This window comes from Strigops habroptila, chromosome 16, assembly GCF_004027225.2.
Source record: "Strigops habroptila isolate Jane chromosome 16, bStrHab1.2.pri, whole genome shotgun sequence".
Classification (NCBI taxonomy): Eukaryota; Metazoa; Chordata; class Aves; order Psittaciformes; family Psittacidae; genus Strigops; species Strigops habroptila.
This window is the reverse complement of record NC_044292.2, coordinates 3,698,650-3,951,203: the sequence shown is the minus strand read 5'-3', so window position 1 is coordinate 3,951,203 and position 252,554 is coordinate 3,698,650. Positions and strand designations below refer to the sequence as shown.

Genomic DNA, 252,554 nt, shown 5'->3' with positions numbered 1-252,554 from the left:
GCTTTCACCAAAACTGGCATACTTTCCTTGCCCCCACACAAGTATTGGGCAAACCTGTGTGTTTTGCCATAGCTATGCATGTGCAAGTCTCGTGTACAGATGTATTTATGCATGCTCTCATCTTTCCAAGTTTGGTTACATTAAACTAAGTTCTGCCTTGGTTTGTAGAGAAAGACAAATTATTTATTTATTCATGTGTGTGTGCACGTGCATATGTGAAACTCCTAAAACATTCCCAGCAATCTACATGCCTTTTTTTGCTTGGAATAGGTACAAGCTGCTCGTTGACTTTCTGAGAAGTCTTTAAAGTTCATATTCTCCTTGAAGATGATGTGAGATTTTATTGTCGTGTTTGAAAGCTTCAGTCTTCTATGCAGATTGCATGCAGATTGGTTGGGGGGGATATTTGGTTATAGCTCCTCTCCTTCCCTTTCCCCAAGAGCTGCTGCTTTAAAAGGTCTTCGAAAAGGCACCTGCAGGTTTGTGAACACAACTTTGTGCCTGTGTGCAACAGCCCAGCAGTGCAAATGCAGGACTTGGCTGTGACACGAGAGGTTGATGCAGTCTGCATGTACCGTATTGTTGGTTCAGAACCTTCCTTCTTGGGACGGGCTTGTGCAGAACTGGGAAGGAAATTTTAGAGGTCAGGTGAAGGTCTTAGGTTTAAACATTTGGTCCACACTTCTATGTCATAATTCTTCTCTCTTGCTTTGTGTTATTATACTGAATGTTATTATACTGGATTATAATGCCCAGTGAAAATATTTTTCCAGGAAGTATCAAGGCATTTATTAGCTGTTGGCTAGCTGGTACTGGCTAGTGCCTGTCTTAGCTCCCATACCTGAGTAACATGGACAGTACTGAAAGATGGCTCAGTTAATTTTTTCTCCATTGTGTGAATGTTTTTTCCCCTTTTGTGTCTGTGTTGTGTCAGAATTTCTATTTCTGGTCTCTTGTCCTGTTACAGGGAGGAGGAATAACTCTTGCTAGTCTGCTAAGAGACCTAGGAGCCTCCAGTCCTGCCACCCCATCAGAGACATGCCCTATTTTCTCAAGAGTAGGGATCTCTAAAGCTGCAGCAGCACATGTGTAGTTCCCCTTTCCTGCCCTATAGATTCCCCTGAAACTGGGCTCCTGTGGACATCTCAGGCACACTCATACCCAGGGACTTGACCACTGCTCTTCTGTGCTAAAATCCTGCTCAGCTCCAAATTTGATTCTCTAATCTAGAGGTATAAAGATGGGCTTATTTAACAGAACCATTTCCCTAGCAAGTCTCCAGGTCTCAATGTTATTTAGCCTTAGGAAGCCAGTGTTGGGCAGTGGTCCTTGCAACCTGTAAGTTATGCCCAGTATGTGTTGTGCGTCGCAAGAGCTGCTTTTCCTCTGTACCAGTAAGCATCAGAACTCTGAATTTCCTTCTGTCTGGGTGTAGGAGGCATTGTGCTACTGGAGTAAATATCCTCCAGAGTTAGACATGCTTTACTACACTCTGTACTCAGCTGAGCAAGCTACAAGGAGGATTTGGCTGGGCACATGCTCTAGCTCTGCACACCTGATGGGGTGGCTCTGCATGCAGCTCCCTGTGAAATGGGCTTCACTAAAGGGGAATTAAGGTTGGAGCTGATAAGAGCTGGTAAGAAAGATTCCTGCAAATTAAATGAATGCCTACCACAGTATAAAAACTGTTCCTTGTAGGTCTAGGACATAAGGAGAGGTGTAACTCAAAGTATTATTTTTCTAGTTATTGCTAAAAATACCCTTGCTAGGCTGTCTGTGAGAAGCACTGGGATGAGTAGTGACGATCGTCTTTCCGAGCCACCGTGATGGCTATTACCTTCATTCTCAGCCAACGCTGATAATCTGCTGTCTTCATTTCTGTCCTCATTGGCCCTTACAGCTCTGGCAAGGACAGGTCTCCATGTGCTAAGGCTGGACTAGGCATGTTTGGTTAATGATGACATCTACAAACCAGGATGATTGGAAGCAGCGGCAGAACCATCTAGTCTCCCGTTCTGTGTCCTAGAATACCTTGAGCGCTGCTTGGTTATGTTTGAGGCGGTTGAACTTTTGCTGCCTTTGTTGGTTTAAAGTCCTGAATTGTTTGGAGAGGGGAAAGCAGTGCTCCTTGTTTGAGGTTTGTGTCTGGGCTGGTGCCAAGGGATAGTCCTGCTGTGGGTGCCTGTGCTGGTGGGTGCTGCAGGAAACTTGGTAGTGTGCTGAAAAGTTGATATCCAGTGTCTTATGTGAAACAGGCAGTGTAGTTTTGTGGCTGTGTGTAACTGCACTCACAAAAATGCTGTTCCAGGGGTACATTTGGTGTAATCAAAGAATGACACCAGCAGCAACTGCCCAGTTTTTGTCATGTTACAACCAGCAGCCTCGCTGCATGTCTGCTGGTTTCCATGGCTCACCAGCTGCAGCAGCTGGATGCAGAGCTGCGGATGCAATAGCGAGGTTTTGATTTGTTCAACTTGCAGCTTCTCCCATGACTTAGTCACTCTTTTATGAAGTGCAGCCAGAGTTCCACACAGAGCAGGCAAGTTCCAGCAAGAGCTTTCAAGCAGCGAGTCGTGTTGTTTGGGTCCCCTGTCGTCCCCCCCTGGAAACACAGTCATGTAAATATCCCATATGCTGTGGGCAGAGCTCCAGTGAGGACAAACCTCTGTGCTCCAAGGTTGGATTAGGAACATGTTCGGATAATGACATCTGAAAACAGGATGGCTGGGAGCTGCAGCAGAGCAACGAGGGGGCTTTGAAAGAGAGAGGAGTCTAATCCTCTCTGCTAATAAGGAGGCAGCTGCTGCCAATGCATCAGGCTTGGCAAGCGCTGCTCTGCTGCTCCTGGGCGCTCTGACGGGTGGCAGGTGCAAAGACGCAGCTGCTTTGAGATAGGAAGGGAAGAGCCACACAGGAGGGGTTGTCTTTGCTTGCTTTGGGTGAAACAGGAACACTGACACTGCTCTTTCCCCATCCCCAACAGCACTTTGGCAGGACAGGCAGCAGAGCAGTGTTTCATGCCAGGAGCTGTTCATCTGGCACCGCAGAGGCTGTGACTGAGGCTGAGAGGGGATGGATGCAGTCACCAGACACCTGCTGCTGGTGCAGCACCAGTTGCATTTCCAGGGCACTCAAGCCCAGCCTTGCTGGATGTGTGCAGGTCTGTGTGCAGTCTTCCTGCCTCAACAGTGGAAAAACAACTCTGGGGAGGGTAGAGGGTGTGGAGGGCAACACAGGGGCAGCTTTTGTGCTTGATACATGAACAGGTTTCCACAAGGATCACTGGGATATGTGCTGGCAACATCTTCCACTGAGGGGTGAGTACTCGGGGTCATGTTGGTACCTGGCAGGTACTGTGAGGGCAATTGCTTTAGAGCAAATGAAGTGCTGTGAATACACTTCTTCCCAGCACCCCCAAAGTAATTTGGATCTACTGCCTCATTCAGAGCAGGGATGCTGGTGATGAAAGCCTGTTCTAACCCACCTCCAGTGTGGGATTGCCCAGGCCCAGGATGCATCTTGGCTGGAATGGTGGGGACAAGCTGCATTGTGCATGCAGTGGTTTTATCTCATCTGTTGTTCCTTTACAGTCAGCACTCACACTTGCTGGGTCAGTGGTACCAGTGTTGCGTCACTGTGGCTGTCAGGACACCCTCCTGCTGATCAACAATCATCCCAGATGGCAGTCGCTGTACTTGGCAAGCACACGGTGTATGCAAGTTTCTGCAGCAGGAAAAAGCTACGGAGTGGCCAGGTAAGAAATGCTTTCGTTCAGATCTTTCCTGCATGGCATACAGCTGTACGTGTTCTTGCTAAGTTCTGTCAAAGCATAGAGCTTCACATTGCGTTTTAGTGGAGATTAGTAGATTTATTAGCCCCACCCCTTCTATGCAGACAGGCTGTTTCATTCATGCTCCTCATCTCTCTTTTGTTAGGGTGATAGTCAAATTGATTTAGTGGGCTTTGAATGACATTGTAAGGTTTCAAGTGCGTGTGAACAGCAAGCACAGTTCCGCCATGGATCCCCATCCACCACCCTGAGTTTGCAGGCCTAGGTAGGAAGGGAAAAGTCAATCTCTGATTCTAGATTCCAGTTTAGCACAACATGGAGAAGCATCATGTCTACCAGGGGCCCCAATGAGCACGTCAAGTAAAACTATAGGGCTGCTTAGAAAGCTTGAGGCCAGAGTCCGTATCGAGCACTGGGTTCCCATTGCACTTGGCACCTTAGTACTAGTGCTAAACCAGGGGTTGTTCTGATGGGTGCAGGACCAGACTAGGCTTTAAAAGACCCAAGCTGCTCCAAGACTTGTTAGCTCTTCAATAAATACACCACCTCCTCAATGAAGAAGACAACTTGATCGCTTAAAACGTTGGGGTTTTTTTTCCAGTTTTTATTGAGTGAAAATGTCAAACCTTGCATCAGTCATGCAAAAAAAAAAAAAAATCAAATAAATAAAACACATATATTAAATTTCTAATAGCACTAAATTCAAGTGGAAAAATATTCAGTTCTTAATAACGCAGGTGCTGAAGAGACCAGATTCAAGTAAATCAGAGCACACCATCCTGGTTAGGGTGTTTTTTTTTTTTTTTTCACTTTCTGCATTTTTGTCTCAAAACCTATATATATATCTATATATCTATATATATGTATATACATATAGATATATACACACACACATATATATGTGCATACATATTATTTTTATATTTATATATATACACATACATATTTATAAAACATTAAAAAGAGCATTGGTGGTTCAAGCATTTATTTCCCCCCCTCCCCCACGGAAAGAAAAAAAAAAATAAAACAACAACAAAACAAAAAAAAACAAAAAATTACACATTTAAAATTCAAAATGAGCTAGCAATGGCTTATAGTCCTAGTGTGCAATATGGAGATTACAAAAGGCTAGAATCCTCCCTCTTTGTCTTTTTTTTGTCATTTTTGTTTTTTTAAAGTTATTTTTTTGCTACATTGGAAAACTTTTTTTTAATTATTTTTTTAATTTTTTTTTCTTTTTTTTCTTTACAAAATTCCTTCCACACAGACTTGAATCCAGTTGAGTTTGTGGCTAGAATGAACAATCTAGTCAATAGTTTTTGATTTCATGGTTTTTTTGCTCTTCAGCAGTGAATGGTAGCAGACTCAGGAGGGTCCTTCTCAAGGTTTTATTTTGTTTGGTTTTTATCTTGGTTTGGACAGAACAGTTCCATTTCCTCCCTCCTCTTCCCCCTCCTCATAGGCTGTTGACTCGCCCTCTCTTTCCCTGGTCATTCTTTAAGCACAATAGCATTGTATTAACAGTCTTATTGATATGATCGCTCGAAGTGCAAACCCACCTCGCTGCAACAGGGATCTTTGTGCTGTTGAGGCCTCTGTTCAGAAAAGCACTTAAGCCTGGGCTTAAACTTGCGCCCTTCAGCCAGCATCTGCTTAAGAGTTTTGCCGAATTAAAGCCTTCACATGGCAGAATAAAAAGCTGGGTTTAACTTTCTTGACTTTTTGTTGTTGTTGTTGTGAATAGAGACATAGTAAGAGATTTACAAAAACAAGACTTGGAGAAGGTGGAGTAAGATGTGCTCTGGGGGGTATGGCCAGCCTGCTGGGTGGCCACTGTGCTGTGAGGGGCCAGGCCCTACGCCGGGGTCGCATTTAGCAGTAGCCTGTTGGGAAAGAAATGTCATTCCCTGTGCCAGCTCCCGGACAAGAGGTGATAAAAGTTTGAGAGAAAGGCTGAGATGTCAGGGAGAAGTAGGGTGCCTTGGGGGAGAAAATGGTGTGCATAGATCAACACAGGCCCTTCTGGCACGTTGAGCCACACAGAAGGACTTGTGAAACAGGGCCCCGTCAGCGCGGATCATGGTGAGCTGCACCGGGATGATATAAGGAACGTCCAGCGCCAGCTGGAGCGGGCAGAGCTACCGGTAGGTCTGTTACCCCTTTTCTCCACACACCTCTGCTCTCTCCCGCTGTTGTGCAGTGAGTCAGTGGAGTCTGGTGAGGTACGAAAGGGGAGAGGTAAAACTGCTGTGTCACGGTGCAGGTTCCCAGCTCCTACCATCAGGGAAGCAGCCTGGCTATCCTGAAGGGAAACCAGTGGCCCAGGGAGCCCTGAGCCTCGCCACTGAAACCAGCCTCCCCCTTGCCTTCAGCGTTAGCACCCTCTCAGGCAGGTTTTGTGCAAACCTGGCAGGATGGCGTCTCCAAGGCAGTCGGCTCGATCCTGCTCCCACAAAAGTCACTGATACACATGATGATTTCAGTGCTACAGAATAAACACATCTGGTTTGCAAGATGTGGCTTGTGTTACATCCAAGGATTCCTCCTGGAGCCCATCACCATACTATCTAAGTACTGACTATGGGAAAAAATGTACAAGTACAGAACCTGCAGCAAATGTTGTTAAAGTAAAACCGTTTTGCCCCATCCCCTCTAGAAATTCCAGGGCCTCATTCCCTCACTCTGCCCCAGGAACATGAGCTTCATCCTATTCAAGAATCAGGTTGTGCTAGAAAACACACAGCTGAGGGCAGGGGATATACCAAACAAAACAAAAACAAACAAACAAAAAACCCCCTATAAAAATAAAAGCCACACAAATAGCTGATAGAGGAAAAGAACTCCAAAAGAATTAAATAAACTACAACCTACTAATAACAACAGTTCATTTGTTTTGTTTCCATTTGTTTCATCTCTACAAAATTCAAGTTAGAAGTCGGAATCGTGCAGCTCCGCTCAGTGCTGGGAGGGTGAAGTCAGCCTCAACCCATAGCATTGAGGTCCTCCCTCCCCTGCCCCCCCTCCAAACAAACACTACATCGAAGGGAAAAACAAAGGAAAAAAGTAAAAACGAAAAAAAAAAGGAAAAAAAAGAGGAAAAATAAATTGCACACAATTAACCGTATCTAAGGGCTGTCCAGAAGGCAGGTGACCCCCAGCCCCTGGCGTCGGTGGCTTCTCGTTTGTTCTATCTATAGCAATAACCTTTACAGGAAAAATACTGTACAACTGCTTTTTTTTTTTTTAATCTTTTTTTTTTTTTTTTGCCTTTTGCAACATTCTCTGAACATTCTGTCCCCACATTGACACAGCTGAGCTGCTGCCTTAGAGCCAGACCTGATCTGCACCACTTCCTTAGGGAAAGAATTAAAGGGAGAAAAAAAACCCGACCTAAACTTCTTGAGGCCTTTATCTCTTCAAGGGGGGAACAAATCCTGGGGATCCCTTGGAGCTCGGGGGGGGGGGCCGGGGAGGGGGCGCCTGCATGGTGTTACAAAAAAAGAATTAGGTATTTTATGTAAAAAAGGGACAAACTTCAGACACCAGGAACCTTTTGCTAGGCTGGAATACTTACAAACTGGCACTGAAATAACTATCAATCAGCGTTAATTCACACAGCTAGTCCTTCTGGAGCCCAGGTGTATGGAGACAAGCCCTCGCTCAGACTCAAGTCAAACAGCTACTGTCTCACCTGCCAGAGTCCAGAGCAGTATCCTGTAGTGTGTGTTCCCAGCCTGGGCTGGGGAAATAGAGCAGGGAAGAACTTGTCACCAGGGGAAGCCCAAGCTGCTGGAGGTGGCAGGTCTCAACACAGTGTGGTTGCATTTGCTTATGCAGTGCCCAGGCTATTGGCCCTACTTGTCAAAATTTATCTGCATGGCCCCAGAAATGCTTTAATTCTTAGCTGGACTCACCTACCCTCAGCTAGCATCTCCCCCCATCTTCAGTTCTCCGTGCTGCATAGCTTGCAGCAGCCTCATGTTTTGTAGCTGCAAAAACCATGATGGGGCCAATAGCTACAGAACAGCAGTGTCCCCCCTCCTGCCCAGTGCTGAGCAAAAGCCTCCTCCAGTCTGTCCAGGACATCCCACAGCGGGGTCCTGAATGTGTGCTGCCTTTGCCTCCCTCTTCAGCAGCGCCTTCACCCTCTCCCAGAGTCAGCAGAGCATTATGAGTCCATGCAGACAGACGGGCTTGCCCATCCGTGGTGAAGGGCTGGGGACGAGGGCTTGGGGACCGGGGACATACCTGTCACTGCACGATTGCTTGATCAGAGAGCAAGTAGTTTTCAAGGCTGCTTTAACGGCTTAGGACGCTCTTCTGTGAACACGGTGCTCCCTGTGCTGCACCGCGGGACAGTGTCAGCTCACAACCTCCTGAGATGGGGATACTTGAAGCACCACAAAAACGCCTCACCCTCAACAGAGAGGAAGCACCTGGGAGTTGGGATGAGATGGAACTGGATGGGAGATTAACCCCAGTCCTCCAGTGTGACAGACCCTTTAACCGCCCGCTGTGCTCTTCCCAAGTTACTTCAGCTAAATTCCCTACAGGCAGAACAGCAGGGATGAGGAGAGGTGTCCTACAGAGAAAGTGTAGACTGAGAAAAGTTTTACAATATAAATAGCATTCAAAATTATTATCATTAATAGTAAAAAGGATCTGGAAGAACAGAGGAGTGTCCCATTCCCACCCCTGCTCATTCATTAATGCGTCCTCATTTATGTGACAATAAATACCCACTCCCACCCTTGCTGCCTGATGCCATTCATTTAATGCTGGAGAAAGAAGGGGGGAGGGGTGGAGAGAGAGAGAGCAAACACCCCTCACCCCTCCTTCCCACCCGCAAAGCTGAGCTACTTGTCTTTGTGACACCAATTCCTTGCGTGTTATATATGTGTGTGTGTGTGTACATTATATAGAGAGAGACACACACACAAATATATAGTTCTAAAATTCATTACCTGTTGTTCCCACCCACCCCCCTCCAAGAAGTGGAGATTATTATTAATATCGTACAACTGAAAACATGGAAAAATAAAACCCAGAAAGAAAAATGGGGGGATAGAGCCCCACCCATAACAAAGGGTCCCCAGATGGGCACAGGCCCCACACACCATGCAGGGAGCAAGGAAAAGCAGCTGGTACCCTCAAGGTTCATGTCCATATAAAAGGGTATTTAATGCTGCTTCCTGCCTCCGTGTTCTGTGATCTGCAGAATGAAGGGATGCAGCACCAGTCCTGCTGCCAACCTGTCTCTTATGGGGCCTGAGGAGGAGCGTGGGTTTCCTTCCTTCCTCTCTCTCTCTCTCTCTCGTGTGTGTGGCACGGAGTTTGTTTTTCACTTGCCATCCCAATCTTTGTTCTTGCCTCATATGGGGTCCTCTTAGTAATTCTGTGTAAGAGCAAAACCAAACCACTGCCGCTGTTGTCTCTAAGATTAAGGAGAAGCTGCTGGGGCGACAGTAGAGGCTGGGGCAGCAGCTGGAGCTGGAGCAGGAGGTGGGGCTGGAGTAAGGGCTGGCTCGCCCTGTGGCCTGGAAGCATCACCATGGTCTGTGGAAGAAGCAGCCTCCTCTGGTTCTCCATCTTCTTTAGTGGCCAGGCCCTCAGGGTCAGGCAGCGATTCCTCAGAATCTGTGTTCAGGTCTTCCTCTTCATCATCCTCCTCATCATCATCGTCATCATCTTCCTCTTCATCATCCTCCTCTTCTTCATTCATTTCTTCCTCATCATCCTCTTCATCCTCTTGGGAAGAGTCATCCTCATCCTCCACATCACCGGAGCCGGAAGCCACCGCCCCCCTCTCCTGAGGTGTGGTCCCGGCTCTGCTTGGTGATGGACCTTCAGTGACTTCTGACTGCTTCTTGCTGAGGTCCAGGGAATCATTGAGGCCCACACCAGCCGCGTTCTGCAGGAAGAAGAGGGAGCTGTTGTTGTCAGTGCTGAGGTTGAGGGAACTGTCCAGGTTGATGGAAGAGTTCTGGATGTCGTACTCGAGAGTGGAGTGGGCAAGGCCCTCGGGGCCAGGAGAGATGGCAGGAAGCTCCCCTCGCTCCTGCTTCTCATGTTTGCGCTTGTGCGAGTCCATCTGTGACATGCCCACCACTGTGTGTTTGCAGCCAGGGTAGGTGCAATGGAAGTGGGAGCACTTGAGTTTGTACTTGCAGTCAGGCACCTCGCAGTCCACACTGGAGCTGAACTGGCAGAAGCCAGCAGCACTGATGACGTCCTGTTTGCCGTGGTGCTTACGGTGGGCTGTCACCTTAGTGCTGTCAGTGCAGCGGAAGCCACAGCGCAGACAGTGGAAGTGTGTGCTATTGCCAGAGAACTGACAGTCTGGGAAGTTGCAACTCAGTGAAGACTTGAAGCGTTTGAAATCATCCAACACCAGGTTGTCAACACGATCATGGTGCTGGGCGTGCTTGTACATGTGGGTACGGCCACAGAACTTGTAGCCACAATTCTCCCGCGTGCAATGGTAGTGGGTAACCTTGAGAGAGAACTGGCAGCTGGAGTCCTTGCAGTCCTCGTACAGGTCATAGCGCCGAAATCCCTCCAGCATCATCCCTTCATCCAGCATCTTGCGGGAGGATGCAGTCTTGCGGCGCTTGCCAAACGGGGACATGTCCTCAATGATCCAGAAACGCTTTTTGGCCCCTGAGGCAGTTGGCATAGTGATGGTATTCCCTAAGGAGAAAAAGCAAAGAGTGGTGTTGCTGACAGCCAGGTCTCTCTTCATCTCCCAACCATCCTGTCAAGCTCTGTATTTGCCAGGATACAATGCTGCAACTGTTCCCACCCAGCGACTCATCCCTCGCAGCTCTGAGGAAGCCTGAACTCTGGGAATGTGGGCTGGCTGATGCCTGTTGGACATCGCTTCCTCTATTTCCAGCATATCCCGCCTTGCCTCTTACTGCTGCTCTGGTATACCTGATACTCTGCAAATGCTGATGATTGATTGCTTCTCTGTTTTGCTACCCTCTCAGTTTCTCCTGCTGCTTAGTTATTCTCTAGTACTATTTTCCTAAAGTCAGACTTTAATACAGAGGAGCTGGCTTGTTCCAATCCAAGGCCTGAGGTGTGTTACAATAGTTCATTGGATTGAAGTGGCAGAAGAGTTTAAGCATGCTAAAAACTGGTACGTGCATACTATCCCCTATCCAGGCTCTTGTAACACACTGCAATTGCCAAGGACAGGCAGGAAGTGAGGAAGGATCCCATGCGTGATTAAAACTGCAAGGGGGGGAATTTATAGAAATAGGATGGACTTCGGCCAGGAGACTGCAACATCCCTCACTGTAATGAGCCTACATATTATGATGAGTGCACTTAGAAAGACAGATGGACAGATGTTCAATGGGGCTAATTCTCATCATCACTAGCCAGTGGACTCTGAGAGAAAATACCAGTTCTACAGCTTTCCCTTGGGTCTCAAAAATCACATGATGCCCCTAGTAAATAAAGAGCCCTCATCCATCTTCCACTTTCATTCACAGGGCCAGCATAACTGGCTAGTGCTCACGTCCCCTAGGATCAAGCTGACATCAAGGACTCGACCTCATTATATCTATTAACTTTTTTTTCTTCTCTGCTTGCTATTTCCAGAATCAAACCACAATCTCCAGTATCAACATGCAGCACAGACGAGGTTGGAGGCAAGAATTTCTCACCAGGTGCAGAACTGTGAGTGTAACTGGAAATTATAGCTTGAAACTAAAACATGCTTTTTTGTTGTTGTTGTTTTGCCTCTCCTCATGCTGAAACTGCCATCCTCTGAAAAAGAGGCATGATTTGTGACACGCAGTGCCTGGGGCCTGAAAACCCAGAGCAGCTTGCATCCTTGTCTAGGCAGCTGAAGAAACACTCATCTCTTTGACTGTTGTAGAATTGTTTTCTTTTCTGGCTGATAAGCAGGTATTAAATGTGATGAATGCTATTTTTGCCACATCTGGCCCTTCCAAAGACAACCCTTCTAGAGAAAAGGAGCATATCATTGAAGGAAGCCTCCAGAAGTTAAACTGGAGCTGTACTGAAAGATACAAGTCAATGAAATGGTAGCAGCAACCTAAACCCTTTGCGTGGCCCTTGGCATGGCCAGGCTATACAGACTGCAGGAAAAGCAGGGAACAAAAGACTTTTCCACACTTGTTCATTCCATGGCACTTCTGCTCAGGCTGTAAGTAAGGACACCAGCTTGGGACATCCATGGTGAGACCATCATAGTGTCATGTAGCTGGTGGAAAGTGCACGTTAAGGCTAATTTAACCAGCTACCAGTGAAAGAATAACTTCCTGTCACTGTAGATTTTAAATGAGCAAGCTCTTTTAGCTACAGAATCTGTGACCAATTAACTCTCTGCTCTCCCCAGAAACATCTGGTATTGTAAACTCTAGTTCTCTGCTTTCAGGGCACTAGTGTAAGTGCAGCCCTGCCTGGACAAACCACTGCTATCCAGACCAACCCCTTCTTTAAAAACAATTACAGCCAAATCATCAATTCTTTTATCCTTGGTATGAATGCTCATCCTGTCTGGCTCCAGATAGGAATATGGGATAAGCCATCTTTGGGGGAAAGACTCTGGATGGGAAACAAGTATAATTTAGATTTTACCTTTCTAAGCTCAGTGTACCTGCCCAGCTTTTACACCAGTTCAACCAGGTGTGCTAAAACTTAGTTAAACCAATTCTGTTTCCTCACACAGGCAAAGTTTCAGCACAAGGGCATGGGAAAGCGCAATGATAACCTGGGACACCCTCCTGCTTTAGCCACTAGACAGTGTCCAGTCCCTAGCACCCAACTGAAGATTTACAAGCCTCAGCAGCTGTAATCCCAAGCAATTCTCAATGGTAAGTGCATTCCATAAGCTTGTCTTTTCAACTACTACTAATGCAAACATCCACAAAACTATACAAAGGTAAAAAGAAAAGAAACTTAAAAATACATCATTAGAGGAAAGCACAGCACAAGGTTAAAATGTTTCAGGTTCATGCAAATCATTAAAGAAAAAAAGAAGCAAAAATACAGTTTCTGGTGAATTTTGTTCATTGGAACACACTCCTCTGGACAGGGCAAAGGATCCTTCTCCTGCCAAGTCCATGAGAAAAACCCATCACCTTCCAAGTGGAGCTGGTCCTCCAGCCACACTCCCAACCATTTACCTTGGATTTGCTCATTACTAAAACTGGCAGGAAGAGCGACTGGGACATTTGTAGGCTGCCAGAATCCTCTTCAGTGTGAACTTTAAGCACAAATATGCCCTTAATTAACTAGAAAAGAGCTGGGAGTTGGGAAAAGAAGCCAAAACTGAGACACACCCTAAAAAACATTCCCAGCTGGAATGAGAATCCCCAGCCTGAGACATCTCTGATCTTAGTCACACATGGGAAACATGGCAGCTTAAAACTAAAAATCTAGATGGATTTTCTGCAGCTGTTAAGAGCAGATATAAATAACAGTGAGTGTGAGAAACAGCCTGAGCTGTCTGATGATGTCATCACAGTGACACTGACTGTACTTCACTCTCTTACTGGTGCTGGGGAGAGCAGCCCTCAGTTTTATGGCTTCATGTATGGATAGGAAGCAGTGAAGCTTACAAGATCAATAAAAACAGGGGCACTGGGTACCTTGTCAGATATGGACCCACTGAGATGTGTGCAGCAGACTATGGTAGTGTGGGGTTGGGTGGTCTGGAAGAGCTAAACAAGAATCCCAAGTCCCATTAGCGCTACATGAGCAAAAGTTTGCTTTGTGGCCACCCTGCTGTTATCAAGAGGCTGAAAATGCATGTTAACTTTGGATTTTGTTAGATTTTTCTCATCATTTGGAATTGGTGGCAATTTCTCTCAGGTATCCGAATGTCTCTCCATGGTTTGCTGTGGGTTTGGTTATCCTTTGTAGCTGTGGTTACTGTGTCAGCAGACAAAAGGAGAGTTGCGGAAGGGCCATGGATAAAGTTAAGTAAGACACAGAGTGACGTATGGTTTTTTATTGACCCAAAGGTGCAGAGAAAACACGTGGGCAGGGTGAGTGGGGAAGGAGGTGGGCAGAGGACACCAAGAGAGAAAGCAAAGAAGTGTTACCTGCTGCATCCTGAACTAAGGGAACGTCACTTTTTACTGGAGTTGGAGTGGCAATGATGGGCGAAAACCCAGTGGTGCTGGCGGCAGGCATGACAATGCCTCTGCTGGATCCAAGAGTGGCACTGAGCAGAGAGTATGAGAGACAAGATGGAGAGAAGAGATAGGGGAGGGTGGGAAGGGGAGACCTAAGCAGGGCTTGTGAGAAAGATGGAGGCAGAGATGGTGGTTGAGGTTGTGGTGCAGTGTGGGTACCATCATCGGCAGCAGCAGTAGCAGTAGAAGGAACCAGGCAGCCTGGAGAATGTGGAGAGAAAAAAAGCAGAAAAAAAGGAGAAAAAACCCAAACCAACAGAAAATAAAACAAAAAAAAAAAAAAACAAATCAAAACAAAAAACAAAAGAACTGAAATGAGAACCCAAGAGCAGAAGCAATATGATGAAAATGAAAAATACATTCACAAATGTATGAAACAGAACTGTAACAGAGAAGAAACAGAAGGTGAGGAACTGACAGCATCAGGAAGAGGAGGGTTGTCTCTGCACAAGGTAGGGTGGCCTTAGTGGCATGGGGGAAGAAATTCCTGCGTTTGGTCCTTTTTCATGTATATGGTGCCAGCTCATACAACTAATAGCTGCAAGGCTGGTCTAACACTTTGGGTGGGTGACATTACTCCCTGGATAGCAGTTGGGGGCCATGTCCCAGGGAGCGTGACTGGGGCCAGTTACTGACAAAGGAGAGAGTGCCAGGAACCACTGTCCCACCAGAACTTGGAGGGAGCTTTAATATCATGGGGCAACTACTCTCATGACCCAGCAGGGTTCACACATGTGCTTAGGTATAGGATAACCTTCAGCTAACTGGTGTGGGAAAGAAAAGCCGGAAAATGTTACAAAATTAAAGCCAGCTCAGTGAGGCAGCCTATGGAGAATATAACACTTAACCCTGGGAAAGACAGCTAAGAGATCCCTGGATCACCACTAGATGATAACAGAATTCATAAAAGGTATCTGACTACTGAGAAGATCACCCCCTAACACAGGCCAGTGGGAGATGGCTACACATTATCCTGGTAAAAAGAGGGGATGATGGAGGTCTCTTGTGTGCAGCACTGCACAGAGTGGGAGCAAGGGAGCTCTGCGAGCTGCTTTTATGTGTTGCTTTCTGAAGATGTGGTAGGGTTTCTCCCCTGGCTATACAGTCTCTGCTATTGTACAGTCTCTCTGTACCTCAATAGTATAGGAAAGTACCTGACTTCAGATGCTGCACAAGGAAATATAGAAAGATACCAGGGGAAATGCCAAGTACAGAAGAGGCCCAGAACTATTTTTCTTTTAAGTCCTCTTATCCAAGAGAGAGGATAAAAACCTCTCCTCAGGGGAGAAAAGATACACTGTTAGTTCATGAATGCTTGAGGTGCTCATTTTGATGGATCTCTTCTCAGAAATGGTGGAGGGAGCCAGGTTAGTACGAGGCACTACTGTGAAGCTGGTACAGGTCATATTTTAAGGTGCAATTGTTCTTTGGCCTCTCTTCCTGAGTTTATCTCCTGACAGACCAGGCAACTGAGGATCCATTTCACCTCACCCCTTCTCTCTTACCTGCTGATGTACTTTCATTGCCCACTGGAGTGCTGGAGCAGCTGCGGTCCATATTGGAAGATTCAGAGGAGATACCCCCAGGGCTGCAGCCAGTGTAATCCATGTACTCATCTGTTTCAGTGTCCATCATGCTTGGGGGTCCCTGAAAGGAAGCTGGGGTTCCTGATGAGGCTGGGCTGGGTGCCATGCTGCCAACCTGGGGGAGATTTTCATTTCTTGGAGTGTGGCCAATAACCTGCAGCAAGAACACAGGACAGGGACTTTCACACCAAAAGCAAGATGCCAGGACCAAAACCATCTGTCTGCACGTTTACTTCCCTGTGTCACAGTTCAGGAGGGATAGCTGGAACATGCCCGTGAGTGGAACCCATGGCACGGTGGCTAGGAGCGTGAATCTGCCTTCCCTGGGAGCTCAGAGCATTACACTTGGCACATGGATCCTGGTATGTGAATTGTGATGTGCTCAGAGGCTTGGGAGCGTTAATCTTGGCACCAGCATCCTGGTGTGTGGATTCCGATGCATTCAAAAACAGGAGGTGTTAATCTTGGCATTGCTACCTTACTGTGTAGGTCCTGCTGCATTTAGAGACTGGAAATACGACTGCTGACACGACTGTCCTAGTGCCTGCATGCTGAGACACTGCAACAGGGGCACACAGGTGGAAACCAGTGACGTAGGTGTGTGCTGTGGTCACACGCAGCCACTGCTGTGGCCTGGCCTGGCTGTCTTTGGTTACATGGGGAAGTACCCAGCAGCACTGGATAGCCAAACTCACCACTAAGGCATGGGGAGAACTGGAGGTAGCACATTTGAATGCAGAAAGGCACAGCAGTGATCTGATTAGCTTTGCCACATGCCCTGATTTGTGCTTTCATCCCTGTTTTGTTTGCTGGACTGCTCTCAGCTATGTGTTAAGAGAAGATGCAACTGCATTGCACTGCTGCTTCCTGAGAGAGGACAAGAAGTGCCCTAAACTAAGTTCAAATCAATAAGGGAAGAAAAATGTCAAGGCTGGTATTTCTCCCATCCTAGGTGGAAGCAGCAAATAATTCTTTATGTGCAACAGGAAATGTTTGCTTTAACCAGCATATTCAATTCTTCCACATCCTAAGCACTTTAATAAGCCAACTCGTGTATATTGAGAGAGCAGGGAGGGAAGGCAAGTTGTAGTTTTAGTGTTATCCTTCTCCATTTTTATCTCCTTCATTCACATGGAAAAGCTGTTTACACTAAGTAATACTTTGATGTCTATGCTTCCTCTTATTGTGAAGTCCAACCAGGTAAAGGTACCTTGGGTGAACTCGCATATCCCAGCTGCATCCCCCAATGCAGATATGTATCTGCATTTGAAAGAGTTTGGGTACAAGTGTCTGAGGCAGTTCTGGAGCAAGCAACCAAAGGGACCAACATTACATGCACATCTACAGCTTAAGTAACTAGTGAGTCACCTGAGTAGGAACACGATCAAAGTTCTTCCCCAGCATCCTTCTCATGTGCTTTCTGGCGTGGGATGTCATTTGGTGCTTGAGCAGGAAGGAGAACTGGCAGCCCTCACGAATGCAGTGGAAGTGGCTGTTCACCTGGTTGTATTTGCAACCTGCAGACACAAAACCACCGTATATAGTACATGGAAGGTACCAAGAGGAACAGGGACTGTAGGGAAGATGATCTGGAAACGGGACAGGGCTGCTGCTACATGGATTTCTAGTGGATTGAAGACTATCAGTGGTCATGGGTTCTTCAGGAACAGTCCTGAATGAGAAAAAACATGGTATTTTGCATGCTAAGCAAATGCAGGAGAGGATTACAATGTACACAGATTTAAGAAGTGAGCCTGAGCTGCAGAGTGGTCCCATCCCTCTTCGTTTTGTTGCAAAGAAAGGAACATTACTATTACCTCTACTAGTACCTAACGCTCTCCAGTCTTAGCACCTTTTCCTTTACAAAGAGAACAGAACCAAGACATTTAACTGTATTGTGGAAGTTCCAATCAAAAACACATGCTCAGATTAGAAATGAAAAGTAAATGAAAAGTTCTTTTTCTCTTTTTTCCTTTAACTGTGCTCTCAGTACAGCAGTCTCAACAGCGCTGGCTCTGGACAGTGTATGCTCTCTGGTCAGATAGAAACGAGCCAGGAAGTGTTTACTGCCACTCCAAATTTGTTGTGTAATAGGGGCAGCTACTCAGCAACAAGCAATTTCTATGGGTTCTGGCATCCAGCACTTGACACATTTTGTGCCTCGTGGATAGTGCCATGCATGCTGGGAGACTGTGTATCTCATTAACGGACAATCCTCAACTGCCACATTCTATAGCTGACAAATAATGGCTTCTTACAGTTAAAACACAGCTCTATCAATAATCAAGTTCCGCCTGTTCTCCATCATCCCTTGGCCATACCCTTACAGACCTGTACAGACCTACAGACAGGCTCAGTCTTGTAGCTATACCCATCAGTCATGTAGCTACACCCATCCCCCTGTACTTACACATGTAGGTATTTTTCTTTTCTCTGGTTCTCCCTCTCCATCCATACGTGTGTGTAGATATTTATACATGCACAAACACACATATTAAAGAAAAATCTATTATATGTGTTTGTTCAGAAACATTTGCAGCCCTTAAAGCAGGCCAGTGCTTTCTGCACCTGATATATATGTATATATATATACACACACACATAAAAAGCCTAGAGATGTACAGAGAAGCAGACATGCATTTACACGTTGATATAACCATCTAGACCTACACAAACACATCCAGCTACACCATCCCATCGTGCTGCCTGTATCTACACAGGCAAAGGCAGAGTGCTGGCTAAACACATGTTTATGGCATGGCAACGCAACCTATAGGCAGATGTCCACACTGCTGGATGCATGTACCCCGTCACTCCCCAAACTAAACACTGCTGACACATGCACAGCCAAGCAGCTCCTGGATCATGCAGCCACCCAGCCCATCTTTAGCTCACAGACAGTGTTTTAGGCACATGCCAAGTTTATGTTTGTTTAGGTATTGCACTCCCCCACAGCCCCACCTCATTCGCCCTCCCCCATCCCGTTGTGCTGTTCTCTGGGATGGAGAACAAACAGTGCTGGCAGGACTGAAACACTATCAGCAAAGGGCAGGTGAAGGCTCGCCTGTTGCCAGGGCACCCGTGTAGGCTGGGTGTCATGTATCATTGTCCTGCTTTGTCTAGCTCTTGCTATCACCTGAAACACCTAAAGTTGAGTAAATAACAGCAACTGTTGAATCTACTGACATGTGCAAATGAGACCTCGGTAAGTACTGGCCGCAGCATGTTGACACTCAGTACCCTGGTTACCACAAACAAACTGCCATTTGGGTACAAATTCTTGATGTATTCAAAGCTGAAAATAAAAGTTTGGTTCTGGCTGTTTCCCTGCAGTGTGAGAGAACAGCACCCAGAAGTGTTATTGTGAACCTTGTTTTGTTCCAGCCTCAGCTCCAACAGGAGCAATAGGGAAGACTGGGTCTGTGATACTGTTAAGCCAAAACACAACTTGAAGGGTTAAGTGAACCCCGGCACTTCAGGACAGAGCTCTGCAGGAGCTCTCTTTAGGGATTCCCCCCAGTTCAGAGCCCTGGGTTCCAGCTTTAGCTACCACCCTGGGAATGCATTCTACTTTCTGTTGTTGTGTGTGTGTTTGACCAGCTTTACACTAGAGGCACTTGGAGTTAATAACTACTGCCCTGCTGCTAATAGTGTTGGCAAGTGGGTAAGCCACAGTGTGAGGCTGTGCCACATCTCGGGTGTTTCCTTAGGCCATGCTGTGGTGGGAGGCTGGCACAAAGACACAGTACCGCATTCCCTGCTGCTCACAACTGGCTCTGGAGAACAGCTTCAGAGAAGGATGTAGTTTATGGAATGCTCTTCTCCATACCTCTATCTCTGGTTATTTGCCCTTTGGCTTTCAATGTGCTGCCCTGGCAATGGCTAATAAAAAAAGTAAATTTTCATTTGAAGCTGCCTGGAATCAGGCAAAGCAGCAGCTTGCTTGATGCAGGAAGACTTTCACACAAGGCACTCATCAGAACAAGCATTTCCCTTATGCCTTTTTTCACTTTTAAGAGCACTCTTACACTCTACCCAACACATGTATTAGGCCCAAAAGACTACAAAGTGCAAAACAAAAAAAACCCCAAACAAACGAAAAGGCCTTGACAATGAGCTATAAAGGAAAAACTAAAGGGAAGCTGTATCTCCAGACAAATATATATATTATCTTCTATATTATCATTTATATGCATTTAACTTGGGTCTATTTGGGAAAACATGCTTCAGCTCGGGCAGAACAGGAACTGCTTTCTGTTTCATTCTCTCTCTTGGTTAGTGATTTAATGACCAAATACACCTTAAGCATAACTTGCAGGCTCTAACTCGCAGCGTTCTTAGGCGGGACATGGGACAGCCCACATGAGAAAGGTGACGGGGGAAGAGAAGACAACTCACCTAGTCTGCCACACTCCTCTCGCTTGGTAAAATATTTGAAGCCGTTGGCTGCCCTTCTCTCTGCCTTCTCATGTTTTTTCACATGCCAGGGCAGCTTGGTGGTGATGTTAGTCACAAAGTAGCAGCCAGGACGAAGACAGTGGTAATGCCCTCGCATCCTGAATTCACAGTGCTGGAGAGGAGCAAACAGACAGGCCGCTTTAAGCACATCTAAACCAAATGCACTCCCATGTGCTGCTACTGATGCTGTCCCTCTGAGACTTGAGAGCTGAACTGATACTCTAGATCACATCCATGTTATCGTCCACAAGCTGCAATGCAACCATGTTCCCTGTCATGTATTTTGGATTACCATCATGCATTCTGTATTGCGCTATTCTACACTGAGATATCCCAACCCTAACTCGTGGCTTTCTCTGGTATTCATCATAGATTTTTATTGTATTCCATTTTGTGTCTCTCAGATCACTCTAGCTGCCTTGTCCAGTTCACCCAAGCCAAGGAAACGTCCAAGCACTTATGGAAACCAAACATTTTGCTAGACCCTTGCATGGTTCTGTAGTTAGACCAGGAATGAGACACTCCACTTCCCGTTGGGCAGTCTACTTGCTCTTTCTCATTCTTCTCCCACACACATACTTCAGGGTGGAACATTGCTTTTGAACTGCTCTTACCTGGTTTGGACAGAGACACTGCAGTGAATAGTAAGCAAACTGGTCTCGCACATTCACCAGATTATTGTTGGGGTTGATGTGGTCCAGGCAGTGGGATTCTGCTTTGCCCGAGGTTTTGCACACATACTTGCAGTTCCCAAAGAGACAGTGGAAGTGGAATTTGTTGGCGTACTTGCAGTCCGTTGCCAGGCAGGGATCACTGGAACACATCCAACACCCAATCATCACCCTCACTCATTTCACACATTGGTTTCTTTGCCAAAATTTAAGTCAGGGGGAGCCCAGCTGAAGCCTCTGTTCCAAACATGGCCTACAGATTGCCAAAAAACACCTTCCTCTTTACTAAAATTGATGCTGGCAATGCCACTGCAATTCCACCAAGCCAGAGCACTTTCCTGATTAAGATTATTGAAATACAGCAGTGCATGGTGGGTGCTGTAGTCTTTGAGGGCCACACTTCCAATCTAAAGCTCTCAAGATCTACGTAGATGCTGTTTCTCCCTTTCTGCCTATACTTACCTCAGTGGTTCAGACAGTTTCTCTCATCTCAGTTCTGTGTAACTGAAATGAAACTCTTGGGCAAGCACACTGCATGATGCCAGGGCTTCCCCTGATTAGACACAATCAGCAGTGGCCTATTTAATTAGTTAAATGGTTTTGATACATTACTTCCCCCCCATTCCATGGATTTCTGGATGCACAAACAGAGGTCAGATCAGAGGTAGGTGAACATTGATCTCTTGGATCCCAAGCACTGTACCAAATGATACCTACTCAGTTATGTGAAACTGAATTAATACACTTCTTTGAAAGCAAATGACTGTCAATACATGACCCTGAGACTGAGACTCCACCAGCCTGAATCATTAAGCAGCAATGCCTAAGCTGAGCCTGGACTCCTGCGTAAACCACAGAACTTCTGTGCCTCTTTCTGTCTATACAACAGAAATAACACCGACACTGTGAAACTTCTTTAATGTTTGAAAAGAAGTTCAGCAAGGTACATTTCCTTCTGCCAGACACCTCCCTTGTGAATTACTCTGTAAACCAACACTACAAAACCAGAGGCACAGGATTTAAAGAGACTCATTACGCTTGTACAGAAGTTCAGCCGGGAGAGCAAAACTTGGAGAGATATGAAGTGAGAGAGAACTGCTCCCTATTCCCTGAGCTCCTGAGAGACCCATTCCTGACAAGCAGAGCCCAAGCACTTGTTCCCCCTCCACTATCTGACCCCTCAGTCTTCCTCACTGAAAAAATAACTGAAGCTCTATTATACTGAGTTCCAGTTGGCATTCCCAGGAAGAGCTTACTGGGGACAAATCCAGGAGAAATCCAGTAACCTTCCTTTTCAGATATCTGTAAACATCTACCCTTAGTTCTGTGTACTTTGCTGCAGTAACACATCACCTTTGCATGACTGAGCACTCCACTGTCCCCGAATTTTGCTCAACTACAGAAACTCACAGTGAATCCCTGCAGCAAGATCTGGAGTTGGGCTACTCAGGTTTTCATGCTGAAAACTTTAAAGATGCTGTGCTTCCTCTGTGGCTTTCAGTGTCAAAAATACTATAAAAACACATGTATTTCTGTACACCAATTCTGAGGCACAAAGAAAGCTTCAGTGATACGTCAGCAAATTTATTTATCCTCTAAACTCATACCTAAAAGCACTCATCAATCCTGCTTTTTCTCCTAGGAAAACTGAAGGTATTTTCTAGACTTTGTACATTTTCTGTGACATAAAGCCCAGGAAGACAGAAGGTGTCTCAGTGGGTGAATACAGATTTAACACTACAGCTCTGAGGAGTGGTACAGAGGGGACTGCAAGGCTGGAGAGGACATAAGGAGGTAAGCAGCATCTACAACTTACTTCTCCTGGAACTGGAGAAATCCGGGTTTGACCTGAGGCTTGGCGTTCTCCAGGGAAGTCGTTGCCAAGGGTGAAGTTGCCAGGTTAGGCACTGATGCTGGGATCTGAGGCATCTGGGGTATAGTTGAAGCCAGCTGCTTCCAAGCTAGCAGTGTGGGGGCAGAGGGCACAGTGGCTGGGCTTGGAGTGGGCACGTCGAGGGCTGGAGCGCTTGCCATGGTGGCAGAAGTAGCAGATGGTGATGAAGGTGCCAGTGAAGCCTTATTCTCAGCAGTGGTTGAGAAGGGAGACTCGGAGTTACTTTTCACAGTTCCACCCTCAGTTCGGAAGTGAAAACTGCAAAAAGACATAGCAATTCGGACATAAATTCTTGGCCATTGCATTTAACTCAATTAAACATAAACAAGAATGTGGCAGGAGTTTGCAAACAAATTGGCTGAGGTTAAATCCTAAGAGGGGCTCAGCAAACTTTGTGGAAAGATTTAGGGGCCCCTCAGACTGTCTGTGAAGAGAAGGGAATTCATTAAGAGCGGTGGAGACAGAAAGGTGCAAAACCACGCTGAAATCAGACACAAGAAGCTCTGCAGTCAGGAAGATCAATATGCCTCTGAGGGCAGCTTCCCACAGCTGTTGTGAAGCCATAGGTTTTTGTGAGCCACAGGGATCCATCCAACACCAGAGACCAACTGAGCTAACAGATTTTTCTGTCTTAAAATTTCCATCATCTCCTTTCCTTTAAACCCCTTCAGAATCAGCCATGTGGCAGCTGCTGAAGGCCTTCCTCCTTCTTTACTTGGGCAAATCTTCCATTGCCTTTAAGAGGAACTTGGCGTGGTCCTGAACTGCAGATCATGCTCTGTGGAAATTTACAACAGGGAGAATTTCCAGTATCCCACCCTTCCTTTGCTAGTCCCCTTCTGTAACAGGGGGAGGGTATCTTAAGTTCATTCTTCACCCAAGAGTCATCTAGAGTTCTGAGTATGCTGCCCAGCCTCTCTAACACGGGCTGTATTCTCTAACCTACATGCCTGGCTACCACACTCTGGGCTGGCTGCTGCTTTCCAAAACGATGTGAAATGACAAAGGGTTTACAAGAACATGGCAAGGTGAGGAGGAGGGTGCTGCTGGGCTGGACAGTTTGACTGCTACATTTCAAGATCTTTATCCACATGCTTTGAACCTCTTAAACAAAACCATATAAACTAAGGGGTAGGGAAAACTTGTTAGAAGAGATCAGTCATGACAAGACAACAAATAATAAAATGCTTTCTACATTGCAGTGATGGGGAGATGTCTACTCCACAAAAAGTCTATATCCAGTGACAATGGTTGGGTTTACAGGCTCCTCCCCCTCCCATATACTTTTTTGGATGGTATATATGTGTGCTGTGAGAAATCTGGGTCTCCTTGAACACATGGTCTGTCAAGTAGGCTATGGAAGAACACAAATGTCCAATTCTCAGCCTTGCCAACACTTTTTCACAAGTTGAACACATTTATTGTGAAACAAATTTAAAGAGAACATAGTGTTCTGCAAAACTTTTAGCTGAGCACATTTACACAGGAAGCACATGGGTGCCCAAACTGCTGCCCTTAGGACTGCCCACATTCCTGGTCTTGAACAGAGTTACTCAGGAAGGTCTCCCTTGTCCTGCAGCATTTGTGATGTAGAGTTTTCCCAAGGTTTCCCAAGACACTGCTACTTACTTGGCGTGCTTGATGGCTCCATCCAGGGTGCTGAAGAGGGCCCCACATTCCTCCACCACACAATGGAAGTGCACCTTATGGAGAAAGTCACACTGCGCATCGCAGAAGTCCTTGGTACCAAATCTGCCCAAAGCAAACAAGCATCTTAGGCAAGGGCCCAGCAGAGAAGCAGTGCTGGAACAGACATATTCTGGTTTTCAGATCTATTACCACTGTGTTTTCTAATGCCACTGTCCTTGCAGCATAAGCAGAACTGGTGGTGTTGCTTGATTAGCGCCTGTTATACAGATCTGAACATGCAGAACAAGAAACTAATTTCTCTCCAATTGAACTTGACCAAGAAACTCCCACTTTAGTGGGAGCAAAATACAGAACTACTCTGAAACAAAACCTGAAAACCATTACGTGTTCTTGAGCATCTATGTACAAAAGCCAAGGCTCCGAGAACAATCACAGATTAGTAAAGGTAATGCAGATCAAGAGGACACTGCTGTAACATTACAGGTCTTTGTTTTCTTTTCTTTCTCAATTTACTGGGACTAGCAACAGGGAAGAAACAGCAGTGGTTCAAGGGAATCTAGATCCAGAATCCATCTACCCCCTGCCTTGAAACAACAGGGTATTACACAGATGAAGAGATAAGTATCACCTATATAACAGTTACAGCCTAGGATGCATAAATAGTGAAAAGCACAATCCCTGAAATACATAAGAAACAACCCTGCAAGGCAAACACCAGGGCAAAGCCATCAGCTAAGATACCCCTCTTGTCATCATGGAGGAAATGGTCAAGAGGTCAAAACCAACTAAACATGATTTCACTGCTTGTCCACTGCTGAGATTCTCTGGACTTACTAGGAGTAGCACAAATACACGTGATTTCAGGAAACTCCAGAATCACAGGGAATCTAGAAATCAAGTAAAAAACACTGGCAGGAAGGATCTGAAACTTAACAAGGGAATCTTGCATAATTAAGATACAACAAACTACAGTTGCTCTGATGAGCAGGAAAGCAAGAAACAAACAGCAGCCTGTGTGGTCCCAGGAGGGGCCTCCTACCAGTTTGAGAGTAAAGGAAAAGGAAGAAAACCTTGTGCTGGAGAAGGAAGGTCAGTGGATATAGAATACATGCACTCGGTTAAGGCTTCTAGGGAGAAAATGAAGGAAAGTAAAGGTGTGGTAAAAGGTAAGAAACCAAGTTACTGCAAGCTGAAGGGTGGTTTTATCAGGGACAAGAGATATTGTGCTTAATAGGAAAGTCCAATAAAAATGGGAGGTCAAAAATGGCTGCTTTATGAAATTTGCTCTGGACAGGAAAACTAAAGACAAAGCAGACAATTAGGGATAAAGTGAAGACCTTCCAGAAGCGCAGATAAAGGGACTGGTTGGAAAATATAAATATGGACAAATCAGCCAGTCTGGATGATGTATGTCCTGAAGTGCGGTGGAAATTAACTCCCAAACTGATTGCTTTACTGTTTGCTGTTTTTTAAGCCATAGAGAAGAGGGAGGTATTGGGAAATTGAAAAAAAAAGAATAATAAAAATATCTAGATACTGATTCTTTCAGGGGAAAAAAAAGACAAGTGATCTTTGGCAATTATCATACCTCTAGCCTTAACTTCTCCTTCCAGTAAAGTAATGGAACAAATATTAAGAGGGAGGAGAAAATCATTAAACATCTAGAGGATAAAGGAACCATGAGCAATAAACAGCATCAGGATTATAAAGAATAAATCTTGCCAGACAAATTTAATTGCTTTTTTTGATAGAATTGCAAAATTAGTGGATGAAGGGATGCAATATATTTGGATTTTAGTAAAGCATTTTGATACAGTCTTGCATATGCTTAGAATTAATTCAAATTGGCCTGGATGTGAATGCTACCTCATGGATTGCAAACCGGCTGAAGGACCGTAAACAAAGGCTAATGACAAACAGCACTGAGCTGGGAGGAGGTATCCCACAAACGCCGCACGGCTGACTTGGGTTAGGTCTGAGCTTATTTAACATCTTCATTAGTAATCTAGGAGAAGGAGTAAACAGCGTGTTAATGAAATTCACGGAAGATACTAAACTGGGAGGAGTTGGCAACACCAGTGCAAGAGGAGAAAAATAACACTGAGAGGCCTCGCAAGACAAGGAAGAAGGTACAGAATACGAGAGTCCTGTTTGGAAGCACACAGCTAATACATCTGGGGTGGGGGTGGGTTTATGCATGGGGGACTCAGGAGAGCATTAAAAGCAATCCCGTGTAACAGTGGATGGTAAACATGGTACATATACATTATGCAGTATAGATGCAAACAAGGTAGCACAATTGTGAGCTGCATATATGGGGGCAGAAAGCTCGTTAGGTCTGGTGTGGTGATGCAGGACTGGCAGTCTGGGTCTGCACCCGTTCAGGACACAGCAAGAATGCCAACAGCAATGACATGATCAGCAGGCTGAAGGGACTAATTTACAAAGTCAGATTAAAGGAAGTAAATAAGCTTGGTTAAATGGGATGCTAAAAGTCTGTGACTATCTGAAGGGGGTGAACTCCAGTTGCAGAGAGGAATTATCTGATGCGGTTTGAGGGAATAGAACCAGAACTGCAACAAGATTACAAAGAGGGAAATTCAGGCAGCATTCCATGAAAAAATCGTGACAGTGAGAGTTACTATGTGGTAGAATAATGCTCCCAGAGACAAGAAAATAGCCACATTGCTTGGCATAATTACAACTAGGCTGGACAAAATGCAAATGAACTGCAGGGAAGGATCTCACACTGGCCAGGGGCAGACGGACCAGAAAAGTTTCTAGTCTTCTCCATTAAAGTCTGGGATTTACAAAGTGTCCACAGGCATTTGTAGGCAACAATCTGTGTCAGAGCACAAACCCATATGTGTCTGCCTGGGTGTATCTGTGTATGCTCAAAGCATGTGTCTGTCTGGGCATGTATGTGCATGTGTCTGTGTGTGGGTGAGTTTTGTATCTGTTCCATTTTCCTTTCAAGCCTCCTTGTCTACAACAAAACCAGCAGAAACCATCCCAGTTCCCATACTCTTTATACTCCCGATTTTGTTTCAGTGGCCTACTCCTGTGATCAGAGGAAACGCCACAGCAAGCATAAGGCTTCTGTGATCTGTGTGCAGTAACTCAACATGGTCCAACAGAAGTTCAGTGCCAAGAGCAAGCTGCCGTGTGTGCCGTGGATCCCCTGGACTTGCAGGCTAGGGACACAAAGAGGAGCCCAACAAGCAGCCCAGGCCAAAAATACCATGGGAAGATCTGTGTTCGTAGCTGGTTCTCAAGATCCTTTGTAAAATAACTCTATGTGTACAGATATTTCTGATAGGACATTAACACCTACTGCAGATGGCCAGGACTGAGGACCAAATGCACTCCAGAAGGTGATCAGCACATCACAGAATTAGGCCTTTAAATTCAAGAGAACTCTGCAGTCAAGTGTGAACTAACGAGCCAGACACTTTGCAAAGGAAGTAATTTTCCCTTTCCTCTATTCCCAGTTCCATGCTTTCCTTACCGGCGCAGGTACATCTTCCATGGCTCTGAGAGCTTCTCCTGGACAAGTGCCTTCACTGCCTTGCCCAAGTACTGTGTTGGCTCTCCAGCCCCAGCCTGGCTGCCATCTCCCTCTGTCTTAATGTTCAGCAGGTTGCCAAGGCTGGCACTGGTCTTGGACATCTGGAACAAGAAGACAGACACTGCATCAAGCCCAGCATGAAGTCATGGACACTGCCACTGTGGATACCCCCAGGACTGACCCATGGCAAGCTGTGTCTTCAAAGATTAAGAGAGAAGACAAGAAGTCTGCACTGGCTGCCTCAACTGCATCAACAAAACTTAATAACACCTCACTCTTGTGCATCCTCCACCCAACTATCATGAAGTACTCAAGTGCCCATCTAATATTCATGGCTCTTGTGTGAAGTTATGAAGCATCCTGTCTATTTTATACATGGATAAACTGAGGTGAAGAGAGACATACCCTGTCTGAGTATGGAAGAGGTGTGCAGGCTTCAACGTTAATAGCCCTGTATAGCTCCTACAAAATGTTGGTCTCTTAGCGCAGAGCTAGTGACAGAACTACTAAGCTCTTGTTTCTTTAGTCAACTTATCCCAGCCATAAGGATGTCTCCTTCTTTGAATTGACTATCAGAGAGTGTGGGGGGAGAAATCTCATTCAATTGGGAAAAAGTTCCAGCTCCACTTAAGTTCCTGGAAAATTCTTACTAACTTGAATAACAGAATTACGTCTCTTTGTCCTAATGGACATATCCTCCACAAAGCAGGACTCACAACTTGCATTGTGTGAAAGGCTTCAGATAGATTCTACACAGAGAAGGTTTTGAGGTCCAGGTGTATGACGTGCAGGATAGAAAAAAGAAGTTACTCAAAAAGAAGTTTAGAGAAAATCTTTCTGAATAAATGCAAGATTTCCCAGACCCTTTCTTGCTTTGGTGTACTCTCAGTTACCTCCAGTAACAACAGTGAATTTCACAGCATGAATAAAATGCGGGATGGGGCCCAACACTTGCATTATAAACTCCACCCACTTGAGGATCTCAAAGCCCTTTATAAATACCAGTTAATTAAGCCTGACAGCCCCCTAAATAAACAGCAATAGGCTACAGGAACCCTGGCTATTTGAGGCGCTCTTAATGCCCCCTGAAGGTAAAGCCCCTGCTGCTGTGTGGAGACTGCAACTCTTTATGGCTGGAGTCAGAAATTCAGGTTGTCTGTTTCCACTGGAGCTCGTTGGGCATTCAATTTCTGTAAAGGGCTTTCTTCCTAGATGAATTGTGAAGGATTCTTCCACAAACAGGAACTGTGTGCAGCAAGAGGAAGAAGCAAGCGTGATGTGCTCCTGAGCACACTGAGCTTGATTCTGCAGTCCTTAGTCTTGGAATAGGCTCCTTCAAATTAGTGGGCTCTATTCTTTGCTGGTTTATGTCATCAGTTAATCCCATTCCTTCTTTGAAAAAGGAACAAACCTGAAGAACTCTTATTTTGTACCTGTGCTACACTTCTTTTGCACAACATAAAGAATCCTATGCAGGGCTGCACACAAACCAACCCTTATTTCTAAGCATATATTTAAATCTCCTATTCTCCTGGAGATTTTCAAGTGAAGTAGCTATTGAAAGAGTATTTCCCTAAGCTGGGGTCTTCAGAATGACCTGGGACTCCAGACAGCAGATTTACTAAATAGGTTTACTCACTAGAGGAAGAGCTGCGTATTTGGAATCTCTAAAGGGACAATGTGCAGGAATGAATAAGAAATTGAGATTAAAAGGGAATATCAAACCCCCAGTATAACAGAGAGCCCCACTATAACAGAGAGCCAATGGAGGAGAATAGTAACATAAGGATAAATGCAGAAATTAAACAGCACAGAGAAAAAAGAGTGATCAAATAAGAGAGAAAGGATGAAAAGACTACTAGGCAAAGTCACTCTGCCCTCTCTTGAGGGTTATATGGCCTTGATACACGTAATGCCCAGAGCCAAGGGGATGGCAATAGTTATGCCTGTAAAACCCATCACACAGTAGAATATTAAAGTGTGGCTCAAAGGCTGCCCTCATCTCCACGGCAGTTGTATACAACAGCAAAATTAATCTTGGTACAGTAGAATTTATCATGTGAAAGGGAAATATATATTTGAGATTATGTATAATTTAAGGAAAAAGTAAGGAAAAAGAAACGGTGCATTATCTAAAATAAATATTCTAGAACATGGTGAAGGGGCTCTGTTGGACACCATTACTCACAGCAGAGAGACAGAAATTGATGATTTTGGTTCAAAACTTCTAATTTTTTTCTTCTCGTTCATAAAAACAAATGTTTCTCCTCCCCCTCCCCCAATGAAAAAAAAAGTTTTCAAGTAAATAAACCAAATGAGGGTCTATAAAAAGAGAGAGAGAAGTTGCCAGGTTCTGGAAATAAAAATGGGAGAAAAAAATAATTAAAAAACTACTCTTTCAGATCCTCCTCTGTCTTGAAAGGATGAAGAAAAAAAAAGGTGTCAGAGGCTGCAATATATTTCTTCAGCCAGTTCATTAAATTAATTCGTAAGCAGTGGCTCTGAAATTATACCCGATGAAAAATGGTCTCAAAATTTAAATGGTACAAACTCATCTTATTAGAGGCAAAACATTAAAAAACAAACGCATCTCCCCCCCCTCCCCGCTATCGCGGCTTTAATTTCTCGTGGTGGGGGGAATGAAAGGCGTTTGATGGATGGCTCTTACCTTATTCATAAGCGAGGATAAAAGAGATGAATTTGCCGAGACTGTGTGGCCATTTGATTCATTACTGGAACACACAAACCAACAGGGTTTAGTTAAGATGTGCACAGGGACTGCGAGCACCGAGATTAATCCTTCTCCCTTCAAGCTGCCTCACTCCTCACCTGCTACATCTGGAGGAACAGAATGATGCCCACCCTCCCTTGGGCTGCCCCAACTCCTTCACTTGTGATAGCCAAGATGGAGAGAAAGAGAAGGTCCCAAGTCTGCAGAATTTAGTTCTTTCAGCTATTGAACAGTCCAGACCTCTTCCTCCAGTGTCCACACATTTACCAGCTGACTCAGAACCCACCCCATGTTTTACTCTTTCATCCCATTAGAACTTTCAGAAATAGGCCACAAAACCAGGGGGACACTGATGTTACGACTCGTATCACCAGTGACACAGGCCCCCATGGCAGCAATCCTTATGGCCACAGCTAAGCATGCTGAAAGCAACCTTGGCATGCACCGGTAATAGTTGTAGTTGACTGCAAGTGCTGGGGTCTCAAATTGAGGCTTGTAAAAATGGAAAAGAATGTACAGAAAGGCCAAAGTGGGGCAGGCTCACTTATCCCCAGTCTCAGTTCCTCTGCAGTTTTTCCACACAGGACAATCCCCTAACACTCCTATTCTCAAGTAGGGATGCTGGGGACACACTTTGAGTTAGGTGCATTCACCTTTGTGCAAGCACAAATATTCATCGCCATAGCCAGAGATGAGCACTCAGACCCAAGTCAGTGACACTCAGTTGTTTTGTGTGTCCAATTTCTCTGGCAGGTGTCTCTCTTAGACCTGAATCAAAGCCCTTTTATATCAGTGCAAATGCTCATGTTGAAAGTGTGCTAAAGTATGGCACTGGAGCAGCCTTCGATCAACTCTTGATGGCAACAGCAGGAATATCTAAGTGAAGGAAGCTTTGCCAGTGGCTCATGTTTCAGAGCGGAGCACAAGAGGTGAGGCTCTTGTCAAAGAGTCAGTAGGTGTTTGTGAGCCCCAAATAAGAATCTGGAGAACATACACTTGAGGGGAAGGAGAGAGAGCCTCCCTGCTTCCAACTTGGGGGCATCCAACTCAGCACTGTGAAATTGCCTTTCATCAACATTTTGTGTCCCCTCCTATTACAGGTATGGAAACTTGTCAGAGCTTGATGCTGGAAGGAGCTAAGGGTGCCTGCACACTTCTCTCACCCATGATCCTTGACACTCAGGTCCAAGCTGTGCTCCTGCAAGGACTCCTGACTAGTGGCAGATGATGATCCCATGGCCTCCACAGGTTCCTGCTTCACCTGAACTGGATTGAACCGTCCGGGAGCTGCTGGTTGTCCATTCCCTGCTCAAGAAAGACATGGAAATTAAATGCAAAACTTAAACGGAAAAGGTAGGTCTAAAATGAGGTTACAACAGCAAATAAAGAAGTTAAATCACTAGCACCAGTGCATAAATGGGAAAAACAAAGAAAAAGTGTGGGGGGAGGGAAGTGCTGGGATTGCTGGTCAGCGTTTATTGCCAGGCTGACATGATGGGTTCTGACGTCCACTCCAGCGTGGAAATTCTTCAAGTGATAATTATTGCAAAATTATGTCAAAGTTGTCCAGGCTATGGGCCCTTTAAAGGAGAAGGGCGGAAGGAGCGTGGGGGAGACCTGATTCTCTGCACAAACTGTCATAACTAATTTGCGGGGCTGCCTCTTAAGCGTTTATTAAAGACTCTGTTAATGCTGAGGCAATGTGGCAGCTCTCGACTGCTACTCAAGCCCCCTTTCCCGTCCCCAATCCCAGCGTTGCCGTAGCGACAGCGGTGGCCACTGCGCCTGCCCAGCAGGAGCATCTGCCCGCCGGGGCTATCGGAGGTGACAGCCAAAGGGCCTGGCTCAAGCCACCGCCGGCACGCTGCCCTCACAACAAGGGGGGAATTCTTCTTTTTTGGGGAGGAGGTTTAATGCTGAGCCCATGGAAGAAGAATTCAAATTAAAGGAAGAGAAAGAAAGAGCAAAGGGGGGAGAACAAATTAAAGGGAAAAAAATTAGGAAGAACAGCAAAGAAAAAAGGAGGGAAAAAAAGTTGCTGACAGGAACATGTCTGCAGAGCTTTTTTCCACAATCCCCAAGTGACTAAAATATTAATTTACCCTCCGGCAGTACAGCTGACGGCGAGCTGCTTCTCAGACAGCAAGTGGCATTTTATTAAAAAATAAAGGAAAATAGTTCCCTCAATGACCTTTCTCTGCTTTAGGAAACCATTTTTCAAATAATAATTTTAAAAGTATGTGAAAGTTCCCCTCCCTCTTTAATCAGATCACTTCGTCCTACTCCCTCATTTGCTCTCAGGTTGAAGGGGACACTGTCAGCACCCACATCCCTGTGGGCGAGCAGGGACGGAGGCTGTGGGGCAGCCCCATGCTGTGGGGTGCTGCCAGGCAGAGCCTCCCCCACACTGCCCACCATGAGCTGTCCATGTTCAGCAGGAGATTGTGGAGGTACCCAGTGCTCTGAGGGAGCCCCACATCCCTGCTGCCACAGCTGGCCGCAGGCAACGACCTGCCCCAGGTCTAGGTGGCAACAGGAAGAGCTCTGGATTGCCCCCGGGGACCTCTCATTCCCATCTTTTATCCCTCTCACAGTGTCGCTGCCCCTTGAGCTTAGGAGAAGCACAGCTTCCAAGAACTGAACAGGAGAAAGCTCCAGTTGGTAGACTGTACCACCACTCTCTCCAAACTCAGAGCTGCAGCACAGAACCAACCCCCCAGCTCAGAAAAACAACTGGCAATGAGCTATAGGATTGACACCATTAGGCCTGACTAAAACTCGACACAGTCTGCAGAAGAGGGCTGCAGGGTTTGGCCAAGCTTATTCTTCATTTCCATTTTTAATATAGTGCCTCTCTTGTTTCAGCCTGCAGCAAACTAGGCAATATACATGGCAACACTCTTCAGATGTGGTAAGAGCCTCCTCTATTTGTGGGCAAAGCTGCATTTCCTGCCTCTCTTCTAGCCACGTGGGCATAGCCAGGTTCCACAGGAAACCATGCCAAGACTGCTCTCTTCAAGAGTTAACTGGACGTGACCAAATTTATTCTCACATTTATGTTCCTTCACTACCTCCTCCCCACCTCCTGTCCCACAGACAGCAGCGTGGCTTCTCATTCACTCTTCTCCAAGTCATCAGGCATTGCTCCTTCTCCCACCACTAGCATAACTGATGAGGGTAACTCACCTGCTTCAAGTGCCACAGAGGGCTTGAGCGCAGCTGCTGCCAGCCTGGCCATCATAGGAGAGATTAATCCCTTGCTAGCAGAGATCCTTTCCATTATAGATGCTGCTGGAGCTGGAGAAGACGTAGCTGCTGGCTCACCAGATCCTGATATGGCCTGGGATGAGGAATCTGTAGAAGCAGATGATGTTGGATTGGTGCCAGAAGAACCAGCAGCCATCAGATTAGCTGAGCTGGCAGGAAGTGGTGTAGAGACCCGACTGGGGATGATGGGGAAGAAGGATCCAGCTGTTCCAGGAAGTGCTGAGTTGGAGAGTGCCAGGGCCAAGGGTATATTGCTGGGAAGAGCCTGAGAGAGCAGGCCAGAGATCTTGGTGGCTGGTGTCATGCTGTTGGCAGACTTGCTGGCCTGTGAGGAAGCGAGCTCAGCAGCAGAGGAAGGTGCAGCTGGGACTATGAGAGAAACGGAAGACTGTTGACTGGTGGGGGAGGCACTCAGGCTGGAGTTCTTTGAGCTCATAGCGGAGAAGTCAATAAGGTCATCATTACTGGACTCCTCTTGCTCATTATCCTTGGACCCCAGAAGAGAGGCAGGCAGGCCCAGCACTCCCGAGCTCCGGATGTGCCGGCGCTCATGTTTGCGTTTATGGGAGGTCATCTGGCTGGTGGAGGTGAAGGTGAAGCCACAGCCTGCCCTTATGCAGTGGAAGTGATTGGTGGCCTTGCTGTAGACGCAGCCCTCATACTTGCATTCCTCATACTTGTAGAACTTCTTGAAGCCGTCCTTGGCATAGGCATCATCTTTGATGTGGTAGCTCTTGTGCTTCTCAATGTCACACTTGTTCTTGAAGGTGAATGTACACCCAGGTCGCCTGCAAGGGCATCGAGGAGGAGAGGGTGGTTGGCTGTGTGGGCTAAGAGCACAGTGCTAAGACCACAACTGCTGTCACCTGCCTCCCTCTGGGAAAAGGACTGGGATCAGTAGGGGACAATGGCCCTGGCAGCAGAGGGGTTGAGGAGCATTATGTGGGTTAACCTGTGACACCAAGGCAAGCAAGAACGCTGCCATGTGAGAGAGCTGGGAAGCTCGCTCCACTCTGAGGAACAGCCGCACTAACATTGGGATTTAGGCACCCACCACTAAAAATTCCAACCAAAAGAGCACCTACAGGGAACTAAGGTACAAACTGTTTTCCTACTCTTCCTGAGAACAAAAGAAATCAATAGAAGAGCATTTGTGTACAGAAGGCAGAGTCCGGCCCTGAAAGGGATGAGCCGGCTGACTGTTGGTTGGAGAGAACTCCAGCATGGAAGTGCCTTTAGCAGGGTATTAATGGCCTGCTTCAGCTGAACTCTGCAGAGCACCATCATCTTTCCCAAATGATTCTAGGATTTTCTAGTGGGTACCCTTTTCCTCAGATCACCTCAGATCACACTCCTGCCTTCAGAGTGCTCTGTGGCAAGATCCTGGAAATCACATCTGCCCTGGAACATGGGTTCTCTCAAGAGCAGTACTGAGAAGGTCACAGCAGGGAAAATCAAGTCCCTGTGTCTACTCCTGAATTTATGACGTGGCAAGAGGTGGCAAACAGACCACACAACTATGAGGCAGGATTCCTGCCCTTCCTGCTGTCTCACCTGCAGTGAAAGTGAGTGGTTTTCTGCCCGTAGAACTGGCATTCCACAGTGCCGCAGTCCTCCGTGGCACGGAACCGCTGGAACCCGTCATTGATGAGCTGCGTGTTCTTCTTGTGAAAGTTCTCATGGGTCATCACGTCTGAGGTGCTTGTATAGACCTTGTTACAACCCACCTACCCCAGGCCAAAACAGGGAGCCATCAGCACAGCGTTTTAACAGCCTACCATTATTACCAGCAATAATAAACACATGAGCAGCACACATACATTTAATGGTTCCATTTGTGCACTTCTCCTAGGAGTATTAAGTCATCTCTTTAATCCCCAATCTAAAGACTGAAAGAGCAGTTGTGAAATAAATAAATAAATATATAAAACAACTCTCTGGGCATGAAACAGTAAGAAAAAAAGGGGAGGATGCAAAGGGATAAAAGACCAGCTACAGATAATCATGCCTGCTTAGGGAGGCAGTAAGCAGGGTTCCCGCTCTTAAGGCGAAAAGAACACTGACAGATGCCATTACTTTTTGTTATCATGGAGCAACACGAAATAAAATAGAGGAGTTTCATCTACCTGGGGAATACAAAGTTGAGTGGGAATGAGTTATTTACCTCTAGTCCTTCTGGGAGGTAAGGCAGGGCAGTGCAACATGAGGCAAATCTTTTTGAGCTTGTAATATACGGGTTTCATTCTAGCCAAGCATAAACCCTCTGTTCAGCTGACCTTAGCAAACCAGAGCCTCTTCTCCCCCGTCACTGTTCAACACTACCACTCCAATAATGTGAAACTCGTGCAGCAAATGGGAATGGTGTGACGAGGAGGGAATGCTGAAAACCTGCCTTCCTCTGGGCAAAGCGGGCAACTTTGCCATATTGAGTAAAAAAACCCTGGAATCTGAAAACGTCCTCAGCCCTGCTGAGGGAGGATTTTTTTTTTCCCTTTTCTTCTCTAGCACAACGTGTGCCAATGCCTGCACCATCTCAGAAGTGAACGAAAACAGCACCTCTTAGTTCAGCCCAGGTTGATTCAAACAGGCAATAACAAACCCTGTGACAAATACCCAGGAAAAAAAAAAATAACAAGGATCTCCAGCTATTTCCAATATAAAAGAGCCTCTCTCTCTCTCTGCGCTGACACCTTGAAAAAAGACAGACCCTGCACGGCATTAAAAAAAAGAATTAAACAAAAACCTCCTTAGGAATAATTTGCAATGCAGCTCTTGGTGCTAAAGCCTAAAAAAAATGTCAGTTCATATAAACAACTAACTGAATTTTATCCACACCAATTATGGACATAAAGAAAAAAAAGAAGCCCATGAGATGGATGGCACAAATTCTGCCATTTAAGCAGTATTTTCTTTAATTGGGAGTTTATATTCAGACACCTTTCCTGTAAGACACTGCTTACATGGGCATTATTTTACTGGAAGGCAGTGGGCACGGGATGGAATTAGCCATATATAGTTGTGTAAATGAGGGTCTCTATTTGAACTTGGAGTGACTTAAAGCTGTGAAACACTCCTTGTACTGTAAAAAATATAATTCAACAAATCCCATCCTGGTAAATTGAAGGAACTAAACAATCAATAATATGGAAGCATAACAGAAAATGTCCTCAAGAGAAAGGCACATGAAGTTCCCAATTTATCAAATGCTGTAAGCACATGCTTAAACCAACCCCTATTCAGGACAGTACTTGAGTGCATGCCTAACATTTAAGTATGTGCTTAAGCCCCATTGACTTCAGAAAGCTTACCTGACTTCAAGTTAAACATATGCTGAAGTCTATCCCAGCAAACTATTTAAGCATGTGATTAAGGCCTTCTGACTTTAACTGGGGTCTTAAGCTCTTGGGATAGGGCGGGAAGCAAGACCTGAGTTTTCAGGACAGAAAAGCTTTCACCAAGGGTTGCCTGATTATTCTGTTTGTAACTACAGCACATTCTCATGGCAATCGTTGAGGCCCCAATTCTAATGAAACAAGTACATATCAAACCCTCTAATCTGAAGAACAATCAGGGTAAGACCCAAACAATCTGGTGAGTCTGTGTCTAAAAACAGTTAAAGGCATCACAGTTACATTTACGCAGCAACTCCAACGCTGCTGTTGAAGCCTGTCTGGGTCTTGAAACAATGTCCCAGGCTACACCACAGACAAGTACCACTGGTGAAGGAGATGGAGAACCAGTGGTGTTAAATCTAGATATGGGACATAAAGTTTAATTAATTTAGAAACTGATTATGGAGGAATTTAACCCAGTGTTAAAGGGCAGATGTGTCACAGAAAAGTTTGATTTCAAGGGAGTGACAGATCAGATTTGAGTAGAGGCAGTGCAGTGGCATTGCAGAGCGGCCCCTCAATCTCAGAGAACAGGACTTGTTTGAACAAGTCCAAGACTGTGACAAAACCTTGAGACCTGCTTTGCTTCACTGTGTGCACAAGGCTTCTAAAAACAGAGCATGGTGCCTCCCTTCACCTTTCCCAATGCTGGGCAGGGAAAGTGCAGGGAGGACAGGGCACGGACTCTTCGAAGAGGTGCCTGCATCACAAATGAGCAAGGGAGGCTATGAATGGCACTCCCCCACCTCAGGACAGCCCCGTGCTCTCTACTAATGAGGCACTGGGCTGCCAGAACCCAAAAACCTTTCAGTCTACCCCAAAAAGGACACAACTCAAACCACGGCTCTTCATTTGCCTCATGTGCTGCCATCTAGTCCCCATCCAGCAGTTACCTGCATGCAGTGGTAGTGTGTGCTTTTCCCATTCAGGTGGCAGCCATGATAGTACACGCTACAGTCATCCAAGGGGCTGAAGCGCATGAAGCCGTGCTGGAGGGAATTATCACGTTTCTTGTGCATGTTGTAATGCCGAATCACATCCTGTTTACTAGTGAATCTCTGGAGAGATACAGAGACAGACAGTGAGACACACGTGATGGGAGTGGGTGAGTAATCCTAGGGGCAGGGTGGCTTTTGTTGTTGTTGTTAATAAACTTAGGGTATCAGGAGTTTAAAGCTCAGCAGTAATCACCCCAAGAGAGTCAGATTAAAGAGGAATTGTGTGTATGTATCTTCTTGGTAAAGTAGATACATGTGAAAAGCTGTAAACGTGACATTGGGGTGATGTCCTGAATATGCTCCCTGCAGCTTTAAGACTGCAATTCTTCTAACATAATTTTAGCTGCTACTATCTCAAGAACTGCTATAGTTAGAAAGCAAACCAGTGAACTAAACAGCCTACAGGAGAGTAATCCAAGCTTCCAAATCACTCACTGTAGTGGTTAGCAAGACACTGGCTGCCACATTCATGTCAGACTAGAAATTGGGAAAACCACTCTGCTCTTTTACCGTATCTTCCCACTATAAGTCTCCTGCCTCCCCTAGAAGGTAGGATGACTTTATTAGGAACACAGGGACACAGAAGTTTCTTCCAGTCAAAGAAAAAGATGGCAGCAGAGCTCAGAGCTAAATCTGTATGATCAGAATATCCTTTTCATCCTCTACCTGCTTGAAGTAATGAAGGGGTACCCCACTGCCACAGCAGGCTAAGTGCCTTTAAAATGAAGCTTTTCATTTCTATTTCCCACAGACATCAATATTTAACAGTGAAGGTGGGAAAGTAAATCTGGGTTTTTTTTAAAGAAATCAATATCCATTTATTTTGAGGAGTAATTGAAAAGGCCTGTATTCTAATGTTTAACAACTTTTCTAGTCTCCCTCATAGGAAACAAATGATTATCGCTTCCACTCTTTCCTCCTATAATATCAATCCTGATCAATCTTGTTGGTATTGGCACGGGAATATATGGATATAGATTTCAACAGGAATCCCTTGGCGGCTGGAGGTCTGATTTCCCAGGGCGTACATCCAGGATTGCTATTGCCAATCACCCTTAATTTGTGCCCACTTATTACAGAGCGTTACTTATTCTAAAATATATCTCAGCCATAAAATAATTTGCATTTTAAAAAGCAGCCTAAATCCTTATTCCCTGCGAGACGAGACAGCTCCTTCGCAAGCAGCTTCCAGACTCCTTAGGAAATAATCATGAGGCCAATCATAATAATAGGTTTTTCTGTCTTTCCATCCTTTGTGTTTCTCTCTTTCTGGTGCAGAGATATCCGTGTCACGGCTGGGACAGACTCATCTCAATTACCAAATGCTGGGCTAGGAGGACCACTACATGCATCCCAGGGACAAACTTCTCCTTTAATCAATAGAAACCCACAGTCAAGCTCGGCAGATCCAGATCAACTTCCTATGCTGTGGTCAGACTCATTCCTTTGAGACCAAAAGGTCTCCTGGGGTAGGGCTGAAGTTGCGTCTGATGCACAGCAGAGGAAAGCTCTGGGATTCCCACTTAGACACACACAGCCTGACCACAGAAATGGCAGTGTCAAACTCCCAGACCTGGGAAGAGGGTAAACAAACACAGCACGTGACGGGGCTGGCCTGACGTGGCTGTGCTGGCAGTTCTCCCAGTGATTACAGCATCCACACGCTCCTGCCCCCACGCTTTCCCCACAAATCCCAGGCTGCTGCTGGTCTTACTGGGTGTTTTGCTGCAGATACTGCTGCTACAATGTCACTCGGGCAGCAGGAGGGAAAGAGACAGACTTAACAGATCAGCATTCCCTAGTTTCAGGCACAATTTGTAACACAGCAGAATTTCACCAATACAAATCTGGAGTAGTTCCCACTGACTTGAACTGATCTATATTCTGCTGTTAGAATAGTTTGGGTTTGGTTAAATGGTGTTAGATTGGGTTAAATGGGAACAAAATAGGGTTGTAGTAAATTCAAAATATATTTTGCCCTTGAAAAGTGAAGAGGCATGTGTGCGTATGGGGGAGAGAAGCACAGGGGGACACACATCTCCCCCAGGTTGTACCCCTTTATGTTCAGGTAGCTGTGCTGGTAACTTTTTACCATTCTTTTACCTGGTAGTTGCACTCGGGGTCAAGGCAGTGGTAATGTTCTCTATACTGGTATGCACAGTGTATGTGTCCACAGTGCTGACTGCCAGAGAACCTGCAAACATGAGAGGAGGACAGAAGAAAGAAAGGGAAAGAGAATAAAACAGTGTCCTGAGAGTAATGCATGTAAGCAAGGTACAAATAAATTAAGTCCCATTCCTGATTTCATTCCACATGTTTACGGCATTAAAACCATTCTCCTTTATCCCCTCCAAGGAGATGGTGACCCTTCAGCATTCCTCTTCTTATTTGTCACTATTTAAAGGTGCATCTTGAACAGGATTATTCAGGTCTTGTACTTCCCTAATCTGTCTTTCCCTTTTAAATTCATCTCCATTATCTAAGTTGCTTACCTGGAGCAGAGTAAGAAAGGAGGGTTCCTTGAATTCAATCTCATACAATTCTAAGATTCTCCTGTGTGAGTTTAGATACCTCAGAAAAGCTCAGGCATTCAATTGTTTGCACAAGTTATGTCTCAAGATTATTTTTATCTTTTTTTTTAGCCACAGCATGGTGTCACACGACAGAGAAGATTGCAAACCAGTGGATTAGATTAAACCACGCAGATAGAAGATGATCATGGCAAGATTGCACAGGAACTTTCAGTAAGATGGGCAGATCAATGGCAAGATAGGTGAGATGGATCAAGAGGAGCAGAAGGAAGCATTACAGGCAGACCACCTCAGCCCTGTGAGTGCATCTTCTCCGATGCACAACAGTCCTGCTAATCATTATTCTCCATGTGGATAGAGTATTTGCTCACAACAAAAAATAGTGCAATGCAAAAAACAGGGTTTTCAGTCTGCCTCTGAGTGCCATTAAAAGTAGGACACAAGAAGCAACAGCCAACAACGTGCACCCAGTCCATTTTTTGCAGGTCACCACTGAGCATTCCACACAGAAGATCTGGACACTCCCAACACACAGGGTGGAAAAATCCCCAGAAAGGCAGAAATGCCATATAATATCTACATACAGACAGCACATAGAATATAGTGACTGACAGACACAGCAGCAACTGGCAAAAGGGGATGATCCAGTAATGGGCTAATCAGTGCAATGAACTCTCTGATGTATATTCTAGAGGACCCTGGAAGAACTGAAGAGCTTGAAAGGGAAAAGCAGTGGAGAGAAGCAGACTCAGAGGGGAAACATTCAAAGATAAAGTACCATCTGCTCAAAGGTTCCTCAAAGGTTCCTCCCGTCACTTAGTGCTAAACGCAGCAGGAGTGCATATGATAAAGGGCATGGGAAAGAAACAAGGAAGGGCAATGGGTAAAAAGGAAAAATGAGAGGAGTGAGGATGTCCTGGGGCCATCAAGGAATGGGGCAGGAGCAGAGAATATTACGGATCATCATAAGGTGAGGTAACGCTAAGCTACAGGACAGAAAAAGTCAGGATGGAAAGCAGGACTAAATAAGGCATTTCTGAAGCACAGTAAAGAAGAGGAGGTCAACTGTGGAGACAGCAGGGCCTCTAGGAGATGGAAAGGGGACTTAATTGACAGAAAAGATAGACATTGCTAAAAAATTAAATGACTTCTTTGCCTCAGCATTCACAAAGGGAGACAGGGACAGATGCCAGGAGCAGACATGCCTTTCCCTGGGGAAGGAGAAGAAATACTGCAGGAAATCAGGATCACGTCAGAACAGGTGATTGAGAAACTGGAACAAACCTCAGCAGCGGAGAAGAAACAAACCACAAGGCAAACAGCAAGGCTGGCTGCACAAACAAAGGTGTGGAGCAGAAAGCAGAGGAAGCAATTCCTGCTCAGTGCCTGGTCTGCTGTGAGGCTGGTATAGGACACAAGCAGCAGCCTGAGTCACTGTGCCACTAACCAGGTACATGCAGCTCGGCAGCAGATCGAACCAACTGGTCCTGCTAGTCCAGGGCTTTATGTCAGCAGCACCACCAGCAGCTTTAAAGGAAAGAAATTGCTCTGTGGAAAGCTTCCTCCCTATTCCAATGATGAGATGGGGAACAGAGAGCAAAGGGCTATGTGGGGCTGGAGAACTGTGGAGCACAGGCCAGGCAGAGAGAAGGGGAAGATAAAGACCTTGCTGACAAATAAACACCTTTGAAGCAAAGCAGTCCAAATATCATTGAAAGTGAGGACACAAAATTATCAGAGATGCCAACTGCAGCGCAAGAAGGGGCAGACACCGAAGAGATCTGACGGTATGGGATAAGTTACTTTAAGCATCCTAGCAGGAGTAACTCACAGGCTCAGCTTTAAAAGCAACAACTAAACAAGCACTCTAGCACTTCAAACTCTTACCCTCCCTTCCACGTGACACAGAAAAGTGTGTATGGTGTATACAGCGCAGGAAGGGAGAGGCAAGTGTTCTACCAAACCGTGTGCTTGGGGAAGGAGGGAAGTGGCAAACACAGCACAAAGGGGATATTCTGCTCTTTCAGTCTGTGAGGTTAGGCTCCTAAAGGGTTATATTTATCCTGTGTTTCTTCTGACACTTGAAACAGTTCAAAGCTATTAATTTTTAAAGCACAGCATCTGTTTAGCTTTTTCCTAACAGGAAAGCTTACACACCACACACTTACTTCCACGCATACACGCGCGCACATTTACATGCACATACTCTAAGGTACATCAACACCCCTCTTAATTTACATCAACGTACCCACAATTTCCATGCCCACCAACAGACACACGCACCTGAAACAAGCTCACAGGCCATTTAATCACACTGCTATGCAAATCCAAACCCCTGAATTGTCCATACAGGCACATAAATTCATTTTCAGCAGAACACCCCCCTCCCCCTTTCTTTAATCAGTTCATTTCAATATATCTATTTATTTAATTTTTTGGGGGGGGCAGAAAGAACTAGTCTTGATCTGGCAAGAGTTAATAAATAAATAACAATAAAAATAATAAATAAAGCAGTCAGCATGCTTCCAGTGTTTACAGACTCATTACCCTGTAACGATGATGTGAAAGAAGGAAGAAAAAAAACCCCACCCCAATGACAAGGGGGGAGGAAACCCACACAGAAATAAATATTTAAGCAAGTGCTGCCAGAAGCACCATCTGCTGAGGCACTAATAATAATAATAATAATTTTTTCTGTGGTCTTTTTTTTTTTAATTATAAATATACGGGGGGGGCTAAAGGGTGTGGGGGGGAAACAACCCAACCCAAACTAGCTAAGTAAGAGGTTTTGTTTTGTTGTGTGAGAGAATGGATTATCCCTGGGCAGCTTTTGGCAGTGGCTTTGGCAAACTCATTAAGCTAATTATGCAGTACAGACACAGAGTGTCGTGTCTCTCTCCCCCCACCCCTTGATTTTAAAGCTTTAAACTGTTTTTAAAATGGTGTGTAAATTGAAGGGAAGTGGCTGTGCTGCCAACAGGCGGCTTGGGGAGCTTTTTAAGCAGGATGTGGTGGCCCTCAGCTATCTCACAAGCCTCCCTCAGTTACCTGCCTGACCCAGGGGAAGGGGCTTGCAGCGTGCTGTGAAGAATGGATGTGGGTGAAGTGTTTATATAGTTCTCTGGTGAAGTTCAGTGGTAAAAGTGCTCCATCCCTGGCAGCGTTCAAGGCCACGCTGGACAGAGCCTTACGCGATATGGTCTAGGATGAGGCTCCCTGCCCATGGCAGGGGGTTGGAACTGGATGATCTTAAGGTCCTTTCCAACCCAAACCATTCTGTGATTCTCTGCTTGAGAGTGGAACTGGGAACAGAAGGGGTGGCATCTCCTTTCTCACTGCAATTCCTCTGTAATCTCAGCAATAATAGGGTGCTGCTCCTTCTGCCCTATCCAAAGACAGGCTTAAACCCTCCTGTGCTCTCCCAGGAGGCAATCAGTTGCCACATGCACTAGAGGCACTGCTGCTTGAGGAGCTGTGTGTGGTGGTGCAACTGTCCTCTCTTCCCATGTGGTCTTTTATCCCCTTCTCCTACATCAGGGATTTGGGCAAAAGGGAGGAAAGGAAATCACCTCTTTTGCTACTCTCCAGCTAGGGAGAGCACTGTTCCCACCCTTTTCCTCTGCCCATGTGCCAAGATCTTCCCTTGCACCTTCTTAGCAGCCAACACACAGGCAGCCTCCCACAGGCAGACTCTCTGGATCTGGCAAGGTGGGAAAGCACAGTACACATTTCCCTCCCCTCTTGTTAATAAGTGCCCAAGTGGGAACAAACCCTTCAGTTTTCTCCCTGGAGAGAAGTGCTTGCTTGCTTTCCTGACTGGTGTCTTTCTGTATACAGGGGCTTCCACAGTGAGCCTCCTCACAATACAGACAGAGGATTCAAGAGGCCAGGGGCAAAGGCTGATGGGCCCTTTACACCATGAGCCATAGAACAAGAAGGTGTTATGCAACAATCTCCTCTGTCCCTGTGGCTCTCATGGTGTTACTCACTCTGTCTCACCACAACAGCCCTGGGCTTCCTCACAGCATTGCTCATTCCTGACCTAAGCCTGCCCACAGCTGCGATAAGGTGCCCTAGTCTGCACCTTATACAGTAAGGGTTTCTCATATAAAGGAGCTGCAAAGTTTTCTAGGATAAACATCCCACACTAATGCTAAGACCTGCCCAAACTTGAGTCACTTGTGAATTCCTCCAGCCTAGACTCTCAAAGGTGAGATGTTCTTTGCTTGCTTCCTGCAGGCACTGAACATGGTAAGGGGAAAAAGGCTGGAGACAGCACAGCAATGGACAGAAAGAATGACAGTCAAGAGACAGTGCTCCCATTTAAACCCTGGGCTTCTGCAGAGAAATATTTTTCCACTATTTGTCACAAGGTCTAACAGCTCTGGGGAGCTGAGCATGCTCCTGGCATGCTTGTACACCTCTCACAGCTACTGCTCTCCCAAGCAGGAGAACAGAGCAAGTACAGATGCCAGAGGGAAATGGAAGTGTCAATGACTGTTTTAAACACTTGATCCAGATGGACAAGACCTGATCTTTCCCACCACCACTCCACCCTCTTCCAGCCCTCTCCCCAAGAAAGTCAAGAGTTTTGCCTACCTGGCAATATACTTCTGGTAAATGTTTACATCTTCGCTGACAGCTGGTTTGTCAGTGGGTAATCCATTCCTAATGAGAAACACACAGGGCAGACCTGGTTAGCAGGCAGGAATAGGGCACAGCCTAAGCTCCTTGTTTCTCTCACACACCATTGACACATCTGGAGAGAGCGCCCAGGGAAGAGTACCCAGAAAAGCCACCCAGAAGTTTAACCTCCCTCCTCTGTACCCTTCAAATCCTGTACCCTTTTCCTATGGAACCAGAGCCCACCTAACACCCCCCTGCATGTTCCCTCTTTGTGGACTCAGTTCAGTGTGTTGGAGACACTGAGAAGGCCAACCATGAAAATCTGTTTCCACAGAAAAAACCTAAATACCCCTATAGAAACAAGGAAAACAAACACCTCCCTAAAGCACCCTGCAACGCTGCTCTTATTTGCATGGAAGGGCCATCAAGAAGAGTCTCTGTGCTTCAGCCATGCTGTGAGCTGCCGCACATTTCCTGTGGCCACCAGGCACCATGTACTGCTAGCTGGTACCAGCAACCTGGCTACAGCACCCTAGATGGGGGTTTAATTGCCTATTTTTTCACACAGATACCCCAACTCCAACAGACTGATGGGCAGCAAAGGTATTCATGAAGGAAAAACCAACCCAACTGGACCCAACTGTCACATAAGCCTGGGTTACTTAACATGATCAGGAAGCAGACAAAAACTAGATCCTCGGTGAGTTCAGCAAGAGGAAAAAGAGATACAGGGCCACACTCCAGCCTAGCTAAGAGCCAGTGGCATACCAATGCAACCCCAGACAGGCCTACATGTCCTTCCTTCTCAGTTTTGCCCACACCCTCCACTCCTACCCAAGACAGCTCTGTAGCCTGGTTTAAACAAGGACACTTTCACACAGCTCACCTGAAGTAGGTAGATTATTTCAGGGTAGGTTAAGAGCATTAGATGTCAGAAAATTTAAACCCATGGCTAGGGTATATGTGCATATGTGTGAGAGTAAGGGGTAATTCCTCCCAGATTATTTGGTCCCAGTGGGGACTGTGAATGGAAAGCCAGGCCCCAGATACCACAGTTCACACTTCCTCCACCAGCACCATTAATGGGCTGCTTTCTTTTGTAATGAAAGCCTGTATCTAGCAAGCAACCTGAAGGAGAATGGATCCCCTTCTGCATTCCAGTGTGTGATCAGAACACTGGGAACTATCAAGTTGAAGGCCATGGTCACCTCCATTCCTGTCACAGCCCCATCATGATGCCCCAGTTGAGGAAGTCCTGTGGCTAGAGGAGGGACCACCACGGTGCTGCAAACCCACACCAGCAGGCAGCAGGACATGAGCAGGAGAAAGGAAATCAAACTGGGATCCCAGTGCAACACCAAAGCAGGTAAGAAGAGGCACAGGGCCACCCAACCAGAGCTCTGGGATGGCTGCTGAACTGCAGGCAGCTGAGCATCCTGCACACTTTTCAGACACAGAGGCCCTGGCCAAGTCACCCATCACAACAAGGCACTGTGCCTACAGGAATATTTACAACACTTGTTTTTTAGTAATAGGAGTCCCTGCCTGCCATCTGGAGCACACAGAGGGTTCATCCTGAGCAGGGGCCAGATGCAAATGTTAATAATCCTCTGCCCTTTCCCATACACCTTAACCATAGAGCTCCCAAATCTGTCTGCAGGCAGCTGGGAAATGGCTGTTGCACATGGACGTCAAGTATCATTAGCTCTGCCTTCCAGGAGGGGAAACATGCGAAGTGGGGAATGCAGACTTGCTTGAGACTGCAAAGAGCATTTGAGTGAGGATTCAGACCAAGGTCCACATATTAAACATATAACAGCATTCCCCATTACCGGAGGACAAAGTAGTAGGACGTGTGTAACAGCATTTGCCACAGAAGTGCAGGACAGAGGTCCTAGACTTACTACAAATGTCCCCATGGGATTCACAGCTCACAACAGTCCCAGGTTCACAGTGAGAAACAAGTAAATCCAAACCACGACAAGAAAGCAGAGAAGTCCCTCTCTTCCTCCCTGTTTGCAGCCTCACATGCACATGTAGCTCTTCTACAGCTACCACCTCTAGAAACCACGTTAAAAACTAATCCAACGTTTGGCAAGACCTTGAGATATCTCCATTCAGTCAATGGCACCACTGCAGATTGCCAGCAACATGTGTAGGAGGTTATTAGTGGTAATTGGGCTAATGAGTTTGCCCAGTCTGAGGGGTAATTGAATCACCTCTATTTGTGCAAGGAACAAGCAAATTGAGAAGACACAGGCCTGGCCCCACAGAAGTTGTATCTGCCTAACTCCTATGAAAATTGATGGGAATTAGGCACCAAAATGTCTTCTGAGATCTGGGACAAACAAAAAGCCCCATCTTGCCAGCAGTGAAGTCAGCAGAGTTTTGCCATTGAGTTAAATAGCTACAAGAATAAGGTTTTACTACAAACCTACAAACTACAAACAAACACAGCTGGGTGCCTGGGGAACCCGAAGAAGGAGAAAGTAAAGTAGTTACAACTTTGACCTTAGAGTGCTGACAGCATCATGTTCCTTCACCTTTCATTTTAACATACAAACGTAGAGGTAGTGGGCTCTAGAGTCATGGCTGTGACTGCTGATGGCAGCCCACAGCCTTAGTGCCAATAAGATAAATAGAGATGTAAGGTGCAAAAGAGGAGCAGACACTCCAACAGATAGCAAAAAGAAACATCACACAAACAATGCAATATTTATCATCACACAAACTGGAATTGTCCACTGATCCACACACAGACTTCAGGTATGATCCCCCACTAAGACAAAGAAAAGTGGGGGGCCACTTACTTTACTGTAGAGACTGTTCCAGTTGTGATGGAGTCTGTCTTGGAGAAAGTTGATTTCAGGTACTCAGGAGTGTTGAATGGCAATGAGACGGACTGCTCTGGCCCAGCCACAGGAGTGCTGCTGGGGGTACTGGCGAGGGGAGCAGGGGCCAGGCTGGGTGTTGGAGCTTTTACTGGAGTGAGCTTCTGAATGTTCCTCACATCATACTTGGAAGGCCGGCCTACCTTGCCTGTCTTGAAGGCGATGGCTCCTCCCATATCTGGGCTTCCTTCTCCAGGCTTGAAAAGGTGCAAGTACTTGACGTTTTCTAGGTCATACTTGGAGGCCTTCTTGTAAGTGTTGCCGTTTTGTGGCCTGATGCTCTCACCTGTCTTCAGCTTCTGAATGAAGAAGTCATATTTGGAGGTCCGTGACATGAGGCCCTGCATCTGGGAACTGCTGGGAGAGGGCAGCGGCAGAATGGTGGCTTTGGTCTCCGTCAGCATGGAGGCATCTGCACCCGGCACCCGAATGGGCTGTGCCAGCACTGAGGAAGTTTCTTTGCCCAGCTTGGAGCCCAACTCCTCAGATTTGGCCAAGTGCATGGGCCAAGAGAGCTGCTCTCCAGCTTTCAGTTTGCGGATGTACTCCTCATACTTGGAGAAGCGGGCTCGTTTGCTCATGGCATCTTCACCAGGGAGAGAGGCAGCAGTTGCAGGGGCCTCTGAGGTAGCAGCATTCAGTTTGTCAAAGCTGATCTTGCGGGCCAGCTCATCCCGCATGTTCTGGTCATCGTAGCCGAACATGCCCAGGAACTCATTCATGGTGGTGGCCGCATAATCTCGCAGCGATGAAGCTTCCCCTACACAGAACCAAAGTGAGAGAGTCATGCAAGGCACTGATTTTTCTTCTCCTCCCATGCTAGCAGTAGTAGCAGGGAGGGGGAGTAAAGGGAGAGGGGAACATGATCTACTGACGTTTGGCTCACTTGTTAGGTTTTATGACTCTTAAATTAATTTGTTTAAAAAAAAAAAGTAATTAATACTGGGGTAAAATAAAAAGAGTTCATCAATGCCAGGAAAATCAATTTCCTAAATGTTCTAGCCGATGGCTTTTCAGTACATTAAACAAAGTTTCATAAATGTCTCTGCACTCTTGCCTTGGCCTAATATGACGAAAAAGTAATTTTACTGGAAGTGAGACCAATGCCAATATGCCGAGGTTTGTACAATTCTGTCCTTGTGTGTGTTTGTATATGGAAGGAGGTGCACAGAAGATAGATGGCAGAACATCTGTGTGTGCAAGGGAGGGGGTAGAAACATGTGAGATATGCTGTATGCTGGTGAACATCAGGGCTGAGAGCAGGCAGGACAGCATGGTGTGAAACGGATAAGGGAGACAGAGCAAGACAGTGAATGCGGTAGAGCAGGAGAAGGGCAGAATGAAAAAGTGCAGAGTAGAGAAGGAGAGCAGCAGAGGTGGAGATAAATTAAGGTGGGGGAAGAGCAGCAAAGGCTACACGCATGAGAAGCTTGGCAAGGAGTGGAGAAGGCAAGACAAAGAGAAAGGATAGTTCCCCATAGCTGCTGCAGTCCTTCCCTTCCCTGCCAATTTTGTTAAGAGTTCACCCGACTTCCTTCTCAATCCCAACGGCTGGAGAGCTACTGCTCTCCACATGAAAAGGGGCCACAGTTCAGTGAAGGCTGTGGAAAACTACAGGCAGACTCCCAAGAAACCAGGAACAACTTCCAATAAGGAGTAAGGCAGCATAGGTGCAAAATAGGTATGGAAGAACCTTCTTCCATCAGGATTTGGACTGAGGACAGAAAGAGCCGTTGTCCTGATGTGGACTCCAGAGAAGGGGAAAAAGCCTGTTCTCTGGAGCGTGGGTCAGGGAAGGGGCAGGAAGGGGTTAGTCTACCTGAGCATGCTCACAGGGAGGAAGAACGGGCAAAAGCTGTCCTTCCTTGGGTCTCTCCCTCCCTTCCTCCCTTCCCTACTCCCTCAGGCAGTTTCACAGGCCACCAGGAGGGGAAGAACACACATCTGGAGGTCACCCAATATCAGTGTAAAGCAGGAAATAAAGATTACTCTGATGTGCCAGCTTGGACTCATTTAGGCTTCAGTCTGACATAGCGCTCCTCCTCCTCTCCCTCTCACTTTCTCCTGCAGCGTAAAGATTTACTGTGTGCAGGAGTCCTTCAAACCTCCCTCGTCATCTCTTCCAATCATTCACTAGCTCTCATGGGCAAGCACACTCATTTACAGGGAGCCAAAACAGGCAGGTACACTGGCAGCAGAATGGAGGTCCTGGGCACTGGGTCCTGCTCAAACCAAATTGACACTGCCTTGACATATAGTGGAAAAGGAAGGTACCAAGGCATAGCCACAGAATAGGTCAGCAGATCCAAAGCATAAAGATGGAGCCCTAGGATTTGGGGGATCTGACAGCCAATGATGCCATACACACAGGCATGCACATGCACGAGAACATTTCCATGCACACAAGACCTGGTCAATGACCAAAGTTCAGTAGCCATCAGCTTCCACAAACCAGTTGCCACAGGACAATACAGAGGAAGAGACTGCCTGCAGTGGGCACTAAAATGGGCAAGACCATAAAGGTCATAATCCCATTTCATGCCTGGTAGAACTGTGTTCAGGTGGCAGAAGTGCTGCTGCATTAGTTGCTTATGCACATGGTAAGTTAGGAAGGCAATGCAAAGAATATGCCTGAAGCAGAAGGACAAAGACACACTTGCTACAGGATGGGACCTGGCTTAACCCCAGATGACTTTCCAGTTCTGGGCACTTAGACCCAGCATCCTGGATGGGATTTTGGGATGCCTGACCTCAGAATAAACACCCTGCTACTTACAGAATGGGTGACAAGGCCCCTGCAGTGTCTGGCTCAGGTTGTAGCTTTCTGTAGCACAACCTCATGGGTCACTATTAATCTTAAAGGATGTTAAATGCAGATTCATGCCCTACAGTGTCCAAGTAACAAGACTTGTCAGAAGGAAACACTAGGAAAGGCTGTATTACTCCATCCTCAGAGGTAGGATCATTTAATCTGTGCTTCCCCACCTGACCCTCTCCTGTGGCCTTTCCAACACCTTACCAAAGCCATCAACTTTATCTTTCACACACAGACGTATTAAATAATTTCATCTTGCTTTAAAGCAGTTCTCCTTTTTACCTCTTTTTCTCTCTTCTCCATTTCAGTGTAACCCTATGGCCCAACAAAAGTGATTAAACCCATGAAATCCCTATCGGGTCTAACACTTCCTTGTTTCTGCTAAATCTGCTTTCCCTTGTTCTGCTTTTCCTCTCTTTTTGGACCTGTAAAACAATCCCCTAGCTTCCTTCACAGTGTCCTGACTTCCAAGTACTGCACAGAAAAGCTCTAGTCAGCCTGTGCCAAACTGCAAGGGCAGAAAAAAATACCACAGAGAAGATCTGATAAGAAATTAAACTGTTAAGTGTGATTTTTACTAGCTTTAACAGCTGCCCTGAAACCCAGCCAACAGGTACCTTCTTTGGTGCCCATGTGGCTCGACCTCAACTAGTGCAAACAATTGGATCAAAACCCAAGACGAATGGAAAGGGGGTGTTTTCAGACCTTTTTCTGAGCTTTACAAAGCCGGAGCTGGAGCTCAGGTTTCACTATCCTGGATTTAATCCTCTCATCCCCCAAAACACCTTGCATTTTGCTTTTCCTTTGCTCAAATTTGGCTGCAGATGATCACAATACCCTCCCTGATCAACAGCTTTGCTAGTGTTGCTCAGTCCTTCCTCATCCACATTTGAGATGAAACCGTAGCCAGTTCCCACTACCTACTACCTACCACGTGCACCTTCACTCATCCCAGCATGAGCCCAGCAACACACCTCCTAAATCCAAGACAACATTCACTTAATTTGCACAGGCACCTAACCAGAAGGCTTGAGGCTCTTCTAATGGAGGCACCTTATGGGACGGAGCTGTCTCACCACAGAGACGGTATGAGACCCAGTAAACTCATTTCATATATATGCTTTTCAAGTAACAGCAAAGAGGTAATTATTATTACCTAGTTGACAGAAAACCCTCCTCATATCCATGTGCAGACAAAAGTTAAGCAGGACACTGGCTGGGAAACAAATCCCAATGAGAAATGCAAAGCCCTGGAGCCACAGGAAGCATTGTCCCTGGGTTTTTTTTCCCCTCCCCTGCACTGCATTTTTCTCTCCTTTTCTCTGTGATAATAAAAGGGCTCCCTCTCCCCTTGCCGCTGCTCTCCATTTGTGGGCATTGCCAAAGAGCAGAGATCTGTGTGTCTCAGAGCAGCTATCGTATCACAAAGGATCCGAAGCTAGCAAAAAAGGGGCTAAAAATAGGCTGCAGCAGCACACTATATATGGAAGGAAAAGCAAAACAGCCCAAATGGAGTGCAAGGTCTGGGTACTGGGGGATGGGACATCCCAGCCAGGGCTCTGTCCTTTATTCTGCTTGGGAGGGAAAACACGTAGACTTGGGGACTATCGAAACTGGCAGTCATCATACATGTTCTCCCAAGTGGAGTCTCCCCAGGAAATTATGAAGAGAAACCCCCACCTTGTCAAAAACAGGGCCAATATTCCCTTTCTAAGACACTTAGCCAAGAGGCTAAGAAAAGAAAGGAGAACTTTGACAGCTTGTACAGCAGAAAGCTTCTGGTGACTACTTTAGCCCACTATGTAACAGCGTAAAGAACATGGGACCGTATAGGAAAATCTCCCTGGGTATGTGTGCGTCAGTGAGAGATTGTGGAAAGGGATCTCTGTCAGAGACTGTACTGGGAAATCTAAATGCTATATATAAATGTGTGTAGAGAAGCACGGGTCAGTCAGTGGGCAGGAGAGGGTGCGTGAATGAATGAAGAAACGTATCTGCATGTCCAGATCAGCTTCTGACAACCATCTGCTGACAGACAACAGCTTTGTGACTCCTGAACATGTTTCCTAGCTGTACCAGAGACGGAGGCACATAAGGCAAGACTGAGCACCGACTCAGTCCCTTCTTTCCAGAGGGCTCAGAAAAAGGAACAGGGATGCCATACATGCATGTTCTCCATCTTGTTTCAAAGCAGGAGAATTGAACAGCATAGACCAAGTCTCTGCAAACTCCTGCCTGGTGCACAACAAGCCTCACTGTCTCACCCTGGAAGGAGACAAAGGTGGCAGGGATTTAGCACTAGACTAAAGGAGGACATGAGCAGTAGCTGAAGTCCCATAAAGCAGGCTGTGTGCGTACACACCAGGAATCCAGGAAGCAGGAACCCTTCTCAGCCCCATACAATCGGGATTATTTTCCTCACGGACCAAGAAAGCCAGTTAGATGTAGGAATTGGTTTCCTGTGTGGCTCCTGCTTTTTAACCAAGTTTCCAGCTGATCAAAGAAATATGGGTTCAATTTTAAGTGCTGCTGAGCACTGCCAGCTCTGTATTCTCTATGTCCTCAGAGGGAGCACAGGCACTCAGAACCCTCAAAACCACATTCCTGCAATGACTCCCCTGAAGCCGCACTGACCAGGAGGGCAGACCTGTATTCCTCTTCTTTGATCTGACTGCCTCCTGCTACCCCCCAGCTCCCAGGAAAACACCCTCCTTTTTGCTATAGGCGGTTCCAGATCTCATTGGAATAAGCTTAACTTGCACCTAGTAACACCAGGTTTGAGAGGACCTGATGATGAACAGCTTAAAATCCATTTTCTGGAACGCTGACAGAGAAAGAAGAGGCAAAGAACTCTGTCCTTTCCAAAGCAAGGGATGTTTCAGTTTGTGCTTTCCAGGGAAATGTTGTGAACGACATTTACAACAGGGTTCTTGAAACAGACGTTCAAGACCTGGCAGCACGTCTGTTTGCAAGTCAAATCCCATGGGGCTGTATATGTAAACTGGACGCCGCATGTGCCATTACCTGCCTTAAAACATAAATGAGCCTGCAGCCCCCCATGAACGCTTATACATTTTGCATAATCCTTTGACAATACAGCCCTACAAAGGCATTTTACTGAGAACTCCTACCCCAGTGAGAAACCTTAGTTTCTTTGATTTTCCCCAGCTTGGTAACATATTTTTTATATTTAAGTTCCCCTCCTTTTAGTTTTCATAGCAAACAGAAGCTGCAAATGGGGAGGGGGGATTAAAACAAACTAAAAACAGAGTCCAGGCACAATCACCTTGTGTCTGGGAACGACAAGGGCTTTCCTATCAAAGGAAACTGAAGGTCACACTTTTCCTCATTGATCTTGCAATGTTTGTTAATTACTCTGTCACTGATGTGGCGAAGGATAATTAAACAGCTCTGTTTATATCTTATATGCATAATTATGTGCGCTGCCACTGAACTCGTGAAGACTAGAGAATGTGCCTCTCCAGAAGGGGAACGGACAGACGGAGATGAGTTTCGGCTGCATTATTAACAGGAGGAGGAAAACATGCGCGCACACAAAAGGAGGAAAGTTTGATGGATTCACAAAGTGCTGAGATCAGGGGAGGGGTGCATGCAGGTGGAGCAGATTAGGGGGAGATCTTTCAATTACAGATTCAACCCAGCTGAGTGACAAATCAGGGGAGGGAGCTGCTCTGCCTTAATGCAGAGAATTCAATTTACTCTAAGCCTTTACCAAGGCTTAGCTTACTCATACGCACCCCAAAATCAATCTGGGTGGAGCCTGGGTATCAGAAAGCATGAGAGAAATTCATCTGGGGCTTTTCCCAACATCTCTTGCTGAATTCAGCTTCTGAATCATAAAACAGTTTGGGCTGGAAATGACCTTAAGCTCATCCAGTTCCAACCCCCTGCCACAGGCAGGGACATGCTCCACTAGAGCAGGTTGCTCCAAGCCCCTGTGTCCAACCTGGCCTTGAACACTGCCAGGGATGGGGCAGCCACAGCTTCTCTGGACACTCTGTGCCAGCACCTCAGCACCCCCATAAGTGAATGAACCACATGAATATGGCAGGAGCTATCTGAAAATCAGCACACAGCCTGGGGGAGAGCACCTTGCAACTGCACCCAGGTTGGCACCCCAGACTGAAGTCATGGAGACGTGAAGGTTTGGACCCCGCAGCTCCACCAGCTCCAGCCCAACCTGCCTCAGGAAGGAGGCACCGCCATGGCGGGCAGCAGCCCCTCAGAGCGGGATGAGGGAACACATGGCAGCAAAAAGGGATTGCGATGGGTTATGTGCTGGACTGCTCTGTTAGGGACTCTTATTTGACACCCAGAACGGGCTGGTAGGCAAACAGTATCAGTGATGGAGACAGGCAGTGCCTGAGGGCAGCTCGCTCCGAGCTCACTGACACACTACAGCGCCCAGAAGCTGAGGGCAGCAGCCGGGGCTCAGCTGGGTCCAAACGGGACGTGCTGCTCCCCTGGCCATGCTCTGGCACGGCTCAGCCTCCCCCCGCGGGTCGGGTCGGGTCCGCTCCCGTCCCGCCCGCTCCCCGGGGCTCCCGCTGCCTCCCGCCGCTCCTTCCAGAACCTTCGCCCGGGCGCACGCGCCCGCCTCCTCAGGTGCGGCCCCGCCCCGGTGCCGCAGCGCCCCCTGTCGCCCGGAGCCCCCAGCCCCGGCGGCACCGCTTCCCCGCTCCCGGCCGGGGGGGGGGGGGCAAGGTCAGCTCCCAGCTCGGGTTCGTTACCGTGGTGTGAGGGACAATGTGTGGGCATGAGTGTGTGACACTGCACTGCACTGGCAGTGTGCGTGTGGACGTGCTGCAGAATCCATCTGGGATTTGCCACAAGGACACTCTCTGCTTTCCCCCCACCCCTCATGTGGAAATGGATAACCAGGAAAACACCACACTCCGCAGCGATCTCCATCTAAACAGTGTGAAGGTGTCTACAGGGGAAGATCTACTCTACCAAGGGATCTAGGATCGCTTTTCCTTCTCCAGGGAAAGAGCTATCCAGCCACATCCAGCCTCACCAATGCTCCTCTTGGGAAGAGGAGGCTGGAGCAGAGGCAAACTCAGAATGGTCCCACGAGCAGAATGCCAGGACTCTGCACGTGGATTGAGGCTTCACCTCCCTCCTTGGCTGCCAGATGCAGACAGTATCTACGCAGACACAGCAATGGCTTTGTCTGTCCCACAGGAAACACAACCCTGAAGCTGGAGATGGAGGGGGCAAAGGACTCACCTGAGGCAGTTCCTCCCCCCAGCTTGGAGCCTGTCTCGCCACTGGAGGACCGGTAAGCATCGTCCTTCAAGGCCGGCCCGTCTGAATCCCTGTCATCCAAGAAGTTGCCATCCTGCGAGCTCCTCAGAGCGTCCGCCTCGTCCCCGTTATCTTCCTCATCGCTGCAGCCCTTGGGCTGCACCATGTAAACCCCTTCGGGGGGCACCTCCGCGCTCTCCTTACATTCCTTGCCCTCCGGTCGCCCCAGCAAGGGCTCCTCGTTGTATTCCCCGTTCACCCACTTCTCAATCACCTCCCTCCTTTTGTCCTCCTCGATCTTCTGCACGCGGCTGAGTCCATCTGAGAACTCTGTCCCCAGCTCCTTGGTCCCGGGCTGAGGCAGGTCCTTGTTGCTGCTCTCCCGCTGCGGGCCCTTGTCCGCCCGTGCCTGTTCGGCTCCCCCGTGGTCAAAGACGACCTGGCGGCTCAGCTTGGCACAGATGGCATTTAGCTTCAGGCCGCCTTTGCGCTTGGCAGCCATTGTGGGTTTTCCTGAGGCTGCGTCAGTGCATATAGTTCTTTCAGCTGGAGAGAGAAAGGGGAAAGAAGCAAGGAAGGGCATTAGTGGGACCAGACAACTTGAACCCAAACAGCAAATGGCTGGTCCCAACCCAACAGAGCTTCAGGCATGGCTAGTGTCATCCTTTGAAAGGTGGGACTGCCGTCTGTTTCCTAAGCAATGAGTGGAAGCCCGGTGAGGAAAGCCCAGCAAGGGGCATGTTCTGAACCTGCTGCTACCAAAGGATGCCTCTGGCCTCAACAAAGAGGTGCATATTTATGTTGGGACTGAACAGGGCTCAAAAGGCAAGTGAACATGGTGGGGACCAGCCTTTGCTCCTGGCTCCAGCAGGATATGAGCTCTGGTAAAAGCCTGACTTGCTCTCCCTTCAGACTGCAGCACCACCTGCTTTTAGGTGCCCAGCTCCATCCCAGATGTGCTGGCTGCCAAAACCACACCAGCCACAATTGCACCCAAGCATATGCAGCAGGGAGAACAGCTTCCCAAGCTTAACCCAGGGACAGTGAGGAACTCACTGAATGGGGTTTACACATAGTCTCATAGAAGAGAACCAGTATGCACCAGAAAGACCAGTACCGAGGACATGAGCCCTGGTAAGTCTGTGCACCAGGAGCACCATACTGGTGTGCAGTTGTATGGGAGAAAATCGGGTTGGTATGATTTGATCAGGCTCCTTTGCCTGCTCTCACACAGGAAATTCTGCTCTCACACTTCCCAGCACAATCAGCTAATTAGTGTGGGTTTGTTATTTTAATGTAGTTTATTCATATGTGACAGCTAGTAAAGGAGGGGTAAGAGAAAGTGGGGGGAGAAAGGAAGAAGGTAAGGTCTTAACTTCAAGGTCACGCAGAATCTTGAACTAAATGGTTCCTATCAGAGTCACTTGCATAATTATTGTACCAACAATTAGCAAGATTCAGTTGCAAATAAAAGCAAAAACCTGATTCTAAAGCAGATGCGTTGTCTCATTCCCCTCTTTATTTACGACACCTCTGATAGACACCCAGATTAAGACGGGTTAAAGGTCCCAAGGCAAATGCGCACACAGCCAGGCTCTTCCCCCAGTGCAGTGCCAAGGCAGACCCTGCTCTGTGCCCCAGGGCTATGCTTGCCACTAACACTGCACTGGAGTTACTCTGGGGACACTGCTGGAGGTCCCTCCAAAACGTGCTCTTGGACTTCTATGTCGTGCTGAAAGAGGGGCCAGAGAGCAAACAGAAACCGTCTGCAGACCTGGAGAGGTGAGAACGGGTTCCCCCACTGCACAGGAGTCCCTCGTGGCAGCTCAGCCCACACCTCCCTGTCACCAGCACAGAGGTGCTGCTCCAGAGAAGCACAGCCAGATTAATCAGACCCCCTACAATGCATCCAGAAGCCATCATGACAGCCCCTAATCCCATAACATGACAGCCCAATACAAACAGACTGAAACTTTAGACCTGCTGTCCAAGAGCCAGAGAGTGGCTGCTTAGCATAAACTCCTGACAGCTTCAGACACGCTCCCCTGTCAAGGATTGCAAGAAAAATACCCCCCCAACAAAGTTATCAGCCCCCCACACAAAGGGAGGCAAAATGTACTCCTCTGCTTTCCAAACGCACACCCCCCCGGCACTAACACCTACGTGCAATCATGCCTTCACGAAGGGAAAGCACACATTGCCCCCAAACACATACCTCCCCACCTAGAGATTATAGCTGTTCAAGAGCTGTGTGTATGTGCTGGCACGCGCCACAAGTGCAGTCATACACGTACGGGTTAAAAAGTCCCATCTCCCCAAAAATACATTCCCGTACGTTTCCCCACGCATTCCCCTTTCACACATTCCCCCCGCACACGCACGCAGTCCTCATGCATACAGATGGGCACCGGCAGACGCCCATCAAGCTGCAAAAGTCTCTGTGTGCTGGCACCTTCCCTTCCCATCACATTCCCACTCTATTTAGGGCAGAAAGCGAAGGCCGATCCTATGTGCAACTGGTACCACAGAGGGAATCTCGGGAGGCTGCTGTGAGCTCCAACTGGAGCCCGGCCAGGACACCTACAGCTCCTGCCTGTATGCTTGGGCAAAGGGCCAGCGGAGCCTCGGTGGCTGTGGGTGGGTAGGGACGGTGCTTCCGCACGGTGCCCAGGGTGTGTGCCTGGGGCTGGGGCACGGGGTCAGCACTGAACCACTCTGAGCGCTGCCCGGTGATTCCCGTTCCCACCATCCCCGGCCCTGCTGAACTGGTGAGCTCAGCACCGCTCGCAGCTGGAGATAACTGGGAGGCAGACACGCGGCAGCCCAAATCCCCGCGGCCCTCCCCCTTTCTGCAGCAAGGGCAGGTCCCATTATTCTGGTCTGGAGGTGAGCAGCCAAGTGTGTGCACCAGCCGGCAAATGAATATATAAATATTTATTCAAAGGAAGAGAGGAACAGACGTTCCCGAGGCTGCACTTGCCGCGTACGCAGCAACTCCAGGGAGCCTGCAACTTGTCTTCCGTCCCTGTTCCTGCCTCCTGCCATCTCACACACCCTGGATTTGCCCCTCTGCCTCCTGAGCTTCTGCCCCCCCAGCTCCTGTCCTTCCCCTGTACATCTTTCATGTCCCTTCTCCTGTGTTTGGGACTTTTTTTTGAGCACTGCAATGCTGCTCTTTAACAGTTTGGGAATCTTTTCCTAAAGTTTAAGTAAAGCAAGTTCTGAAAACTTACCTTTTCCCAGATCTATAAAACTAACCTCCCAGAGACCTTCCTGAGATGGGATTTGCTCTGCAATACCAGGGCTCTCATGTATCTCCATCCCACCTATGCACGTGTAGCTGCGGGAAAGGAGAATTCCCAGCTTCTGCCAACCAATTCTCCGCAAGCCTGGACACATCATTTTATCTTTCCATTGCCTTATTTCCTTGTCTATGGAACGGGAGGGACATTACTTTTATCTCCTTATAGCAACATTTCTGTTCCCCTTCTTTAGCCTATCAATTTCAAAAGCAGAAGGGAAAGAGAAGCCTCCAAATGCTTTCACCTTACAAAGAGATGCTGACGAGGGGACCAGAGCACCTGTCTTTGGTTCACTTGGGCAGAGGGAGAGGAATTGAGCTGCTGAATGAGAGACCCTTGTATCTAACCAAGGTTGGGACTGCTGGACCCCAAAAGCCAGGCAGAGGCTCCCTTCCCCCGGGCCGAGCTCCCCACCCCAAATCACCCTGCGTCTCCATCGCACTGTTTAAAGATTCCAGGCTAAGTAAACATCCCCCTTCATTTTCTTCGTCTAAATAGAAATGTTTTGATTTCGCATCAATCTGAGGAAGCTGTTTATAACCTGAGCCTGTCACACGGACTTTTCATCTCTGCCCAGGACAAACTCTCCCACATGCTCTATTTACACTGAGCACTTCCTCTGAAAACAATGCCACCGGGAGTTTACTCCGCTTGCCCCCTCCCCACACCCTGTGACGGGACACGGGCTCCCTCCGCTCCGCACCCAGCCCCGTGGCATCTCAAGAGCAAACCTCTCTTTGAAGAACAGCTACAGCTTGTCACAACCAGGCCTGGCAAGGAGCAGGACAAAACCCACCTCACCATTTTGCTCCCTCATCCCCCTTGAAATTGATGCCCACAAGCCCAGCTCTGTCCCCACTTGCCCCTCCTTCCCCTGGACCCCATGTGCTGCAGTGCCCTGTGTGCAGCTCCAGGCTCTCTCCTTCTATGCAGTTCCTGAAGCACACCTCCTCAGCCATGAACTCCACAGTGGGGTGCTGCCAAGGTGGGCACGGCTTAGCTCTGCCTCCCCCCAAGAGAGAATGGGGACTGAGAGGGACACAGCATGTGTGGGAATGAAGGGCTTTGCAGCATGGACAGAAATAGGGCATCCCAGGCAAGGGGCAAACATTGCTGTGAAGAGAAGGTCTGGCTTTGCAGGAAAAGGAAAAGAGAACCAAAGTCTGGCTTTGGCTTGGGGTCAGTGAAGAAACACACCCTGATAGAGGGGAGAAAGGGTCCTGGCTGTATGAGGGGCATGTGGAAGCTGGATGAACCAGCTGGCATGGTGTAGGAGAAGGGGACCTGGCTGCTTGCTGGTGCAGGAGCTTAGTGGTGTGGGAAGAGCTGGAGGTACAGGGGGGGACCCTGATAGATGGGATGGGGCTGAGAAGGGGCAGGAAAGGAGGGGCAGGAGAAGAGGGAAAGGAGAAGAGGGGCAGGAGGGCCGGTGCTGCAGGGAGAGGGGTGCTGGCTGGGGAGAGACGGTGCGCTGTCACTTCAGAGGGCCGGGTACGTCGAACAGATGGAGCTTTCATATTCCTATTGAAGAGTTTTAAGCCCAGCTGAGCAGCTCCGTTCAAGAGGGAGGTCCCAGTGCCAGCTTTCCAGGAGCTGCAAGCTCTCATTCGATTAATTATTAACGGTGTTATTTGGGGCGGGGAGGGGGAGGAAGGAGGGCTGACATGCTGCACAGTCCTTTTCTCTTTTAACCACTCTGGTGCAAGCTTGACTAGAGCGACTCCACTCTGCCCGGGAGCCCCAAACAGGGAGGGCAGCATGGCTCGCTGGTTGAGGATGCTGCTGAAGCCTCTTCACACTTGAGCCAAAGGTTTGGAGCTTAGGACAGAGCCAAACCCTCACAGAAGGCGGCTGCTGGGGCATTGGCTTCCCCAAAGCAAGGCCCTGGTTGTGCCCAGCCACACGCCAGGAGGAGGCAGGGAAGGCAGCCAAATGCTCAGCCCCTTCCAGAAAACATTTCCCTTCCAGCACAAAGCCTTGTGCATTATCCCAGGCAGGGCCAGGGCAAAGGCAAAGACAGCAACAGCCCGGGTAAGGCCCACAATGCATGAGAGTGGATTTAGTGTGTATTTTCCCCTCTTCAGTTTATCAATAAAACATTTTATTGCTTTTAGCCCAGGAAATGACCTTGGATTAGCGGATGCCGTCTCTTCTGGCTGACCTTGGGGAGTTCACAAAGGCACTTTAACAACCTCCTCTGCCCTGCAAGCATGGATCCCGCCTGTGCGCGTCCGCGTGAAGCCGGGGAAGCCCTCGCTGCGAGAGTCGGACCTGACAGGCTCCAGCTCAGCACTGGGCAGGGAGGAGAAGGAGAATCAAAGACGTGGGAGGAGAAATGAAGCGAGCAGCCAGGGTGTCCTTACACACTCCCTGCCTTCCCATAGCCCTGAGGGATCTCCCCACACACCCCATGCATAAACCGTGGAGGAAAAGCTGGGCGCTCTGCTCTGGTGTTCATGTCAAGAGTGCAGCCTGCCTGCACGCAGCACTGCTTGACCTTCTCCTGCCGGCCACGCTGACACCTCCAGCCGCACAAGGGGCCACTTTGCTCCCTATTTCCAGCTCCCACAGCCTGGGTCAGGGTTGACCCAAAGGAGCAGAGATCGGTACCAGTTCCCTTTCTGCTTCCCTTTGCTCAGCCTTCTCAGCTGCAGAGTTAAGCTGTGATTTTCTGGTGACAGTGAGGGGCAGTGTACAGAAACCAGCACTGGGCAGTGAATGACAGAACGTATCCTGAGAACACGCCGGGGCTCTGGGGCTGCTGCTGGGGCTTCTCCAGGAGAACAGCTCATGAACACGGGCAGTCCCCCCGTCCCCTCAAGAGAAAATAGCCACATCATCTCTGAATGGTGTGTATTTTCAGCACAGAAGGGTAATTACGGAAGGAGGGAAAGGGAAAGGAGAAACCAAGAGGAATTTTCCTCCTCAAGGGAACAGAAACTACAAGCAAAGAGGGCTCTAAGCCAGAGCGAGGTCCCTGCACAGCACAGGGCAAAGCCTGCAAGGGTGCTGCAGCAAACAGCCCATCCTCGCTGCCCTGCCTCGCTAACACAAGCCTCCCCTTCCATCCACAGCCTCTCCCCGCATCCCCCTGCAGTGTCCCCTAGTACAGGGCACAGAGGGTCCCCATCCCCTCCTGCAGACACCCCCAACTTTTCCTGTACCTCATGCAGAGGGAACCCCTCCTGGTGTCATAGCCAGGGTGGCTCTGCCTTCCCCAGAGCGTGCTCCCAGCCCCCAGGTGCCCATTTCCTCCAGCCGCGTCCTCCTGAAGAGCGAGCCCTAAAGTGTTAACGGCGATTGGTGAAATGGCACAGCAGATTGCTACAATAAATAATTTACTGATATTTATAAATATTCAAATCAGCAGGCTTCAGAAATTGAAAGGGGGGGGGGCTGAGCTGACGGGGAGGAGGGGTGTTTGGGGGGGGGGCTGACATTAATTCCCGGGCTCTCCAAATTCATTTGAGAACTGTTTCTCATTTCAAACAAATATTAAATCTTTTGGTGTCAAGCCTCCAAAATAAAATATCAAACAGAAAGTCACTACCCTCCTGGTGGCTGATGCCTTGTCTGCTGTGACACTGGGTGCCTGCGGCCCTGTGTCCACTGGGGGAAAAACCACAGCCTGCACTGACGAGTGCAGAGCCGTACCTGTGTGAGAGCCGAAGGTCAACCAGCCATACCTGTAACACAGCCCACTGCACCACCGACCACCATTCGAGACAGGAATTGCTGTTAACACCACCTACAAGACCTTGCCTTCATCTTCCAGTGGATTCTCTAAATCCCATTGGGAAGAAAGGGTTGAACGTTGGAGCAATGAAAGTGGAGCCAGGACTCCTGATCCACCATGGGAACATGACCTGGCAGTAAACATGAAGCAGGGGGTCAGGGCTCCTGACGTCCACTCTTGCTCTGGAAACAAATTTGGTTTTAGAGACTAAAGCTGGAGGTTAAAAGCCAGGAGCACTGGCTTCCAGCCTGGTTTCCAGTCATGATGTCACCATTAGTCTCCCCAGGTTTCCATGCCTTAGTTTCCCCATGCAGAGGAGGAGGAATAAGAATGATTACCCACCCTGTGGGCTGGATGTTTGCTCAGTGCTTTGAGACCTCCATATCAGCACTCTGTCACTGTGCTGCATTCTTACTGAGCCTTTTCCACCTCTGAGCATCCTACTGACCCCTCAGATGGCCAAGGGAGATGATCCTGTGTCCTCCCCTGGACCACCCCATTGGTAACGCCAAGCTCCAACATGGGATGAATTTCCCCTAGATGAGTAATGGCTTTTCTAATGCACGGGCAGGCTGTCAGCTTCCCTACTCCCAGTGTTTTATGGGTTTAACTGAACGGCTCTGAACTCCCTAGTAAGAAATAAAGTTATCCCTCAGCGTCCCTTCTAAACATTTCACTCAGTGCAAACGGTGTTTAAGAAAAATGAGGACATATTTCTTCTTAAGGATGCAGTATCCCCCTTCAGAGGCCTAATTTATGCCATATATCACTGGCCAGGGAGAGAAAGGCAGCACAGACCTCACACTAGGAGTGAGCTGGCCCTAGCACAGCCCAGGCACAGCCTCTCCTGCTGCAATGGTGCAATGGGCTGCAACTCAAAGTCCTCCAGAGTCCGCAGAGTCCCCGCTGGAGAGCAGAGCCCGGCTGCAGGCAGCAGAGCAGGACGGACACCGGCACTGCGCCTCCTCCGCTGCCGCAGCGGCATCTCCCATCTCTGACACCTCCTCTGCACCACCCCAGCCTGCATGGACCCCATCCTGCTCACCCTGCCCCACGACAGCCTCCATGCTGCCTCCTCACCTGCCGCTGACCTGCTCTGCTGCCGCTCCACCAGCTCTTCACAGGCATTTGGCACAGCTGGTGGGGAAAGTGCTTCAACCGCGAGCAAGGACAGGACTAATCCTTCTTCACAGCTCTTTAGTAACGCACGTCTGAACCTTTTCCTGAGCAGATCGCAAAAATGATCCTAAATGTGCTTTGATCTTGTCCACCCCTCCTTACTCTGAGAGCCGCCAAGGCTCTGCTGCTCACCCCCGAGTGCCCAGACAAAGCTCCTTGCCTCTGCCCTTCCCTTGCCCTGCTCTCCACTCACACACCCTGACCCTCCAAAGGACAAGAAATAAGCCCCTCTTTCTGCACAGCAGTAAGACAGGAAACTTCCAGAATTAACAAAACGAGCAGTATGGAAAGAAGAGGGGGAAAAAAACGAGTAATGGGAATCAGGAACTTTGGTTCTCCCCCCTGCTCTGCTGCTGACCTGCTTCTTTTCTTTGGGCAAATAACATCACTCAGGCTCCCATTTTGCCCTTAACCTGCTGGCTTCTGTCAGATGGTCAAAGGTTTCTTGCCTAGCTTAGCAGGCCCAGTACCTCGTTCGCAATTTTAGGTGCTACTGCAATTCAAGTAACAGCAGAGGAAAAGCAGTGATTCAGGACAGTTTGGAGCTCAAAAGTTCCTTGTGTCTCGCAGCCAATTTTCTAGTTCATCTGTCAGTGCAGGATGAGACATTTCAACAGTTTCCTCCTCTTGGTCCCATGAAAACCTGCTCTCAGAGCTCCAGCCTAATGCAGTGAGCAGGGTCTCGCTGCTCCTGGGGAGCCTTCTGTCTTCAGAGTCTTTCTTTCAGATAACATAAAGCCAAGAGGATCGGCTTTTCTGATCCAGTTTCTCCTCCTTGCCCTATTTATTTATTTATTATTAATTCTTTTAGTCCAGTTAAAAGGTTTACTATCCAGAGGAGCCTAAGTGGCCTCACTCAGCCTAAGTAACTCTATAAATCAAGCAGAACTGCTAACATCTACATCACAATCCTGCCATCAATCTCCCCACAGGTTGTGAAGAAAACCAAGGGGAAAGACGCAAAAGGGAGAGTGAAGAGTAATAGCTCATCACCATCGGGTCCCTGCAGGCTGGCTGTGGCCCTTGAAAAACTCCCTATGAAGCCAGACATGTTGTCAGGGCAACTAAATGCAAACACGGTGCCGAACTTCACCTCCTGTAGACACACATGCACACTGCAGGTGCTGTGTCAGGAGGACAGGGTGGATGCGGAGAGAGGGATGGAAGGGGTGGTGGAGAGCAAAAAGGGCTGGGAAAGCCTCTGGAAGAGGTTCTGTCATGGGATCCAGCTCCCCAGGAATGAAGAGGAGGCCAAGATGTGAGCCTCTTTGAAATGCATGCACAGACCCCTTTGTAAATGATGAAGGAGATGGGGCAGAGAAACACTGAAGTGGTAGAGAGAGAACCAGGCTTAGCTGTAAGCACCGACGTTGGGGAATTAAAAGGACCTGGGAGAGACAATGGGTTTCTAAAAGGACACAGTTTCAGAAGGGAATTGCTCAAAGTTTCATCAGTTCCTCTTGGTGACTATCTTTAATGAGTTACTCTACAGAGAATCCAAACCCACCATGACCCAAAGTCAGTGGAGAGCAGCTCCCTGGCTTCAGGCTGGGCTCAGTCATCCCTAATTGAGGGCAGGGGTTAAGTGAGCCACCTTCTAAACAAGGGTCCCTCCAAACCCTGGTGGTAGTTGGTAGGTGGTTTAAGAGCAATTTGCAATCCCTTTCAGCACTATTAAGCTCAGATCCAACAAAGAATGCAGACTCCTAATTAATTGCAGTGGGAAGTCAGGAGCTAAATGGGCGTTCGGAGCCTGAGTGCTTGTTGCATCACTAAGAAACACAGGGACAGGAAAAGTTCATTACTGTGGTCTTTCAAGGTCCTGCAAAGTAAATCAGTGTGTTACCCCACATGAGGGAAAGGAGACCTCAGCAAGAGCTGCATGACAGAGGGCAAACTCAAGCATCTCAGCCTTGCAGCTTGTTTTACATCCTCCCCACAGCCCTCGACCACTGCCTGAGCCGTATATGAGCAGGTAAAATGCTCTGGGCTTGGTATGCAAAAGGGACACTTGGATTTCTTAGGGGTTTCTATAATCCCCAAGTGGGGCTGGGAGTCTTTTCTGAACCCAAAGAGCACCCTTCACATGCAGCACTGGGAGTTCGAGGGCTCTTTAATCCCTGGAGATGCCTGGCACCTGCAAATACTGTGCAACATGGCTGGGACAAACACTTGTCCATCCTGTTTGTGTGGAAAAGGCTCACAGGCTGGCCAGAAGAGAGCTGAGCTCTGGTGTGAAAGCACTGGGATATCCCTGAGCTTGTCAACTCAGCAGTCCTGGCAGAGCTGCATGGGAGAGAAGCCGGGCTGTGGGGACACTCACCCCTCGCTTCCCAGTGCTCACACCACACTAATTCCCTGTCTTGCCTTTTGCTGCTCTCTCTTCTGGTCATTAAGGCTCATCTTCTCACCTCTCCTGTCCTTCTGAGCCCATCCATCCGCTAGCACTAGCACTGATTGTGAACACACACGTGTACAAAAACAAGGCTGTGCAGGAACACTACCACATGCAGAGGCACGCATGACCCAGCACACAAACACACACAACTGTATGCCTGTGCATGTGCTCATGGAACAGTCTGCACACAGAACACATGCTAATGCACACAAACATCCGTGTACCTGTGCCTGTTCCAAGTACTACACCCGCACACCACGGTACACACGGGTGCACAGCGACTGCACCTCCCTAGAGGCGCGCACCCGCACGCACCCACCTCTGCTCAGCCCCGAATGCACTGAGCACCCACAGACACACAGCCCACATGCAGACACGCACAGGCAGAGCACCCTGCATGCACTCACACACTCACACACGCTTTCAGCTCAAGCCCGCATGCCAGGAGCGGTTTATTCTGCAGCTTGGAGTGAGGAGACAGTGGGCTCCCAGCCGGACACTGCAGCCAGACTCGGCAGCAGGGACAGACACGCTCCCCATCCCACCACAGAGCCCCTCTTTACCCCCAGCCCAGCTGCACCTCACACCTTAAGGCAAAAAGAGCACCGGTGAGTGTCTCATTGGAGCTGGCGTCCCAGCGGAGTGTGTGTGCCGGGCAGGGGATCTCTCCCTCTCCCTCTCTCTTCCACTCGCATCTTTTCATGAACTCTATTTCTCTTTCCTTTCTGAAAACAACTGAGCTGTAAATACTGTTTAACCTTCTTCCCCCCTTCCCCCCTCCCCTCCGCACTATAAAAACACAAATATGCCATAACTCAGCTGGCTCAGCCGCCGCGCCTCCAACATGCCCTGCTCCAGGCCTCTCAGGAAGGTCATAACAAACGACTTTCCGATTCAGTGCTCCTGAAATAATTTTGTGTATTAAAACCTGAATCTGCACTTTCTGGACCGAAAGCCTCTCTTAATTATGGCAAGCGTCCTTGGGATGGACAGTGATCCTTCACCACGGCACCGCTAACCAACCGGAGAGGCTCCGGCTCCCCACCACCTCCTCCTCCTCCCGCTGCCCCCTCCCACCGCCACCCAGCCCACGGCCCCCCCCTTGCTCCCTCGCCCCCCCGCCTTCCCTTTGCCCAATCTGTTTTCAAAGTGTGTCTGTCCTTTATTAAATTGTTTTCTTTTCCACATTATCAGTTGCCATGGAGACCTCATCTCTCGGATTATTTGAATTTCATTATATCTATTGATTTGGGAGCATTTCATCTTTTTTATTGTTTTTCTGTCAATTTTCAAAACGAATAACCATCTAATTTGCGTCAGTGCTGATTATGTTTGTCCCTCAATAGAGGTCGGCAGCTGCGTCGGGGAAACAAATCAATGGGAAACCATCATAAACCTCCCCAGTACAATCTCCAGGATATGTGGGTGACATTCCACGCCTGCGAGAAACACTCATCATATCCAAACTTCTTTCTTTCTTTTTCTTTTTGCTTCTCCCCTCTCTTTCTTTGCTGTTATTCCCCCCTCGTACTCGGCTCCGCTGGCCGGTGGCGGGTCACAGTTAAAATCCTCTTTATTTTACACACATCCATGTACAATTTTGGACACACTGCATTTTCAGACAGGGAAGGGACAAGGGTGAGAAGAGGGGGAAGAAAGAATGGAAGAAAAGGATGACGAGGGAAAGAAAAAAAAGAGGAAAAGTGGATCGGGATTGCAAATTGCTTACTATTTTTTTTTATTTTTAATAATTTATGCAATTTTAAGCATTTATGTATAAATTTTTTAATAAGCCACCCTGGAGCAAAATAGCCATTAACATCCCGACGTCCTTCTGTCCAATGGGCTCGTGTGCAGGATCAATTTCCGAGAGTACTTTCCCTTTTTTTTATGACATGATAAAATGCTTTTAAAGCAACTTACACAAATATGGAAATTTTTTTCCCCTCCTCTTTTTTTTTTCCCCTTTTTTTTTTTATAACAGCCTCCACTTATTCACCAGGGAGAGCGAGAGAGAGTGTGTGTGTGTGTGTGTGTGTGTGTGTGTGTGTGTGTGCTGGGGAGGGCAGTTGGCAGAAGGATAGACCCAGCCCTAACTGGAACGGACCTGCCTGTCCTTCTAACAAGGGCATAAACTTTCATTAGCGATGCACACAGTCAAAGGCAATTTAGGGAAACGCGCTGTACAGAAAAGGAAAACCTCAGCGGTTTTTATCCAGTGGCTCCTTGGCTCCGTCCAGGGGGCTCTATCCTTGAGCTCAGCTTGTGCTCTCCAACCAAAGTGACCCCACCGGCCACGGAGAGGGGCACAGAGGGGACTGGGGGGATGCGGCTCTGGGGTCAGGGGTGCCCCGCAGCTGGTCTAGAGCAGCCAGTCAATATTAATGTCTTGATGGAACCCACCTACAAGAGGCCCAGAGGTATCTGTTGCTCTGCCCACTGCAGAGCTTCGCCCCACCAATGGGCTAGTCCTCCCCACGGTCTCTATTTTGGGTTTCTGCACACTGACAAGTAGCCTGCAGTGCCCGATGCCCCTTTGGGGCATGAGTTACAAGCTGGCTCTGCCCAGACCCGACAGATGTGTCGCTGCTGCTCCTGTTTCCACAGGGTATATAGACCGGTTATTTTTGCAGCTGGGACATGTTCAGCCTCACATAGGAACCTGGAAAATGCCATTCCTAAAGGGACTGGCACCGTGAGCCGGCGCAGCTCTGTGGAGGAGGGACACAAGCACACGACTGGAGCGGCCAATACAAGGGGATCAGTGGGAAGTTACAACCACACGTTGGAAATGAAACAAAACTATTTCTCCAGCTAACAGTTCCCTTGGCCCTCTGTCTTTGGGGCTGAAGCTTATGCACCCTGAGCCAGATACACATTGTACGTGCCCAAGCGTGGGAAGTCCCTGTGCATGTTCCTACGATTCGCTTCAACACGAAGCCCTGACGCTGGTTCTTCTACAAGAGCAGATTTCTTTACCTTTTAGTATGCCACACTTCCAGAGATAACACAGACCTGTGAATTTAATGCTACTGACAGCAGGCTTGCATGTTACTGGTACCTCACACAGACCCCAGCACACTCCCGGCCTGTGCAGCCCTGGTTGCAGGCTCACCTCATCTATGGCCTGTCCCGTGTGTGATGTCTGTGGATATGTGAACTAAAGCAGAGGGGAAAATAATATATAAAAAATAAAAAACTAAGGGGCAAGCCAATGCTCAGCTGGAAAAACACAAAGTGCCGAGAACAGCAAACCCAATCAATAACAATCACAACCCAGCAGCGGGCCAGGAAAGCATGAACCGTTTTGGCCTGCTCCCTGCATGCTCCCCCACTGGGGAAACACAGTCCCCGGGGGCCCATGACTCCATCCCCTCCCACTCCACCCTGCATTCGCCCTCACCGAAAAGCTTTATAGAATGCAAGTCCCCCAGGCTTGTTTTGGTCAGAAAATCAGCAAAGAGAAGAGAGGATCTCTGGATGGAGGAAAAGGATTCCTGGCAATGAGCTGCACCCAAGCAAGGTTGTTGATGCTATGAAAGACTGCTTCCAGCAAAAGTTCCTTACACCCCACATCCCTCCAACCACCCCTCCAAAGTTCTGTGCTGCCCAGAGGACTGGCACTGCCTGGGACCAACTTCGGGAGGGGGAAACATGGAACCTGTCAGGGAAAAGGTGGGAGATCTCCCGTCTCCCAGTCTAGCATCACTCCTCAGGATAGATTTTGGGGATTTCACTGTAGCAGCAGAGAGGTCAGCAGGAGTTGAAGGTTTTCAGATTGTATATATCACTCTATATGGTCTTGTCTATAGTGAGTGCTAAATATAGCCACGCCAAACCTGGAGGTGACTTGAGTGCTGTGGTGCAGGGACATCCGCCACTGCACAGGCACTCTCCACTACCTCAAAGCAATACAGATGTCACAGTCACAACCCAAACTCGAGGATGCCTCCCACTGCCAAGAGTATGAGCCGGGTTCTCTCTCTCCCTGTCCCCCTCTCATAACCATAATGGTTCCTCCTTTTGAGTGATGACCAGTCAAAATAAGGAAAAATATAGCTTTAAGGTCCATTTCTCCATGGGATGTTGGACCCTCTTATCTATGGCACACCAGCATCTGCTTCAGCATAGCTACTTAAAAACTTCAGTGGTGGAAGAAGCTCTGAATTGAAGGGGAAAGTCTCTTGTGTGGGTCAGAATAATTAGACTGAGCTCAAATTGGCTTTAGGCATCTGCTGCTGCCTCTGAGCAAAATCAAGCCATGTTGCTTCCATCAGCATCTCTCTGCTGTTAGCCTTACCCTGCAGAACAGAGGGGACCACATACTGCCTTGTGTAGGGCATCTCTGGGAACAAGACTTGCTCCAGCAGAAGCCATAAAGCCTTCTTATCCAGCTCTCATTAAAGCCAAGAGAAAAGAGGCCAGACAGAGAGATTGAGATGAGCCATTTCCCCAACAAACTTGCTTCCCTTTTTCATTCGCTCCTTTCTTTTTTTTCCCCCTTTAACTGTCATTAAAATAACAAGTTTCTGTTACAGTCTAAACATTCCCACATTGTATAAAGGGTTATGTTACACTAGAGTCACTGCCGGGCCCAGTGTTTGCACAGAAACCTCACTGCAGGTCCCCCCTCCTGACGAAGTGACTTATTAAAGTTTAAACAGTAATTAACAGAACAATAAAAATAAAGGGATGTTTGGGGAGTCGTAGTGCACACAGGGTTTTTGGCAGTGCCAGCACTTTTCAGTGCCCTGCGCTGGCAGAAAACACGCCTGCAAAACCAGTGGGAGAGATGGTGTGCTCAAAGGTATGATCCCAGCACCAGGGTGCAGAGAGCAGCAGACAACAGTGAGAGGGAAGGGGGGATGCTGAAGGGCCACTTGGAATTGGTGCTCACCACCAGGCCTGCATCTGTGTATGTGCCACACAGCACCGAGAGCCTCCCTGTTCTCTGATTGTGCTGAGGTAGCCTGGACAAGCCCCCAAAATTTGGGGAATTGTGTGTCTGAAACAAGACCTGGGATTTGGGGAAGTAGCTCCGTTACTTTAAAAGAGAGTGGCAGGGAGGAAACAGCAACCACAGAGCAAACACCTGGGAAAATCTTGCAACAGGGAGAGCTTCTACAAGAGACCCCAAGAGCAGCCCCCTTGCTTGGGAGCTTGGAAACCAGACAGAATAGGGGCTCATAGGGGCTGATCCTGTGCAGGTGTGGGGAGCTCTGAGCTGCAGATCCAACAGTGTGTTAGGAATTCTGGGGTCATTCCCTCCTGAAACATAGTCAGTCAGGACCACAGCACCACACACTAGAGCCTAACTCGCTATGCGGGACCACAACATTGACTCTCCCACCAGAGCAGAACTTCTCCAACCTATGTGAAATTGGCTGTTCAAGGCTTCCTTTATAGGAACGAGACTGCTTTCCTTCTGTTTTGTTCCCATTCCAGTCACCTCCCTTGCCCAGGATGAGCTCTAGAGCATGTGGGTAGAGTTTAAGCTTAGGTTGTCAGCCCTCCCTGTTACCTCCCTGTACCCTCCCTGTTACATGCAGCAATGCAGAAAGATCTCATTTGAAGATATTTTTGGTGCCTATTGTAACTATTCTCAAATGTTTGCCTCAGTAGCTCACAGTGCTCGTTGGCTCTAGCCCTGATGTGTGACTCAATACACACAGCATTGTGCAGTCCCATGTTTGCTAAATCTCTTCCAGTACAACTGCTCAGTTTGCAAATAAAAAGACAGCTCCGTAAGGGTGTATCTCCTGTGCAGAGTGAACTTGGGGAGTGCTGCCTCCCATAAAGCTGTCCCTCAATTCTGGTGCTTTGCTGGACAGCCCAGCGAGGAGCAGTGTGGCTCTCACCCAGGCTGCGGAGCTGCCCCACTGCTGCAAGGACACATGTGGAGCCCATCCAGCACCAGCTATTCCCAGTGTCCCCACAGCTCCCCTTCCCTCCTCTGCTGGGGTGCAGGAGGAGGAAAATTCTCCCAGATTCTGCTGCTAATGGAGTCTGCAGCAGCTCTATGAACAACACCAGGAGATGCCCTCAGAAACCCCAGTATCTCACCAGTACCAGTCACCCAAGTGCCTGCTCACACCTCCAGGATGTGAACCTGCCAGCTCAGTCCTGCAAATGCATTCTGCAATGAAAATGTACTCCAAATGCCACAGGGCTGGCTTCGGAGCAGTCCATCAAGTGGATTCCTCTTCAGTTCCCTCAGTAGTAAGGAGAACTCTGCTTTCTCAATGGAGAACTAACCAGCTTGTTTCTGCAGCTGCTATATTGGCACTGCAGGGCAAAGACACATTTCAAGCTCCTCCAAGTCAACAAGTCTCATTCTACTTCCAGCAGCTCAGTGGTATCCAGCTCAACACGATCACTTACTGACAAATATCCATCAACAGGAGAACAGCCACAAATATTGAGAAGGGATCCTGACTGCTCTGCTACTCCTGCCCTCCCACCACAAACACCATCGAGTCCCTGCCCTTGGGCTTGCTGAACAACCCACTTCCCAGGCTTTGCTCTCTCCATAGGACATGGGGCTGGCATATAAGGTTCAGAATTAATGAAACCAGGACCTTGGCAACCTCAGTGATTTTACTGCATTCTGGTGCAAACTGATCAACTTGCATAGTGCTCCAGTGAGGATGTCAGATGGTAAGAAGGGAAGGGAGAGGTGAGTGGGAGACATGCTGATGCCCATTTTCTTTACATCTGTGATTTAACTGGGCCCCAGCAGCTCATCTGCAAGTGTGACACTTGTCTCTCCATGCCCCCTCACTGCCCTGCACCCTGTTCAGCACCCACTTCACTGCTCAGCGTGTCTTCACAAAAGCCTGTCCTGAATCCTCATGAGGGCCTCAGGTCCCACTGCCAGCGATGTAAATGGGATGACAGATACATCACCAAACACACCCTTGTTTGGCCAGCCACACTAATGCCCTCTTATCCCCAAACCTTCCATTGCAATGTTTTTATTTTCTCAGTGGCTTCTCTGCCTCCATGGGAAATTACGGAAAGGAAGAGTAATTGACTTGTTCAGACTTGCTCTTGAGACAGTTTCTACAGAAGGCCCCTGAATCCACTGCAAGCCAGGCAGGGCAACCTCCGCCTGAAACCCCCTGATCAGCTGAGCCACTGGCTCCGGCTTTTCCTTCCCCTCATTGCCCCAAGCCAGCTGGATGCACAGGAACAGCATCCAGGATTCAGTACTGGAGCAAGGTGCTCCAGTGTGTGAGAGCCAGCAGCTCCATGGCCTGAACTACTCCCCAGGAAAGGTGTCCCTGCCATGCCTCACTCCTGGAGATCTCTGCACATTCCCAAGGTTTCTCTGCACTGATGTGAGCTGAGCTGCCCATCCGCTTTCTGAAGGACTCTCCTGCCCCACAGACTGAGGGTGAGCAGTTCATTTCCAGTCCTGAGAACTAGCAAGCAAAATCAACATGTCAGATACCCCAGATGCTCTCAGCCTGGTGCCCAGCTCTCCCCTTCCATCCCACCAGGCTCGATCCCTCTCTGGCTGTTCTTCTGCTCATGTCACTCTGCTAAGCTCAGAGCTGGTTTTCCCAGCTGACACCATGTCAGTGATGGGAGAACTGAGCTTATGCCTTTCCACTGCCACTCACATCAAACTGAGAGAAAGACACACCACCCAAATCTGAACTTTTCATCCCATTCACCCAACTACAGGATGTTTTCCAGCTCCTGGCTGTGCTGGAGTCAGGGCCTCTCCAGGCTCATTTGCAGTGAGAGTGGCAGTGCTTGAGAGAGAAAGTATGTTGAACAGGTACAAGTAGGTGCAAACAGAACAAGAGAAGGTGCCCCCAGGTCAGCACTCACGTGCATTTTCCTCGGCCATGTCTGAGGAGCCTTGGAGTCAGCACAGAGCACAGCTTTGCATGGGGGTCTCAAATATTTTCACAGTGCAGAAAGACTGTCCTGTGCACTTCCTTTTCCAACACGTCGTTCAGGAGGCCTCTACAGCAATGCCAGTAACTGCCTGTAGGGAATGTTATGTTAGAAAATTATCTAATGCACTCTTAATCATCTGGTCTTGCAATCTACACAAGCAACCACCACAGTATGACCCTTCTTCCAAACACCACTGACTTTATACACCATTATCAGTGGTAGCTTGGTCCACATCCCAGAATTCAAGCTCTCTTGGTTAACAGGCCATGAAATTATTTAGGCTATTCTTGATATTACATTCTGTTATTTGTAATTAACACAGAAGATCAGAAGTGCCGCAACCTGCAATCCCCATATTTTGCTGAATACAGAGGAGGCTGAGTGCTTCGAAGCACTTGGTCCTCACCTAACTCTCCTTCTGCTGGGTTTATAGGAAGCCAACACTTCAGAGCAGCTCTATCCCACAAGGAAAGGGTTTGATATTGTCAGAGATTCTAATCTGCATGTATTTGGAATACAATCTGGGAACCAGCACTCCAGAATCGGGTCTTACCTCCTTTTTTTGGAAAGGACTTTTAAACAAAAGGGAAAACCCTGCCAGCACACTGAGCATTGGGTGCTATCTTCAATCAGAGAAGCCTAATTATACCCATTATCCTGATGAGGAAGCACTGGCACAAAGATAGGCATTCGCATGGCTACAGATACAAAGCAAATCAGTGGCAAAGCAGGAATTAAACACAGGAATCATGGTGCTGAGCTTATCACCCACCTCAGCATAGCCACATGCAGCTGGCCATGGACTAGACCATGTCCTACCCATGTCCAGCAGGTTACAGAGGTGGTGAGGTGCCCTCCATACACCTAAATCACAGGGTGAAAGCTTCAGTCTCAGTGCTGAGATGGTTTGGAGCTCTGGGACACACAGGGAATGGGTCACATAAGCTGGCCCATGAAGAACAGTCACTCAGCTCACTGTACTGGAGACAGACTGGCAAGCCTGCGGACACTCAAGAGCCAGAGCACCAGGTCTGAGCCACCAAGACATGCCACAACCACGCAGACTGTGGCAGGGATGAATCATCTGCTCCTCCTTCTGAAGCAGCTTAATCAACTTCCCTGGATGCGGATCCTTGCAGCAAGGACCAGCCTACGTATTAATGGTCCCCTAGCACTTAAAGCCCAGAGCTTTTCCTTGGCACCAGGGGCCAGCACTTGCCCTGCACTCTCCCTGCCAGGTGCTGGGTGCTGCGTCTAAGAAAGGCTGCAGAATCCCTTGGGATTGAGAGTCATTACATAAACAATACAATAGGATCACGGGCTGTAATTGTAAAAGCGCCTGAGGTCTTGGCACTGAAATCTGTCTCAGCAAAGGCCTCTAAATGGAGACCCAAACAAAACAAACAAAAGCCCCAACTCTGTCAGCACTTAATGAATAAATAATAAATAATAACCCTAAGAGCCAGTGTAGCAGGACAGATGTGAGGCACCAGGGCAGCTCTAAGGGAACGCTGAACCTACAGCAGTTGCCCTCCCTTCTTCCCCAGTCTCTATCACATTGAGCTCAGGTCTCCAGGCACCTGCAGGGTTAGGTTCAGAGGGGGAACCTGGATCTCTGTCAGGAGTGTGCATCCCCGAGTAAGATATATGATAATGTAATTCTTATGCCCCTGGATCAGGACCTTCACCTGCTAAGTGAGCACGCACGTACACCAAGCCATGCCTAGCTCTTACTGCAGCATCTCTCTTCAAGTGCTAAAGGCAAAAAGCAGCAGATGGAGCTGAGCAAGGGAATCCAGATAGGTGTGAGTCCAAAGCCTCTCCCCAACACCATTATAGTCTTGACTCGAGTCCCCAACTTGTCCCATGCAAGCCGAGCTCCTGGCAGGACACGGGAAGAGCTGCCTGGCAGGGACATGGGCTGAAACAAAGGGCCTAATTTAAGTATTTTTATAACTCGGTACTTGTGACAGTGGGTTTAGCAGTTGCCAGCCATCTGGAATAAAGAATTACAGCCACCTCCCCATAATCCTATATTGCCTAAACCCTAAAGCTGGTTATGGTGCAAGGATGAGGCAGCAGGTTGGGAGGAGGCAATGATGGGAGCTGGGGGTGGAGAAAGGACCGCAGGAAAATTACCAAACTTATTCCTTTTCCCTGTGAGGCACTGGGTGGTCCCAGATGTGCCACAAGTATTTTTGCTGGGAATCAAGAGACGACAGGATGAAGAGAAAGGGGGGAGAAGGGAGACAAGGAGTCCTCCATGACCACACAGTCGCATGCACCACACACACACGCACACAGAGGCTTACTGGTCCGCGCAGGGCTGTCAGGTAAATTAGATCTGAAAGCTGACAATTTCTGACCATATTTCCTTGATTATTTCAAACAAATGCACACCAGCCGCTGTAAGGAGATTAAAGTGACATAAACGTCCCGAGTGGGAGGAGGGAGGGCAGAGAATTCAGGTCACCCCCATCCGTCCCCCATTTGACAGCCGCTATATCGCTATCCAATCCAATAAAAAAATCCCCCCCTTTTGCTTTAATTAATTTTACAGCTAGCTTGCTTAATTACTTTCAATCAAAATCCTCCTGCCATCGCAAAATTAGAGATGGTTGAGCTCCATTAGCCTAAATTCTTCATTTCCATATAGAAAGAGGCTCCCTCGGCAAAGCCAACAGGGCTCCCTCCTATCCAAGCTGCCATCGGACAGATGCCTGTCCCTCTGTCTGTCTCCAGCTCCTTGGGAGAAGGGGGGAGGAGAAGGATACAGTCTTGTTCCCACCAGCCCCTTTCATAAAGCAGTTCCTTAGAAGCCAAGGGCATGGGAGGCCTCTCTGCTCACAGCACAGACCATGAGAGGCGAGAAGGATAGCCTGCCCTCATGGCCTTCCTCTGGCCATGCTGGAACCAGCATTTCCATGGCTGCATGAGGAAGCTAGGATAGCACACAGCTTCCTTCTGCTGGGATTCCTGCTGCAGCTGCCAGCACTGGGGATGAGATGTGGAAGAGGGACACATCTCCTGCTTGGGCTGGACCAAGTGCTGCCACTGTCATCCCACACATCCATGCAGGCACCACTAACTCAAGTTGTTCTCTGCTGGACATATGGAAAGGGCATCGAGGGGACACAGGGGCAGATCATTTTACATCTGCCTGCTATGGGCTTTGGTACCTTTTTTCAGAGCATCTGGCACCAGCCACTGTCAGAAACACAGCACGGTGGACCACGGAGCTGTGACTTTCCTGTAGCTCCTGTAGGCACCTTTAGCACCTCTCTGCTGCAAACGCAAACCATGAACTGTCCCAGTTTGGGTTGATCTGATCGCAGTCCCAACTGGCCTCACATCCATGAAACCTCCTCAGAAGAGCAGGGAGTGGCAGCAATAAAGCTATACAGAGCTGGAAAGGAGACAAGAACTCCAAGCGGGTGGAGAGGATGGGTGCAGGAGGAAACCTTGGAAGGAGCTGGGTACACTGGAAGTGGAGGAGCAGAACCAGCTCCTCTCAAAGGACCACAGGAACTGGAAAGAATTACCCAGACTGCTCTGGTGGATCACACTGCAGCATGTTCCCTCCCATGTCCCCCAGTTTCCTATGGTCTCCTCCTTTCCCATCTCCCCACACTGCCTGCAGAGCAACGGGATTCTATGTACACTCCACGCTCCACGTAGGTACTGAACCTGGAGCTGCAGGAAGGTCACACCAGCACCTTGGTCTCTGCACCTTCCTAGCCCTCGGAAAGCTCCAGGGGATGCTTATGGTAAGCACAAGAAGCCTAACCACCCCCCCTGTCCCGACTCCAGGGAGGACAGGTCAAACCCTTGCTGCTTTAGAACAAAACGAAGAAGAGGCAAACACAGACCTATTTTGTTTATAAGCTTAAAACTGAATCCAATGGCGCATCTACCTGGGGATTTTAGATTAAATGGTTTAAGAAACTCAAATAGGCTTTTTAATCCGGTCAAATAAAAAGAGCCCCAAAGAAGCAAAGAATTCACCCTGCCGAGCCTCACGCCTGTGAAGACAGCCAGGCAAGAACAGCTTCCTTACTCCCTGCAACTCCTCCCCACCCTGGCATGGCACATAATGTATTTGCCAATATCTGGAAGCTCAGGAAACACCCTGTTCAGGGCTCGTGCAGGCTTCACTTTCCCATGGACGACCCATTTCCATCCTGCTGTATAACACTGTCTTCATCCCTTACACTGCTCATGTGGGCCCTTCCCCCAACACATGGCAGGCCCTGAGCACAGCGCCAGCCCTGGTTACACCACCAGCACCAGCCAAAAGCAATCCAAGAGAAGGCACCAAAACCCCTAATCCCCGTTCAATAGACACATTTATGGACTGTCTTTCATACAAACTACCTCCCTGCATGTTCCACAAGAGATAGGTGAGAAGATGAGGGGCTGAGCAGCCATGTGCTCACGAGATGCAGAATGAGGACCGGCAGGGTCTGCCCTGAGAGCAGGAGCAGGACAACCAGAAAAGGTCCGATGGATGGAGACCAACGCTACATGGACTTGGGGAGTTTGATGAGCTGAACCCTGATGAGGAGCAGGAAGCAAAGAGGCTCTCTTCTCTGCTGGATGACCACTTCTCATAGAACCACAGACCGGTTTGGGTTGGAAGGGACCTTAAAACTAATCTGCTAGACACCTTCCACTAGAGCAGGTTGCTCCAAGCCCTGTTCAACCTGGCCTTGAACTCTTCTCCAGGACTTCTAGCTTCATGTCTTCTCCCAGTATCACATCTTACCAACTTCCCAACAGAAACTATCCCCCACCGCTGCTGTTCAGCTCCGGAAATGCTCCGAACCAGCCTTCCCCTGCACATGCTCTGCAATAAAATTCCCGACTTGTGTCTCGCCTGCTCCAATGCTCAGAGCAGCTGGACAATAGAACAGAGAGGCCCTAAATCCACCAGACTCACCCTAAATAGCAATGGCCCATAATTTCGCCTGACATTCAGGAGCTTGTTATTCTTTCCCCTCGTCGCCTGGCTGGAGCTGTTCAGACCCATCAGTGTTATTCTATGCATTAAATGGGAAAAAAAACAACAACCCAGAGAGTTTCCAAGCCTGCCCAGTAAGAAGGGAAGAACATCCCTGGCTGTGCTGGTGGAGGGAGAACAGGAGAAACCAATGCTTCAAACCCAGACTCTACATGCAGGGGAACACCAAGCAGTGGGTCCTGCTGAGAACCCCCAGCAGAAACACACACTTACCCTTTTCTCTGTGTCCATCCCTAGCAAGGGAGCTCAATCTCTCCCAGCTCTTCCTTCCAGCCTCCCATCTGGAGCCCGGGAATGCTGCTGCACACTCCTCCCCACCACCCCGGAGTGTGGGGAGCTTTAACCACAACAGTTTGGGGTTTGGGTTTTTGTTGTTTCTTTTCCAGGCTGGCTCCAGCTGATTAAGGACCTGCAACAGGATGTAGGGATTACAGCAAGCCCTGGCTGCGGATCAGCTGGGGCACAGAGCCAAATGAGAGAGCGAGGATTGCCCCCAGCCTGGCTGCCAAACCGGCACTCGTCCTGCTGGGAGGCTGGAGCCCTGCGCTGGAACAAGGCCCCTGCCCTCGCTGGCTCCGATGGGGAATGGCCTGAAGCCCACACTGACAAACGTGCCCACACGGAGGGCAGGGGTGTGAGGATGAGGGAGCTGTGGTTTACAGGGCTTGCTGGAGAGAGGAAAATCCCTTATGGCCTCGCTCTTTGTGCCTTCATCCCCAGCAAAACAGAGGTGTGAGGGGACAGGCACATCCCCACCTCCCACCTTGAGCAGCCCGAGCTGGAGATGCCCTGTGATTCCCCAGTTCCTCTGCCGCGGTCAGCACCATGTGGAGCTTCTAGCGGGTATCCTGGAATAATACACAGCAAACTACTCTGTGCTGAGTTTTTAATCCAGGAAGAAGTGATCAGGGAAGGCAATAATCTCAGTTGGCACACAGAGCACAGCAGGATCTTGCTTCTGGGGAGGCATCAAGAGCAGAATTAGCTTCAAGGAGACTCTGGAGGTTTTCCTTCCTTCTGCTAACACTGAACCCTGCCTGGACCAGCAGCAGCCCCCAGCATCTTTCTGAAGTGCCCGTCACTGCAATATCCAACTGCTGTTGTCCCCTAGGGGACATTCCCCCCCATGCTTGGGTTTTCCAAGCCCCTCTTGGACAGCAGCAAGAAGGACAGAGGCAGGGAGAGCAGCTTCCTGCTCTGACCTGAAGCTGTGAGCCTCAAGTCCTGTTTTAACCAGGTCTGGCAGAGCTGCTGCCTCGTCTCCCAACCCGCCACCTCGGAGGGGTAATTTGCCAGCCCTTTCTCGGAGAGCTCTGTGGAAGCACTCTCCAGAGCCCGAGTATGCTTCCCCTTCACAGCCAAATCCTGCAAGCTTCACACTGGCACATCTCCCCCTCCTAGTGACCCCCAGGCTCTGTCTGAGTAAAGGAAGTCATGAAGATGCCAGGATTTGGTCCTCTTTTCCAAGTGCTCCCTGGCAAGACCCGGCAGTAAGAGGGGGAAGCTGCTCGGAGCAGCAGGAGGGGGTGGAAATCTGTCTGGCAGCAGCAGCAGCAGCGCAGAGACTCCTTAGTGCTGCCCACCAGACTCATCGTAGCAGAGAAACTCTGGAGTCAGCTCCTGCTGGCCCGGGGCTGCGGGGGGAAGGCAGGAGTTGATATTGCAGGCGGAGGCCACTGGGATACCATTGAAAGCTGCTAAATATGACCAGGTTAGCACTTTAGTCTTTAATGGCAGGTCACCATTAATAAACCCAGGGCCCCAGGGTGCAGTTCAGAGCCTCCCTACAACCCCCCCTCCCCGAAACACTCATTTCATTAACTTCACTGTGCGCGGTGCTTGCTTGGCACCTACCAGCGGTTTGGTAGGCAGAGGGTTTGCAGGGGTTAAGGACATCTTACATGAGCTAACCACTCTCTCCTGACATGATGGAGCAGGGAAGCTGCCTGCATAACACCCCACTGCTCCCCTCTGCCTCCAGTTCCCCTAGTTCACGCTGGAGACCAGCCCATAGCTTTTGGACCTGCACAGATGGGACACCCTGGAAAGCCTCCTGAGGGAAGTAGCAAGCACTGTCCTGGGTCCACAGCCAAGGGGCTGAGCACTGGCAAAGGACAGCGAGAAATGTGGTTCCTAACCCCAACCCTGGCTCTGAGTCCCAATCTGGCCTTGAGGAAGTCATTTATGTCACTGTGCTTTCCCGATCTGTGGAAGTATAGTAGCACTGAGGGCCACAGCAGGGAGAAGGGCAGAAGGAATTTACCTGGGATCCAGGCAGAGAAGAAGCCTTTGTTAAATAAAAAGACTGTGCAAACAATAAAGGCCAAATCCTGCTCTTAGGGATGCTGGAATGACCCACGGGATTGCCCCAGTGTACAAAAGGGTGATCTTGGCCACTGGCAGCAGCAGAGAGGGGCTGGCGGAGCCAGCACATGGGGGACACTCAGGCTCTGCAGTGCAGGACACAAAGGACAAAGTGAGAGGAAAGGATGGGGCTCTGCTTTCACTGTGATGCTGGCTGGTTCCTGGAGGGATGGTGGGAGGGGAGGAGGGACAAATGGATGTTCCAGCTGCCAAAAATCCCGCACCACGTCTCTATCGATCTGCCCTACTTGGCAACTCAAGCTGCAGCCACCGTCTGTGGTGCTTGATCAATAAGACCTGGGCGGGCAGGGAGGGAGAGGCACTTTTATGGGAAGGCGGGGTCTTGAGGGGGAAGTATTTTGATTTTCAGAGCGACTGCAGAGTCAGGGAAGAGAAAATACTGGGACTGAAGCTGCAGTTTAGGTTGGACTCATTTCAAATACCTGCTGAGCCCTTTACACTGGGCCCCCAGTGACCTCCTGCACATGGGAGCTGCTCCAGGCTCTGCCCTCGCTGTCCACCCATGAGAGCCTCTCGCCTGGCCTGGATGCTCCCAGCACAGATGTGGCCAGCACCGACCGTGTGCACATGGTAATCCTCCAGGAGCTCCCTACAGATCCTCCCCAGGGACCCGGGAAGAGGCAGAGACTCCCGCAGCTGGATGAGAAGGAATCCCAGCGCAGCTCAAAGAGCCTCTGGAGATACCTCAAGTCCCCAAGCGACATTCCATGATGGCTTTTGCAATGCGACTGTCGCCGAGGCCAGCCAGATGGGGAGGGTTCAGACCCTGGTCCTGACAGCCAGGCTGATTCAGCAGAGCAGACAGGCTCTGACGGGCCAGCCCACGCCACTGCATGCTGCCAAGTGGAAAGCATCACGCACTGCCCCTGGCCTCTCCATGGAGGAGATCACAGCCTGGTTACACAGAGAGAGCCAGGCAGGTCATGCACTGGGGAGCAGATGACTGCCACCAAACCCTTGTGTGTTTCTGTGCCTGAAGACCACTTTCTTATGCTCAGATCATATAGTTGGGCTATTACTACTGAGCCATGGAGATGAGGTGACCTGGTGATATGGAGGAGAGCTCTGTGTTTGAATGCTCTGTGCTGTCTTTGAATGCTCTGGTCACCCATCTTGCTCATTTTGTGCCCAAAACCCCATGAGGAGAAGCTACAAAGGCAGAGGAAAGTTCTTTTCTCATACAGAAGGCCAACTCCAGTGGCACGAGTGCCCCATCCCTAAAGCCAAGAGCCAGCAGCAGCCTGTTGGCTCCAATTAGAGCTGGCTGCAAGGGGGACGGTGCATTGGTTGTCACCTCCAAATGCCCTTTGGATAGATATGGAGAGAGAGAGAGAGAGGGAATCTGCAGTTGTTCCAACGTTTCTCGCTCAGCAGAACAACTGTTGCAGTCCTTTTGGTACAAACCCAGCAACTGTTCCCAAAAGCACAGCCTCCTCAGCTCCTGTCCTTAAAAAAAACCCCAACAACCCATCTCCAAAACGCCAGCTTCTGAGTCAGGGCAAAAGTGTTATTAACAAAAACATCACTCAGGGGTGGGACACCTGCTCCCCGACAAGCAACTGGCCTGGCTGCCCATGGTTAGGGTATTACATCAGGCCCCAAAAAGAGAAAGGCAAGGGAGGGAGAAGGGGAGAGAGTGGAAAAGAACAGACAGAGGGAGGATGACAGCAGAAGGGAGTAACAAAGACAAAGAAGAGCAAGAGAGGGGAAGCACAGAAAGAAAAGAGCAAGTGCGAGCGCATGTGAGAGACGGTGCAGGAGAGAGCGGGAGCGTGTGGGGGAGAGCAGGGAAGTGTGCTGGAAGTGGTGGTGTGTGTGCAATAAAGTGTGGGAGTGAGGATGTGTGAGAAAGACTGCGAGCGTGTGTGCATATGGCAGAGACCGGAGTTAAGAGGAGGAAGAGAAAAAGTAAAGGAAGGGGGAATGACGCCACGAAAACGCTTGGAAAAGTGTAACAAGAAAATAGGGAGGAAGAGAGGAACAAAAGGAAAAGTGAAGGCCATCATACAAATGGGTCTGGTAAAGCAAGAGAGCAAAGATAAGGGCAGGGAGGGAGGGATGGGAAGAGGAGGTGGGGGGCATTCGGGATGGGGCAGGGATGGGTCAGGAAGAGAGAGGAGAGGGAAAGGGAGAAGGGGACAGAAGAGGAAAAAAGGAATAAAAGAAATAAACAGGGGGGAGGGAGAGAAAGATGTCTATTAAAAACCTCAGTGCATAACACAAAATGTCAGGGTTTATAGCTTCATTCTTGGCATTGCTGGTACTGAGAACCCCACACAGAAATGTCACTGCTTGTCATGTTTAATCACCTGCTATTTGTTAACACCTTCGCTGCAAGGAGCCTGCCCCTCACCCCTTGCAGGCTTTCCTTTTGGAGAATAAACTGGGAAAACATGCCTCTGCCTCCCTGTTCTCTCTGGACAGCTTCAGCTAAGCCCGGAGCCAGACAGGGGAATCCAGGCAGGGCAGGAACATGGGACACAGCCCCTTGCTTTCCAGATGGGGCTTTCAGCACAGGGGGCTGCAGAGCTCCCTGGCCAGGCAGGATAGTGACAGGCACCATCGTCCATCACTGGGGAGGCAGAGGATGTGCAGACACGGGAATGGGACAGAGGATGCTCCTGGGAGCGTGGGACAATGCGAGGAGCAGTGGGGAGCAGAGTCTGGGGGATGAATTACTTCAAGGCAGAGACAGGAGACAGGAGCAAGAGGGGAAGGCTCAGCTCAGTGAACACACGTGGGTAAACCAGGGTGCATAGGCAGGGAGGAGCAGGGCACCGGGCCCTTCCTCCTGCTGCTTTACCCCCCTCTGTGCTCCCATCCCACTCATGTCCCGTGCTGAACACATAGAAATAAAACCCCTGAAATCCATGCAGGTCTGGAATTCTCCAATCTGTTTGCTTGAACAGCAACTGTCACATAAAAGCAAACATCCAAAGCTATTAAATGTACAGTTACAGTTCCTTGCCCTGGCATCTGCACTGGTGACTTTGCTCTAGTTCCTCCCAAAGCCTTGGACTCACGGCTTTTATTTATGCCGGTTTTCCCCTGTGTCAGGCACTCATGCCCCGCTGTCTGCACTTCCACCCAGCTGCATACTGTCTGTCTGACATCACACTGCACTGCTACAGGAATTATTTTGAGGTCATCTCTAAACACGACTTTTCTCCACTATTTCACGCACTCCAGCTGGAAAGAAATCAAAACCAGCTCTTCACCATGCCGCGGGGCTCTCCCATAAGAGCCATGAAAACCTAACCCTACGATTTCCAGGTTTACGGAAAGAAATCATTCCCCCCCCCTCCCCCCCAAAGGAAGGAAAATGTAAAGATGTGTATGCAAAGATCATTAGTGCAGCTCTTTTGTTTTAGGCAAAGAATGGCAATCAGCTCTTGTTTCAACACAAGTGAGGGCTCGGCACAGCCCTTGCCCCACACTCCGAAATGCTTCTGTTAGTTTGCAGCAGGTTTGAAGTGCTGATGCCAGTAAAGTCAGACTTTCCTCTCGAAAATGAAGAGAATTTGGGGAGCTGAAGCAGTGACACAGCTGGAAGGGGATACTAAATGCCTCTGAACCTTTCTCATGCACTCAAACAATACAAAATTAGCAGAAACCATCGGCTGCCTGGTGACCACCACAAAGGTTTTTGTTCCAGCAGATCTCTGGGTGCCCAGATCCCTCCTGCGACTCATGGATGGGCAGCAGAGAGCTGATGGCTGCAGCTGCAGGACCGAGGGGCTTCCCGGTGCTGGTGTCATCACAACACTAAGGACATGCAAGAAGAACATCCTGTACAGAAAAAACCACAGACCTGCAGAAACTCAGTGCTCATCTCTCTTCAATCCCTGCAATACCATTTTAAAACCCAGTTTAGATCATCCAGGACTAGGCGTGGGACTGAAGTAAAAACCTTCAAGCACAAACGAGCCAGTTATGGAAACCCAAACTCTTGGACTCACATCAGTAGCGATGGCAGCATGATCTTACCCCAATTTTTCTATGTATTTTCCTCACAACAGTGCTTTTGTGGTCTTTTCTAATCGAGATCCTTGCTAGTTTCCAAAAGCAAGTATCTACATCTCAATCTCACACACCAGAGAGACCCTATGGGTGCTGGGGAAACCTGCACTGCTGCTCCTTACCACCCTTGCACTGAGGACAGGGGCTCTCACTCCATCCAGCTCCTCTCCCAGACACCCACAACTCCCACCAAACTCCATGGATCAATCCAGGCTCTGTTTGCAAACCCAAGAACAACCAGGCTGCGACACGGCAACTGCTATCCTCTGCCAGGGGAGGGCAGGCAGAGGCTCAGCCCTCTTGGGGGACAGTGGCTTCTATCCCAAAGGACCAGCACGAGGTCCAGGAGCCACCCCAGGTCCTATTCTGGGAACAGGAACAGTACACAGAACTCTCCCGCGGGCCTTTCGCCAGGGATAAAATTCACCCTTCTGAAACCAGGCCAGGATGATCTAAAGTGACTACTGACTTTTGTTGCCCAACTTGAGTCACCTTAAATGGGCCTATTTTTCCAAGTGTCAGTGCTCAGCACAGCTGAGAATCAGGCCTCTGTGAGATGTCTAATCCTACACGTCCATGTTCTTTAACAAGAAAGACTATTCCTCTCCTGTGTGACTTCTTCCAGCCTGGCCAGGCCTTTTATCTTTTCCTCCTCTCCCCTCCCTCCTCCTTGTTCTTTTCTTTTTTTCAGCTTTTTATGAATTTCTCTCAGCTTTCCTCCCTCCTCCCCCCCCCCCCCCCCAAGGTCATGCAGCTCATTTCCACGTTGAACATTTACTCAGCAAGCCAGGTCCTTTCACAGACGCTCGCCACAAATATGCTTTCTGATAAAGTCAGGAGAAAAGAGACTATGAAGCCCAAAACAACGCCAGAAATACATAAAAAGAGCCCAAAAGTGGGGCTGTAATGGGGTAGAATATTGCACAGAGAAAGCTGCAGGTGGAACACCTTTCGAGTTAGTTTACTCCATTTCCCTGATCAGTTTCTTGCTCTCCTTGTTTGTTCTTCTGCTGTTAGGGCCACCTATATAAGGGAGACATTTAACTCTTCTCTTCATCGACAGTGAAACACCATCCTTCAAAGCCCAGAACTCTTCCAGCCCCTGGGCATCAGCTCCTTTACGACAGTGACCAGCACCTCAAACCCACCCGGAGCAGGAGAGTTTTCAGCTACGCACTTTGCTTGTTTTGCCTAAGCCCATTACTTATAAGCAGCTTGAATAAAGCATCAGGGTTTTTACCTACCCTGGGTAATACACAGCGTAGCCAGAGATCACCCAAAGGAAGGTCAAACTCCTCTTCCCGTTCCCAGGAATGGATGGGGCCCTTTGTATCAGCATGGAGAGAGGCAGCGGGTCATGGAGGATCGTTTCCAACCTGAATTACCAAGTCAGCTCACAGACCAATCCTACGGACTGGCTGGAACAAAGAGCAGCCTCACCAGGTCTATATTCTCCAGCCCAGGGCAGGTCTCCAGAGAGCAATTCCTTCGTCACTGCTCAGGGAGGTGGCAATTTTGATAAACCTCCAACTTCAAAGAAACAGAATTTGGCCAACGCAGCGTGACCCTGAAAATCCAAACCTAAGGCTTGCGGTCTCCAAGTATTCTTATTTCAATCTCCATTTGACCATCAGAGACAGCTACTGGTCCTCACATGAAAGACAGGTACTAAAAACGTCAGTTCACTCGCTAACATCCCTTAATCTGAGATCCAATGCCTCCATGGCCACTGGGAAATGATAAGGAAAAGTAACTCTGCTGGCTTTTGTAGTCACGTCATGGCTTTATGCCCAAGAGTAAATCTAGCCTGCAATGTCCCAAGGGAGACAGGCCACGAATTCCTTGCTGACAAAGTCAAGTTTGGGATAACAAGCACATAGTAACAAAAGGCTCTCACCCACCAAGACCCCTGAGGAACGCTGCATGGAGCAACGTGAGCTGCTCTGAAAGCACCCTCTTCTTCTGGAGACAGCAGGGCTCTTTGCCTGCTCCTCACTCCAGAGGAGTTGCTACTCTCCTTTTATGAGCTCTCAACGGAAGAACAGGAATCTGGGGATTCCTCCCAGCAGGAGAGCTAACTCCCAGCTGTGCTGCTCTCCACAGCATTCCCTGGATTTGTAGCTATGGACATAAGGATCATTCTCCTGGTTGAACAGCTCCCACCCCACAGTCGCCTGCTGGCAGCCCAGGGAGCACAGATCCAGATCTCCTGTTTCCATGGAGCCTGACCTTCTCCTGGAGGTTGCAGAAATACGCCCTTCCATAATAAATGCTCTACCTAGGAAAACCTCAAAGCACTGTCATGATACTCCAGGTTTAAGTAGCTAGCTGTAAATACATTAGTATTTTGAACAGTTAGCACTACAGGAGCTGTGCAGAAGCCCAGCTCTGCAGGGCTGCACTCCTCAGGGTATCAGTACATTAATAATAGCAGGTACCTTGGCAAGTACCACGGCAGAGCAATGTCTGGGTCCACCAGAATCACGGTAATGAAGCAGAAACCCCAAGTTACAAGTTTTGCCAGAGAGTCACAGCCCTGGAATAAAATACAGTTGCAAAAATACTCTGATTTCAAGTGGTTTTGACCACTCTCGACTCTGCGCTGGCAGCACAGCAATGGGAAAGCAGCACACCGGCAGCAGTGACCCTGTCCTGAGTGGCAGCATGCTCCAAGGGAGCGGTGTGGGATGCTGTGGGATGCTGGGTGGGCAGTCAGGCCCCTGCAGAGGCTGGGAACTGAGCCGGGTGGTCCCACACTGTGCTCAGGCTCCCTGGCAGGGCCCGTCTCATCTCAGTGAGTGCTGCTGCTCCCTCCCAACGCGCACATGGCTTTAATGTTTTTATTACCTGTTTGACTCGCTGCCTTATTGCTTCTCCTCTTAATGGGGCTGTAACCGTGGAAACGAGGAATAAACGGCCACCAGAAAATGAGATGATTAAACAGGTCACCCTGGCAAAACAAACTCGGTGCTCACACAGCCCAGGCTGTGAGCGCAGTGTGTGCCCAGGGAAATGCGTGGCCGGGAGGGAAGAGGACTGGGACACGCTCCTGCAAGCAGAGCACCACCGAGAGATGCCTCCTTGGAGAAGAGCAGTGTCTGCCCCAGAGGGATGACGCTCTGTGCCTCCAGGACAGGCACGTGGAAAACAGCGAGGTTTGCTCAGGGAAGATGGAAGATAGTGAGGACAGGACACAGCCATGCAACTGGGGAAAAAATAGCAACTATGAGGATTATAAATAGGCTGGACTGAAAACACAAGTCTGAGACAAGTTGGTGTCCTCTGTTGTCCCCGTCTCTGGCATTGCCTACGCGTGCCTCATGGCAGCTCCCAAGGGAACGCACAGACCCTTCTGCCCGTGCTCTCCAGGCCCACAGGGCACAACTCCACTGCCCTCCTCATCCTCACTAATGTAACATGCAAAGGCAGGGCAGAGCCTTTGTAGGATGTAGGATGTCACGGAGCACACCCCTGGCTTCCTGAGGTTCAGGAGAAAGGGTGTCTGCAGCCTCTGCTCTCACAGCTCCTTTTCCAAAGCCACGTGGCTGGGAGGAAGGGGACAGCAGCAGGGGGGACCTGCCTGGCCCAGGGTCTCACCTCTAGCACAGATCTGTTCTAGCTTCTCTCTTGGAGTGCTGCAGCCATGGCCCTCACCTCGCTGGGAAGAGCCAGACAAATTCCACCTCCAGCCTCAGCAGTGAACTAAAATCAGCCCCGACAGATCAGTCTGGAACTAGAGCTCAGCTCAGCCTCAGTGCACACACAGGCTTAAGGGTATATTCAGAGCCTTGGGCTGGTGTTCAGGCATGAGCCAAACATCTCCACTACAGCCCTTCTCATGATGAGGGAACAGGGTTGGTCCACACCAGCAAGAAAAGGAGAAGGCTTTCTGTGCCTCTGCATGCCCTGCTGGGTGCTCACAGCTGAATACGAGATCCCCGTCGCAGTCAAGCTGAGAGGTAATGAGCTTCAGACCAAAACGCTGTTGAAAACAAAACTAAAACCTCCAAACAAGCACACCGCAATCAAACAAAACACAATCACAAACCATCATTCAAAGTAGCGAGAATCCTGCCAGAATCACCATCCTGCCCCAACCTGTTCAAATCCAGACTCGTTGGGTGCTGGCAGTCTGGGAAGAGCAAACTTACTCCAGCAAGAGCAACAAATTCAGAAGGAGAAATTGGAATGGCAAAGCTTGGCGAGGTGGAGATGAGAGACAACTGCTTGAAGCACGCAGGCGAGTGGTTGTGCTTTCTTTCAAAAGAACCAGCAGGTGGTTTATGAAAAGGGCCCTATTCTTTAGAGTAATTTGAGCCATATTTCATTGTTTGATGGAAAAATCCTAATATTCATGACCTCCTTTAACTGGAAGGAGTGTGTTCATCTGAATATCAGCCCACAGACAAATGGGAAAATGAAAAATAAAGAGAGTAAGATAATGGAAGGGAGGTGGAGGGGGGGAGGAAAGGAAAGGAAAATCAAGACAGAATCAAAGGCAGAATGGGAAGTCCAGGAGAGTGACAAAGAATGACGGGTCTGTGGGAATAAGGAAAGGAAGAAGGATATAAAGGAAAGCTATTTAGCAAGGAAAGTTAAATAGTGCAGCATAGAAAAAGGCTGAGAAAAGCAGGAGTGAATGACTGAAAACACAGCGAGAGCCAGCAAAGGAGCTTCCTCTCAAAGTTTCCAAGCGCATGGATCTACTTTGCAAAACTGTGATTCTTGTCCTACCGAGCTTCTGTTACAAATATTCATATGCACTCAAGAAGAAAAATCAGACCCTCTCTCCCCAGCCTCTGTTCCCTCACCCTCTTCCAATCCGGTCCTCCTCTGCTAACATCTGCTGCCTGCCTTCAGGACATGCAGATGGTAATTACTCCAGGAGCAGCTTCCTCTCCTTCCCCTGCTTGCAGAAGGCCACTTGGAAGAGAGCTTCAAGCCATGGAAAGATACCACACACACCTCCACACCACGTGGCTGGCCGGGAGAAGGGGATGTGGGAGCCAGGGCCGTGCCCAGAGAACTTGATAGCACTGGGGGTGGAAGGTGGGTGAAGAGATGAAGACATTTGTCTACAAAACATGCCAACAAAACAACCCCCTGGCCTGAAGAAGGGAGAAGTTGGCTTGACATGTGGAACTGCTCGTGCTCCTCCAGATAGGGGAAGGGGTGCTGGAGGAGAGGGGTGCACAGGCAGAGAGAAGGAGGAGCAGCAGGAGGAGGAGGGCTGCTCTGGGCAAGCCGGCTCGGGGAGTGGATTCATCCAGGCACGGTGCTGGCAAACACCATGCAGAGAGGTGGAGCTGCTTTAATGAGAAGATGCTTCTATGACTCAGGCCTCAAAGGGATTGGGACTTTATTATTTTATTTTTCCATAATAAATTATGCCCTGGGATGCCAGGTCCCGCCGGGTTTTTCTGGAAATACCAGACAAAAGCTGGTGTTGCTACCTGGCTTTTGACAGTTTCCCATGTATGGAAGCTAAAAGTTCCTGCTTCCTCCTCCCAGCCACTCTCTCAGGAGAGGGGCTGACACCATGGTACCATTACAACAAAGCACCCCCCTGCCCAGGTCCTGGAGAACCCCCCTTTAGGGTTCATAACATCCCATCCTGGACCCAAGGGTGCTGCAGCTGCTGGGATATGGAGGGTGCCATGGGTCAGGAGCTCCCGGGAAGTGGGCGCGGGCTGGGCTCTCCCACACCCAGCTCCACACCCCGGCTGGAGGGAGGAGCGCTCCTGCCCGACCCCGCACCCCTCATGGACAGCAGCCAGGCCTCATTCCCTTATCTCCATCACCGAAGCGCCCAGCCCTGGCTCTGGGCTGCACAGGGGAGTATGATTATGCCCACTTTATAGATTAGGAGTTATTCATCCTACACCAAATCCTCAGACTCTGCCATGTCTCACAGACCTGTTCTGGAGCTCTCTTTGTTAGATTTAGGCTGAACTTGGCCCTAGTTCAGCTCAGAAACTCATGTTACAAAAATCCCCCGTACAACTGCCTACCTGCCTGTGGACCAACCCTGCCACCCAGGCCATCATTCCTCACAGCACGAACAGCAGAGGACACACTGCAGCAGCAGTGGGAGCACAGGGACACCTAACACACAAGGCATGGACCATAGTGATCTTCTCTTGCTGCTAATAAAGATCCACTCATCACCACAATGATGCCAGCGCGCAGAACCGGAGTGTAGGGGAAGGTGATGTCTTGAGAGAGCAACTTGGAGAACACCAAGTTCAGCCCAACACCAACACAGGGCACGTGAGTGTCCGGGAGGTGGGCGAGCGTCTGGGGCAGATGTGCATGTGCGGGACAGGGTGACGGGGACGTAGGTGTTGGGTGTGGGGAACACCTCCAGAAACGCTCCGCCGGAGCTCGGTGTTTTTACCGATTTCACAAGAGGCTCTGCTAAAATGTCACCTTCTCCAAAGGAAAAACATGTGCACGAAGGTGAATCATCACTTCACACCCCAAAACCAGGAATGGGTGGCAAAATTCTCTAGTGAGGCACCCAAATCCTCAGGGGATTGCACTAAAGTGCACCTGGTGACTTGAGTCTTCCCATCCTTTTTTCCTTGTATCTCCTCCTCTCCACCTCTCGCTCTCTCTTGCCAACCTACACGGGTTGTTCAGCTTTTATTCTGAGCATGAAACTGCCTTAGGACTGGAAGCTTTAAGCAGTTTCCCAGCCTCCAGAAATTTTCTGGTTGTGTTTCTCCATGGCAGAGCAAACAATTGCTTCGGTAGCTGGCCACCACACCTAACTCCCAAATGCCATGAGAATTCTTTGGGAAACTTAAACAGGAACATATTTTATGTGAATGAAGCGCATGGTTTTGGTTCACTGTAACTGTTCTCAAAAAGGCTTGACAAACTGTTCTGTTTTCTGGAATGATCACATGAAGAAAGATGGGAGGTCTCCTGAGAATGAGGAGAAGGCTGGTGCCAGGTTAACGCACTAGGAAGGGAAGTTAACAGCTGGACTCAGCCCCATGGCTGGGCAACAAGAGGGTCCTCAGTCTGGAGGAGAGACAAGCATCATCATCCCTCTCCAAAACACACTCTGCTCTGCAGACAAAGCCTGTGCCTATGTGGAATGAAGCCCAGCCCTGCACCCACGATGCGTATTACTGTCTGTGTAACCAGCAAGCTCCTGCCAGGGACCAGGAGTCCACCAGCAAAGCAAAAGCTGCGCAAAAGAGAGGGGGATGCGCCAGGGTACGGATCTCAGTGACCAGCCCTGCTCCATGTCCCATCTGTCAGCCCCAAGAGGGTCCCCATCCAGAGCAGCTCAGTGTAACCCCCCCTCAGCACTCACGTGTGGCCAGGGTCTGGGCTTTGCCCACCCAGGGACTGTTCTGTCCCCTGCCACATCCACCCTCCTGCAACACCATCATAACCCACCCATGCCCCTCCAGCAGCTCAGCACCATGCACTCCTCTATGTCCTCAACCAGGCTGCAGTCACCCGGCTGGTGTTCCAGCCTGTACAATCACTGCTCAAGCAGGAATGGGGATGAGAAGCCAGCAAGTTTCCTTTGCCAGTGATGTCTGTCTCTGTCTCCCCTGCAAGCCCTGGGAGAGGAAACAGGGAGCAACAAGGTCCTGGTCCAAGGGGCTCTCAATCCTCAAAATGGATTTTACCTGTCTCTAAAAGCTGCCTCCATCTCTCACCCCCCATTGCTTTCTCCCTAGGGAAATCAGTCTAAAAGGGGCTAATGGAACAATGTCCCTCTCTCTCCCCCCTCTCATTTTATTTCCTTTTTTTTTTTTTTTATTAGCATTTGTGGAATTTATTCCCAAACTCTCCTAATCTTTCGTACACAACCATTTGATTTGCATAACCCAGCCCCCTCTCATAAAAACTGGCTGCTAGTTTAATTAAAAAATGTAAATTTGCTGTCATCTCGGGGCCTGGTGAATTAGGACGACATCGGCATTTTTTATTGCTGAAGACGTCCAAATTGATCCAGTCCGCGTTGAACCGGAGGGGAGGAGACGGGGCCGCGTGGGACTCTTGGCTGGAGGTTCTGCCCCTCCCCTGCCCCCAGCCAAGCCTCCTCTGCCCCCTCTTTGCTCTGCAAAGTGCAGCTGAAGACGAGCACCTTGGTTCTCCCAAAGCCCAGCGTGGCCTCTGTGCTGTCAGCACTTCTGGGAGCTGAGCCCTGGGTGGCACCTGAGCTCTCCAAACCCTGGGAACGGCCGCATCTTCCAAACCCTGTGAGGGAGGGAAGGAAGGAGCCCAGGTGGAGGTGGGAGATGCAGCACAGGCACTGCTTGTCTTCACCTCCCACAGCACTTTTCATTACTTTCCAGATACTTCCAACCAACTTTTCAGAGGGAAACCTGAAGTGAAGGCTGCACAGCAGCCTGGAGGTTATGATGTGATGTCCAGGTGGCCACAAAGGCTCTGCCTGTGAGGGCAGCCAAGAGTTCTGGCAGCATGAGACGTGGGACAGACAACGCTGTGCAGGAAAAGCTGTGATATAAATTCCAAGCTCAGACAGTCCTTTCCGATAGCAGCAAGGAGGACTCCGAGTGGAAGCATAAACAGTCCAGGAAAACAGAAAGAGAAACTGATGATACAGAAGCTACGTATTAAATACTTCATCCCTTCCAGCTGAGGTATCTGTACTAAACCAGCCTCTGCCCCTCTCAGTTTCGCAGTGGAAGGGTGCAGCATCTGCAGACCCCTCTATCTGTAGGTACTTCTCCCTATTTAGAAGGAATAGGGCTCAGCAGAGAGAGTGCAGGTGGGGAAACAGAAGTTTCTTATCTCAGGAATCAGTTTTCTGGTCTTTCTTGTGAGTTATCTCTCTACAGTGCCAAACCAGTAGAAACACTCCTACGGACTTCAACTAGCTTTGAAGCACGCTCTTCAAGTAGTAGCGGGGCCCTGCTTCACACCATGATGAGAAGGTTAATCCCTGCCCTGGTAAACCCTTCTCCCACGGAAGAGTCCTCACTAGGTAGGTTTAAGCACTTGAATGCTTTCCACCCAACAAATATTTCATAGGACTACTGGAAAGTGACCTGAACACCCAAATGAACCATCTATGAACCTTCTGCAGACCATGAGCTCAGCACAGGAATGACACCAACCTTGACTGAGCCAATGTCTCTCTAAAAAGCTGTACTGTCAGAAAAATAGAGAGTTGGCACTAGCCCAGAGAAGGTGTTCCCATCCACAGGGTGTTCCAAACAACAACAGTGATTTGACAAAACAAAGACACGAAATGACCCTATGAGTGGAAAATTAGGTGTTTCTTCACCCGTTGACCATAGGTTTCTTGGTCCCCATTCTGAGATCAGTTCCTGTCATCTCATACCAAGGATAATTAGGTTGGGAAACAGTTTCCCAAAGGAAGTGACAGGTGCCCAGTCACTCAAGATATTTACAACCAGACTTGCAGAAAGTCACATGTAGGGAACATCTTGCCATGATCCAGTGCAGATGAACTCAGTCCATGAATTCTTTCCAACCCTTTACCACTACAAACAGCTTCTGGCCCTAGAAGGTCCATGCAAGGATTGACTGAGCTGAGAAAGCCCTCGGCAAGAGCAGCCTCAGACCCCACATACCGAGTCCCTCTGGGAAGGAAACCCCTCCGGAGCTGCCTGTGCCAGCTGGCAGCTCAGCAAGCAGCCCTCGGGCACTGCCTCCAGGGAGCCGCAGCCCGAGGGCTTGGAGAGGATTCAAGAGCCAGCAACTGAGGGAGATAAGCTGGCCCAAGGAGATAAGGGTTCGAGGTGGTGATTATGGGGCAGGTCTTTGCCTCGAGATCATGACAAGACGGGTTCACCCACACACAGACCGTAATGCTGACTTAAACAGATCTCCCAGATCCTCATTTCCATGGCTTACTGCGGCCCCAGGTTCCCATACTGGAGCACTGAAACATGCAGGAAGCCTGAGCACCCATGATACTTCCGAGATGAAGGAAGGGGAAGATGCTGGCTTCACAGGCCGTTTTTGGGGAGCGGAATGGGTGGGCAGGGGCAGGCAGGGCTCAGGCCAGCAGGGGCAAAGGCAGCTGCCTGCAGATCCCACCACTGCTGCCGGAGATGGAGATTGGGGGTAAATCACTGTTTATTACTTATTAAAGCATTCGTCCTCCTGCATTTTCACCACATCCTTAACTCCTGGGCTGCCCACGCAGCCTCCCAGCTCCTTGATCCAGAAGGGAAGCAGCCGCATGCCCATGGCTGGATCCCGAGAGCCACTCGGTTCCTGGTATCAGTAATAGAAATAAATAAAGGGAATAAACGGCGACAAAATGATCCTCTCAATCACAACATCACAGTACATAGTTCAGGCCCAGTCAATCATCAACCAGTTTATTACCATCTTAGTCCTTATTAAAAACACCAACACACACACACACACGTACACATCAGCTCCGGCAGTAATTAGCTGGACCGTGGCAGCTCGCCAGCGCAGGCCTGTTGGGCCCATCGCTTCCATTTAGGTTTTAAATGGGAGGGAATGGTTCACACTATTTTGAAGGAGTGGGTACGGTTGCGTTAGCAGGTACAGGCCTAAAGCGGTGGGAAGGGTCCCAAAGAGGACGGGAATGCAGCCCAAGAGATTCCAACCAAACTCCGAATTCACCCACTTTGTCAAATGTAGCCTGGCCAAGGGCTGGAAAACCCACCAGCACATCATGCCCCAGCCCAATGGAGCCCAGTCCACCACCACCACCACACCCAGGCGAGCTCAACCCCTTCTCCCCATCCCAATATCCCATCAAAACCCAGTGGATGCACCACAAAAAGCTACAACCTAAAACACACCCAGCCCCAGGAGTGGGGCCTGTAATCTAAAACCAAAACATTGCCCCAGCCTGGCCACCGTTCCTCCTCCCTGCGAGATGTGAAGGGGTGGGGGGAGGTCTCCTATACCTCACATGGAAGGACAAAAACAAACCCATCCCAGATATGCCCAGGCTGGAGAAAAAAAAAAACACAACTCATTAAATGTAATAAGCAGCCTCTTCATCTGACACTGCCTTGTCCCAAATAAATTAAATTCCTTTTCATTTAGACAGCGCAGGAACCTGACAAGCAACCTTTACCAGCGAGACGCCAGAGCTCGGAAGGGGAAAGAAATGAAAGAGAAAACAACCCACACAACTCACAACAAATATAAACGCAGAATCATTTCAAAACCCCCATAAACTTCCCCTCCGCATCCTCTCCCGCCTCGCCCCGGCAGGACCCGGCAGGACGCGGCAGAGCGGAGCCCCCGGCTCACCTCGGCTCCGCGGGGCCGGGGCCGCGGCAGCGGAGCGGAGGAAGCCAACTTCCGTCTAACAAGTGAAAGAAAAGCGAAAGAGGCTGCGGGCCCCGGCAGCACCTGGGGTCGCCCCGCGCCCGCCCGGCCCCGGCCCCGCACCCGCCTCGGCGCCGGGAAAAGTTTCGGTGCGGCGGCGACTCCGGGCACCGGCTCCCGGTGAAACTGCCCGCAGCGCCCGGCCCCGCGGCGGCGGCGGAGGGGACGGACGGGACGCGAGGGGACGGGAGGCGCGGCGGGGCATGGAGCGCTCCGCTCCGCGGGCACCGGCACCGAGCGAGGGGCTCCAGCGAGCGGAGGGGGTTGTGGGGCAGGAAAAGGACAATTGTGCTGTACTTACCATAGTCGGAGAGACGAAAGCCGAATTCACTTAAATAATCAACTTTCATAATACTTAATTAATACCTAATTGCAGCTGATTGCTCCCGAATAACAAGTTGTTTAAAGCACTGATGTCATTGCCGTGCCGGTCCTCCCCGAGTCACTTTGGCAGCGGGGCCGGGGGCGGGCGCCGGCCGCCGCGGGGGGCGGGCACTGGCAGCGGGACACGCCTCCAGCCGGGGCCGGGGCAGGTGCGGGGCCGGGGCCGGGGTCACCTGGGGCGCGGGAGGGGCGGGGATAGAGCGCGGGGAAGCCCCGCACCGGGGCCGCGCTGCCCCGCTCCCATCTCCGCGCAACGGGCGGGCGCTGCGGGCTCCGCCGGCGGTGCAGCGCGGGACACGCGAGCCCCGGAGCGGGCTGGGAAGGAGCCGCCGCGGGGGTGCGGGGGGTCGGGCAGGACCCGCAGCCCTCGGGCAGAGACAGGGACCTGCCCTAGGCACAGCCGTCACACGATGGAGTGCCCATCGCCCCCGGTGTCGGGGCGGCAGTGCTGGGGCCCGGTCCCGGGGTGGCCGGTGGGTGTCACAATCCCGGCGTTAGAGCATCTTGCCCAATGCCCCGCAGGAAGGCGGCCCACGGGAGGGGTGGGTTTTTTTTTTTTCTTTTGCAAAGAATTTCCTCATTTTTTGTTGCTTTATTTTTCTAAGTAGCAAAGAATGCGAGGGAGGTTCTAAGAGGCGTGTTGGGTAAACAGAGATATAAGCCTCTTTCTTTAAAACAAACGAGCAGATTATTTACCTGATTAAATAGGTATTTTGAGCAGGTTGTAGGCTGTTTTTGTGAACACACCACGCTTGGCTCTGTGGATTTTGGCAGAGCCAGGGCTCCTCACTGGGGCTGGGGAGCAGTCCATGAACTCACCAGCTCTTAAATCCTTTTTATAAGCAGAACTTAATGTGCTTTTCAAAGGAGGCCAGCATCATTACCCCACTGCACGGATGGGGAAACTGAGGCAGTAGCGAGGGAAGTGACTCGCCAGAAGTGGCCGGACAGGTTAGTCACAGGGCTGGAAGGAGCCCAGGTCTGTTTGGCTCCACACACCAGGACACGCTGCACCCGGAGAGCGTCCTGAGCCCAGAGACCCCACTCTGCAACTCATCACCTCAGCAAGGGTGTAGAAACACAGAGGCAGTGCACAAGGCCAGCAGGCAGGGAGGAGGAGGAGGAGAGGGGGGTCATTTGGGAAAACCACAGGTATTCTGGCAAAAATCTAAACAAAGTCTAGTGACATGGAGCCACGAGGGGACCCTCTGGGCCTGGAAGCAAGGTGGGGACAGGAGAGTCCTGGCCAAGCCATGCTCCCCAACTGAGCCCCTGCATGGAGCTCACCATCCCACCCGCACACTCAAGCTCTAAGAAATGAGCAAAATGTTATCAGCATCACCCCGACGTCTCCCCCTGGTTTCTAACCACCCTCCATCAGGTCCCACCAGCACTGTCACCCCATCCTGCCTATCTGCATCTCGCTTGGCCCCAGCATAGATGCCAGCCCAGGCAATGTCACTCACAGCCCTCATCAGAGCCTGCCCTGGTCCTTACACCCAAGTCAGATTTTACAGCACTTGACAGGGAATACCCTATCTTAGAAGCGATGGACAGCACCAGAAATGTTTGTGCTGGTTCATCTCTGCCTTTGCAATAGTTCAGTTTGGACCCAACACTTCCTTCGAGGTGTGAGGTTGCTGACAGGTCCCAATACTTTACCACACCTCGTGTCACTCGGATTTCTCCATTTTCACTTCTATGAACTTAGTACTTAAACAGTGGGAGTTGTGCTCACTGTATCCCAGACTCCTTATGAGGGGGAACACACACTGTAACATGGATGTGTTACTGCACATACACAGCCCCTCTAAACATACCTGTTCTTCTACATGCACCGAGCTGAGCACGTTCACACATCAGTATACAAATGCTCCCCACCCCTCCCATCCCAGCATGCACACGCAACATGCATATGCACCCCAACAAAGAAAATGATACTGTGTGCTCGCTCGCATTCAAATCCACACATACCCATCCACCATGACACACATGAACCCACACACACAACCCAAACACACCCGGAGGATCCCCTCCGCAGACTTCCCACTGTCCCTCCCACTCCTCCCTGCAGGAACGACTTGCCAAGGTGTTTTTTCAGGTGAAGCTCACGCCCTGCAGCTGACGCAAGGGCCAGGCCTGATTTCCTATCTCAGCCATCTCCAGTCACAGGATCGGGTTTTATTTCCCCATACTCCCTCCTTTGCCTCTTACCCAAGAAAAGTTTGTTCTTTCTTCTCTCGGAGCCTGTGGAGCTTTCTGCTCCTTTGGTACCCTTCTGCCTCCCATTGGGGCAGCATCTCCCCTTCTTCCCCCATCTCTCCAGGGATCATCTCCAAGGAAAAGCTGCTCTGACCAACCATACCATGGCATGAAGTGTCTCCTGCACCCCTCAGGAGCACTGGAGGGCAAGCAGCACCCCTCACCCTGCTCTGAACATGCCATGTGCCATGGCAAGAGCCACCCCATCCGCTCCAACCACAGCTGCCCCTCTGTGGCAGGTGAAGAGATCCCTCCTTGTCCCTTCCCACCCTCCCAGGGGCATGAGGAGCGCTCAGTAATTAATGTTTGCCAGGTGCTCAGAGATCCTCAGATGAAAAGTGCAATGGGAGGGGGAAGGATGATTAATTTATTATTATTATTACAGTTTAATGCTTTCCCCGCAGACAGTGTGCCAGGGCTGAGCAGGGGGTGAGTCACGCTGATATGTGGGACATCCCCTTTCTGTGTCTCTTCTACCTTTGTTTTTTAGGCTCAGCCCATGTTCTTGGCAGTTTCTCCCTCCTTCGCTGGAGCTGACCCCAGGGGCCTGGGGCCGTGCTCTGGATTCGTGTGGGCTCAGGGCGCTGGCTCCCAGATTGCAGGTTGGAGATCTGGCAGCGCTGTGCTCCTGCTCCTGCTCCTCCTCCTGCTCCTGCTCGGGGAGTCTATTAGGCAAATGCTCTTGCCCTATTTCTGTAATTTTGTTTGATTTCTGTTTCGTCAAGGGAGGCGCCCGCAGGCCTCAGGGCCTGGGCGGCAGGAGCAGACAATCCCTGCTTTCTTTCCCTTTCCTTCTCTTTCCCTCCTTCCTTCTCAGTTCGGTTTCAATCACATTATTGGCACATGGCACCCAGAAAGCATTGCCAAAGCGCTGTGCCGAGGCTCCGTGTGCCGGGTGGGGCTCCGCCGGGATCGCTTCTCCCATTTACTATTCCTTGGCCTTACCCAAAGAGTTTGACACCAGCTCCCCACCATGTGGCTGCTGCTCTTCCAGACACTCCACAGCTTGAGTTGGAAGCCAAATGCTGCTCATCTCTTGATCACTGCCCAGAGGGAATGACTGTACCAGGAGCGGGCCATACAGCAGTGACCGTACACTGCATGTCCTCGTGTTCCACAGGGGCCCCGAAGACTTAGGGGGAAGGAGTGGCAAGGGTTTGAATGCACTAACAATTAGTTACAATTTACTACAACGATTAAAAGTGCAGCCTGGGGATTTCAGGGCAAGGAGGCAAGAGCATTGTCCTTCCCAGGCACTGCATCCAACCGGGAATGTACCTGGCACTGAAGGGCAGGAGCTTTGCTTTCAAAACCAGCAAGTGCCACCCTGAGCCAGCCCAGAGCTGCCCCACGGAGCCCCTGAGCCTCAGCTCGGCACACCAGGCACTGGGATGGCCTCTGGAGGCACTAGGAAACCACTGCCCAAAGGCAGGTCCCAGGCTGGGCAAGACCCATCCCTGCAGAGCACAGGACCAGCACAAAACAAAGAGGTGATTTCTGTCTCGAGAAGCTCCAAGCCAGCTTGTTTTCCTGCACAGACATGCTTGGAAGCAAACAAAACCTGACCACATGCCATGTACACACACACACACACACACACACACACATGTTCACACCTGAGTGTACACACACAGGAGGTCTTTTGTGGGGCTGCTGCAGCACACCACTGGATGCTGCCCTGACTGGATTGTCACCAGAGACAGTCCTGCCCTGGAGATATGTGGAAGGCCTGATGCCATGGAGATGGCAAGTGGCTCTGGGTAGAGAGGAGCTGCTACCCTACCTACTGTCCAGGGTAATGACTTGCTCCCCCAGTAACTGTGTCCTAGGACACAGCAGCAGATGGGGAAAGGCTTTGAACATGCAGCCCAGCAAGCAGCAGAGAGGGGATGGACAGAGACAGGCTGGATTTTACAGGACTCTGATGCTGCGGAGTAGGGATGGTCTCCACAAATTCACTCTGGGTTTGACCTGGCTTGGGCAGGAGCAAGAGGCAGAAAGGAAGGAAGGCAGAAGGGGCCCAGCCCATTACCTGCTCTGCTCTTCCTGCCCCATCACAGGCAGAGGCTGTGGCAGCCCTGCTTCCATGCAGAGCACCGAGGTGGGTACAGAGGAATGTTGGGGACTGTCCCTGATGGAGCAGGCAGGACGGACACTCATTCATTAGAAGTGACAGCAGGGAAGTGAGGGGAGATAATGGAGGAGGTAAGAAATGGACAGCAAGAGCAGAGAGAGGAGACCCAGGACTGCACCCAGTGGGGACCGACTGCGACCCCTCCTCTGGGATGTGACAGTAGAGCACCAGGGAGGGAAGGCAAAGTGTCCCCTCCTGCCTGACACACAGTGACAAGTGCACACAGAGAGCTGCCCATGATGCAGCAGGCGCGGGCTGGCCCTGCCTGTGCAACGAGGCAGTGTGAGCACCGCCAGTGCTGACACAGGGATACGTGAGCGCGCACGCAAGTGACACGCACCGCACCGGCGGGGACACGTGTGACCCTGCACGAGGATACGTGTGCACTGGAGTGTCACACGGACACCGCGGTGAAGAAGCAGCAAAGCTCCCAGAGGAAGCCCTGGCAGCAGGCCGGGGGGTGCGGGAGCAGCGGCGGGCGGTAAGTGTGAGGCAGACGCAGCGATTGCATTACTGCAGGAGCCCGGGCTGGCAGTGCCGAGCTCTCGTCCCTGTAATCCTGTTAGCCAGCAATCTCCATTCCGAAAGAGCTTCATTTCTTTGTGAATATTTGTAAACTAGATATCTAATGGAAAATTATAGGAAAATTATAGTGAAATTCATGACGAAGAAATCCGATTAGCCCTAATTCAATTATGCCATCTTAGCCCACACAGCACATTTCCCATTTTTTTCCCATAAATACCAATGCCAGGGGTCCGGGTAATCAAATAAAATTGAAAATCATCTTCCCATTAAATTCAATTAGCTGCAATTTCTAAAGCCTATCAGAGATTTTAATTACTAAATTATAAAATTCTCCAATGCTAAATTGAAACTAAAAAAATTGCACATCCTTGTATTTCAGAAGAAAAAAACCTAGCAGAAACCTTGAAAAATACCCTTCTCCTCCCATCAGCACCCACGTGAGCTCAGGTCTGGGCAGGCTTCACCAGAGAAGTGATTGTGGAGGGACATGAACCATGCCGAGGGAAGAAGGTGGCTACCTCTAAGGGAAAGAGCTTGGCCATCAGCTGAGATTAAAACCTAAAATCCAGCTTTAATTACAACTCACTTGGGTTGAAAGAGGAAAAGGGAGAGGCCAGCAATCTCAGCCGCATCTTTGCTCTCTTCTCCCACCCAAGCTGTTCAGTTCTAGCTAGTTCTCTGCACCTCTGTGCTGCTCTGCCCATGATACAAGCCACCACCACGCTCCTGCAGCCAGCGGAAGAGCCGAGACTCTCCAGGAGCTGAAACGAGTTTTGCCTGCAAATGGGCTCGGTGAGGCAGTCCCTCGAGTCTCCGTGTGCCAAACCCAGGGCAGGAGAGCTGGTGATGCCCAGAGGGAAGCAGGAGGGCAGATGCTAGCTTTGTGTTTCTGATAAAGCTTCTTGAATAATAGCCATGCAAGCCCGGTCCTGACACTGAATTAAGGGAAGCTGGAGCCCTCAGCAAACTGATTTAGCTTGAAGCACTACTTCAGCGAACACGTGGGATGTTCTAGAGGAGGGGGACGTAATCACCCTTCCCTGATAGCACAGGGAACTCTCTGAGTTCACAGAGGCACCAAGCAGGCAAGCCCATCCCTAAACTGCTCTTTATTCAACGACCAAACCAAGCAGGCAAATGGGGAACCAACAAAGCCTGTGCCTACAGATGCTCTCTTCCAGCTCTGCTTCTCCAGGGACCAACATGGCACAGCAACGTGTCGAGGGGCAATTAACTGTGTGAACAAGCAGTGGGAGGAGAAGTGAGGCTCAGTTCTCCAGTTACAATACCTGACCCTCCACAGGGCAGCGAGTGAGGCTTTTCCGACACCACCTTCATGCCAGAGAGCACTTTTCCCTGGTACCCTCAAGGGTTTATTCATGCGCTAACGCACACGGAGCCGGTTTCTAACCCATTTCACGGCTCTAACTCCATGCTTGGGCTGCCCCCAACCAGGCCGATACTCGATTTAATTTACTGGGCGCCCGAAAGTTGCCAGCAGGGAGTTGCCCGCAAACAGAACAACAACAAAAAAGTTAATGATCTGGGCTTTTTCTTTAATAAATAGGCAAACTGGCTGAGCCGGATTGTTGGCTGGGATTCGTCTCCCCTTTATCACCCTGGAGCTTCTGTGACACATTCTCCAAATCATCAGCATTTTGCAATTTGAGGTCGTTACCAAATACTCTTTTTTTGCCAAGGAAGGGAGAAAAATAAATTAATAATGCAGAAGCCCAAGCAGGGAGAGGCTGTGGATTGGATGGTGCTGCCACCTCCGCCGGGATTGCTCAGGCTCCTGGCAGCCGCCCAGCGCGCACCTCGGTCGCCGGCTCACCCTGGAATGTGGTGCTGGCACCCAAGTGCTACTTGATTTTACTACGAATTAATCAAAGTCTCTTCTGCGAACGTCTAACGCTAAATCACCACTGGCTGGGCTTCAAATGCAATTCCCCTGTTCCAAAGATTCAGCGCAAGGAGATTACCGGCTCCAGGTGAAAAGCTGAAGGGGGTTTCCTCTCTGCGCATCTCCTGGTACCCCAAGGCATCAGCCTCTCCCAGCTGGAAGGAGAATAGATTTCCTGCAACTCTTCTCCTGCTCACAGCAGGTAACCACACAGACATTGGAGATACGCTGGGATAAATCTGTGCTGCCTCACTGGAGTGTACTTACACCAGAGAGGAATTTGACTTGACTGTGAGCCGACGCAGACGGCACAGGGCTGTATTTGTGGGGTGTGTGTGCCTGCACCCCTGTGTTTGCATGGCTGTGGCTGCATCCACACAGATGAGGACATGCAGAGATGTGATCCAGCGCAGGCACGGCTGTCTGCATGTCTGTACATGTACGTGCATGGCCACATGGCACCGTGGGACATGTGTCCACCCATTTGTGCCAGGCGGTGCAGTCAGACCATGCGTGGCTACCCATGGCCAGGGGTACAGACTTCCTCTTGCTGAGCCAGTGTGTGCATCCCTCCTGTGTACCTGCAGCACCAAGCACCCTCCTCATCCTCGCCAGCCCGCAGGAGGTGGTGTGCTGTGGATGGCAACAGCATGTCCCTGCATCGCTCCAGACACACAGCACTGCCCTGAGCCATCGGCGAGCTGAATTCCCTTTTCCACACTCTGCCTGTCTCAAAGCCCTCTCATATTTTCAGTGCTCACTAGACCGTGAATTCACCTTCATACCAGTTACAGGGTTATTTAGCTTCTCCTGATGCCCATAACCACCAAACTTTCCCTGGCAGCTCAGCCTGCTCCCAGCAGACGTGCAGCACTCCTGTCCCACCTACCCGCGGTGCCCCCTCCCACCGGGAGCATGGGGACAGATCCCCAGGCAGGACACAGTGCCTAGGGACACTGCTCACCCGCCAGTGACAGTCTCTTATCCTCACCTACATCTACACTGTGAGAAAGAGCAACAGAGGAGAAGAGTTAAAAAATGGATGGAGAGAGTGAAACAGAGGGAGACAGAGAAGAGGAAAAGGGTGATTAAGCAAAACTGGTACAAATAGAGGAAGAAAATCACCCGAGACAACAGAAACAGGAGCAGGGATGGAGGCAAGAAGAGGGCAGGGACATACTGTGGGTTTTTGCCCCTGCACACCCCATAAAGAACATTCTCCAGTACCTGACACTAACATATTCTACAGCTCTCCCTGAAATCTTAGGGATCAACCAGACAGCCCCTGTTCAGCAGCTGGACCAGGTCTGGGACACTGCCAGGGAGGGATGGGGACAATGCCTGGATGAGAAACACAGGGATCCCCACCGGGTGCCCAAAGGCTGTAGGAGTGCAGAAGTCCCAAATGAGAGGGTGGAACCTCCAAGCAGAGCCATGCACAAAGGCAGGTCAGCAGCTTGTCCCTCCCACTGATCCTGTGTCACGAGGAAACCCTCTGCTCTCCTGCACTGGCCCAGAGCCACCTCTGCCACTCACCCTCCCACTGGCTCACAGCCATCTCTGCAGACCTGTAAGGCACCTTCCTGCCAGCCTTCCCCTCCACCGCCACAGCACCCATCTCTTGGCATCACATCTTTGGCCCAAGGCCTTGCTGCTCACCCCTGGCCACGTGGGCTTGCTCCTTGGTCTCCTGAGCTTTCCCATTCTGACTGAACATCTCCCAGCTGAAGCAAGTGCTGCAGCGACATTTCACTCCGAAACAAGCATGTGCTGACAGCGAGCGGTGTCCTCAGGAGCTCCTTCCTTCCTGGCCCCCTGGGTGTGCATGGTCAGAAGCAGCACAAGCCACTGCACAACTTGTGGTGCATCTTCCCATCCTCACTGCTTCCTGGGGTCTGACCCAAGCTACACCTGCAGCAATCCACCCTTCCCACTGTGGCTGTCCCCATCTCCTGATCCATTCAGCCCCTTGGAGCAGCCTGGCCCCCTATCCCAGGAGACAAAATCCCCCATCCTTTGGCTCAGGGATTTCATCTCTCTGCTGTAATAAGGAGCGCAAAGTGGGCACTTTGTTATCTTACCCTAGCTGTGGTCCTGGGACCAAACTCAAATGTGACTCCTCTACTGAGTGTGCAAAGATGCGTTCCCCCAAGCACAGGGTGTGCACAGGCACAGGTCCGCACACATTAAATGGAATAGCATGGATTTGGGAAGGGAGTTAGGGGGAACAGAGCTGCTCTTGCCCCTGAGGCAGTTTAGCTGTCCTTACCCAACACCAGACTGCAGTACAGAAGGAGCTGCAAGAGCCCAAATGGACGAGAACAGGAAGGACTGAAGCAGTATCTCTGGCACAAGCTCATCACAGCCACTTTCCCCTGTCCTCGACCTTCCTTGGGACGGTTCCTACTGTGGAGTTCCTGCTGGATTCACACGGCCACCCTGCAAAGGCAGATGTGGGGAAACACAGCAGAGACCCCCCCTTGTCTCACCTGCCCCGAAGCCCCCCGGCCTCCTGCCTTCCCCATATCACCATTAAAAAACAGCTCTGTGCAAACAATAGATCAATGGAGCCCCCGCCTCTTCGGAAGGAAAACAAACACCCGGATCACCGCAAATTAGAGAATGTTTCGCTTCACTTCATCCAAACAGGCTGACAATTTTTTTGGGTTGTTGCCACGGTGACAGAATAACACAGCGTTCAGCCTGTTGCAGAACAATCAATTAAGTTAATGCCTCCAAGTGCCTGTTTACTCTTCCATTTAGGAGGTGCTGCTCTCATCACTCTTCTTTCTCTCTTGCTTGTTTTCAATTCCTCATCCTTTGCTTCCTGCTCCTATTTCTTCTTTATTTAACTTAAAATAAAGTCCCTCCCTTCAAATACCTCCTGGCTTGTAAAGGAGCCACCCACTTTTCAGCATGATCACCTGGAATAAAGTTTTTGCTTCCCTCCATCTCCTGTCATTTCTCCTTTTCGCCTTCAAGAACAGAGAGAATGGGGATTTACTTTTACCTTTGACAATACAGCCCTGTCCCCTCCTCCTGGTGTGCCCAGGAGCTTGCAAGGTTTCTAAACCTTAGCTCCAAATGTCCCCAGGGCAGAGTGGGCCACACCGAGAGAGGCAGGAGTAACTCTGCTTTTAACAACACGATGTTACTCTTGAGCTAAAGACCTACAAGATGATCAGGAACCCTACCACTATTGCTATTTGTTACACGGTGAGCCACAATCATAAATGAAGACCCAGCTTGTGCTAAATGCTGTTATAAAAGGACTTCACAAGGGTCTAGGTCTCATCGTATGGTCCATTTCAATGAAACTTCTAAATATGAAAATTACTTTGGCTTAGCAAAACTCAACCTCGTACTCAAAGCATTTTGCTGATCTGAAGCCTACACCAGGATACTTTAAAGGGGGCCCACTGCCAGAAGATCGTGGCAGATCCATCACTGCAGTCCTCTAAAGGAATGCCAAAGCACCTCTGGGCTCTGGCCCTGGGCACCAGCAGGATGCCAGGCCTGTAAGAGACCTGCATGCTCCTGCCACTGACCCTGTGGGTTTATTTCCTGCCTTGCAGTCAGTGTGAGCAGTGACATTGGCTGTGTGGCTTCACTGCCTGCCTTCAGCCACTGTCTTTTCCTTGCCCAGGGAGCAAAGATAACAGCCCTGGGTCTCCCCACAGCCCTCCTGCAGACTCCAGCATGTCACAGAGTGCTGAAATCACAGCTCCACCTTCCTAGGGGGGAAATAAGGTACCAGGAATGAAAGGATTTAGCCAAGGCCAAGCTTGAGATATATATATATAAAAATACATAATTCAGGGCTTCTCCCTCCTGATGTCTCTGCATCCCGGTGCTGTCTTCCTCATGAGCACAATATTCCTACGCTTTTATCTTTGAAACCCCAGGAAAAGTGTCCACCTCCCTCACATCCTCTTACACTGAAATTAAAGGAAAAAGCAAAGGCAAGCATGGTGTGAAAACATGTGGGTTCCGTGATACTGTCTTCTCATCCTGCCACTAGCAACAAGTGCCTAAATGCAAAGTGTACATTAATTTAGTATTGAGCAGCTGGAAAAAAACTGTAGATAGAGCAGACAGGGAAGAGGGGGGGCTCAGACACAAGGAGAAATCACAGGAATAGGGTCAAATATGATACCTTCCCCCTGCTTCCCAAGCTGGATCCTTCTCCCAGGCCAACAGTGGCACCCTGCTCGCTGGGTGACAGCCATGCTGGGCAGCCCCCACCATGCTCCTGCTCCCCCTCCCCGAGAAGAAGTTGTCAGCAGAACCTGTTGGAGCAGGGGCTCGTTGACTGCTGCCTGTCCATTACAGCCCAGATTATAAGCATATTGCACAGTGCTCTCTGCACGGTGCTGGGGAAATCCAATACGCTGAAAGGTTAATGCAATCAATTAGGGTGACAAGGAAGTAGAGTAAAGCCTTCTGAGTAGATGAAAGGGAGAGAGAGATGGAGACAGAGAAAAGCAAAGAGAAGCAGGGGGGGAAGGAGCAAAGAAAGATGAGTGGGAGGAGGAGGAAGATGGTATATGGAGCTTGTGCTGTAGACTGCAGGGCGCTGGTGTGGCCAAGAGCACTGTCCTGCCCAGCATGGATGGGTAGTGTGATCCACAGGGCCATGGATCCATGGATCCCCAAGGCAGCAGGTGGAACAGGACTCTTCCTTCTTGGCTTCTCCTGTCCTCTCCTGCAGAGTGCAGAGCTCTGCTCAAACCTCAGCTGCCCAGGATGTCCTGCCATCAGCCTGCTCCCCAGTACCGTTCACTGGGGGACCGGCAGAACTCTCCTGTGCCTTGGCTGCCCAGCTTCCGGAAGGGATGGAAGCAACTGCTTGGGTTTAGAGCTGCCACACAAGGCAGCAAGCCATAGGGAAGCGTAAAGGGAGGAGAAAGAGGGAACAGGAAGGACAGAGAGAACTTCCTCTGGATGTTCATACACTCTGTGCAAGGAGAAAAGGAAGGATGAAGATGTGCCATCTATATAAACCTCCTAGCTATACACTGGTCATCACCAGCCACTTGCCTGACCCTGACAAGGAATTTCGGCCTGGCTGTGTGGGAGCTCAGCCCTGCCAGTCTTAGAGCACCCTAAGGGAGGAGAGACCTCTTCTCTCTTACTCTTCCTGCCTCCTTCCATCCTGCGAAGCCAGAGGACAAACCCCTACCAAACCCCATCCGCAGCCGGTTCACCTCTGCCTGCAGACAGCTTGATGAGGCAGCAGCGGTGCTCAGCTGCCAACCCAGCACGGAGATCCCGATATCCCACCGTGCATCCTGCTGCTCCATCCTGCAGGGCACAGGCCTTTCCCAGGGGCATTCAGCTTAGGGGAGAGCCCATCCTTCCCCATGGCTGAGCTCCTGCTCCCTGACCTCCCAGCAGCACAGTACTTCATTAACCTGTGCTGACAGGTCAGAGCCAGCACAGCCCCTTCCTACCACGGCTCCTGCTCACACTCAGCCCGGCCTAGGAGAACGTGACACCAGCTCATTAGGACAAATTATTACTCTATAACCCCTGCTGCAATGTCCCTTAATACGCCTATTTAGCAAGAGACAAGTCCTGGTGGGCTCCTCGGCATTAAAACAACCTCACAAATCACCAGAGGCAAAAGCACTGTGATCTTTGCTCCTGGGGGCTGAGAAGAGGGTGGCTGTGCCCCGGCTGGGTGCTGGAGGGGCACAGTGCTGTCCTGTTCTGCTCCAAAGGGAAACTCCTGGCTTTGCTGGGGGTGTTTTGTGGCTCAAAGTTACTGAAACACACCCAGTTTCAGCACAATGCGATGTTCACCAGTTAAGATCCACTTCATAAGTATTCTGGGATGCCCATTCAAACTGCTCTGCCTAACTCTGCCCTCCAGCACTACCATCAGTATCATGTTCCATGTGAGGCTTACAAGATTCCTGTTTCCCTGTGATAGATGTGAAGTCAGTGCCTGGCTTCACAAATTCATCCACAACTCTAACCCTACTTACACAATAACCAGCAAAGCCAGCGAGCAAGTTTGGAAGCTGAGGCTGTTGGCAGGCACTGTGTGCTGCCTCCCCATGTAAGGCTGTGCTACGTTTCGGGGGAGTAAAGCCCACTGCACATGAAAGCAGTCAGCTTGCACCTTGCAGGGAGAACAGGACTGCAGGCTTCTGGGGCTAATCCAGAGATTACAGAACCTCCACAGTTTGGGGCACAGTGAATGAGATATCACAGGGGAAGACAGGAACACGGGCAAATGTCAGAGGAAGGCTGCTACTGAACAGGAACAGAGAGCATGAGGAAATCAACCTCCAGCCTGACCTTTAGGAGAGGGAAAAGGGAGAAAGGAACAGTGATTCGTGTAACAGTGCCAAAGAGGAGAGAGAAGGGGCAGGAGATAGTTAGGATGAAAAGTAACAGAAGAAAGAGAAGAAAGTGTGAGGAGCAAGCAATGCTGGGCCCAGAGGAGAGCAGAATGAGAGCAAACGGATGGTGAAATGAGGGAGCTGAGAGAAAGAGGGAGGGAAAGGAGGAGAAAAGAGCAAGAATAGCCACGCAGCGAGGAGCACGCGGGCGAGGCAGAGCGCTGTAACCAGGGTTGTGAAGCATGAAAAGGGAAGAATCTGCCTGTTCCTTTCAGCACTCGGAGCATGGCGCTCGGTGGTGACCTACACTGTGCCCGGCTGTGATCACGTTTTCAGGGCCACTGCCTGCCGATCCCAAACAATGATGGGGAGCCTTTGAAGTCACAGAAAGAAGCCGCAATGGGAACTGGGCACTTTCTCTTTTTTTTTTTTTTTTACTTCTTTTTTTAACCCCCTCCCTATTTTTTTACAGGCCGGGGGAAGGAGGGAGGAAAAGGAAGGCCTGGAGTGGTGGGGGGAAGGTTGGAGGAGAGGTTGCAAGGACAAAACAGAGAGTTGCTCTCAGCGGGGTGCCCCGAAACGAGAGAGACAAAAAGAAAACAAACAGTTTATGAGTAGGGCACATGCTGCCTGTGTCTGCGTGCCCCGCGCTGCCGGCCCCCCGTGCTCCCAGGGAGGCTTCTGTTCCCCAGCAATGATGGATGGACGCGCAGGGCCATTCAGGCCTGCCATGTTCAGCAGTGGTATTTACATAACACTGGCCTTCCACCGGTCACCTCTGACACTGGCTTGGGGCCCCCTCCCACCCCAGCCAGCCCGGGCCCCTCTGGTACCGCCTGGACTCAGCCCATGGGCTTCCCAGCGCTGGGGCTTGGGGGTCTCAACTGCTGCACAGATGCTGTGGGTGCTGACACAGAGCAGTGAGTGCTCCTGGCACCTCTGAGGTGATGTCCCACCGGGCAGAGCGCTCCCCAGCCTCCTCTCTGCCACTGCCACTCCAGCCCTGGCATGTCTCAGCCTTGTCTTGGTGCCAGGAGCAATGGGAGAGGCTGGATTTGGCGGTGCTGCAGAGGGTACCCAGTGTGGTACCCCATGTCTTCCCAGTGTGGAGACATGGGAAAGACAGTGGGGGCTCTTTGGGTGACACACAAGGGAGCCCTGTGCTGCCTCTCTTAGAGGCAAGGACAGCAGGAGCTGCCTTGGGTGGCAGGGACTTCTCAGTGACCACCACCTGAGGTGGCACAGGGACTGTTACCCACCACATGGAGATGAGGCTTTCAAGAGAGGCAATCACTTTTCATTTCCCTGGGCTCTAGGACTCTTACCAGACAGGGACTAGCGACCATCCAGCTCTAGGAGACTGCAAAGTTGGGTCTAGGTAGAAGAGGTAAGGGTCTAGGTAAAGGGAAAACCCAGAAAACATAAGATTCTGCTGGAGACAGAGAGCTGCTTCCATCATACCAGCATGGTGCTGCAGCCTGAATAGATAAAAATGTGCCAGAGGAGGAGGAGAGCACGCACATCACCATCTTAAATTATGTGAACTGAGCTCAGCAAAACTTCACAGTAGATGGAGACTGCATCCTATCCAGTGAAAGGACCTTATTCATCTCCCACCAGCCCACATGGACGAAGACAAAGCCGTATCCTCCTCACCAAAGCACTTTTACACACTTATTTATCTGTAAAGATAGAAGCAGTAAAGAAGGTACTGAAGAGACCCCACAGTGACTAAACCAGGTGCCCAGAAAAACTGGTGTACAAAGACAAAGACACGATTAGGACACACATGGGCCATGTCTGCATTAGACCTTCTCCCATTTTCACCTCCCTTTAAGACTAACAATGGTCCAATGCCAGAAGTTCCAGTGCAGACACAGCCACAATAAGCAGACCATAAAGTGTGCGAGACACACGGAGGAAAAGAGAACCCAGGAGGGCGTAGTGACATACCCATTGCAGTCTGAAGTCTCTCCTACCTTTCGGAGATTTCAAGGCCTGGTTTCTTGCCTCGTTTTTAGCTCTAAATTCACTTCATCCTGGAGAGGGAAGAGAAAGGACCCAGTCAGTGCACAGGGCACATGTGACCAAGAGCCAAGGCGCAGACACTCACAAAAGCAGGGTGAGAACCAGCATGGGGCGTTCAGACTTTGCACGGGAACAAAGTGCTTCCCTGCTCCTGGCTGCATCATGCAGTGCCATGCACACCATGAGACACACAGCACTCCTGCATTTCCCTGGGCATGAGACTCCTAACAAGGCCTAGGAATGCTTTAGCATGGAGCGAGCAGATATTCCTGGCCTGAATCCTGCTTCCCAGGTACCGGAGACAGACCTAGTGCTGCTCTGCACCATACTCTGCCCACACATCCAAGGGTGCCTTCTGCTCCATGTCAGATCTTTCCCTTTCCAATGCTCCCATTTCCTCTGCTGATCCCTCTTTCCCAGAGGTTCACCACTGTGCTAATGCAGAGGCCTTCTTTGCACACCAACAGGGCACAAGATGATGGGGTGCAGGGCTGGGTCCCACTGAACCTCCTTATCCACTCATCTGTGCATCTTCCTGGAAAATGCAGACCGTGAGGAGGAAAGAGAAAAGGGACAGGGGAAAACAAGTCACAGCAAACCACATGAAAGGTAAATTGAATTATTTAAAACCATATGTTCCAAAAATGTGACAGAGCATAAAAGCACTGCCATGAGACTTCTGGAGGGGGTTATCCTGCACAGGCAGGGTGGGAGGGGAGCTCCACAGCCAGACAGACAGGGACTTCCCTCTCCCAGAGCTGGAAGGTGGCAGGGAGCACACGGTGGTTTCACGCACAATGGCATGGGTGCTTGGCCCACTCCTGCAGCCTCTGTTTTGCAACCCTGCCAAAACAGCTATCGCAACTGCCCGGGACGTGGCAGTGAAATGGAAACCAGCCCGAGGTCGCACACAGGAGCCCCTGTGCCATGCACCAGCTCTCAGCACAGCTCCCTCTGCCCTGTAGGGACCCTGCTTCAGCTCCTTGGCAAGCAGAAGGGGCAGAGACTTGGTTCTGGGGCCTCGGTGCTGGGTGCGTGTGGACGCCTCCTCCCGTCACTCACACCACCGCTGCCTGCTCGCTGCGCCAGAGATAGATGCCTGGTGCTGGCTGGGACCCAGAGCGGGAGGGAGCCGGAGAGATATCCCAGATGGATGGATGGACGCAGAGCGCAGGGAGCCCCTTGGGTGAGGAAGGTGCATAACAAGCCTGGCTCCTTCCTTCCCCGCTCAAACCCTGGCGCTAACAAGGCTGAGAGCACAGCTGGAGTAACAGCTCCCCTGCTTGAGGTCCTTCTCCCACCCTGGCACCCTCTGTCCTTCTGGCTCTCTCATCCCTCTCCCACCTTTTCCTTCCCTTTGTTCTCCCTTTCTTCCTTGCTCTTTCCATCGCTGTCTCTGCCATTCTGTCCTGCTCTTGTCTCTCTCCCTCCCTCGTGTTCTCTCCCCCTTTCCCCAGCTCTCTGCTGTAACTCTCTCAGCCTTCCCAGCTTCGCTCCCTCGCCCTGTGCACGGTCAATTCTTAGGTTTGTGTTTTTAATTGTTGTTTTGTTGTTTTTTTTCACTCCCCTTCTTTCGGCTGCAGCTTATCAATGATGCAAGAGGAATAACGCCAATTTACTTAGAATGTGTAATCCCCAAATCAGATTGGGGGATTGTATGAGGCAATATGACCTTGCATATGTCTCCATTAAAGCCAGCCAGGCCTCCTCTTGTATTCTGTGTTCCCAGTACATATTTAGACAGATAACGCTAATTGTACTTGACATGTCCTCTTAAAGATGGACTCTTCCCTCCCCCAGCTCTGCCTGCTTCCCTGCCTGACAATGCACCAGAGCAGAGCTCGCAGCGCGGCACGGCACAGCATGGCACAGCACGGCACAGCATGGCACAGCATGGCACAGCACAGCGGGGCTGGTGGCCGGGTGGGCATCCGGCACAGCCCGCACACCCAGCTCCACTGTGAGAGCACCAGCCGGTGCTGCATCCTTCCCTGTGGGAAGCAGGAACAGCCAGCACGGACAGGGCAAGGAGCAGGGGGAGCGCTGCTGGGACATGGTTAATCTGGGATTACACACTGTTCCTGTGGCAATCTTGGATTGTCCAGAAAATGAGCAATGTGTTGCCAAATCTAAAGCTATGGGTGTCACCTCACCCTGCCCCTCATCCTGCTTACCCCACTGCCACCCTTGCTCCTCCTTCTCCTCTCCACCTCATTCCTGCCTCACTGCTCTCCTCCATGGGGCTTCCCCTTTCACTTGCTCCAGCCCCATCCTCTGCTTTGGGAGACCAAGTGCTGGCTCCTTCCTGAGCCAGAGGGAGATAAAATGTTTTGGAGACAGGCCCCAGTCACACAATGCCCCTCACCAGAAAGTACAAAGCTCCAAAGCATTCAAACAAAGAGAGGAGATGTGCTTGCCATGACCATCTTCAAAGCCTCCCTCCTTTCCAAGGGAGGGCTTCCACCCCACACCTCTCAGCTCCCACATCTGGGCATGACGCTCTTTGGTTAAATATCTGTATTTGGCTTCTGGCTTGAGGATCCCAGCTCCAGCTTCTGGGGAGCACTGTGAAGGAATCATGAAATAGTTTGGGTTGGAAGGGACCTTTAAAGGTTATTTAGTCCAACCCCCCTGCAATGAGCACAGACATCTTCCACTAGATGAGGCTGCTCAGAGCCCTGTCCAACCTGACCTTGAACACCTCCAGGCATGTGGCATCTACCACCTCTCTGGGAAACCTGTGTCAGTGCCTCACCACCCTCAGTGTAAAAAATTTCTTCCTTCTATTATCTCCCCTCTTTTAGTTCCAAACCATCACCCCTTGTCCTACTGCAACAGCCGCTGCTAAAAAGTTTGCACCCATCTTTCTTACAAGTCCCCTTTAATTACAAAGGCTGCCTCTTCCCCGTGCCTGCTGTTCATCCCTGCTCTAGAGCAGACAAGCAGGAGGCAGGAGGAGGAGGAAAGCTTATTCCATGGAAACCAATGGATCCAAACTCTTCGCCAAGTGGACTCAGATTTCTTTTTTATTCCTTCCCCTTGACACAACATCCTAATTCGACTTTTTCAGTATCTTTCCTTCAACAACCTTTTTTCCTTCCTCCCCTTCCTACCCGGCAACTGCGCATTTATTAATTCATGAGGCACTAATTAGTTCTTTGTTTAATTTTGTGTTAAACAGACTGACCGGAATGATAACGACTTGCAGCGTTGCATTACGGTCCCCAACCGCCCCTGTTTTCTGACAACAAGGGAGCGCAGTGAGACTGGCGTGATGAACCCCAATTCCCACTCCAGTTGCACTTCATTAAGTCAAAATGTGACAAGAAGCTTAGAGAGCAACTTTCAGATCGGATCGCACATAACAATTGGGCAGGAAACTTTCCGAGGGGGAAGCGGGAGAGGCGCTGGCAGCGAAGGCTGGCACCGCACACAATTCCTGCTGCGCCTGCCTTAAAGGAGCCGGCTCGGGCTGCCGGCCGAGGCAGGATGAAGGCACGTGCTGGCAGCAAGGGGTGCCAGGGGAGGAAGAGGAGAGGAAGGGCTGCAAGCCAAGCCAAATGCACAGCAGGGCAAGAGGCATCACTGCCTTTCTGCTCCCCTCGGTTTCATTTGCCACGGTGGGTTGAGTTGGCAGCATGTGGGATGCGCAACTGAGGAACCCAGTGGGATAATCTCTCAGTGAGCCACTGCAAGAACTCTGAGGGCATCTTTAGGCACTTTCAGCTCCATGCCTCAGTTTCCCTCCTGTAGCTCTATGGTGAAAGAGCTGGTGATCCTCAGCTGCTATTCAAGTATAATAACTACACAATCATAGAATAGTTTGGGTTGGAAGGGCCCTTCAAAGGTCATCTAGTCCAACCCCCCTACAATGAACCCCCTACAATGTTCTAGATGAACATCTTCAACTAGATCAGGTTGCCCAGAACCATATCTCCTGAACTGCAAAGGGAGAAGTCAAATATTGGCACCCACATTGCTAAAATGAGAAGTGAAGGGTCAGCTCTGACACCAGGGAGAGGCACAGTGACTCTCATGGGGAAGGAGCTGAGCCTTCCTTTAGCGTTGCACAGCACCTGATGTTTCAGTGGCACTACCCATTTCTGAAACCGTCCTGATCATCAAGTATCAGCAATAAACTTGGTAAGGCACAAAACAAGTGAGTAAAGCACCCTGAGCTCAGCCCTACGGGTAGGAATAGAGCCACCACCAGCCCATACTTGAGCTCTCTCTGCTGATGCTCCAAGTGCCTCTTCAATAGGAGCTACTGCACAGGGTATGGGCACATGGTCACACACCCGGCCTGGCCCAAGCCTCACCTGGCCCAAAAAAGTCTGAGCATGAGTTATTCCTCAGCACTGCCCAACCTGGGACTGACACAGCCCAGGCTGAGCCGGACCTGCCCCAGTCTTGCTCGCACATGAAGGTGTGCAGCGTATGGCCAACTCCTTGAGCCCCTTCTGGCTCACTGAGCGCAGTGAAATGTAAACAGCCTACAAGAAAGGGAAAAGGGTCTTAAACCACCTCCTGAGAGGGTGGGTGGGTGTCAAAAGCAAAGGAGGACTTCCCAAGTGCACAGAACATGGAAGTTCAAAATGCACCTTCTGCTATTGCATGGAAATCAGCTGTGGGAACAAGCCAAAATCACACAGAAGTGAAACAAGCTGTAAGGTCTCAATGCCTTTCTAGCAGGAATTTTTCCACACTTCTCCCTCATCCCTCTCCCTAGGAAGACTCATCCCTAGCCTTGTTCTGCAGAGGCCCGAAGCTCAACCAAGGCACAAAACACTGGCAAAGCCACATGAAGGACTCTCTTGAGGGTCAGCATCAGGCCTGAGGAGTGACACTTGAGCTGTGTGGATGTACACAGCATGTCCTGAACAGGGACAGAGGAGCGAGCACTGCGACCAAAGCCTCTGAGCCTTGGGGCTGCTGCACAGCATCAAGTCTGTACGTGCATTATCAGTGTTCTCACCTGGGTGAGCCCTAAACGTACAAGTCTTTGGGAATGGAGCCAGGCTGCAGCAAGGTATCACGGCACGGTGTTTGCCAGTGCACTCACAGCTGAACGACACACGGATCTGCTGGCAGACGTGTTTGTGCTGGCTTCCATCTTTCATGAGTCTGGAATGCAGCAGGGACCTCTGTGACTGACAAAAAGGCTGTTTCTCCATGACAGAAATCCCAGGAAGACACCAGATCTCTCTGATTTCAGCTCTACATGTGCTCTGGATCCCATAAAAAGGCACATGTAGATATTAACACTCAGCTGGAGGGTTGGACTGGTATCCAGAAACGGCAAAAGCACCCATTAACACCTAAAGCAAGGACAACAAGGTCCAAGATTGTTGGGGGAAAGAAACACTACCTACTGTCACCAGTCCAAGAAGCCTTCTTGGTTTTGCAGAAGAGCTGGAATATCCTGGCTGCTCTACAGATACAGTTGGGCCTTGTCATCTGCTGAGTAGATGTGTCAGAACAAAAGGCAGATACAAACCTCATCTCTCTCCTCTGTGAGCCCAGCCTTGGCTCTGGACCCACGGACCCTGTCTGGGCACTGATGCTGAAAGGAATGAGGCTCACTCCCTCTCTCAGGAGTGAGGGGATGGGGCAGAGGCACAGAAATGTCCCCAGACTGGCCCAAGCTTGTCCTGAGCAGGAGGAAAAGCTGGTAAGACAAGGAGAGGAACCAGACAAGCAACAGGGCAGCACGAGGGGCAGCTGAAGGACACACCGAGATTCCCAGGATAGAGTCCACACATCACACCCAGCTATCACCTCCTGCTGATCTTGGGTTGCTGAGGGAATATCCCATGGGCAGAAGGAGAGAGAAACTCCTGTTATCTCCTCTTTCCCCCTCTCCTGGCTTCCATTACAAGGCAATACCAGTAGCACAATCAAACCAACTACATCCACTCACTGTCAGGGCTGCCAGGGCTCTCAGCAAAGTTTTGTGCTGAAAATGAGGGTAACAAGCATCCCAACTAGGTCATGGTCTAACCCTTCTTCCCAATGCAACATGCTCAAATGTCCCAGACTCCATCCTCAATCCTCTTTAACCAGGAAAACTCTCCTGCCAGGATTACAGGCCCGCTGCCCCCCTCCTCTTCCCCTCCATCTGGCTGGGAGCAGCCTGGGACCGAGTGCTCTTCCCAGCCCTGGGAGAACCCTGCAGTTTCTCTCTCATAAAAAAGAAAAATGGGAGCTATAAAAAAGGCAAAGAAAAGAAAAGCAAAGCAAAGGGAAATCAGTGCAAAGGAAGAAAAGAGCAAAGCCCCCCCTCCCTTCCCACCCCAGCCCCATTACCTGCCTTTTAGCACTGGGTAGAGCTGCCTGCTTATTGCTCCCAAGGACTCCCCCTCGGCACAGCATTCCCCAGGGAAATCCTGCCCTGTCTCTCACCCTTTCCCCCTCTGCTCAAACCTGTTGAGCAGAGCCCAGTCCAGCTCAATAAAGGTGATGCAGAAAGGAGGAGGAAAACCAGTGCTAGGCAGTAGAAAGGGGACAGGGGCCACCCTGAAGCTCAGCGCCCATCACAAACCTCTGGAGTGCTAGAGCAGGCACTGGAGCCAGGACAGAGGGATGGGAGACAGCAGCCCTGCAGATCCCAATCCACCGCTGGTCCCAGCTTCCCTGATGGCATCCAGGACCAGGAAAGGCTCCTTACCTCACCTCACAGCAGAGCTACGGCACTGCCCAGCACAGCAGGAGAGGTGCCAAGGGAGGATCCTAAGGAGTTCACCTCCCAACCCAACATGTGTAAAGCACAGCAGTCCCCAAACTTGGCATTCGGCAGCCCTGGGCTGGTTCCTGCTAATTTGCTGTCAGGCTGCCTAAGCAAACCAATTAAAACTAATCATTAATTATAAAAAAGAGAGAGAGCAAAAGACCCTGCACAAATGGAGAACTGGAAAGGGCATGGGGAAAAGAAGGACAGGAGGGAGCAGAGTGAAAGAAGAGAGCTTGAGAAAGAAAAAAAGGGCTTTAAAACTCCCAGCACAGAGACTTGGATGAAGGTAGCAGAAGGGCAAGTGGTCTCCTAGGGCAGGGTGGGGAGAGGCAGAGGTGAGGGAAAAGTGACAGGGATGGTGGGGCGCATGGAAAGACCATGTCCTGCTGCAGTGGAAGCCGGCACTACTGACATAGCCACGAGGCCAGCTCCGTGCTCCCTTCACTGTCCAGGCCCTACCATAGCCAGAGGGACATGACCTGCAGATAGGCAGAGGAGCAGGGACTTGCCGACCTGCAGAGAGGAGGAGGAGGAGGAGGAGGAGGGTGCCAGGGGAGCAGAGCAGGTACGGAGGATGCGCACCACGGACGCGCACCAGGACACATCCCTCCACATCAGGGCTACCAGCTCTCCTGGAGCAAATGCCTTGGACGGGGATGAAAAATGGGGCATTTATGCAAAGCTCCTGATTATGCAGAGCCCGGCCCCGCCGCTCCCGCTGGCTCCCCACAAGCTCCCCACAGAACCCCGGCAGCTGCCAGCGCCTCCCGTTTTGTTCCCCAGCCCCACACGCACGCACACGCTTCCCAACGCCCCTTTTGAAGAGCCCCAGGCCCACGTCGGCGCTGGCGGATGGCGGAGAGGTGGGAGCAGTGCCATGGAAACGGGCCCTTTCCTGGGGAATCGCGCTGCTGGGCCCCCCCCTCCTTCCCCTCCTCATCCCGGGTGCCCCCTTTGAGGAGCTGTCAGGACCCTGAGTGAGTGTCACACGACCCAAGGACCAGGCGTGACCAAGCCTATTTTCTGCCTCAAATTTGATTGATTAAAAAACTTTTTAGGAAAACCATGTTAAAAGACAAAAAAAAGAAAAAAAAAAAAAGAAAAAAAAAAAGAAGAGGAAAGAAAAAAAAATTAAACAGAAAGGGACAAGGGGGTGGGGAGAAAGGGAAAAGCCTCTGTGCTGGGTTTCCCTGGCAATAGCACCAGGGGACAAGTGTCAGAGGCAGATAAACAGCATAACCAGGCCGAAAATAAAGGTCAAAGGAAGCATGAAACTTAACACAACAGTGATTAAGATAATGATGAAGCAGGGGACCCCAGAAAAAAATCTAAGTGTGACACACAGAAACTCACATATACGCTCCAAGTGATGGCTCAAGAGAGCTGGTACGTGGGAAGAGCTGATGGAGCTCACAAGGCACCCAGGGCACCTGGACAGGAGTGGAAATGGAGGAGAAACTGAAGGGGAGGATTTGGGGAGGGGGGTCCTCAACAGGGTCTGCAGTGATAGGACAAGGGGTGATGGGTTTAAACTGAAACAGGGGAAGTTCAGGTTAGATATATGGAAGCTCTTCCCTGTGAGGGTGCTGAGGTGCTGGCACAGGGTGCCCAGAGAAGCTGTGGCTGCCCCATCCCTGGCAGTGTTCAAGGCCAGGTTGGACACAGGGGCTTGGAGCAACCTGCTCTAGTGGAAGGTGAGGAGGAAGTTCCAAGGAGACGTGTCCCTGCCTGTGGCAGGGGGTTGGAACTGGGTGAGCTTTAAGGTCCCTTCCCACCAGAACCAGTCTGGGATTCCATGATTCCTCCCAAGGCTGGTGGCTGGAGGTTGTTCCTGCCCAACACCAACAAGCCGCCAGAGCGAAGGGGGTCCATCCCAGCCAAGCAGCACTTGAATTTGCAACCAAATTCCTCAACAGTTTCCCTGGTGCCAGGAGGAGAGCCCAATGCGTGTGCACCAGGGAGGCCCTGCTGACACCGACGGACCTGTGCTGCTTTATGCTGGCTTGGGGTCTAGCTCTCTGCCTTTAAGCAACTGACATAAAACGCCTGGGAGATGCCAAGAGGGATGGTGGTCAGAGCTCCCTCTCCCTTGCCAAGGCTAATTCCGCAGAGAAATTCAGCCTCCAGAAAGGCTGAAGGATTCAGAAAGCAAGCCCAAGAATGTCATACCCTTTGGCGTTTACCTTCTCCATCTCCACACCTCAGGGATGAGCTCACATTTTCAGAGCCCAGCTCATGACTTTCAGTTGCCCGGGACTGGCTGTTATTATTGCCAAAAGGCAGCAAAGGAATGGCAAATTGTTCACCAGCTTCTCCCTCCGTGAGTCCAGGACTTTAAAGCTTGTGCAATGGAAAGCACAGAAACACAAAAGGCTTTCCAACTTTTCTGAAGCACCTTTCTATTGGGAATAACTTTAATCCCCTGGGAAGCATCCCTGCTCTGCCTTTTCTGGCACAACAGAGTCCTGATGCAGAGCTGTCTTTATAGGGATCCCAGGGGACAGGGCAGCCAGCCCCGGACTTCACCGTCCCTTGCATTGTGCCTCTAGTGCCTTCACTACCTCCCTCCTTTCCTTATGTTTGCACAGTCAGCTCAAATTCAGATGAACACTGCTCAGAAAAGGATTCTTCTTCCTGCCAAGTATCGTGGGAAAAGTAATGTTTTAGTTCAAAATGTTCTTCCATGCAGTGTTCAGCATGAGGAAAAGCAGAGAGATCTCACAAAAAGGGTTGAAGAAGCGGTCCATAGACGTTACACACACCCACAGGCACACGCTCTGAAGTTCACTTTGTCAGGAAGCTGGTTTCCATCAAATATGTTTCAACGCAGGATTTCAAGCATCATATTAATGTGTCTCCTCCCTCCCCCATCATTTATATTCATGGTCTTTTGTAAAGAATGATTCCATTAAACCACCCATGTTCCTCGCTAGGAGAAGAGTCTCAGCAGCGAGAGGAACTCCCCAAAACTCGAGCTGGGCCACGCAGGGCTTTGTGTTCATGACCACCAAAGATGCGGAGGTCAGAGAGGCTGGGGCACCACCACCTCACACCTCTGGAAGAGCAGCACATCTGGGAGTGTCAGCTCCAGACCCAAACCGCTGCTCTGATCCCCAACATGTGATTTCATCAACATCAGATCAACATCTGATCCCTTAAAAATGTGATTTGAAAACCAGGCTTTTTTAATTTCATTTTCGAGCCATTACAGTTCATGTTTTGCTGCTTTTTCTCTCCTTGGTAATCAGAAGAGCGAGAAATGTGATTAAAAACTAAAAGAACCCAAACAAACAATGAAAGCTGAGATTCTCATTGGGTCTCCTGTGTCCAGAAACATGAATTTTAAGGGAAAACACCCAATGGCCTTAGACACAGGGGTTGGCAATGTTATGTTTTGGTTGATGCTGTTAGGAAATGCACTGGTCTAAGACAGGGCAGATACTTATGAACCTACTCTTAGGTTTTCCTCCTGTGATAACCAAGATGTACCCACACTCAGATGTGTGCACACAGCCCTGGAATGGAATGAGCCAACTGCTGCTGGGGCCACGTGTGTGAAACTGTCTTAAAGTCAAAATCCCCTCAATGACAGAGCTGGTTCCATTTGACTTTCTGCAAGGAAAACCCACTCCATCTCTCCAAACAGACAGTGGAACCTTGAGGAGTTCTGCAGAGCTGTCAGATTGCTACTCAGCAATTAGAAGATCACTTCTATCAAAATCTTTTTTGCATTTTCCAATGAAAACGCTGCTCTACATTTCTAAAAGCTTTGTGAGGAAAAATCAGTTCCACTCTCTAACACACTTCAACTGATTTCTCTTGTTCAGAATGAAAACCCACCGAAGTTTGGCAACAAAACAGCATGAGAAAAGGAACATGCCAGATAGGAAGAAGACCTGGAGTAAAGCACAGATCCTCACCCAATGGCACATCTCCCCTCACCTCTCCTGCCAGCCTCAGCCCAGCAATGGAGCGACTTTCTCTGGCTGATGCTCTGTGATGGCAGCACCATTTGGTCCCCAATGCCCTGGGGAGCACCAGTCGGGATGGGCACATGCCATGGGCTTCCAGGCTACCAGGGAATGGCTGGGAGGGAAGACGCACTGACACGTGTGTCCCTGTTGCAGCACCAAATGATGGCGCACACCTCGCGAACGTGTGTGGAGCACACAAAACTCCCTCGCCATGGCCGAGGAACTGTCAGGAGAACACAAGCAAAAGCTGCTTCTTGACAGCGAGTCATTTATATTTTAGCTTCGTTCCATTATCCTAACGAATCCTTCATCAGCAGATGCAATATTAACAGCAGAAAATCAGCTCATTACATCCGGGGGGATTTCATCAAGTTGACAATCATATATGCAGCTACCCGAGCCTGGAGAGGACAGTGCTCTCGTTATTTAGTTATCTTGGTTTCATCTTAGAGGCTTTTTCTTTCTTTCTTTTTGGGGGTGGGGGTTGAAGGTTAGGGGGGTGCTTCCCAAACAACTGCCAGACCCCAGAGCTTTTAGGATGCTGGTCCACTGAGAGATGATCTCAGCTGGGAAATGTTCCAGCTCATCCAGTAGCTGCAGCTGTAAAGGGGAAAAAACCCTTTCACACAAGCTGCAACCTCTGGAGCTTTGAAGGCATTTCTCAGTGGAGTTCAGACTCCAGGAGGGGGTTTGCACCCCATACAGCTCCTGCCTTGTGCCCAAGAACATCTGGAGTGGCTTTGCTGGTTCTCCTGCTCCAGGCAGGACTCCACACAATGCTCTGAAGGCTCCTCTGCAGGAGTCCCTATCCAACTGCAGTGTCCCAGAGGGACGAGATACACATAAAGAGCGTGGGATTTGTGGTGAACTTCCCAAGCAAGTAACAGAAGAGGCAGTCCAGGTGAGTTGAAGGGGAGGAGAAGGGAGCAATGGGGACAGTTAAAGGATGAGGCCAGAGGATTGTGGGGCTCTTCTCTCTCCTGCCTTGTCTAGGGAGCACTAAACACTGCAGCTGAGGAAGCCAGAGCACACTGCCTGGACACCTTTAGATGATGTACCAGAACATGGCTGAAATAACCCACAGCTCCTCTTGTGCAACACCTAGGTCAAAACTTTGAGTCTTTGTTCTTCTTCCCACTGCATATTCTTGCTTTAAAACTACAGGAACAGGCATGCACTTTCCAGGGTTATTTCTATTTTTCACAGTCACTTCAGGGCTTGCAGGCTCAGAAGCCCTGCAGCAGAAGGGTTCCCTCTGCTAACCAAGGGAGCAGCCAGATGAGGGCTGACAGGAGCTCCCATGCACTGCCCCACACACACCCCAGGCAACTCAAGGTGGGGAATGGAGCATGCTCAGGGCTGCCAAAACACCAGCAACGCTGCAAAGCACGTTCGTCAGTGCCCAGCTCGGGTCTGGCTAATGCTGCCTGCAAAAGACCTCCCTGGTCTGCCTCCCCTGCTAAAGGTCTTCCTCAACAACAGCAGCCAAAGAAGTCCCTGGCACCTCCACTCCCTGCAGCCTCAGGCCTCCACACTGCCTACAAAGGAGCTTTTCTTCCCATCCTGAGATTCCCTGGAGGAACAGGGATCTCCTGCTTGTGTTCTCACTCACGCATGGTGGGCACCTTCGCCACCATGTCACACACAGCTTGGTGATTTCAGCATGAGAGCAAGAATCTGCCTTCCAGGACTTCCTCTCCATCAGGGGATGAAGCTGGAGAGACCAGTCTGGAACTGGACATGGAGCACTCATGGCAGATACCTGCTTCTGGACAAGCCTCTCTGCTGCTCAGCCTCAACCACCAAACATAGCTGAAGGAAGAAGTTGAGCTCACATCTCCTCCAGCTCAGAGGGGGCTGGGATGGGCATTTTACATTTTCCCAGCAGGGCTGGATTTCTGCACAGCAAGGAATATGTTCCCGGGATGTCAACTCCAATCTCCACTGCGCTCTGACAGATTTAAGCTCCAGTTTGTCCGACAACATCCCAAAGTGTAAGAAACTGGGGGCAGACTCTCTAATCAGGCTGTAGGACAAAGGCCCGGTCTGACCCTGTCACTTCCACTTACTCTTGCTGCCTGTCTCGCTCCCCCCTGCCCACCCTGGGCTGCCCTCCCTTCCCTAACACAGCTGGGCTAATCCTGCTCCTCCCGCGTCCAGCAAATCCTCCCCAGAGGAAACCAATCCTGGGAATTTTTATTAGATTATCAGCCTGCCAGCTCAGTGCTGGCTGGACTAATCCTAATCAGGACTGATTTCTATTAGCCACTTTCAGGGAGGAGCTATATGCTGTCCCAGCACCCCAGGCCCACGCTGGGGGAGCCCGAGGCGTCTTAGCCCATTCTATTCACATTTTCCTTGTAGAAAGGAACAAATTTAGTCCAGGATCACCAGCTGCAGCACACGCCAAGGTTGTGTGTGGGCTGTGTGCACAGAGCACACAGGAAAACTGTCTCCATCTCATCAATGAGCTGCGAGAGAAGCCAAAGGGGTCCATGCTCCACAGCCCCTCTGGCTCCGGCTCCCGGCTGGTGTGGCCACCAAGGACCAGTTAGTGCCACATGGCAAGATGCTTTGTGGCAGGGGACATGAGCCTGCTGGGTAGCAGGCTGAGATGATGGGCTCATTTCAGACAAGAGGACAAGCAGCCACAGCTTGAGTGACCAGGACAGAGCTGGCGGTGCTGGCTGAGTCAGCGAGGTCTCCATGCCCCATTACCCATGCCCAAAGCAATCTACTCTCACTTCCCTCCCCACTTTCTTAAAGCAAACCGTCTTCCAGGTATTTCTCTCCTAAACCCATTCCTGGCCCTGTAACTGACCTGTCTGAAAATGTTTTGCTCTTGGACTGAGACTGGTGAAAGTTTTGCTGTCAACTTAACAGGATTTGAGTCAAGCCACAAAGGCAGCTTGAGCAGGCAGTTCACAAGGAGGGTGTTGAGAAGAGAGGGCTGTGCTGTGTCCCCTGCCCCTGTCCTCTTGTCCCATCCACCCGCTCTGTGCTGAAAGCACAACTATTAACAGCAGCCCCCAGGGGACTCCAATGCACTTCAGATGCGATGCAGCCGCTGTGCTGCCGCAGAGCAATCACACCAGGAGCACTCAGAACAGCCGCTGTACCCAAAAGTGACCCGGGATCTTTGAAACCTCCCAGAGAAGAGGGGTCATGTAAACCTAATTGCTGTTAAGCCTCTTCTAAACCTGTCTACTCACCCTCTCACATGCCCAAATACACCATCTTTACGCTGCCTTCCAAAGGAGGATCAATCACCTGTAGGACTGAAAGCTGCATTTCCCAGGACCGTGGTCCTCTTTTGGTGCTCAAGTGAACAGGTTGCCCTCCCATATAGTAGCTACAGGGACAGCAGTGCACTAGACAAGGCTTAAACCAAGGCAAAAGAATGCCCCAAGGCTGAGACCAAGACTGTGTGTGCTTTACATCCTTAGGAGAAGCCCCATAATGAGAGCAGAGCCACAGCCCTGCCTAGAGCTCAGGACACTGCCCCTCTGCAGCCAGCTTTGCAGAGGAGAAGCACCAAACCCCAACAAGGGAAACAGATCTAACGGAGCAGCTCCACAGCCACTCCGTACTGCATCAACTCCGTACCTTGTTCCATGCTCAGGGACATTATGTAAATCATGAGTAACTGTCCAGAACATCAGGCCATAGCTTAGAGCAGCTCAAGCCCTCTTTCTCCTTTCCGGCCAGGCTCACAGCCCCAGTTTTACTCTGGTAGGTGGCAAGGTTTCCTAAGAGAGAGTTAACCAGATCCGGCTGGAATCAGAGGCTGCAGCAGGCTTCCTGATGTCAGGGAGAGAAATGGGGGACTTGGCCCAAACCCTCTAGAAACCACATCAAAAAGAGATGTGGGCGAGAGCCAAGAACAGATGATCCAACTGTGAAAGGGCTTTGTATGTGTATGTGTTTGTGTGTGTGCGTGCGTGCAAGCCGAGGAGAGGGGGGAAATCAAAAGAAAGAGAGAAAGGAAAGAGGAGGAGTAAGAACGAACAGAAGGATGGAAAGAAAAGGTGTGGAGGCACGAGATCAGGAAGGGACCAGAGCTGTGACAGTGTGTGTGGCCTGCTCGCAGGCACGCGATCAACAACAAAACATGGTAACAATATATAATAGATGCCATGTGTTAATGATAAACACGGATCAGGAGGAATACTGGGTCTGTCTCCTGCTCCTCCCGGCTCGGATCTCAAAGCACTACAGAAACATGGGGCCAGACTTGAAGCAGTAAGGGAGCATGACTCCTGTGACCTTGGTGGAGACACGGCAATGTGCATCCTTTGTAAAACCTTGCACATTCCTCCTTACAACTAGGTACTTCTTACAACTAGTTCCTACAACTACTTGACGGGTGGATGGAGCCAGGAGGTGGCTGGTTTCTTCTCCCAAGCAACAATCGATAGGACAAGAGGAAACGGCCTCAAGCTGTGCCAGGGGAGGTTTAGATGGAGCTGAGGAACAATTCCTTCCCCAGAGGGTGCTCAGGCATTGGAACAGGCTGCCCAGGGCAGTGCTGGAGTCACCGTCCCTGCAAGTGTTCACACACCGTGTAGACGAGGCCCTCAGTGCCATGGGTTAGTGGTGGCCTTGGCAGCACTGGGGAATGGTTGGACTTGACCTCAAAGGTCTTTTCCAACCTGGTTGATTCTATGATTCTTGCTCTGCTGCAAACCCAGGTGCTGCTCTGGTCCTGTGCATGGAGCACTTCACACGGGCAAGCAGAAGGCAGCAGGTTTCCATGGGGAGCTGGTGTCTGGAGGCTGGGAGGCTTGATTCCCAGTTCTGTGACTTAACCACCAAATCAAGGCTTAGTCCATTTAGAAGCAAAGCCACGTGAGCATTACACAGTGTGAACACGATGAGGTCATGCATCCAGCCTCCTCACTCAGCACCACCTTCCCTAAACCTCTCAAGAGTGGACTGAAGGAGGATTTCTGTGACTCGGTTTTGCCCTCAGTGCAGGGGATCCCCCACAATACGGTGGTCTGCAATAGTCTAAATCAGAGCAGCAGCTCACCCAAACTAGCTCCTACCCAAGTCTACTCCCTGAGGTATGCCCACCACATAGGAGTTAGCACTGGCAAGCATCCTCTCGCAGCTCATGGGACACTGGGAGGACAGCAAGATTCAAAGGTGGAAATGCCCCTCAGATGTCAGCCTGTCCTCTTGCAGCTGGATTAGCATCCAGGCTGGGACAAAGACTGGATCCGGGGGGTGATTCTAGCTGTGAGCTCCCTGCCAGTCCCTCTGCAGAAGCGATGCTTGGCAGAAGTCCCCTCCTCACTGTGCCTAATGATGCCACAAGACACTTCTCCTTCCCCACCTTGCTGCTTGTGCCTCCCACTTCTACAATCTGAAAGGCAGGATCCAGGTAAAGGAGATGGCACCCAGAGACAAGCCAAACCCAACCCTTTGGTTGAGACCCACAGCCTGAGGGACAGAGAAAGAATTCTAAGGCTTTTATATCCAAAGGCATGTATTGTATGCCACATGTTGTCCAAAAATGCTTGAGTACCCTGGGCAGAGGTGAAAGGGACAATAAGAAATGCAGCAAACCAGGGACAAGATAAGGGAGTATGCGAGAGATACAACTAGGTGAACAGTGGGGACACCAAAAGATGAAATGGGATAAAACCATGTTGCTTCCATCCTTTAGAAGAGCTCTGGTCTGAGCAAGCACACTAATCCACACCTGGCCTCACTATCCAGAGCGCTGTGGTCGGGCAGGGAATGTGCCCAGCTCCACACACACTCCTGGAAGCGGGTCCATGTTTGAATGCATTCAGGGAAAGTTTAAACTTTCCTCCCCCCACTGCCTTTTTTTTTTTCCCTTTTTTTTTTTTCCCAATTTATCAGCAGATTGTGTGGAGCCGAGTGGCGCTCGCCTCACCCTGCTAAATAAAGCTTTGGTATTTCTGATAAAGCCATCAAATTCCTTATCACGCTGACACAAAGAGCATTTAAAGAGACACACACACTCTCCAGCACCCTCCACTTCCCAGTCCCAGGCGCCTCAGGGTAACCTTTCGGAGCTAAAACGAAAGGGGGGGAGCAAGGGGAGGTGACTCTTTAGAGCCCATGTTGCGAGGGGACCCGGCCTCTTTAACCTTTAAAGAGGGAGGCTGGGTTCTGTCAGGCTGTCCTGAATACTGGGACAGATTCGATAGCTCTGTGTAAATAATGCAAGCCGAGATGTGGCATCAATAGAAATGCCCTGCAACAAGAAGAATATCGATAGCCGGAAAATCCTATGAGGAGGATGGCAAACCCAAGTGTCTGTAGGTGCTTTTAAACTAGGAGAAGGGGAGCAGAACCAGAGATCTTGGGCTGTCATGAAGACACAACTGGGCCTGCCATTGCCCCTTGGATGTGCTTTTCCTCACCTTGACAGGGTGTGAAAAGACCCGGCAGCCTGGACTTTGGCACTGCCTTTGCCCCCGTCCCCATGCAACACGACCGCAGCCGTCGGGAACCCCATCTTCCCTGCCCGCAAACACAGCCCGGAGACATTCCCTCTCCTCTTTGCCACGGCGCAGGCTGTTGTTTAACCTTCAAATTTATTATTTTTAATTATTTTGATTTATAAAAGCATGCGGCAGTTAAAACCACATTAAATAAACTCAGCGTTACGGCACTTTAACAAACACACATAACTTTGGACTTCTGAGGACTCCATAAAATAATCAGCCTTCCTGGAAGTCGCTCACAGCCTGCCCCGGCGCGCTCCCGTCTGGCTGGGCTCCCCCACATCCACACGTGCTTCCCAGTGCTCCTGTATAGGCCGAACGGGACCCGCGGGCATGGCTCCACTGCACACACAATCCCACCTCATGCCCAGCCTCCTCACCCACTCCTCTTCCCCCTCCACAAAGGAGCAGCTCTGCTTTGGCTTTCTGCCCTTCTCCTAAAGGGTGTTTCAGCCTCCAGCCTCCAACCTCCCCTTCCCTAAAGGTGTTTGATCCCATCTTACGTACCACTGAGATTTCAACAGAAGAGCTCAAAATGTTTTGATTCCATAAAAAAAATATCATCCAGCACCAGGTCTCCACTGCCTTTGCTAGCACTGATACTCTGCTTCAAATCCAGCTTGGAACACTAGCACCTCTCCTTGCTAAGGAATCAAGACTGGAGGAGATGAAGGAGAAACAAAGGATGAGAGGAAGGAGAAAAAGGATGAATAAGACAGTGAGAACACCTGTCTGGTAAACTCCACCTGGATCCCATTGGGAAAGGCTGTTTTAGGACCTAATCCAGTGCTAATGAGATCTCTGTTGCCTGTGCACAAAACCTCTGGAACCAGCTGAGTGCTGAAGGTGTGGGCTCTGCCTCGCAGCCCCTCTTCCCACCTGCAGACGGATCCCAGGGATGTGGAGAGCACACAGCATCCTCCTCTTTCCCAACCCTTGCTTCCAGGAGCAATAAAATGTGCTGATGTTTTTCAACCCCAATCACCTGCTGTTTCTCAGCATGGCAGGGCCATCCCAAGGAATTCAGTAGGTGGGCCTGAGACACACACAGAAAGTTGAGGGAAGAGACTCTCGCACCCCTGTTTCATTGGCATCTGCAGTGAAACATCAGTGATTTACACAGGAAGTAGGTGAAGAGCAATTATAATTGATTTGGAATCATTTCCTGATGGTGTCTGGGTGTGATTGATGGTGCCGGCCGGCTCCTAAAGGACAGAATTTGTAGTTCCCATCCACTGAGCTGAACACACCACAAACCACAAAACCCTCTTGTGCTAGAAACTCCTGCTCAGGGAGATGTGGCTCTGCCCAGACCAACCTGGCCCTCAGAACTGAGCTCTCCCCTTCTCCCACATAACCCAGCCATGCCCTCACTTGCCAAGGGTGGCCATGCCTTTCCCTGAGCTCCAGCAGCATCCCTCAGCTCCCTGACCCTCCTGGTTTTCTTGGTTTTAAAGAAACAAGCTATCTGTGACAGTGCTGACGTGTCCTGGTGATACAAATGGCTAAATCAGAGGGAAATTGCCCATCTCAATTGCCAGGTAGGGTGTTAGGGAGGCAGGGACAGGTATGCACCATGCTGAGCCCCAGCACGTGGCTGTGCCAGCAGCATCTGGAGGTCACCTGCCTGAATGCTGGCCAAGGGCTGACGGTCCTCTCCATCCCCAAGAGGGTAAGTCAGGACAGAGCTTAGAAGCTCTCTGCAGTTCCCTGGAGTAAAGCAAGAGCAAGGACAGAGTCAGCCCATGCTGCAGAACAGAGAAAAGGCCGGCTCCAGCTGAGGGCTGTCCTCTGCTGGAGCAAAGAGGTGGGACTGGGCTCTGCAGCCACCCGAAAGGTGCTGGCACCTTGACCAGCACAGTGTCACCTCTGGCTATCTCAGCAGGGAGGAGAAAGTGCTGCAGACCAAGTGCATCTTCTGTTGCCTATCTACCAGGCTACAAGTTTCTACTGAGTCTTTTGGGAGTCTCTGCCTTTTGGTCAAAATTTGGTGAACATTATGTCTTGCAAGATGCTCCCTCTCCCTTTGGTTGCCCAGGTTCTTTTTCCCCTCTAGCAGAGGGGTCCCCAGGCCAAGGAGCCCAGCAGCAGCACAGGCAGACTGGGCTGGCAGGAAAGGAGGAATGCAGATCGGATACAGAGTCCCTTGGTGGCCATGGTCTGACACTGAACCTTTCCGTGCTTTGGTACAGCACAATCTGCAGTTACCTGCCTCCCATGGGAATTGCAAGGGAAAGATTCCCGTGTGCAATGCGAGTGCTAACGCACATCCTACACTTTGCTGCTTTTCTCTAGAACCTAATACATATATAGCACAGCGACATTTCAGCTCTACAGCAACTCACGCCTAAGCTCATGCTATCTCACAGAAGACATTCCTGAATGCCTACCCCCTCCTCGTAAGGAAGAGCAGAACAAAATCCATACACAAAACCTTTTGTTTAAAAGTCACAACCAAGTATCCCAAATGCCCGCTTCGAGCAGGATTTTACACTCAACCAGAAGCTCCATGAACCTCTCCAGGAAACTCCCCAGCAGACATGAAAGGCGTTTGGAGGCTGCAGTGATGGTAGAGATTTACAAATGGGGAGACTTAGTCACTGAAGATTAACATGATTGACTGAGATAGCACCGTCTTTGGCAGAGCTGAGGAGGAGCTCGTTCCTGTACACCTCCTGCTCTAACCACCAAGTCATCCTGCCTAGAGCTGGAGCAATGAGGACAGCAAAGCTCTGCCACAGTTTGAGCTCAGGAAAAGAGTTTTTAGGCTGACAAGTGTTGGGTTTTTGTTGGTTTGGGGGTTTTTTTTCCGTTAAGTATTTGCATTTGTACCGAGAGGACTGGCTGTGGGGAGATGGGAGGACGCTGTGCAGACCTCCTTGCTCACAGTTTGTGTTTCATTCCCTTGGGAAGGCTCCTGCGCGCGCTGCAAGTGCTGGGAGCTGAGACAAGGGACCCAGACGTGCTAAATATAAAGGCTGCAGGACTGAAGAGGGTTTGTGGGTTGTTGTTCATGGGGAGGGGTGGAGGTAAAGGAGGGGGCTGGGTCACACACTGCCTGCAGTCACAGTGGCCTGTCAATAAATTTTGCATTCACTTTACTTTCCGACAGGGATTCATTCCCTAATATGGGGCTAGCAGCTTTCTGGGTTATTTCGAGTGTGTGTGATAAAGTTCCCTGGATACTGATGGCTTCCTAGGATCAGGATTACTGAAAAAAGACCCAGCAACATGCCTTGATGTGTGGGGTGAAGAGAGGAACCAGGGCTAACTGCAGGCTTCCCTTTGAAACGAGGCTGTGCAGGGCTGTGAAACACTTCTGTCCCTTCCCCTAGGATAGAGCTCCAGAGCTGGGAGAGGAACCTTTCTGCTGAAGAGAGTGCCTTGAAGGGTCTATCATATGCCAAGGCCTTTCCTGCTGGGATTCCAAGCAGAGGGAAGGCAACATTACACCCTCCATTATGGCCATAAGACATCTCTGACCCCTTGTGCATCAGGTGAATGCTGAGGATGGGACAGCCTCTGGCCCAAGGCAGTTGAGGGCAGACAAAAGGAAATCAAGGCTGAGAGAGATGATTTCATCTCTTGATGACTTGTTTAGGGTTAGATGGGTCATGGTAGAGCCAAGAAAAGCAGCTGGGTCCCCAAACCAGCACTCACATGCTCTGGGTTGTACCATCTTCCCCACCTCCTGGCAGTCATTTCAGACGCCCAGAGACCTGCTCCCTTGTGCTCTGATAAGGCACATTATCTCTCATCTATTCCCAGCTGATTTCCTTAAACCTACTCCAGCAGCCCCCACACTGTGTTACTGGCTCTGGAGTACTTGTCTAACCAGAGCCTCTGCTTTGCCCTTACTCTCAGCTTCAAGAGTCAAGTTGTGTGTGGAAACTCCCCAGAGCAAATGAGGCTGCAGAGAGGTCTGCTCATGCCAGGCTGTCCCACAGTGAGCTCAGTGGGAGTTCTGAACCAAATCCCCTGTTTTCTAAAGCACAGGAATGGGAAGCCCTTAAAACTGACCCTAGCAGATGTCCTATGGGGTCTTCCCCAAGTTAGGTTAGTTTTTAACAGAAGAATAAAGCAAAGCATGCCACAGATGATATGCCATGATTGCAAATGCATTTGGCTCTCAGCACCTTCTCCCTGGCCCAACCCCAGGCAGCATTCCTGTGGAGAGTGGAAAATCCATGAACAGTCAAAGCTGTGCCACCCAAGCCACTGCTCACGAGTGGCAGGGAGCCCTCCACAGGCTCCTCTCCAAGCATCCCTGGGGCCAGAGGACTCTTTCTGCTGTGCCTGGTGAAGCTGCCAGCTCCTGTCACTCGCAGCACTGGGCAGGGAATCCCAACCTTGTGTTGCTCAGCTGAGACTCCTGAGGGCAGCTCTGAAGGGACAGCGACTGGGAACCTGCAAAACCAAAGCATGGAGCAGCCAGTCTTTGGGGACACCACAGTGAGATGAGCTTGGAGAGGGTCTTGGCCCACATCACCAGAGCAGTAGGTGAGGATGGGACTAGGCTCAAGGGATGGAGGCCTCCATGTGAGCAGGTCTTACTACTCAAGTCACTTGTGGGGCAAGCCACCGATGCCGTGGTGACTCAGAGGAAAACCCAGTCCCTCAGACCATGTTTGCAACAGTTCCAAGTTAACACATTTTACCTGGAATCTGCATGGGGCAAGGAGCGTGCTCGCGGTCCCACACCGCAGTGCATAACAAGCTGTAACTTGCTCATCTGCCATAACATGATCATTTACATTCATACCAATGTACCCTTGGATCCCATTGAGGTGTTAACCTCAGTGTCCTGGCCAAAATCCATCTCAAGCCACTGCATGCTGCCTACAGAAATCCCCCAGTTTCAAAAGCAGAGGGTCAGATTCCTCACATCCTGCCCTGTTGCCACTGCCAACATGAAGGAAAAAGTTACTCAAAGTCTGAGATACGGGTGGAAATCCAGAAGGTGAAGTGTGAACCCTCCTATCTGCCACGTATACCGATACTGATGTGGATTGGGGGCACTGGGAAGGGTTTTTCCCTGCCTCAAATCAAGCCTTTGGCTCCCTACGCCAGTCACAGACCAGAGAGAGAACAAGCTGCCCCATGGTTTGCACAGATGCCTTACCCCTGGATAGCTGGATAATAAACCATAACTCACATCTTCATCCCCACGTGCCCCACAGGCACTGCCATGGCCTGTCTGGAGAGAGAACAACTGCCTCTGGAAGAGCAGGGAGAGCTGATGGAGACCCAAGTCACAGTTGTGCCAGCTGACAGGGAGCCAGCATCCATCCCCAGCCCTCTGGCACCTCACTCACCTGAGCTGGAGCCAAGGGGAGCAAGACCTGAAGACCAGGATCTCCTTCCCTGGCGAAACTGCCCAAGCAGCCCCACTGCCTGAGTGGCCAGGGTGCTCCCCTGGGGCACACGGTGGTTCTCTGGTAGCTACTGCTTGCTTCAGGCACTGAGAGCACCCACAGCACGTGGATCCTGCAGCCCTGCCATCCAACAGGTCTGACACTGAAAATGGAGCAGCCAACAGGATGTCATGAAAGACAGATGACAAGGAGAGCCCTGTGACAACCCAACTCTGTGGCTGGGCAGAGCTGGCAGGGGAAGACATTTTGGAAGTGCATTTGTGGCTACCCACCATCAGCATGGCCCTAAGAACAAAGCTATGGAAAGAATGATGCAGTGCTCTGCAAGCTCTGAGCCCCGACAGTTATTTATTTATATCATTGTTTTTCCTTTGGGCACCAGCTAGTTCTGGGCCACAAGGGGTTAAGCACAAAAGCTGCTTTCTCTGCCTTTGCTCTACCTCAATTTCCACTGCTCCCATCACCTTCCTCCCCCACCCCCTGATCTTATGAAAAAAACCCATCAAAATAACTATTTTATGTCTCCAAATATGCAGATCATTTTCTTTAATGAAAGATGCTTGACGTCTCCGATCCAATTAATATGCAAATGCAGGCGAGGATTTATTTGTGACATTCTGTCTGGGTGAGAGAAAACAAAAAAGGCCTGTTAACCAAAACACTAATTGCTGTGACTGATTGTCACATATCATCATTTTCATAGGATCTCCTCCATCCCTGGCTTGCAGGGAGCTGTGAACCAGGACTCGGAGACTAGCAGACACCAAGGAGAAACAGGGCAACCAGCTACCTGCCTGGCACGCTCAGATGAGCCGGGGCCTCCTTCCCGCTGTATGCCAAGCCCCTCCAGCTTGCATCCCTCCCCAGCCCAACCAGCACAGCCACTTGGAAGCAGCTTTTCATGACCCCTCTGTGGTTTCTGGGCAAGATGTTCCATCGTCCCGACAAGCCTCAGGAGTTACTAGTGTCAGTCTTATTCTCTTTGCACTATCACAAACGGTGTGCAGAAAGCATCACGCTATTTCACACTTCCAAGCAGAGTTGTCCATAGAAGTTGCACCTAACTGGGATCTCACCACCACTGCCCAGCTCAGCATTTCTGGATGACGTTCTCCAATAACTCATCCTAATTGAGCAGCTCAACCGGGAAGTGGTTTTAGTCCAAAGACACTGAACCAAACACCATGAGACTGGGAAAGAGCACACCCCAACTTTCCCATGTGCCCTTAGATCCTTAACTGGACAAATTACCCATCCTGGTCTCAGCCATATTCTGCACACACAAAGTGCATGCACTGTTCACAGGAGGCACCATCTCCTTATCCACCAGAGAGCATAAAGACAGCAAGAGGAAGAGGATGGGACAGGGCACAGCAAGTCAGCAAGCCTATATCTACACTGCAGCATTAACAGTTGGCTTGGGTACCACCAGCTTAGCAATCACGGCAGCTCTGTAAGGGCTGCAAAACCTTCCAGAGAAGCTGAATCAAGCCATGGACAATTAGCCTGTACCAGATTCTGTTCTGCCCACACGTGGCTACCTGGTTTAAAGCCATTGCTGAGCACACCCACATGTGCTGTGAGGTCTCAAACTCGGTCACAGCCCACAAGAGAGGTGGGAGGCCCCCAAGCTGCACCACTCACTCAACACTGCACAGGCTGAGCTTCCCCCAGAGACCAAGAGCGCACATTCCCCTCCTCTGCACCATTTGGTGAGCAGAAGACCCAAAGATTACCGTGCTTTAGAGCCCAAGATCCATAAGGATGCCAGGGATGACATATCTCAAAAGCAGCAGGGTTTAAAAGCAGAGGTTCTCATCTGCTGTGTGTTTATCTTGATACTTGCCCTAGAAAATCACCTGATAGAGAGCTGACTGCTCACACATGGATGGTTCCTCCTCCTTTCCCCAGCTCTCTACCTGCTTTCAAAGCAGTTGAGAAGACACGAATTTGCAAAACTGCCCAGCACTAGGGTCAATTCTGCTGGCATTGAAGTGGCTAGTCAAACTTCTGGGACTTCAAGGAGATCAGGTTTAGGCAAAGACAAAGCACATACAAATCCTACTGTGAGTATTTTCCTGCCATTACCTCCCACGTAAGCAATTGCTGGAATTGCCACAGGGAGATTCTGTGATTATGTACAGAAAGGGCATCAATCAGGCCAAGTCTCTATTCAGCTGCCTCCCATCCATTGAAAGGAGTCTGGGAACGTTTGATCTAGAAGGTAGAGCGCAGGATGGAGAGGCGGGTGCTGCAGCACCACTCCCTGCTCTGCCAAAGGCTCCTGAACACCTGTAAATTATTCATTTACCTTTTCCTGTGACTTGATTTCCCTTTTGCTTGAAGAGGGCAATAATGCTCCTCCGCCTCGCATAGAGCCTGAACTTCCGCTGATCTTCACGAGAGGATCAAGGGCACCAACATGAACTAAATGGCATCATGAGTGTCAGGGTGTGTGCTCATGTTCCACTAACCCACCTTCCACCACAGGATCCTTGAATCTTCTGCAACCTCCAAAACTCAGTACATCATCCCCTACAAGGCAGGGGGTATTATCATTCTATACACTCATGGGCAGGAGGTGGGAGGAAGCTGAAAGGGCTGGGTAGTAACAGAAGGACATCACAGCCCCATAGTCCAGACCAACTGCTAACTGGGGTTCCTGTGCTGAGGGGAGATGTCCCTGCACCCCCTCTGAGCCCAGCACTCCATGCCAAAAGAGAAAGACAGATTCACACCATCACCTGCAGCTGAGTGAGCAGTGGGCAGAAGTATTTCATTTAACTTTCGGGGTCTTAGGACAGGTCTGCACCAGGAGAGGCATCAAATTCCTGACACCATTAAAACTGAAGTTAAAATCTGGTCACCAGGAGTCCTGCCATCCACTTCAACAGAGATGTTCTTCATGTGGATAAGGCAGGCTGAGCTTTACCATGTTTTAGCTTATTAGTGTGAATTTGAGGTGCTCTCTGGGGTTTAGCTTGACCAGCTAATACATATCAGAATTAATTTTTATCTTTTCTACACAAGACTTTTCATAAGGGTTAGCGAACAACTGCTCTACACAAACCCCTCTCTTTCTTCCTTGCAAAGACCCAGGAGATGAACTCTGCTGAGACTAGAAAAACAATTTCTGCTTTAAGCCACACATGCTTTCACATCTGGTTTAAAACCAACCCAGGCCAAAAGGGACTGAAAGTTACTTCTCTGGTGGCTGCCCAGTGGTCTGTATAAAATACAGGAGTCGTACTCTACATCTGTATCCACATCTACCCCCTTAAACAGGTCAGAGCAGCTGGGGAAGGCGTGTGAAGTAATCTCAGAGAAAATACAAATCTGTGATGCTACTGATAAAAACTTCCCAGCACAGGCAAGAATCCGAGATGGACAGAGCCAGGTATTCAGGCCTGAAGCAGGAAAACCTACAGATGTAGATGAAGCGTAACATGCTGGAAGACTTCCTGCACCTCCAGATTCCTTGCTGGAGCAGAACTGGGGACATCGCCCTCAAAAGTGCTTGTATCCCTAAGCGTAATTCAATGACACATTTCCTGATAAAGCCGACTTCCAGGGGATCTGGCTCCCAGACAGCCAAGGCAACAGAGTCAGCTCTGGGCTGAGCACCCTTGCAATGCAGGGACGCACAAAAACCAACTAGTCAGCACGCTCATCCTTTCAGCAGTTCTGGATTGCTCCCAAATGGGATGTCTGCTGCACCCCGCCACTCAGCTCTGGGATAAGGCGGCACTAAACTGGAAGAGGAAAGGGCCCCTGAAGAGATGCCTGGGGGATTTGGTGGGCTGGGAACCCGGAAACCGTCTGGGATGTGGGTGGAGAGATCAGTGCGAAATAGCAGAGCTGTGACACACACACTTTCCATTCATCAAACTCCGGGGGGAGAAAAAACCTCTGATTTTCCCTGCACACATGGGGGAACTGAGGCACTGAGACCACTGAGATCACCTGAGATCCACTCTAGGAGCCACACAAGGCCTGGCCTCTCCGTACCACAGTTTAACACCCATCACATCCATCCTCACAGCTCCACTCCAAGTGTGTCATCTCAGCGACACAGGCAGGGAACTGAGGCACAAATGGGGTGATTTGCTTTAGATCAACACAAAGCTCTCACAGTACAGAGCTGAGGCAAACCTCAGATCTCCTGAGCCCCAAGATAATGCCTTACCAGCCTCTGATCATCAGAAAAGACTCCCAGTTCTGTGATTCAACTAGTTCATTATTCCACCCCAAGAGTTCAAGGAAGATCTCAGTTCTGGGTTTTCTAATCATTAAAATGAATGATTAGACCAGTTTCAGACCAGTTCTAGAAGCTGTCGATGATCTGATTCTGGTATGGGTAGGAAATATGCTCCATACACTGATGAATGCTGGATAAACCTCATGGGGATATCTCCAACCACAGATGTACAACATGGACAATGTTCCTGTGGTCTTACTGCAGATTGAAGATGAAGGAGATCATGGCAAGAGGAATATGCCTGAGAGGGACAGAGTCACACAAATGCCCTTGGCCAGTGGATGTAGAAGAGCAACAGGAAAGCCTGTGACAACAGTTGTCCCCAGCCATGGTTTAGCTCCTTTGGGCTGACAGCCTCCCTTCCCATGACATCTGAGTGTCTTACAGCTTCAGCACACCCCATCTCACAAGGCATGAGACTCTTCCCAACACAGAGGGAGGGAAGTGAGGCACGGTGAGGCAAAATCATTGTCTCCAAAGCCCAGGGAGCGCTGGTGCATCTGGCACTTGAGCTAATGGCAGACATGACCACAGAAAGTGCAGAAATGGCCAGGCCCGGTGCTTTCCCTCTCGTGCCATGGAGGCGCAACTGAGGACCTCACTGACACCCCTCAACCAAACCCAGGAGGTCCCCGAATCCTGCCTGTAGAGCCCTCCTCACCCCCGCTACCAGCAGAGATGGCAGGAAGGGCAGCATCATAGGAGGGGGCGAGAGACACAGAGGCAGTGACATGGGAGAAGAGACAAGCAAGGGCTGGTAAACAACCCCCTCCCGTCCCCAATCCCAGTACTTTGAAGATCCGTGTGTTTTGAATTTAATTTTGATTTTCTCGACTTCAGCAGATTAAAGTTGAAATAACCTACAAATTACTTAATGTGTTGTAAATCTTCTGAAATTAAGGCCTAATGGGTAACACATGTCGGCAGGCAGGAGACGCAGAGGGGAAGCAGGGTTTCTCACCAGCACCAGGAATGCTGTGGGGATGTGAGCCAGAAGAGAGGGGGCTGGGGCAGGGGATGTGGAGGCACAGACCTTCCCCACCAGCCTCCCAGAGCCCACCTTGCCTTTGGGTTGAGCGAAGAAGCCACCCCCGGGACATTGCCTTCCCCTGGCAATGGGGACACAGGCTGGAGAGGCCGTGCTCTGCTGGTGAAGGAACCGGGTGGCAGGATGCTGGTGGGTCTGCAAGGGGCACAGATGTCGAAGAAAATCCACTTTGACACCTCATTTTCCACTTGCCCTGTGCGCTCAGCGTCCCCTTTGAGCCGCGTCCCCAAACAAGATGCCCCCAGCTTGTGCCTGCAGGGACTTTGGGAACACCTCCACCATATTCCACAAGGGATGCCTTGTCGTGGGGGGGGTCTCCACAGTGCAAAGGGCTCTCTGGCTTCCTCAGGGCCTGTCCTGATGGATATGCCCAGGATCCATGCCTATCCTGCATGGACACCTCCATGCACCTGTCTCCCCGGTCCCCATGCCGGACGCCCCGGCTCCTCTCCCACACAAGCTGCCAGCATTCCCGCTGCTCCCGCCGGCATGGGCTCCCCCTCCCTCCCTCATCCCTCCCTCCCTCCTCTCCAGCAGATTTCTCTCAAGTGCGCTGCCATATGGTTCCAGTTAAGCCCCATATTTTTTCTTGTCGATTGAAAAGACACACTTTCCTCTGTGCCAGACAGTTTACAGATTGCTCCGTTGGCTCAATTTCTTATTGGATTTCTCAAAAAAACTGACATTTTAAATTAATTTACAGCCACAACAAAAAGAGTTCAGAATTTTAATGGTGTTGTAAGTAATTTTTAGGTAATCCGCTCCAGATTTTGATATTAACCTTTGAATCGGAGTTCAGGCAGCTACTATGTTACAGCACTTTAGCTGGCTGGGTGTTGTTGCGGGGGGGGGGTGTGGGGGGTAATTCCCTGCATGGCAGCGCATGGGAACACACATGGCATTGTGCGCAGCCCTGGCATGTCGGCAGCAGCGTGTGTGCTGGTGACATGCGAGCACAGATGTGCGCAGGCATGTGCGTTACGGGAACGCGTGCCAAGGGCGACGAATGCGTGTGGGAGCTGCCGGAGGAGCGGGATGCGCAGGGGCTGGCCGGAGGCGCACACCTCCGCACCGGCGCCGGCACACGCGTTCGCAGCGGGTGCGTGGGGAGGGAACCTGCGGCTGGGAGCGGGGAGAACAGAACGGCTCCGTGTGAAGGCAACGGGAGCAGGGCTGGCACCTCGGCACCGGCACGAGCAGGAGGGCTCCCCATCCCCATGTGTGTGCATGCAGGACACACAGCCGGCCCTGCCACCTCGTCATACAATCATAGAATGGTTTGGGGTGGAAAGGACTTTACTATCACTCAGTTCCACGAGCAGGGACGCCTTCCACTAGAGCAGGTTGCTCCAAGCCCCTGTGTCCAACCTGGCCTTGAACACTGCCAGGGATGGGGCAGCCACAGCTTCTCTCGGCACCCTGTGCCAGCACCTCAGCACCCTCACAGGGAAGAGCTTCCATATATCTAACCTGAACTTCCCCTGTTTCAGTTTAAACCCATCACCCCTTGTCCTATCAGTACAGTCTCTGATGAGAACCCCTCTCCCTAAATCTTCCCCTGTGGTTTCTCCTCCATTTCCACTCTTGTCCAGATACCCCCAGGGCCCTGCAAGCTGAATCAGCTCTTCCCATGTACCAGCACCACAGACAAGCAGCAAGGCCATGAGCCTCTGCTCAGGGCAGGGAGTGAGCACCGCTCCCTCCTTCCCTTCCCAGTGTCAGCCCCCATCAGGTGTTCACTCACTGTGGTCACTATCAAGGCTTAAGGCCAAAGCCCAAAGGTGAAGGGACACTCTGCCAAGCACCGCAGGAAAGGATCAGCCACTCTAGGAGCTCTGCATGGAAGAGTGAGTGAAGGAAAGCAACACACCTGGGATTAGAAACAACACAAGGAAAAAGCCACAGATACTGAAAATGCCCAGGGGAGGGGAGAGGGAAGAAGAGAAAAAAGCCGAAGGAATGAGTGAAAGAACAACTAAGAGGGAGAGGAATGAAAGAAGGAAATTAAGCGGCAAACAACAGAAGCGAAAGAAACAAAAAGCAAATGAGAGAGCAAACGACTGAGAGAACAAATTGAGGAAGAAGGGAAGGAAATTAACAAATAATTAAGAACAAATGAATGAGAGAACTGAGACAAGAGTGACGAAGATGCAAAGCAACAAAGTGAAGGAGTCGGCATCATTCCCTCCCCTGGCCAGGCCAGCAGTTCCCGTGCATATAATCACAGTGCCAGCAAATGGGATTTGCAACACTGGGAGCCTGGCAGCAGCCCTGCCTTCCCGAGAGCCCTCTGCAGCAGCAGCCCAGAGACCCATGGGGCAACACACCCAGCACCTTCCCCTGAGGCCCTATGGAGCACGTCCATCCCTCTAACCACTGCAAAGGTGCCAGGTCAGCAAAACGCCTGGCGTGACCCTGGCTTGCTGCCACAGCCCCTCACATCCCATTTCCCTTTCTCATTTGCCTGGAAATCCCTTTCCAGCTGCACATGGGCAGCAAAGCTCCCGTGCCACCCTGAGCTGCCTTACCACCGTGCAATTGCCAAACCAACCGAGACAAAAGGGGAAGGGGGGGTCTGGGCGCAGAGCCGCAGCCCTCGCCAGCCTTTTACTAAGCTCTGGCACAGAGCAGACGGTGGCTGGATGTGGTGCCAACTTACTACAAGAGTGGATTTTTAACATTCCTCCCCTCCAGGAGTCAATCGAGGCAGCCAGGGAACCTCAAGCACAGAGATGTGAAGACAACAATGGCAGCCCGAGGTCTGCTCTGTGCAGAAACCCTGCCACAGGACAACAGTGACGGCAAGTGTCTTCTGGAGCACAGGCTGTGGTAGATACCTGCCTAGTCCAGCCAAGAGCCCAGCTACGGGGCCTAGGGCAAGTCACGTACCAGGCTGGTGCCTCACAAGACTCAGGAAGTGTTCAGGATGTACAGGAAAAGGCAACAAACTCATAAAAGTGGAGTCATAAAAGCCCAGCAGCGCTGAAGAGCTCCAATGAGCAGAAGAGATGACAGGAAAGGCCCTGATCGGTCCTGCAGACCCACCAAGGAGGAGGGGAAAGAGCAAGGGTGAGGGATGGGAGGAGGAGAGGAGATGCTGCTGTTGCTCCCAGTGGCAGCTGGACTCCACCATGGTGGAGAAGCCCATGCTGCTCCCCTAGCCCGGCCCTTGCCCCGTGCCACAAAGGGGTGACTTCAAGCTCGTTTGCTAAGCAGAGCTGTCCCTTCCCAGCCAGCACCTCCTTCCCTCACACAAGAACCAGGGGGATCCATGCACCCTCCTGCAGACTGAGGAGCTCATGGCAGCATCAAGTCATTTCCTGGTCCTACATCCTGCAAGACACGCCGGTGGCTGATAGTGCTGATCAAACCTGGCGCGGAGCCACACACAAGGACAATGTGCCACGTTCTGATCCACCGGGCACAGTGCCATGGGCACAGGGACTCAGATGCCCCTCGGCACCGTGCCAGGTGTGGGGGGGATTAAGATGCCCCTTTGGTGCTGTGCCAAACTGGGGGGGGGGGATACTGGATGCCCCCTTTGGCACCATGCCGTGTGCTGAGGGATTCTCCCTGTGGCACCCTGCCAGCAGGAATGGGGACCATGCAGCAGCCTGGGTCCAAGCTTGGAGAAGTTCTGGGATTGAGGACTAGACTTCTCCCATGCCAGCTCTGCACAGCGAAGGCGCCTGCATTTCCCTAACACAGGAGGTGAAAAGCACTGGAGCAGGCTGAGTGTGTGTGATGGGATCCCTGGGAGCTGCCTCCTCTGCCCTGCCACTCAGAGCACCCCTCACAGCCCGCTCCCGGTGATTGACTGGGGAAAGTTGCTATGGCGACCCCGGTTTGAAAAAACCCTCAGGAGTTGCCAACTATTTGTGTTGTTGTTTTACAACTGTGGCCAGTGTCACATGAGCGGGAGCCGGCTGGGGGCCTGGGGACACAAAAGCGAATGGCTTTTTAATGGAGTGTCCTGCCAGCGCTTGAAGACTCAATAAAGAGGAGCTGGCGAGACCCCTCCGTGCGGAAGGCCCCGCGCACGGGGCCAGGGCCCCTTTGTAGAGCCGCGGACGGGGTGGGAAAGTTTGGAGGAATCACAAGAAAAAGCCTCCCCCCGCAGCTGTATCCCTGGGGAGGGGATGGATCCGTCCCCATTTCAATGGGGCACTTCCCTACATCTCTGCCCAGTGGAGCTGGATGGCAGAGGGTGGGGAAGATGCAGGAAGGGACACAAAGGGTTTTCCCAGGAGCTGGGGCTGATTCCGAGCAGGAGGAAGACAGCTCAAAGAGCTGGAAGGGTGAAAATGGAGGAGGAGGAAGGGGAGATGCTCGCACCTCCCAGGAGCTGTCCCTGCTGACAGCCAGACCCTGACTGGGGCTGTGCTGACACCAGAAGGTGTAAGAGCCCCCAAAGCAGGAGGTTTGAGCCTGGGGGCAGAGACCCTCTCAATGGGAAGAGCCCCAGGAGCAGTTCTGGGGTGCAAGCTGGCAGTATGAACAGCAAAAAGCAAAGAGCACTAGGGCACTTTGGGGTGCAGAAACTCCTCCTGAACTGGAAAGCAAGGGGAAGAACAGGGGCACAGCGATGTGTGTGGGGCTGGAAGAGCAGCCTTCCCTACCCCATGCAATCCTCACTGACTTCTCCGACTCCAGGGCCTTTTCTTACAGAAGCTGTAATTATATTACAGAGTTCCTGTGTAAGCTACTGAGCTTTATTAATTAATCCTGCTTGGTGTCACCCCAGTCAGGGCTTTGGCCTCGTGCAGAGATGTGGAATTTTCCAGGAAAACTTGAAAATCGTCATCAAGGAGCAGAAAATGTTTGCACTCAGCCTTTAAAGTGAAAGGTGATGGGGCTCCTTTCTCTGATGCAGCTGCGAGGTGGGGAGAGGCAGCGAATGCACAGTGCAGCTCCAGGGTGTCCCTGACCAGAACTGTCCGGAATCAGCATGGCATTTTCCCAGAGAAGCCTCTGAACATGGGTAATTTGGCTTGGGGATTCCTAACTGCAGACTTGGATATGGATAAAGAGAGGCTTAAATATACACACAGCTGTAAACTCCACTTGAGCTCTCAGTTAAGCTAATACAGTCCTGTATTCAACCCAAGGAGACAGTAGAACAGAGGTGAGGGGTACCCGATTAGTGTTTCGATGATCTAAAACAAGCTTATTCCTGAATGATACAGGAGAGACATTGAACAAGGTAGAAGTCACCAGCAGAGATGATGCAGCTGATACTCAGCCCTTCTGAGCAGGTTTTGCTTAGGGATATGAGTCTCTTTGAACCCCAAACTGAGAAGAAATGTGGAGAACTCCACGGATTACAAAATTTAAACTGTTAGCTAATGTCATGACATATATTGGTGAACTAATGCCCTCAGACTGACTCGCCTTTCCCAACTTTATCAGAACATTACAGAGAAGAGCGGAGCAGCACTGCCTGCAGCCTGTGCATCTCCCCTCGCTCCTTTCCCAGGCATTTGCACATGGAGAAGGTACCTGCCTGCCTGGAAGCCGCTCTTGGAGGATAGGCACAGGCACTCCCCACCCTGCTATAAGCTACAGCTGCAAAACAAGAGGCCAGAACCTTTTTACAAGGATCACAAAGCAAAGTTTGGCTTCAAAAAGCAGTAGCAGTTTCTTCTGTGGTGGTCAGGATGAATAAAAAGGCTCACCTGATGAAAGTACTGTACTTCAGAGCTGAGGGCATCACACCCCTTCCTTCTCTACACTGAACACTACCTGCGCACCAAAGATTGAGTACCTCACCACTCTTGGCTCACTGAAGGGCTCCCAATATCCATGCAATCATGACTGCACCCGTGTAGGAACACATTCAAAGGTGCACACCTACACTTTTGCACACATAGCACTGCTAGCTGTGCGCACATGGGCGCTCTTTCCTCCCTGCTCATGACTCCCATCGCTCATGCTGATGAAACTCTACCACTTAAGAAACAGCAGCAAGACAGCAAAACACAAACAAACTCGCCTCAAACGGAGACGTCCCTCCTTAGCACACTACCCACCCACAGGAGTTGGGATCCTGAGCATGTCTAGCTCTGTCCTGGATTAATCTCTTGCCTTAACTCACTCCATCCAGGAGACACTGGCTTCTAGCTTCCACCCTGACAAAGTAAAGGTGAGTCAGGGATCAACAAAATAAATCAAAACAGAGAAAAAAGCACTAATTGGTGAGCACCTGCCTGCAAGGAATGGGAAAAATACCCCCCCAAAAAAACCCTCTATGAAAACAAAATGCACCAACATCTTTTTATTTTGTTTTTTTCGGTAATTATACTAAAGATGAAAAACTCATAATAAACATCTCCCAGTCCCCACCTGCTAACAGTAATTATAATAGACTCAACAATAAATGGTAAAGCAGAGCAGTGCTGCATCTCGGGAATTCTCTAGGGTATGTGGATTAGCTCGGAAAGCCTGAATGATTAAAATACACTAATTAAAATTTTGTGTTCCTTGGTAACTCGTCTGCCTGGGCCCCTGGTGTTGGCAAAATGGGAATTAACGTGACAAAAGCAACACAGAGGGTTTTTGTTTTAAATAAAGAAGGGGGGGGAGATCTATATAAACAAGTTCTCTCTGCGCACACACACACACAAATTCAGAGGGACACAAACTCTTAGGGAAGAACTAAGGCGCGTTGCTGGTGTTTAGGATGAAAGCAGCAGTGAAAGCCTTCCCTCACTGCCTGCTTTCTCCCCAAACCATCAAGGAGGTAAAGCCTGAGAGAGAGGAAGGGAGAAGACAAGAGAGCGCTGGCTTAAGACTAACAGGGTCATGCGTGACCAGGAGCTGGGCTCTTTTAAAACAATTAGAGAAATAAACACAGCGAGAGGTGGAGAGGCTCACACAGGGAAACCCCGGCGCAGGACACTCTTCCGCTCCGTCTCCCTCACGCACATTCCTCCGTGGACTCGTCTGCCCTGCTCTTTACCAAAGAAAACAGGACTTTGGGATAACACACCAGAGCTTCTACCCCACTGCAGATACACAAAAGAAATTGAACACTTTTGGGTTGCCCTTAGCAACCTAATTGCATCAGTACATTGCACACAGGAGCCAAAGTAACTGAATTTTGATGAAAAGACGGCGGTAATTTACGGCATCACGAAATTAGTTGTCATAGCGACGGGTTAATTACATCTCAAATTAACAATGCAAGTGTGGTGAAATTAAATATAAATCATATTTTCTGCATAAATTATAGGGGTTGATTAGACCGGGGCTCGGGGAGAGGGAAAGGTTGAGCCGCCATGGGCCTACGCAGCTTTCTGAGCCGACGAGAGAGTCTCCTGGAAACACCAGGAGGAAGACAGAGTAGGGGGGGAATGAGAAAGTGTCAAAGAAAGAACGCTCTGCCTTGCTGCTCATCTTCTGGGGGGGGTCTGGGGCTTTTTCATTGTCATCTGAACTCTCCCTCCGTTTCCCCTCGTGGCTTTTGGAGGAAGCAGGGAGTGGAGCCAGGCCCATGCGCTGTGAGGAGCTGCAGCTCTCCATCCTGCCCCAGCACTGCAGCTCCAAACTGGGCAGCCCCCAGCACCTCCCTGCCCTCCTCGTGGGATAAAACAAGGTGCCAGCTCACACCATTACTGTTTGTGACCTTTCTTGTGCTCAGGGAAGTAGCCTCGAGGCCAGCCCAGCTCCCTTGGTGCAGGTCCCCACATGCCAGCTTACACCTCTGGAGTCACACTGAGGCTGTCTGGGTTCTAACACATCTCTAACCTCTGATTTCTTGTCTGGTTCAGAGCAACAACATGAACTGTGCTCTGCCAAACTGAGGAAGTCTATTCTTGGCAGAGTCTCTGGCTTGAGGAGTGGCACAGAGTGATCTGACATGGGACAGGGAGAGGAAGGTGATCTCTAACGGGCTCTCACCCGCAGTTTCTGTGCAAAGCACACCCCAAAAAGCAGGTCAAACCAAGTGCTGAAATCAGAGGCTGAAGGGAGCAAGAGAAAGCATGTGACACTGTAATAACAGCAGGTTACAGAGGCATCAGTGCCCAGATGCAGTTCAGACACCTTGAAACAGCACCTTGCCAAACACAGGCAGAGCAAAGACCCCTCCATGCCCTGCCGGGGAGGACTCCCAGGATGGTGGGATGGGCAGGGGCAGACATTGCAGCAAAGCTGGGAGTGGGTCAGCAGCTGCATCACCAAGGAGCCGTGTGGTTGCTCTATTAAACTCTTGGTGACCCTCGGCGAGCGCAGAGCATTGCCACTCACAATGGGACACAGCTAACAATGAACAACAACTACAGGCAGAGTGGCTAAAAATACCCAGCTCCTGCCTGTGCTGTGCAGCCCCTGGGAGCTGGGTGCTTGAGGAGCTCCAGCCGCTCCTCCTGAGGCCCATCTCCTCTTGCCTTCCCAGGGGCTCACAGGAGATGGTCCCAGCCCGAACCATTCAGTCCTCTGCAGGGATGTACAACGATTCTGCAGCCTGGCTGCCCTGCCCCAAGCAGGGGATGATGCTGAAGAGCCAGGCACTGCTCTCAGGCCCTGGCTCCTGCTTCCAGGCTGGGTGAGGACAGGTACCATGGAGCCAGCCCCTGCCAGGAGCACCAGGGAGGAGAGGGGATGTGGTAAGTGTCCACCCCAGGAATGGGGGCGCATACCTGTCAGGAAGGGATGCACAGGAGCCAAACCCTCCAAGCACGGTCCTCTGCTTCCTGCCTCTCTGAGCAGAGTGAGGAAGACCTCAAGAGAAAGTCTACAAAGGGCACACAGGACACATCTGCAGCACAGGCAGATAAGGATTAAGGTGGGAAGGAGCTGCCCTCCCAGCTCCATGAGCCAACAAAGCCTCCCACAGTCCTCAGCACAAAGGGAGATTCCCATGTTTAACTCCTCAGACATCTCCTATCCCTGAAGAAAAAGCACCCAGAACCTTTCTCACTGTGCCACTCTTGCAGCACTCAGTGACAAACCTCCCAGGCTACTCTCAGCCCAAAACCTTACACTGCAGGTTTGTCTTCCCATCCCAGTCCCACTAACCATGCCTGGAACAATCCCCCTGCAGCCACAACCAGAGGAGTGACTGGAGGCATAAGGCTGTTTGGAGACTTCTCTAAAATAACAGTTTCCTGCCACTTTAAAAATGGTTTTTACTTAGCAAGTATCTGCCCAGACTCCTTTACCCTCACACAGGCTGTTCTGCTCATGGTGAAACACCGCTTTGTCGCCTCTAGATGATACCCTCTTGGTTACCAGCTAGTCCCCTCGGCTCCATGCTGCCCTGCCTCCTGCCCACCAGCTCGCAGGCAGCACTCGGATGAATTACTGAGATACTCACAAAATCCTGCCACATGTCACCTGAGCCCAGGCTGAGGAATTTCTCAAGTGAGGGAATTTGGGGTTTGAGTATTTTTACATTTTAGAGGAGAAGGAGGGAGAACATATGAAAGAAAGGAAGGAAAAAGCCTAAAAGTAAAAAGCCCTCTGGTCCTGGCAGCCGGCGTGATCGATGGTGGTGGATTTGCATGTACATTTCATTAATTTTTCAGCATGCATTTTATTTATCTATGCGCCATACATCTGCTGAAGTTTATATACTTGATAATATATAAATATAGACACACAGCAATCAATACGACATCCGCTTCACAGAAGCTTCCATTAGCCCCCCATCACAACCCCCCCCCCCCTTCCCTTCCTCATTTCCACAACCTGCTGCCTGGGCACCTTGTGCTGTTCCATCGGTTTCCGATTTTCATTAGCGGTGGAGCGCCGGCTCCCGCGTCCCCTCCCCGCACCCATTCACTCCGTGTGGGCCTGGGAACCGCACCGCAGCCAACGGGCGCCTGCCCCACTGCGGGAGCCTCCCCACTGCCCTCCCCTTTCCATGTCAATGGGCTTCCCGGGATGCTGGGGCCGCCCAGCACCAGCAAAAACACCTGGGAACGCGCTCAGCCATCCCCTTCCAAAGGCTGAGTGGGATTTTCTCTGCCCAAGGGTCCTGAAGAGAGGTGATGGGAGCAGTGGTGGGGACAGAGCGGAGCCCACCACAGTCATGGGTACTCCCGTCCACTCTCACAAAGCCTTTGCCTTCCCTTCCCTGAACACAACTAAGCCAAAGCCAATGCCTGAATATCAGTGTTGGGCAACAGGATGGACCAAACACCCTCAGTCCTTTGGCCGTTCTGTTTCTCCACCCCAGTTTAACTCCATCATCCCACTGTCTTCACTCTCTTGCACGTGCTATGTGTGGGTACATGGGTGGGAGAAAGGAAGAGCACATCTGGCAGTTCCTGGGGGCTCTCACCATGGAGGAGAGCTCTGTCCCAGAGCCTCTCATCCTAACATAGCGCCCTGACATGCTGCTGCCCAGCAGAATTACCTCCTGTGACACGGCTGAGAATCTTATTAAGTGGGCTTTGTAGCCAGGATCAAACCACAGCTGCTAAGAACAGCTTGGGTCAGTGTAAACTGCAGCCTGAACTTCCATTTTTATCTTAGGGCACTGTCTTCTCTCTGCCTTAATTTCTCCTCGATGCTTGGGAATTTTACTGGAACATCCCATCTATCCCCACTGTGTCTTTGTCCTGGGAAGAGCTCCTCTACGCTCAATTTCTGACCTGTTACACACCTTGGGCACATCACATCCCACTGAACGTTTCTAGTCCCCCTTTCCACTCCAGATATCAACTCTATAGTAAGGAGTATTTCTGATTATTGATGTATCTATCTTCACTACAGTCTTTAACTCAAATTAGTTGGTCCATCTATAGGGTAACTTACACATCTGCAGTCATATAAACACTTGGGAACCACTCAAACTACTTTTTCTAACAGCCAGAGAGCGCATCATGTAAGACAGTAACTGGAGTATGGAAGTACGTAGTTGAACTGCACCTTGCATCAGAGGGAAATACAACTGGGGATGTATTAAAAGAATAACTGTTCTATTATTATTACAGCTGACGACAAGCAAACCAGTGCAAAGCCTGGGGAAGGTTATAAATGCTTTCTCCCCCCCCTGTTTTAGGATGGGAAAAGAGATCTTTTTTTCAGGAGAGAATATATGGGAAGGTACGTGAAAGCAGAGCAAAGAATAAAGCCCAAGTGACACATTCCCAGCTCTGAATCACGAGTGCCTCTCTTCTGGCTGACTAAGGAGCCACACCACCTCTTTAAAAACCCACTGGGCCTGCGTGGCCCAGCCCTTCACTCTCCAAAATCCCCAGCTGGGTGCTCTGCTCTCCTCAACAGGAGGAGATGCCAGATGTGGAGATAACAGTGGAGGGTTTGGCAACAGAGACCTGCAGCTCCTGGGTGCTGGTGGTGCTGCCCTATCGCTGCCACCACGGTCCTCCCCACAGCCTGTCCTTGGTGCTTGGAGCTGGCCACAGGCACCCAAACCTGAACTTGTCCACCGTGAACCCATCACCTCTGTCCCCTCCAGCCTGCCTTCCTGGCCGCATCCTGCTCCGCACAGCAAACACCATTCAGCCAGTGGTCAACTGGAGGTTTGCAAGGGAGGGAGAGACTGGGAATAAATAAAAGGGTGCCTGTGCCTTTAAAAGAATTTTCATTTATAGGCTCTTCTCCTCTTCCACCATTTCAGTGATCTATATGCAAATATGCTAATGAATGCAAATTAAGACACCACTTTTAGTCCCAATTTAATAGAAAGCATTAAAATACCTTTTTTTTTTTTTTCCCCAAAAACTCCATATGCATGAAGGGCTTTTTTAAATTTATTTTATTTATTTTTTAATTTTTTTTTAACTTTTTGTTAAAGTCACATCCAGCAGCAAACACACCAGCAAAGTACTGGAGCCAAGGAGGGGAAATCTGACTGACATTTCCAGGTGCCAATTACTAAGATCTTGTTCTTCTTCTGGGAGGACTGTGAATTAATGCCTTCTATTTGTTAAAAGGAGCTATTCAAACTGATGGCACAGTCACCCTCTTCTCACTCCGAGTCTCCCCCACACCTCAAACTGTATTAACCTGGTGTGGAATGAAGCCCGTCACATCCATAAAAAGCACAGAATCATAGAATCCCAGACTGTTTTGGATTGGAAAGGACCTTAAAGCTCCTCCAGTTCCAATCCCCTGCCACGGGCAGGGACACCTTCCACTAGAGCAGGTTGCTCCAAGCCCCTGTGTCCAACCTGGCCTTGGACACTGGCATTCATATTGTTCTAGAGCTTACTACATCTCCCCTCTCTGCCCAGAGATCACATTTACAGCCACACAGTTCCTGCCTTTTGATAAGAAGATGTTATCAGGGTTAGGTTACACTCACTTTTCTGAGGTATAGATGTGGAAAAGCACCAGGAGTGATGCACACATCATCCTGACTCTCCAGGAGGGACACATCCTGACTGGGGGCTGTAATTAAAGCCTGGTACATGGGGGGGGCTGTCATGGTGCTAAAAACCAAAGCTATTACCATGGGATCTCCAGGCCTCCATCCCTGAGAAGTCTCCAATCCCTGTGTGAGTCTTCCCTGTCTTCTCCAAATATGCTTAGCTTGGTTAAATGAACAACCCCCTCCAAAACCCAACAGATGCAATGCTACGTTATGTTAGTGATGCTGTGAAAGTCTACAGGAAAATAAACTCTGACTCATCTTTTTGAAGATATTTTAAATACCAATCTTTGCGCTCAAGCAGAATCATGGCTTTTACCAAAACTTCTTGAGATGAACAATTTAAAGGAAGTTAATGGCCAAACTTCTCACAAATCCAAAGGAATTCTCCAGACAGAAAGAAACATCAGTTTTTCCTGTATTTCACTTGGCTGGTTTCTAAATGAACAGTTTCTGCACTTACCACCTTCTCACCTACAGTCATCATTCCGGTTTGGTTTAAAATCTACAGTTTAAATTCTGAGAAATCTAAACGGTTGCCTCCATTTAACCCAAAGCAACCTGAAACATATTTATACACCTATTTTAATTGAGAAGCAGGAAATTGCTCCTCACCCAGCCGTACCTGCTGCACGGCCCCTTCCCCCAGCTCTGCACAACCAGTGCCACAAGGCCTGGTTGGAGAACAAAAGCAGCCAGGCTCCACTCTGCTGACTGGGTTTTAGCTGTGGTAATTTTACCTCCTCCACAAGGCAATGGGCCAGCAGCAACACCGGAGTACATCGAGATCAAAGCCTTTCCCCCCAGCATAATGGTACTGTTACTCGGGGATGTACATGGCTTGGCCAGGGATGAGAACCTGTCCCCGCATGGAGCAGGAGTCTCTACCCTTCAGCTCCTCGCTGAATGCCCTTCAAACTGCCCAGCGCACAGCATTTTCAAGTGAAAACTGTGTTAACAGTGATCAATAGAGAGAACAAGCAACTGGCTGCATGACACAGTTCTTCCTGGATGAGAACAGGGAAAATCAACCCAGCTCCAGCTCTTGTTATGCCAGCCGAGCACTGCTCTGCTGATGGGGATCCGCAGCCAAACACCACTCACCATCCCCTTCTGCTGTCGTGCCAAGGTGGCAGCTCCCTGGCAGCACAAGTAAAACTGATTTCTCTATCTAACCTGGATGGCAACAACGCAACCAGGGACCCATCACCTCCGGGAGCTACAGCAAAGCGGACGACAGTCTGCCTTGCACAAGGCTGGATGCTGTGACACCAGATGCTCCATGTGCCGGGGGTGCAGCCCACCAGAGCATCTCGACGTCTCTGCCCACCTTTGGTGTTTGCCCGTGTGTTGTGGAGCCTCTGGCTGCCTCTGCAAGGGGCTCACTGATGGAGCCTCCACCCAGCCCATCGGACACACACCCTGCATGACGGGCACTGCTGCTCTGTCCCAGGGACAGAAACTGTCCTGTTTGCTTATAGTTTGCTGTGTTTCTCCTCTCCACAAAGCACGCTGTAAGCAACATGAAAGCACAAAGTGGATAAATAGGCTCCTCTGACATGATTGGGCACATCTCTGAATGTTTATGGCAGAGAACAGATATTTAGATATTTACAGGGAATATGTTTTGTCGGTGCCAAACCCGAGGTTTTGCTGTCAGAAAAAACAAACACAAGCACCGAAACTTGTCTTCAAATGGAAATCTGCACAGAAGAGAGTGATTTCCCCCTCAAACCAGTTTTATTAGATATAAATATCTCATTATTTGTATCAAGTGCTGGGTTACCAAAGATTTTACATGCAACTTTTGTATCAAGTGTGGGAGTATTTATGTATCTACATATATATAAAAGAACCTGATTTGAATGCCATCTGAAATATCTGTGCTTTTTCTCACTTTGCCTGGCTTTGTAAAATACATGTGATTTTGTAAATGCACATTCATGAAAAACACATTCCAAACACACTCAAGACTCACCAAAGCCCATCCCTCCAAACACCAAAATTAATAGAATTAGTAAACATCACAAACACTCCATACAAAACTCATACGTAATACACGGAGTATGTACCCTAAAACATACACAGAATCCTTCTGACTCAAGCCCAAACTCCTACACTGGCCTCACACAAGGAAAAACATACACATATCTCCATACAGACACACTACATAGGCATATGCCCACACAACACACACCAAGACAGAATAAAAACACAAACAGCTTGATAAACACACACATCTCACCCATACATACATTACCTACCCAAACCACAAAAAAGAGCCTAAATATAAACTCCTCCCCAACAATACACAAACATCCCCCAAAAACACACCACGCACACGGAGAGCCTGCCAAGTGTAATCACAAATACACACAGCAAATATCTTCTTCAAAACATACAACTCATCAGAGGCAGCCTACTAACTACAGAGAAAAGGAGCTCGGTGTGTGTATTTAAAGGTTCAACACCTTATGTCAGCTTTTCCTTTCTGAAGAGTGGGGGAAATGACAGACAGACGGACGGAGAGGGGAAGGAAGGCCTGGGCAGGAGGCAAGAGGGAGGAGGAAAATGGAAGTTGTCTTGTGGGGAAGAATATGGATCAGGCTGTCATCTGGAGACCCATCTTCATCCAGAATTAATGCACTAAAGTTCTTTGGGTTTACTCTAAATGATTTTAAAGAGACAGCAAAAGCTGTGCTCTGGATGCCGGGTGCCCTGGCTGGCTCAGGCACTTGGAAACTGGGAAGGCAGCAGGTTCAGCATCCGGGGGCAAGGCAGGGAACCCTGAAGAACCAAGGTTGGATGGAGGGAGGTGTGTTTTTAGACTGTCCTAAAAAGTTTAGCCCATAAGTTTGCTCCTAGGGCTCACCCAACAGGGAGCATGGAGCAAGGCAGGCACAGTCTTACACTGCTGTGTTGGCTGTGGGAGGGGGATCAGCACTGGGATCCCTGCTCTGCAGCTGCAGAATGCTGTGGGAAGGGCCGGCACAGCAGGTCCCCATCCTGCACAGCACTGCTACAGAGCAGGGATCAGGCGGGAAGTCTCGAAGGCACAGGAGCAAGCAGGGAGAGAGGAAGATGCTGTTCAGAGAACCAAACCTGCCACCACTTACGACGGGCACGTCCTGCAAGAGGCCGGTGGCACCACAGGGTGAACGCTGCGAATTGCCTGGGGATGGCTCCTGGGGCCAGCCCAGCAGAGGCCCCACATGGACATGGGGAAGAACAACCATCCCTCCACCCCCTGCACCCCTCCAACCACACACTGTCCTCAGGACAAAACTCTGACCCCCCCGTACCTCCTCCCTCAGTGAACCAATACATCCTTACCTCGACTCCCATACCCTGGGGGGATGCTATGGTTGGGGCGGGGGAGGAAGAACTGAGAGCAAACAACAGCAACAGGAACAGAGTTGAGCCATTTCAATTATTCATATGCCAGATGGATTCTTTTCCTGCCCTTTTTTTTTTTTTTTTTTGCTACAAAAATAAAGAAGGGGGGAGAGGAGAGCGCTGATGTTTGGGAAGCAAAGGGAGGAAAACATATTTTCCCCAAAACAAAGTGCAGAAAAGAGAGGGGAAAGCCCCAGCATACCCATCGCTGTGCGAGCAGACCACAGGGAGTGCGAGAGTTTCCACTCGCCGGGGAACTCACAAATGACTGATCTTTTATTTTACACACACAGAGCAAAAGAGACAGAGAAAGTGCACCAAAAAATGAAGGGAGAGAAAGGGAAAGAGGGACGGTGACAGAGAAAGGGACATGGAATGAAAGAGAAAGAGACAGCAGAGAGAGGGAGGGGGCAGGCAGAAGAGGGCTTTGACCTTCTGTGAAGGATATAAAAAATCCAGCAGCCTCAGGGGACACCCAACTATCTAGCATATTGCTGTTAAAATGTCTGCAAAATTTAATACACTTGGCATGCCATCTAATCAGTCCTTGGAAACCACGGGTTTTCTCTCTCCAGCACTCCAACTGTCTCAGACCTCCAGCGTTTGGGATAAGGTTGGGTACCTTCTACAGATGACAGCAAGTTTGGTGTATGCACACAGGGGAGGCTGGGGTTTAATTTGTGTTTCATTTGCCTTTTTGGGGGGGGCTGGGAAGCAAAGAGCTGTCATTTTCCCTTTAGAAAAGTTGGTACAGATTCCTGCATGCTGAAGATGCGCAGGGTAAGAGTGACCTGTGCAGAGTGTGCGGGACAAGATGGGTGGGTGGATGGACAGTGGATGGATGGGTGGATGGACAGATGGACAAGCGGATGGATGGATGGATGGATAGGTGGACAGGTGGATGGACAGACATATGGATGGATAGATGGATGGGTGGATGGATGGACAGGAGGATGGACAGGTGGATGGATGGAAGGCAAGACTGGTGGATGGACAGGTGGTGGACTGGTGGATCGACAGACAGACAGAAGGACTGGATGGATGGATGGATGGATGGACGGATGGACGGAGGGACGGATGGATGGATGGACAAACGGATGGATGGATAGATGGATGGGTGGATGGGTGGGTGGATGGATGGATGGGTGGATGGGTGGGTGGATGGATGGATGGATGGATGGGTGGATGGATGGATGGGAAGCACAGTGGCACACACACCCATGGCTCAGCGGTGCCAAGGGAGCGCACGCGTGGTGCCGGCACACCCTGCGTGTGAGCGCACGGTGCTGCAGGTGCACTCCCCTGCAAGCCAAAGCGCACACGCCCCTCCGGTGTGGGCACCCCACCACAGGCAACACGCTGGGGACGAGGGAGGGTGAAACCAGCCCGGGGACGGGGCGGCTCTTGGGTGCCCACGCTCCTCATTGAAAGGGACAGCTGCCTCCACCGCCACACAGCAAAGGAAACAGTGCTCGGGGAAAACAACAACAACAAAAAGCCCCAACCCTCAGAATAACAAATGCATCCAACACTTGTTACCTCGTGCAAATGCCTGGCGGGAGCTCAGCGGGGTGCAGGACTCCAAAACAGCCGAGTGGGAGAAGTTCACCCTTCCTCTCCATGGGGAAGGGAATGGAGGAGCCGGTGCAGTGTGGTTTGTCAGGTGCTTTCAGCTGTGCCAAGACAGTCAGCAAAGAGCTGGAGATAGGATCAGGCCCTTCAGCTGGGTGTGGAGGTTTATGACCTTGGTCATCCAAAGAGGAGTCCCTGAGAGGTGAGGGCAAGCACCAGCTCTAAGGGCAGAGCACAGGCTCTTGGCTAACAGAGGCACTGCTGGGCCAGCTGATCCAGGGATGTGGTCATCTAACCCCCAGCCTGGGCAGCCTTGGCCCCATGGACCACGAGGGAAGACGGGAGCCCAGGGTTCTCTCGATGCAAGGAAAGCAAGAGATGTGCTGAGGAAAGGGCTGAGGCACCAGGTAAGGAGGGAATTAAGCCCACAAACATGCTGGGACCCCGGAGCAGAACAGGCACGGCTGCTCACAGACAGGCTTGTCCTGCAGCTCAGGTTCTTCCCAGCCCGTTGGGACTATGGCATGGGAAAACCGCTGCGCGGAGAAGCCTCTACAGCTTGGAACAAAGAGCTCTTGGCCCATTGAAGATGGGGCAAAAAGGGTCCTGTGTTCTCCTTTTCTCTGCAGAAGAGGCTTGGTGAGAGTGAAGGTGGAGGAGAGAGCACAAAGGCCTTGGACAGCCCTGAGAATTATCAGTGAAGAGGAAAGAGCATGGATTCACAGGACTATGGAGAAAAGACCGGGAAGTTTAAACCAAGCCATGGGCCCCAGATCCTTCCCAGCTCAATCAAAACTTTGTTCAGTAAAAAAGTTAATTGCTGAGGAACCAAATAAAAGAAACCCCACAGGCTGCAAACTGCTCAGAGCCTTTAATTAGCCCAAAAACCAAAGTGGTTACAGGAAAATGAGAGTGTAAGAGGGGATCCCAAGGGAGAACTTGTGCTACTCCCCCTTCTCTCCTTCATCACCAAACAGCCCATGGTAGCAGCGTCTTTGATAGCAGATTTGGGAAAAGCAATTGGGGTTGATTTCGTTTTACTGTCCAGAAGATGAGAGCTCCAGCCAGTGAAACTGGGATTTGAGTCAGGAACCCCGGGGGCTCCAGAGCCTTCCCTTCAACCCCACACCAGATGCCTGCTGGAGACACAAGGAATGCCCTCCCTGTTTGCATTGAGGCAGCTGGCTCTCTAGCCCCTTCAGGGGCAAGGAAAATAAATTCCCCCTAGGGCCTAACCCTCAAAAAGGAAAAAGAAGTTACAGGTTAGAAGCAGCTTGTTCTTTAATGTGCTGAAGGATCGTCCAGACAAATACACCCATTTCTGCTAAACACCACCAACAAATGCAGAGCTGCTCCTAATCCCCATGCAGGCTGTCAAACAGCCACGTTCCTGAGCACCCAGTGTCTTCCCAGCCATTTCTCCTACTGCTTTAAGAAGAAAGCAAGGTGAAGACAGGAGAAGTGCCGGAGTGCTTTAGCTCTGCTGCTGCCCCTTAATTCCTGCCTTGCCCCTTAATTCATGCCTTGCCCCTTAATTCCTGCCCAAGGCAACTGGACTGGGTTTGGAGTCTCACCCACACAATTCTCCTCACTCTCCCTTCTGCCAAGGGCTTAAAGTCTCTGGTGTGTGTTGAGCAGAGAGCTGGAAGCTCTCTGTTCTGTACAGGTGATGCCAGACTCACCCTGTGTGCATGGGACAAAACGAGAAGGACGCACAAGCTGGAATCACAGAGCAAGAGCCAACGGCACTGGAGTATGTGACCGTCCCTAGGAGCTCGTTATGGATCCTGCAGTGATCCAAGCTCAGAACCTTCCCAGAATCATGGTTTCATGTGTGAAAACCAACAAAAGACCCTCCAGAACATCATAAATGAGAAATAGCACCTTATGGAAGAAGCATCCAGCCCATCCTAATTTCCAGGCTGATTCCACCCTGCTCCAGCCTACCCCATCCCCTGAGGCCTATCTAGCTGGGAAATCGCAGACAATCAGGGAGGCTGTTCCAGCCAATTTCCTTCAGGGAACCTGCAACTTCCTCCTGGGACTGTCCTCCTACCCGTTTATTACTGCAGCAAGCAAGGGCCACAGTCCTGCCCAGAACTGGCTCTACCTTCTCTCTTCTCTCTGCAGCAGCGCTGAGGGTCACAAATCTGACACACCAGCTCTGGCCAAAGGCAGGGAAGTGGAGGAGGGCTTGAAGAATGAGGCTGGTAACGGTAGGAAACGTGGGTAAACACAGGCGTTATGCAGAGAGAGAAAGAGGGAGGTTCTCCAGGAGGCTGTAAATTCATATTTCTAATTACTTCCTCATGTTTTTCAGCACTCCTCAGTCAAGTTTGATTAAAATGCCTTCCAAGGGAAGACGCTCCATAGAGAGAGCTGCAGTGGAACAAGCAGGTCATGGAGCCTGCAAAACTGCTAGGGCTGGGTGCTAAGGGCTATAGTTCGGGAGCTGGGTACGGATCAGCTCCCCGCCACCTGCACATCCCATGGGAAGCCACCCTTTGGACAGAGAATGCCAGTCCGGGTCTAGCTGTTCTCATGCTGTCAGGGTATGAAATAGGACACGGCTCACAGACATCCCTCATCCCTCATCCCCAGAGCTGATGTGAGACAGCTTCCACAATAATCTCCTTCCTCACTGGCAGAGAGGGTCCTCCCAGGAGCACGTCAGAACTTCCTATGAACCATATGCCTCAGCAGATGGGGGAAGCTTATGCTCCCTTCCACCTAGGAGTCTCTTATGCAGCGGCTAGTCTTCTCTACAGTGAAAAGCAGGACTCAAGACCTTACCTCCTTGTTTGGTTATTCAAAGGAGAGAAAACCTGAGAGCTAGCAGGCCACAGTAGTTTATGTGTAACAGATTCCAGAAGTATGGAAAGGAAGCACAGGAATAGAGAGGGGCTAAGGGAGAAGGCCACTTCTATCACCTTCAGCCCTAAGAAGCCTTGGCACAGCCAATTCTCCTCCTGCCCCTGCTGTGCCAGGCTCCCTGCAGGAAGGGAAGCCCCAGGGTGAGGGCTGGGGAGCAGAGAAGGTGCCCAGCACCGGGGGGTTTTGGTTTATCCTCGATGCTGTGGCAAGAGTGAGATGGCAAAGATGCTGCTGGATTTCAGCCTCTGAGTTCTCTACATGGCTCTGGGGAAATCATGATTATCTTGATGCCTGGTTTCTCTCTCTTCTCTCCCTCTCCCCTCCCTGCTCGGAATATCTGAGTGTCTTAATGCTCATGTGAGTAAGGGACAGACCCTGCCACAAACAGCTGGGCAGGTTCTGATGAGTTTCCTCTCTTACATGACTCTATCAATACACAAAATTCAGCTAACCAGGAGACATGCAGTCCATGATACTGCCCACGCTGGCATGCAAACAAATGATATAACACCTTTCTGGTTAAGTTGCCCTCCATCATGTGCACGACACAGGTCCAGGTGGCTCTGCAACCTTCTTGTGCCCCCTTCCCATCCAGTCTGTAACAGAAGGACCTAAGGACTAGGAGAGGAGGAGGCAGAAAGATTCCAGCTGCACCTCAAATCCTAGATTCAGGACCACCACTGTGCTTAGGAACAGAAGGGCAGAAAATTATGCTTCATGGTGCACTGTTTACAAGGGAGACCTGACATTCAGAAATGGTCATGCTGGGGAAGAGCCCTCGTTTTTCATGTAAACCCTTGCATGATGCAAGCTGAAAGCTGAGCAAACCAATCCACAGCAGGGAGACTACACAGTTATGTGTTAAACCTGCAATCGCTGCAACCTAAGCCAGCGAGGTGCATGCAGCCAGAGCACTACACATGAGCATGGCCAACTGGAGAGCTGCCCAGCCTGGGGAGCTGCATGCAAGGCATGCCTATGCAGGCAGCAGGGACCAGGAGCGTGGCCAGGACCTGCCACTGCTGCCTCTGGAGATAACACGTGGGGTGTTGTGTGCAGGCTGCAGTGCTGCTGACCAGACACTGGCTGTGGGAGAACAGGGGGACCCACATGGGAGCAGAGGAGTGTGTGTGGATGTGAAGGAGGCAGCAGCTTGTGCTGCATGGCAGGAGTGTGACCAAGCGAGGCAAAGCCCTGCACCGCGTCCTCCCTCTGGGAAAGTGCAGGAGCTGTGTTTGGAGAGGGGAACCTCTCCTCTGAGAAACCCAGAGGTGGTTTGGGGGGAGCCTCCGACTCCAAAGTCATCCAAGTTCCCGAGGTAATTAATTTACTGCTGAAAGAAGGAGCAGGAAGAGCAATAAAAGGGCCTTTGTACTTGGGGTGGGGCAGGAGCATGGGAAGTCGTTTCAGAGAAGAAGGAGTTGGGGGCAAACAAAAACAAAAAACAAAAATAACAAACTGATTGACAAGCTTACGAGAAAAGCCACATTTTTAACATTCTTAATCCCTAGAATAAACACACCAGGAGGAATAAGGACAGAGAATGTCCTCAGAGATCACTGGAAGAGAGCTGGTGCAGGCAGGAGATTGTGTGGATGGTACTGCCCAAGCCAGGGAGAGGTGTGCAGGGGAAACAGGGCAGAGGATGGTAAAATCAAAGGTAGACACTCACTTGGATCTTAAACCTCTCTGCTTTTCTGTTTCATGCTCTCTATGCTACTGCTGCAATCAAAATTACACCAGAAACACAGAATCAAACGTGTCCCACCCAGCAGTGGAAATGCAGCGGCACGTTGGAGCGATCAACACCATCTCACCATCCCCAGCCAGCTGCCTTAGTAAGAACCATGACACTGTCCCCCCACCCCCTGCTTTTATCTCATTCCCATCCTTCCCCAAAGCATCCTTCAAATCTCTCCAGCACAGCAAGAGTTAAAAGGATGGTTTTAGTGGTAGAGACATGTTTAGGAAGGGATTGAATCTGCGCGTGGTGCAGCCGGTTCCCTGTTTATTAATAAGCTATTTATCATTGGTGTTGCTTTTAATACCATTTTGGCTTCATGTTGTTAATGAAATATAAATACCCGCACTAATGATGTTGGTCAGGAGGCAGCGTGGGCCACTGGCAGCTCTGCAGGAGGGAGGCCAAACCACGGCTGCGACGGCGCGACTGCCAGCCCAGCCTCCGGAACTGCTTCCCCACACACTGCCACAGCACTGCGTGAGCACAGCAGGGTGAGGAGGGGTGCCATGGCATGGGGTGGGATGGGATGCGATGGGATGGGATGGCACAGCACTGGCAGAAGGGCAGAGAGAGGCTTCCAGTGGCTCTAGATCACTCTGGCAGCCCAGACCCAAGCTAGAGCCCACCAAAGCTGCCCAGAACAGAAGGTGGCTCAGCATCACAATTCAGCTCCACCAAGGCACAGCACTGCTCCCTCCCAACTCTCTGCCTTCTGAGATCACAAGAAGCTGCCCCAGCCCAACATGTCTGTGTTGGGGACCCTGCAAGCTGCAAGGCAGCTCTCTAGAAGGAATATGTAGGAGATGAAGTCAGATGAGTTTGGTTTGCTTAATGCGGTTGCCCCACTGGAAGAGCGATCCGCAGGCTCTGCGCTCCAGGGCAGCTCCCACATGAGCCCAAGACCCCTTCAGCAAAGAGGCGTTCCCCAGCCACAGCCCTGGGTAGGGAAGGGGCCGTGCTGTCCCGGGCCTGCTGCAGGATAGGTGGGGATGGAGAAAAGAAAGGAATCTCCTGCCCTTGCAGGCAACAACGTCAAGAGCTTGGCCTTTGGCAAGGGTTCAGAGGCTTGCCCTGGGTCGGCAGAGAGAGCTCACACGGGTCCCTCTCCATTAGCTTGTGTCTAGCACCGTCATGGGGCAGGGATTACAAATCTCCCTAAGAAGGCTTTTGGAAATCCCATCTTGCATTACTGTTTGCATTAGAACAGCCCCTAGAGAGAGCTGAGGCCTGGGCATGCTCTCATAAAGAACCTTGCGCCAGGAGAGGTTTCAAGGCATCAGAAAGGACTGGTATGGAAAGGCAACAGGCAAAACACCTTTGGGACTGGTCAGCGGAGGAGGAAGGGGAAAACCAATGCCCAAGGCCACTACCCTACCCAGCAGGCACAGAGCTCCTGAAATCAGAGGAGAAAATGGACCTCCACCACCAGAAGTCCCAGACCTCTGCAAGCCTCCAGAACAAAACCACACACTTGCCTCAGGAGCAAACTCCAAACCCCATCGCTGCCTGAAGAGTCACTGAAGAGGCAAATTTGGAGAAGAAAATGTATCACACTGTCTTCGCACAGCTCTTCTAATAGTGATTTATCTGGCTCCAAGTTGACCCATTCCACTAATCTCATTTAACAAGTAGGGAACCAAAGAGTTCCCCACAAGGCTGGAAGCCCAAATGGGAACATAAAGTGCAGAGGATGACCATGAATCCCCTTACCCAGGCCAGGGGCACCACAGCCCCTGTCTTCTGTGATCAAGAGGTGGCCTTGTGCCCTCCTTCATGTTGATGCCACAAAAGCCAACCCATCATCTGTGTGAAGATGCTTCTCCCTTCCCCTCAATGACCATCAACATCCTCTTATCTCTTCCTCTCTCCCAGGCAGCCGGTGCAGAGGAATCTCCACATGATCTGCACTGGGAACCCTCCTGGTACCCCCTGCCACAAGGAACACCATCCGTTTACACTGTTCCTTTAAGACGTTATCTTTTAATTTGGTGCTCCCCCTTTCCCCTCCTCAACTAACTGATTTATTAGTTTACATCTCATAAATTGTAACCCCTCACCTCCCCCTTCACCTTCCCAGATGCCATAAATCCCCTTCAGGCCCTCGACACCCTTCTGCATGTGGTGCAGCCCCCTGCCCCCCAAAGTCACCTCCGAGTCCCCCGGGAGCGCGGGGCTCATTTGCTGGGGGTTTGGTCTGGCTCGTCTCAGCAGCTAATCCCTTGGGTGGCTCCTGTCAGATTATTAATTAGCTAAAGCGGATCGGCCCTGGAACAACATGCGGTTGGACTTCAGATAAAACAGGTCGGCAGAGGCTTGGCATGGAGTTGTTTAAAGAGACACTGTCCCTTTTCTCTCTTGGCTTCTCCTGGGGTGGGAGGAAGGAGAGGAGGAGGAGATGGGCTACTTCCGGATGCTCACATTCCTGGCTCTTTGCCACTCTGTGCTGCTCAGAGGGCAGCGAGCACAGGCCTGGAGGTGCAGAGGACAGGAATGGGTGGAACCATCCCCACCCTCGCACCTAAAACTTCTCCAGATGTTGGAAAAGCTTTATGAACCTGTTCAGAGGTTCTGGAGGGTCCCACCTCCTCTCTGCTATCCCTTGTCATAGAATCACAGAATAGGTAGGGTTGGGAAGGACCTTAAGATCATCCAGTTCCAACCCCTCATTGCTCCTTATGGAAAACTCGGTATTTACAACTACTCCAAGAAACAAGACAAAGGCTGTTCCAAGGATCATCCCCGCTTTGAGAACAAGTATTTTAAACCAGAAGAAGCCATCCAGTTTAGGTGTGCAGGTTCTAAAGCTCTCTTCTTATGCAGTGCAGCTTTCCAGGGCAGGATGAAGAGTGAGTGCCATGGTCACATTACACAGGAAAGCTGGGGAGCAGCTCACCTCCTCGCTCCCTTCCCACTTTGGATTGTTTTGACTCAAACCGATGAAGCTGAAATATCGAGTCACAGCGGCACTAAACTTCATTACAAGCTCTTAACACAGATTACTTAATAAAAACCAGGCTGCTTTAATTGCTTTTCCCCCATTAGCATTTCTGGAGGAGAAAACTCTGATTAATTTGAAGAGGCACATTTCCCCCCACCCCTTGTGCTGGCCTGTGCACCAGACCTCCTTCCCACACCAGCCTGGTCCAGAAGAGCATCCCAGAGAGCAAACAGAGCACCCAAATCCACAAGACTAAAACAAAGCGACTAAGGGCCTGGATGAACAGATGGGAGTAATGGAGTGAAGCAAACAAGGGAAAGAAAAATCTCCTCTCCTTTCTGGCAAACCCATAAAAAGTGGCACAGGGGAATGAGCAAGTGGGTAGAAGAGAACAAGGATACAGGGAATGTAGCTAACATGGTGGGGTTCAAAGAGCAAGCCCAGAAGTTGCTAGCTGACTGATGTGCTGGGGTCCTGGAAGGCACCTGGAATGGTCCCTGTTCCTTGTTCAGTTCCTGCTTGGATAGCCTGTCCCAGGAGAGGGTGGCTGCACTTTCCCCCTTGCTGGTCACCCCCAGCTTAGGAGCACTGGGAAGTTGGGGAGGAAGGAGGAGGAAGCAACCCTCATGGTCCAGCAGCTCCCTCTGGGCTGGGAAAGCCAGGGATACAACAGTCTCATGTGCAAAGGAAGAAGCCTCTTGCAGGGGAAAGCCAGAGCCCAACTGCCCCAGGGAACAAGCAGGGCTGGCAACAGCGCTGGGTTCTACTTCTACAGTCGAAGATGCCAAGAAGCTGTCCTCGCTCCATGCCCAGGAGAGCTCTCTACCTTTATCCCTCTATCAGGGATCAAGGATGTCCTGCTACCAGCTCCTCAAAGACAGGCTGTCAGAGAGGACAGACCCCTCTGCCTGATGCCGTATGTGACCTGGGTAAAACAAGCCTCCCAAAACATCCCCGGCCTTCGGGGCAACTGCCTTCAGCTCCTGTTGTAACTAGCCCTGGCAAGGAAGGATGGCAACCAGGTCCCTGAGTAGGCTGTTCTCTAGGCCAGCACACTTCAGAGACATGATAATCAAGCAGGAATTGCTCCCATGTGCCAACTCCTGTCAACCTTGCAACGCTTCGTGTTTTTCTTAAAGCCTGAGATCTTGCAGGTTACATCAGAACTCTGTTCTGTACAACAATGTGTGTATAGTGCTATCCCTCCCTCTGCTCCCCCTGCTCTCCCACTCGCAGGGCACAGCAACCTGCAATGTGATCTCTGTGCATCCTAAACACATAGAAACCTCGCTATTATTAAGCCTTATAACTGGGGGGAGGAGGGGAGTAGCTTTTGACTTCTGAAAGGACAAGGCTAGCAATATTGTTTGCTCATTTTACTTTCAAACTCACCTTAGTTTGTCCTCTCCTCTTTTTCTCTTGTATGTTCCATTAATGTACAGCTAAGACAAACTCAGCAAGAATCACAAGAAAGACACTGGGACAGATCATAAACTGCCTTGGCAAAATACGAGGGTAGTTCTGGTTGAAACACAGCTCTGCTGCTTCACCTCAGCAGATGGCTTACCTGTGGCTCTTAATGGTTAATGTGTAACTGCAGTAATAACAACACAGAAAAAAGCCCCAGCATTAATACATAATTTGTCAGAGGCAATATGCTAAAACAGGCCTTCCATATTCAGCTCAAGTAGTGAGATAAGCCTCACCTCCAGCACTGCCCCATGTGCTGAGCACCAGCTCTGGAATGAGCCCCAGCAGAAGCCATCAGAGAACAGATCACATTCACCTTCCACTATTTGTTCATTTCTCACATTTTTTGGGTTTATCAACAGATTTTTAAGAACTACATTTTGAACATGCATTTCCCTCGAACACTCAGGTGCATACTTCACACTGATTGTTCCAAGTGCTTTCCAATCGCCTTTCCTTGAGGAACTCCGGCAGGTCAGCACCCCCGTTGGCTCCCACTGGATAGCTGCCTTATGGACAGACAAACAGCCCCACATACAGTCCCTACCAGAGCTGAACTGTTCCTACACGTATAACTGGCAGAGGTCTATTAACCTGTTCCTTTAGCTACCTCCTTCATCAGGGTGCCATGGAAATCCTCCTGCATCCCAGCTGAGACAACTGCTGCTGGATCTAGTAAGGCCAGGAAGAAATACTGTCATCTGGCTAAAGGAATCAGGAGATCTGGCTAAAGGAATCAGGAGATCTGGCTAAAGGAATCAGGAGATCTGGCTTCTCCTCCCAACTCTGCTTCTGAGTCATTATTAGCATAAAATCAGGTTTGTTACATCAGTGAAGCTTGAGTAAATAAACCACAACTCATCACTGTGTTTTATTTTGCAATACCTCAGTGGGCTCCTCTCTACAAATAAACACTATTAATGCTCATTGCATTGCAGGTATATGGGGAAGGAGAGTGAGAAAAGACCCTAAACAGGTCTAAAAGCTTTATGGAGAGCAATGAAATCACACTTTTTTTGAGGATACTGACTTTCACAGGACAGGCATTTAAAAGAAAGGCAACCCTTACTTGGGGAGACTCAGAGACAGGTAAGTCATGCCTGCAGGTCTGACAGAGCTGATGGGTAAGAGAGATTGGGAAACATCCTGCTCCTTTTCTGAGGAGCCAAGGCTGAAATCCTGACTCCACTGAGGTTCATGGCAAATCTCATGCTTGCTTTAACAGCGCCAGGATTTAACCTCCATAAAGTTCAAGTGTGAAGACAGAGGCCTTAGGAAAGAGCTGGCCACCTTCATCTGCATGGATCTAGGAGACTGAGAATACCATGAAGTCAGAAGAACAACCGAAGGTGGCAGAAAAAGCAAGGTCTAAACCCATAAAGGCCTGGCCTAGTCATGTCTCCTCCAGTACTGAACCTCCTTCTTCCATACGAGTTTTTGGGGCAGGCTGGTCTCCTGCGTGATGCTCACCCAGGCAATTCTCAGCACTCACTTAAGCACTGGGCTTCTTTACGGCTAAGCTGCTCCACACATCCGCACACGAGCTCTGTGCTTGTACCTCGCTGCCCCACAGGCTCCGCACTCAGACCTCCTCCAACACTGCAGAGGGATCCTGCTCAGCTGCTTCCTCACTTTCCTGCTGGAAAACCTCTTCAGTGTTTGCACCTTGGGCAACTATTCCCCCTCATGTGGATGCTGCAGGTGCAAAATCACTAGCTGCTGGGCACAGCCAGGCTTCAGAAAGGGCTTTGGGCTGCACCTACCTTGAGTTTGAGACTAAATCGTTCTGTGTCTCCCAAGTGTTTCCTCCTTCAACTCTACATCAGGGCCCTTCCCTGAACCTCTGAGCCTTTTCAACCTGCCTAGATCCCATTGCTGGACTTGGCCCTCCATGAGGAGGCTGTATGAGCGTGTGCCATTACCCACATGAGCAGGAGGTGCTAAGGACCTTAGTGGATCAGGCTTCAGCCCCATTCCCAGGCCAGATACGGTAAGGACAGCTATAAGGCCTGCCAAGCACATGATCATCTTTCCCTTCCTTTGACTTCCCCCCATTCAGCTTTCCACAGCCGCCAACCAAACATCTGATCGAAGGCCTGGGGGAGGGAGTCAGAACTGTCCAGTCTGGTTATGAGTGAAGGTCATTGATCTAGTGCAGACCAGGGATGCGGAAAACAGGGGAGGGAGGAAAAACCCTTAGAGAGGGAGAAGAGAGGGAAGAGAGGGAGGGAGAGACAGCGCCAGGGAGTGCAGGGAAGGCAGCGGAAGTGGCTGGAACACAGTTTCACACTCCGAGACCCAAGGGCTGTTGTCAACCCGTCCTTCATGCTCACATCTTGTCACACTAGAGGTCAGGTCTCCCAAGCGTTCCTGGAGAGCTGAGCTAGCCCATATGGCAGGCAATATGTTAACAATATGGATCAGCTGCTCGTCAGGGCCTGAGCAGATGGATGTGACAACCCTGCTCTTATCCCAGCCAGGCTTTTAACATCTTTCCCTCTCCTCAACTCAGCCCTACCGGAAGAGCTGCACCCCACAACTCTTGCCTCCAGCCTAGGTGGACCGTGGGGCCACAGGTCAGAACAGGCAGCATGGAAATGCCTGCCTTGCTTTATCTGGGTACAAGCAGGCAGGGTAGAGCCCCATTCAGACCAGTGCAGGCAGGAACCGGGCCAAACTTTTATCCAGTGAGAGCGTGCTGTGAATGGAAAGCCCTTGCTATAATCCAGATACGTGCTATTAACTCCCAAGCAGGGTGATACAGTAGATACTGTATTCAGATATATGTATATGGCATGTTACCACCAGATGCCACACGTTACAGTCTAGACTGAGTTTTGTAACTGCCTGGGAAAATTTTCTCTCACAGAACAAGTAATACATAAATAGATGTATATTTTAATGGGCAAGTTAAACTCCTCCTGGCAAAGGCAGGCAAGCTGATTTCATACACAGGCGGGTAAATTTCCACAATGATTTTGCAAGGCTGTTTCATATTCCCCAGCTCAGGATCGGAGCCGTCAGGGCTGGCTGGGCTGGGCTGGCTGCAGTGCTGCACAAGGCAGAGTTCCCACCTCGCTCGCATGCACTGACCCCCAGGATCCCAGCAGAAGTAGCACAGTCAGCCCAAGTTAAGCCCCAACTTTAGGTTTACTTTTCAGATTGAAGTAAGGGGAAATGTTTTTTGAATTGAAACACAGACAGAGCAGGTATTTCTAACCATTTTCCCACATTTTTCCCTGCATAAGGGCTACCCTTCATCAACCAAACAAGAAAACTCCCCCCAACCTTTCTAGCTCTAGGACTAAACAGCCAGCTTGTGCTTATAAACAGAGTGCAAAAGCAATCACAGCCTAGGGACGGGCTCTGGAGAACGTGCAAACAGCCTCTGTAGCCCATAGCCAATTGAGTTTGTTTTGAAAGTAGAAGCCATACAACTTGCTCCAGGGCTGAAGACTGGAACAGAGGGATTTCTAGTCCAGAGCATGAGCGATCACAAAGCCACATGCCTGAGAGGCTAAATGCATCTCCTCCACTGAAGTGATGCTTGTAGAACTAGGGGGACCTCAGAAAACAGCTGGAGTCACAGGAAATACTTCTGTTGTCTCTAATGAGCTTCTGTCTCTCTGAAAAGAGCCCCTAAAGAACACTCGGCTTTGTACAGGTAAGGCACCCAGTAGGAGAAGGCAACATCAAAAAGGATTACTGATCCACAAGAACCTGAACCTTAAGGTTCATTTCAGCACTTAAGGAATTCCTGATCTACCCGTCTCCTCCTCCTGCCTTCTTGTCTCAAAGGTCTCGCACATCCCGGGCCCATGCCACATGGACATGAGGGGTTTCCATACCAGAAGCTACAGGAAAAGCTCCCTCTGATGGAAAAATGGACCCAGAACCTCTGCAGCTGCTCCCTCAGCAGTTTTTCCCCCTGGATGTTGGGCCTCTCTGGAGAGGCACATAAGGATGTTTGGTGGAAAATTCACCTGCTGCAGTCAAACCTGAGAATCTGTATCTTATGTGACAAAACCTCAAGGCTCTTCATGTTCCACTACCCTATTCCCTTGAGCAGAGCTCTGATTTGGGAAGCTCTCTTGCCTCTGGAGGCCTGGGAAGATGTATGCCCCTGCTCTAAAAGGGGACACAGGCACCAGAGCAGCTCACGCAGGGATAAAGGCCAGAGTTCCCTACATTAATAGTTCAAAACCAAGCTTTCCAAATAAAGCATGCCAGACCCTGGAGGAGTTTCAGCACAAGGAAGGTGTGGGAAGGCACAGTTCACCCATATCCCATCCTGAAGCACACTGTGTTTCCTGGCAGGTTTACTGAAAGCACTCAGGTCTGTAGGCTCCGAAGCACGTGGCAGGCACTAAGCCCTGCTGAGCCTTAGAGGATCACGGCTGTTGCTCTTTAAGGTAGAGCACTGAGAACATGAGTAAATTCCCCCCGTGCCACACAGAGCCAGGGATGAAGCCCCAGACCAACATCTCAGCCCTGTGACTTTTCTCATCTTCCCTCTTGCTAAGCCAATACAGTCCCTCCACCCCGAGCCTTCCAGTTCAGGTCTCAGCTGTACCTGTGACTCACAACAGTGCTGGATACGCTGCTTTGCCCAAGTATCATTTGTGGCACAGCAGCAAAAGACAGAGGAACACGGTGATACACAATCCCCACAGGCACTTGGGGTTGCTCATCTTCATTCGGGCATCACCATCATTCATTGGTGCCAACACAGTATGGAGATACCCCCCGAGAAAACCTCTACCTCCCCAGAGCAGACAGAATATCATACAAAGCCCAGCCAAAGCAAGGATCCTCAGCCCTTCTATGTGCAGCAGTATGGCACTGCCACCAGGTACCTCCCAAATCCCCAAACCATTGAGAAGAAATACATTATCCCACTGTCGTTATCCTACAGTGGCTTTCTTCTACCCATGTTTTGCCATACCTTTCTTTGTGGAGAAGCCGTGATGGGAGCCAAGCAGTGAAGAAAGTAAAATGGCTTTTAGAAACAGAGAGTCCCACCCTCTCATAACCTTTCTGAGTTTCCCACCGCAACCACAGACATCCTCAAACTCCTCTTCTTTTGTGAAACAAGTCAATCAGAAACTGTCCCACACAATACTTACCCAGGGGACTCCCATGCAGCCAGTTCTGGCATACTACCTACCTAATTGCTAAAACTGCACAGCAGCTCATTAGGAGAAGGCAGCTAAGAGAGGGAGCTGTTCAAACCGGCGCTTTGCTGTGTCAGCTGGGTGCCTGTGTCTGCAGAAACAGGCAGCGATGGCAGGGGTAAACCCAGTCCTACCTGTAAGCCAGCCCAAGACACACCAGTGCCACCCAAACCAATGACTTTCAGCAGCTCTTCTAAACTGTATAGGCCAGAGATTTCCCAGGAACTGGAATGGAGGCTCTGGAGAGCCAAAATCACTCACTCCAGCCCTACTTCAGAGCAGACAGTTTGATCACAGAACAAGTCAGTACCTTGCATTGAGAAGTCACCGGCTTCAAGGTCCATTCCAGTGCGCAAAGCCAGAAGAGAAGTCAGGCTCTTTGTTTTGCAGGTGGTCTCAGGTGAAGACAGTGTGAATTTGATGGCTTCCCTTCACTTGGTGAAGTCTCTTGGCCCTGAGGAGAGTTTCAAAAGGAAATGAATATTCCTTACTGAGCAGTCCAAGAGCCCAGGTGAATCACGAGCACAAGCAATGACGCCGACCTCAAATGCCACAGCCACCCACAGACCTCAGCCTTGGTCACACACAACAGTCCAGAGAGGCAAGGCACTGCACACCCTACCAAACACACTGCATCCTGGTCTCCTTCGCTGCCATGTGTGGTTCTAGCCATGCAAAAGTCAAGGTACAAACTACCCAGGTGATTATCCAGTGGGCCACACACTCCAACTTTCCCCAGGGAAAACTCCAGGTCAATCGGCTGCAGGAGCAGCCTACAGTGCTAAGCCACTTACTGCAAGGAGCTTCCCCCCCTCGCCAGCTGAGCAGTTCTGCACACATGAGATGACGTGGAAAGGGTTCTCTTGTGTTGTCTGACCGAGCTCAAAGCTCTCGCTAGCCCTGCACACCCCCACATCAGATGGAATTCTTCAACCCCAAAGACATTACAAACACAACTGGACGAGACAAAGGAAGAATTATTATTTCCAGTTTAGTGAGGCACACAGAAATTAAGTGACTTGTCAAAGGTCACTTGGCAAAGCTGAGGCAGAATTAGGAACTAAAACCCAATCTCCCAAATTTCGGTCTAATAGCTGGACAACACGAGTCCCATGTCCCTTCCTGCACTCCTTGGATGCACACTGCCACCTCTACAACAGGTTTCACCCTTATCCCCGCTCTCCCAAGACTGTTAAGACAATTCCCTTCCATTTCCTGCACGGGAGGAAATGAATAAATTCACAGATTAAAAGAACAAGAACTTTTTACTTTACTCACAACATTAAACCAAGTCCCAGCTCCAACACTTGACAGAAGCTCGGAAGCTTCAGCCCCGTCCTGAGGTGGGATTTGCAGTTTTTGGTGGTTTTTTCTTAATTCCCATCAGACAAAAATACAAGAAGCAAAACAAAAGAGGGTTGTTGAGATCAATTTGTGATAGGTGCCGGGCCAAAGAAAATGGAGCCAAAGGAGCCAGAACCCTGCAACCAGCAACCTTTGTGTCAATTTAAGCAAATATTGTGGCGTTTCCATGGCAATCCCTGTTTTGAATATCCACTACACTCACTTTTTAAAGGGCTTTTCCTGTTTGCGTTTCAACTTCAAAACCTGTAAATATTTTCAGCCTTAACACATCCCGACCTCCCCCAGCCTCTCAAATGAGATACTATCAAAGCTCTGACATGAAGCCTTCTGTCTGCGCTACCCCAAAGCTGTGAAAATTCACAGCACAAGCAGGTTACAACCCACCACGGCCGGGGATAGCAGGAGCAGGGCTGGACCTTCGTCCTGCTCTCAGCATGGTGCCAGCCTCTTTGCAGCAGTGGGTACAGGAGCCTGTTCCTTAATTCTTCAGCACTGATGAGTGAAGCGAGCCCTTGTGAACACACAGCACTGATAGATCACCCCAGCAGGTGTCTGTGAGCCTCCCTCCATCCCTTCAGCTCAGGCCACCTCTGACCCTCCGCACCAGCCAGGATCTCTGCTTGGAGCCTCCTCCTGTGACCCGCTCCTCTGCTCGCCCAGCCCCAGCGCTGGCCCCATCCCTTCCCCTCTAACCTGAACTGAACTGTGGCTGTCAATCACCTTGATTTATGCTGTGCTGTGTCATGAGCAAGTGGGAACGAAGAGTCAACCCTGTCCTCACTTGCAGCCTGGCCTAGGGTGTAAATTCTCCAGGCTCCTCAGCAGCCGCTAGCAGGTACCTGCTGCATCGCCCTGTCCCTGCTCCTCCAACACAAAGCCCATGGGGAAAGGCCTGGTGCAAGGAGCCCTGCTCAGGTGCTGGGATCAGCTCTTGAATCTGAGCACCAGGAGCCTGGTGTTAACCCTCTCCCTGAAGCTGCCCCTGCATCTAAGGCTGCTTTTCTGGGTGCGTGGAGGTGCATGAAAACACCTTCACAGACACATTGAGGACTTTCATCCCCAAGCCCCCAACTTCTAAAGCTTTGGCCTGTGGTGCTGGAGCGCAGCCCCTCCCGGCAGCCATGGGAGCGCACTGGTTAATGCTGAGTTTCCTGGCTGGGATGGATTTGTGCCAGGCCTCAAATGTTAGCTTAGTGTAATTTTTGGGAAGTCAATTTCCTTTGTTGGTTTTTTTTTCCTTGTTTTTTTTCTTTTTGTTTAAGCTTTTTTTCCTCTTTTCTTTTTAAATGGAAAAAGTAGGAGCATTTGAATGAGCGTCAGGACAGGGCCATCCATCCATGGGCTGCAGTTTCCCAAGAGCATTTTAAAGGCACCATAGTACGTGCACACAACAACCATGGAAACAAACACCAAGCGACTTCAAAAGCCGTTATGCCGAGTGCCCACAGAGGCAGCCGTGAGGAGTGGCCCTACTGCACCAACAACGTCACTCCTGGGTCCTGACCGCCTCTCCTGCCATGCCGGCTGCTTCTGATACCACCAGCAGATGATGCACGATACCTGCTGTCCTGGCCAGCTTCCAGCTCAGGTAATTACATCCCACAGGAGTTTCAGCTGGATATTTTATCCCTTCTTCACTTCCGGCCCTGAGCTGCTGCACCAGGAGCTGCTGAAACCCTGTCCAGATCCACCCCGGATGTGAGTGCATCCCTGCAAGTCCCAAGAGCCTGGTGCTACAGCAAACAACCTCCTCTAGAAACACAATACGACATACCTTCTTACATACATCCCATAATACCCCCACCTAAGAATGAGATGCAGAGCTGGGAAAACGAAATTGGCCAGCCGTGCCAGGAACCAACAACTTCTGGAGGCATGTGCTTAATGCTGCCCAATGGAGCAGTCATGTGGGACACAGACACTGGCTCCTCAACTTCCTTGAAGTGGAGATTCTCCTCCCATCATCTCAGAGGAATTAGAACTTGTGGTGGCAGTGGTGAAAGGCTAAAGCCACTGGCCTGCCTCAGCCAAGGGCATCACGTGCCACGAGGGATACTGGTGGTGTTGAATGTATGGGGAAAGATGGGCCAGGAGAGAAGAACAAACCTGGCAGGGTTCAAAACAGGCCAAATCAAAAGGTAAGGGTCCTCACTGTGTCTCCCAGCCCTCTCACCATGCTGCCACTAAAAAGCCATGAGTAGGAAATGCTCCCACCAAACCCTGCCAACATGCATTTCAAAGTGCTGGCAAAGATGTGGGTGCCTCATCCTCCCACGGGAGCTGTGCTTTGGCATTTGCCATAGCCCCAGGAATTCAGAGCCCTTCTAAGTTGCCCAAAATGTAAGAAAATCACCCACTCTCCACTCAGGACAGCACAGGAGCCCCCATGCTTGTAAGTGGGCTCTATCAAAACTGTTTCATGCCCTCTTTGTCTTCTTCTTTCACAAGACTCCGGACCAGATCCTCACCTGGTGTAAAATCAGTGCAGTTTCGGTGGCTTCAGTGAAGTCATGCCAATTTAAACGAGTGGAGGATCCGGCCCTCCAAGTTACTGGAGTTGCCAGTTCTTCCTTTGGATAATCCCGAGGGTGATTTCACACAAGCAGCAGCACAGGCCCAGCCAGCCTGGCAGGATCAGCTGTGCTCTCCTACCCCCCACGAGGAGAGTCCCTGCTGTGGGACCCTGCTGCACCAGCACTGGGCGGATCATCATCTGCTGCTTCTACCCAGTTCCCTTCTCTCTGTTGCTTAATGAGAGATAGATGCACCACAGAGTAAATTACTCCAGGCTTTGGATCCACGTTTTCCAATTGCTCTTAGCAGGGAGCGAGCACCCAGGCTGGCTGTGTATCTGGAGGGGTGCAGGAGCAGAGTTACTTGTCCACATCACAACCCAACCAGGTTAGATCTTCCTTTGCTATTGAGAGAACAGCACGTCTCTACGAACAAACCAGATCTGATTTTCCCCTCCCTCCACTCCCACCAGCCTCTACCCCAAGGAAGGTAAAGATCCCATCACTTCCTGGCAGGGGAGCAGCCACAAGTCCCTTCCTTGTCCCCAGTTCCACTATCACCCTTCCATCCGTTGGCACCACGTCCTGCTGGGAGGGAAGCGGCAGTGCAGGCATGAAGAACGTGGCACAGCTTCAGCAGGCACCGGGTGTGCAAGAACCTCCTGTGCTCTGCCCTCACAAGTCCTTTGCTATCCCCCCAGAGCAATTTTCTAGGCAACAGCGCGGTTGCATTCCCTTCCCTATCTCCTAATAAATATCATGCTAAGCAAGATGAGTATCTTCTTCCCAGACCAAGCAGCATGACCCACTTTCTGAATCAGGGCAGATGCAATTGGGCCCTGGAGTCCTGGACCCCTCCCAAAGCAGAGAGATTTTGTAACAATTACAGCAAGAAGCAGAAGGAATAGAAAAGTAATAAGTGATCAAAGAGTGCAGTGGTGGAGCTGAAGCTGTGGGGTAATTACTACTCCTTGCCATCCTACGCTCTGGCATTTGCCTAGGACACTGAAGCAAGAGCTTCAGTGCACGTTCACACAACATCTCCTCTCCACTGCCCTACATTCCTCAAAAGTAACAGGTCCAATTTCAGATTCTGGCTAATGGCTCAGAGGAGACAACTGCTGCCCTCCCAGCACACCCACCCGCATTATTCCCCTTCTCTTTTCCTTTCCCCACAACAGAGCACACAGGACTCGAGTTCCAGCAGTGCAAGCTCCCCACCATCAGACATACGAACACCTACCCCTGCCCCACTGACAGCCTCAAGGCTTCCAACATGGCAGCAGCGCCCTGGCACCCCAACACTGATGTCTGGCTCCAGTGCCAGCTTCCAATTGTCACTGAGCCCCACTTGTCCCCAGTCCCCTCCTGACACGGAGCTTCAAGACCTGCTGTTCACAGTGGGGAGGGTCAAGCTGTGGTCCTTTATAGGTGCAGTAAAACAAAAAACCCCTGCAAAAGACTGGTGCTTTGGGCTTGGCTTGCCAGCCACATGGCAGAGAGAGGAGGTGGCTGGACCCTCATCCCAGCACTGTGACTCTCCATTTGGAGATGCTCCATTTTCCCAAGGAACAGCTCTGTACTTCCCCAGATGTAGCTGAGATCAGACTATGACCCAATGGGCATGGAAAACAATTAAAAGGAGGTGGGGTGAGTGTCAGTAGTGCTTTCACTGCTTGAACCCACAAATAAAACTTCCCTCCCAGAGGACTGTGGCCAAAAAGCATGTAGAAAATCCCATACCATGGACAAAGTGCCATGATGAGCCCAAACTGGCTCCTGCACCGTGCTCCGGGGCACACAAGCCCACGAGTGTCTGTGCCCAGCGGGTGCTGGAGGCCCACCAAAGGTCATTCTTTCCCTGCCCTGGGCACACCACGCTGCCTGTGAGCCTTAGAGCAGCTCCACGGGAGACGAGCCCCCCGTGCCAGGGATGCACAGACAGCAGGAGACAGCACTTGCCTCAGAGCAAGTCTGACAGACAAGGAGCGGAGCTGCCGTCACTCATCCAGCTCAGGGCTGGCACTGGCTTCCAGACTCAAGACTTCACTGCCTGCCCACTGGAACAAACCACCACCAAGACAACCGCGCAGAAACACGCACTAAGGGGTGCCCCAACCAGCACAGGCAGTTGCCTTCACTGTCTGACACGGAGACATGAGGCAAAAGTAACTTTTAAAGGCTTTCCCTATCAATTTTTCTTCCTAGTTAAATAAAAGGATTATGAAATAGAAAAAGAAAACCCTTTCACCCAAACTTCAGAGATAAAAAAAAAGGGGGGGGGGAATCTTCATCTTAATTCAAAATCCTATTTGATGTGTCGTGGCATGAAAATGTTTTTCGCTGCATTTTTTCAGTGTGATCTCATGCGCCCTGCGAACGGGGTACGCCCAAAACACCAGGTATTTTATGGGACACAAACAGAGCGCAAACATACACAAGTGAAAAAAAAAACAAAACAAAACAAAAACCTGGGATTGGTAAATATTTAAATTAATCAGAGCTGGCATCTGTGCAGCCTCCCCTCCCAGAGAGAGGGATGTTTGCAGCTTGGAAAGAAAGAAAAGTGAATAACATGACCTTTTCCTTCATGTTTCTTCGCTCGCTGCAGTTTGATGGGTTGGAGCAGCGCAGGCACCTCCCAAAACCAAGTCCAGCAAGTGCAGCCCAGGCTTGGGGGGCTTGGGGCCGGAGCTGGCCAAGGGAGTTGCTCCAACCTGTTTGCTGTCTCACTCCATAATACGTGGGGGGTTTTGTTGTGTTTGTTTTTTACTTCTTCTTTTTTTTCTTCTCAGTTTAATTGTTGGAGGAGTTTATGAAGCTGTTTGCCAAAAAACAATGGGCTCCAGGGAGCCAGCTTACACAGAAAGGGTGTGCCGCTCGAGCCAGGCCGTGGAGCCATGGAAACCACCACCTTCTGCATTCGCCCAGGTGAAGCCAAAGCTTTGGGGATGGCTTGTGAAATCAGCACAGGTCTGCAAGGAAGTGGAACACGTACATGCAAGCGTGCAGTGAGCACTCAGAATGGTGGTCCCATGCGCCGGCACCTCAATCTCCCATAAGCAAGGGTGAATGCTCACACTGGTTTTACTTGGAAGGTTACACAAACACATTAGTAAATGCATGAGGTGTTTGCACACCAGAGCGCTTCTCCAGGTTGGCACTGTGGGCAATGGCACAGGCAGAGACAGTTCTGCCCCTGCAGCACATCCAGACATGCAGACTAGCAAAGCTCCCTGCTGCATGACAGAGAAATGGGGATCTGAGCACATGTGTGAATAAAAGGCACCAGAAGGGAAGCTGCTGGTGGTGGTGGGCAGGGGGATTGGTGAGGGAAGAAGGGGCTGGTGTCTGCCCAGGTCAGTCTGCAGCAGCAGGATGGAGGTATTTGAAGGGGGATGTTTGTCTTTCAAGCTGGCGTGTGAAGGCGGGTGGCTGCAGAGGGACCCTGCCTGCATTCTTCTCAATGTTAGCAAAGAAAACAGAGAATTCCTCAGAAGCACTGGCTGCCGGCCTGACTGACACCAAGCAACCCAGGAGCAAAGCACAGAGATGGGATTTTAAAGCCATCCAGCTCCTCTGTCTGCTCCAGGAAAACGAGCTACCACCGGGAAAGGAAGAGTGCTCTGAACTGCGGCTCTTTTCAAAGAGGCACCATCCATTACTCCCACTGCCAGCTGCTGAGCATGTGCTGACGACATTCCAGGTTACAGGATTTCACCCACCCTGGTGAAACAGAGAGAAGTGAGCAGAGGATAAGCCTTACCAGGCCATCTCCTGCACATGAGCACAGAGCTGGCCAGAGCCAGTGAGAAGCCAGATCTCTCTTCCTCTGGTTTGACTTCAGCCCACCACATTAACAGTGGGATGATTCGATCCTGGCATTTCTCTTACCTGCAGTCAAAGGTCCCTGACCACAAACCACATTGAGAATCAGCTCCTGTGCTCAATGAACCCGAGAGGAGTACAGACCCCTCAACGCAGGAGACATGAGGGCAGTGATGTTTCTCTCGGTGCAGGGAAGGAGGGAAACCTTTGAAAGCCCATCACCACTCCTATGATTCACTGTTGCATTATATTTACACCAGACCCACACAAACGCAGTGACCTGGCCTTTACCCATTCACAGCCGTGTTTTCCCCCTTCACTGGAGCATCCCAAGGTAGGTGCCAGACACCCAATCAAGCACAGTTCAACTGGAAGGTTCCCAGGGCCACCACCCAGCCAAGGCAGAGCATGTGGCATCAGACAGGACTCAGTGACAGCACCCAAGCGCTCCAGCCACCACCTCCATGTCTGGGCTGTCCCTAGGGATAGCCCACGGCTGCTGCAGGGGCAGCTGACAGGGATAAGGGGAGCTCCAAAGGGGACCACAGGAAGGGCCCAGCAGGCCCACAGAGCAGGCAAGTGCCGGTAAGGCTTGGTGCGTCAGCCTTTCTGGCATCGACCTCCCAAACTCATTCAGATATTTCCCTTTTTTTTTTTTAATTTAATGTTCCCTATAATTCATCTGTCCCAAAAGATAATCAATAGAGGCCGTAATGAAAATTTGAGCCATATTTTATGATCCGCTGCAGGAGAAAGGGCCACATCAGCAGGACCAGCCTTGGCTTCCAGCATCATTCCTGTGTGTGCTCGCCTGCTCGCTGGCCAGACCCCCCCCCTCCACCCGCCCAATGCTGCTGACAGGGGCAGGTCCTACAGGAGAAGCTCCCACCCTTCCCTTCCTCTTCCAACAGCAGCTCTGGAGCCGCAGTTGAAGATGTACGTGGGGGGAAAAGGGGAGTTCCTCCAGAGTCCAAAGGGCCGTGACCCAGCAACCCTGGGGAGCCTCCCGAGCATCCCTCAACTCCTCAGCTCTGAAACAGATCCTATGGCCCTAAATCAGGCCCTGAGGGGAATATGGTGATTGTGTTGCAGGATCTGAAGGGTTATTTCTACCCTTCACAGTAATTCCCTAATCCTTGGCATTGCCTCTCAGTCAGGCTGGGCTTCACGCACCTCTTCTCCCAAACATCACCCAAGGGTAAGGGTGGTCATTCATGGGGGAGGAAGAGGGATTCCCCCAGGAACTGCATGAGTCTAGAGCTTGCTGTGGTTCACTGCAGCCTTTCATGGCTTCTACCATTGATGGCAAAGACCAATGAGGCACTTTTGGGCTCCCAGGTTCATAAGCACCAACAGAGTTATGCAGAAGAGATCACACTGGGCTGAGTACTCTCAATTTCCAAACACTAAACATCAGCAGCCACAGGAGCAAACTCCCTAGCTCCACTCCAGCAAAACGCTTATCTCCTCCCTCCTGTGCACCAAGGACTGTCAGCTGGGTCTCAGTATTAATCCTACAGGCACATTTGACCTTTTGAATGGTTTGAAAAAGAGGAATCTGGAATCCAAATTTTGTCCAGCACCACTGGAAAAACAAGGAAGGAAATAGTTCCAGGAGCCTACAGCACATTCTCACTTCTAGCTTAAACATCTATGTCCAGTCACTAGACTGAGCTCCTCCTTGTCTAGGCCAAGCCTCAGGCAATCCCACCTACCTCTCTTTTTCCTTTCAGGCACAAATATTACTACTCCTCCCCAGTTCATCCATTTTATTACAGTATATATTAATGCAGGAGCTTGTGCTGCCCTTACTTCCCCAGGTAGGCAGTGGCAAGGAGGAGCAAGCACGTCTCAGTGCCAGCCTCCACATGCTGCTGGGTGGTTTTCATTCCACATTATAAATCCCACAGCCCTTTCAAGCACCTTCATCTATTCTCCCAGCACACAGCTAGGGAGGTTTGTTGTTCTTGCACATGCACACGGGCTGAAACGAAGGCAAAAGCCTCACTGCTGTTCCCGTAACCCTTTTCCACCTCGGATTCCCAGCAGCGGGTCCCCTGTCCTCCCTCTAAAGGCTGGAGCATATTTCATTGCCTGAAGCTGCCGCGTCCGCAGGGAGCCGGAGGTAACAAAACCGTCTTTGATTTGGCCAAGGGAGAAATATCAGAAGTGAAAGGCCAGAGTGAGGAATTTATAACAGCAGCTAAGGCAGCAAAAACACAAGCGCCTGACCAGAAGCTGCCCTCCTGTTCAGCATGTCATAATGTTCAGCTTCCCACGTGTGTTGGAGGGGCAGGATGCTGCAGAGAGCACGGCAGAAACCACCAGTTTTCTACACACAGGAGCGTGCTGACACCCTCCTGAGACCCCTCCTGAACAGTGCTGAGCCCTGAGGCACAGGCTGGAAAGCCAAGAAGCCTCTGCTCACCCAGAGGTGCAGGTGTGAGCTTGTATTATCTCCCTGCTTGAGACTGTTGCCTTTCCAAAACTGATGCAGCAGCACTGTGTGTGGGTATATGGGTGATATTCTATTCCCCAAGATAGAAAATGCTCCCTATCCTGGACTGGCAGCCTGAATCCCCATCATCAGCAAGAGCAATAGCCGATTATTTCCACCTTTCCTTTCCCTTGGAAACTTAGAAACCAACCATCTTTATTTAAAGAATACAACACCATATTGAAATTAATTATTGCTTCCAACAGGTAAATAAGGTGAGAGATTTGCAAGATGTGTGGCAGGAGGACTGTGAATCCAGAGGACGTGAGTGAGCAGCTTCATGCTTTAACTTACACAAGAAAGGGGCCTGACATCCCAAGCAGAAGTGTTTCTGAAGCCCCGTGTAAGCCCCAAATACACCCAATCCTCCCTTTTTTAATCCAGCTGCCAACAAAGTGGGCCTTGTATGGACACAGATACCTGCCTATGAGAAGCTCAGGGGAGAGCACACAGGGATGTAACAGGGCTGTTGCAGTCACTGCTAACTTGCCCCAGATTTGAACTGGTGACCCTCACTAATATCATCCAGTCCCCTGATATCCTCAGGGAGCAATCAGCACGTTTTATTAACCCAGCCAATTTTAGAAGTGCACACGCAGTATTCTGGTTACTTGTTACAATCATGCATTACAGGTCCATTCCATACCCATGCTTATGCCGAAGTGATGTGCAGTACTTTGAGGCTGTTATTACACTGTCAGACCAACTGCATGAGGGGGTTGGAACCGGTTGGAACCCTTCCAACCCAAACCATTCCATGATGCTATGATTGTGGGGCTGAACGAGCCCCAGCTCTCTCAGAGCACAGTGTATCTACAGACATCACTTGCAGCAGAAATATTCTAACCTAATAGAAAGCCTCCGAGATCCCCACCACCAAATCCATTTTTTAAAATGACATGTTTCCACCTATTGGTCCCTGGAGTGAACTAATTGCTTTTGCTAGTTTTAAAAGGCAGAGTTATTTCACTGAAAAAAATGAGCAAGCGCATGGGAACGCAGAGACATCCTCGGATTCCTGACGTACAATCACCAAGTATGCAGATGTATTTGCTGCCCAAACAGACTTCCAGCTTTACTGCATGACATGCCACATGGGAATTCTTCACTTCCCAGTGAAGGTGGGAGAACGAGATGTTAAAGCAACCTGACCAAACTCAAATAGCAATTTACTAAGAGCTGGAAGATTTCTGTCTGTGCTCTAACCACTAGGTTATCCCCTTCTTTGCTGAATAAACTTGTCTGTCTAAGGGGAGACTATTTCCACTTGAAGCCTGGTGGTTTGGTTTGTGTTTTATTAAATTGGGGTGTGTTTTTTTGGGTTTGGGTTTGGTTTGTTTTAAAGCTGACACCAGGGAAGCTGTTCAGCAGGGGATCACTCCAGCACTGTGCTTTGGTACCTATCTGGTTCAGAGAAAGACTCACTGAAGAGACGGCCAGCAAGAACAGAAACCTTTTTCTACACCCTGCAAACACATAGCCACACATTCACGTGTCCTGGGGACAAAACTGACAGTCCTACACCTACCTGTGCTGGTGTATGGTGGGATACTCACAGTCCAGAACAACCTATTTACAGACAGTACAAATGTACAAATGATGTAAGTAACAAGATCTGAAAAAATCCTAGATAAAACTAAAATTAGAGGGACAAACTCTTCCGGGATGATAACTAGAGAAAAAAGGTGTGTGTCTTTCCAGAAACCTGTACTTACCTGTAGCAGGATGCAACCCCACACCCTGGGTGCAGAAGCACATCCTGGGACATGCTCATCCCATAGTTCTTGTGAACACCAGTCCTCACTGCTGAGCAGAAACCCAACGGGAAGCAAGAAATCCCTACGGCATTCTAGGTAAAAGCAGTTCAGCCCCACCATTTCCTGGGAAAGCTTCAGGTGAGATTCCCTTTCCCAACTCTGAGGGAATGGCCTTTTACTTTGATGAAGCTCGGCTCTCTTTCAAAGGAACCACAGCTGAAGGTGACCACTGCTCGTTTTTTTATCATCATTTTATGAACATGTTAACCTTAATTCACAAATGCTCTACAGAGTGAATTTGCTCCCATTTCATTTTTCATACTTGATTAACAGTATTTCAGACGTGGATTTCTTTTAACGTGTGCAAGAAGTTACCTCATACAAACCTGAACAGGTTTAATGCAGTGTTACCTCTCTGATTTATATGAATTTTGAAGAAATCTGTTACTAATTCATTTGAACTGAGCCAAAATAATTGTTTCCATGCAGGCTATCAGTTTAACTACCACATCTCAAGTTAAACAGGTATAAACGTTTTATACATAAAAGGCTTTAGATTATAGAATACAAACACTACCATTTCCCTTTCTTCAGCACTTACGCTCCAGATTTCCTTTGGGAATTGATGTGTTGGACAGTGGAAAAGAGTCCGTCTTGTGTGTGGACTTGGAGGTCTCTTTGGTGTCGTGTTTACAAGGCACGTGAAGTTTGGACAAGGTAATAAGCACTTTCCCCCCTCCAGTTCATTGTTTAATGGATGTTTTCCTTTCATGATTTTTATTTAGAAAGATCCTCTCTTGTTTTCCAAAAGCCAGGCTTTATGGAGGAAACACGCTGACCTCAAACCATCATCTCCAAGCACAGGAAAGCTGCTTAAGACGTTACCCGCTTATTGCGCACACATACCTCTACCCGGAGATTCTTAATCTTCACCCACCCAAGATTAAGGCAATGCAAATGATGAAATCGATACCAGTACAGACAGCAACATCTATTGCAGTTTCAATGTTTTTGTTGTATTTTCCCCTGAACTATTAAAGCAGTATGATTTTAATGTGATTGTTGTTGTTTATGCAATACAAATCTTCAGTTGTTTGATGCTGTGAGTACTTATGCAAATGCCTCTCTTCCTTACAGAAACCTTTCCTTTGACATCTTATGTGAGTAAAGAAAATATTTGAGTGTTTGCAAGCTAAGGATCCATTTATATTTAAGGCTCCATTACTGATCAGGAGGCAAAGAGTGTCCTTAAGGTGGATATAAATTATAGTTACACTAATTTTAAGGCCCTTAGTCTCTGTCCTAGTGATGTAGCAGAAGAGCTTTCGAATAAAGGAGATTCTTCTCTCACAGCAGTTTCAGTTCTTTTCTTCCATTAATCAAAACCTACCCTATATATATATATACGTTTTCTCTCTATATGCATGTCTGAATACCTCTTTGAGGCTTAACACTCCTGCACCTAAGATTCAAACAAAACAAATAAAAAACTCCTTTTGCAAGCAACTACAACAGGCATTTCCAGAAGTTACATCACATAACAAGTCATGCAATTAAACTTTGATGAAAAAATAAAAACACAAACACCAAGCAGCCCCTAGTGCTTGCTTTGTCCCTCAAACAATCCATCATCAAAAAAAGCAGGACGTGAAAATGGAAGAAACCTCCGACTAAAGCTGTGCCGTAAACAATTTTTTTCCTAATGAATTCCACCTCTTTACTCCACTGAATCAGCAGAGCCAGATGGAATTTCTCTCCTCTCTTCCTTCTCTCTGTATAAAAGGATGTACTGCTGATAAAACTAGTAACCCATGAAGATCACTTCCCCGAGGTGAGATGCCTCCTGCCAGCGTTTCTGCTCTCAGGGGGTTAGAGTCTAACACCCTTCCTCCTCCTCCTCCTCCTCCCCAAGATGCTGTGTCTCGCTCTCTGAGCTGGTCCTGGAAACCAGAGGGACTCTGGTACTGTAATGTGAGAGGAATAGCAGAATGTGTCTTACAGCAACTAGAAACGCTCCTGCACGTGCATATTTCTCTTATTAAAAGCACAGTTCTTCCGAATTTCTAAGCACCTGCAGCTTTGGAAGGCTTCAGCTGGAGCTGTGAGCCTTAAACACCTCCCCAGAACGGGTGCCTGAACCTTCACATTCTGCTTCTCTTTTTCAACCTCACCCTCTCCTATTTTTCCACACCTGCAAATGATATCCCTTGAAAAATCAAACCTTTTATTTCATGTCTGCTGAGATCCTATCATCTGATGAAAGGTAACTGGGGTTTACACAAGGACAAGAGAACAGAAAGGGCTTGTCATTTCCAAAATACTATTAGGAAAGGCAAGAAGGAAGCAGAAGAAGGGTCACAGCTGGACCATGAAAACCACTAAAACTAGGAGACACACACACAGAAACACCTGAGCAGTTCCATGCCTCCAGTTCTTTCAGTGCTGCAGAAACAGGACTCAGCACAGTGAGGAGAGGTAAATTCAGGCTTGTACAAAGGCGACAATCCAGCCTTCCTGTGCCTCTTTTTCCTAATGTTTGGGGGGTTGTGTTTTCTGCAGTGTGTAACAAAACCAAATCTGAAACCAAGATCAATCGTAGAACGTCTGATGTAATTTATTTGTCACCGTTTCTTTTTCCCACTGTAGCTCTTTTCAACAGTGGCATAACCAGTTTGTTTAAGGCTTTTAGCCCCTAAACCATTCTATGTGCACTCCAGATAGTGCAGAGGGAGCCTGAAATGAATTTAAAATTGAAGTCAGTAAAATGCACCAGAAAAAAAAATAAATTAGGGAAGTGTCTTGGTCATATTTTTGTCCTTAAGAATTTTTTCCCTGTTTGTGGAATAGAAGTTTCAGCAGTAACATTATTCTTTCCCCTACCTGCTAAAAGGGATTTCAGTTTTTAACTAAGGCTGAGTTTCCTTCATGGATTGAAATGATTTTCAGTGAAACCTACATTTGGATAGCATTTCTTTTACAGTTCACTGTATTACAAAATCAAACATCTGTCTGTAAGAAAAGAATACTATCTTACATTTACAAAGCCCTTTTCCTCCCCAACCGGTTCATGGTAAGGGGAGGTCCATGCCATGGAAATGCAGCCAGGCACCACTGAGCAGGCAGTACAACATCCAGGGGCCTGTCCCATAGGAAAGAAGCACGAGTAACCCTAGATTGGCATTAAAATAAACCCCAATTTACCCAAAAAGGCAGATCTTTTGTTCTCAAATGTGTCCCAAGCTGCAAGAAACCTACAGGGTAGCTCCAGGTTTTTAAGACAAATAACAGCCCAAGTGAGAATCAAAATGATAGTCCCCAGAGGATGAGGAATCCCAGCCACATCTCCACACCATCCCTTAGCACACAATAATGCCAGGCACAAGGCTGAGCACAGCAAAGTCATACAGACACTGGCTTTTAAAATGGTTTTGATTCAAAGGCTGCAGCCTGGCAAAGTCTCACACTGTATGGACTTGCCCTATTCAGAGCACGGAAAGACTACTGTCCTTTTCTTCCCATACCATGTATGAACCTCTCACCTTCCCCACACCACTGAAGGTATTGGGAGGTCTCTTCTGTGCACCAGATTGCTTCCCCCAGCTCCAAACAGGTGAAAAAAGAGCAACAAATTTGGTCAGGGTGCAGCAGATTGCAGTAACAGCAAAGCACCGAGCAGTGCTCTTCTGTGGCTTAAATTAAGACCTAGCTCTAGCACGCCATCTCACCCAGAGAAGGAGAGATCCCATCAAACAGGAGCTGGGCTGGGCTATGAAATCTGGGATTAGACATCTGGAAAACCATCTGAGAAAGCAGGCTTGGGAAGGCAGTGGGGGATTGAATACCTTATTATCCTCCCTGTCTGGTAAACACTTCCAGCCATCTCAGCGCGCTCACTACGCGTCCTCCCCACCTCAGGTGTGCGACAGGCGTGTAGAGACACAACCTGCCGATGACAGGAAGGAAGAGAGACACGAGGAGGGACTGGGAGAGCAGGACAAATGAAACAAGGCAGGCAAAGGCCAAGGTGACAGGAACAGCAGCGCCCGGCAGCAGGAATGGCAAATTGGAATCAGTGAGTATCTCTAAGTACTGCAGGAAGCCACACTGCACCTTGAACCAAACCTGGGAGCCCCAAATGCTGGGTGCACCACGTCCTCAATGGGAAGGACCAAGTAGTTGTACCAAGCATAACAGTTGCTTTGAGAGGCCAAACTCGGCCACAGAAGAGCTCCACTAACTCGAGAAGAGTTTTAAACGCTAACTCTTCGTGAGAAGAGTCTGGAACACTAACCTAGCTCTCTAGGTGAGAAAACATTTCCTGCTTGGAGTCTGGAGCTTTCCAGTTTCCTTGAGGATGAATGGTGATGAGTCCAAAACACTAGTCTGATAACGAAACAGAGCAAGAGAGAAAGCTCGTGGGCCTGGGGGTTCCCACGACTGCCTTAGCTGAGCAGTTCTGCCTGCCTGGAGCCAGGAAGAGCTGCACAGGGAGATCAAACCTGCCCTGCAAAGTCCCAAATCCAAGTCATGCAAATTCCAGCCTTCCTCCAAGCACTGATACCAACACGGGGACTCTGACTTCATCAGATGGATGAAGGAAATGGAAAAAGGAGGGGGGGCCTTACTGCCTACACACACATGCACACACCCCACCTCAGGCAATAGAGGGGGTGTGAATAATGGAGCAGGTTCAGCAGCCAACAGCATTCAGGGTCGAGTTAGTAATCCTCTTTTTCCATTTCCGTTTGCTATTTGATGTAATTATAGTTTTTGATTGAAATCCACCCGGAGTGTAACCCCTCTGCTTAATGCACTGCTTAAATCCTTGGGTACACAACCACGCTGCTCCCCAGACTCGCCTGGAATAGGAAACCATTTCAATGCCAAAAATAAGTCTTTGCTTTCTTTGGTAACGCCCTCAGTCTTGGCTCAGCCTCTGCTACACCCACCGAAGGAGAAGGGCAGGGAGTTTAGGAGGGCTGCCCAATGCCACCCATGGGCTAGTGGCTTTGTGCTTGAAGTTGAACCTGCAAGAGGGGTTTAAAAACTTCTGAAGGCTTTCTTTAACACCCAGACACTAGGAGAGTGGTGAGAACACAGAACCTGGAGCCTGGCCTTGACTTTCCCGGTGGATTTGCTGCTATCCCAACCATAAATAGTAACAAGGCGAAGCTCCGTCCTGCCTTCGTGTGGGGTAAACAGTGGTTTCTGTCCTGAAAGGCCTCCTGAGGATAAAAGGAATAGATGATATTCATAATCCAGAGGAGAGCTGGGAGACCCACCTCTGTAGAATCAGATCACCAGAGCTGGTTCTTCTTCTCCAGCTCACTCTGCACTACTTGACCAAGAATGCAGGGCAACAGCTAGACCAGAAGGCCAGACACCAAATGAGTGCATGAGCAATTACATCCCACAGAAGGAGCAGCCCACAGCACTGGGACTGCAGCAACACCACTAATGCCTGTGGACAGAAACTGCCCAGGAATAAGCAATGTCTCAGGTGCCCATTAGTCAGCTGGATATCAGAAGAAAACGGGTTCTCTGAGGACTTCGCACCCAGATCAGTACGTCAGTCACTGTATAAAAACCTGATGTGGGTTGGGGAGATACTTAATACATGGACTTGCTCCAAAGGAGTACTCTGTGAGGTGGGTTGCTTCTTTGGATCATCTCAGGACAATAAGTGAAGGCACAATTTCACTCAAGATTCAGAAAAAACAGTTAATTTTCCTATACAGGAGGTACTCATCATGGTTCCCTTTGTGCCACTACTGCTGGAAGACCAAGGTATGTGCAAGTTGAGCATAGAATCATAGAATGGTTTGGGTTGGAAAGGACCTTAAGATCACCCAGTTCCAAACCTCTGCCACAAGCAGGGACACCTTCCACTAAACCAGGTTGCTCAAGGCCCGTCCAACCTGGCCTTGAACATGATTAGAGAATAGTAACTCAAAACCTTTTCCAGCAGGGAAATGGCACCTCTGGGATTTGGAAAAAGTGATGTTACAACTCCTGCTGCACACCTCCATTTGCAGGAGGAGAATGAAGCCCTCGAAGTTTCCCTGTGAGATTTTCAGACCTGTTGCTGGAACTCGGAAAAGCCCAAGGAAGCTGCTAAGCTTTGGATGCTTCTACACCCTGAGACACCTGCCCCCAAGAGGCATGTGGCCAACTCAGCGCAGGACCTTTGGAACCAAACACAGCTCTCTGGACCCGATTTCTTTACAGCATCATTTATTTCAAGGCCAAGCAGTGGCAAAACAGCGCGATGGGAACAGCACTGTTATAAACAACTTTACAAAGGTGAAAGGGACCAGATAATCTGCCCATCCCTTTCCATTTCATGCCGAAGAGGAGCCCTGAGCGAAGCAGGAGGTCGCTGAACCAGCCTCTCGGGCTGGAGGCACCTTTGCTGGCAGCAGCACTGTGACTCAGCGGTGAATCAGAGACAGGCCGTGCCTGGCTGCTGCATGGGCCGGGCTACAGCAGGGAGATGAAGACAGCAAAGCAAGAGAAAAAGGGAAGTACAGGCAGCATGGGGGAAGTGGGGGTCCCCTGGGCCGGAAAGCAAAACCTACCAAAGGCTTCCACACTTCTAGGAACTCCCTGTCATCGACAGCATCTGTTAATCAGCTCAGCCCCAATCACTGGCACCTCCTTCCCCAGCAGGAGCTGCACAGCCAGCACAGGGCACAGTGCCCCGTGCCCACTGGCACATCTGCTGCCTTGTTCTGCCCCTTCTTCATGCTCACATCAGCAGAAACCTGCTTTACGGACAGCTCTCCCCACTCTGCTCCAGCCCTTCCTCTCAGTGGGCCCAGGCAGGCAGTTTTTTTCCTCTCTCCTCATCAGATCTCTCTGTCTCTCTGAAATATTCAGATGATTTGGTTTTGTTCTCTTCTCCCCCACATCAAATCCTCCCCCTGCTTGTGGAAGCAGTGGATTTCACCCAGGCACAGGAGGCTAATTTACACCCTTCAGGGTTTAAAATAGCAGTGGCGTAAATGAAAAGTCCAATTTCTTCAAATTTGCATTGTAAAACCATCCTTCAACTTCCTTGAAATAAATTTTACTATTTTATTAGTGCAAACAAAATGGTAATAAAACACTAATACAGCGCCTTGTATCCAGGGGAAGAGCTAAAATTAACATAGACCGAGCAGTGTTTGCTATTACATTCAATTACCTTTTTACTTGAGATTTACATTCTCATCCCCTTAATCTCCATAGTGGTGGCTTCGAAATCGTTCCCCACAGTCATTCCTGCGTTTGGAACGGACGGTAGGAAAGCCGCTCGCCCGCCACCACCGCTCCTGCCTCCAGCACCCCGGTGGCAGCCGCTTCCCAAGCGTCCCCCGAGCATCTCCAGAGCCTCAGCAGTGAGCACTCACTGTCCTCTGCTAGTCTCACTCATGCCTTAATGTCTAAACTCCAGACAAACACACCAGCAGCAAAAATACAGCCCATGTGCTATAGCTGCCTTCCCTCTGGCTCTGGAAACCGTTCCTTAATTCCAGCTACAAGCCATGTCGCAGGCAAGTTTTATTATCTCCAGTGTACAGGTACAAAAACTAAGGCAAAGACTGAGGACCAAAGTGGCTTTTGTAGTGGAAGTATTCCAGCTTTCACCTAGGACTCACTGAATTCAGCCTCTGCTCTGAAGTTACGTAACTGGGATCGTGTCCTGCAACCCAGGGATCCCAGACCCACAGGCTCAGGAAAAGAGCAGCTCCAGGACTGTCTGATGGAACTCAGAGAGAACCTGCACTAAAAAGAAAGGATGCCAGGGATAGAAATCCCAGTAAACACAATACAGGGAAGCCACTGCCCCAGTATCAGGGGTGAAGTTTTAAATGGCAGCATCTCTGGATGCTTTCTTTTAATACACAGCAATTCTGGCCAATCTTAGAAGCCTTTGATAAGACACCACAGGAAAGTGCTGGGTTGCTCCAGCTCCACGCAGTGACTTTATTCTCTGCCTCTCTTTCTTCCTTTTCATGTACTGAACATTGGACACCTCCCCTGTCACAAGCCAAATCAGAACATTTAACCTTCCTTTGGAGAGCATGGCCAGCACCTGCCTTACAGGTGATATCCACAACTTTGTTCACTAATTTTCATACAACACTTTGTGATACCCAAATGAGATAACAGAAATTAATTAAGCACTGTGTAATATCTTTCTAACCTGGCCAAGAAACGACTCAACAGCCTTTCATCCCAGCCTGCTCACTCCCCAGCTATTCCAGCACGACAGGACCACTACAACACTGAATAGAGTTAACAGCTAAGGAGAGTAAAGGGCAATTTGGGAAGGTACCAGCCAGCATCCTGAGAGAAACAGATCACTTGAGGGTCTCCCAAGGCCAGCCCAGCAGAACTGAACGTACAACACATGCAATGCATGCAGGTGCCTGACAGAGTCATTGCTACCTGTCTGGATGGGAACACACTTCTAACTGCTCTGACCAAGTTCCAGGCAGCCCAGGGGCACTGACCCTATCTAGAGGAATCACCACTGAACTGGCTGTAACCACCCTGCTGAAACCCAACCCCATCAGAATGTGTTTTGTCCCATGTAGCACAAAGTCACTCTAACTTCTAGTGCCCCTTGGGTAGCTCTCCCATAACTCCTAATTCTTCTTCTCAAAGAACAACACTGCAGGTGATTCAGCACAAGATTTTGTGCCAGTAAGAACCTGCTGGTCAGTGAGCTGACAGGGAGGTCTATGAGCTAGCACTTGGTGGTACTCAGGAGTCCCCTAGGCAGTATCCCCGAGAGCTGCTCTCAAGGTTCTCTTCGTTTGCTCATCGACAAACCCCTTTGGTTTCCACATTCTAATCCATAACTTGCATGCCTATCCATCCCCCCTAACCTGCTCCTCTGAATAGCATGGTCCTTCATCCTTCCCCTCTAGCCATCCTGATCATCATGGCTAGAGGGGAAGGATCATGCAAAGCATCAGTTTATAGGATAAATGATAAATGCTCCCCATCCAAATAACAAATGTGTCCCCAGGAAACCTTCCATCTGTCCACCTTCTAGAAGGCAGCACACACAGGCCCTAGTGCAAACAAAATTATCACAAGACACCTGAGCAAAACAAAAAAAAGCCCAAACAATAAAGAGTAGGAAGAAGAAACCTGCCCAGGAGCACAGGGCTGAGGTTGGTTTCAGCTGGTCTTCTGCCCCTTTTTTCTGTTCTCTTTCCCCTGCTCCCCTGAACAAAGGAAGTTTGTTGTCAGGCTCAAACATTTCCTGGGCCTTGTCCGAGTTCCACCTTGTTTTCTTTTTCTCCCCACCCTGTACAAATAGAGCAAAAACCAACTGGCACCACCTGTGATGAAAGGACAACTAAATGCACAATTTTTATCTTTTCTTTCTTTTCTCCCTCCTCCTTTTTCCCTTTTTCTTGGCCAGAAGTTTTGGGTAAAGGACAAAAGGTATTGTTGGGTAAGCATAATTCCAGTGGCTGAGTCACGCTAAGACACTAAAGGGCTGGCTCCTGCTGGGGTAGGGAAAGCCAAGCTGCTGCTTCACTCAATGCAATGAGAATGCCAGCAGCACCACTGCAAGCCCTGCCAGCCCCGAAGCACAAGGGGCAATACGGGATTCTCATGGCAAGAGAAGAAATCACATAAAATCCTGGCACAAAGATCTTCACCTAAGAAATCTCAGGAGGAAAGGCTGTCACGCAGGAGAGGCTGGATGAGCTCCTCCCTGGTGACTGTAAAGGTTGTGAAGGTCATTGTAAAGACAGTTACAATCCTTACTTATGATGAGGGAAGGCTAAGATGCTTCCTTTGCTTCTCCATCCAGGCCTGCCATTTTGATTTCATGACACAAGTCAGACACAAGAAGCAGCCTCCTTCCCCACAACTGTAAGCTCTCTGGGAGCTCACACTGCCCTGAGCACCACCAAATGGGCAGGGGGCTTCCAGGCTCTACAGTGATGCAGATAACCGCCAGCCCACTTCTGGCTGCAAATTAAACGGTGCCCCAAGCGGGCACTTGCTCAGAGCACGTTCAAAAGCACACTGTAGACCCTGTAACTCAATGGTACATTTGGGGGAGCTGGAACATTGACTGTTTGTTTATTTTATGATGCACTTTGGTCTCTCTCAGTTGCACTGTTATCCTACACCTGCTCACAACCCTTTCTCCAGGCTGATAACAGACAGAACGTTGTGTGGAATGGGCGCCTGGCCCAGCTCTTTTTGGTTTTAATGGCACACATGGATTTGGTTCCAGATTAACAATACTCAGGACCAGGGAAAAGGCGGAAAATTTCCCTCAGTAGGCATAATCAGTTCAATGATGTGGAGCAACGTCCTCAAATGGATCTAAAGAGGACAAACGTCTTCGTTGATCCTGAGCAAATCCTGTTTTCCCCAGTGGCACATCTCCTTCTGGAACCCACGCTCACGCAGGGAGTTACACTGCTCCTAAGGTACTTTAATGCAGACATAGGCCTGGCCTCTTTCAACAGCTCTGGCATCTTTTCATGGCAGACCCCATGACACACGGAGGCGGCTGAGAACAAGGAATCATGCTTTTCCAGGAACGGGGAATCCAGATTTTCTGGTTTATAAATTTTCCCATCTGGATTTGTTTTGCTGTTCATAGGGTAGATCACCAGAGATAAGGAGAGGAAAGTAAAGAAGTATCAGAGCAGTGGCAGCCCCGTCGGGCTCAGATGAGTTTCTCGCATGTCACAATCTCCTGTTTGGGCAGAAATTTGAATGCATTTTCCAGCAGCAACACAGATAAACTGGCATCTCCCGAGGGGCTGTTTCAGCTCTGCTGCTGCCTAAGGGTTCTGTGACGTAGGAACTGAGGAGCTTGGACATGCCCGCTCTCAAGAGTGTCTCCATAAGGACATGGTAGCTACTCTGCCACTTGCATGGCAAAACTTAAGATCAGCTGAGACTTCTTAGGGTGAAGCCCATTAGAAGAGCCTATAGACAAGCAGGTTATTACTTGAAAGAGCTGCAATGAAAGACTGTTGGGAAAATCCTGCACTAGCTCCCAAATGGCATAGGAAGGAATGAGTAGGTTGTCTCCATGGAACAGAACCAGTACTTCACTGCTCCTCCGCAGCACAGGGCCTGTCAGAGCCTGTTCTCTGGGGAAGAATCCCCTGGGATCGCAGCCGGATGGTCTGGGAACAGACCTACCAAGCTGTCCCCCTGCTCTCAGGTGAGACAGGACCTAACAGAGTGGCTCTTCCCACCTCTGCAGCCTGGTCCCAAGGCTCTGAACTGGCTTCCAATGCTGCTGGCTGTCCATGTACAGAAAGGCACCTGCAGACTAGAGCAGAAATGGGCCTGGACCCTGAAGATTATGGTAGGGAAGAGCAGCAGGAGTGGAACCAAGGGGCCAGGGGCTGCAACGCTGTGTTTGTCCTCCCCTGCCAGCCCTAAGCCAAGCTGCTGAATTTACACAGCAAGGACAGCTTGGTAAAGACAGAGCGGCGGCTGTCAGCTGGGAGCCTCTGCACACTAAGCTCCTGGTTAAATGTTTTCATCAAAACCAGAGCGAGAAAGTGCAGAGCAAACACCACCAATTAGAGGCTGGGATGAAGCGTTCCTGCCAGCAGATCTGGTGAGAGGGCCATGAGTCACCTTAACCCTTTGGGAGCCAGAGCCGGCACAACAGGAGGAAGACGGGAGAGGAAACCTCTCACAAGCCTTTCATTTGCATGCATTCATTTTCATTTATTTGTAGGAAGTCGAATCCAGGAGTGAACACTTGCTGTGTCTGGAGCTGTATTATCCCCATAACCTCTGCCCTCGCCATTCTCACAACTGGAGGAGCCTGAACCAGGCAACCCATCCACCCCAGTGGAGATGGGTCACTGGGAGCAGGACAGCAGCCCAGGGCAGGGGTTGCAAGGTGCACATGGAGGAAGTCTGGGGTTGGCTATCCCTCAAACCAACTCTACTTTCCAAGTCCATTCCAGCAAACAGAAAACATCACATCAGTTTTGCTGAAGGCTGAGGTGTCAATGGGAGTAACGTGGCAGTACTCGATGCCTCATTCCAAGATAAAAGGATTTGTCTTGGACAAAATGCTTCCCCATCAGAAACATGACGAAATGCAGCCAGCACTACGAGGAGGGCTGGGACCGGGATGAGGCAGGGATGCCCCTCTTCCCCTAGACTGCCTCTTCCTAGCTGCTGTTAATTGTCCAATTTCCAAACATATAAGAGGTGATCAAGATTTAACTGTGTTCTTGGGCTGAATTCCATCTCAATGCCAACAACACGCTGCTGTCTGAGGGAGCACCTGGTGCAACAAGCCGAAAGTTCAGCTTTCTAGGAGCATCAAACATTGCAACATTAGAGGTGTTCAGAGATCGGTCCCTTCCGCAGCAACAAACCCTCAAGTCAAAGCTCCACTTGTGCTCACCGTCACTCAAGCAAACACCCACTGACTCCACCTCAGCCCCACACTGAGCAGACACCATTGGAAAGAGACTGTGTATGGACCAAGTCCTGCCCACCTGCAACACGACCCCACAGAGGTGGCACTGCTGCAATGGGTGGCATTTTGGAAGGTTTCAGCAAGGGAGTCTCCACCAGCCAACCCTGAAGTGAGGGACAGAAATGGACACGGGGCAGTGTGGAGATCCAGAGGCATTCACCCACGGCAGGGAAGCTAAAAGCTCAGAAGGGATGAATTAAGTTAACACAGCAGCTTATACTGGGGAGATGCCTTTCAATTTAGGGCCCCGAAGAGCTGTGCATGGTGCGGGCAGGCTCTGTCCCTCCACAGTTCCATGTGTCCAAAGCTGGGCCCCCCGAAGCTGTGAATTTCGAGCATACCACGACCACTGGAGCAGACGGCTCCAGATCCTGCTGAGCCAGCTTGTGGCTGTATTCAAAATTGAGCAAATTTACAGCTGTAAGCTGGGAGTTTATACAACCCGTAACGTGTTAGGGATGGCTGACCAAGCCCGAACGATCGCTCCCCAGCCGACAGGAATCACTGGTTAGACCCTGAGCACATGGTAGATTTGAGTATTTTCTTTCCCTTTTTCTTTTGCATTGGGGGTGGTGGAGGTAGAATAGGAAACATCTATTTTTGTTCCTTTCCTCACCAAAGACAAACTGAAATTAAATCTCACGTTCAAGCCACCATGCTCATCAGCTGGGGGCTGCAGCACACCCAGTGACCATCTCCCAGGACAAGGCTGCTGTATTTTTCTCTCTTGCAAGGTGAACAGCTCCACAGGGCTCGATGTATTAACACCAGATGTACTATCTACTCTCACGCTGGCCCCTTTTGCGTGGACACTTCCCTCCCTGTTTGTACCAGACCCCACAAATGCTGCCCTGCTCCTGGGCTGCAAGAAAATGTGGTCCGAGCTGAGTTTAGTGCAGCAAATACATTGCCCTGCACAGACCTTCCTTCAGTCTCCTTTGCAAGGATAAACAGCTGGAGCAGTATCAGACTGAAGTGATCTGAACCTGGATTCACAAACAGCAACACAAGGAGCCTGCCAAGTAACGGGCAGGCAGCAGGCAGCGAGTGGAAAGCAGGACTCCAGGAGCCCTCTGATGGGAACAAAATCAGCATCATTCACTGTGCCTGCAAGTGTGAAAGCTCTGCAGCCCAAGGAAAGCACAGGGCTGCACATAACAGCCTCGACCTAAAATCCTCTGTTTTTATTACAGCATGGTCCCAGTTCTTCTCTGAAAGGCATTTTCAGCAGGAAACGCAAACAGGATTGAACTGCAACAAGGCTGGACGAAGGGCAAGGGGCCTCTCCTGGGACCCACTTTTCTGCGTGCCCACAGACAAGACAAGGACAGTGACACCAGCCTCAACGATACACACATTCGTGAGCATGAGGTGCTCAAGCATGATGAGAGGGAGGCAGACCTGCCTCAGTCATTACACAGTGCAGGCACTCCATTCACTGCCCTGGGAGGAGGCAGTGTTTCTAGGACATGGCTAAGGAGCATTAACAGGTCTCCCCTTTACCCTTCCACTCCATCCTGAATACATAACAGCCCAAAACATCAATACTCTACATGAGTTAAAGAGCCAGCTGAGGCTTTAGGGACTCAGGCAGCATAAAACACTCTTCAGCATCCAGCCCCCATGTAAGAAAATTAAGTAAACTGGGACCTTTGGTTGAAGTCTTGAAGAGGAGAGTGGAGAAGGGGAAATTTCCTGCCTGGCTGCTGGGTGAGCAGGGATCACACCGCCTGCTGCCGCTCCCACAGGTTAAAATACTTAAGTCCTCCAAGGTGCAGCTTAATTTTCTTTTTTAAAAAAGAAAAGTGTCAGTCTAATTAGATAAATCCTCCAAGCACGTGGCCCGGAGTTCGTCATGGAAATTAACCTCCTTGAAAGATCACAGTGACTGAAATAAGAAACTGTGTGTTTTGGCATAGTGCAGTGAAATGGGAGATGCAGGCTGCATTTCATACACCTTCCCTTTCATAAACCTGCCGCGTTTCATATCTGCCCTGCTGGCCCTTAGCTCGGCACCAAGACTTTATCTCCCAATGCCTGTTTGCAAATCGCTGCCGAGAGGTTACAATAACCCCTGGAAGAGATTTTGCTGGCTCACCAGTGTGAAAGGACAACGCTCCCCTGGTATAAAGCTGGGCCAGCCTGAGGCACTGGTGGAGGGAGGGGCTGGTCCCCAGCAGCCCTACAGAGAGGATGTTCTGCAGACACAGCCACCATGGGAAGCAGCCAGGCTGGGAGCTGTTTGCCAGCCTCGGAGCTGTTTGCCAGCCTCATCATGCAACATGCAGACAAGTGGGATTGTGTGCAGCCCTCACTGCCATGGGCATGGGTTGAGCGGGGCAGGAGGGACAGACCTCAAGCCACAGGCTGTGATCACATACCTTAGTTTGGATTGTGCCAGCTACGTTCAGGATTTGTTATTTAGGAGGCTCTACCCAGCCAGTATGGAAGCCATACTGCTAAGGAATAAAAAGCCCTCACCCCTTTGCTGTTGAAAGCAGGAGCAAAACCAGGAAAGGAAAGACCTGGCTTACAAACAAGAGCCAAGTGCCATCCCTACCCTCGAGTCAATGCCAGGACCAGAACCACACTATTCCATGCTTTCTGGAAACGCTGGCCTGTCAACTCTTCTCCCAACCCACCGGACACACTTGTGCCAGGGGCACAGTCCCAACACTTGTTCCACAAGGACTGCTGCAGGCCTCTCCTAGTGATGTTACACACTGTGTTTTAGTATGTAACTGGAAGAAGAATCCGTTCACAGTTCCAAATAGTCCTTCCCCATCAAAGGGATGTAAGGATTCTCTTTCCAAGCTTTCCAGTTCACGCTGTCCCTTCAAAGGCTACTATCCAAAACTAAAAAGCCACCGAAAAATCTGTAGAGTTCACCCTTCTCCTTCCTTCCCAAGCCTGGTACATGTGATGCTGTGCTCCCTCCCAGCACCGGGACCAGCCCTGCCACTGACTTCCCATGCGGAAGGATCAGGACCAGCCTCAGAGACCAACTCTGAGGTGACTTGTACTGTCATTGAAATGACAAGCCCTATGGCTCACAATTTGGAAGCAACTTATTTTGTTTCGGAACAGCATTGCTAGTGGCAGAACAAATATAGGATACCTCCTGGAGAGGAAACTTCCCCAAAATGCCATGGCAGGCAAGGATCCAAAGGCCCCAAAGAACTGACAGCTCTGCAGACGAGGACCCCTTTCCTACAGCGCTTACTGCAGACGAAGCCTCCACAGCTGGATGGCTCCGGAGCTTGCCTTGGAAATATGGACTCTTATACCTCCAGGTCCTGTTCTAGAGCAGCTCAATCACGCGTGAAAGGTATTAGCTGATGCCGGACAGAGCGAGCTGAGGGTCTGCAGGCACATCCCACACTATGAGGGGCCGTTCCTCCTTGCTACAACTCCTCAGCCACCTCAGGAAAGAGTTCAGAAGGCAAACGATGCACAAACCCTGCCCTCGCGTTTGCTGCTGCTCCCTCAGCTCGCGGTTGAGGCATGCTGGAAGGGCACTACCAGAGAAACCAGGATGAACTCAGCCCTCATCCAGTCTCTTAGTGGTTCTCTGCCAAGTACAGACAAGCCCCACAGTTCCATTACTAATAACTTAATACCTAATAATAATACCAATGTAACATTTAACCTTGAAGCCAAGCACCTGGACCCAGAAAAATCAGCATTTAGCAAGATTTCCACCTCACTGTATTTGGCTTCTCCTGCCAACTGATTGAAACCCAGCATCCACAACTCTTTTGCACCTGCTCCAAGGTACCTGGAGACATCTAAAAATAAAAAGTAAAGCTCCCACTTCAGCCAGAAGTAGACAGAGAGACAACATGGACTGCAGGAGGGAAAAACCCTATTTAAGTGCTATTCCAACCTCCTCTTTAGGCTTTGGATGCATTAGCCAAACTCCCAGTTAGAGCAGCCCCTTCTGCCTGCAACTGGACTTGAGATAAGAGACCAGAAAGAAGGGCCAGCGGGCATCACCGAAGGCTCAGCCCCTTCTGTTACACAGCAGCACAGTGAGAAGGGCTCTGCCAACCCTGAAATGTTCTATTCCAAAAGGAACACGCACACCCTTTAGAACGGGTATGGTGAAATCTGCCTGGAGAGGGAAGGACCCAGCAACGCAGGCAGGTTCCTGACTCCTTGTCATCAGAGCCAGCAGCCCTGCCCCTGAATTCACTTCACGGGTGTCCTCTTGCTTACTGCTGCACAGGCTCGAATCCCCCAGCGCTGCTGCGAGCACACTGCTGGGAGGTCGAGCGATATCAGAATCCACGGCGGATTCAAAGACATCTCCACGTTTTGCTGTCAGCCTGAAGTTTGAATAAAGGAGCCCACCAGAAAGAGTGAATGAACGTCCCTGGCAGCTGCCTCGCAGAGCCGAGCCTGTGCTTTAAGCCACCTAGTGTCCGAGCCCGGGTGCATCCTGCCCTTCCAGGGAAGCCAGCTGCTTTAGGAAATCCAGGCGAAGAGCAGTTGTGACACCCACCAAGGCTGAAATGAGAGGAGCCAAGAACAGGGTGCACAGGGTGAGAAAGGAGCGAGGTCCCACCCCGAGCTGGGGAAGCAGGCGCTGAACTGGAGACACAGCAAAGCACCCGGCCCAGCACCCACTGGGCACCATGGGGCCCTCGAGCACAGGGTGAAGAAGGGAGGACAGCACACTTGCTCCTCAAACCAGTGTCCATCAGAGAACATCACCATTAGATGCCAACATTTCAGCCCTGAAATGGGGCTCGCCATGGCTGGGCTGCAAACTTGGAGACAACTTTCCCAGGCGCAGGCCTATGGAACAACACGGAAGCGCCCCAGAGCCACCAGCCCCACTAACCCACGTCTGCTCCCTGAGACACCACTTCCATGCACAGCTCCTCTCCTGCCCCGCAGCAGCCCCCTCCTCCTCACTCTCTTTCTCTGTGTCCTCGAGACTCCTCTCACCTTGAGGAGTGTTAGGATTACCCAGCATTTACACTCAATGCTCCTCTTTATTCCTTAAGACTTATTAAGAATGATAATGAGCTCCAAAGCAGTGACACGTCTCTCTCTCCCCCTCTGTCGCGCTCTCTCTCTCTCTCTCTACGTGCCTTTTCCGTCAAAGGCACACAGGACAAATCCGACCAAAAAAAAAAACCCCTGACAATATGGATCAAGGACACACGAGGATTTAGATTCCACAAATCCAGCCTTTTTTTTGCTGTTGTTTTTATTATTCCCACTCAAATTCCAAACCCCCTTTTCCTCTTCTCACTCATATTCTCCCCCCTCTCTCTCTCTACCCCAACCCTCTCGGACTTTGAATGAGAAGGAAGCAGAAGAAGAGGAGAAGAAAGCTGCTTGCCTGGAAAACCTCGTTAATGTGGAGCTCTTAAACGCTTGATTAATTTTAGCAAAATTTACGATGCGCTCTCGCTTTGCTTTGAAGCTGCAGCCTTCTATACCAAAAGCAAGTTAACTTTCAGATCCCTCTTGCCAGCCCCACTGCCCCCTAATTCTTGGATGCTCTGCTTGGGTACACACATATATATAGGAGAGAAATACCGTAGCAGGGCATGGAAGCAGTCGCCGTGCCGGGTGTTCAAAGTGGTTCGATTCAAATGCCTACAGCACAGCCTAATAATCACAACCTGAAAACTCCCAACTTCCAGCTATTTAACTTCCCCAAAAGATCCGAAACCAAAATCACTAGTCAGTCCTTCAAAAAGAAAAGGAAACAGGGAAACATAAACCCCAATTCCAGGAGAAGTGGCTCCAAGTTGCATCTGCTCACGCCACGGGAACGCCAGGCTCTCGGCTGCATTCGAAACGTCAGGTTCTCCCAAAGCCACCTTTAAACCAGCTACGCTTCGCTAGAGGGAAAAACTGAACCTAAGGAAACCTGATCTACAGATTTATACATATCCTGACCTATACTTCAATATTTCAGTCATCTCCCCAGCTTCCTCCTACCCAGTATTTGCTTTTATTCTTTGTCTCCCTCTGCTAGGCTCTGTTTTTCTGATACAGACATCAGGAGGTTAAGGGCTCAATTATCAAGTCTGTTGAATCCTCAGCTTCACGTTACTTAGGGGGTTCTCTGTTGCTCTTTGGAAACTACGCTGCAAAACCTCCTTCCCTCTCGGCTTTTCTTTCTCCTAACTTGCAGTGTCTATTTCCAACACCCCCCCTGCGTGTGAACCCACAAATGTATTTGGGATCAACAGAGAGAAACCGTGCATTGGTTTGGGAGACAGAAACATTAATAAAAATAACCCTGAGCGAGCCTTAGCCAGAGTGAACCTGGAGCGTTCCCGATCTTGAAACCTAAAGTAACATCCACATGGAATTTACAAAATATGATTCGAGTGGTTCTAATTAGCCCCAGTCTGTGGAAAAATTGGAAGGAAGCGGCTCTTTGATTAATGTTACAAACCAGAAAGGAAACAGATTTTAAAAGTTAAAGTAGCAGCACTGTGGAATACAGAATCATTACCAGCATACATTTATGATACCTGCTTCAATCAGATGGCTTGGGGTTTTGTTTTTAGGGTTTTTCTTTCCTTTTTACTTGAAGGGGAAAAAAAAGGAAGACAGGATGCAAGTAAAAGCTTTTGTTTATGGAAGTGTGCGGCGCTTTTATCTCCCAAGGAATTTATATAGCTGGACTGTGTATAAATCCTTCTGAAAATGAAATTAGCAAAACCAAAACAGGGGTGAAGGTGCTGGGGGGGGGGGGGGGGGGCGAGAAAATCACCACCTCAGTAAATCATAGTGGATAACCAGCCCCTGGCTTGGACAGATAGCAAATTCAGCTTTAATAGGAGGAAACAGAGTTGGAAAGGGAAAGGACAAGGTTCATACCTGTAGCAAAGTCCTTGCAAAAATGGGGGGCTATTTTTAATAAGCTTTTGAAAGTTACTGTGCAAGTTTGCTTGGGCTTGAAAAGAAAAAGGAAATCAGGTTTTTTTTTTTTCCAGCTAGCTTGATTGTTTTGGGTGGAGCTCAAGCGTGTGTGTATATATGCTGTATATAAAAATGAATTACTAATTCTTTCCTGGAAACTGTTTGAATTACAATCTGCAAGATACAAAAACACACCTTTATTTTAACACTGATTTTAATACAGATAGAAGAAGGGGGGGGGATAGAGAGGGAAAAGCTTTTTCCCAGTACACAGCAAAACCCTTCAGCAAGAACAACACCCAGAGACCCCCGAGCCACTCGCACACACTTTGCCCAGCTGCACACACCAACTGAACTCCAGCTTTCAGGGGCTTTTCCCTGTACCAAGGCTTCGCTCTGAAACTGCCAGAATGACAATGTCATGTGTGGGGAAAGCTGACACTTGGGGCTTTTAAAAAGAAATGAGGAAAAAATAAGCTGTTGACTTCTTGGTTAAAGTATTTTCTTGTTCTAACTCATGTTCTTATGTCACTGGGCTAAAAAAAAAAAAAGAAGAGGAGGGAGAGGGAGAGAGAGATATGACTTTCCTTGAATGATCTGTTTAACCTAAGCCAGAGGAAAAAAAAAGAAGTCATTAATTACTTATGTGAGCTATTGCTTCTGAAAGACAATAAACCTGCCTGGTCGCCATGGATATGACATATTTGCTCTGAAAACAACACAATAATTAGCAAAGGGGAAAGATACAAGGAGAATATGCAAACTCCTGAGTTTAAAGCCATAGTGTTTCCTTTTCACCCCTCCCTCCTCTTTTTACTTGTCAGAGTCAATTCTGTTTGGCGTTCAGATCAAACAAATAAACTGACTATTTACCAAAAAAATAAAATATTTTAAATGTTTCACCTCATTGTGAATTAAAAAAAAAAAAAAAAAAGGAAGAAAGAAAAAAAAGGGAGAAAAAATTAAACAAGGTAAAAAGATAAAGTCCAGAATGGACAGATCATAACCACCAAGGTGTTCCCCATCTATGTGTAGGTGTATATAGGGACATCTATGTGAAATAGAAATGCATATACGCACACCCCCCCCCAACATATATGAGCTATAAGGGTTACGTGCACCATATCCTATAGACATCCTTTTATTGTTAAGATTAGTACAGCAGCACAGTGAGAGGAAAAACGTCTCTGGTTTAGGGGGTGGCAACATTTTGCAGGTACACTAAGAGAAAGTACAAGAAGGGAGTTGAACCGTGTTCAACGCGCATCGTGCTGGGAGTATTTTCTTTGCAAACCCTTTAACTTTCCTCCAGAGGATGAGCAAAACCCCATAACTGGTGTGCCCCGAGCGCCAGCCTCCTGCCCACAGCAGCTGAGCAGGAGTTTGCCAGCTTGAAGCATAAACCCCAAATAATAATTCCTTCTCGCCCCTCAATGACTTTTTAGAAACTGCTACTGCCCTGAATCCCATGTAATCGTGCCATGGATAAGTTAAGGAATAATGCAAACTGAGTTAGATGCACGGAGACTTCTTTGAAATCATTTATAAATGTTGTGGGGAAAATGTTTTTTAGATTGCTCTCTCATTAAGATGAGACAAAGACTATTAAAACCTTCTCTAATGCGGTGGCTTTCTGGATTCTGACCTTCCACATTTAGAAACCAAGTAATAAAAACACCCTAACAAGCACTTTATCTTTAGAGATATTTGACTTTGAACTTATTTTAACATTAAAAAGAACTTGGGAGGTATAAAAATAACAATAGAGTTGCCACAAGTTTCTGTTGTTGTTGTTGTTGTTTTCATTGCTAAAAAATAGAAAATCTTTAGAACAAAATAAGCAGATTAAGGAAACATCCCCCTAATTTAACTGCCTCTTTTTCTATTTTTTTTTTTTAACAATAGTTTTTAGCTGGACTCTTTGATCTTGAAAGGGTTCTGCTATCTTGTGTGATGAGGGGGGAAAAATGATCTGTTTTAAATGATGATGCAAAAAAAAGGATCAAAGCCCTGACTTTCTGTTAGCCATAATAAGCTCTGTCTTGCACAAAGCTTCAACTTCAGGCTTTAATATATAAAATATACAGAAGCCCAATAAAAGCACTGAAAAGGTACAAAGTCTGAAAACAAAAGGGGACGCTGCTCCTTTAAACGTTTTAGTGCATATGGAGTTTGATTTCTGAAAGAGATCAGTTTAACATCTCCATAGAAACCAGCAACAGATTATCATCAACAGAATAAATAACTAGTCTAATAAATTAAACAGGAGGCATAAGATCTGGAAACTTGATTACTGAAGTTCAACAATATTCCCCCATAAACTCTGCCAAAGCACCTTTAGGGCAGCTAACAAGGTGGCAGCGACACACGGATAGAGGGTAGGTGGGAAGCAGGAAGGACTTGTGGAAAGGAGAAGTCCAAAACCTCCGCAAGAAATTATTCCCCGCTAAGAGTCAGCAAATCAATAGAGGAAATAAATTCATCAGTGAAGTTTGGGGAGGGACAGCTCCTCTTGCAGGGAGCCGGCGGCGCGGGCAGGAGGGGGCACGCACACCGTGGCCGTGCCGCTCCGGAAAAGTTTCCCCTTCGCAGCCCGAAGGGGCCGGAGGGTTCGGGCCGATCGCTCAAAGCCGCCGCGGTTCGGAGCAGCCTCCAGCCGCGACCCAACCCCTCAAAGTTTGCCCGAGAAGTTGCCCGGCCCCGGGGCGAGCGGCCGCGCCGGCCCCAACGCCCGCCCGAGCCTCTTGACAGCTCGCTCGCTGCCCCGGCCGAGCCCCCGGCAGCGCCCGCTCCGCCGGACCGGCGCTCGGGGTCCGGCCCGGGGCCGCTCCCCGCCTGCCCCCCCGCCGGCCCGGCTGTGAGTGACGGCTCGGACACCTGTTCCCCGTCCCCAGAGCCTCCAACGCGGGCAGCGGCTCCCCTGGGAGCCCCGGCCCGCACCCCCCGCCCGCCGCCGCCGCCCCGGCCCCGGGCGGCCGCCCCCCGCCCGCCGCTGCCCCGCCGCGCTCTGGGGGAAAGGGGGGAAAAAGGGGGCGAGAAGGGGAAGGAGGCGGAGGGGGGAAACTTCCTGGCTCCGGATGGCAAATCAGCTGCGCATTCTGCAAATGCCACCGGGTAAAAATAACCTGCTGCTTCGCCCGGGGGGCCGGGCACCGGCTGCCCCGAGCCGCGCTCCCAGCCGCCGCGGCCCCTGCCCGCCCCGTCCCTGCCGGGGGGCTGCGGCCGTCCCGCTGCGGGCGAAGCGCTGCCGGCCCCGGCCCGGCCACTTTGCAGAAAGTTCGCCGTCCCGGCTCGCCCCGTCGGCACCCGGCCCTGCCCGCCCAGCGCTCCCGCCGCCGCTCGCCCAACTTTGCCGCCGTGTGTCCTCCCTCCCCCCCGTTCCCCTGCCCCGGTGCCTGCGCCCGGCCGCGCCGGGACCCCCGGGCAGTGCGGCGCGGCGGGGCTGCGGTTACCTGCGCCGGGCGCGGAGCGGGAACACGTGTTCCCCCGGCCCCTGCCCGAGCTCCTGCCAAAGTCCTGGAAATTGACGGGCGCCTCCGCGGCCCCGACTCCGCCGCCGAGCGCGCACGGCGCTGCCCCGCCGGCCCCCCGCCGCCGCCGCCGCGGCACCCCCCCCCGCCGCCGCCGCCCGCCTCCCGCGGAGCCGGTCCGGGTGCCGCCGGCCCCCGCTTGCCGGCCGGTGCCCGCGGAGGCTGGGCGCTGCCCCCGGGAGCCGGGCGCGGAGCGCGGTGCCCACCTGCCGGGCAGCGCCGCCCGCCCGCGCAGCGCCGCGGTCCCCGGTGCCACCGAGCCGGGGCTGCCGGTGCGGGGCCGGGGCCGGGCGGGAGCGGACGGGCTTACCTGCACTTGGGGCTGCTTTGGGTGACTTTCCAAGTCAAGGGAAATGTGTGTGTGTTTGGGATGCAGGCTGCAGCGCGCATGCGCCATCAAACTTGCCCTGATCCCGGATTTTTCCTCCTCGCGCTCCCCTTTGCTTTGATTATTGAATTTTCCTATTTCTAACAGGAGGGCGGGCGGCGCGCAAAACCCGGCCTGGAGCACGCCGCCGCCTGCCCCGGCCCGCCCGCGGAGGGGAAAGGGGGGAGCGGCGGGGAGGGAGCGGGCACGGAGCGAACTCGGTCTCCAGGCAGGCAGGGCAGGCAGGCAAGGGAGGAGCGACTGCAAAACCCGGACCGGATCGCCCTCCCCTGGCAAGGGAAAAAAGGCGAGGGAGTGTCCCCATTTCCCAGCCCGAGCGGGCAGTTTCCTACCTCCTGCCCTGTCCCTGCGCCAGGCGGTGCCTCTGCCCAGCGAGGCACTGGAAGTTTTATAAAATGCTCTATTTTGCAGGCCGGTGACCTCTGCTCACCTCAGCTCCCTGACACCAAACTCCATGGGGATCAGGAGTAACCCGGCTGTGAGTGTTTCTTTATTCTTCGGCTTCCCAGGCATAATGTTCAGTTTCTATTTTACAAACTTCTAAACTTTGGTACTTATGTTCTTAAGTCTGGATTTCACTCCAGTTTAGACCTAAGCACTGTCTTGCTGCATCTACAACTGCACTATTTCTTGGTTTGGCTGCCTGCAGTACTCGCTTTGCTGGTATTTATGCACAGGACTGACTTTTGCAGGTCTGGATCCTAGAGCAAATGTCAAGGAACACACACAGAAGCTACAGGCAGCCTCGTGGACCAGGCTGGTCTGGAGGATGCCTTTGTAGGATCAGTGCTGAGGGTTGCCCTGCTATTTGCATGCACCTGAATTTGCAGCAGGCAAGCATCACTTTTCTATGTTCAGAAACTTTCTCCAGCCCTACCTTTTCTTTCTCAGCAATAACTTACATCTTACCGAGACAGCCAGCTCATGTTATAGGTACATGTGTGCATCCTGTGGTGGTGGTTCTGCAAAACCACCCACAGAGACCCTTTCCCTCATCCCTCAGGGATTGAGAGTGCTGGGGTCAGAGGTACCAGCCTGCCTGGTCCTTGTGTGGTTTAATCCTGTGGCACTGGGTGCAGATGAACGCATCTGCCTCCATCCCAGGGCTTGCAGGATTTGGGCCCTAGGCCTGGGCTCTGCAAACCTGTAAACTCTTGAATACCTTCACTCGCTGGGAGCAGGAGCTCTGCATCAGCACACCCACACAGAACTCCTTGCAGGAATGCCTCGCTCTTCCCTGCGCTTCCCTGTCCGTGTCTGTCTCCACCTGTTGCCTCTTGTCCGATGCTCACACCGTAAGGTCTTTGGGGCAGAAACCGGGGTTTTGCTCTGGATTTGTCAGTGCCTTGCACAATGGAGCCCTGCTCCGTGATCACAGCTCCTACGTGCTATTGCCACACACATAAATAATAACAATAATTAATAATAATAGACTAATTCCTCTGATTTCGATGTGACTACTCATGTGAGTAAAAGTGACTCACATACATGAGTGTTTGCAGGACCGCTGCCAGCTCTTGAGCTTTTATTGTGAGTCTTCCAATATTTGGTGTTCTCCTTTGATCCCCAGCTCCTGGAATGACATGTTTGGAGCACTTGTGTTTACACAAGGAAGCTTGGAAATGTGGCCTAGTGCTCCCCAAAGCCTCCCAAGCCAGAGGACAAATAAGAAACTTCCAAAGAAATGGATTTTTAATCGCTTTTGCGAAAATCCTGTGATTTGGCAGCTCAGGGAAGGGGGGGAGCCTGACTCATGAATTTTGAACAGGCAAGTTTAGTAATGTACATCTATTGAGTTAAATATTTAGGTCCCTGTAAAGACCAGGCTTTTACTAACCAGGCTGAATTTACAGTGGAAAGATGTATTTCTTTGGAAATACTCTGAGTGTTTCAAGTGTCTGTATCTGCAGAATCTGGGCTTTTGTTTATTTGAATATTGCTTGGTATTTGTCATTCTCTAGTTATTTATTTTTACCTGCTCACAGCAAGAAAGCAGGAAAATGGGGGTGAAAATGGGATAATTAAAGTAAATAAGACTGTGTGAGACTGTTATAACAACTGTGGCAAGTATTTATAAATTGCTGAAAATAAAAAGACCAAACTTCTTGCATTTGTATGCTGGAGAGACAGCGCCAGGTTAAAGCCCATGTGTTTCTGAAAGTAAATGTCCCGACTTCTGGTACAAATGTATAAAAGAGCAGGTCCCAAGCTATGAATTCTTGCTTATGAGGCATCCCTGAAGAATGAAGGGTTGGGAGAATAGGGCCCTTTAATTAAATCTGCATCGTTACTTCTAATTGCATTTACTTCTTATTATTTTCTCTGGTTCACTTTTTTGCATTTCTCTCATCTGGGGTGCTGAACACAGACTGAATGGTCTTCCTTCTGCTTGGAAGTCGGCTCATTCTGGAGTGCTGTGGAGTTGTCCTAGTTAGGAGGAGAACTTGGGGACAGTCAAGTGGGTTTGAGGCTGTCGTGTTCATCACCAAAGAGCTCTTGTGCCTGTGCTCCCCTGCACATGGCGTGAGGCTCAGACACCCTACAAACTGACAACAGCTTCAAGCCTCCTTCCAAACCACACCTTGCCCAAAAGCTCTCTCTGCGTGTGTTTTAGAGCCCCGCTCTGCATGCTTAACATGGTCTTTTGACCTTGTAGTCCCTGCTTTCTGAAGAGCCCTTGTGCAAAGCCCCATTCATCCAGCCCACCTGGCGTTGGCCATAGGAGCTCCCAGTCCAGGCCCCAGAGCGCCTGGCTCCCCAGTCAGATAGAACATGAGGTAATGACACCTTACACAGCCCGTTCCAGATAGAAAGAAAATAATTTAGCAAATTGCAAATGATGCATACTTAACTATTTATGCAGCATCTTCCTGTCATCAACCCAAAGCAATTTTACTTCCGTGTTGAACCGTGGATGAAAATGTTCTATAGATTTAACCATTGCAGGAGTTCCTTTTAAGTGGTGCAGTAATCTCTCTCCAGCTAATTTAGTGTTGTAATAAGGCACCACCCTCACAAGTCCTTTGTGTTCTTGTGTCAATACTGCCCCCAAACCATAAGTGCTGGCATCTGCATCTATCATAAAAGTGGGTCTCAAGCACAGAAAGACTAAGAGAGGAGCAATATGGCCATCGGTGGAGCAGTCTCAAGAGCCTTTTTCTGGGTATACCCAGTTTCATTCAGATTTCCTCTAAAATACGAGTTCCTTTCTCAATAAATCTATGGCATAACAGCACTGGAAAATCCAACACTAAACCTTCTCTAACAGAAGCTGAGAGGTACCTGGGGAGATGTACGCTTCAGTACAGACCCAGTGTTCTTGCCACTGAGGGTTCCTTGCCCGCTGCTCAGGATTTGACTTGAACCAGACCACCTCTCTCATTGGGATTACAGACCTTTTAACCAAAGACCTGTAGCCAAAATATCTCTTGGTTTTGCTCTTTTTAATGTATGCAACTCAACAGTGGAAAAAATCTAAAAGGAGTCTTGGACATCACTGTCATTCCCTTTCCCCTTGTGGGTTTTTCTTTTTACTAGCACTTACTAAAGCCCTTACACAGATATGGTTCCCATCTTTGCTATTTCCTGCTTGCCCGAACATTTGACAAACAAACAGTCCAGTTGCACAAGACCATTGGCAGCTCAGATTCCATGTGCTCCTCCACCTCCAAACAGGTTTCATCTATTCCCAGTCTTTCTTCAGCCAGCATAGCATGGAGCTGTACCATTAGCTGCTGCCCTTGGGGAGAGGACATCCTGCTCGCTGCAAGCTTACTGCCCATAAGATATTGGTTGTATTGAGCTACATATTTCAAATAAATTTCCATGGACTGAAACTGTAGGACACCTTTCATGCTATTTATCATTCAGCAATTAGCAATAACAGCATCCAAACTCATTCTTAGGTCATCTTCTATGTCTGCTGTCCACAACTCTTGGATGAATCTGGAATTTTCTCTCACTTTGTGAATGGTTCCCCTTTTTGCTCAGGGTTCTCTTATTTCCACACCGGGGTGGGGTGGTTGCAGCTCGTGTAGACATGCTGCCATTACCTATAGGGTGCAAGGACACGCAGCTGTGTCTGTCACAGCCCTTCTGAGCTCTGGGCAGTAGTGAGGTATGAACATGATGAGGTTGTACAAGCCACACAGAATAGAAGTGAACAGAGGGTTTAGACTGATGGCAGGAAGCTGCTGGTACAGCTATGCCCATGCTGTAGACTAGACGTGGATGTGCTTTATTCCCACCTAACAGGTACCCCGGAGCACGCTCCATCTGGCTGAACAGTGCAAGTGCAGCCTGAGAAAACATTACGTACCCTTAAAAAATTACTCACACAAGAAAAATTATGCTAAAACAACACAAGAAGGGCCTAGATTAAAAGGACGAAGCAGAGTGATACATGCTGAGGGCTCTAACTCTGTCCTCAGCTCACGCTGCTGTGACTTGGCTAATGATGGTTATTAGAGGGGAAGATGAAGAACTGCGAAAGGGGTTCCTGTTGTTCAGAAGCATGTGGCAATAGAGAATCAGGCCTAGATGCCTTGTTCCCGACTACTCAGACCGGATGACACTCTTCACATAGGCCTACATGCCACATTCATTCCTCAAAGAGGCTCTTAATCTCTGGTAAGTGAGAAGGTGGCTAAGGTCTAGGCTGCCCAGTCTACCAAATGGGGCTGAAAGTCAGCTATTCCGTATGGACTACCCAGTGGCAATCAGGCATCACGAGGAACATTTTCCAAACCAAGCCCAGAGCAAGGTGCTATCCAGGACCTCCCATCCTGCTTCACAACTCACTGGAAGAATGAAGAAATCACTCAGAGACGCACTAGAAAAATCCCGTGGATTTACTTAGTTTCGTAATGGAAAATACAAAGTAATTGCAAAGGAGGAGGAGGCATTTTTCAGTTGCAAGTATAATATTATCTGCTTTCATTTTTTATCATAAGAGTGGCACAAGTAATCACAGAGTATCATGTGGTCATTGTTTGTCAAGTGCCGTTTTCTCACAGGCAACTATTTCTTTGCCTGTGCACACTTGAGAAGAAGGAGGAGGCTGACTGGATCCCTGTAGTACTCCAGTCCAAGCATTGCCTCACGCTGACAGCAGCATGGCAAGAGTGCTCCGCATTGAAGAGGATCAGGCCCTGTATTTTGACACTTCAACCTTGTGTTTAGAAATATACATAATGAATATCAGTGTGTAAGTATATAATAAAAATATGAAACTGCACGGGGCCAATTATAGCTGTGCAGCCTGATACTGATTTTTGGCTGGTATAAACCATGGAACCATTATAGAATCATAGAATCCCAGACTGGTTTGGGTTGGAAGGGACCTTAAAGCTCCTCCAGTCCCAACCCCCTGCCACGAGCAGGGACATCTTCCACCAGAGCAGGTTGCTCCAAGCCCCTGTGTCCAACCTGGCCTTGAACACTGCCAGGGATGGGGCAGCCACAGCTTCTCTGGGCACCCTGTGCCAGCGCCTCAGCACCCTCACAGGGAAGAACTGCTGCCTAAGATCTAATATAAAATAAATGAGGGTAGACAAGCATGTACTCAGCTCAGAGTCTGTCCTTATCTTTTTTCATCTGCCTTAAATCTGTATAAAGCTTCAAGCACAAGACCTGGCATTTAGCAAGAACTATATGGCATTTAACCCCGGTTCTGTCCCAAACTTTCCCAGTGAGTTCACTATTCTCTGTGTCTGGGTATAATATCCACTGCTTTGGGCTTACTCCTAAGAGAGGCTACTAAAGGCAAAGAATGAACACAGAAGAAAACAAAAATAAATAAGCAGCACCAATAATAAAACTGGAACTCAAGTGTGAAGTTGTGTGTTTGTAATAGCCTGCCCCTGTTAGAAAATAATCAACTAAACAGCAATAAATAATAAAAATTTATATTAACAATTCATTTGTGCTGATACAGACCTCCAAGTTAGAGTTCATTATATTAATTTACTAATTAATTAAGCTCTACATCACCTGGCACCTACATAGGCTTTATTGCACTTTATAGATGGAAAACTTAAGAGTCTTGCCTAGGGACACAGTGAATCAGTGGCAGAGCCGGACACAGAACTGGAATATCCTCCACAGCTCTAAGTCTGTTTACAGCATAAAGCTGCCCTGATTTTCTGACTAATTTAGTTCAACAGATGCAATTCTCAGTGTGGAGACTCCAATTTGGGTGCAAGAGGGAGTTATTTTGTTTGAGCTTAAATCAGTTCTTAATTATATCAAGCTAGTTATATAAATGCAGACTTAAAAATATCCTTGTAGGCATCTACATTTCGGGCCATTGACTTAAAAACACACCTTTAGTTTAAATGCTGCTATTTTCCAGATGGCTCCCAAGTCACAATAGTTCTTCAGGTCCCTCCCATCCTCATTTCACCAGTAAACTTCATCTACTACACTGAGATGGGCAATTTTGAACCTCTTTCATTGAACAGCCCAACCATTGGTGAGTGCCCTGATTTTGGTTAAAGACAGACTTCCTGCAATTCAGTTTGGTCTTCTAATAAATGGCTTAAACTTCTTCAAAGTCAGGCTTTGTAAGCAAGTTTCAATTGCTTAAGGAGCTGCTCCTAAGCAGCTGAGCTGCTTGGGTTTAAGTGTGTAAAGCCGAGTTAACTCCAAGATGATAACCCTTCCACACTCCATCTCTCACGTATCACAGAGCTTTTATCAAGGCACATTTATCTATGGACATTTCTGAAGTTTGATCCCTTCCAATATGTGTCCCTGCCAGATGCTTGCTCCCATTTGGTCACCCCTCACCCTTGTCCTGGGCAAGAGAAGGTCACTTCATTATCTCTGCCTCAATCAGTGTCTTCTGTGGTCATGCTGGCACTGGGGCACATGGACTCGCTTGGCCCTCTATCTCCTGCAGCATGTGCCGACCTGTTGGATGGCACTGGGGGCTCCACAGGCTGACCAGGGGAGATGGAGGCAAACCAAGGACTGCCTAAGGAATGCATGAGAACTGCACAGGATAATGGGAAACATTATTTATAGCCTGAATGCAGAAACCCTCCCCTTCCTCCCCCCTTGCCAACAGACAAAGCCATGTCCAGTAATGACAAAGTCATTACCTTTTTATTATTTTTCAATAGGGTTCAGATGTAGCGTGGCTGTTCCTTACAGACTGTCCTGATGGCTCCAGGCTCCAGTGGCTCTGAGAACATTGAGCTGAACACAGCGAGTGGGTGTGGAGGCACCAGCCCTGCTTTAGGAAATTTGGGCCTTACCCTCCCAGCAGCCTGTTATCTCACTTATTAAGAGAGAATTATAATGTTTCCCTTCCTCCCAAGAGGCATTTGGGACTACAATAAAGGCCTTGTGAGAACTGCTGTGAGATCAAAGCAGGGATCCCATTGGAGAAGTTCAGCATAGTGTTGTTCCTGACAAGATAGGGGTTTGGGGCTCTTAATAGAAACTCTGGGCTTTTCAGTATTTCCTCCAGCATGAATGCTATCCTTGAGAAAAATGAATTTTTTCATGTGGAAATCCCAAAATTATGTGATGCTCAGATACCGAAAAGGTTGAAATTCTTTTGGATTTGGTGGCTTTTCAAGCTTTCCATCCCCATGTCCTATGCCCCATGAGAAGTCCCTATTCTGACACGCTTTTGCTCACTGATTGTTCCACCACTGATCAGTCTCCAAAAAGCTTCTTCCTCCTTCACCTGCTGCCTCCCTGTAACTCAAATCCTTTTTTCTTGCATTCAATGCCCTAGGTTTCGCCTTTGTCTTTGTCTCCTGCTTTTTACATGTCCTTCCCACACTTTGTATCTCCAACAAGACCCCTGTGTGCGGGTCTGATAACCCACGTAGCACCCCAGTCTCTGGGATTTATTTTGAGATGTGCTGCTTGTTTATTTATTTCCCTTTTAGCACACCCAGCAAGGCCTGTGTGGCAGGAGATGTGAAGGGAGGTGATTATGGGAGACTATTTCCCCTCGCCGCTCATTCATGACAAACAAAGAGCAATGATTGATGATTAAAAATGCATTCTCTGGGCTTGTTTTCTTTTGTTTTACCATTATGGAGATATTATAAATACTGAATACTAATCAATCCAGACCTGGCGGGACCTCACAGACCTTCTGCAATCCCAAGGCTTCGCTCTTCCTTACAACCTCTGCAGCTTTCCTTTCTCTCCTTTGTTTCTAAACTAGAGTCTTCCATCTCAACCAAATAACTTTGGATGAATTCACAATGTCTTTTTGGACTGGCTGGGCTCTCACCTCTCCCAAATAGCCATCCGTGCATAGGGACAGTCTGTTCAGGCATCCTGGCATTCCCCTGCCCTTTTTTGCCCTACAGTGGGGTGAAACCAGAAATTCACTCCTCAGATCAAAAGAAAATCTCCCTTATTTAGGAAGCCCAGAGTGCCACAAGTTTGCTTCCAAAGTGGATGCCTTGTGGAGAGGAGAAGAGCTCAGGAAGTCTCCAAAAACCTCTCTCATTATTGATGCATTCTCTGACTCTGAGATTCTATTTCTCCCTGGGCATTTCTGTGCACAAGCCAGAGTGCCACATCTGATTCCGCAACATTACACAATGTCCAGATAAACAGCAAACTCGGTGGTGCTTGCATTCTTTTATCTTTATTCAGTCAAATTAACTGCTTTCTCTTTCCCTTCCCGCACCCCCGCCCTCGCCTCATTCTCCCTCACCCATGTAAAATAGGGACACATTGCACTGGGCACTGCAAAAATTGGTCAAAATCATCTATCTGAACTGAATGAAAAGATTCCTCTTCACTTTGGGCTAAACTACTACTTTTCTCTTGCCTGGGAGACTTTTCTGCTCCTTGCTGAAGTCAACATTAAATCTCCCACACAGCTGAGCTCTGGGGGTTGAGCACAGTTAGGCTGAGGCTGAGCTTTTGCAGCAGTCCCCCCCCAGGGAGCAGACTTGGGGTCCCTCTTCTGCTCTTTACTGCACAGGAGCAGACCCGAGTGCTGGCAGAGGCCCCCCGAAGCCAGCAGAGAGTAACAGCAGCACGAGGGGTTGCCTGCGTAGCTCACATTACTGACAATAAAATGCAGTGGGCACTGACATGTGTTTTCCTTAATATGCTTAGAACCAGCTCAGGAATAGCTGAGCTCAGCTGGAGCATATCAGGAAGGAGAAGGAAGAGAATCTGAGCTGGGCTAGCAAGAAATTTTAGTCTGAAGCATATGGCAAGGAACTGCAGCGTGTTCTTATCTTGAAGCCTGAGGATTTATTTTATGCACAGAATTCCCTGATCATCTTGATGTAGCATCTCTTAGGAGGATGGTGTTACTCTATCTAACCACCACTGCTGGAAGTTGACAATCTCTCCAGCATCTTAACTTGCTGAAGTAATTTTAAATATCTATCTGTGCTTATGAAGTATGAAGGGCCCGATCCCATTGAAGTCTAGGGAAGGAGCCTAATCAGCTTCAGGAGACATTTGGATCAAGCCCACAGATGTTCACTACTCTTCTCTTTTTAAGTGCTGTATCTCTGCATCACATCTTTGCATGCTCCTCTTTCCTAGCACACACAGGATCTTCTTCTCCCTTTGAAATCATGAGATTTTATAATGGGAACAACATTTCTCTGTAACCTGTGTTCAAAAATGGAAGCCACTGCTCCCAAGTGACCAGGAAGCGTAAGCCGCTGATTCTTAGTCATAGTTTATCCCTCTGTTTCTCCAAATTTACCTCTTCCCCCCTTCCCAGAGCAGTGTGAAACCACCACATAGTGAAAAGGGCTTTATAGCAGGTAATGATAATTAACGTACTACATATTTCTTAGTTTAGCCTTCAGTGTGCAAGCAATCTTCAGTTGCAATGCAATTACCACCAGTTCACCAACAAATTCTCTTCTGTAGACTCATCTCACCAGATTTAGCACACAGATTGATTCAAGCCATTCTTTGGTGAGCCTCTGCAATGGAATTCTACCTTTACACAGTGGTCTGTTCAAAGGAAATCTTGTTATTGCTATATTTTCAAACATATACACTTTCACCCAAAGATCCTAACTCTGCTGGCAGTTTATTTCAACGATACCACTTAGCATAAGCTTGGCAGAGGGAGAACTGCGTGTGTATGCATGTCTGTATGTATATGTATGCACATGTACTACACCCACACACACAAGTTACTAATCCATTGCCTGATGTATTTATGGCTATTTTGCTTATAAACCACTGCCCTCTAAGAAGCTTAGAGCCTTCTGCTGCAACCATGGGAGAGACTTGCTTGCCTCAACAGTCAAAGTCTGCGCTTCAGAAAGACTCAGTTTGTAACCTGGTTGAGGTCAGTGACCTTGGTGCACACAAAGAATCAGCCTCAGCCCAGTCCAGACCAGAACTGCCTTTCGGAAACGTCACCTTTAGGTTTTGCGTTCCTTCCTGCCTGGTTATTGCCCTACCCAACCCATTTCTCTGCAGTCACAGCGACCCCCAGAGGCCAGTCCCAAGGAACAAGAGGAACTACCCCTTCCTCTGGCCTCAGCTAATGGCCACACACTTCTCCAGAAGGATCTTCTCATATTCTTAACTCACATTAAGACCATGTTTGGTTTTAGGTAGCACGGTAAAGCCAAAAAGCATCAGTCAGAAGCTACATTGGAGAATGAATCCAGAATGTTTTCTCCAGAAAAATGAATCTAGAACCTAAAAGCGAAGAGATGGGAAATACTGCCAAATCCCACTTGGATTCATTGCTAAAACCAGGACAGGGCTTTCTGCTACATGCTACAGGGCTAAAGAACAGAGGCTGGGGCAATTCTTCAGCCCGTGATGTGAAAGAGGTCAGCCAGAAAATCACACTGGTTCTAGGAATACTTGAATCAGATTACAAGGAATGACGACACTGCGCAGTACAATGCTGGGTGAAGATACCCAAGCTACTGCTGAATAAGTACAGCGAGCAGGGGAAAATTATACCAGACAGATCACTGTGCTAATAGAGCTGCACTCTTCTGATATCAAGCTAGCTCAGGTGTCTCTAAAAGGCACTGCACTGTGCAGGGCACATATACACTAAATACTGCAACTGGTGCTTCTGCTGTTTCCTCACTGTACCTCAGCATCCTCCTCTGTAAAATGGGGGAAAGATCACGACCACGTTCAGAAGGAGCTGTGAGACTTATTTGATGTTTTTAAAGAGCCCTGAAACCTCAGAGAAGGGCAATTTATTGTTCTTATTTTCCTGTGATCACACTATTCCCACAGGGATTGTTTATTTCTCAGCTCTGGGTTTCAATTTATTTATTTCTCATTGTGTTCTGGGTTTCCATACAGAGCAATTTCCACTAGCAAAGACTAAAGGGACCATTTTCCCTTTCCGGCTTCAACTTAACAAACGTACAGACTGATAAATCCTCTTGTGGAAATCCTACAGGGTGAAGCAGGCTACAGATCAAAGGAAGGAACATTTGTCCTCTAGTAGGATACCAGCACCAGCAGAGCCTCCTCACCTTCAGAAAATGATCCTTCATAAGAGCTCATGTCCTACCCTCCCACTCTCAGTTCCCAGACCCAGACTTCTGACTTTGCCACACATTTCTGCCACCCAGATCTGCCAGCAGAATCCGGTTCTATTGGCATTAACAGTTCCATTTCCTTGTGAAAGACACGTCTGCCAGCAGGAAACAAGCTGGTACAGAGAACAGTCCTGGATCCCAGGCTCTGTTTGGTATTTGGAGCTACAGGTCATTTGTGAGCTTGGGCAGAAAACCCAACCAGCCCTACATAACCAGTCCCAGCTCCACCTGGGAATGCCATACAGTGAGCAGCCACCTCAGTGCTCTCAGTCTGGGGGTACTCAGATCTGTGCAGACTCCCCTTGGCTCTGCTTTGGTCTGGTTCCAGGTAGCTGTCCTTCCTGTTCCAACAGCACGAACATGCTGTACCTGAGACACCTATAGAAATACAAAGGTCACTGCACTGCTGCGTGTGTTTGCCAGAGCTGTTCGTAGGCAGAAATCCCTTTCACACACCCAGGGACCTGCTTTGGTGTGATCTCTGTATCATGCCAGTCCTGGGGGAAGGTGAAAGCAGAGTCCTGGGTAACCCCAACTCTGTCTTGCTCCTTCCATGTGCTGCAGCAGTCATTATAAATGCCTCATGAATGGTCTGGGGCCCAGTCCCAAAGTCCTTGCTCTAATTCAGGGAAGGTGCTGAAGTTGAATTTGTACAAAACTTGACCAAAGCAATCAGGATATAGTCCTTGGATGTAAAATGGCTGGGACATTTATCAGCCAAAAGTCAGACAGGATATTTAAGGTGGGAAGTGTCTGATATCTTTATATTTCGCTTGACTCTAATGCACATGGCAGCCACAGGCTATAAGAGTAGCTGAGCACTTGCTGAACCAGAACTACTGGAAAGGTCCCAGGTGGTATCAAAGAGTTTTGAGCAACGATTGAACCATCTGCTTTCAGGGATGTATCTCACTTTCCAAAGCCCTGGATCATGATTCACAAACACAGCTATTCCCTTCGGTGGACTTCAGGGAAAACTATGAGTTTTGGGTTTGCTTACCTATCCTCTGTTATTAAACTGTTTCTCTCTGGGACCATTATGAAGTAATTTGGATTTCCACACTTGGTTCATGTACTTGGAAAAGTAGATATTATGGTTATGGCATGAAGATTTGCAGGAAAAGTTAGGGAATTGCCTCTACAGTAAAGGTATGTACAAAGTATCTCAAACAGCTGAATTACTGCAGCTTACTGTTCCCTTCTCCCCAGCATCTGACCACACTCCCGACCACTTGCAATGGTAAAGTAGAATCTACTTGTTTGAACCAACCTAAACACCACCAACGCTCAACCAGGCAAATTTGACTCTGGAGCTGAGCTGATAGTTACTGTAGCAACTCCACTGGTAACCTATTAAGCAGAGGTTTGACTTCAATCATACCCTAACACCAATAGATTTGGCTTGGTGCTATTGGAGACACGCTGCCTTCCCATGGATTGAATCAGTTTATCAGTTCAATGGCTTGTAATCATAAACTGGGTTTTATAATGGTGCATATCAAAGTGTGCCCAGCAGACTTGCATCACTTCATACAGCCAGGTTTTAAAATCCTCTCTTTAGTTGAAGAGCTCTACATTTTAAACCTCAGTCTCCCTAAGACCTGGAGCACACTCTGGTATGAATGTGCAAACCAGAACTGGGGTAACCTCCTGCAGGTCAATGGGAATCTGGTGCAAACTAAAGTAGCCTTTGCCTCTTGTTATTAACATTAAACTCTGATAATCAACACTTAGGGAGAGCATCTCAAACCTGACTGTGTCATTTCAGGGGCTCAGTGGGAACAACGACTGGAAATCCCTGTAGGCACTTTTAGAAAAGCACCCCCTATGAATGTAGCTAAAATGGAGAAAACAATTCAGGTGAAAAATTAAAAGGAAAACTCTGGAAAGCTCAGGTGAGACGCAGCCACTAATCAGTCCAAAAGGGTGGGGAAGATAATTTATTGCTATAAAGTGGACTTATGTTCCCTTACCTGTGAATGTTATCATCTTTGATAAGCCATATGCATGCATATTTTGTATTTCTATGTTAAAAAGCAAAGTACAACCTTATAATAACAATAAAAAGCAGTGACTGCACGGGGCTGCCCGTGGAGGCAGGTGTGTGTGTGCGTGTCCATGAATCCCTCCTTCCTCCCTGTCCCAAAGCCTTCAGAGCCTGGTCACGAGCTGTACTTACTGTAAACATGGCCTTCTAAAGGCACCAAAAAAGTTCAGCACCCCTTGCAGGAAGGATCAGTTTACACCATCTAATTTTTCTGTCTGACTAAGACATTAAGTCAGATATCGTTTCCTGCTCACAGACCGTTTATCCATTCAACCCAGCTTTCCCCCTGCCCTCTTCTGGATTACTTCTTGAACCTTCTTGCCCCTTCTCTGTTCCCTGTTTTTCCACTGTGCTCATTATTATTCCCACCAGCCATTTCCCCGGAGCTTTTCCCAAGACGAAGCTGAACACCTTTATGGGTTATCTGCAATTCCCTCTGGCCCAAACCCTGAGAGACCCATTCAGTTTATATTCCAAAAAACTTCTATCAATCATAGCCACTGGGAACACTGAGTTTCCAGCACATCTCAGGATGTGACCAGCAGAAAAAGCTCAGTTATCCCATCTGCAGGGAAGACAGTGAATCAGTGGCCAGATTCCAGAGATGGGGATTGCTGCCACACAAAATCTCCACTACAACAGCGAGGAATGGGAGCGTGCACGACTCTGTCCCTGGGCAAAGAAGCACAAAACAGTTTCCTGCTACACTCCTGTGTTTATATAGTGCAGAACAATTTCTGGGCACCAAATGGCTGTTGCTGCTACAAGAAGACGACACTCAGGATGAAGGGAAGGCAAGAAGAAGGGCTTGTTTTAGAAAGCAAAGGTTGCCACTATGGTGACAGAACATTATCACCCAGCGCCTGCAGCGCTGTGCGAGTCTGCTGGGAAGCCTGCTGGGAAGCAGGGCAGGAGGTTAGTTGTGCTGCTCTGGGAAGCAGGGAAAACCCTGCCCACACATCCCTACTGCCCACAGGGGGCAACAGCGCCCGGAATATTTGAGGATGGGCAAAATTTCACCAACCCCAGCCCCCAACAAGGGGTGGCTCTGATCCAGGCACCTGTGCCCTCACCCAGGCTGGATTTGGCTTATTCTTAATGGCCCAACTCGAGAGGCTGACTCCAGGAAATTCCCACTGATTTCAGCAGGATTGTACAGCCTCCCTGGTCCAGATCTGAACAGCTACAGTGGACGCTGGTGGCTGTCTGCTTCTCCCTCACTGTGTCACAGGGCTTGAAGGAGAGGGTGTCCTATCAGCTCATGTGCTGTGAGTCTGCAGCCCCTTGGATGATCCTGGCTGGAATTTCACTAGTCCCAGTAAAGCTCCCTGCAGACAGAAAGGGGAAATAGCTCTGCACTCTGTTCCCCTCCTGCACCCAAACATGGTATCTGCGTCCAGGGAACAATGACTTAAAAAGGACTTCAAAAACAGGCATTATTTGTCATCTGGAAGAGCTATAAAAAGAAACACTTCTCAAGTAGTGAGTGTGAATACCATTACTTTACAGATTCAAGGGAAAAAAAGCAGATAACCTTGGGGAGAGACCCGACCTTCAAACAGGTTCAAATAACTTTACCATGCTTTCCCTTCCTCTCTCCCACACGAGCACAAAATTACATACATGCACATGTTCCCACACGTAGATACTCCCACAGAAACACAAGTTTGTAGACATGCATATGCCCTCTCTCTCTCTCACACACACACACACACACAAAAAGCCTATGGCACATGTTCTTATGCACAGGCACTTGCCCACATTCACATGTTGCCACACGTCTTCCTACACATGCAATAGCACTCTCATGTGCACACACACACATAAGCTTAATGCACAAATGCAGGATGGTAACTGCAGAAGAAAGATCAAGTTGGTGTGGGAATTTATTTTGGAAAGGAATTGCAGTGTTTGTTCCATACCCAGAGCGTTTGGATCATCAGGATATAATCCTATGAATTTACATAGTTAACAATCAGACTACCTAAAAAATAAAAGCCCTTACTTTTGCAGTTTCCTGTCCCTTCAGATCCAGGCTCCTGGGCAGCCTGGATCAGCAACACATCCTCCAGGACTTTCAGAGAGGTGCACGGTGCACACCTGCCTGTGGAGATGTGCTGCCTGTGCAGACATTCACACCCAGAGCACAACTCTGCAGGATGCTAAAGCTTTGCAGTCACACCCCTGATGTGACACCAGGGCAGATCTGGTGCCCGTTCTCTCATGTACTCCATGATTGCCCATCTTTATGCACGTTGCTTGTGCTGGGGGTACAGCACATCTAAAATCCTCCATCATTGTGCCACCCATTGAGCTTGTGATCATGTAAAGTACCAAAGTACCCAAGGAGGAGGTTCAGAACAACTCAGTTAAGCTCTCAAAGCTGAGGGTATGGCTACTGTGTCCTCTTGTTGCCAGAATCAACTGAGACAAACATCCTTCTCTATGATTTTCAACATCATCTGAATATTCTGCTCAGGTGGGACCTGCTCCAGTCCTTGGCAATGCTAACCACAATGCTGTCTGCTCCTCCACTTCCTCCTTGTGTGAGTACCTCCAAGTTCAATGCATATACACAGTGGCCTTACTCTCTGGTGTATCTGGCACCTTGACTAGAGGGTGATTTCCACTTGAGGTGTTCAGCAGCTCTGAAGACCAGATCCTGCCAGCTCAGCTCACAGCACAAACGGAGATGGTGGTAAGTTTCCTACCCCAGCCTCTTCTGTCAGACAAAGTAATGGTGCTCTGGCACACGGATGTGGTGTGTGCTTTGAAAATAAAATCTTATATAAAGCACAGTATTATTTCACAAGTATATGAACTGAGGAAAGGAATGTGGAAATGTTTTCTCTCAGATCAAGCAGTGGCACAGCAGGGTGAGGAACTCAGAAATCCTGTTTCCTAGATCCTGCTATAATTAGATAATATACAGTAATATACAGATAATATACAGTGTACTCCTTGCTAGGGGAAGCAGTGATTTCAGGCTTTCCATAGAGGGTGAGTTTGGTGGAAGGCAGGGCTAGAGCCAGCTTTGCATTTCCTTCTCCTGCAGAACCAGGTATGCTGCTGCCTATATCAGCTACGACTCACTCAGCTTCAGTTCAAAAGACTGGATAACACCCATGCTGAAATTTTCCTTTCTTGTGGTTTAACTCCGATCTGCATCATCCTCTGGGAAAATGCAATGAAATCAATAGAATTACTCTATACCCATTGCCACAAGGCCCAACATTCAATGCTTTGTGAAGTTTGGTGGCATTTAGTAAAAATTTCATGGCAGCTAGTAAAAGTAACCTCACTTGGGCACAAGAAATCTAGGAAAGCAGTTTGGTGTATGGCCACAGTTCTTGGAACTGCAACAAGGAGGAGAAGTGTTGGGGTTGATGTCCTATTAAGATCCTCTTTCAAGTGGGAGTTAGCCTAGGGAGTACCTAGTGCCGGCTTACACCATCCTAAGTGTCTTCTCAAGGTTTGTGTAAAGACTGGTAAAAGGCACTTGGGAGCATTGGAGCTATCTGGCTGCCTTCCTGCCTGCAGTCATTGGTACTTGGGAATGATACTGTGGCCACGGCAAAGCTTCTTTCTCATGCCATTGCACTTGCTGTAGGGGACACACCAGCATTCCTCCCATCGCTCCATGCAAAAAGGAGAAGGTTGCAAGGCAGAGAGAATACAGGGCAGGATGAGGTGCTCAACTGCTTGTTCCTGCTGCAAGAAGAGAGGAAAGGCCTCTGCAGGATCAGACAGCAACTGCCAAACCCGGGATGAAAACCCGCAGCCCAGTTCCAGCCGCGCACACACACCCTGAACCTCAGCTGCTGGTTCCTGCAGCTGCTCTGAGATCTGAGGAGTCATGGAGGAAGAATCTGCTCCTGCAGCACTCACAGCACAGGGCTGGGACAGCAGCCATGGGGTGAGAGCCCTGAGGTGGTCCTGCTCTGTCACACCGGGCTCTGCTTATCCCCAGGGGCTCTAAAGCCCAGGTTTAAACTGCACTCACTGTCCTGGAGAGCTGCGATGACAGTGCTCCAGCACCAGGGCTCTTTCTGGCAGTCACCACGCAGTGTTTTCTTCCGCTCACAACTGAAACCAGCCATCCAAACCTGGGGACACACTGCCTCGCTCCTGCTATCTGGGGCAACAGTACAACTGTCCTGACAGAACAGACCTATCTGCTCTTCACTGGGTTTGGCAAAGGGAGTGATCCTACCTTCTGTGCTTTTATTGCCCATGCAACGGAGGCAGTTAGGGAAATCAGGAGTTTGGAAGGAAAGTGACAGACTGCCAGTGTATTGGTACTGAGCTCCCGCTGCTGTTCTAAAAGGTCTTATCTTACCATAAACTTTAACCGGAGAGAACTGAGCTGCTGCGAAAATGAGAAGCAATTTCAACTGTCACATGAAATATGTCAATGAGATGAGCTGCCTGGACTCGAGAAGCTCTGTGGGTCAGAAAGCAATGCCTGGCCAGTGAAAATGTTCTTGCTGGCCAAGACATCAATAGAAATGTCTTTACTGACTTTCAGAGAGAGCAAGAACACTCCATGGGCTGGATGGCTGCTGGAAATACCTGTCTTGGTTAATTATTACAAAGGTGTTTTCAACTGGTAAAACAATGGGAAGCTCTCTCTCAGTGGGTCTGGCTGACTGGCAGAGAGCCCCTTTTGGCTGCAGAGTCAGCTGGAAAGGCCTGTGCCTTGCTCAGCCTCAGAGTATTTCCAGCTTTAGAACAGAAACGATGTTGAGACCTTCACAGTTAGCTCCAGAGGATGTGACAAAAGGTCTCCAGAAACCTTGTGAATGGCCAGTGGTGTCACCGAGCGCTGCCTGCACTCTGCTGCCATCGCGGATGTGATAAAAATCCTGCGGTGGAATGGCACTGAAGCAGAAATGGAGAAAAAAAAAAGAAACCTCCTCTAGTGCCTGACATTCTTTTTAGGATGCCAATAAAAGATAATGTTACCTGTAAAACGTGCAAGCTGCTGCTAGCACTGTGCCTCCCTCCCCTCCTGCGCCCTTCCTCTCAGTCTGTGCTACCCCTGCAGTGGACAGAAGCTCAGGAGAAGAGTGCCAGGATGCCACAGACAGAGCCTCCACACTAAACCAGCATTAAAGGAAACAGGCAGTGAGAAAGGTGCTGAGAATCCGCCAGCTTTGCTCCCTGCACCATTTGGCGGTTCCAGGGAAGCTTTTGCACTCTCCAGATCGAGCTTTGGATCAAGCTTTATCTCGGTGGATTTTCTAACCTCCATGTCAAATATGGGGCACGTATGGGAAAAGATGGGGAAGATGAGGCTGGGAGAAAGAAACAGCACAGTAGAGCAGAGCCAGCGTGTCAAATTCAGCTCTCAGAGAGCTCCAGCGGGTTGTGTGTGTCCCAGTGTGAGCTGTTTCAGCTGCCTCACACTCTTACATAGTGAGAAGTTCAAGGACAAATGCTTTGATTTGGAAAAACCTTCCTGTTTGCCAGAGACAGAAACTATTGAGTGAGGTGCTCAGAAAGTTTGGCTGCACCTCTTTGAAGTTCAGTTTTCCTCTGCATTTGGGATGCTCCTGCTATTGGGATCTCTGTGTGTAATACAGATTAAAGATGACTTTGTGCTGATGCAGGGAATTTCATCAGAGGATCTCACAGCGTTTGCAAATTAATTAAACTCTCATGGCACCCCACTGCTCCTATCACCATCTTATTTAGATGGCAATGGAGGCACTGAGAAAGAGCTGCCTTATCCTGGACCACCCAGAAGGTCTGCAGGAAAGCTGGAAAAGCTCTGCGGGCCTGATGCTAAGTCCCTTCTTCCACTGGCTCGACCAATTCCCTCCCTGCCCATTATCACACAGGCGAAGGATCTCTGTTGCAGCCTAACATAACATGAAACAGTCCAGCAGAGGAGATATTTGTGGGAGGATACAGAATGGCTTTTGGGCAGCAAAGTATAATTAGGAGGGGTCCGGGGGGGAAAAGCAGAGGTTTATTCCTTGGCCTGAACTGAATTGTACAGATAATGCCTACAAGACTTTTCTAACTGTGGCAGAGGACACCTTGGACTTGAGCTCTGCTGCTTTCATCTGCCTTGCAGCGCCTCCAGTGAACAGGATTTATCGGGGAGAGGCATTTTCCCTATGGGAAGCTGCTGTGGTGCCTTTAAGATTTGGAGTGATGCCCTCTGAAAGGGAAGCAAGAATATTTCAGAGGGACTCTATCCTTCAGGAAAAAAGCCCAAACTGTGTCTTTCCAAGATGGGGTCAACTCCTCAGCCCTTTATCTGGAAGCACTTACTACACAATTAATGGAAGGAACTCTCATCAAATGAGGGACAAATCATAAAATTAGGGAGATGGAAATTAGGCATGGACAAATGATCCAGGTGCAGGGGAGATTTATGGGGGAGGTTGTATTATAGCTAATGATTTCTGCTAATGATTCTCCAAAGTATAAAGTGGCAGAGAGCCCACTCTCAATGGGACGAGAGAAAATCCTGTGTGCAGAGTGAAGGGCATTCCTCTCGGGAGGGGAGGCCGGACCCACAGCATGGCAGGAGCATCAGACCACTCTATCTCCTAACCCAGAGATGCTGGTTGTGGGACTTGCCAGAACAGTGGGAGCCTCTCTGCCATGATCAAAGTCACCCCAAAAGCATCACCTTTTCCTGTGCCTCTCCCTCAACAGCTTCCAAGAACACCCTATTCTAACTCTCCACATGGCCACCTTTTTCCCAACTCAGCACTCAACCAGAGGGAGGTTCTGCTGTCATCACCATCAAACCGAGCTGGAATCTCACTGCTAAATATGTGGAGGGGGGATCTGGTCCTTCCCAGTTCTCCTCTCCCCTGCAACCTCCCCATCACAGTCATGTAAACACTGGGAACAAACCAAGGCAGGTCAAGTTAAGCTCTGGTGCTCACCAGAAGGGGTCTGCCTCAAGCAGTAAGTCATTCCATTACCTCTTTCATTTTCTATTTGGGAATCTCTCCTACTGACTGTTATTTCACCTTCCCCCTGCAGAGTAGCAGGGCTCCACCATAACCCTGACAGCCACTGCTTTGACTCCAGCAGAGATGAGGTGGGCTGTGTGCTCTTCACCAAGCTTACAGCCGGCGCAAGAAGGTCTTTGCTTCCCAGCATTACATCCCTCCTTACTGCATTTCTCGTCTGGAAGAGGCTGAACCTTAGCCTGCAGCAGCTACAAGCTTTCCACACAACCAGAGCTCTTTGTGGCATCTGTACCAGTGTGGGCTTGCCTAAACCAGCATTCCTCTGCTGCTCCTTGTACCAGGCCTTCACTGGTGCCCTCTGCTATGTCAGCCTCTAACTCCTGGTAAGATCTGGGTCTAGAAAGTTTGGGAACAACCTTTGCTATCTTTCATGTCGAGCAGTGTATTCCCAAGAAACGAGGCTCTGGAAAGCTGGGCTCTGTGCTTGGCTCTGCCCCTGGGCACAACATCCCACCTCTTAGTGCCTCTGTGAGAATATAACCATTGTGAAATGAAAATAATGATCCTGACCTGCTTCACACAACACTTTGAGATCGAGGGATAACAACAACGAGGTGTTCTCACTAGCTAATCCAAGTGGAGGATGTTAGTAATGATTTGTAACAGCCAGACTCTCAGCAAGCAGTTCAGCAACTCTTCTCAGCCCAAAAGGCAGCCTTATTCCAAAACTTCAGAATGCTTTTCACAGGAAATGGAAACTGTAGGATCTGAGGTTTTGGAAGAAAATATAGGACGGGGGTTGTGGTTCCTTTCCTGCTGTTAAGGAAAGGGGAAAAGAAAAGGACAACTAAAACTCCCCTGGGAGCCCCATCCTGCCAGCTCCAGTGAGTGGTAGTTCAGAGTATTACTTCACTGTTCTTGGAGTAATAAAAATTCCTGGTAAGTTTCTGTTGGAGCCCTGATCACAAATATGGGTAGGATGGGGTGCCAAAACACTGCCAACTGAAATCTGCTGAGCTGGTGGGTTCATGCCTTGTGGGTTGTGTTGTCCCCCTACCCCCCAAAGGAACTGGATCTATCTGCTACAGGGAAGAGATGAAAAAATGAGGGAACAGGAGAAAAATGTGGGGGAAAAAGGAAAAGATTTGAGAGTATGAAAGACAGAGGACATGAAGGTAATGGGAGTAGAGAGCTACACTGAACACTGCAGGAGGAAATTGCAATGGCTTAAATCAGTAGGTCAGTAGCTATGCGAGTCATTGATGGATGTTAGCAACTGATATTGTGAAGTGATACACGTAGAAAAGACATAAAGGAGATACTCTGGGTCTTAAGGCAGATAGCCTGTCCAGTCTCAATGAGCCCCTCCAACCTCTGCTAGCACAGGAGACTCCTTGTCAAGGCTTGTTTCTGGCTATGCCCTGCTGGCTGTGTCCTAAACTGGACCATATATAACAAGCAGGATCTCCTTCCCTCAGCATTGTCATTAATTGCAGCCAGGGTCCCAGTCTAGCCTGTGATTTGGTACAGAGTTTGCTTCAAAAGCCCTTTTGTACCCACAGCCTTTGAAGGAACAGTCTTTATACAGACCAAAGAGAGCTTCAAGTTTTCCCCTGCTCCTGCTGGGAAGAGTTTCGATTAACACTGACTGCAGTCATGAGCCATACACCTCAGGGAAGTGTCTCAAAGAGAGGAGGGGACTGCAGGATTAATGAACAAGGAGAGAAGGTGGTTAAAAAAGAAGAATGTGGAAAAGAAAATGTTCCCTAGCATTATCTTTGTGTCTTGTTTCCTCCCCCCGTGCATCTTTGCTCCTTAAGCCTGCCAGGATGAGGACTTTCTCTGGGTTTGTTTCTTATAGAAATATACAGATTTTTTTTTTAAGAGAAATACTATAGAAATTATTGTTTTCTGCCTCTTCTCTTTTCCTTTCTCCCTGTTAAGGAGGTGAGGTTGAGCAGTTCTATAACGGAGATGACACTCATCATACTCATCTTCCCAGATCTGCCCTCACCCAACACAACACAACCCCACACCACATGAAGTTCTCTCTGTCTGTGGCAGGGAAACAAACCTTCATGAGACCCCACATGACAGTTGTGATTGTTGAAGATTCCACACTCATGGGCAGCAGTACAAAACAGTTCAGATGGACAGACACAGAATGTTACGTTCTTCAGTAGAAAACCTAATGAATAGACAAAGATGTTGTAAACTTCTCTTGCTTTTTATCAGCCTGGCCTGGGTTGGTTTTGTGCTCTGATTAAGCAGAATGAGCTCTACAATCTGCACAGGGAAAAGGGTCAGGGTGAAAAGGGTCACCTGAAATCTATACATGAAACCCTACAGCCTATGTCCATTCTCTCCAATTTTCTCTGTCTTGAAAAGAAAGGAAAAACAAAAAACCCCAACAAACCCCAAGCTAAATAACCTCTGGTCATTGTTATCACACAGCACGTCCAGGGAAGCATTTGACATACTGCCAAATTCTCTCTCTAGGTGCCTGCACCTTTGCCAACCTGTGCAGTGCTCAGCTCTCCCCCAGTCTCCTCTGGTGGAAATGCTGCTCAGCTGAGGCTGCTCTGCAGGGCTGACATGCAGCAGGTACCAGCCCTGCGATGCTTTTCCCCACTCATCACAAATCACTTCCAGAGCAATGTTTCAGCATGTTATGAAGGTCACAAAGAGGCATTGCTTGGATGAGGTCCTTAGTGTGGCATTAGGTTCTCACCAAAACAGGAATTTTACCTGTTACATCCCAGTCAGCATTAGGACTGTCTCCTTTCCCATTCTGCCCTGCTTTTTACTAAATCCCAGGCACCATATCTACTGGGTGCTCTGCTTCTAACAGAAGAGTGAATTCTGAAGCCAAAAGGGATCCATGAGATCACTGAACCAACAGAGGTTAGCTGTGGAGAGATCACCATGCTGCGTGCAGAGTACTAACTCACAGTCCAGGGGGATCTAGTCCTGAATCCCTGTTGCTGCTGACCCATCCTTTGTTGGGCCAGCTCCTTTAACATCTTCAAGGGAAGTTCATATTTCAGTCATTACTTGGTTTTGCCTTAGGATGGAGGATGGACTACATACATACTTCCCTCCCAGGAGACTTCTCTGTCCGTTCCTGTGATTATCATGCTGGAAAGGATCCCTTTAGGTCAAGCTCACAACCACCTTGAGTTTCTTTCACGGAAGAATAGTGTACACATTAGCCCACTCATTATGCATTTTTCCTCCTGCATCTCCATGTGTTATTCCCTCAAGGGTATTACAAGTTTTGACCACAGGAGCCTATTCCTCCAGCCCTCACCCACACCATGAGACCCTCTGAAGTAAGCAGCATAGCCTGAGCCTGCTGGATGCTGAGCCCTCCCAGTCATGGGCTACAGGACTATATATATTGTGCAATTTGTATGTCCATAGTGGTATTGATCACAGCATTTGTAATGTTTCTGCATATACAAAGAGCAAACAGATGCTGTCAGTCAGAATAAAATTCATTTTAGATTACATGAACAAAGTAACTAGAAGCACAATCTCCACAAGACAGCTCTGTGCGCGAGCATCTCTCTCTCTCTCTCTTTCTCCCTCTTTCCTCTGGCATGCTGCAATGAAATTAACACAAAATAGTCCTTAAGAGCTAACAAAGTGCAAATAATGCTTAGCTCTCATGTAATGCTTTTCATTTGCGAATCTCACGGCAAACTTCATTACCCAGATTGCAGAGGCAGGGCGGCAGGGGCAGGAGGCACAAGGCGGAATGCCCGAGGCTGCAGGAGCAGCAAGGGGCAGAGCTGGAGGGAGCCCCCCATGACCCTCCCCTCCCAGCTGAGTGCCCCCAGCCACGCAGCGATGCACACAGCAGGCAGAGGAACCTGCAGGTAAGACCTGCTGCTGGAACACACGAAAGGCCCTTCTCTTTGCAGGCCTGCTCTTTAACTTCTTTGTCCTCTTGTCAGATGTTATTCCCGAGCCCAGATGGACCTGGTTATTGTGATTACTCACACATCACTGTGAGGTGAAATATACAGCTTCACCCCACTGACTAAGAAAAATAAATAGACCTCTCTCCCCAGCACCCACACCCACTCCCACACTTCCCTCCGAACTTGAAATAAAAACCCTGCAGAAAGATTCCCAATGGCTTTGTGAGGGAAGGGGGGATGGTGAGGACTGGTACAGTATATAACATCTCAGCTCTCCTGGATCAGTCACGCTTCCTAATTCAATAAGGTGAGAAGGAGCATAATTTGATCATATTTGTTTTGCATCACTGCAAAAACAGAAAATGAGGGGCTGCAGAGCCGCACCAATTTACTTCATCCGACCTTGATTAAAAGAAAATTAATTGCCGCATCTCTCAGGATATCTGAGGCAGCAGCCAATGGCTCTCCAGAATGGCACAGAAAAAACAAGGGAAAGCAAGAAAAAAAAAGAAGGAAAAAAAACCCAGGGAGCAAGGCACAGAGAATCTTTGCCCTTTCATCTCGTAGCACAACTGTCTTATTGGAAGCGTTGGCAGGCTGAGGGGGAAACCAAGAGCTCATAGAATCATAGGATGGTTTGGGCTGGAAAGGACCTTAAGATTAACCAGTTCCAACCCCCTGCCATGGGCAGGGACACCTCACACTAGACCATGTCGCCCAAGGCTCTGTCCAACCTGGCCTTGAACACTGCCAGGGATGGGGCAGCCACAGCTTCTTTGGTTAACCTGTGCCAGCGCCTCAGCACCCTCACACGGAAGAAATTCTTCCTTATATCCAACCTGAACTTCCCCTGTTTCAGTTTGAACCCATCACCCCTTGCCCTATCACTACAGTCCCTGATGAAGAGTCCCTCTCCAGCATCCTTGTAGGTCCCCTTCAGATACTGGAAGGCTGCTATGATGGGGAAATCAACACAGGTTTGCCAGGGTTTGCATCCTGGGTTTCCCATCTGTGTTTACCACCCCATTCCCAGGCGCTGGGGATGGCCTCGGTCGCACAAGGTCTGGCTTGTGAGGCTGCAGGAGCAAAGCTGGGAGGATCTCAAGGCAAGACTTGGCTGAAGGCGGCTGGTAACAGGACACAGAGGCTTTTCTTGCTGTACTTCCCCATTCACTCAGAGCCAGGGCTATGCTAGGAATTATTTATGGTAATGTCAATTAGGGCCATGATTTTTTAACTGTATTTCTACACTGCGAAAAGCTGTAGTGGAGCTGCAGCGATACAGGAACCAAAGTGCTTTTACCAAGATAGCTGATTTCCCTCAAGAAACTAATTTAAGCCATGCCAAGCCAACAAAAGCACTCTTTGGCTGATCCAGGCTCTGGCTCACTAGTAGGATGTACTGACAGCAATACCAGCCAACATGTTCTAGTGTCAATTAGGAAAGGCAGTAAGATGGTGTAATGAATCTGTGATAGTCTTAAAGAAAGGAAGGGGAATCCATTTCAAGTATTTTTACAATATCCTTTTGAGGGGTATTCAGAAGGACCAGCTTTTGGCCAGTGAACTTTAGCCTTAGCCTTTCAAAGCCAAGGAAGAAAACAGGCTCTCCCAGAGGGTGAATCAGAGGCTAGGCTGGCTTCTTCTCCCAACTGCCAGCTGGGCAAGTGTGCTTCTTCCTTGGTTTGCACAGGGAACAGAGAGATGGACCTCAACAGGCTGTAGAATAGCCTGAAAAGAGTACCCATAAAGAGGAAAGAACCTTTCAAAGACTCATTTGCACTGCAAAGTCAGTGACTGCCTCCACAAACAGCTCCTACAGCACTTGGACTTTTGAAAGTAAGGTACACAGGAAAAAAAGTGTCTGTGTTCAAAACAACATACATATGTCTGCCTCGTTTGGTCCCTTGCCTTCAGCCACCTGAGTCACTATTTAGCTGGCTTTGCTCCATGCTGTAGGTGCTACTGTGTGCTCTTTCTGGCAATTTCTGTAGAGGCCATTGACTAACTAAAGAGTGAGGATTTCTCCTGACCTTGCTTCTGCTGACTGGATGCAAAGGGATGAGCCTCAGCAGGTGGTGGCTGCCCCACACTGATGCCCAGGCTCCCCATTCTCCAGCTACCTGGAGGCCTCCCCAGCCCTCAGCCATGGGAACTCTCCCAGCACTAAGCTCTCTCTCAAAATTTCTGATGGGAAAAGAGGATGACGACTGTGGCTGATCCAGTGCAATTATCCGATCAGAAGCTGCTGCAATCCCACTCAAATCTGTATTAAAAATTCATTTCAAGTGTTCTTCTTTTTTTTTTTTTTCCCTTCCTTTAGCTGCAAGTAGAAGAATTTACCCAGCTGTTTTATTAGGAAATTAAAGGGCACATTTTTCTAAGCAATGCACTGGAATTTAGATGGACCATAACCATGACTAGTGTTAATGTGAGAAAGGATATATCTGTCCTCAACATCCGACTCTCCATCCCACTGCACACATTGCTGCATTAGCTATAACCCAAGCAATGCTGAATCTCAGACCCTGACTATCATGGGAGGATAGGGTCAGAAGGGAGCTCTAGAGGTCACTTAGTCTGGCCACTTGTATGCAGTACCTATAGCTACATCATTCTTGTTTGCCTATTCTTAACATCTCCCTCTGATGGGGCTTGTACAACCTACCTTGACAATCTATTCCAATGTTTAACTATCCTTATCGGCACAAAGTTTTTCCTAATGGCTAACCTAAATCTTTCTTGCTGCAATTTAAGGCCATTATTTCTTGCAATTTAATTCCCACTTTCTGGGCCTCATCCTTTACATAAGAACATTTCTGCAAAAGTCTCAAAGTTTTCATAGTTTAACATTTCCAAATTCCATCCTGATAAAGGTCAATCTATTGCACACAGACACAGGAGAGACATCCAGTCCCATCTGAGGTGAAAAGGAAACCAAACAGATCATTCCACAGACAGAAAACTTGTGCCACAGAAGATTCCTATTTAAGAAAGAAACTGGAATGTTTTAAATCTGTGTTGTTACAAGTAAATTAAAGGCAAGGTGTTTGTTCTTTCTATGTTATCCCTAATGGAAAACTGGAGCTTACTGTACCACACAATCTGTTGTTCTGGAATGGGTGGTGAATGTGAAAAGAGAAAGAAAAAAACGCACAAATATTTGCTAAAGAGTCCTGATTTAAACACACTCCACAGGCCTGTCCTGGTCCCTGAAATCAAAGGCAGGATCTCCACCAAGGTGTGATCCACACACAAAGTAGTCACAGACTTACCCAGACTCCCAGCTGCAGAGTGGAATATGGCCCTGACTTAGGACAGATGGGAACAAAGAGCAGAAGTCAAGTCAGACCTGACTTTCTCAGTACCCCGTGATGCAGAGATAGAAACCTTTGATTTGTGCTGTTACAGACAATAGCAACCACACAGCCCAAAGCAGGACAAGGGGCTGCATGGTGCCCAGTTCCACACCAACTCCCCAGGCAGCGCTGTGCCAGTGAAAGCCCCGGTGCCCTTCCCAGTTGGACTCCTGCAGTCCCACTTATGTTTCCCAAATTGCAGGAAAATTTTATTTCACTTATGAAATGGTGAGAATCTGCTTGCTCAAATTAAGTGCTCCTTTGGGTGTTTTTTCTGGGCAGTGTTGTAGAGAAAAGAACAGTTTTAAGCTCTGATTCTGCACAATTTGAGGTGGACTTTAGTAAGCAGCAATGCTGTGCAAATCCACCAAGTCATATTGAGGCCAAAAAGGTCTTCCTGAGCCAGAACCTGAGGCTGTGGGTAAAGATGTGAAGAATCAGAGACCAACAGAGCAGTTTGGGGAAACAAACACACTTTATACATGAAATCAAATTAGCACTTTTATGGTCACGCAGACAGTAGAGTCAACCAGCCATGAGGGTTACAGTGGAATCAGCTTAATTACTGCTTCTGGTTTTAACTGAGCAGTCCATTTCCTCCAGAAACACCCTGCAGACTCTAATGGAAATGGAGTTCCATGGAAATCTTCCTAAAGCCCTCTGGGGTCAAATGGAGAATGAGGGCCAATTCAGCTTTTGAATCATTCTACAGCTCGCTATAGCACAGACAGAAGTCTGTTCTGAGGGGGCAGTCCATCAGCAGAACGCACCCCGTGCACTAAGTGTGTGTAGATACACAGGCAGAGTTTGTAAGCTAAGAATTTGCAAGTTTCCATAGATCTCAACATGGGCTCATGCAGGAACTTTCACAGGACTCTGGCTCAGTGTGTGTAACGTGCACAAATATTTGTGTAAAAATACTATGCGGTTTTGATCACAATTTGGGGATGTATATGAAACCTAAGATTCCTTTAATAAAATCTCTGTGTATCTATAAATGAGTCTGTGTAAGCACGGTGGGAACAGGCTATATTTATCACGTTATTCTATGTGCAACATTTAAGCACACTATTCCAACTATTTGTGTGATACATACCAGGTCTGACTGCTTTATTCTGACTGTATGGGGCTCTGTACAGGAAAGATAACAAGCATGTATATGCATATATGTACTGAGCACATGGAGCAACAATATTCACACGCTCTCCTCTGTGTGTATGCATGAATGCACATATGTGCACATAAGCACATGTCTGCAGTGTATGAGATGCAGTGGGGGACCGAATATCATCGCAACCACATGTGCTCTTATACAGAACATGTGTCCCAGAGAAAATCCTCCCAATGTTCCTTCTCTGCTCTCCAAGGTTAACTTAAATAAAACAAAGAAAGCAGTTTCCCTTCTCAATAATTCATGGCTTGCTTTAATAGCCCATTTTAAAAACATACATAATTTCCCCCAATTTTCTGATACACTAATTACCCAGCTCTAAAGCCAATGGTGTTCTGTATTTGACCTAAGTGATACATTATCTGGAAACCCCTTCTAGCCCAGACACAGAACCATTTGCTTTCAGCATCCATCACTTCTGATTTCCTTGGTGTTTGTCACCATCTACCACTTGAGCTTCCAGGTCCTGATCCTGCTTAGACTGGAGTCAAGAGTACAATTCCAGTGGGAGCAGGACTGGAGGAGCACCCAGCTTTCCCTTTCTCCAACTCTATTTCTTTCTTTGGTGTCTAAAGTAGCTGGTAACAGCAATATATTGCACTGATTCACTCAGGAGTCCCTCAAAGATCTCAAAGCACTCTAACGGAATACCCAGACAAGTATTTGCTAGCTCAGTAAATGTCAAATCTCTTTCCAAAAGAAGTTCGTGTTACTAGCCTCATTTTACAGATGATGCAAGTGAGGCAACTGGCACAAAATGACCTGACTTCTCCCAGCGGGCCAGGGACAAACTGAGGAAGACGTGTTACGTCCTAAGCCCTCACCAAGGCTCCGCCAGCTTGGCCACGCTGCCTACCACTGCCCTTTGTGCCATGCAGCTGCCCCTGTGGTGGAGCACAACTGCTGCTGAGCAGCCCACAGAACAGCCAGGCCAGTGCAGCCTGCAACCGGGAATGAAGGAGCTCAAAGGGTACAGGAGCGTTGAGAGAAGTTGAATGCAGCTTCTCACCCTGAGTTTTGCCCACAACTCCCAAACTAAGACTATTATTATTGTGACAAGTGCCCTGCCAAACAGCAGGAAAGTCTTTGGGAGAGAAGATAACATCCCCACAGCAGTGATCCAGATACCAACTGAATGAGCAGCACCTTTTCCATAGTTTATTGCGTGGTGCCTACATGGGAGCTCTTGAAAACACCCTTGCTTGTGGGTGCAAAGTATTAGCCTTGTAAGAACAGAAGTTCTACAGGTTCTGGTCAGGGCCATCAGAGACTTTTTGTACCAGAGCAAAGTGTGTAGCAGAAACCATTAACACAGTAAATAAGGCACACGTATGTGAGCGGTTAACATACTCTCTGTGGGTGAGGGACCTCATGGTGACTACAGTAGGGGTACAGTGGGGTACAGCGTGGCTCTCTGCACTGCTACCTGAGCTGGCAAGAGGCAGGGACTGAACACAGCACATTCACCATAAGAAGAGAAAAACATTGTATTTGCTGGTGGGCATCTGGAGCCAATTCCTATTCTTGTACAGTCTGGCCACAAGGAGGGGACACAACAGCCATTTCTGTCCTTCCTGCATTGCTGTAACTGGGTATGTGGCTCTGGCGGAGGAATATCTGCTGTAACTTCAGTGCCCACATGTACCTTCCGTGTCCAATGGCTGAACCACACTGGTGCAACGCAGTGTGAATCCTCTACTTGCAAACCCCAATCTGTGTGCAATGTGGATTCAGTGAGTGTGTGTGGCAGAGTGTGGTAGGTGTGCCTGTGTGTGCACGAGTATTATATGTGCTTGTGAGTACAGTAGGTGTGGTGTATATGTACAGTACAGCATGTGTTTGGATTCTGGGAGTAGGGGATGTTTAGTAATTAAATCCCTTTTCATCCTTCTGCACCTGTCTCCTTCTGAAAACTGAGAGAACAGACGTCAACCGGGACAAGGGCTGGATTGAATACAGCCAATTCTGAAATATTTATTAGCTTGTGACACCACTCAATGGAGGAGCAGGAATGCTGCCTAATCCGCCCAGCAAGTGCTCGCTTGGTGGAGGGGCATTTCTCTACAGTGCCTCATTATGTTTCAGCTACTGGCTACTTTGTCAAAAATGGTATCATTTTAATTTGTGCCTATATTTATTTTCAAATGCTTTTGCTAGTAACCAGAGATTTCAAAGCCCTGGGTTCTGAATCCAGGCTTACCCCCTGCACACTCATGGCCATTATTACAGAGCTGGTTTAGAGCTTCTGGTTTGTGGGTGTATTTTCTTCACGTCGCACTCTTGTAACTGCCATTCACAGGAGTGAGGAGCACAGAAAGTACACTCAACAGAGAAGAGACATCTTACATTTCCTGGGTTTGCATTTACACACCTGCACATCTCTCAGTTTGTAACACAACATGAAGCTCCCCCCAGCACTACAGACAGGGCTTGAACCCGATGTGAGCAACCCCTCGCTCTCACTAGTCCTTAGATTTCATATAAATAAAGTTACATGTGCTTTCTTCAGGCTCCTCAGGACACTGGGCAATGCCTTATGGTACAGTAGTCAGCAAATTTGTCTGGATCAGTGACTATGAATTGGCTTTAGCCTCAGGTATAACTGTGTAAGGGTTAAGTCCTGACATAGGGACCCAGATTCTAAGCTTCCTTTGGGGGTTCTTGCATTTGGACTGTGGTGTTGAGTCGCCATCTGCACTGGCAAATGGATATGAGCTTTCACTAGTTCCTCTGGAAAGGTTCCTCACCCATATGGGGCCATTGCGGGTGAAATCCTGACATGCTGTGGACCGCCTGCGGAGCTGTGATGGACCTCCCTGTGCTTTGAGAACTTCATCAGCTTATTAAAGAGTATCTTAACGAGTGAGAGTCCTCCCACCAGGGTATGCATTATGTTTGAAACTGTCTGAACTACCACAGGCTGAGTTTGTATATATCCATTTACCTCCTTCTACATGCAGAGATAATGTTTAGCTGTGCATTCCTGCATATAGATGTGTGTACATGTGTACGGGCAGGCATCCACCTCATAGCCATCCCCCTGGATGCAAGCTTGACATTATCTTTGTTTGCTGTCAGTGGCCACACCCTCAGCCCTGAGAAATGATGGTGATTTTTGAAGGTGAAACTACACTGGGGGGTGACAACCAGGCTGATGGTGTCAGAGGAAGGCTTCAGATAGAGCAAAGATTACCACTGGCTCCCGCAGGAGAAAATAGAAACGTTAGTTTTCTTTAAATGGGAGCTTATATGGTGGTTAGACATCTTCTGAAAGACACTAGCACTGGAGAGAGCTTGTCCCTTCCTGTCAAAGAGTATCTCACCAGAAGAGAAAACTTCAGTCCAGAGGACGACTCGAGTTGAAGGGGAAGACTAGACTTTGATTTCTAGCGGAGAGCAAAATGTGCCCACAGCAAAAGCCTCTGTGTGCAGAGACTTCCTGGGAAGGAACCTTCTCTTCACCAAAGTAGAAAACATCCAGTGATCCCCATGGAGCTCAGAAGCAACCTTCTCTTTAGGATCTGTTGGGGATTTGACAGATGCCACCTAGATGCAGATGCTGTGAGGGATGGGGGTTAAAAAGTTTTCTTACCAGCACTGTGCAAAAAAAAGAACAATAAACAAAAGGGCAAGACTGACAACAAATCCCACTCTGTGAGGCTTATTCTGGATGGTTTTGGCATGATGCATTGTTGCAACTGTTGTGTTTGAGCAGTAATTAGACGTGGCCCTGGGGGACTGCAAGTGCATTAGAAGGGACGAGGCTCACCATGAGCCAAATGGCTGCTCTTATTGTTCTCTGCAGGGTACTCAGGATGTTCTTAGAACCAAATCCTTCCATAATGCTGCAGAAAAGGGACTGCAGCAGGAGACCTGCAGCACCACCACCACCGATTCCCTACATCTGATAAAACTCCCATGCTCCACTCACCCACTTCTCCAACCACATGGACAAGTGCAATTCCTCCTGGTGGAGCAGCCTGACGCTGTTTCTACCACAGCATGTGCTCACACCTTTGCAAACTCTGGGCTGTATATGTAATAAAGTCTTTAAGGCAATTTTCAGTGTCAAGAATGGACAGCACGTGGCTTGAAGGCCAGAAGATGTGATTTGATTATATCATTATCATTGCTCCACACCCACTAATAACATTCAAACCCTTTTCCAATTGATCACATTGGGTTCCTTATGTCTGTTGACCGTATTAAACCTCTTTGTTGTGGAATTACTCTGTTTCACAGATCATGGAACAGTTTGGGTTGGAAAGGACTTTAAAGTCCTTTCATCCAGTTCCAACGCCCTGCCATGGGCATGGACACCTTCCAAGCTCTGTCCAACCTGGCCTTGAACACTACCAGGGATGGGGCATTCACAATTTCCTTGGGCAATAGCTTTTCCTTTGCCTTAGCCCTTCATTTGTCCCATAGTACCCCACCAACACAAGCTTCAGAACGCTGTAGCACACTTTGATTGTACCAGGTATTCCCTGTCACACAGACTGTACAGATTCCTTTCACTGCACTGAGCATATTGGTTCTTCCTGTCCCAGATGCTACAGTGACTCCCTTAGCTCTACCGACCTGAGTATTTTCCTGTCTCAACGGTGATAGCCAATCTCTTCCACAATGACACTGAGATCCAGTTATCTCTGATTATATTGGAACCAAAGTGCCCCCTATGTCCTGTCTCAATGACTTTTCACTGGTCACCATACTGCCATTTTACATGATATAATAGTCTATACCAGGAAGCCCACTTAAATACTTCAAGTCATTTGATTTCCTTTCAAACTTAGACATGTAATAGACAAAACCATCCAGTTTCACAGACAGAGAGACAGAAATACTCTTTGTCACAGGTGAATTCCTCTCTTGACCCTATTTCACAACTTCTGCTCAGATTACATTGCACCTAAATGGAGGGAACTTGTTGGTAGGACCCTCTTACAAAGATGGAAACCTCTTTTTTGTCTCAATCTCAGCTTTTGAGTTGCTCACCCATGGGAAGAAACAGCAATCTCAGATTTCACCTTCCCCTCTTCAAGACCCTGGTTTCCCTCTAATATTTTGAAGAGAGCCAAAAAGGAGGAACAGACGTCACGCATCATGCATGCAGTACACCAGAAACTAGAACTGTCTCATTTCAAGCAAATCCAGATAGGTATGAGACTGTCCACCTTGCAGCTCACAACAGAACCTGCCTCTTCCTTCTCTACTCGGTGTTGCCAACGTGCCACCAACATACTGGCAGGAACCCCATGGAAAGTGAAGAGATTCTGCTTGTGCATCTTCTGCTCATGACAAAAGCCTCCCAGAAACCTCACCTCTCAGCCAGGCAGACACAGCACTCCGAACCTACCAGAATCCATTCCGGGGTCAGCGCGTGGGACAGCCCAGGAATGTCATGCTGATGTAGGTCACGGTGAGCACCATTCCACTCTGTGTCTCTCACTCTTGCTTAAAGGGCCACCTAAAAGGAACAGGAGTCCCCACACCATGGCCACATGATTCCTTCTGGCAGATGGGCCAGGCCTTCTGCTGAGAGGATCAGGGCCTATATACTACTTTCCAGAGTGCTTCCCCTTTAAGACAGGACTGTGCAGTCTTTATTTGCTTGTTGAAACTGTTCAGTTTTAGGACAGGGGGGGAGGTCACACCTGTTGTGGAACTTGATAGAAGGCTTATTTATAAACTTTCAGAGCTTGGGATTCTTGCAGAGCTGAATGCGCTGATGTCCGGAGGGGAAGGTCACCGAAATGCTTGTTTATAAAAGCAGCAGCAACTGGAAAAACCATAAAAGTCTGAAATGATGAAATTAACAAGCTATTTGATCAGGCACATGGGCTGTGTGCTCTGTGGTCAGCCAGAAAAACCTCGCACGTAAGAGCCTACCCTGCTGGCTGCTACCCCGAAATTCTCCTGCAGAGCGGCGAATGCATTGCACCCGAAGAGGGCAAAAAATAAGCAGCTGCTTAATATGGTCTACTTTTGGGTGGCTGGCTGGTCCAGGCTTAATTTGACCTTGCATGGAAAGGGGAAAGCCTACTCTGCACTTGGTATCACAGCTAATCCACTCGTTGGTTTCGCAACTTCAAAGAGCTACACCACTTGTGAACATACAGAGTGTTCTTTTAGCAAGGACTCAGTCACCCCCCCAAAAGTGGGCACTGTTGGGGTAGGGGGAGAGGTGGCACCTTCTGTCTCCAGAAACACTTCTGGATTTCTGTAAAAATGTGCCATGAAAAGATGTGGGATTTTTGGATTGTTTGTTTGTTTGTGTTGCTGTTGGAAAAAAGGCACTTATAATATTACAGTTTGGAGAGAAGGGGAAATAATAACCTTCCCTTGGGTTTTAGCTGGAGTTCCTATTCTCATTTCATAGCAGAGCAAATTCAAAATAATTTCCCTTTCTTCTCTCTTCTTTCTCTTTTCTCTATCTGTCAGAATCTTGGGTTAAGGAAAGCTTCATTTTCACTTGGTGACTGATGGCTGAACAGGTGGCTTCTGAGTCTGCAAGTGTCAGATGAACAAGCAGTTTAGAAATGGACAATTTGCAGCTCACTTTCTCTTGCTGACGGCCCTTTTTCTGCTGACAGATTCTTGCCTCTACCAGCCAAATCATGCACACAGTATCTGCCCTCCACCCCTGGTAAAAAAAACCCGCAGAAGAAAGAAGATGGTCTCTTGGGAACTCCTAGCCATAAAACGGAAAGAACTTCACACTTGAAGGCGTTCTTGCCAGCTCAGCCTACTTGGATATAATTTATAAGAGGGGCAGGATTTTCTGCTTCATTTTCTTTCCTGGAAAGCTTGTTTGGTTTATGGGATTTTTCTGCAGGATTCTGTATAGAGCAGTGAGACGCCAGAACCAGCACCAGTGACCGTCTGCTGAACAGGAGGAGTTTGTTCAAATACCAGAGCCACTGACCCCTCTCCACAAACCTTTTTCTTGACCACAGATAGTCAGGATCCTATCCAGAAACACTGCCAACCAAGGGATTCTGGCAGGTGAATCCCTTCTCCCATTAGCGATGAAGTCTTGATGGTTACAACAAGTAGGGTTGTACATAACTTTCTGTTGAGGCTCATATAGAATCACAGAATCTCAGACTGGTTTGTGTTGGAAGGGACCTTAAAGCTCATCCAGTTCCAACCCCTTGTCACGGGCAGGGACACCTTCCACTAGAGCAGGTTGCTCCAAGCCCCTGTGTCCAACCTGGCCTTGAACACTGCCAGGGATGGGGCAGCCACAGCTTCTCTGGGCACCCTGTGCCAGCACCTCAGCACCCTCATAATAAAGAATTTCTTCCTAATGTCTAATCTAAATCACACTCCTTCAGTTTAAAACCATAGGCATTCCCTCCCCATCACAGTCCTAATCCTGTCACCCAGGGACCCAGCACCCAGACATTACCCAGCAGAGCTCTCCCCACCGCTGCTGCCTGGCCTGGCCCAGAGGCACAGGGGGAGGTCCCCCTGAGAGCAAGGGAGAGAGTCCAGGACACATGGGCAGGACCCGCACAGGTCTGTTAGAGCTGCCTGAGCTGACAAGAGATCCTCAAGCTCTATGTCCAGGATCATGGGATCACCAAATGCTGTATTTCATTAATTAAAGCAGACACCAGAGTGACCTTTTTTGTAAACTGCATGGTTAAAGTATGGATTTACCTAAGGAAGCAGCCACTCTTCTGATGCTTGGCTATGGGCGAGTAACTTAAGAGCTGTTTTTTAAAGGATCTTAGAGGCTCTGGGTACCAATTTTTCAAGAGGATTTAGATGCCTTTGAAAGCTAAGTGCCCAGAGGGGTCTTAAAATTTTCAAGGCAGGCTACATTAAAATAATTTGGATTTATGTGCCTATCTTAAACAGTTTTGATAATCTACAAGGTGCCTATCTGAATCTTTAGATAAAGCGAGCACTTTGAAAATATGACACTTACGGACTGGAGGAATTGTGATCCGGAGAACACATCTCGCTGCCTTTCAGGGGCATTTAAACTCCTAAGCCTTTCTCAGAAATGAAACTTAGGATCCTAAGTCACTTAAGTGCTTAAAAAATGTTGCTCTGTGTGTGTAGGAGCTGGATGAGGACAGATGAGCAGGGAAGGATTAGATGCATGCATCTGTCTTTCCGTGTAGCTCTCATAACACTTGAGTGTCTCTGCATATGGATAAAGGTGGATTGATGAGTGCATGACCATATATGCATGAGCATATAATATGGCCGATTGGATGGGACAGGGAGGAACAAAAATTGGGTGGAAGTGACAGGTGATTACATGGATAAATAACATCATCTCGCTGAACATTTATTTAGTGCTTTTCATCCAAAGGTACCCTTAAGTGCTTTACAAACTGTTATGGATATAAGAATGACTCCACCAGCCACAGCAGCTCTTTAAGAGTACACAGCCAAATTATATGATCAAGTTATGACCAGAAATGAAGAGTATCAAGTCCCACTGAAATTACCCAGGATTTTTGGCCATCAGCCATTTAGGATTGAGTCAATACACCCAGGTTAGAGCTGCTACACACGAAGAAAGTGCTACAGGGATCTAACAGTGACAAATGGGAAGGACCTAGTTTTCAGCACTGTTCAGAAAGGAGCACTGCCAACAGCACATGAGCTGGGGGAACTGGTTCAGCATTCATTTTTGCCACCCACTCCATGGGTGGCAAAAGGGAAGATGGGGAGGGAGATGAATAAATGGTTACATGGTATTTTAATGGGGAACAAAGTTACAGGAGCTTGTTTGACATAAACTGCATGAAGAGGAAAGGAGCAGAATGGTGAATGAATCAGATCCAAGGGGGAAAAGGGTAGGTCAGACCCGAGAGGTTTTCAGCACTGACTGTCTTAAGCTCCAAGCCCACGTTCTCCCTGCGAGGAGATCCCATCTCTTCCCACGTTAGCTAACCTGGGTTGTCTTTCTCCAAGCAGCACATGCACTCTAAAGAAGGCAAGTGGTGCCAGCTGCTCTCTTGCCAAACCGTGGAGTTAAAAGCTGTACAAAGTCATAGGCAGTAAACAATGAAACAGAAACGACAACAGTTTCTCCTACTGCCTCCACCTCTGTGCCTTGCTACTTCCCTCTTTCACACTCTTTCTCCTCCTCTATCTGCCAAAAGGATGAAAACATGATTGAATCCATACTCTGTGACACAGCCTGGGGAAAAGCAGCTGCCCGGTATATGTATTTATTTCAGCACAGTAGATGAATCAAGACTACTATTATAATACAACCTAAAAACTGCTAGGCACTGAACAAACAGGGAAAAATGTGTTCATCTTCTCTTCTACTCTCACAGCTCTATTTCTTACATCTGCTGCATCAGAATAGCCAGTAACTCTGACAAGCTCAATGCTAGTGAGGCAGTGTCACAAAAGGATGTACCATTTTTGTACACCTAACCTGTACAGAAGTCTTTTCCCACCATGAGGAGGACTTTTGGAAATGCTACCATTGCAACATATAGTTTCCTCATCACCTTGAGAAGATAGTGACCCACTGAACAGAGAATGCAAGGGGCCAGCTCTGTCCTGCAACTGTAATAAAGAATATCCTACTGTCATGGTAAGTGAGTGCTGCTTTTTTTTGCTGTAGGGAGACCTGTCCTTGAGTAACGGCCAGGCTGTACAGCTCACACACACTCCACTCTCCTTGACTTGGAGGGATTCAGGCAATGGATCATGAGTGACTTACAGAACCAGTCTCCAGTAAGGCACGTTGCTCAGTACCAGATGAAATCCACTGTGTGTTCCCTTCCCTTTAGCCCTTCTGCAGCAAACACAACTGCATCTCCCCTGCTCTCTCATTTCCAAGATCCTACTCCAGAGCTCTCCTCCCTGGCACGCTCTCCCCTCCCCAGTGCCAAGCACTGTCACAGCCTCCGTGCCCTGCACGGCCTCCGCCACTGGTGCCCTGTGCAGCCACGCTCCCTGCGATCGCTGCCCACACCGACATGCTGTTACAACCAGGTCTATATTTGGAAGTACTGCCTATATAGCTACGTCTAGTGCTGGCACTATGAATCTTCCCACTGTAACTGCAGTGCCAGAGCCCAAGCATATAGGTGGTTATGCTGACAAAATAATACTCCTGGTGGTAGCGTTTATTTCCTTTGAGGAAGTGGTATAAGCTGCAACAGTTAATGTGTTCAGGGGGCAGGCGAGCGAGGTCAGAGCTGAGGGGTTCTCACAGCACAGCTATACACTGATAGATTCCAATCAGCCCTTCCAACACACAAGTTTAGTTCAAAACCCATTTATATTTGGTACTGGTTGCACTGGGTCTCGTAACTGGATCACACAAACACTAAATGAATAGTAGCCCATGCTAAGGTATATTTAAAGCAGGAAAGGAGAATGATCTCATTTCTGAAGCAATGGCCTGTGAATCAGAAGATGCAGCTTCAATTCCGAGCTCTGCCAAGACTTTATGGCTAGCCTGGACAAGTCACTTCCTCAGGGCTTCACTGGCAAATGAGATGCTCCTGCTTCCTTTCTCTGCTCCTCTAGCTGCAATGCAAGCTCTTCAGGACAAGGGCTGTTTCTAGCAATGCAATTATATGCTACAAAGCCTGGTGGGCCTCAGAGGTGGTTGAGGCTTTTATATTAAAATATGAATCTTAATTATAGCAGGGAAAATAAACAAAACAACAAAAATGAACCATGGTTATAGTTTTAGTGAATGCTCAGGTTGCAGTTTTGGACACCAAAAGAAAACAATTTTTTTTTTTAAGTAAGATTTTTAACAACAGTCAGAAAAAAAAAGCTGCATCTGGGGGAAAACTGATTAGAAACATGTTCTGCACCATAAATCCTTGCCCACTTACAAGCGCTCCGTACTTTCTTGCATGTATTCAGTGACACTGAGACTACAAAACCAGAGACTAAATGCAAACCAGGTACACTGGCTATCAGCTGCCAGACTACATGGGATATCATCTTGGAAACAGCTAAGAAACATCTTTTACCTGCTCACCTATTTGAGTATTTGCTGTGTCTGCCTGGACAGTACCAAGGTTCTTTTACTGAAGTTCCTCAGGGTGCTGGTGAGCATCCTGTGGTGCCCAGTGGAGTTTTTGTGCAGTTGGGTTCTTGTCTACACAGTCACGGATGTTTCCCCCTGCCCCTGGGATGACTACATAAACAGGAATGGGCCTCCTGCTCTTTGAGTTTGCTTTCACTTCTCAGTAGATCCTTGCACTGGGCACAAATGGCACTCACTGTGTCGGTGCAGGGGTGGTTCTGCTCTAGCCTGGACTGTTGTGAGTAGGCTTCTCTATCCTTGTGAGTAAACAGATCTCCCTGTGCCTTTGAGTGCCCGTCAGTAAGTGAAATGGCTTTGCTGCTCTTAGGAGCATTCTGCCCTGAATTTCTAAGCAACTGGGCTGACTTAGTGGAGGACTTCCACAACCATGTTTTACTCATACCCAAGAATATTTCTTTCTCTATTATTCCACTAACTTTGTGTCACGCTTACCAAGAAGGAGGGAGGTCCACAATGCCTAATACAAGAAGTGTCTGCATTTGTGTATGTGTCAGGACATGTTTACCACTGCGTATCACTGTGTTTGTCAGCATATATCAGTATCTGCACCTGTTTAACTGTATTTGTGCTTGCTCCTTTTATTTGGCTTTGTATGAGAATCTGTGAACATACTCTTTTCTTTTTTACCACAGAAGTGTGCTTTTATTCCTGGGTAGGTGTGTATAAATATATATATATAAAAGAAGTGTCCTTGTATTTGTTTTGCTCTTTTATGTTCCCTTGCACTTGTGCTGGAGTGTTCATGCAGGCATGTTTCAGTATAGTTGTGCATTGATATTTGTTCCGAGTCGTGTGTCTTTTCCCGTGTGTGTAATTCTCTGGCTCTGTCTCTGTGCTTCCCTGGATTTTCTTCCCGTTTCCCCTGCCTTTGCTGTATGCAGTTACCTGGGTTTGTGCATGTATGTATCTATCTCCCTGGTTTTATTGTCTGAGGGTTGGGGTTTTTGATGGGGTGGGTGCTGTGAAATTGTTTGTCATTTTGCTTTGTATTTATCTTTCAATGTTTTCCCTATGTTTGCATAAAGTGGATGCAGACTACAATTTGGTGATGAATTCTATGAATACTAATCTTAGGCTACCCTTGACCCTAAGGTCAGCTAAAGATCAAAACCAAACCATTTAATATTTTCCTTTTGCAGATCAATAGGAGCATAAATTCACTCTCAATGACAACTATAATTTCAAACAGATCTATAGGAGGCATGCATTTCCAGGATGAGCCGCTCATGCGCCTGTTGGGGAGCACAAGAAAAAGAGTTTCTCTGTTGTTGTGGGTTTGGGTTTTTTTTTTACCATTGAATCTCTTTTGCCTTCTTTTTTTTATTGCTCTGAAATGCTATTTTCAGCAGCTGCTGTCATATAAATATATCTTGTTTTTCTTCTCCTCTTTCCCTCCTGGTGAAAAGGGCAGGGGACCTATTGAAAATTCTGCTTTATCTCTTTCAGGAGAGTTCAAGTGCGGGTCGAACAATCGATTCCTCCTCCTTTTCTTTTTTAAGTTTCCTGTCGTTCTTTTGCCCAGATCAGCATTGAAGGAAAATAGGAAGGGCAGCCTGGAGTATGTACATCTCCCCAGCCAGAGACAGGCAGAGAGAGCACGCCAGCGTGTCTATGTGAGCATGTATCAAGATGTTTATATATATATACACACACACACACATGCACACATGTACATACATGTTTTTTCCTGTGGCTCTCTGTACGTCACAAAGATGTCCTGACAGTAAAACTATTTCAGAGAAAGGAAAAAAAAGCTGGGAAGTGGGAAAAGTTTGGAAGTACTGTTTTAAACCGGAATATTAACCCTTCCAAACATTCTCCTCTAGGAATTGCAGAAGCTTGTAAGGAAATGCTGTAAGACCCCAGACAGTTCCTACAATTTTCCATGGGGGGGGGGAAAGGAGCAGTTATTCTGCAAGCAGCAATGTTTCAACAAAATAAATGCAGCTGATCAGCCACCAATCTTTAAAGCTGCATTTAGTGTAAAAAAGGCACTTTTCCAACATTTTCACCAAGCTGGGGGGGGGGGGGGGGGGGGGGAGAGAAATGTAAAAAAAGCAAAACAAATGACACCATTAATCTGCCTGGATTTTCCACCTCATAGAACAATCTGTTTAGGAATGACTGAAATAAAGTGGAATGTGGTTTAGATTCCCCCCCCCCCACAATCTCTCTCTGCAAATTCCTTGTTTATGGAGAAACAGTGAAAAGAGGAGTTAGTCCCAGCACCCCCTTAGCAAGAAAAGAAATAGAGAAACCTAAAAAGGCACCATAAGCAGAGGGGAAAGGAGGAGGGGGGTTTGCTTTGTGTAGGAAATAAAGACCGTAAAGTGAGGACTTTTATTGCTGGCAATCAGAGTATTGCTGCTGGCAGTGGCTAAAGGTGGAAAGCAAAGATGATTTAATTTATAGAAAGGACAAAGATGTCATGTAGCAGATTTAATCACTGAAAAGAAAAAAAAAAAAAGAAAAGAAAAACCCACCTAACGTCATCATTTACATTTTGGGACAATAAAGAAGAGTGAAAGAAGCTGAAAACCCCTGAATGAGTGAGAAAAAAAAAAATACATAAATGAAGGAAGATAAATAGATTTGCCTGTAAAACTAATAAATTTAAAAACAAAACCAGAAAGCAAAACACAGCCCCTTGAAAGTGCTGGTAAAATGGACCATCGATTTTGGAATTCATCTGCATTTTGTATTTTAATAATGCTTACTCTCTCTCTCTCCCTCTCTCTCTTTTGCAAAATATAAAAGCTGATCTGATAAATATTAATTTGAACCATCATAATGTATTTGAAAATTCCAGCTAAAATGTCACCACATGGAACATTAATGTAATATTTCAAGGCCCTGAGAGCAATACTCATATTGATTGCATTTATTTCACTCTAGGGAGGAGAAATAATTCTTCAATGTGGGACACATCTGGTAGCCAAAGATGCAAAAGGCTGAGGGTAGAAATGCAAAATTATATGGAAAAACCCCCATAACCTAACCCCCCAAAACAAAACAGAAGTGCAAGTGAAGCTGACAAATACAACCCATTCCAGCTCATGTTGCAGTTGCAGCAAGGATTTTTTGTTTGTTTCAGAATGCTCCTTTTGGAATTTTTAGGGGTTTTTTTTGGGGGGAAGAAAAAACCTAAAAGAAAAAAAAATCAGAAAGCAACAAAAATTCCCATCGTGTTTTTATGCATCTTTTGGCAGGAAAACCAACAGTATCATCACAACTCTAAAGAAAGAAAGTAATTGGATTGCTTATTGGAAACACAGAAGCCAGGCTGAGAAGACGGCACAGCACTTAATTGTGCAAAACTTTTGACAGAGGTTCCCAAGAAAGATGCTCTTATCTGGGGAGCTTCCTCTGAGGTTGGGGTTTGAACTTTGTAATGGTGGTAACCCAAATGTGGCTGAGATTGGGGCTATTTTCCTGTGATGCTGCAGAAGGAGCACGGAGACGCTGCCTGTCTGGAGTCCCATAAAACAGATCTTTTCCTTGTCATTAAGAATATTGATGTTCATTAGGCCCGGGCGTCAATGAGTCTTTGTGCAAATGAAACGAAATCTGAGTCAAATTGTGACCCTGAATCCAACACATAACCGCAGATTGGCTGCATCTGGGGGGGCTGGGGACGAGAGGTTCCCCCAGCACCCAAAATTCACCATCCCTACTCTGAGACAAAACAAATCTCTGCAAACACACTCAAAGAGCCTAAGGAAACACTTCCCCCCCACACCCCAATCACTCTTCATGTAATGTGCTTTTTGATAAGGATGGAACAGATCAGGGCTACTTTTAGCAGCCTATCAAAGCAGGATCTCCCCACCGAAGGTAAAGATTGATCTCTGCCCCATTCTTGGCAAGGTATTATCGCTTCTGCAGGTAACACTCTTTCCTTTCATTCTCCTAGTAGGTTTTTTCTCCCTCTGCCGTGGGTCTGAGGTTGATGTTTCTGCTGTACAAACTCCAGGCTAATAAAGCAAGCTGGAGTCCCGTAATTCACGGCAAGGCGCTTTGACGGAGCACTTTTAGTGTTAACAGTGTGACGGGTGCTTTTCCGAGCTAATGTCTCACTGATATTAACGGCCATGCCCATAGAGCAAAATCTGCAATGTAAAAGCGAGTGGCTTGCTAAATATTTACAGGCTTGCACATCTCGCTGTCCCATTCATTTCCTTGACCTTTCATGAAGGGGGGATGGGGAAGGAGAAGAAGATGTCAGGGAATGGTCCCTTCTGAGGTACAAATGCGCTACAGCCAAATTGGCTCCCCAGCCTCTGATAGCGAGACCCACTCCTTCCCCTCCAGCAGCTTACAAAATTAAGTCAGGAAAAGCCACTACAAGCAGTGGACAGGTTGGGCCCGAACTTTCTGAGCAGGGATGGAGAAACAGCTCCCAAAAGGAGAAGAGACCTGCTGCAAACTGTGTGTAGGTCACTGAGGCATTTCACTGCAGATCAGCACAGAGGCCAGTCAGATCCCCAAACCCAGTTGATTCCAGGCACAGCTGTTCCCGGAGGAAGGCAGCATTCCCGGGGAATTAAAGACAGGAACAAATCAAGGAGACTTTCTCAGTTCTACATCCAGCCCTGCCACTGACCTGCTGCAGGATCTTGGGCAAGCCTTTTCCCACCTCTGCACCTCAGTTTCTCCCGACAGCATTTAAAATAAATAAAGAAAGGGTGTAGCAAA

At 49.2% G+C, this 252,554-nt stretch overlaps 1 protein-coding gene across 2 annotated transcripts; it reads right to left on the bottom strand.

Moving 5' to 3' along the window:
• Positions 1–9,149: 9,149 nt before the first annotated feature.
• Positions 9,150–172,942, bottom strand: CASZ1 (castor zinc finger 1). 2 transcript variants are annotated; one of them, XM_030507634.1, is made up of 19 exons: positions 172,877–172,942; positions 113,117–113,202; positions 56,294–56,857; positions 48,148–48,988; positions 45,311–45,379; positions 40,284–40,374; positions 38,076–38,240; positions 35,345–35,517; positions 33,710–34,578; positions 31,687–31,828; positions 30,461–30,524; positions 27,733–27,893; positions 24,204–24,326; positions 22,497–22,832; positions 20,624–20,822; positions 19,950–20,121; positions 16,920–17,068; positions 15,471–15,705; positions 9,150–10,480 (listed from the first exon to the last, which is right to left on the bottom strand). In XM_030507634.1, the coding sequence occupies exons 2-19, from the start codon at positions 113,118–113,120 to the stop codon at positions 9,231–9,233; spliced, it is 5,607 nt and encodes a 1,868-aa protein (XP_030363494.1). In that variant the 5' UTR covers positions 113,121–113,202; positions 172,877–172,942; the 3' UTR covers positions 9,150–9,230. The 2 variants fall into 2 exon arrangements, with proteins under 2 accessions (XP_030363494.1, XP_030363492.1); XM_030507632.1 differs by lacking the exons at positions 113,117–113,202; positions 172,877–172,942 and adding an exon at positions 74,766–74,876.
• Positions 172,943–252,554: the final 79,612 nt, after the last annotated feature.

Coding starts and splice junctions, on each gene's coding strand:
- CASZ1 (XM_030507632.1), bottom strand. Junction 45,380..48,147: donor GGAACAGTCTCTACAGTAAA/GTAAGTGGCCCC, acceptor GTTTCTCATTAG/GAATGGATTACCCACTGACA. Junction 10,481..15,470: donor CAATGAAAGTACATCAGCAG/GTAAGAGAGAAG, acceptor TTTTCTCCTTAG/GGAATACCATCACTATGCCA.